This window comes from Hemitrygon akajei, chromosome 4 (assembly GCF_048418815.1).
Source record: "Hemitrygon akajei chromosome 4, sHemAka1.3, whole genome shotgun sequence".
Classification (NCBI taxonomy): domain Eukaryota; kingdom Metazoa; phylum Chordata; class Chondrichthyes; order Myliobatiformes; family Dasyatidae; genus Hemitrygon; species Hemitrygon akajei.
In genome coordinates this window covers 93164648-93453005 of record NC_133127.1, presented here as the reverse complement: position 1 = coordinate 93453005, position 288358 = coordinate 93164648, and the positions used below count along the sequence as shown (strand labels likewise).

General features: G+C 42.9%; 2 protein-coding genes across 6 annotated transcripts; one reads left to right on the top strand and one right to left on the bottom strand.

Moving 5' to 3' along the window:
- Nucleotides 1-87256: 87256 nt before the first annotated feature.
- On the bottom strand, nt 87257-119013 carry trmt44 (tRNA methyltransferase 44 homolog). Its single transcript, XM_073043070.1, has 11 exons — nt 118673-119013; nt 116343-116466; nt 111597-111816; nt 109816-109884; nt 107045-107152; nt 105227-105298; nt 93759-93865; nt 93173-93356; nt 90698-91103; nt 89353-89469; nt 87257-87539 (listed from the first exon to the last, which is right to left on the bottom strand). Exons 1-11 carry the CDS (start codon nt 118995-118997, stop codon nt 87325-87327), a joined length of 1947 nt encoding a protein of 648 aa, XP_072899171.1. The 5' UTR covers nt 118998-119013; the 3' UTR covers nt 87257-87324.
- Nucleotides 119014-119193: 180 nt separating this feature from the next.
- acox3 (acyl-CoA oxidase 3, pristanoyl) lies at nt 119194-260384 on the top strand. Of its 5 annotated transcripts, none has more exons than XM_073043065.1 (18): nt 119194-119274; nt 139431-139617; nt 146735-146965; nt 150017-150091; nt 154907-154996; nt 161482-161625; nt 164715-164803; nt 172303-172399; nt 174101-174271; nt 176141-176263; nt 181881-182001; nt 182456-182578; nt 185016-185126; nt 221713-221828; nt 246310-246484; nt 247180-247247; nt 249693-249779; nt 255797-260384. In XM_073043065.1, the coding sequence occupies exons 2-18, from the start codon at nt 139453-139455 to the stop codon at nt 255914-255916; spliced, it is 2106 nt and encodes a 701-aa protein (XP_072899166.1). In that variant the 5' UTR covers nt 119194-119274; nt 139431-139452; the 3' UTR covers nt 255917-260384. The 5 variants fall into 5 exon arrangements, with proteins under 5 accessions (XP_072899166.1, XP_072899170.1, XP_072899167.1 ...); XM_073043066.1 differs by having other exon boundaries at nt 119198-119257; XM_073043067.1 differs by lacking the exon at nt 119194-119274 and adding an exon at nt 130067-130138.
- Nucleotides 260385-288358: the final 27974 nt, after the last annotated feature.

Here is a 288358-nt window from a genome sequence, read left to right as displayed (position 1 = left end):
TGCTGTATAATACTACTGCTCTATGAGTCTAGTGCAACATTTAAAACTCAACGGTACTGAGATCATCACTGTCACAGGTCTGTAAAACAACTGTTCTCATTTACTCACATAGCTGTCATCATAATGGTATTTTATTAATCTCATTGCAATATTTTTTTCCCCAAATCAAATGGCATGTGGCTTGGAGGGATTTCAGATGCAGTGATTTTGCATAGATATTGTAGCAGAGATTGGCAGTTTTCTTGAGAGGGCTGCTAAAAAAGCTTCGTCAAAGATCTGCAATACCTCGGTGTTGGAATAATGAACTGAGCTGTTAAGTTCTGGCTGGAGCTAAGTTTCTTCAGTGTTTTTTTGTCACTACAGTCACGGTGAAGATTTCATATTTCTCTGTGTCTGCCAGACAGAAAGGTTCTGGAGAATCAGGCACTGTATACACGACGCTATTGACAAAATATCAAACCACTGCCCTGCTTTTACAGGCTGTAATTTCATGCATGTTCACTAAGTTGTTGGGTCCACAGTTTCCTTTCACAAATTTTCTTAAGATAATTCAATAATAATGTTTTTAATGAAAATGACCACTTTAATGAAAATGGTCATTGTTTGTTACCCACACTGTGCAAATAAGACTTCCTACTTTCTCATCCAAGCTCGGACGTTGGCATATAGAGCTTCATTAACTAATCCCTTGTCAATGGAACTGAACAGAGTACTTTCAGTAGCAATTATCCTCATTTTGATCAAATATGACGAAAGAACCAACATTGATGAAGTACTGTTCCTCAAGACATTTAGGCCTGGAACATTATCCGGTAGAATAAAACAGTGTCAAGCAAATACAGATTGTAACAGACTATAATTGTCCTCCTGCCGGCGGTCTATTGAATCTCATTCTTGCTCACTTTTAAGATGCTAATTCAGATTTTAATTAACCCTACTTAGCATTATGGCTTTTGCAACCTACATATAGGTAATAACTTTCATCAATGTCATGGAAATGTTAATTAGTAACAGTAAAATCACTCAGGATGGGGTTAAACATATCAGATATATCCATTGAGCTGCTTCTCTCAACCAGTTTCAGCCTACTTAGCAACTATGCTGCACGAAGAAAAGACATCGAACAATGTTGGTCCCACCAAGCCAGTCTTGGCATAGGAAATCGAAGCTTCCCACCCAGATTATCTGCTGTGTCCCGTCATCCCAGTGCTGTTCCGAGTGCTGTGGAACAACATTCAATAAGGCAAATTGCAAAATAGGAAGAGTTCAGAGTCAATACATTCCTGTAAGGTTAAGATTAGAGAACCTTGGTTAACAAGGGAAGATGATGGTTTGTTCATTAAAAAAGAAGGAAGTCTGTATCAGGTTTGGGAAATTGTTGTTAAGTGAGTCCTTTGAGGTTCATAGATGATATTGGAGAGATCTTAAGAAAGCAGCTAGAAGGTCAAAAAGGGGTAATGAAAGCCCTGGCCAACAGAATTAAAGAGAAATCCAAAACCTTTGGTAAATATATTAGAAGCAAGAGAGTATCTAGGGGAAGAATAGGTCCCATCGGGGACTGAAAGGGAAGCCTTTGTGTGGAGCAAGAGGTTATTTACAATGTTCTAAATGAATACAACATGGGTATTTAACAGGGAGGATGGAGAGCTAGGAGAGGTTTACAGTGATAGTTTACAGCATGTCTATACCAGGAACAATGAAGTGTTAGAGATACTGATGCAAATTCATTTGGATAAATCCTCAAGGCCTGATTAAATCTCTCCAAGGGTGTATGGGAAACATGGGAGAAAGGGTATTAATGGAGATTTTTGATGTTAAATTAATCTTTAGATACAGGAGAGGAATCAGAAGCTGGAGAGTAGCTAATATTGTTCCCATATTCAAGAAGGGTGGTAGAGATAAGCCAGCAAACAACAGGTGAATGAACCTCACCTTTAGTAGTAGGGAAATTATTGAAAAACATTCATAAGTTTAGGATATGATCAATTGAAAGGCAGACACTAAGTAGATGGAGTCAGCATAATTTTGTACAGTACTTTAGAAATCCTGCCTCATGAATTTGATTGAGTTTTTTGAAGGAGGTTACTAAGAAAATTAGTGAAGACAAGGTGGTAGATACAGATATACATGGACTTTAGCAAGACTTTGTTAAGATCCCACATGGTAGGCTGGTCCAGAAATTTAAGACATGGATCCAAAAATATCTTGGTGTTAGTAGGTAGTGGGAGGGGGTTGTTTTCCTGACTGGATGTCTGTAAACTATGATGTACCACATGGATTGATGGTGGTACCATTGTTGCTTGTCGTATATTTAAATGTCTTGGATTACTTACATAGGTGAACAGATAAGCAGGCTTTGTGATGACCCAAAGGTTAGTGAAGTGTCATTGGCTAAGAGAGAGACATTATTTAAAAGACAAGGTTAGATAAGCATGGATTGCTTTCACTGGAGCACAGCAGGCTGAGAAGTGACCTTATAGACGTTTATAAAATTATATTCGGTTTAGACTTAATGGATAGGCACAGTGTTTTTCCAATGGCGGGGGAATCTAAAACTAGAGATAAACGTTTAAAGTGAGAAGGGAGATGATTGAAGGAGATCTGAGACACACGGTTTCACATAGAAACAAGATGTCAGAGGAGGTGGTTGGCAGATACAATCACAATGTATAATAAGAATTCAGATAGGTGCATGGATATAATAGGAATAGAGAAATATGGATCAAATGCAGAAAATGTCATTATAGACATCTTAGCATGGATGAGATGGGCAGAAGGGTCTTATTCTATGCTGTCTGACTCTATGACTCCAACTGTAGTTGCACATGGCAAATTCACTAGTTGGAGGAGGATGGGAAGTGGTAATAATTAGGAGCTTTTCCTGGTCATTTAACCTAATGCTCTTTGACTTCCTGGTAGTCAATGATTAAAACCCCAGGGCAATTTCCTCTCAGCTGCACAGTTTTGTGCCAGTAACACAAATGCATCAATCCCGCTGATGGGAGGAGACAGAACAAGTTCAGAAATGGTGATGGAGGAGTCTGGAATTTGATAAATGCAGTATGGTTCTCTCAATGTAATTGTGCTGGTCTGTTGCTTAATGAGCCTTTGGGAGAGATTTCCCATCTAAAAGAAGACCCCCCTTGGGGTTGACTGGGTTAGTTCTGAATGAAAGATCTACTTGCATTTATATAGTATCCATTTTGACACTGGGACATCTCAATATGTTATACAGATTATGAAATAATGAAGTGTACTGTAAGTGCAGATGTAAACTAGGAAACACAGCAATTTTTGCACATAAACATCCAACACATAGCAATGTCATAATGACCTGGTGACATCATCCAAGGGATGAATATTTCCCATTCATCAGGAATATACCCTTGTTGGTGATATTGGAGATTTTAAAGGCCTTGGATTGAACACTTCATCCACAAGGAAGCTGTTCTCCACTCAAATGAAAGTCTAGAATTTTGTTTGTATTTTATTTTACTTTATTTTGGAGATATGGCGCCAAACAGGCACCTCCATTTAACCCTAACCTAACCACAAGACAAGTTACAATGACCATTTAACATCTTTGGACTGAGGGAGAAAACTGGAGCACCTGGAGAAAATCCAGCAACTCACAAATCTCTTACAGAGGGCCCTGGAATTGAACTCAGGACTCTGACTCCTCGACATGTGATAGCATTGTGCTAACCACTGCTCTACTGTGGCGTTAGAGTGGGACTTGAGCCCACTAGCTTTGGATGCAGAGGCAAGTGCGATAATTGAGTCAAGGCAGTTACACAAAACACACAAAAAGAAGCTGGACCATTGTTACATCCCTCACTCACACTCTTCCCCCCCCCCCCCCATACCATTTGGTTTCTGTTCAAAATTCAGCACCACAAAAAGGATATTTCAATAGAAATTGTCATAATACAATGTCAAAATAATTGTACGTATTACAAAATAAATTATCTGGGCCAAATATTCTTTAATTTTAATTTTAAGTGTGTGCGTGTATTCACGTGAAAGACAGAGGGAGGTCTATTTATGACTGATAAACCATTAGGTGGTTGGTGGCATAACAGCACAAAAGCAGTGTACAGCATACACTTATCTTCATGAGCATTGCTGTCGCTTAAGTATTCCCACAGGAGAAATATGTCACAAAAATCCTGAACAATTTAATCTTCTAATAATGGAAATACTATCTGGCAGCATTTTAGCAAGTCACTCAATAAACAGTATGCAAATCACGAGGACAGCCCTTGAATTTCTGGAAAAGTAATTGTAATGGTTTTTAGCATCATGGGCTTTTTGCACAAGCTACCTGCTTTACCTTCACATTTGATGATGGCTTTTTATCATAAAGATAAATTCATTGTGTCCTGCTGTGCTCTCCCAAATCAGTCTCAAGAGGTGCCCCCAAATCATTTGGTAGTGCTTTATTTACATCGCTGCATCATCACCATCTTGTACAAATTCAACTTTCACAAACCTGGTGTAGGACAAATATCACATTTTTAAGGTTCACTTAAAACCCTGACATTGGCATCAGCAAGCACTTGCTTCGGAAACATCAGCAAGCATTAGATTTGTTTTCATTATCACCTTTGGAGAATAAACACTAGGTGAAACCATCTTAAGATTTATTCTCTTTGTCTCTCTCTCATTCTTTATTGTATGTGATATGAACACTGTCCATACATTAGTGCAGCGTAACTAAAGAACAGTTGAAGTTAACACTAATTATAGACCGGGCAACCGTCTTTAGCCTTGTAGATCTTCAGAAAAGCCAGGAGCTTGAAAGACACAGCAGGCAGTAAATTCCCAATACAAGCCATTCAAGCTGAACCGTCAATTCAATAACATGGGGAAGAAATAATTACTGGCTCATTATATATTAATGCCTTAGAAAAAGAGTGTGTAGCATAACTAAATTCATCGATGGTCCAAAAACAGATGTGAAATTGATCTGCGACATACAGAAGTCTACATGGATATATAGGGGTTAGTTAATAGGCAGATGAGAAGGCAGAGGCTATGCATTTTCAAAGACAGAATGAATAAAACAATATATTCCTAGAATTAGAATCTATCATGCAGGTATAAGTAAGCAATATAGAAGGAAAGTTTTATATTACATGTGACAAATAAAGCTAATCTTTTTCTTTTTTTTTCTTTTAAGTATTTTTACAAGTCTATTAGTGTACTAAAGTGAAGAAGTCTTGCTGTGTCTCATTAATCAGGGTTTTGGTCACACCACACACAAAATATGTATGATGTTTCATTCTTGATGCTGAAGAAGGGACTTATTTGCCTCAGAATCTTAAGACCAGGAGCCATAGGTACAGAATTAGACTATTCAGCCATCAAGTCTGGACTGCCGTTCCATCATGGCTGATTTATTATCCCTCTCAACCCCATTCCCCTGCCTTCTCCCTGTAACCTTTGATGTGCCTACTAATTAAGAACCTATCAACCACAATGACTTGGCATCCACAGCTATCTATGGTAATTAATCACACAGATTCACCACCCTCTGGCTATAAAATAACTTCTCCTTATCTGTATTTGAAAGGGACATCCTTGTATTCTGAGGCTGTGCTCTCCAGTCCTAGATTCCCCCTATAGATCTATCCTGGGCCTAACACATTGATGCAGTTTCAAAGAAAGCACAACAGCAGCTATATTTCATTAGGAGTCTGAGGAGATTTGGAATGTCACCAAAGACACCCACAAGTTTCTACAGATGTACCATGGAGAGCATTCTGACCGGCTGCATCACTGTCTGGTATTGGGGGGGGGGGGGGGGGGTGAGGATACTGTACATGATCAACATAGGCTGCAGAGACTTGTGAACTTAGTCAGCTTCATCATGGGCACTAGCTGTTATGTATGCTCTTGATTAAAGACAAACTTTGTATGGGTTTTTAAATGCTAGCACATTTTTTGCAATCATGGGTTTCAGCTCCACACTTTAGTGCACACTCACAGTTCATCAATGTCACTCCTGGTTCCAGTGCCCTGCCCACAATGCACACTGGGAACCGAAGTTCTTTATTATGTACACACATAATAAAACATCTTCCCCCTTTAAAGCAAACAAACAAAATACTATGTCCTCATAAACCTGTAAGAAACAATAGTGCTTTCAACAAAGATATTTACAATGTCAACTGTAATGAGCTTTCCAACACAGCTATTTACATTAACTTCAATTGTAATGAGCCAATACAGTCCTGTATTCACTCATATACTTTCAATCTGTCTCTGTGGTGGCTTAATGATCCCTTTTGGACTGCTCTTTGTTTCCGCAGATTTGATACCAGCGTCCTTTTGAGAACTCTGATCTATGTGTTAATTTCTTTCACCTCATTGCTGAGTTCCCATCTGTTCATCACTGCTTCCGTTCCTGCTGTGTGACTATAATTCACTCCACACACCTCACAATGGAGCCCTGATCTACACGCATGTGATCAGTGAGCCCTTACACAAGTTCCACTGATTCTGTCTCAATTCAAAGAGCTCTTTGTGCTGGCTATGTACTGTAGATAGCAACTCCTCCTGTTGGTTGCTGTTGTTCTGATGTTGGGTCCATGTGATCGCCCCATCTTCCTTCTTATTTTTCCTCTTTAACTTTGGAGAGAATTATGGAGATATTTTTGATTTCTGGTCTAAATGGAAGTAAATGAGAGACAGATTTTGAATTAAAGCTGTATGATTTGGAAGTAAGACTGGTAACATCTTCATCATGATCTCTCTGTTCAGCACTGGCATCCTGACTGTCATGCTGGTGTAGCTGGTACAGATATCTATGGTAGGTGGAGTTCTTGTGATTCTCTTGCACAACCTCTCTAGATCTCTCAAGGAATTAGTTATAAGTTTCTCAAGTTACATCCGAGCACCTCAAAGAAATCTGTGTACTCCTTAATGAGTGTTGCATGGTCACCTTTGGTCTGTGAAGCCACAGTGAAAACAGGTTGAGTCTTTTGCATGCACTCGTACCTAATATTGGCAGTTCTCTCTTTTCTACAATCAGGAGCAGTGCCTTTAGGTGCTGCCCCTCATGCTTGAAGGTCACTATACATCCCCCTTTTTACTGGAACATTCTCTCCAGTATAGCCAGTCACTTTTAACTTCACTGGATAAATCTTGCTCTTTACTATGAGAGTTTTGTAATCATCCATAGAAAGCAGATTCACCTGGGCTCTGGTGTCAAGCTTGAATGGAATTACTGTCTCATTCACAGATACTGGAACAATCTATTCTGTTTTACCAGCACCAGCAGCCTGTAGAGAATCTAATAAGTCTTCTTCCATTTCCTCATCAACTGTGTGCACCTTTCTCTTGGTAGCCCCAGCTTTGCAGCACCTTGTAAAATGATTCTTCCTTCCACAGTTATTACAGGACTTTCCATAAGTGGGTAATGTCTTTTGAATGTGCCTACCTCCACATTTACTGTTTGAGCAGACCTCTTTGCTATGCTGTTGCTTTATGCTCTGCCCCTCTGTGTTCACAGCATGCACTGTTGTTTCTGCTCTGTGCAGCTCCTTAGCTTGTGCTCATGTGGTCTCCACTGCCCTACACATATTCAGAGCCTTTTCTAACATTAAATCTTTCTCTGAGAATATTATCCGGGATTCCACAATCTATTTTGTCTCTGACTAATGAGTCTCTCAAGTCTCCAAACTCACAGGAACTTATTCAGCTAAGTATTGGTCAAAGCTAACACCTTGTTTTTGTTCACAGGAAAAGAATTAGTATCTTTTAAACATGATGCTTTTACTTGGGATGAAATATTCAAATTTTGTCATCTGAATGTCCAATGTCAAGGCTGTCTCATTAATTTGAAAGCTTTTATAAATATCCAAAGCATCTTCACCAATTATGTGTCGAAGTGCTGGCTGAAGCGTTTCCAGTTATCAGTTAAATTCCTGGTAAACTACATACGTGTGGAAGGACTTAGGTTCTCCACTGAGGGAATTTTTAGGCTCTCATCTCAATTTCTTGGTGAACCCTGAGACTATGTGCTCTCTTGCTGGCAGCTTCTATCTACTGGAACTCAGTGTCTGTTTCTTAGTCACTCAAGGTATTCAGTTATGCTTCCTATTTAGACCTCACGCCAACTTCTGACACCATGTTATGTTTGTCCTTGATGAAAGATGAACTTTGCATGGGTTTTCAAACGCTAACACATTTATTGTAATCATGGCTTCTAGCTCCATGGTTTGGCACCTGCTCCCAGTTCAACAATGTCACTGCCGGTTCCCGGTGAAGCAGCTGCATTGCACACTGGGAACTGAAGTTCTTTATGATGTACACATATAACAAAACACTCACCTCCATAGTGTCTGGGACATCTTCAAGCAGCGATGCCTCAAAAAGGTGGCATCCATCATTATGGACCCTCATCACCCAGGCCATGCCTTGTTCTCATTGCTACGATCAGGAAGGTGGTAGAGGGGTCTGAAGGCACACGCTCAATGATTCAGGAACAGCTTCTTCCCCTCTGCCATCCAATTACTGAATGAACGTTGAACCCCTGAACTACCTCAGTACTTTCTTATTTCTATGTTTGCACTATTTACTTAATTTAACTTAATTTTATATATATCTTACTGTGATTCACAATTTATTCTCTATTATCATGTATTGCATTGTACTGCTGCCACGAAGACAACAAATTAAATCTGATTCTCATTCTGATTCTGGTTCTGTTTCAGATTCTAATAACACAAAAAAACCTGAACGACATGTCACAAAACACAACATTCAAATATCAATAAGTCACAGTGCGTTTAATGAGAACGTTGCTTTACTTTTCTTTAGTTTACTTTATTTGACCAGAATTCCTGTTTTCAAACTGTTAGAAACTGTAATCTACTTGGAGGGATAATGATATGTTGAGCAAGTTACCAAAGCCCAATACATAGGAAAATGAATTCTGGACAATCACAGTAGAAGGATAGATGCTCTGGTATAGACGAAGCTCCCAGACTCATGGGCAATATTCCAGTAATGACATTAGCAGTTGTTGTGTCAGTAGAAAGGAACATCTACCGAAAAAAGGACTACAGTCTCATTAAGTTCTTGCTAAGTATTTATAATTCTTTGTAAACACAAGAGTTTATGAAGATGCTGGATATCCAACTTAAGTCAGAATAAGTGCTAGAGGAACTCAACAGTTTAGGAAAAAAGCCAGTAGCCAATATTTTGGGCCTTCAGCAGGATGCCTTATCTCTTGCTATTCTTAAGAGAAAAGTTAGCAGTACAGGTTAATTGAAAGAAATTCACATTGGGCATTGCCATCATCGAACAATTTCAGTTCAAGTGCAGAACAGCTCAGTGTAAGCTTGAATTCCTTAACTTTACACAAACGTGTGCTTCAGCCCTTACCTTATCTACAGAAAATAAACTTCCTCTGAGTATTGCTTCTTTTCACAATTTCTATGCCAGTAGTTTCTGACTAAGATTGACAATTCAACACTCATTTATGCCTAGGGACAGTTTTGAGTGATAGGCACTTATCCCAGGGAATTAAATAAAATTCAAATTCATTTCACAGACAGTCAGCAGAGATTTTCATCCTGTCAGCTTGCTTAGATTTAAACTTGGACGCTGGAGATGAAAGGTTACAGGCAGAAATGCACCCAAAGAGGCCACATTCTTAATAATGCATGAAGCGATATTTAGAATTGAACAAGCTTAGCTCCACTTGGTAAAAACCTGAATTTCTATTTATGTTGCTCTTGAGCACTGTGCCTACAAGTTCAGCAAAAAAAGATTCCTGCTTGTCAGAAGCTGGTTTCTGTTGACATGTTTCAAATTAAATTATCAAGGCTAGGAGAAAGCAGGGCACAGTGTACACAGAGATCAATGCAGAGATCTCCACCTGCGTTTTATACTTTAATAGTTTTTGGACAGGAATGTTCAACTCTTAGAGCATCTCAAATAGCTTTACTTCAGTTTATAAATTTTTTAGAATTTCATGGAATCCTCAATTGCCTTTTAAACTAACCTGGGGACTCTGCCTAAACTGTACACTTAGAGGGTAAAAGTAATGTGGTACAGCCACTGTATCTCAGTAAATGAGAATTAGGTTTAATATCACTGGTGTATGCCATGAAATTTGTTTTGTGGCAGCACTACATTGCAATGCTGTAAATTATGGTAAAAGGTATATATTTAAAATAATTTAAATTAAATAAGTAGTGCAAAAAGAGGCAAAAATGTAGTGAGGTAGCGTTCATGGGTTCAATGTCTATTCAGAAATCTGATGGCAGAGGGGAAGAAGCTGTTCCTGAATCATAGAGTTTGTGCTTTCAGGTTCCTGTACCTCCTCCCTAATAGCAGCTATGAGAAGAGGGCATGTCCTGGGTGACGGAGGTCCTGAATGAAGGATGCCATATTTTTGAGGCATCGCTCGCTGAAAATGTCCTGGATGCTGGGGAGGCTGGTGCCCATGATGACTGAATTTTCAACTTTCTGCAGCATATATCAATCACCCCCACCCCCACCACCCGCAAACTAGATGGTGCCACAGCCAGTCCTCCACCGTACAACTGTAGCATTTTGTGAGTGCCTTTGCTAAAATACTAAATCTGCCCACAAACTCTTAATGAAATATAGCTGCTGGTGTGCCTTCTTTGTAGCTTCATCAATATGTTAGGCCCAGGATGGACCATCAGAGATGTTGACACCCAAGAACTTGAAATTTCCCACCCTTTCCATTCCTGATCCCTATATGAGGACTAGTGTGTGTTCTCTCATCTTTCACTTTCTGAAGTCCATATCAGTTCTTTGCTCTTACTGACGTTGAGTACAAGGTTGTGGCTGTGACACCACTCAACCAGCTGATCTGTCTCACTCCTGTATGCCGTCTCGTCACCATCTGAGATTCTGTCAATAATGGTTGTATCATCAGCAAATTTATAGGTGCTGTTTGAGCAATGCCTAGCCACACAGTCAGGAGTGTGGAGAAAGTGGAGCAGTGGGCTAAGCACACATCCTTGAGGTGCGCCAGTGTTGATTATCAGCGAGAAGGGAAAAGTTATTTCTGAAAATAATGGTCTTCCAGTTAAGAAGTCGAGGATCCAGTTGCAAAGGAAGGTACAGAGGCCCAGGTCTTGGAGTTTTTTGATCAGAACTGTAGGAATGATTGTGTTAGGCTCTGAGCTGTAGTCAATAAATGGCAGACTGAGATAAGTATTAGTATTCTCCAGGTGATCCAAGGCCGAGTGAAGAGTCAATGAGATCATATCCGCTGTAGACCTATTGTGGCGACAGGCAAATTGCAGTGGCGTAGTTATATGCCATAGAGATATGGCACAGTTTCCTTCACTGGTTGGGGCAATAAGATTAAAAGTAAGGAAGTTATGTTGCATCTTTGCATAGCTTTGGTTAGGTCACACTTGGAGTATTATATGCAATTCTGATTACCTCATTACAAGAAGGATGTGGAGGCTTTGGAAAGAGTACAGAAGAGATGTACCAGATAGAGGGTATGTGCAAAAAGTGGAATGTGGACCAACTTGGGGCATCTTCTCTGGAGCTTTGTAGACTGAGGTGAGTCATAATAGAAGTTTGTGTAGGTCGGTAGAAGATAAGATAGTTATCCTTTTCTCAGGAAAGAAGTCTCAAATACTTGCACTTAGGGTGAGAGAGGGACATTTTAAAGGAGATGTGCAGGGGAGGGCAAGTTTTTTTTTGCATGTACCTGTACCAGCTGCCAGGAATGGTGGAAGAAGCAAATACAGTAGTGGATTTCAGGAAGCTTTTGGATGGACACGCGAATATGCATAAAATGGAGGGATATGGATGATGTATGGAAAGAAGAGAACGAGTGCCACTTGTATTTTCTAGAATAGGTAAGAGTCAGAAAACAGAAGCTTTAACTTTTGTTGAACACAACCGCAACTGCAGGGATTCATATGGCATGTTTCCCAGCACTATTCAGGAAGTCTGGTTTATTTTTTGGAATATTTCATATACTGTAATCCCAAGATTTATGTCCCAGATCAGCAGCAGTAAACTCATTCATAAGGAGCCAAGCCTATAAAAAGTTCTGATTGTCATGCTCCTAGCTATGCCCTAGAAACTATTTTAAAGTTTTTCAAAGATGTTTCAATAATAGCTAAATATTTGATCATTATTCGGCAGTCTAGGCTCAAAGCTCTGGAAACTCCTACATATTCCTTTCTTCTTGCTTGCTTTATTTCCTCTCCTATTTGCCTTGTTATGCTAAAGGTAAGCTGCTCGTTTTGTCATAGAAATTAAAGTCATACAAGAGCAGTTGTTTTTTACAAACCAGGGAGCGGGATATAAGTTTCAGATACCAAACTTAACGAGATTCTCTCATCTCCAGGCAGCACCAGCCTTCTGCAACTCTTCCTAAGTTGCCACAACTGTGTCCTTTGAAACACTCATTCAGTGTCTGGTGAGATCCTACAGTCAAACAGATGATCGCTGGAGGGGCAGTGTACTCATCCCAGGTAGGAAACCACCTGAAGAATGAGCTAGGTGCTGAAAGGGCAAAAATAAGCTGGAAACAAACCGCAGATCTCATTCTGGGCTTGAACCCAGCTAGGAATGCCTGAGCAAGGTCCTCACTCCCTCAAAGACTCTGCCCACCATTCCACTGACATACTGAACCTAGCTCCAGATAATCCCAAGAAGCTAGAAAAACTGGATAGACAGAAGAAAAGGGGGTTGGGATAGCGTAAGGTTACAGAGGCTACAGATGCATCTGATTAAAAGTTGACAATTATATCATCACTAGGACTGGGAGTTCCTTTGGTTTCCCGTTAACACTAAGCAGGAAAGGAAGCTGCAGTACAATTAGTAGCAACGCAAATTATTGGCTCCATTTTTTGTGCTCAACAGCTTTTACAGCTCCCATAAGGAGCCTGTGGACCACTGGCCACCAGCCTCTCCTTGGGGTGGCACGGTTGTGTAGAGGTTAGCACAACGCTTTACAGTGCAGGCAACCTGGATTCAGTACCCACCACCGCCTGAACATTCACCCCATGATCACATGGGTTCAATTCCTCCCCCTGCCTGTACATTCACCCTATGACCACATGGGTTTTCCCCGCTGCCTGTACATTCACCCCCTGGCCACATGGGTTTTCCCCGCTGCCTGTACATTCACCCCCTGGCCACATGGGTTTTCCCTGCTGCCTGTACATTCACCCCCTGGCCACATGGGTTTCCCCCAGGTGCGCTGGTTTCCTCCCACAGTCCAATAATGTACCTGATGATAAGCTGATCGATCATTGTAAATTGTCTCATGATTTGGCAAGGATTAAACTGAGGGATTGCTGGGAGGGATGGCTCAGAGGGCAGGAAGGGCCTATTGCACACTTACTCTCAATAAATAAATAACTGTGCTAACCAAGGTCTTAAGACAGAAAAGGCTCTGGAAGTTAGCCCGACTGGAGGGTTGAGCTGTAAGGAAAGGAGTAATGTGTTGGGACGTCTTTCCCTGGAGCACAGAAGGCCGAAGGATGATGTTATAAAGGTTTCATAAGTCATAAGGGCATAGGACATAGGACAGTACAGCACAGCACTGTTCTATGTACCTTCGGCTACAACTTTTTACTGACCCGTTAAACTACTCCAGGACCAATCTAATCCTTCCCTCCTACATAACCTCCATTGTTCGTTCATCCACCTGCCTATCTAAATGTTTTTTAAATCCCCCTAATGTACTTGTCTCTACCACAAATCTTGGCCTCAAAGCTACTGAACTCAATTCCCCAACAAACCGTCTACCTACGTAACTACTCTATCAACTTGCACTGCGACTTTGACTATGGACTTGAACCCCAAGATCCCTCTGCTGCTCACACGGTTAAGAGTCCTGACATTATACCTATATTCTGTCTTCAAGTTCAACCTCCCAAAGTGAATCTTTCTGCATTGAACTCCATCTGCCACTTCTCAGCCCAGCTCTACCATCCTATCGACGTTCTTCTGTAAACTGTGACGAAGTTTTACACTAGTCACAACTTTGTGTCATTCGCAAACTTACTAACCCACCCTTCCACTTCCTCATCCAAGTCATTTATAAAAATCGCAGATAGCAGTGGGATTTCTCTCTGGAAGTTAGTGACCATTAGTGACCACCCTCTGCGCAGAATGTACTCCATCCACTACCACCCTCTGCCTTCTGTGAGTAGGCTAATCCACACAGCCATGTTTCCCTGGATCCCAAGCTTCCTGACTTTCCAAATGGGGAACCTTATCAAAATCCATGTACACTGCTCTACCTTCATCCATATATTTTGTTACTTCCTCAAAGAACTCAATCAGACTCATGAGACACAACCCTGACCCCCACAAGGCCATGCTGACTATCCCTAATCAGACTATGCTTCTCCAAATGCTCAAAAATCTTATCTCAAATGGTTTCCCAACTCTGACGTGAGACTACTTGTCTATAATTCGCAGGGTTATCTTGATTACCTTTACTGAACAACATATGAAGTTAATCGTTTTGGTTATTTTCCCCAGGGTAGGGGAGACTAAAACTGGAGGTATAGGTAAATTGGATTTAAAAGGGAACTGAGGGACAACTTTTTCACACAGAGGGTGTTGGGTATATGGAATGAGCTGCCAGAGGAAGTAGTCGAGGCAGGTACAATTACATTGTTTAAAAGACATTTTGATGTGAATAGGGAAGGTGTAGAGGGGTATAGACTGAACGTGGGGAAGTGGGACTAGCTCAAGTTAACAGCTTCGTTAGTGTGGTAGAGTTGGGCTGACGGGCCTATTTCAGTGATATATAACTCTCCTACATGTCAGGTTAAAATTCCACAGGGAAATTAATTTTTATCTCATGATCATCCATTACAAGTTCAGTAAAAGTGCCACTTTAAGCCCGCAGATACCTTTGCTGAAAGTTTGAAGCGTCTCTAGAGGAAAACATGAAGCAGATTTTCACTACGATATCTCTGAAGTCACACTGGAGGAATTCTAAGGAAATCTCTGGATTGCCATTTAAAATATCCTCCACATTGAAGCCAGATGACAGTTAATCCAATTTTGTCTGTACCTAAATCTACTTAATTAAGGTAGATTTTAAAAATCAAGACTCTATACAGATGGACAGAAACATTGCACTAATGAGTCCCTTAAGGCTTCATTAATTAGAAGAAAAAGCTGTTATCCTTCTTTACTTTCCACGACATTTAATCCTATTAACCTAATTAGTTTTCATCGCTCTAACATTGGTGACTACAAACCTGAAAATTGGGATTATTATACGATAGTGCTAATTATGCTCATTAAAATACTCTGTATTTAATCCATTTTCATAAAAACTCTCAATCTTCATTTTTTATGATCTAGTTCATTTGAAAGAATTTGCTCTGCTAAATTTACCTAATGCATGTGCATACACCTGACATGCTTCCTGGAAAGTGAAGGTAGAGTCGTATGTCAAAGTCAATCCTGAGTTCATTGTCAAATGCACAAAGACATGTACGTACAGGTGCAATGAAAAGCTTTCTTTCAGCAGCATCACAGGCACATGGCATCAGATAAGCAGCAGTCACAAGAAAAACATAAATTATACACAACTTTTAGAAGAAAACATAATTAGAGCAAAAGAAAAAGAGTCCATTTTAGTGCAAGTGGTCAAAGTGGTCAGTGATGCTACACTGCGGTGAGTAGGGTTGTGCCAGTTGGTTCCTGAACTGAATGGTAGAAGGGAAATAGCTTTTTCCAAATCTGATCTTGTGAGACTTCAGGCTTCTACACCTGCTGCCTGATGGCAACTTAGGTCGCAAGGCACAAATGGAGGAGACCTTTGAGCATAGATGTTGCCTACTGGAGATAGTGATTCCTGTAGATGTTACTGAAGGTGGGGAGGGGTTGTCCAAGATGTATTAGGCTAAGTGCACTACTCTACAGCTCCTTATATTCCTGCACATTTAAGTTGTCATGATGCAACTAGATAGAGTACTTTCAACAGTATATAACCCAGAACCAGATCCTTCAACCCATTAGGTCTGCACCTACCATCAAGCCCATGCTAATTATTTACTATTCTCTTTGTTTTTCTTCCCATATTCCCATCAACCACTACCACCACACCTACATACGAGGGGAAACTTACAGTAGAATTAACCTGTGTGTATATGGCAGGTGGGAGCATACCAGATTACCTGGAAGAAAGCAACGCAGAAACAGGAACCTATGCAAACTCCAAGGTAAACAAGGTCAGAGCTGTAGCTGGGAATAGTAAGGGCTTTGGAAGTCAGGTTAGCTTACTGATGGGTATAGAGAGCTGGTTGATTGGTCAGGGCAGTTAGATTTCTCCGGGGTTGAAATGGGGCATCACATTGTTTCCATGCTTAGATCGCTGGGTCCTTCCATGAGAAAGGGTAGCTGGCGGGATGCTTTCTGGCTGTAAGACGTGAGTATAAAAGTGTGGAACCAGCCACCAGCACAAGTGGTGCATGCGAGGTCCATTTCAATGTTTAAGATAATTTTGGTTAGGTACGTGAATGGGAGGGGTATGGAGAGCTATGGCCCAGGTGCAGTTCGATGGGACTTGGCAGATAAGTGGTTTGGCATGGACTAGATGATTTACTGTGCTGTAGTGTTCTGTGACTCTATGATGTTTTGGGCTGGGACTATTAGGACTGGAAAGAAAGGGGGTGGATGCCAGAATAAGAACGTGGAAGGAGGGGGAGGAGGCTCAAAAATAAGTGTGGGATGTTACACTGGACACCTTCGAGACAACAGAGGTCAGAGAATTCTCCACTAGGGAATTAGTGAGTTTACGGGATAGATACAGACAAAAAGGCTGGGGAGTCTCTGGCTGCGTGGTTATTGAGGGTATGGGGATATGGGATCGGGGAGTACTGGGTGACCCTATCTCTGTTAGAGAGATAGGTATCTTAGGAGTGTATATGGTGTCAGGGAGGGGTAGCATCTCTGGTCTGAAGACCTGTCATACCTTCTGAGGTAGATCCTCGCCAAGCGCTCAGCTCTCACCTGTGGCTCCAAGTAAGCTGTTTGCATGCAACAGCAGCCATACCCCAGGCAATGGCTTCCTCATGCTGGCCAAACCAGGTGAGAGTAGCCATTGGGGTTTTTTATGAACCCTTGGCTGCTTTGGGCTTGTCTACCCAAAGCATGTGAAGACTGGATTCAGTAGACTACATGGACGAAACCACCAGCTTGTTCAATGAGTTTCCCAGTATGTGTTGTGGAGTATGAAGAGCACAGTAAGACATACAGATCATCCTGGTCATCCGCTGCATCCCGACCTATCTCCAGCTGTCTTAACTCTCGTCTTGCCGCTGGATCCAAATAGACTAGGTCAAGAGAGTAAGGTTGAAGACCTGCATAACTCTCCCTCATTTTAATCAAGCTAATGCGCAAGTCACAACATTACTAGCACACCCACCCAAAGATGTCAGTGGTCCTCATCACTCACAATGGACGCGCACACACATCGTCCCAACACACAATCAATAATGCCCTGAAAATGCTGCTTGCTTCCCCGGAGCATGATGGGATTGGGTAGCGGAAGGGGTTAAGCTTAAGTATCATTCTCTTACTGAATGGAACCCCAAGCTGAATGGAGTACAGTAGAGAAGGGTACTAACGTTCTATGCCTGTAAGCTTGTATCGTAGAGTTATTCTGTGATAGTGGTAGACTATTGGAGGATATTGAATTAACTTCTAGAAAGATAGGACATGTGGTTGTGGCAGCTACTTTACCAATAAAAGGGTTAGTGTTAACTTTAATGGCACCATTAATGGCACCATTTGTTGGTCATCATATAAGTACAGCGATTCAATTATTACAAAGTATGCAGAAGAGGGTGCGCATAGCCAGGTATGGAAGTTGAATAAGCAAATTGGGAGTAGGGGATCCTGCATATCCCTCAAATAAAAGTTTTTTTAGCATCTCTTAATGCTGGGGGCCAGCAGAGCAGGTAAATGAGGTTCCCACCCCTACCCTCTATGCAAAGTGGAGGAAGTACTGTCCAGAGAAGCAAGAGGGGGAGGCTGTTGAGGGGCAATGGGTCATTCTTCAAGTCCCCTGCAGTTAAAGGCTTCGTTTGTCCTCTACCAGATTCCTTGCATTCCATTCAGCATTCCCTGCAAATGATATTGGCTAACGTTTGGTAGCAGCGGGAATTGGGGGTGGTTAGCACATTCGAGCCTCATTGTTGTAGAGAGGGGGTTATTTGACCTGCATCCCTCTTCCCTGTAAATATAGTGTAAATGATTTGAATGTGTGAAATATGTGAGGTGTGGCCACGCGTGTCAATTTGTGTTTGCATGTATATGAGGACTTTGCCTTTAAGAAACTTTGTAAATGTTCGTGCTTTTTCCTTTTCAGTTGTTCTCTGATAAGTGTGCTCCTTCTCTGTGAGAAATTAACTGTCTATTTTGAGTTTTGCAGTTCCATACAAAGTTTTAAAGAAAAAGAGAACAGCCTGGGTTTTGTGTTCTAATCTGTTACTTTGTTACTTGTGTTTGTTTAATCAACTACATTGTTTCTTGTCTTTTTTTAAATCTGTCCTGTGTTTATTGTGTCTTAATCTGTTACTTTGCTATGTGTTTCCCCATGCAATTGGTTTTAGAGATGACTTGCTTTTCATACTGGCCACATGAAATTTGAGTTGAAATTTGAGCAACTTTATTCTGGATTTGAGATGCCCACATTTCAAAGGGAATTGAGCATTCCAGGAACAGTTTTAGTACTTATATTGTTTTTTGTGTTTTCTAAATACCCAGTAACTGAGTGAGTGAGTGCATCTGTATCTCCCTGCATCTGTATCTTCCAGAATGCCAAAGTGGTGATTGTTGGCAAGTGTTGGGAGACCCTGTGATACATTCCTGGGGCTGGCATTTGAATTTGCTTAATTTGTATGAGTACTGTTTACTACATTGTGGAAGGGATGCCACTGATATTGATCCCTTTAACAAGGAAAAACGCTGATGGGGGAAATTATCTGGCTTCTTGGGTTTTGGCATTCTGGTTTGGTGGAGCTGGGGGGAGTAGTCTATTCCAGTCAATCTCAACGCAGATATGGTAACAGCCTTCAGGGTTTGAGCCTTAATAGCCCTGGTGGAGTGAGTGCTTTAGGGGTTGGTGTTTCTCTATGTACTATTTGTTTGATTGGAAGGTCCTGACTCTTAAAGTGATTTCCACACCTGACGAAGTGTTGGTGTAGGTGGCATGCTGAGTACAGATGTGATGACAAGTGTGAGCAGGATCAGTTTCCTGAGATGGTTGTGTCTATGCCAAATGGTGTTGTGAAGGTGGGCACTCGTTGGACGCTGAATGGCACTTACTGGATATGCAGTTCCTAGGCCTACCCGTGGTTCCCACAGGGTCGTGCAGTTGATATGTGGTGTTGTATATCTGCCAACTCAGTGGCCCAGAGGAGCACCTTGTCCATGCTCGTCAGTAAGAGGGGTATTACAAAGAAAGGTGGCACTTGTACTGTTATTGGTCAAGAATGCTGCACCTACGTTCCCGGCAGTGCACACAAAATGCTGGCGGTACTCAGCAGGCCAGGATATAGAGTATGGTCGATGTTTTGGGTGGGACCCTTCATTGGGACCTACATTCCTGATGGTTTGGGTACCATCACTTACCTAGTTGATCAGAACTGAGAGTCAGTGCATAAAACTAAGTGGGGGGGGGGGGGGGAACTAGCTCATTGGCTAATACACTCCAGGGTGGGGCTGAGGGCCTTTTGGGGCACAGGGACGCTGGTGGACTACAGTAGTATCCCGGGAGGTGACTATTGGGTTGACACTACTGGGTGTTGTACTTTAATGTTTTTTATATAACTTAAGGAGTTTGCGAGACTCATAATAGTCTGAGAGATGGATTATCACATTTGCAACTTTCAAGGGGTGGAGTATCCTGTGGAAATGTGTGGCTTACTTGTCGAAAGTCGCTTCTGTCATGATTTGTTAGTTTAGAAACTGCAAATGCTACCTGGTGGCCAGTTTCAAATATCTTGAGTATATAGAGAGCAGGTGTGGGAGGTTCTGTCTCTCTTTCTTTGTTTAAGGCAAGCAGTGCACATGATCATTGGGAAGGTATGCTCTGCATCTACTTTTAACTAAGTATATTTCTTGAATATATGTTTGCTGAATATTCAGCTTTATAGTTTCTGTAACTTGGGTAACATGAATGTTTGGTAAATTTTTACTATTTGTAAAAACAGTAAATCAGGCCTACTGTTTGTAGGCCTCTGTTGTTAGGCTCAATAGACCATGGATTTGCGCCTTGGAAAGTTTCCAGGGCGCAAGCCTGGACAAGGTTTTTTTTATGGAAGACCAGCAGTTGCCCAAGCTGCAAGTCTCCCCTCTCCACGCCACAGATGTTGTCCAAGGGAAAGCCATTAGGACCCATACAACTTGGCACTGGTGTCATCGCAGAGCAATGTGTGGTTAAGTGCCTTGCTCAAGGACACACACACAGCCTCAGCCAAGGCTCGAACTAGCGACCTTCAGATCATTAGACAAACGCCTTAACCACTTGGCTACGCACCAACACAAATAATTAATATACCTATTTGCAGTCAGTGTTTTCTGTCCCACGAACCTGATTCAGCGTTACAGTCCCACAGGAAAAGAATATCAGCATTATATAATGATGACATATAAGCACTTTGATAATAAATTTACTTTGAACATTGAACTTTGAAATTTCCTAATCTAGTTTACCATGTTATAATTCAGATACTGTAGATGACAAACAATAACAGACCCAGCACCAACCTCTACGGCACTCCACTAGTCACAGGCCTCCAGTCAGAGAGACAGCTATCTGGCTGCCAGTCTCCGGCTTCTCCCATGAAGCCAATGTCTAATCAATTGACCACATCCTCTTGAATGTCAAGCGACCTCCCATGCAGGACTGTGTCAAAGGCCTTGCTAAGTCTATGTAGACAACATCCACTGCCTTGCCTTCATCAACCTTTCTGGCAACTTCCTTGAAGAAGTCTATAAGACTGGTTTGACACAACCCATATACACAAAGCCATGCTGCCTATCCTTAATCTGTCCATGTCTACCAAATACTTACGTATCCAGTCCCTTAGAATCCTGTCCAATAACTTTCCCACTGATTTCAGGCTCACCAGCCTATAGTTTCCTGGCTTATTCTTAGAGCCTTTATTAAACAACAGAATAACGTTAGCTATACTCCAATCCTCTGGTACTTCTCCTGTCGCTAAGGATGTTTTAATTATCTCTGCTAAAAGCACCTGTAATTTCTGCACTTGCCTCCACAGGATCCAAGGAAACACTTTGTCAAGCCTAAGAGATTTATCCCGCCTAATTTGCCTCAGGATAGCAGACACCTCTTCTTCTGTAATCTGTATAGGGTCCATGACCTTATGCTGCTTTGGCTCACATCTATAAAGTCAGTCTGTCTGTCATCCGAGTCAATACAGATGCAAAAGATTCATTTAACATCCCACGTGCCCCCCCCCCCATCTCTTTCAGGTTCACACATAGAAGATCACTCTGATCTTCCAGAGCACCTATTTTGTCTCTTGCTATCCTCTTGCTCTTAAAATATCTGTAGAAGCCTTTGGGACTCTCCTTCAACTTGTCTGATAGAGCAACCTCATGTCTTTGTTTAGACCTCCTGATTTCTTTGTGTCCTCTTTTATTTCTTGTACTCCTCATGAAATGAGGAGTTCGAATCTCATTTGTTCCTACCTTCCTTTAACTGCTATGCACCTCCTTTATATAAACCAGGGCCTCAATAACTCTCAAACACCAAGTTCCTGTTATCCTTGCCTTTCAGTCTGGTGGAACATGCAAACTCCATACTCTCAAAAGTTCACTTCGGAAGGCCCCCCACTTACCAAGTGCACCTCTGCCAGAAAGCAGCCTGTCCCAATCCACACTTGCCAGATCCTTTCTGAACCCATTAAAACTGGCCTTTCTCCAATTTAGAGTCTCAACCCGAGGACCAGACCTATCCTTTTCCATAATTACCTTGAAACAAATGGCATTGTGATCACTAGATGCAAAGTGTTCACTAACATAAACTGTTGTCACTTGCCCTGTCTCATTCTCTCTGTTTGGGACTTCTACGTACTGATAACATGGACCCCTCAGTTTAATCCTTTCCTGAAAACATTTGACAAACTCTACCTATCCAGCCCTTTAACAGTAAAGGGGTCCCAGTCAATATGTGGAAAGTTAAAAATCACCTAATATCACAACCTTATGTTTCTTGTAACTGTTATGCTTTGTGACTCTAAAACATGAAACTAATTGAAAGAAAAATATGGGAGATAATGTGTGTCTACTTCACTTTTACTTTAGTGAGGTGAGCACATTTGACGTGATGGTGTGATAATGCATGACATTCACATACTTTTACATGTACCCCATAATGAATTGTGTGCAATTCAACAGTTTGTGATCGCTCTGCAAATTTTCTCCTTTAAATCACATAGACTCTTGGGTGGTCTATAATAAAATCACTTGAACATAGTCATATCTTTCTTATTCCTCAGTTCTACCAATAAAGCCTCACTAAACAAGCTTTCCAGTCTGTCCCAGCTGAGCACTTCTGTGACATTTTCCCTGACTTGAAATGCCATCTCTCGCCCTTTAATCCTTCATGCTCCATCACATCTAAAACATCGAAACCCTGGAACATTGAGCCATCAGTCTTGCCCCTCATGCAACCAAGTCTCACCAATGGGTATAATGTCATAATCTCATGTGTTCATCCATGCCTTAAGCTCACCACCTTTCCTACAAAACTCCATGAACAGCTCAGAAATTAGTCCCATCATAATCGACCTTTTGATTCCTGACTTTGTGTAGGCTTAACAACAGTTTTCTCTACAACCACTCACTATCAGTTTTGGCACTCTGACAACTCTAGTTTAAATCCTCCCCCCACACCACCCCACGCAGGTCTAGCAAACCTTCTTACTAGGATATTAGTCTCCCTCAAATTCAAATACAATCTGGTCCTTCCGTACTGATCTTACCTTCCCTGGAAGAGAGCCCAATGATCAAAAAATCTGAAGCCCTCAATCCTGCACCATCTCCTTATCAATGTGTCAGTCTATATGATCTTCTTATTTCTGGTCTCACTAGCACATAGCATGAGTGATGACAACCCTGGAGGTCCTGTCCTTTAACCTAGCACCTAATTTCCATTTATTAGCTCCTAATAGAGATTAACTGTTTATTTCCCTTCATGACCTGTTGACTTCATCCAGTATTTTATATGTGTCGCTATTCCCACATATAAGATTCCCAGCATCAGAGTCCCTTGAATCTGTGAAAGATGTGACCATGGTGAAATTCACAGCCACTGACAACTCAGAGGTTGTAGTTCTGGCTGAAATAGATGGTGTGTCTTTGAGAGCTCCATTTGTCAAACGCTTTTACCTTTTTAAGCTTATGCCACCTCCCCTCACCTCCTCCCAAATAAAGTCAAGAATGCATGAAACTTGCTTCTCTCTCAGCAGCTTCACATCACAGTTACCAGTTCATCTGACTGCCTAGTCTTTGTGTGATGAGCAAGACAGAACATATAACAAAGCACAGAAGGAAGGGGTGTGATATTTTCCACATGGTCAATTGAGAGGAAAATAAAGCAGGGAAAAGAAGACTTTAAGATGGAGTAATTATAACAGGGAGCCCAAAAATCTTCTACTAGTTTATCGAAGAGGTGGCTGGTAAGAAGTCAGGTAGGACAAGTAAGGTAGAGGCAAAGAAGATGCTGCCTGACCTGCTAAGATACTCGTTTATGTACCTGAACTTCTACAAATGCCTAATTTTTTTTTTGTCCCTTATTCACCATCACAAAATTTAAACTGACTGCCCTGTGTTTGTCAGGCGTCCATACATAACATTTTGAATACAGTTTTTTTCCTGGGGAATCAGAGTTGTTTGAGGCACTGGGGTCCCATCCAAGTGCTTCAGGTTCTTCCCACATCCCAAAGTCATGGCTACTGTAAATTACCCCTCATAGTAGTGGGGTAGAGGAGCACATCTTTTGTGTCATGTGAAATGATGTGGATCAGGCTGTTTCCCCTAGTTCAGCACGATCCTGTCCAAAAGTGTGGGAATCCAATGTGATCTGATATCTTGCTGAAAAGCTGTATGTGCAGTCAATGTCATGATGCAGCTATGATACCTGTGTGGGTTGCAGTAAAGCTTATTTCTGATGAGTCCTAATTTGGGATCATTTGGAGATGAATGATGGGAGTGTGGGCAGGAAGCTATGTGTGATGCTAATGGGGAAGTTTCTGGGATATAGCTTTTATAAATAGACTTTCTGACCTTGATCAATGCTGCCCGAATTTTTGCTGCGTTTTTTTATTGATCTCAGGGATTGTGTTAGGCCATTGCTCACCACACAGCCTTCTTGGTATTGGCCAGGGGAGCCTTTTTTAGGTAAATGTAACCTTTCCTGTTATCATCTCCTCTGCTAGGACATCCATTGCTGAGTCGAAAACACGTGATGTCAGCCCCTGTCATCACTTTGACAGTACCACTCTTCACATTCTGCCAACAGGGCATAATACCTTCAAGTGGTGCCTGCTGGCTTCAGTTGGTGTATTTCACTTACAGTGTTGACCCTGTGTTGAAATATGAAAGCAATGAGCAGTCCAGCAAGTATTAACAGCATCACTACTTACGCAACTAGCATGCACCTCGAAAGAGACAGGCTGCCTGAATTGATAGCAACTGAAGCAGGCTAACGGCAATCCCCTCGTTTTGCAAGTATCACTTTTTCATTGAGGATGTGTGGTAATTGCCCAGGGAGAGCACGACAACTGGGAACTAACAAATGGCAGAGTGTAAAGGCTCTTGCTGCTGTGTCACCAATAGCAATCTCTCTCATGGTAGGCTAAAGGTAACTTACAGTGGGTATCCTAAGGTAGCGTTACAATCTCATCAAGCCTTTACAAGGCACCCTAACAAAGGTTATGGAAATATTAGCTTTGGAACTGACACAAAGGATATCTTTGACATTTCAACAATATGAGTTATCCTGTATAAAACTTCTAACAATATGAAAGAAACTCCACAGAGCCTTGAAATGCCAGAGAACTCCACTCTCAGGTGGATGAATCCAAAAATAAATTGGCCAGAATTTAATCCAGTATTGTATTTTTACCAGCTACCAAGTATCTGACACTCTAATTAAATGGAAAAATAAACTGTGCCTTGGGGCACTTTATGTTACACTTAAGGTAAATAACAGCTGGTCTCATAAAAAACCGAGTGATTTATTACTTCTATAGTGGCAATGTTTTATTTAATTACAAGCTGTTTAAGGTTTAAGCTGGTAATAAATATTCATTGTTATTTGCTGATAATCCATGTCTGTGAGATGACTAAAGGACTAAGGAGAGTATATCTATGTGAGGTAACTTTGGAAAGTCATTCACCCTGTTACACAAAGTCTAGCATAATCAGACAATACCTTCATATCACAGTTGGATCCTGCATGACCTCATTTGCAGACCTCAGTAAATTCAGAATGGCAACATCTCCTCCACAATCTCCATCAACACAAGTGTACCAGGAGGGTGTGTGCTCAACCCCCTGCTCTACTTAATTTACACCTATGACAGTGTGCCTCGGTACAGCTCAAATACCATATTTAAGTTTGCTGATGACACCACAGCCGTAGGCCAAGTCAAAGGTGGTGACAATTCAGCATACAGGAGGGAGATTGAAAATCTGGCTGAGTGGTGCCACAACAACAACCTCTTACTCAGTCCGCAAGATCAAGGAGCTAATTATTGACTTCAGGAGGAGGAAACTGGAAGTCCGTGAGCAAGTCTTCATTGCAGAATTGGAGATGGAGAGGGTCAGCAACTTTAAATTCCTTGGTGTTATCATTTCAGAGGACCCGTCCTGGGCCCAGCACATAAGGACAATTATGAAAAGGGGACAGCAGCACCACTACCTCCCTAGGAGTTTGCAAAGATCCAACATGACCTCTAAAACTTTGACAGAATTCTGTAGATGTGTAGTGGAAAGTGTATTGACTGGCTGCGTCACTGTCTGGAATAGAAACACTATGCCCCTAAACAGGAAATCAAGGATACAGCCTAGTCCATCACTAGTGGAGCCCTCCCCACCACTGAGGATACCTACACAGAACACATCTACAGGAAAACAGCATCCATCACCTTGGACCCCTACCACCCAGCAGGACACTCTGCTTTGACAGAAAACTGTTAAAATGAAATAGCTATAGCATAGCAGTAGAAATCTTAACCCGGGCCTCACATTCTCTACCCCACCATCAAAAATAGTTATGTCCTCGTAACTTTGGACCTTATTAAACCAATTTTATTAACACAGTGTTCCAATGAATTTTGTGATTTCAGAACCTCGCAAATCCACTTGTAAATGGAGGTAACACATCTCACTATTGGCATAGATGCAACACTCTGTTTCCCCCATGCATGCCAACCTGTCTGGGGGTTTCCTAGCTCCCTGAAACCTTTTTGTCTCATTGTCAGCTTACTCAGCCTCAGACACTTCTTCTGACTTTTTCTGTTCACTTGGGGAAGCCTCTCCACTTGTACCTTGCAGCGATTCCTGACTGAGCTCAGCTTCATCCCCAATTATATTGGAGCCCAGTTCCCCTCACCATCTATTATCACATCTGACTGTCCATTGGTAGTCCTCCTCATTACATCCGAGTCAGGGCTGGAAGAATCAAACATCTCCTCATCAATTCTTGGTGAGTTTGCATAAGGTACCATACCATACTCCCATTTCCTCATCCTCTGAGTCTGTACAGTACTCAGTGGCTGGTCTCTCTTCTGGTCTTTCCACTGAAATCACACAATTGCCAGCTGGTTGCCTTTCTGTTCTCCTCTTTCTGTGCAGAGTTCTCCTACTAGGTGTAGGCTCCATGTCAGGCTCTGGGTCAACACCTACTTCCTGCCCTATGGGTAGAATGTGATTCCAATGGGGTATTTTGACAGGACCATTCCCATCTTCTGGCTTCACCCGGAAAACTGGCATATTTGACATCTGGCTGTCCACAGCATAAAGAGTAGATACCCAGTGGTCAACCAACCTATGTTTCCCCAGTAGCCCCAAATTTCTCCAGGCATCAGTTGAGAGAACCTAATCTTTTGATCATATCTCCTCGTGTTTCCTCGGTTTTGCTTGGTAGCAGAAACCGCTGCTAACTCAGAAGCTTTTTGCACTACATTCCTCATGTCAGACACATACTTGAGATGTGTCTTCTATGGCAAGTCGTCACCACTGGGTCAAAAACAGAGATCTACAGGTAATCTCACTTCATGCCCAAACATTAAACAATATGATGAGTATCCAGTAGCTTCATTCTATGTACAGTTGTAGCAGTGAACCAAGTGCACAATATGCTGACTCCATTGGTTCTTTTAGTTGGCATCCAGGGCTCCAGCAATGTCCAGTTGAACCATTCAGGCTGACGGTCACCCTATGGGTGATATGGTGTGGTCCTTGACTTCTCGATTGTAAGCATTACCCAGTAACTCATGTATGAGCCAACTCTCAAAACCCCTTCCCTGATCACTGTGTATTCTTCTTGGGAGGCAATAAGAAACAAAATACTTCTCCCATAACACTTTGGCAATGATAGACGTTCTCTGATCTTTGTGGGGAGGGCTTGAGCATATCTGGAGTAGAGACCAATGATGACCAAGACATTCATAGCGTTGCTGGAATCAGGTTCTACTGAGAGGAGATTCATACACACTAAATCAAGTGACCCTGTACTTTGTAAATGAGATAATGGAGCAACTTTCATAGGCTGTGTCTTCCTCCGAATGCATCGGATGCACGACTTACAGTACTCTTCAACCTCAAGCTTCATTCAGTGCCACTAAAACCAATCTCGGAGCAATCAGTAGGTTTTGCCAAACCCCAAATGACCCACATCGTCATGAAGTGACTTTAGTCCAGTCCTCCGGTACTTCTCAGGCAAAATCAATTGGGAACCCCAAGACTTGTCTGGAGGAGACGTGACCCTGTATAATACTTTGTTCCTCAACTCCAGTTTGTTACATTCCCTAATCAGCAGGGGTATGTTAGGGTGTTTTGTCTTCTCAACTTTGGTCATATCCCCTTTGACAATAGATGACCAAATGCCACCCCTATAAGAGTCGTCTTGCTGGGCTGCAGCCAGTCCCTCGGGGCTTAAGGCAGGCAACTGCTTTGTATCCAGGGTGGTCAAATTGCAATGTGCTTGTGGGAAGGCAGTGACTAGAAGCTCCCAAATCATCCACAGCTCTACCATGCCATAGCCTTGCCTCTGTTTACCCCACCGTGGGGAAACTGGCAATTTGCTTTAACACCAGAGGCAGCAACGCCCTCCCAATCTCTGTCCATTTCTAGCATCTCATGTGAACTCCGGGACAATGCATTCACATCAATGTTCTGACTTTCTGGCCAGTATTTAAGGCTGAAATCATAAGCAGACAACTAGCGATGACCGGTGGCGTCCAACTTTGCTGAGGTCAGAATATACACTAAATCATTGTCTTGTTGTCAGTCCTCACCTCGAACCTGACACCATGGAACTTATCCACCATGGCCCATTTCAATGCCAGAAACTCCAATGTGTGCATAGAGTAGCTTCATTCAAAGAGAGACAGACCCTAGCTGATGAAAGCAACAGGTCTTAACCCTTTACCTTGGTCCTGAAATGAAACACTGCCAAAACCTTCATGGCTGGCGTCGATATGCAGGACATACGACAATTGGGGATTTGCAAAGGCCAGCAAAGGTGTTATATTCAGCAACTGTTTTAGCGGCTGAAAGGCCTCTTCACATTTTGCATCCCATCATTCTCTAAAAGGCTCCGAAGGGCAAAGATAAACCTTGCCTCTACTCCTTTCATTACCCTCCATTTCTTCCCGGGGGGGGGGGGTGTTAGGGTGTAAACACTCCGAAGCTGATTCAAAAGGTGGCTTCCTCTGCTTGCAGGTTTTTCTCTGAACCCTACAAAACTCCCACTTGTGCAGCATCGGGTGCTGCTTCAGCAACCGAGGCTACTACTGAGGACTTTCCCTCACTAGTGGAGGTCTCCTACTCCTCCATCAGGTTTTCCGCCTCTTTTCTCTGATCAGCTCAACAAGCGAGGGAGGGGCACAGGTCTTAAAGCAATGACATCGTGTGGCAGTGTACCATTCATAACTTGCCCCATCCTTAACCGGTTTATCTCAGCCAGTTGAACGGCCCCTTTACAGCACAAACAATACAGCTGTCTCTCTTGCCTGAAAGTATATGCAGAATGTTTCTCCCCTTTCTCCTGGAATGTGTGCCTGAACCTCATCATAAGCTCCGCTGGACTGTCCATTGTGCCAAAAACATTTTCTAATGCTTGTATTGTTGTCCATGGATGTGGCCAATGGGTTCTCTGCCTTTGGGGTCCTCACCACCGGACTTCTTAGATCTCTCCCAGTCGTTGTTTTTTCACATTATCAAAGCTCTGCCACTCATCTGAGCAAGCCTCATATTCTTCTTCTCCATTGGGGGTGGGCTTGACTCCAGAGAACATTCTCAGCCTATGATAACAATTATCTATCAGTGATGTAATTGCCGAAGCCAGCTCAGAATTTCCATCAACTGCTGACATTTCACATCAGACAACTCCTTACCCTCACTTCGTAGAAACAAGAACAACTCGTCTTTGCAGTCTTCACCCCTAACTACAAGCAACTCATCTTTAAAGTCTGCACCCTCAGCTGCACTTGCCCCTTCGCTAAAAATATGGACTGCCCATGGCATCATTTCTTCAGTTTCTCCTAACATATCGGGCAACGTGAGTTCAGTCACGTCACTGCTAGTTTGGACTAACATGACATCCTTACCAGCCAATTAGTCAAAACGCTGTTCAACCAGTGTAACTTTCCCAAACACTTTTACAGAACTCAGCACTCTGAGTAACAGTTCATTGGGGCTTCAAATATTCATCCCGCTCAGAACACAGCATTATTTGTGGATAACCTCTTAGAATTACACCAAACTTTAATCCCTGCAGCATCCATAATAAAGTACCTTAATCACTTACCCCGACACTAATTTAAACAGAGACTTAAAAGCACAAACTACTTAATCAATCTTTAAATAGCGGTCACACAGCATCCGAAAACCCAGATGAAGCCCCCACACAATGTGACCCTCTCACCGGGGCTCATATACAAACTCACCTCATTAGCTAACTCTACTAACAGCTGTGCAAATCTGCAGTGAGAAAGCCACCTTTCATAAAAAAAACATACTGTGTTTAGGGTCAATATGATTTGAGGTTCAATTAAACAGTAACATTTGGAAATCTGATTAAAGGAACTTTGATTCGAGTGAATGCTGTATAAATACTACCCATGCTTAATTATCGGTCACCAAGAAATAACAGATCGTGCACCGATTAAAGTTATAAAAAAAGAATATTTATCAATTTCAGTGTTGTCAAACAGTCAATAGGAAAAGGAAAAGGGGAAAAAATAAAAGGGCCCATTACAATTTAACCAGTCTACATGTGCACATAAGCATTGGAGCTCATGTCTGTAGATGTTGTGTGTACCGCTTTACTCACAGCACTGAATTCTCATCACCAATCACAGGTAGAACTTCCCTTCATGGACTCCTTCATCTCATGATGCACTTCATGCATTATGGTCTCCCCTTCAGATCGGATCCTCCAGGCATCTTTCCAGATCCTCTCCTGTCCACATCTCCTGCCAAAAGACCACGAACCCAACAGTCTGTCATAAATCTCTCTCCACCCATCTCTCTCTAGAACTTTCTCCCAATCCACCATCCTGATTGGCTGTCACAACATTCCTAAGTTGGACATCATGGCTCCTTATCTTTAGCAGAAACCAAGACATTCTACCAGCGGAACACAGTGCTTTTACAAAAAACTGCTGAAATGAAATACCTGCAATATAGCAGTCAAAATCTTAACCAGGCCCTCACAGCACCAGTGAGAGCTGTGAACGATGATGCACTGAAGAGTGCATCCTGTTTCCTCTATGGACTCTATTGATGCTGTTAAATCTCCAAAGTGAGGGGCAAGGGGCACAGGGAATCTCTGAGTAAAAGAACGCCAGAGTTGTAGCGAATATTCAGTGAAGGTTTACCAGTTGTACAGTCATGGCACCAGTGATGTGCTTCAGTTAGTGTACTCTCTGCACATCACACTGTTGTACAGAAGTGGAAAAGACCATCCCCCACCAGAAACATTTCAAAGGGTCATTACCTTACGCAGGCTGTTTCTTCTGCATTTTCTGCTTTTATTGCTGTCTGAAGTTACAACAGTCTATAAGTAATTAGCCTGGCAGGCGGGCAAAGATTGCTCCATGGCTTTAGGCTTCTGCACGAACCAGAGTCTGCCAGATGAGGACAGATAGTAAATATTCTCCTTAAAATGTATCATTGCTCAGCTACATTTGATCAAATTGGTGAGAGGAGAAGGAGAAGGAAGAAGAGACCTTTCAGCAAAATAAGCTATATCTACTTAATGTCTTCAGTGAGAAGTTCCTCATGTGAGTCTCAGTGAGGAATGCAGTGCTTCATACTCAGCTGAAATCTACCAAAGACATTAACCATGACATTAACCTTACAGCAGTAAAAACTACTCTGTAAACCATTTCAGTAACTGGCTGTACTTACTGAGGGAGAGAGAACACCTTTCCTCTGCTGCCTAAGCAACTCCCACTTTGCAGCATTTTCTCGGTAAAGGGGAGGAGGTTGGGAAACCTCTATTTCCCCAGGTACCACCATATTCACACAAAAGCAAAACAAGACCCAGAAGCGTCGGCCCAGGTTATCTTTTCAAATCTCTCCATTGAGTCTGGAGTGCACGATCATCGCGATCAAAACCAGTCATTGAAGCAATTCCGACAGCCGAATCTATTAGGCAAATTACTCCCAATATTATCTATTAGTGGGTCTGATATGCAGCACATCTCTATGAAATATTGGAATAGGTTTACAGTCTGGAAAATGAAGAGTTAGAAGGTTTCACGTCCCAGAAAACCCATATCCTACTCTTTAAGCCCATTACCCCTACTGGGGCATAGACCGCCAACAGCGGTTCACCAGAGTCCTCTGTCCAGGGCTGATTTTCACCACACGACTTCATACGTCCACTAGTTGAAGATCCTTCCTCTGCCAGGAATGAGACGTTTGGAGCTTCTGTTGCTGTTTCCGTTTTTATGAATGGGGTTGCTAGACCCATGTCCAACCCTCCTCCTTTCACAGCCGGGCTTCAGGCCATCCATGGCAGAGTTAGAAAACCCATATGCAATTTTAGAAGAAATCTGTCTTTTGGCCTCAGAGTTGACAGATGCAATTCAGTCTGGGCCTGCTTCCTTTTTTTTCCAAGGTAACAGAACTAGAAAGTTTTCAATAGACTTCAAGTGTCAAATATTATTCTGTCTACTTCCACTGTACAAGCGCCAGTTCTGAAAGGTAGTCTAAATATCAAATGGGAGTTTGCCAAGACCTGTCTTCATGCTGTATCAGGAACTGTCAGGAGTTTGCCATGAACTAAATTATAAAGTCACTCTGATCTCACTGTAAAAGCTACCTGCGTACTTTATAACAAAAATGTTAAACCGAGGTTTTGTCTGTCAAAGATGTCATGTTGTGGTAAAGTGAAAAAGGAGCTGGGAAAGATGGCACCAGTGGTTTTTGTAGATCCTGGCGACTTCTTCCAGTTCTTCTCTTATGCCTATCTTTTCTTTTCAAGTGGTTTGGGATTCTGTCAGAGCCCATGATTTACTGTTCAAACAATAGTTCTTCACAAATGGTGAGTTTTTGGATCGGCTGTATGGCCTGACACTTTCCGGGAAGGGCCTGGAGGACAGGCGCCTTCAGAGAGAGGCCCCGTAGATGACCCAGTTCTTCACTAATTTTGCGTCGTGGGAGACTGAAACATTGGGACAGCAGCCAATGTGTGCTGCTGTCAGAAGAAGGCCTCTGTACTCCAGTGATCACACTCTTTCTCTCTCCCCTTTGATGGAGAGTGAGAGCCTGTTGGTCCTCGATTCGGGGGGAGCTTGGAGAAGCAGCATGGAAGGTTGTAACTTTGGAACAGCAAGTTGCTGCTCTCCCCCCTTGTTGTAGCAGCGACCTCTCTCTCCCTCGATGGAGAGAGAGAGCCTGTACGATGTACCGAAGCGCTGGGTTATGGACTATAGTTTTTGATGGACTCGAGATCAAAGTCTCTTTGGGGGGCTTTTGCATGTTGGGGGGTTTGTGGAGGGGGGTGTCGTGGCTTCTGTCGACGCAAGTGGGTGGGGAAGGAGGAGGGGAAGGTCAATGCTTCTGCTGCTGATTATTCAGTGGGGGGGAAAGGGGCTTCAGGGTTCTGAAGTGTCTCATTCATTCTGTGGGGTTTCTTGTTTCCTGGATGTCTGTAAAGAGTGAGAATTTCGGGTTGTATACTGCATATATTGTCTGATATTAAACTGAGCCACGGTACAGTACATGGTAAATCCTGTTACAGACAACAACAATATTTTGCAATCTGCATGTGGCTGTCCACTCTATCTGTTTACTGCTAAGGTTCAATTGATAAATGTTTATTTCCGCTAATCCCAGTGTACCATCTGTCGATGAGCGCATTTCTGAATGATATGTATAATGTGTGTAACATCATCATACCACAGCTGGACGGCATCTAGTAGTTATCTCCCCACTGAGGTGCGTACACATCACAAACCACATAGACAATGGAACAGTTTTGGTTTGCAGCAATTCATTTGTATCTTTCAGCCTGTTTATATTTAAAGAGGCAGAGGTTCTGGTTCAAATGATAAGAGAGCGAAGGAGGGACAAAACATCGGCAAATTTAACACTGATCTGCACATCTGGCTAGGCCAGGCCTTCCTTAGTGGAGAGGAGGCCATCTGAATGAAGGGTCCTGCACCCATTTCTGAACAGTCTGAGCTCGGCAGTACTTCATGCCTATCATTGAGCAAAGGGCAGACAGTGATAAGGTCACAGAGAAACACAGCATGAAAACAGGCCATTTGGCTCACCGCCTAGTCTAACCCTCAACTACCCACTTACACTAATCCCAGTTTTTATTCCCCCACATTCAAGTTCAAGTTCAATTGTCATTCAACCAAACATGAAGACATCTAAACGAAACAAGGCCAAAGTACAAAACACAGTACCAACAGTCACACACAGTACAAAACACACATAGCACATACAAGATAGCAAGCACATACAAGATAGTAAAATGCAATCGCTCAAAAAAATATCGTCCAAGGCTCTCAGTGCATGAACGTTGCAGATCTCTGCAGTCAAACACAGTACAGCTTGTCTTCTGCCGGGTGAACACTAGGGAGCAGCACCAACTCCAGTTTGGATGCCACACAATGCACCAACTCCCTCATCAAGTGCCCCCAGATTCTAACACTCACTAACACCGTAGGAGCAATTACCCTACCAAACTACACATCTTTGGGATATGGGAGCAAACTCGACTACGCAGAGGAATCCCGTGTGGCCACGAGCAAAAGATGCAAATTCCATGCGGATAGCCCTAAGGGTGAGGATTAAACCAAGATCTCTAGTGGCTCTACAAACTACATCCCAGGGTTCTGAATCTTGCAGTAAGACCTGGCCTACAAGTAGCCTAAGCACCAGTTCTTAATTACTCTGTTGGAGGATTAATGAACAAGATGGGTCTTAATTGTCATCATATCTTCTAGCATGTTCCCCCTTCCTTTTCAGTCTTTAAGAAGAGTCTAGCCCAAAATGTCAACTGTTTTCTTCATTTTGGTAGATGCTACCTGACCTGCAGAGTTCCACCAGCATTTTGTGTGTACTGGTTTAGATTTCCGGGATCTGCAGACTCTCTGGTGATTATATCAAGGACGAGCTGGCTGAATTTCACAGCCGTGGTGCTAGATTTTACCTTCAGGCTTCCAGGTCGCTACTACTGACCTCTGACCTCTGACGTCTGGATTATTAGTCCAGTAATTAACTGCTGCACCATCTCACGTCCAAACTTCCTTCAACAGCAGTCTATCAGCTGGCTTGACTGAAAGGAATCTGCAGTCATTAGGTATAGACAAACTGAAATACAATCAATACCAAAAGTATTCATAATTTATCTTCTGAAATCACAGCAAAATTTTAACATAAATTGATTACTGTAAATAAATGTTTATTTTTCTGTGGACATACTTGGAAAATCTATAGAATAGTAACTATAACAGGATCAATGAAAGATTAACCAGAATACAGAAGACAATAGACTGTGTAAATGTAAATATAAATGAACAACAATAAATAATGAGAACATGAGATGATGAGATAAAGAGTCCTTGGAAGTGACATCACTGATTGTGGGAACATTTCAATATTGGGGCAACTGAATGTAGTTATCCCCTTTTATTCACAAGCTTGATGGTTGAGGGGTAGAAACTGTTCTTGAACCTGCTGGTGTGAGTCCTAAGGCTCTTGGACCTTCTACCTGATGGCAACAGCAAGAAAAGGGCATGTCCTGGATGGTGAGGATCTCTGATGTTAGATGCTGCCTTCCTATGACAGCATTTCATGTAGATGTGCTCACTGGTTGAGAGGGCTTTACCCATAACATACTGGGCCAAATCCACTACTATTGTAGGATTTTCCATTCAAAGGCATTGGTGTTTCCATACCTGGCCGTGATACAGCCAGTCAGTACACCACTGCACTACACATCTGTAGACATTTGTCAAAGTTTTAGATGTCATGCCCAATCTCCACAGACTCCTAAGGAAGTAGAGACTCTGCCATGCTCTCTTTTCAATTGCACTTACATGTTGGGTCCAGGATAGGTCCCTTGAGATAGTTACACCCAGGAATTTTAAGTTTCTAACCCTCTCCACCTCTGATCCTCCGTAGCTGGACCTGCGGTTACCCTCTGCTGAAGTCTATAACCTGTCCCTTTGTCTTGCAGACATTGAGTGAGAGGTTGTTGTTATGACAGCCAGATTTTCAGTCTGCCTCCTTTAAGCTAGTTCATCACCACCTTTGATTCAGCCCGCAACAGTGGTGTCTTCAGCGAACTTGAATATGGCATTGGAGCTGTGCTTGGCCACACAGTCATAAGTGTAAAGTGAGTAGAGCAAGGGGCTAAGCACACAGCCCTATGGTGCACCTGTGCTGATGGAGATCATGAAGGAGGTGTTGTTGCCAATCCAAACTGACTGGGGTCTGCAGGTGAGGAAATCCAGGATCCAATTGCGCAAGGAGGTATTGAGGCCAATTTCTTGAAGCTTATTGATCAGTTTTGAGGAGATGATAGTATTGAATCCTGAGCTGTAGTTGATAAACAGCATCCTGATGTATGCTCCTTTGCGGTTTAGATGTTCCAGGATTGTGAAGAGCCTATGAGATGGCATCTGCTGTGGACTTGTTGCTCCAGTGAGCAAATTGGAGCAGATCCAAGTCACTTCTCAGGCAGCTGAGATGTTTCCTCACCAGCCTCTCGAAATACTTTATCACCGTGGATGTACGTGCAACTGGGAGATAGTTATCAAAGCATATCACCAGGCTTTTCTTAGGTATTAGTACAATTGAAGCCTGCTCGACACAGTTAGGCACCGCACACTGCTGAAGCAAGAGGTTAAAGACCTCAGTGAACACATCAGCCAGTTGGTCAGCATAGGTCTTTAGTGTGTGGCCAGGTACCCTATCCAACCTGCACATTGGCTTCAGAGACTGAGATCATCAGATCATCAGAGTCTGAAATGATTCCAACATGTTCTGACCATCAAAGTGAGCATAGAAGGCATAAACATCTATGTCAAGCAGAGATTTATTAAAACTAACTTAGTAACAATTGAAAAACAGAAGTTTATTAAAACTGTAACTCAATAACAGTTGAGCAAATAGGCCAATGTTAGCCATACTTCCCTTACAAATTGTTCTTGACATTTCCCCCAAGCACACTACACAAGGATCAGCTGCCATATCAACATTCATTATTGGAAACAATCCAGACTGATCCAAATATTTTCATGCAGTTAAGTAAGCACAAATGCAACTGCCTAATAAACAGAGAAAAGATTAGCAATAAGAGATTATAGATCTTACCAGAACCTTTTTCTTTGCTGCTCCCATATGCTGCTTAATTTTGAATAATATAAATGTTTTGCTTCTATAATCTCCATTAGAAGATCCTAAACCTATTCTGTTTGGACTACGTCTTATTTTAATGATTTTGGATACAAGTTTTCTGTACTGCAGTCAAAAGAAGAGACTAAAGAGAAAATTAGCAAAGGGTAATTAGGATTAGAGAGATAAGTGAGTGTGAGGTAACTGAGTTCAGGTTCATGGCTCACTGGTCACGCCATTGGGGAAGGGGTGAGCTGTTCCATTGGGATGGGTACCACCTGGTTTCCAGGTGGATTGTGTTATGTCTTGTACCTTGAAAACATAAAAACTAATTGCAAGAAAAAGACAGGAGCCCAGGAGGACAGGTCTTAGTTTCGTTTTTACTCTAAGTGAACTATGCACGTATGACGTGGTAGCACTACAATGTATGCAGTTCACTCATTTTTACATACTGTATAACCCATAATGAATTATTTGAACGTACAAGAATGCTTAATCAATCGTGGAGGATTTCCTACTCTTGTGTGATAATGTCTTTCCTGACCGGGAGGTGGGGCATCACTCTGTTTGGCAGGTGAGACTTGCTGCCTCCTCCGTGGTCGTTGTAGGCATTGACTCTGGGCCTGCAGGAATTGGTTCTGACAGGTTCTTCTCTAACAATTGACTCTGCTCTCCTCAACTGATCGATGTGTCCTCTCCAGAAGATATCAGATGCAACCTCCACTGCGTAGGAGAGTGGTCCAGTTCTGCCCTTAGACTTCCTGAGTACCCACTTTTGATAACTCTGTAGTCCCTCGTCAGGACTACTGGTACAGGAGTGAAACATCAAACCTCCTTGTATGAAGAGCCCTCAATTTGTCTCAGCTGTTTGTCCTGTCTACTCCACCTGAGAATGGGCTTGGGGAGATCCAAGGGACAACCCAGTAGCACTGTAGCTGGTGAGGTGTTGGTTGTGGAATGGACTGCATTGCGATATACAAACAAGAAACTGGCAAGCTGCTGATTCAGTGCCAGTGTTGTGTATTCCACTGACATTGCTTAGACTCTTGGAAAGCCTTTTCACCAAGCCACTTGTCGCTGGGTGGTATGGTGCAGATGAATATGGCTTATTCCATTCATTATCAGGAATGACTGAAACTGTTCCACATCAAACTGTGGTGTATTGTCACCGACTGAGTGTTCGGGAACACCAGTCCTTGAGAAGAGGCTTCTCAACACATCAGCTGTGTGTGAGGCTGTAGTGGAGACTATTGAGAACACTTCTGGCCACTTTGTAGCTGCATCCACTACTACCAAGAAATTTGTGCCCATGAATGGTCTGGCAGAATCCACATGAATCCTCTGCCAAGGCAACGCAGGCCATTCCCAGGAATGGAGAGATGCTGATCTTGGCATCTTCTGGATGTGTTGCCATCCTGAACAGTGCATAGCAAGATCCTCGATCTGCTGATCTATCCCAGTCCACCAGACAAAGCTTCGAGCCAATGCTTTCATTTTGACCATGCCTTAGATAACCGGCATGAGGCTCCTCCAACACTTTTCCTCTCAGCTGGGATGGTACAACAACTCTCAATCCATCAAAGGCAAGTTCATCTCAACGCTGGTAAGAATGGAACTAGAATGGGTCACAGTCTAGCTATTTTGGGTTGCCATCTAGACCTGAAACAGTGTGGCCTTTTCTGATTACCCATTGGATCAGCTCTGCTGTAATAGGAGGACTTTCAATTTGTGTTAGGGTGAGAACAGCAGATACCTGGGAACACCACCACTTAGAAATCCCCCTCCAAGTCACTCACCATCCTGACTTGGAAACATATCACTGTTCCTTCATTGTCACTGGGTCAAAGTCATGGAATTCCCTCCCTAACAGCACTGTGTGTGTACCTGCACCTCAAGGACTGCAGTGGTTCAAGAAGGCAGCTCATCACCACCTTCTCAAGGGCAACTAGGGATGGGCAATAAATGCTGGCTTAGCCAGCAACACCCACATCTCTGCAAAGTCATTCTGCAAAGGGAAATCTTGCCTCACAAATCTGTTTGAGTTCTTCGAGGAACTTACAAGCAGGATGGACAAAGGAGAGGCAGTGGATGTCATTTACTTGGATTTTCAGAAGGCATTTGATAAGGTGCTTCACATGAGGCTGCTAACAAGATAAAATCCTATGGCATTACAGGAAAGATACTGGCATGGATAGAGGAATGGATGACAGGCAGGAGGCAGCGAGTGGGAATAAGGGGACCTTTTCTGGTTGGCTGCTGGTGACTAGTGGAGTTCTTCAGGAGTCAGTACTGGAACCAGTACTTTTCACATCGTTTGTCAATGATTTGGATAATCGAATTGATGGTTTTGTGACAAAGTTTGCAGATGATACAAAGATAGGTGGAGGGGTAGGTAGTGCTGAGGAAGCAATGTGATTGTAGCAGGACTTAGACAAATTGGAAGAATGGACAAAAAAGTGGCAGATGGAATACAGTGTTGGGAAATGTGTGATAATTCATTTAGGTAAAAGGAACAATAGTGTGACTATTATCTAAATGGGGAGAAGGTTCAAACACTTGAGGTGCAGAGGGACAGGATTTAGGGACTCAGCCAGAAGGTTAATTTACAGGTTAAAGAAGGCAAATGCAATGTTGGCATTTATTTCAAGGGAAATAGAATATAAAAGCAAGGAGATAATGGTGAGCCTTTGTAAGACACTAGTCAGCCCACACTTGGAGTATTCTCAACAGTCTTGGGCCCCATACCTCAAAGAGAATGTGTTGTCATTGGGGAGAGTCCAGAGGAAGTTTGGAGGATGATTCCAGGAATGAAGAGGTTAACATATGAGGAATGTTTGGCAGGTTTGGGCCTGTACTCACTGGAGTTTAGAAGAATGCAGGGGGATCTCATTGCAACCTACCCAATGTTGAAAGGAGTGGATATGGAGAGTATGTTTCCTGTGGTGGGGGTATCCAGAACTAGAGGGCACAGTCTCAAAATTGAGGGGCAACCTTTTAGATCAGAGATAAAGAGGATTTTTTTTAGCCAGAGAGTAGTGAATCTGTGGAATGTTCTGCCACAGACCGCAATGGAGGCCAAGTCCGTGGGTATATTTAAGGAGTAAGTTCCTGATTGGTCAGGACATCAAAGGCTATGGCGATAAGACAGGTGTATGAGGTTCAGGGGGATCTGACATCAGCCATGATGGAATGGTGAAGCTGACTCGATGGGCTGAACGGCCTAATTCTGCTCCTGTGTCTCATGATTTTATGATCTTATATCTTGGTAAGCTGCAAAACCAGACTCACACAAGGTAGATACACATGGCATCACAACCAGGTCCTGAAGAGTCTAGCAGTAGCAATCGAGACCAAGAGGATAGCAACCAACTCCTTGACCCCTAGAATGACTAACGTTCTGACACCAGCAGCATTCATCTGGGAGGGGGGAAAAGACCAACTAACCTCTCTCATAAGCTAAAAACAGGAAAGATGCACATGGCACATGACTGGAAAGTGCTGGTGGATGTCGATAAACCACTCACCTTTCCACCGGAAATTGCTACCACCAACCTTAGGCCCGACTTGGTTCTCTGGTCCAATTCATTACAGATCGTCTACATCATGGAATTCACGGTCCCGTAGGAGGATTCAGAGGCTGAAGCATATGAGCAAAAGAGGCTTTGCTAAGCAGATCTAGCAGCTGAAGCTCATCAATGGGCTGGAAAACCAAAGTTTGTCCTGTAGAAGTGGGTTGTAGAGGATTTATAGCCACATCCAGCATCAAATTGCTGAAAGAGCCAGGGATCCATGGTTATACTCTATGGCAGACCATCAGAACCACATCAAAGGCAGCGGAAAGGAGCAGGCAATGGATTTGGATCAAGTGAAACAATGTCTCCTGGGCTCCAAGATAGCAATAAGAGAGTGGGAGGACATAGTGGAGGAGTGGCTCTGGGACGGCAGAAGTTATCATCGAGCCCTCTGGAGATGTAGTGGGCTAATTGATGAAATATCGCAGAAGGAGTTGCTCAGTTGAAAACTCCTGCTGTTAACCATGTGCCACTCCCAACATCAAGACAGTCTCGAGCAAGTGCTGACGACCCATTGGCATGAGGGATATTAACATTTTGTGTTTTTTTTCATGTCTGTCTGCTGTTTCCATTGATGCAGTGATTTCAACTGCTCTTTTAAATGTGAGTTGTGCTTCAGTTAGGAGTTGTTTTTGAATGCTTTCTTGTAAGATTTCTCAAACTAAATGATCTCTCAGTCCAGGGTCTCCCCTTCCTTTTGATTCCACTGAAGAAACCTAAAGCATTCTATAATCAACAGTGGTTTTGGTTCTAAATGTTCCCACATTTCTTTCATCATATTAGCAAAGTTCATTTTGACTGGTTTGTATGGAGCAGTCAAACTTCTAAGCAAACTGTATGCTTTAAATATAATGCACTTAACAAAACTGGTAACAGTTTCTCATTAGCTATTCCATTTTAAATACGGCTCAATTCATTCAATATACAGAATTCTGTTATCTCTTGTGTAATCAAACATGTCTATCTTTTCAATAAAGGCAGTCATTTCAACTTTTTTTATTTATAATTATTATCACTCACTGTTTACAAATCGCTGGATTTTTTGCTTTCCAACTGTTTTGCAACTTCATTGTCACTCCTTTTGTGAAGAAAACATGCAGCTCCAAAGAGGGAAAAAAATGCTGCTCTTTTTGTTTAACTCAACCGTTTCTCTCTGCGCTTTTTAAAAACTCAAATGTCCCGCTATGCTTCAACAGATAGGTAATGGTCTTGGGTTTAAAACTTTCCTCATCACCACTGTATATTTTGTAACTTAAAAACATAAAAACTAGTTGCAAGAAAAAGACAGGAACCTAGAAGAACAAGGCTTAATTTTGTTTTTACTTTAAGCGGTGCATGAACATAAGACATTGTAGCATCATGACATATACAAGTCACTTATTTTTACATCTAACCTGTAATGCATTATTTAAATGAATAAGAATGCTTCATCAAATAATATATTTACAATGTTACTCAAGTACTATTGAAATATTAAATACACAGCAGATTATATAACCAGGATTGTGTAATGATATTTGTTGTCTTTGTAGCAGCAGTACAATGCAATACATGATAGCAGAGAAAAAATGTGATTTACAGTAAGTTTATACATTGAATAGTTGAATTAAATAAGTAGTGCAAACATAAAAATGAAAAAGTAGTGAGGTGATGTTCATGGGTTCATTGTCCATTCAGAAACCTGATGGCAGAGGGGAAGAAGCTGTTCCTGAATTGTGTCTTCAGGCTCCTGTATCTCCTCCTTGATGTTAGCAGTGAGAAGAGGGCATGTCCTGGGTGATGGGGGTCCTTACTGATGGATGATGCCTTTTTGAGGCATCACTCCTTGAAGATGACAGACCTGAGTGGAGCACCAACACAGCGACTGTGTAGAAGAAGGGCCAGAGTTGCCTCTACATACTAAGGAGACTGAGGTCCTTTGGAGTATGCAGGTCTCTCCTTCACATGTTCTACCAGTCTGTTGTCACCAGTACAATCTTCTACGCGGTGGTGTGCTGGGGCAATGGCATCAACATGGGTGATGCCAACAGGCTCAATAAACGATTAGAAAGGCTGGCTCTGTTATAGGAGTCAAACTGGACACATTGGAGGCTGTGGCAGAACAGCCTACCAGGAAAATCCTGGCAATTCTGGACAACGTTTCTCACACCATGCATGCCACCTTGGTCGATCAGAGGAGCACTTTTAGTAATAGACTAAGACAACTGTGCTGCTCCAAAGGGTGCTATATGAGATCATTCTTACTCACAGCCATTAGGCTCTATAACCTACAGCCAGAGAAGTGACCCTCTCCTGTTAAGACTATTTGTGGTAAGTTATTTTTTTATTCTTCTTACTTCTCTTCTAATATTTATATTTGTGCACTTGTGATGCTACTGTGACACTGTAATTTCCTTTGGGGTCAATAAAGTATCTATCTAAAGATGTCCTGGATACTATGGAGGCTAATGCCCACGATAAGTTCACAACTTTCTGCATCTCCTTTCGATCTGTGCAGTAGTTACGCCCCAGCTCCCCATACCAGTCAGTGATGCAGCCAGGTAGAATCCTCTCCACAGTACATCTGAGACAGATGAATTAATAAGAGTAAGTAAACAAATGGCAGATATATTGAATGAATCTTTTTACATCAGTTTTCACCATCAAAGGCATTACTAATATCCCCGAGATATAGTCAGACTAATTTCAAATAACATGATAGAATTTACCAAAATCCCATTTCCAAACTGATAAAGCATCAGAAAAACTCGGGGGCTAAAGGTGTCACTGGGGTTGAATGGACTGTAGGCTAGCATTTTAAAAGAAGTGGCTGCATCAAGAATGGACCCAATGAATGAAGATTTACATAACCTGTTAAACTCAGGGTAGAACCAGAAGATTGGAAAATAACCAATATGATTCCCTTGTTCAAAAAAACATGAAAGGCAGAAGATGGGGAACTACAGGCCATGTACTTAAATAGCAGACATTGGAAAGATGCTAATAATCAAAGAGGAAGTAGCTAATCATTTAGGAAAGCTGAATATAGTTAAACCTAGTCAACATGGTTTATGAAAGGTAATGTCATGTTGCTCAAATTTGCTTGAACTATTAGTTCCATCAAGCCCAATGAAGTGCTTGAGCAACTGGTTATGGCACATGTCAACTTGTTCCTCAGAGATTACCTGGATCCATATAATTTTGCCACAGATCAACAGCAGATATAATTTCTCTGGCTCCTCACTCTGTTCTGGACTATAGGAACTTGTATGTCAGACTACTGTTCATTGACTACAGCTCAGTGTTCAACACTATCGCTTCATCCAAACTTATCATCAGGAGCTGGGCCTCTACAGCTGGACACTTTACTTCCCTATTAGAAGATCTTCAACAGTGAGGGTTGGTAACACCATTAACACAATGGTGTTAATGTGCACCATTAACAGAGGTGCACCTCAAGGCTGTGTTCAAACTCCCTAAGTACAGCTCCAATGTTGTTGTTCAATCATTAAGTCGAGTCCAATTCTTTGTTTCCTCACAGGCCATGGGGTCCATAGGGTTTTCATGACAAGATACGGAAGTAGATTGTCAGGCCTTTCTTCCGCGCAGATACCGCTGCTGCTCAGGTTGGGACCCAGCTGGGTTTGAAGTCAGGACCACCTGCCTTGAATTCCAGCGCTGATGCCACTACGCCACCAGCCAGCCCACAGCTCCAATACCATTCTTCAGATTCTCACACGACAATACCTTTGTTGTACAAATCACAGATGGTCACAGGTCAGTTTACCAGAGCGAGATAGGACAACTGGTTGAGTGGTGTCAAAACAACAACCAAAGAGCTGATAGTTGACTTCAGGAAAAGGAAAGAGGGGAAAGTGATCATGGAGAGAGTCAACAGCTTTAAATTCCTGAGCATTAACACATCAGATGAACAGTCCTGGGCTCAGCAGATGGATATAATCATAACAAAAGCATGCCAGCATCTTTACTTCCTTAGGAAAGGCTAAGGAGGTTCAGATTGTCGCCAACCTCCTACAGAGTACTGTTGAAAGCACACGGATTGCTTGCATCTGGCATGGAAATTCGAATGCACAGGGACACAAGATGCTGCAGAGACTAATGGACTTTGCTCAATACATCATGGGCACATCCCTCACCACCATCAGCAGTTCTACAGGAGACCCTGCCTCAAGAAGGTAACACACATCAAGGATCCCTGCAACCCAGGCCAGGCCATCTCTTCAAAGCTATCGTCAAGCAGGAGGTATAAAAGCCTGAAGTCCCACACCACCAGGTTCAAGAACAACCCATTTCTTCAGTTCTTGAAACACCAATCATTACAGGTTAGGAATACTGTGACTACTTTGATCATTTGCAGAACAAGGATCTGATTGGGTTCTTTCTTGCAAAAAAAAATTGAGCACAACTTATTTTTAATTTATGATTTTCTTTTAACTGCTGTCTTATATGATGCCATGAGCCCATGATTGCGCCACAAGTAAAATTTGCATACATTTACTTGTGCATATGACCACTTTCACTTTAAGAATGCAATACAGAGGGGTGGAGAGGAGCCTGCAGATGTAGGGTTTTAATTTCCAAAAAGTATTTGATGAGCTGCCACCTAGGAGGCTGAAAGCCCATGGAAACAGAGAAATGAGTTAGAGGATGAGCAAATGCTCAGTGCCATCTACCGTCATCTCACTCGCCGATACCAGAGGAGGGTGTCTGTGTGAGATGGTCTCCCTCTCCCTCTCACTCGCCGATACCAGAGGAGGGTGTCTGTGTGAGATGGTCTCCCTCTCCCTCTCACTCGCCGATACCAGAGGAGGGTGTCTGTGTGAGATGGTCTCCCTCTCCCTCTCACTCGCCGATACCAGAGGAGGGTGTCTGTGTGAGATGGTCTCCCTCTCCCTCTCACTCGCCGATACCAGAGGAGGGTGTCTGTGTGAGATGGTCTCCCTCTCCCTCTCACTCGCCGATACCAGAGGAGGTTGTCTGTGTGAGATGGTCTCCCTCTCCCTCTCACTCGCCGATACCAGAGGAGGTTATGTGCAGGCTGACCTGAGCTGAACTGAATATGTCTTTTGATTTTGTGTTTTATATTCTGTGTATTTTGTGCATATTTTGCTGCCATCTACACAATTTGTTATTTTTTATGTGTGGGCATGCAGAGGGGTGGTTAACGATATTTTAATCTTTGAATGGGATCCATGCTTTTTTTTGTTTTGTGGCTGTTTCTGGGAAGACGAATCTCAGCATTGCATACTGTGATTATAAATATACTTTGTATCTTTGAACATTTGATTTGATTGAAAAATGACTACCTCAGAGAAAACAGAAAATGGTAATAAATTAGTCCTTTCCAGTCTGGAAGAAGGTAACCAGTGGAGTACCACAGAGATCAGTTTTAGGCCCATGTTTGCTCAATATTTACCTTAATGTCCTGGAGGAAGAATAATACACAAGGTTTCCATAATTGGTACAGAAATAGGTAGAAGGGAATGTTGTAATGAGCATACTGTGATTCTGCAGCGGGATCGAAATAGACTGAGTGTGTGGGCAAATGAAGTATGAGATCATTCACTTTGGGGATGAATTTCTAAAAAGCAGCAGGCAGGTAAATAAATGGCAAATGGCCTTTGTTGCAAAGGAGTTGGAGTTTTAAAATAAGTAGGCTTTGTTGCAGTTGTACTGGGTGCTGGGGGAGCTTTATCTGGAATCCTGTACACAGTTTTGGTCAAACATGGGGAAATCTGCAGATGCTGGAAATTCAAGCAACACACACAAAATGCTGGTGGAACACAGCAGGCCAGGCAGCATCTATAGGGAGAAGCGCTGTCGACGTTTCAGGCCGAGACCCTCCGTCCTGACGAAGGGTCTCGGCTCGAAGCATCGACAGCGCTTCTCCCTATAGATGCTGCCTGGCCTGCTGTGTTCCACCAGCATTTTGTGTGTGTTGCACCGTTTTGGTCCCCCTACCTAACAAGAAGGTATTAGTAATATTGAAGGCAGCACACCAGACCAATTACAGGATTAAGAGGATTGACTACCAAGAGAAACTAAATAGTATGGGCATGTAGACTTTGGAGTTTAGAAGAATGCGGGGTGACCTTATTCAACCATATTACATGCTAAGAGGATTGGGGAGGTTGGATGTTTTCACTGGTGGAAGAGTCTCAAACAAGATGTTATAGTTACAAAATAAGAAACTGGTCATTTTAGAAAGTTCACAGCAAGTCTGGTGAATCCCTGGAACTCGCTGCCCTGGTGGGTGGTGGGTACTGGACCAGAAGTACTTAAAGTGGAGGTAGATCATATTTGAATGTTCAAGGAATAGAAGGGTATGGATAAATGGCACTGGAGTGGAGTAGAGGCCAACATAGATCAGCCATGGTCATATTGAATGTCAGGACAGACTTGAAGGGCCTGACAGCCACATCTGCTTGCATTTCTTTGGATTTGTTCTTGTGGTGAGTGAATGAGGTGGGACAGGAGCATAGTAATTAGAGATGCCACAGTGCTCCAGAAGAGTTTAATCTTCACTTAAGGATGCAGCCCATGTGGAGTTTCCATCTTTTCCGTGTGACTTCATAGCTATCCCCAAAACAGCGAAACTTGCCTCTCACGTCACAAAGATTAATCGGGTATGGTAATTTGCCCTGAGTGTTGTCAAGGGCAGATGAATCAGTCTGGAGCTGATAGCACCTATGTTAGAGAGAAATAAATGCGGGAAAGGGAGTGAGGAGTTGATAGGTGGACCTCCTTCAATGTTATAAGAAAATATCAACCTGCAACTTCTGATTCATCATAATGGATTACATTAATGTGCTTTATCCATGCTATTAGGTTCATGTTTTATGTAGTATGGCAATATTTCCATAAGATATAGGAGCAGAATTAGGCCATTTGGCCCATCGAGTCTGTCCCACCATTTCATCATGGCTGATCCAATTTCCTTCTGAGCCCCAATCTCCTGCCTTCTTCCATATTCTTTCATACCCTGACTAATCAATAATCTATCAACTTCTGCCTTAAATATACCCAATGGCTTGGCCTCCACAGCTGCCTGGGGCAATGAATTCCAGAGATTCACCTCTCTCTGATGAAAGAAATTCCTCCTCATCGCTGTTCTAAACAGACAGCCCTCTATTCTGAGGCTTTGTCCTCTGGACCTAGACTCCCCACCACAGGAAACATCCTCTCCATATCTACTCTATCAATATTCAATGAGGTCATCCGTCAAAGTATTTAAATAATCTAATCAAAGTATTTCAAACCAAAGCAATACTTAAAATACAAATGTCAAAACTTCTGTAATTTACCACATTCTTAGTTGTTTTAAATTTGGCACCTGCCTTCACGCAGTCCTTTTGTGATGTAACACCCTAGGAAAGGTTTCACAGCTGACGTAATAGTTTCTCTGTAGCAGCAGTGTTTGGTTATGACTAGAGATAACAGGGGCTTTGGAATGCGTGCCGTCCAATGAGAGGAATGTTTTGTTTCCTGTGTCAGGAGTCGACGATGCCCGAGGGAAATCGATGGAGGACTAACAGATGGGAAACTGTGAGCTCCAACATGCACATTAGACTGGCTCATTGAAATGGGCCCTTTTTCTTTTTGTTTTCTTTACTAACCCTCTAGACAAATTAAGAGTTATAAAGCTATTTTGTGGAACTGATTTGTAACGGGAGAGCACATCACACAGCATCCACACAAACAATAGTTTTTGCACTTCAGATTTCACACATTTGGCAGGGCCAGAGACTGCCTCCCCCTGGACTATTTCCGCCGGCCGAGCCTGAGGGTTACAACTGTGGGGATATCGTTCCAGGATTGATTTTGTAGAATGCTGTGTGATTACCCTGAGCATTGAACCAGTGGGTTGTGTGTTTCAGTCTGTGCTAGTATGGATGCCGCCGGGGTGGAGCAGTGGTGTTCATCCACGGGGTTACCGGTAATTAATGCGTACGTGTTGAGTGGGGTGGATATTCGTACTCCTGATGATTTGTTCAATCAACTTTTAAGTACTGTTACCGCTGCAGGAAAAGTTATGATTGTGGGGTGGAGGTTTGATAAAACAACGGGCACAGACTTTGTTTTAGTTCAGACTAGTGCTGACGTAACGACAGTGGAACTGCCGGTACTATTGGGGCCCCAGGAGAGGTGGGGGGGCCTGGTCTATCCACGCTTCCCAGGGGAGAAGAGTGTAGGAAAGCAGGCCGAAGCACGTCGAGTCTCCTGTAGCTGGCGGGGGTGGGGGGGAGACTTCAGAGACAGGGGTCTCTCGTTTCTGCTTAGTGAGGGGAAAGAGTGGTCTGATTTATATGTTTAATGAGTCCCTGTCCCCCACTGAAGAGTGAGAATTCTGAGTTAGTATCTGTCCTTACTTCCCTGGTGAATAAATGGAAAAAAATGCCTAGGTCCAAAGTTCCAGCTATGGTAGGCTCCGCCTACTCTCTGGAATAAAGCCCATCCCTGAGGGGGAAGAGGAGTATGAAATGAGTTAGATGAGTGGCAGTGCTCTGATGATGTAGAGAAAGAGATTGGTTGAGAGTTTGAGGAGGCGGGCTGCTGAGAGCTGTAAGGTCCCACTACCCCTTTGCCACTGCTGCTGCTTAAATGTGAGCACCGGAAAATGCATTTGGCACAACAGGGAGCCCACTGGAGCTCATGATGGGGTTTCAGAACATGAGGCAGGAGCAGGGGAGAAGCTTTCTGCCTACATCTTTTGGCTAGAGAGGCAGCTAAGTTGCTTGTGGTGCAGAGGGACTATTCAGGCATTTGTTGAACTGATCAGAGAAGTATGAGAGGAGGAGAATGCGTTGGAGGCACGGGAGACCTCTGTCAGCAGGGTACAGTCCTCGGTAACGGTCCCCTGCGGTGAAGTGACCACGGATAGCCTACCCTGGAGAGTAGTAGAGGAGATTGGGGCAGTGTTGAGAACTGAGATGTCTCAGTTGTTATCAGTGAGTGTGACCTCCCCCCGCCCCATATGATGGAGCTGATAGGGAGGCGAATCCTCTAAGGGACGGACTATGCGGAGGTTTGCTAGCAGCTGTGTCACGTGAGAAGGGGAGCGGCCGGTATTGTCTGTTATAACTGTGGTGAAGATGGACACTTCAGGCGGGAGTGTGAACAAAGGGAATCCTCTTGGAGAGTGAGCCCCCAGGTACGTCAGCGGAGAGAGATGGTGGGATGAACGGGAATCCTCTTGGAGAGTGAGCCCCCGGGTACGTCAGCGGAGAGAGATGGTGGGATGAACGGGAATCCTCTTGGAGAGTGAGCCCCCGGGTACGTCAGCGGAGAGAGATGTTGGGAAAACTTAAAAGAGACCCAGTAAGGGGACAGCCTGGTGTATCGGGGGGGATCACATTCCCGGCAATATATCAAGGAACACCCTAAAGAAAAATCCCTATTCCTAAAGGTTTAGTGGGGCCAGCCTCCAGTGTATCGCTATGGATAGAGGGTACTTATGCTAAAGCCAAACTTGACACAGGGTCGCAGGTCACTTCGCTGTTCCATTCATTCTACAACTAGTATTTGATGCATTTACCATTAATGCCATTCAGTACACTGGAGATCTGGGGTCTTAGTGCGGGTGATTATCCATATGATGGTTATTTGTCAGTGAAACTGGAGTTTTCGGTGGCCGATGTGGGAGTGGCTGAGGTCTTGATACATTAGTGCTGGTTTGTCCGGACCCCAATGAGAAGAGTGGTGTTTCAATTCTGGTGGGGATCAACATTCCTATTGTGAGGAGACTCAAGGGAACTTGCAAGGAGAAAGCTGGAGAGAGCTTTCTGGGAACATTGCCCGTCCACCTGGTTTCAAGCTGTTTTTGAGGAAGTACGTGGCTGCATTGGGCCGGATACCAAGTTTAGACAAGGGACTGTGTGGTTCACCGAGTCAAAACCAATTGTGTTATGGCCTGGGGAAGTAGTAAGAGTGATGGGAACCCCCAAATTTCCTGGAATGCCTGAGGGCGAGGCCCTCTTAGTGGACAATCCAGAAGACCATGAAGAGGAGTTGGGCTTACCTGCTGGGGTATTGATGGAGCCCGAATTGCAGAAGTCCTCGGTTGTACAGGAACATAGGATGGCAGTGATTGTCCAGAACACTACAAAGAGGGAGGTCACCTTCAAGTGGGGGATGCCCCAGCGCATCTTTTCCTGGTGACGGTAACGTCTAGAGTCCCTGTGAGACAAGCCGGGGAGAAACTATCTGAAAAAGGGGAAAGTCATTTAACTTCGAGGACTCCAGGGTTCCTGCGAGTTGGGAGAGGAGGTAGGTAGAGAAGATGTTGAAGCTGGACGGTGTCTTTTCCACTGATGAGTTTGATGTGGGTTGTTCCAAGAGCACTCGTCACACTATCCAGGTGACCGAGGACACCCCGTTCAGAGAGAGGTCAGGGCGACTGGTAGAAGATGTTTGGCAGCATTTGTGGAAGTTGAAAGAAGCTGGGATCATGCTGAAACCCTTATGCGTCCCCAATAGTAGTGGCCAGAAAGAAGAATGGGAAGGTATGGATGTGTGTGGATTATCGGACTCTGAACAGGCGCTCCATCCCTGACCAGTATACAGTCCCAAGGATCATAGATGTGCTGGTTTATCTGAGTGGTGTGAAGTGGTTCAATGTGCTGGACTTGAGGAGTGGGTATTACCAGATCCCCATGAGTGAGGCTGACAAAGAGGACATGGCATTTATATGTCCACTGGGATTCTTCCAGTTTGAAAGGATGCCCCAGGGCATATTGGGAGCCCTGCAAGCTTCCAGGTGTTAATGGTGGGGGATATGAACTTGCTTGAGGTATTGGTGTATCTGGATGACCCCATTGTGTTTGGGCCCACCTTGGAAGAGCATGAAGCAAGGCTCCTGAAGGTGCTGGGCCACCTGAAAGCTGAAGGGTTAAAACTTTCCCTGGACAATTGCCAGTCCTGCAAGATGTCCGTCAGCTATGTTGGGCACATAGTCTCACAAGATAGAGAGGCTACAGATCCGTCTAAGACGGAGGCGGAGACCACATGGCCAAGGCCCCAGACTATGAGTGTTTTGTGCTCATTCCTTGGGTTCTGTGCTACTATCAGAGGTTTGTGAAGGGCTACGTGAAAGTGAGTCATCCTTTGACCCATTGCATTTGTCAGCCGGAGTCTGTTGCCCTCCAAGAAAAACTATCCCGCGCACAAGTTGGAGTTTCTGACGTTGAAATGGGCGGTGGTGGATAAGTTGAGTGACTACCCCTATGGTGCTAAGTTTGAGGTGAGGATGGACAATATCCTTATCTCGGCAGAATTGGATGCCACAGGTCATTGGTAGTTGGCGGCATTGCCTGCCTTTGATTTCAACCTGAAGTACCAGCCATGAAGTAGGAAAATTGATGCTGATGCTTTGTCCCTGAAGGGCCGGACTGGGACAAAGAGTGGGAGAGCATTCCTGCCCTGAGGGTGAAGGCCATGTGCCAGTTTGCCATCATGGTGAGGCAGACAGAAGGCAAGGGCAGGATCGAGCGGATGCCTTGTGCAGGAAGGCACAGAGTCGACTGTACTTCCTTAGAAGGTTGGCGTCATTCAATGTCTGTAGTGAGATGCTGAGGATGTTCTATAGGTCAGTTGTGGAGAGCGCCCTCTTCTTTGTGGTGGCGTGTTGGGGAGGAAGCATTAAGAAGAGGGATGCCTCACGTCTTAATAAGCTGGTAAGGAAGGCGGGCTCTGTCGTGGGCAAAGTACTGGAGAGTTTAACATCGGTAGCTGAGCGAAGGGCGCTGAGTAGGCTACGGTCAATTATGGATAACTCTGAACATCCTCTACATAGCACCATCCAGAGACAGAGAAGCAGTTTCAGCGACAGGTTACTATCGATGCAATGCTCCTCAGACAGGATGAAGAGGTCAATACTCCCCAATGCCATTAGGCTTTACAATTCTACCGCCAGGACTTAAGAACTTTTTAAAAGCTATTATTAATGCTTTTTGAGATAGTGATTTAGATGCATATCATATTTTTTACTGAGTTAAGTATTGTATGTAATTAGTTTTGCTACAACAAGTGTATGGGACATTGGAAAAAAGTTGAATTTCCCCATGGGGATGAATAAAGTATCTATCTATCTATCTATCTATCTATCTATCTATCAATTGGGGGCTTCTGATGATGCCATTCCACAAGTTTACTGTAACCTGACTGCTCAGAAGACAAATCAATTACCCTATCCTTGTTATATGCGGTGGATACATTCCTCACAGTGATGCATAATGTGAAATCACATAATATGAGTAATTATTTAAATGGAGAAAATAGGGATGTGTTCTGGAGGGCTTCCTAAATACGTTTTATCTGTAATTTATTCACATTTTCATACCAATACGACACAAAAGCAGTACCACAAGGCAACATTCGTATTATATTTCATCAATTTAAGGTAATATTCAATGTAATAAATCATAGAAAGTTAACATACTAGGGTGTACAGTACTCACCAACAGTGGCAGGTGTGTTTGTTCTGGGAGATGAATGGTTGTTGTGATGTCCGGCAGCTTTACATGGATGAGGTGGATGGTTGTGTGTCAGCAGGATCATCAAGGTCAGCAAGGGGTAAAGGAAAACTCACAGAACTCTCACAGACCTGACCTCTTTCCAGGATTCATCAATGTTGTTGATGGCATGTCTCATGTTGAAGGACTTCCACCATTCCCTCACTGTTCGGAAACTCCCGGGATTTTCAAAATCGTCTGTTGCTTGCAGCATCTGAGAGATAGTTTGCCGTAAAAAATACACCTTGAATGTGGAAATCACACCTTGGTTAAGTAGTTGAATCAGCGGTGTTGTGTTAGGCAAGAGGAAACACACTGTTATGTTAAGACGAATGCTGTCCAAATGTTCAGGATGGGCTGGCGCATTATCAAGCAACAAAAGAACTTTAAAGGTACGATTCTGTTCCCGGCAGTAGCGTTCAGCCTCAACAGCAAAATGATTAGCAAACCAATCTTCAAAGTGACCAATGCTTTCTTGTTAGCTGCCCAGTGGACAGGAAGCATATTCTCACTCAAACCGTTAAGAGCACAGGGGTTTAGTGATTGGTAAGCTAAGAGAGGCTTCATCTTACAGTCTCCTTTGGCATTGGAGCACATAAGCAAAGTCAACCTATCCTTTGCTGCCTTGAAACCTGACACAGTTTTTTCATCCTTACTTATGTAGGTGCGTTTCGGCATTCGCTTCCAAAAAAGCCCGGTCTCGTCTGACGCTGCCCTGTTTATAATTTCCAACTTTTTTCAAGTGTTAAAGCGGTTCTCTGCCTCTTGGCTGATAACCCAGGACCTGACATTGGATGCTTAGGAGGCATAGTTAAATATTTCAAGCACAAAATCACTGCAGCGTAGGTAAAAACAACAAAAGTTTAAGATTGCAAGATGGCACATCCACATCTTGCCAAAACCACTGGTGGGAGTGAGACTGTGAGGCGGGCGCACCTGACTGGTATTGGTGGGAAAGCGGTGCTTCTCGTCCTAACGGTGAGACTGTGAGGCGGGCGCACCTGACTGGTATTGGTGGGAAAGCGGTGCTTCTCGTCCTAACGGTGAGACTGTGAGGCGGGCGCACCTGACTGGTATTGGTGGGAAAGCGGTGCTTCTCGTCCTAACGGTGAGACTGTGAGGCGGGCGCACCTGACTGGTATTGGTGGGAAAGCGGTGCTTCTCGTCCTAACGGTGAGACTGTGAGGCGGGCGCACCTGACTGGTATTGGTGGGAAAGCGGTGCTTCTCGTCCTAACGGTGAGACTGTGAGGCGGGTGCACCTGACTGGTATTGGTGGGAAAGCGGTGCTTCTCGTCCTAACGGTTAGACTGTGAGGCGGGCGCACCTGACTGGTATTGGTGGGAAAGCGGTGCTTCTCGTCCTAACGGTGAGACTGTGAGGCGGGCGCACCTGACTGGTATCGGTGGGAAAGCGGTGCTTCTCGTCCTAACGGTGAGACTGTGAGGCGGGCGCACCTGACTGGTATCGGTGGGAAAGCGGTGCTTCTCGTCCTAACGGTGAGACTGTGAGGCGGGCGCACCTGACTGGTATTGGTGGGAAAGCGGTGCTTCTCGTCCTAACGGTGAGACTGTGAGGCGGGCGCACCTGACTGGTATTGGTGGGAAAGCGGTGCTTCTCGTCCTAACGGTGAGACTGTGAGGCGGGCGCACCTGACTGGTATTGGTGGGAAAGCGGTGCTTCTCGTCCTAACGGTGAGACTGTGAGGCGGGCGCACCTGACTGGTATTGGTGGGAAAGCGGTGCTTCTTGTCCTAACGGTGAGACTGTGAGGCGGGCGCACCTGACTGGTATTGGTGGGAAAGCGGTGCTTCTCGTCCTAACGGTTAGACTGTGAGGCGGGCGCACCTGACTGGTATTGGTGGGAAAGCGGTGCTTCTCGTCCTAACGGTTAGACTGTGAGGCGGGCGCACGTGACTGGTATTGGTGGGAAAGCGGTGCTTCTCGTCCTAACGGTGAGACTGTGAGGCGGGCGCACCTGACTGGTATTGGTGGGAAAGCGGTGTTTCTCGTCCTAACGGTGAGACTGTGAGGCGGGCGCACCTGACTGGTATTGGTGGGAAAGCGGTGCTTCTCGTCCTAACGGTGAGACTGTGAGGCGGGCGCACGTGACTGGTATTGGTGGGAAAGCGGTGTTTCTCGTCCTAACGGTGAGACTGTGAGGCGGGCGCACCTGACTGGTATTGGTGGGAAAGCAGTGCTTCTCACATTACTGTGACTTTTGGACGCATATATGGAGACGGTGTTAGAAACAGGTTCCTCACATAACTGTGAATCCGCATAGTCTGAAGACGCATATAATGAGGATAGGGTGTACCAGAATTGAGTCATGGGGAAGTGGCAGCTGCTCTGCGAGATGATCTGGGCATCGGTACCATTCAGTCAGTAGTTGAAAAGGAAGACATGGCCCAAATGGAGAAGACGAAACACGTTGTGATGCCTCCAGTGCTGAGGGAATGGCCCAGATTGGAGTTGAGGAACCAGATCCTATACTGGGTCACATCACACCTGGACCAACCTCCGCATTCTCAGCTGGTTCTGCCTGACAAGTATCGGAGGATTGTGTTGAAGTCTCTTCACGATGACTCTGGACATTTGGGGGTTGAAAAGACATATGGATTGCTCAGAGATCGGTTCCACTGGCCCCCGAATGAAGCTGGAGGTCGAAGAATACTGGAAGTCGTGATTCAATGCATACGGAGGAAGATGCTGCCTACGAGGGTCGCTCCATTGTCCCACTTGCAGAGTGCAGGGCCCCTTGATCTGGTGTGTATGGATTTCCTTTCAATAGAACCTGATGCCAGCAACATGTCAAATGTCTTAGACATCACGGATCTCTACACCAGATATGCAAAAGCTTTCCCTACCAAGAATCAAAGGGTGTCCACGGTGGCCAAAGTGTTTTGGGAGAAGTATTTCATTTATTATGGCCTCCCCAGGTGGATATATAGTGATCAGGGATGGGATTTCGAGAGCAGACTCATCCATGAGTTACTGAGCATGCTCGGAGTCCAGAAGCCGAGGACTACTCCCCACCGGGTGATCCCCAGCCCAAGAGGTTTAATTGGACCTTGGTAGACATGCTCAGAACCTTGGAGATCAGCAAGAAGAGCAGGTGGAGTCAACATATTGGGCATCTGGTCCACGGTTACAACTGTACCCAAAGTGAAGCTACCAGGTACTCACCAAACTACCTGATGTTTGGACGCGAGGTGAGGTTGCCCATTGACCTTTGTTTTGGAACTGCCAAAGGCAACCTACCACTGAAGACTTATCTGAATGTGTCTGATATGAGAAGGGAGCTGGAAAAGGCCAATGTATTATCCGGGGTTGCAGCTGCCAAGCAAAATCAAGGAAACAAGAGGAGGTATTATCAAAAGGTTAGGTTCTCCCAAATCATGCCAGGAGACCGGGTTCTCACAAGGAATTTGGGGCTAACTGGGAAGCAAAAGTTGGCTGACTGCTGGACGGCTACACCCTATGTGGTGGAGAGTCAGATGCCGAATGTACCAGTTTTCTGGGTGAAACCAGAGGAAGAGAATGGGCCTGTCAAGATTCTCCAGCAGAACCACCTTCTGCCTCTGGGACAAGAGATGCAGGTAGACCCAGAGCCCAAGTTGGAGCCTGCACCTAGTAAGAGGACTCTGCGGTGACACGAGGTGACTGCAGGACAAACAGCAGAGGAGATTAGACCAGCCCCCACTCCTGAGAGGGATACTGATTCGGAGGATGAGGAAGTGGGATATGGTATATGCTGCCTTTTGCTAACTCCACACTGATTGAAGAAGAGATTACCAACCCTTCTCACACTGCGTCAGGTGAAATCAGAGGGGGGGGCTCTCTGAGAACTGCCTGGGGTTCAGTGAGGCCCTGAAAGGGATGAATCAGGGCTCGGCCAAGGGACAGAGGGGTCCGAGTTGCAGGAGGGAACAAGTGATAGACTGGGGGAGGCCTCGTCAGGTAGACTGGAAGTATCCCAAGTATTGTCGGAACATGAAGAGGTAGATGAGATGGTACAGAGGTCGCAGAGAATCAGGAGACCACCGGATAGGCTGGCTTATGTAGCACCAGGGGAACAGAGTGTGGCCCCTACCGTTATGGGGAGCTATGTCACTGCCTTTTACAACTGGGTTGGACTTTGTGCTTTGCAGGAAGAGTTGGAAAATTATCTCAAAGTCATGAGGACGTGAGTAAATTTGGTGGGGGGAGAGTGTAACACCCTGGGAAAGGTAATACTAATGTAATGGTTGCTCTGTAGCAGCAGTGTTGGGGTTATGACTAGAGATAACGGGGGCTTTGGAGTATTTTTTCTTGTTGCACGCCTGAGAGTGAGTTGTTCAAGGTCTTTGGTTCGGTGGGAGATGGAGAGAGAAGATGCCAGAATGGAGAGGTTGTAGACTGCTGGACGGAGTGGACTTGGAATGGGGCCGGGACGGGAAATTGATGGAGGACTAACAGACGAGAAGCCATGAGCTTCAACATGCACATTAGACTGGCTCATTCACATGGGCTCTTTCTTTTTGTTTTCTTTACTAACCCTCTAGTCAAATTAAGAATTATAAAGCTAAATTGTCTAATTGCACTGTCTGTTATTTTGTGGTAGTGATTTGTAACGGGGAAACACATCACACGGCATCCACACAAACAAAAGGTTTTGCACCTCAGATTTCACTCGTCTGGCCTGGTCAGAGACTGTCTTCCCTAGACTAACACTGCCAGCTGAACCTGAAGGTTACAGTCATTTCTTGTAATGAGTTACCAAACTGAATATTGTTCCCTAATTGTCATCTGATATCTGAAAGTATATTGTTCCAATTAGTTCCACATTTGAAAATAAATCATTGGCGAGAATGACTTACTAGCAGTATCATAACAGGATCAGCAATAGCAAACCTAATCTGATGCCCTTTTATTCCCAGGATGCAAGCGATGATGTTGTATTACTTGAACTGCAGTTTTTGTGCTGATGGCCTTGCAATAAGGGCAATTTAATATTCCTTGTCAGCGCTGTTGAATCAGTGACAATAACCTCCTACTTTCACACCCATCCACGGAAATCGACCTAAAATATATTTCCCTCCCCACCCACATATTTCCAGTGCACGTTAGCCATTTAGAAAATCATCTGAAAGCACATATACTGTATATATATAATCCTGACAACACTCAGTACTGTCTCACTGCCTCCTCTCCAATTCCTTTACTGTCTCTTTTGTGCAAACCCCAGCAGAAAATTGTTCAATATTGTACTAAGTGTTGGGAAGGTCTCAAACTCAGTTCCTCTTACAGACAACTGTCTCTTGGAGGCACATGCCAGTGTACACATGTAAACTGACAGCACCCAGCTCTTTATCTCTTGACATTTCTGCTGCCACTGGTTAATACTGACATCTAACAGACATCTTCTCCAACCAAGCGCTAGGAAGCTCCAATTCATTGTCTTCACTTCCTGCTACAAGTTATTCTGATAGACCCCAACACCATCCTCTCTTTGGATATTGTTTAGAGCTGAACCCATGTATTGCAACCCTGACTGATTAAATATTTGCATTAACGAGCAGGTGTACAGCTGTACCAAATAAAGTGGCCACTGAGTGTATATTCCTTAATGGAATTAATTAATTGAACCATAGAAATTAGAACTTGTAATGAGATCTACTGATTAAATACAGCTTAAGAGGTTACTTAAGTAGATTTATTAATTTACATTATTCCAGAGAGCACATGGATGTGTTATAGAATTATTAAACATAACGGTTTGTAAAAATACTCATTGCCACAATCATTTCTAATTTTAATTATTCTGTAAAGTTTTATTTATTTATCTTTATCTGATGCATTTTGGCTCTGTAAGTACAATGCAAATAAATATCTTGCTTTTCTCAGATTTATCTTTCTCTCATAACATATAGAATAGATCTGGATTATATCAGTACACATTTTCTTAAAGACCACTACCCTGATAACTTGCATCCCACAGTGACTAATTAGGCCTGGAAGTGTATCTTTTCTAATAGAGCTATAAATCTTAAAGCTTTCTTCTTGTAAATAATACAATAACTTGCATACATGATGAACTTCTAATGCAAACTGTGGTCCACAGTGCTTCAGAGATGGAGTTGAAATGAAAGTGGACTCCACAACAAAGGAGATGAACTCAGTATGGTGATCAAAACCTTAGCCAGCCAGATGAGTTCTAATGGGGGACTAAGAGAAGAACAAAAGGTGGGGAAGGAGAGGAGTGCTTGAGCAGCATTCCAAAACAATGGGCATTTGTCACGTGAGGTGAAGGTATCTTCACCTCAAATATACAGGAGATCCCAGCCTGGGTGGTAATGTAACCTAATATTGCAGAGGCAGCTTCCACTGAATTCAGCACGACTGATTCATTACTATGCCTAAATGAAGGGATGATCACTTGTGCAAAAGCTGTCTGTGGCTAGGGAAGGTCCTAGCATGCAAGAGCTAACTCCTTCGATGCCCAATCGTTATACGAGTTGTGAAAGTCCACCACCCATATTTATTTATTGACTATAAGATGATAAGTACCAAACAAATACCCAAGTGAGTAATGTACCATTATAGATGGAGGTTGAAGAAACTGTAAAGTCATGTCAGTGCATTGTTGTAGATATTTGCACAATACCGCCATTGGCTGTTAAATCTACTTTACGATCTGCTCTGAACTGACTAATCTCAGAAGTTGTGTCCTTTTGGTGTGAGGCATAACTAGTCCCATTACTTCCCAAGTTTCTCTCTCTTCCTAGGGTCATACCCGAGACCAAATACTATATTCCAAATTCTTTTCCCACTCACTAATGCCTTTTTTTTTATAGATGAAAAATGCACAGGTTAAATAAATGTTTTCATGTCATAATCACTATTCTATTTATCTACTCTCCACTCGGAGATTCACTTTGGACCTCAGTGTAAGATGATATTTCGGGCAATTTACAGTGAATTTCCCTTCATGCAGCCAGAAGTGCAGCAGCTGTGAGACAACAGCTCAGCTGAAGGATTAGCTCTTACAGTCTGGGCTTATCTTTCTGGAGGAATATTGCAGAAATAATTTCCTGCATGGAGGTATCATTTAATTTCCTATTTTTAGATTCCCTATTAATGGCTCTGGCAGAGGACAGTTTGATCCTTTGTTCACCCTCAGAGATGGCTTTGAGTTGAATACTTATCATTAATGATTCATCTATACAGATTTCATTCTTGTTGAGAACAAGTTGCAGTTACAGTTTCAACCTCAGTAACGCTTGACAACTTTAACTATTGTTCTGTATTTTTTCATCAGACTAATACTATTGTGTCCCTTTATGAAATTCCAGACTCAACAGTGAGCAACCGTTTCAGATGAGAACCCTGAATGGGTAGCAGCTGTTGGTAAGGACTCTGCCACTGCCCTTTACAGCTTCTCTGGATTTGTCTTTTGTTTCTTTTTTCATTAACATCACCCTTCTGATTTCCACGTTCATCATCTAACCTTTCCGTCCCATGTCCCCGCTACACTTCTTTATAAACTCAAAGTTCCAGGATTCAAAGTACATTTATTATTAAAGTATGTATGCAGTATACAACCCTGAGATTCATCTTCCCCAGACAGCCACGAAACGAAGAACCAGCCCACCCGAAGAAAATCATCAAGCATCACACCCCCCTCACCCCCCAGCAACAATGGCAACAAAAAGAGATCAAGTGAAAACACAGTATAAAAACACAAAATCAGAAGTTATACTTCAGTATAGTTCAGTTTAGTTCTGTATATTCAACTATTATATATTCAACCGTTTCTATTTCTAAAAATAAAATCAAATACTAATTTTCTTCTGGTTTCTCTCACCATATATGCTGCATAAACTGCTGAATATTTTTAGCACATTTGGTTCTTGTTTCTAGCATCCATGGTGTCTTATTTTACAACTGCTTGATTTGCTGAGAGTGAGTAAATGGGCCTTACAGATTCAGCACCAAACTGAAGATTAATAACTTCCTCTTGCTTCAGAATTGCAAGAGTCAGTTAGCAGTCGATCAACATTGGACCAGAAGTAAACTGGTTGGAAGTTGACAGACTCGTTGACAAGTGTAGACACAAGACACTGCAGATAAGCAATCTGTGGATGAGCTCCTGGCATCTCAGCCTAAATATTGACTGCCTGTTTCCCTTCACTTGATCTCCTGAGTTCCTCCAGCAGGTTGTTTGTTGCCCTGGTTGACTAGTAGATAGATTAGAGAGTTGCTAAACCTATGCCAACGTGTTGTTGGGATAATCTGCTGAATGGAATCACATAGCAACAGAAATTTGATGATAATGACAAGTCTTTAGAACAGTGTTAGAGGTGTAATGAACAAAAGGTGGCCCATTCTGTCTACATGTACATACCAAACTCCCTCTCACTTCAATCCTACCTTTGTCCTGTAACCTGTACTCACTACGCTAGGTGCCCCAGCCACACTTAGAGGCTCGTTTCTGTCCCACAGGGTCCAAAATGCTTATTGCTTATTGCTAATGCTTGTTAGGACCTCACTGAGAATGAACTGTTCATTTGAAATACTCTGCAGGTCTAAGCCCAAAGCTGGTGAGTCTGGAACACAAAGCCCACAGGCCAAAGCTCAAAGGTCGAAGCCCCTAGGTCAGCAAGACTGGAGGTTGATGCCCCACTTCTATAGGTTCAGGGTCATGGTTTAGAGGTCAGAGGCCTGGATGTGACCTGTCCTGGGGTTGAAGGCCTATCAGTGTGTTTATGGGTGGGGAGAGGAGGAGAGGGGGATTTTAGGAAAGTGGTTTGTTTTGTTGTTGTTTGTTGTCTGCATGTTGTTCTGCTGGACATTGTGAGCGCGGAAGTGTTTGGTGACACTTGGGGACTGTCCCCAGCACATTGACACAAATGATAAATTTCACTAACGTTTTCATGTGCATCACGAAACAGATGTGATGGTGTTCATCATCAAGTTGGCCATTGCGGTGGACAATGATGGCCTGCCCCAGGGTCATACATTCATAGGGAAGTACAGCACAGAAACAGGCCCTTCAGCCCATCTAGTCCATGCTGAAACTATTTAAACTGTCTATTCCCATTGCCCTGCACCGAGTCCATAGTCCTCCATATCCCTACTATCCATGTAACTATCCAAGTTTCTCTTAAATGCTGAAAACATGTTCTTGCATGGACCACTCGTGCTGGAAGCTCATTCCACACTCTCACGACTCTCTGAATGAAGAAGTTTCCCCTCATGTTCCCCTTAAACTTTTCACCTTTCACCCATATCCCATGACCTGTGGTTGTAGTCCCACCAAACCGCAGTGAAAAAAAGCCTGCTTGCATTTACCCTATCTATATTTCCCTCATAATTTTGTACTCTGTACCTCTATCAAATCTCCTCTCAATCTTCTGCACGCTAAGGAATACAGTTCCAACCTATTCAATCTTTCCCTATAACTCAGTGCCTCCAGACCCAGCTACATCCTTGTAAATTTTCCCTCAACCTAGTTTACATCTTTCCTGTAGGTAGGTGACCAAAACTGCACACAATGCTCTCTCCAGGCTTTTAGTTCTGGCTGACTTTTGACTGAACTACTCACCTAAAACCTCGATTTCCTTGCTGAACAAGTGTAGATTTTGAGCTCCTTTAGAACAAACTGACCTGCAGTTCTCATAAGGCAGCAAACAGGAAAAACCTGCCCTTGGTCTCCTGCTCTCAGCAGTAATCTTTTGTCATTGCTATGGCTTCACCTCCTTCTCTGCAAATTAATGCCAGTTTGATTTCTCTCATTCTCAGTGCTAATAAAGCATCTCAGTCTTGAAACTCTTACTCTGTTGCTGTTTCCACAGATACTTCCTGTCCAGCGGAGTGTTTTTAGCATTTTCCATTTTAATACCGTGAGGCTGCCTGCTACTGATTTGACTCCGTTTTGCACAGTGGATGGTATATTTTCCAATCCTCAGGAAACCCTGTAACTGAGGGAGGTGAGGACACTTAAGGAAAGAAGAGGGATGATTTTATAGGAATCTTTTGTGGCAAGGAGGAGCAGAAGCAATTGTTCTGGGATCTGCCCTTCTGCAAAGAACTCTTTCAATACAAAGAACTCTTGTATTATTCTAGAGATTTGCTGAGAACATCCACAAGGAAATGAATCTCCAGGTTGTAGATGGTGACATATATGTAGTTCGATAATAAAATTTACTTTGAAACTTGAACTTTGAGCTTCCTGTCTATCAAAGGACAGAAAACAAGGGAAGTTCTGAGCAGTGGACTTTCGAAGAATTACAGTGAATTTGTCAGGGGGGTTTTAAAATAATGGACCATTTTCATACAGTTTAAATCAAGGGAACTATTCATAGCAGCAGACCAGATAACCCAAGGTGCCAGTCAAAAGAGCTAGAAATGACTACGTAAATATTTCAGGGCTGCTGCACTTACTGGAATGTTTACAGAAGATTTAATGCTGAGATAACAGTTGAAAGATGGTAGTTCAATGCTGATTACTTTATATTCTGACATTTTCAAACCCTCTGGCAAGTCTTGGCAGATGAGGCACATACACAGGGCAGAAACATGCTGCTTGATGGTTTGAATGGGATTAGTGGAGTGGACATTACTGAATATAAAACTGACAATCACCAACATAAGAATTGTTATGAGATTTCAGACTGCACTGTGCCTTTTCAAACTGGATTGTGATTCAGGAATATTTAAATACATGAATCAAGGGTAAAGATCTACATTCTAAGTGGCTTATTTAAGAACATATCAGGCAATATAAAGATCACTGGGTCAGACAGCCCATGACAGTTTGACTGATAACCCTCTGGAATTTTGGCTCTGATAAACATTGGATCAAAATTCCACATTCCACATTCCGAAACAACAGGCTGCGTGGCTCAAGAAGCTGAATTAGGGATGTAATTACAAAGCAAATATCGGACAGTAAGTTGAATATAATGCTCTGTGGATATATTTGATCATACTTATGTAAATTAAGATATAATGAGAACTCACACTTAAGCACCTTATTATACTCTTTGAATTAGATTTGGGCAGTTTATGAATTGATACGACGTAAATGCATTACTTTAATCTTTTCTACCAAATAATTTTGTGCAATCATCATTAAAATTCAACTGAATACAGTGGCATGAATAAATGGTATAATTCATGTTTTCCATTAGTATGATTTCCCCCGTAATAGGTGATACTTCAAACAGGCTTATGTAATGCATAGTACAATTAACAAACGATGACACACACAAAATTAAAATAAAGAAAATCTATTTTCCTACATTATATTAGTAACCACGTTTCAGAGTTACTTCACTGATTATAAAGTGCCACAGCCATTCTGTGTTTGTGAAATATATTGTTGTCGCATGAACTAAGTCACCGGAGAGAAGTATTGGCAGATATGAAGTAGTCTTCTTATCCGACAAAATGAGACACAGCTGGCATTGGATAGAGACCCTCTCAGAGGAAGAGGGTCTGTCTGACCCAACACTACACAACATTTTATATGCTAAAGATCAAAGGACAATTCCATATTTACAACACACACAAAGTGCCAGTGAAACTCAGCAGCCCAGGCAGCATCTATGGAAAAGAGTAAACAGTCGACGTTTCGGGCCAAGACCCTTCGGCAGGACTGGAAAAGAAGATAAGGAGCCAGAGTAAGAAGGTGGGAGTGGAGGAGGAACCTCAAGGTGGTAGGTGATAGGTGAAGCCAGGAGAGGAGGAAGGGTGAAGTAAAGAGCTGGGAACTTGTTTGGTGTAAGAGATAGTGGGCTGGAGAAGAGGAATCTGATAGGGGAGGGTAGAAGGCCACTGAAGACAGGGAAGGGGAGGAGCACCAGAGGGAGCTGATGAACAGGTAAGGAGATAAGGTGAGAGAGAGAAATGGGAATGGGAAGGGGGGAAGACAATTACTAGAAATTGGAGAAATCAATATTCATGCCATCAGGTTGGAAATATCCAGCCGGAATATAAGGTGCTGGTCCTCCAAACTGATCGCGGCAGTAGAGGAGGCCATGGACTGACATGTCGGAACGGGTATGGGAAGTCAAATTGAAATGGGTGGCCACTGGGAGATCCAACAGACTCCTCCAACAGACTCACAGGTGAAGTGTCACCTCACCTGGAAGGACTGCTTGGACAAGAGGAACCCTATCCCTGACTTCCTCTTCTCTAGCCTTTTACCTCTTTCACCAATCGACTTCCCACCCTTCCCCCTCTGATGGTGGACCTCCATTGCTGTCCTAAATGCCAGCGGTGTAACAGGCAATGAGAAAGTACTGTAAATGAGATTCCGATTCGAACTATTCCATTAGTCCGATTCTTCCTTTTGCTATACAGTTTGTTTCTCCTCACATACCCGTTGGTTCTTTGACCACTGCCCTATGCCAGGATAATATACAGTAGCTAATTACCCTACCAGTTATTTTGGGATTTGAGGGGAAGTGTAAACTCCACATGAGCACAGCCATGGTCAGGACAAACTGCAACTCACTGCAGCTATGAGGTAGTCGCATTAACTGTAGAACTAATGCAAACTTTTAAAAAATCAATTACAAAATAAATAAATTATTTTCTAGCAATATTAATAGCCAGTTGCATAGGGAAAAAAAGTGAAATACTTTTCAAAACACTTCAAAATAAACCTGTTAGTCTCTTTGCGGCCAGAAGAGGCAACTTAAATTTTCAGATGTTGTGCTCTTCTGCCCCCTATTGCTCATTTACAGCTTTCCACTGGAGAGTGATTTAGGAGCCTAATCAAAAAACAACAGACATCTTATAGCAGGATAAACTCCCTGTAGGCTAGAGAAAAATACATTTTCTTTCAATATCTAAATATTAAAAAGGCCTCTCAAGTCATTTGCACTGTTAAGGAAGTTTGTGCTGGTGTGGTTGTAATCTAAACTCTTGTGTTCCTATCCACCCACTGTAATCTTTCACCTCCTCAATGACCTAGTATCACACTCTGCCATAAAAATATTCAAAGATGCTTTTGCTGCATTTTGAATATGAGAGTTCCAAAGGTTCATTGCGCTCAGAGAGAAGAACTGACTTAATACTGGCTTTTATAACAAGAGGAATTGAGTATAGGAGTAAAGAGGTCCTTCTGCAGCTGGTGAGACCCCACCTGGAGTATCGTGTGCAGTTTTGGTCTCCAAATTTGAGGAAGGACATTCTTGCTATTGAAGGAGTGCAGCGTAGGTTCACAAGATTAATTCCCGGAATGGCGGGACTGTCATATGTTGAAAGATTGGAGCGACTGGGCTTGTATACACTGGAATTTAGAAGGATGAGAGGGGATCTGATTGAAACATATAAGATTATTAAGGGATTGGACACACTGGAGGCAGGAAGCATGTTCCTGCTGATGGGTGAGTCCAGAACTAGAGGCCACAGTTTAAGAATAAGGGGTAGGCCATTTAGAACAGAGATGCGAAATAACTTTTTCACCCAGAGAGTGGTGGATATGCGGAATGCTCTGCCCCAGAAGGCAGTGGAGGCCAAGTCTCTGGATGCATTCAAGAGAGAGTTAGATAGAGCTCTTATAGATAGCGGGGTCAAGGGATATGGGGAGAGGGCAGGAACAGCATACTGATTGTGTGTGATCAGCCATGATCACAGTGAATGGCGGTGCTGGCTAGAAGGGCCGAATGGCCTACTCCTGCACCTACTGTCTATTGTCTATTGTCTATTACTGGTCAGACCCCACTTGGAGTACTGTGCTCAGTTCTGGTCGCCTCCCTACAGGAAGGATGTTGAAACCATAGAAAGAGTGCAGAGAAGATTTACAAAGATGTTGCCTGGATTGGGGAGCATGCCTTATGAGAACAGGTTAAGTGAACATGGCCTTTTCTCCTTGGAGCGACGAAGGATGAGAGGTGACCTGATAGACGTGTACAAGATGATGAAAGGCATTGATCATGTGAATAGTCAGAGGCTTTTCCCCAGGGCTGAAATGGCTAGCACCAGAGGGCACAGTTTTAAGGTGCTTGGAAGTAGGTACAGAGGAGATATCAGGGGTAAGTTTGTACGCAGAGAGTGGTGAGTGTGTGGAATGAGCTGCCAGTGACAACGGTGAAGGCGGAAACGATAGGGTCTTTTAAGAGACTCCTGGATAGGTATGTGGAGCTCAGAAAAATAGACTATGGGTAACTGTAGGTAATTTCTAAGGTAAGGACATGTTCGGCACAGATTTGTGGGCCGAAGGGCCTGTGTTGTGCTATAGGTTTTCTTTGTTTCTGTGTTTCTATTGATACCTTTACTGAATCAAAGAGTAGGACACTGAGAACTCCACAACCTCTATCCATGTAGGTGATAATTTTCCATGTTTCCTGACATAATAAATAATTTCACATTTTCCCACATTAAACTCCATTTGCCAAGTCTTGTATCCATAGCTCTTCTGCAGTTCCTTCACTCACTTTGCTACTTTCCTTTGTATCATCAGAAAATTTAGTATGTGTACTTCCAGTACGTTCCTGTAAGTAATTACTATAAATTGTAAAATGCGACACTAACAGCAAGTCCAGTGGCATCCTGCCAACCAGAAAAAAAACCACATCATTGTTGATGGTCTGGTTTGGATATTAACTGGACTAGAATATATGGTGTGTGGGCGAGTGTTTTCTCTGTGCATTCGGATGTCAGCTCGAATCCAGTCAGAAGAGGAAGCGACATGACCAAGTTAGAGACTGGTTTGATTGATTTTGGGGCAGAGGAAGGTAAATGTGGGGATGTTAACCCCAGGCCCCAGACAGCTTTGTATTGGGAGGGAAGAGTCTAGCCTTGAGAAGGATTTTGGGTGACTGGGGAGGAACATTACTACTACTCCTGGTTTACAGCTGATCTATTACTACTAGCACACTTATCTTTTATTCAAAGTAGTTCTCACTTCCCTTCAGCTGCTGTGTTTCCTGAATGTAGGAAATCCAGCGAAGCATAATAAACGGGCTAAGTCAATCAGTCTTACCAAAATGGTTAAGTTGACAATCCATCCTTTGGATACATTAAATATCTGCTCCTTACGCATCCTCTGTTGTACTCAAAAGTGAGCAGATTGGAACTGGATTCAAAGTTCAGACTGTTTTTATAATTCTGACCTCTGACCCAACTCCAATTGTCCTTTCTTTGGAGTTACTCATCAAATACAATATCTTGCAGGAATCTTAGCATATTCAGAAATAAGCAATCAAACTTTCTCAGCCAATTTACATAGATATATATTTTTGGAACAGGTATGTTGAGGTGGTTCCGAATACATGGATTAATGTGTTAAGAAATTAATCTCTGACCAATAGTGTAACATTGTGGCATAGTAGCATAGTGGTTAGCACAACGCTTCACAGCAGCAGTGATCTGGGTTCAAATCCCACCACTGCCTTTAAGGAGTTTGTCTGTTGTCCCCATGACTGCGTGGGGTTCCTCCCACAGTCCAAAGACATATCAGTTGGTGGGTTAATTAGTCACTGTAAATTGGTGTGGCTCCAAGGTTTGGAAGGGTCTATTCCGCACTTATCTCAGTAAAATAAAATAAAAATTGTGGGGTTTCTTCCAAAGTTTGGTTCATTGAGCACAATGGATTGCAATTTCAGAAGCAGAGGCAAAGAGCAAATACTAGTGCTTGCTGGCAATGGAGTGTAAAGAGATGAAGGAAGCTAAACAATCTGCTACGTTGGTATCCGTGCTCTGTAAAAACATCACCCCTCTCACTTGCCCCAACACCCTGTATCCTCCTGTTTATTTCTACTTCATGTATTCATGGAAGTTGCTATGCAACTATGACTTAATTGAAACTCTTCCCTGAATTTTATGCTACTCTCAGAGGTTCTTATATTTTTGTTATTATAATGCTGTTAAATTTTATTCCATTTCTGACCTGACAAATAAGTATCTCCATAAGCTGTATGTTCATGAGAATGATGCTACTATAATTGTCAGCAGATTCTGCATTTGAATAATTCAACATAGTGGAAGCACACAGCAACTTGAGAATCTCCAGTGTGTTCTGCTTTTATTTCAGATTTCCAGTGGTTTGCTTTTATTTTTGGAATCTGTTCAAATGCTCTATTTTAAAAGATGATAACACAAAAGAATATATTCTGATGTTCTGCTTAAGTGCTAATTTACAGTCAATGTGTGATAAATCATTTCCTTGGTGGTGCTCTTAGTGCAGCTGGCAATAATTACAGCAATGGGCTAAACCCACATTGTCATTAAATTCTTCCGTGTGAGGACATGTCCTGCATATCCAAATTTTTTTAACTGAGCCAGTACTATAGTTTAATACTATCTCAGCTTGAAGGCATGCATGATATTTAAACAGTGCACCGAATTTGAATTTTCAGAGCTCTTACTAGAAGTAAGAGATTAATACTCTTAATGCAGTTATAGCTATGGACATGGCAATGGTCCTTTGTCCTTATTGCTAAGTGACCTGAAAAGCCCCGAAACAAGGAGCTGGTCAATTTGTATCTATCTATCTATCTATGTATCAGCATGCAGTGTAGAATAAGCCCTTCTTACCCTTCAAGCCCAGCAATCCTCTGATTTAATCCTAGCCTAAAAACAGGACAATTTACATTGACCTACCAACTGGAAGGACAATGGGAGGAAACAGGAGCACCTGGAGGAGATGCACGAGGTCACAGGGGGAACATACAAGCTCCTTACAGGCAGCGGCATGAATTGCAGCTGGATCACCTGCACCGTAAAGTGTTGTGCCATGCCCATCGGACATACTGTATATAGACATTTTCGGTCTGAACGATGTTTGTGTACCATACAAGTATCAATTATGCATATAACTAATAAAACTCACTTTTAAGTTATTCACCTGTATATAATCTGATTGCTTTTATGGCAGCATTTGTCCATACTTAGACACTGAGTCGGAACTGCCTTTATGTACATATAAGATGTAGATCATGTTCATACAGTACATTCTGCCTGTCATCCTGTCAGTATTGGACTGAAACGTGTGCAAGCACTGTTCCTTTTCGTTATTGGCCCTGGTCAAGACACAGATTCCCTACAGATGCTTCATATGCAGTATGAAATTACATACAACCATCTATTCATGAGGCCTTCTTCTTCTGTCTTAGTACAGGAGTGGTGAAAACTCGCTCTGCTGTAAAATCTGTCCATCATTCTGGAATTCTAAATTACACCACATTGATCAAAGAAGGTCACAACAGGACTGATTGATGTTGGAGTGATAAAACATATAAAGGGATGGTGCTGGGGGTTTTGGTAAATAGTATTGTTTGCTTTTTCGCACAATTCTTCCAAAAGTGTCGTGATGAAATAGCACAAATTATTAAGTTATTTCAAGCATAAGTTATAGCCACTGTAATTTTTTTTTGAAATGGCTTTAAAATTACTGACTAAGCCACCCCACAAGAAAGGCTAAGCTGCCTAAATACATAGATTAGTATCAATGTGATTTAGTTCTTTAGATTTTGAGTGATTTATACAGTAGCTATAGACACAGGAAGAGCTTCTTCCCCTCTGCCATCCAGTTTCTGAATGGACAGTGAACCCATGAACACGACCTCCCTACTGTTTTGCACTACTTATTTAGTGTAACTATTATATATGGATGAATGCATATGCTACAGTTCACAGTTTTTACTATTACTGCCGCAAGAACAACAAATTTCACAACATGTGCCGATGAGTTAAACGCTTTGCAATTTTGGATGATTTATGCAGCTTGTATTTTCTTTTCATCTAAATATCTAGGAAATGACTGCTACCTTTTTTCCTTTTGGATATTTAGTTGGAGTATAATTAAAACAACTCCACTTTCTTAGAAGCTTGTGTAAATTAGACATGTTACCAAAACTTTGTCAAATTCTATAGATACACAGTGGAGAGAATCCTAACTGGTTGCATCCCAACCAGTGCTCAGGAATGAAAAAGGCTGCAGAAATGGTACATACAGCCGAGTCCATCACAGCCAAACTCTCCGTATCATTGAATACGTTTACATCCAGCCGAGTCCATTACTCACATACAGCCGAGTCCATCACAGCCAAAGCTCTCCATATCATTGAATACGTTTGCATACAGCCGAGTCCATTACACACATACAGCCGAGTCCATCACAGCCAAAGTTCTCCATATCATTGAATACGTTTGCATACAGCCGAGTCCATTACACACATCCAGCCGAGTCTATTACACACATCCAGCCGAGTCCATCACAGCCAAAGCTCTCCGTATCATTGAATACGTTTGCATACAGCCGAGTCCATTACAGTACATACATCCAGCCAAGTCCATCACAGTACACACATCCAGCCGAGTCCATTACAGTACACACATCCAGCCGAGTCCATCACAGTACACACATCCAGCCGAGTCCATTACACACACCCAGCTGAGTCCATTACACACATACAGCTGAGTCAATTACATACATACAGCTGCATCCATTACACACATCCAGCCGAGTCCATCACAGTACACACATCCAGCCGAGTCCATTACACACACCCAGCTGAGTCCATTACACACATACAGCTGAGTCAATTACATACATACAGCTGCATCCATTACACACATACAGCCGAGTCCATTACACAAATACACCCAAGCCCATTACAGCTAAAGTTCTCCATATTATTGAATACATTAACATGGATTTCTGCCACAAGAAGGCAGGATTCATCATCAAAGACCCTCTGCCATCCATGCCATGCCCTTTTCTCGCTACTACCATCAGGCAGGAAGTACTGAAGCTTTAGGATTCCCAGCCCTGGGTTCAGGAAGAGTTATTACCCTACAACCATCAGACTCCAGAACTGGCATGGATAAATTCCCTCACCACCACTCTGAACTGATTCTACGACTTACAAACTCACTTTAAAGGACGTTTTACAACTCATGTTCTCAGGGATATTTTTCTTTACACAATTTGACTTCTTTTGCACATCGGCTGTTTGTCATTATTTATTTATGTATAGTTTTTGGTAAAAGCCTATTGTAGTTCTTTTTTCCTGTGAACATCTGCAAAAAATGTATTTCAATGTAGTACATGGTAATGTATACATACCTTGAAAATAAATTAATTTTAACTTTGAAAGCAAAAGCTACTTTTCTTTCTCCACTTTCAGGTTGAATTGAGAAATTCTTCATTCTTGAATGAGTTATCTGAGTTCTAGCAATTGGTCACCCTTCTCTCGATCTTGATGGTTCAAATATCAAAATTAGTTAATGGTTATGCTTTTCAAAGCAGTTATGTAAATTGCATGCTGTTGGGACAGGTTAGTATTGTTTTAGTAACCAGTTTTCAATGTGACATTTTCAGACTGGCTCTGGGTCTCACTAGGAACATAATGCATCTGTTTGACAGGACACCCCATTCCTGTTGCTTAGAATTATTTATAACCATAACATTTCAATCAAAGAGAATGAAAAAGTGAGAACCTTCCCTTAATCCTCTACTTATCAACAGGGAAGTAATTTAATTGGAAAAGATGTGAGTTAGCCCATTGCCTGCAGTGAGGAAAGGTAGGGGACAGCTCCTGTCACACACAACACAGGGCAGAGGATGTGCCTGAGACTGGAAAGTGAAGATGAGCCAGCAAGTTCTCATCTTTCACTGTATGTATCAGGAGACCAATAATTAAAAATTGCTGGGAAGATGTTTTGTTCACTTGTTTTGCTCTCTGAAGGTATTCGATTTCTCTTCACATAGCTAGAACAGCAGAACAAGTACCTGCATGTAGGTGGCCCAGGACAGGGTGCGTTTTGATGCTCTGAGCTGGGCCCAGCACACAGATGCAATTAGAAGGAAGGTCTCTACATTCGTTGAAGGTTAAGGAGGCTTGGCATGTCACTGAACTCTCAAACTCCTATTGTTCAGAGTAACATGGCCAGTTACATCTTGGTCTGATAAAACAATTCAAATGTGTAGAAGCAGGGAAATTTGCTTAGTAATCTCAGCCCAATACATCATGGACACATCCCTCTCTGCCACTGTAATACACTCAAAGTGCTGGAGGAACTCAGCAGGTCAGGCAGCATCTATGGAAATGAACAGATGGTCGAAACCTTTCCTCAGGGCTGAGAAGAAAGGGGGAAAGAATATTCCCAGTGATAATATCTCCATGAAATATTAGCTCAAGAAGACTGTATCTATTTTCCCACCAATTAGACCATGCTACTGTTAGACCAGAGATCAGAAGCCTGCAGTCCCATTATACCAGATTAAAGAACAGTTACTTCCCTTCAACTATTTGTTTCTTGAACCAACCTGCATAACTCCAAATACTACCTCAGCATAGTAACACTATGTTCACTTCCTACTACAAGGACTTTTTTTGTTCTAATTGTATTCTTCGTTTTATAATTTTGTATAATTTAGGTTTATGATTTTTTTCGTGACTGTTGTGACTCTAATGCTACGTGCCTGTGATGTTGTTGCAAGCTTCTCATTCACATATGCATGACAATAAACTTGACTTTCAAGTATGGAAAGGGCAGATCTTCCAACTGAGAAGCTGCATGAATCCTTTGTTTCCTTCATAGCTCACTTCATTTTAATGTTCTCTAACTTCCTAAAGCAAATAAAATATGTATAACTAGACAATTTGTGAATAATATACTCAAAAGTTCAACATATTAATACTTCTATGAAATAACAACATTCAAAGTTCAAACATCTAGTAGCTTTATTATCGAAGTACATATATGTCATCTTACACTACTTTGAGATTCACTTTCTTGCGGGCATTCATAGTGAACACAATAGAAGCAACGAAAACCCGACAGACAAACATCCAACATGCAAAAGACAACAAACTGTGCAAATACAAAAAGAAAAAAAAAAGAAAAAACTAAACAATAAGTATCAAGAAAATGAGATGAAGAGTCTTTGAAAGTGAAACTATAGGCTGTGAGAACAGTTCAGTGTTGGGGTGAGTGAAATTGAGTGATGTTATTTCTTTCTGGTCCAAGAGCCTGATGGCTGAGGGGTAATAACCATTCCTGAACCCTGTTGCGTGGATCTTGAGGCTCCTGTACCTCCTTTCTGATGGCAGCAGTGAGGAGAGATCATGGCTTGGATGCTGGGGGTCCTTGATGATGGATGCTGCTTTCCTGCAACAACACTCATTGTTAATATGCTCTATGGTGAGGAGGGCTTTACCCGAGATGAACCTGGCTGTATCCACTACCTTTTGTAGGCTTTTCTGTTCAAGGGTATTGGTGTTTCCATACCAGGCTGTGATGCAACCAGTCAATATACTCTCTACTGCACATCTATAGAAGTTTGTCAAAGTTTTAGACAAAATGCTGAATCTTCGCAAACTTCTAAGAAAGTAAAGGTACTGCCGTGCCTTATTTTTAATGGCACTTATGTGTTAAGCCCAGGGCAGAGCTCTGAAAAGATAATTGATTGAGTGATAATGAAACATGAAATGATAATTGATTCTTAGTAAATGCTTCCACAGACTGTAATTAGAGAAAAAGTTATAGTTTTATTCAATAATATCCAGCGGTAATTGGATCAATTTGGATTTATAGGTTACTTTTCATGTCCTGGACCAAAAAAGTTAACTGTTAATCTTTCCACAGCTGTCTTGCCATGTATTTCCAAATTTTCAGTTTTTATTTCAGATTCCCAATATCTACAGATTTTTTGTATTTAAATTTACATTTGTATTTTCTATGTTGTTGTTTTTACGTATTTTATCTGGATCAAGGTCTATGTGAATTTTGTACTTGTTATATCTTTTAAATATTTCCTTTGAGGAATTATCTAAATTGAGCATTTAATATCTAAACTAAGTCACTATATTAGGTCTTATCAATAATTGTTAATTTCACCCACTGAGGCCCACCATCCGTGCGGAGAGCAAGTCATTACCCATACAGCAGCTTCTCTTTCTCCATTCAGCTGATGAATCTAAAGGAATGGCAGAGACCGATACAGTTTGGCACCTGCAGCATTGCAGGAGTTGCTAGTCAATGTTTAATTCAACGTAGGACGGCCTCAGGGATACCAGCTCTGGAATTTTCCTCAGGGTTTACTCCCAAAGTCTTCCCCATGAGTGAGTATAGCCACAAGGCAGCGGAGGTTTGAGATCAGAGTTTTCCTTCTCCTAGATGAGCTGCCAACCATGGCCGATGGGCCCCATCTGCTTGAATAAAGGTGTGGAATTTTCTGAAATAAAACCTCCCTCATCTGCTCAAACCATCAGATCAAAGCATCCTTCCATAACACCTGTTACTGGTTTATTTTCCTCTTTCAAAAAGAACAGATGACTGTCAAATTAAGGCTATCTGGTTGTGATTATTTAAGCAGCAACATATTCAGATTTTCACACCCGTTTCTCATTTATCACAGCAATCTTTTGTGTTTTAAACAGTCAAAAATAACAGTTCATGCAAAAGGTTTGTCTGAAGATATAATCAGCTCAGTCAAAGACTTCAATGCAGTTAAGTCAGGTGAAAAATTCCAGGTGTAAGGAGATAATCAGATGATATTATCAAGTTTATCTTACAATTCCTTTCTAGATACTACTAATAATCTAATAATACCACATGATTTTCCTGCTCTCCCGCATTAACTTTTGTTTTGAACATCTTTTCTCATCAGCCTCATGTCAAAGTCATTGTAATTAACATTAAACATTATGAACAACCACTCACATCCTTTTTATCCAATTACAATATGTTGCCATCAAAGTTACTGTTTTTAAAGCACGTTCTGCTTCTATTGCCCACACTTTCAAACCAGATCTCTGTAAGAACGCTGGAGATTCCATTCCTAAATGGAGATTGAACCCATGAGCACTACCTCACTTTCATTATTTCTGTTTCTGCACTATTTTTAACTATTTGCTTACTGTAATTGATCTACTTATTTAATTTTCCTATATTATCATGTATTACGTTGTACTGATGCTAATAAGTTAACAAATTTCACGACATATGCTGGAGATAATAAACTTGATTCTGATTCTGATATCCTGGAGCAGTTTGTAGCCAAAATGTAGTCTTTAGGCCTCAATTTACAGTATGTGACTATATTGTTGGTGTTTGATGGGTTTAACAAAACTGCACAAGGTAAATGTAAAATATTTTTATTTAATAAAAAAGTACAAAAACAGTTAAGTTTTATTATCCTGCTTGGTCATGTTTTTATCTATAAATTTATATATGTGATTATTTGCAAATAAATTATGGATCAAAGGTGAAATACTTAGCACAAGTTTAGATGCATTTTGGGAAAAATAATTTGGGAAAGAGTATTTAATGAAAATAATATAAAAGGAGTGGTTTTAAAAAGCTGTTCTGTCATCAAAATCTAAAGCATTTTTGCCGAGTGCTTCCTATAGTTCACTTACAGCTCAATTTAAGAACCATTGAAAAGTATTAAAATAAAATCTATATATGTTGTTTCAGATGTCTACATTAAGTTTCTGAGTAAATTAAATACTTGTCAAATGTGAAAAATAATGATAATAATTGTAAGTCTGTGCAATTAAGAAAACTGGTCAATTTTGTTTCCCCCAGACAAATAATTTTCACAGCTGGGGAGTATGGCCAGTTTCTCATATAATTTGGCCAATTTTAATCTTAAACCAGTGCAAAAGATCATGTGAAACATGACCATGTCATCTGCTCATCTATCTTCTAAAGATCCCCAGTAACTTCCACTGGCTTAATCGTGTAAGAGAGACCAGGTAGAGTTAGTCGGACAATGAACAAGCATCATTGCCAAATTACATATTTGTCTACAATACCAATGCTGATGGAGAGCAAGGTAAATCCGTTCTAGTATACCTAAGCAACTTTCAGTAGTTTTTCTCCAAAAATAAAATTTTGCACAAATATAATACAGTATATTAAAAGGTCACCATTCCTAGAGTTTATAGATGACATCGCCCTACTGTCTAGCTCTAACCAGCAGATGCAAGAGAAATCACTCTTGATTGTTAGTTCCACCATGCTGGGTCTAAGACCAAATGTAAATAAAATGAAAGTGATGAAGATAAACTGCTCCAGCAATAGACCCATAGTGATGAGAGATACAACCCTTGGTGAAATTACTTCCTTTGTCTATCCTGGAAGTGTTGTGAGTGCATATGGTTGAACGGATGAAGATGTCAAAGCCAGGATCAACAAGGCCAAGGTAGTTTTCAACATCTTGAAGACAGTGTGGACATCCAGAGTCATATCAAGGAAAACCAAAATCAGAATCTTCAACTCCAATGTTAAATCAGTGCTCCTATCTGGCTTTGAAACCTGAAGCTCAACGATGAAGACTCAACAAAAACCACAGGCTTTCATCAACCAGGGCCTGAGAAGGATCCTAAACAGCAGATGGACTAATGAACAAAGTAACTAGACGCTGTGAGAAAACACCAAACAGGAATCAATAGAGATACAAATACATAAACGGACATGAAGATGGATTGGCCCCACCTCCAGGAAGCCAATCAACCACATCACCAGGCAGGTATTAAAATGGATTCCCCAAGGAAAGTGGAAAAATGGGACGTCCAAAGAACACATGGAGGAGAGATGTCAAGGCTGAAATTATTTGATGGGGACACTCCTGGTTTACTCTTGAAACTAGTTCAGAACAGAGATTCAAGGAGACAGGGAAGTCATCAATGTAAGGGCCCAGCAAGAAGAACAACAGATCATCATTCACAATAGAAAGGTAAACACCAAGCACTCTGTCCCTGATCTGTCTGGGAAAGGAGATAGGGTGAGAGAAGTTCAAGAAATAGAGATTTGGGTGATAGATGAATACTGCATCAATCACAGTGCTGTGGGGGGTTGGGGGAGTGGTAGCGGCATTCTGGGGAAAGCCCTTTATCCTGAGAAAGAAGGACATCTCCCCGTGGGTCCCCCCTCCTACCGTTCAGATCTGCTCTTCCTGCCTCCCTTACTTAGTGTTATATCGCATTTCATTATCTGCAGCACCCACCTGTCAGGCCCCAGTTTCTGTCACTGTTTTCACTCTTCACTCCACCTGTCACTTCTTCTCACCTCAGTCCACCAGCTCTGACCTCATTCCTTCCCCTTGCTTCTTCATACCTGTCATCTCCCTTCTACTCTACCAGTCCAAATGAGGGGCATCAACTATCCATTCCCCACTATAAAGGCTGCTCGAACTGCTGGGTTTCTCTTACTCAATTTTAATTTTTTTTCCAGTTTCCATCTTCCTACGTCTCCTTAAAAATATGTTGTTCTGTCTATTTCTGAGGCTTCTTCACCCAGACCCTCTATTACCCTGTTCCCTTCCCTTTCACTTCTATTCAAGTGTGAATAGAAGACCTGAAATTCTTACTCTTTGCAGACATCCACGCAACAGAAGAAACTCCCAAGAATGAATGACAGGAAGACATTAGAACCCTAAACATCTCCTGCCCTCCTCCAGTCACTCATCACGGACACACAGTTCCCACTTGTCCATGTTCCCATCAGGCCACAACACCTCTCCTATTTAGTTCCTGCTCCACAATTGTTTTGTATCGGACTCTATCACTGCCCTTTGTTGCGTCCATGTATCACCTTCCAATCCCTGTTACTAATTCCATTCTTCCCTCCTCCATCAGCCTATCACCTTTCTCCACTTGCATCCATCTATCACTTGCCAGTTCTTGCCCCACTGATGTACCAGCTAATTCCCCTATACACTTTCAGCTCAGTTGAAGGGTCTCAGCACAAAACATCAACAGATCAGTTCCTTCTACAGAAGTTACCTGGCCCTCTGAGTTTCTCCAACTTCATCTTTAATAACCGGTTTAAACTGGCAGAAAGCAAATGTAAGCAAGATGTCAAGAATTTCTTTGTGTGTGCTGAAATTTTCAATAAAATGAAAGAAACATGAAAGAAAAGCTTTAAAAATTGCTTAGCATTTAGATAATCTGACAGGCACAAGCATTTTTATCTGCATAGATGAACTATGAATGATTTTGCAGCCAGAAAGATGCTGTCACTAATTTGGCTTTTCCATTGGAAAGGTGAACAAACATCTTCCTTTCAAGAATTCTTTGATTCTTGTTGAGGCTAGATGTCAGGGAGGGGTAGCACCTCCGGTGGGGAGACATGTCATGTCCTTTTCAGGTGGTTTCTCCACCTCTGGTCCCTACCTGCAACTCAGCTTTCACCTGTGGCTCCCTGTCGCTGTTTGCAACAGCGGCCACACCCCAGGCAACAGCTTCGACGAGCCGGCTAAACCAGGTGAGGTAGCCGACAGGTCTCAAACTGAGATGTCTATCCCAGTATGTGAAGACAGACTCCGGCGGACTGAGTGGACGAGACCAATGGAAGGTCCAACGGTCAAGAAGGCAGTCTCTGCAAGTGTCGTGGAACACGTAGAGCACGACATGACACAGAAAATGTCCTGGTCATCCACTGCGCCTAGTCCCTTCCCCAGCCATCACGACTCTTGTCTTGCCACTGGATCCAGATGGGAACTGGGAAGAGAGAGTGAGGCTGACGCTGCGCAACTCTCCCTCAATAAAATCCAGATCAAGCGCTAGTCTCGACACCATCATCATCATCATAATGGTGTCGATGTCTTCATCAACGATGATGGGTGAACAACCAACCAACCAGATGTTTCTTATTTTCAAATTTGAAATATTCCTGGTTAATTAACACAATTGAGCTAACAGAGGTCTTAACAGACAGCTTTAGTATGTCTCTGACACAGTCGACAGTCCCTGCAGGGTTCAGGACAACCACCATTGTTTCAGTGCCAAGAGAGTGATGGTAACTGGCCTAAACGATTACTGCCCAATGGCAGATTCCAACAGACATGAAGTCATTTGAGTGCTACAGAGATGCTTAAGTTTGTTATTGGCATATCCACTAGTGAAAGGCAGCAGAATATTTTAAGATGTGGAACCTTTTTAATAATGATTATTGCTACATAAAATGCCTGCTTATAAACACAAACACAAAACAGGTTAGTTCATTAATCAACTTAAATTCCTCTAATAACACAATGAAATAAACCAGACAGAGAAAACACATTCACTTTAACAATTTATTTAATTAACATTGTCTTAAATTGTTCTGAAAATCTAAGGATTAAAACAAACTGGTCATTTTATTTTTGAAAAGGCAAGATTAATCATGCTTAGTCATACTTACAGTTCATTTAATGCCACGAATTCCAGTAAACACCAAGCAAAAGGTTACATCCAAAATTATATCACTCATGTAACCAACATGACTAAAGCAGCAGCATGCTGTCGGCCTCGCCAGTAAGTACACAGCATGTAATAGCGCACAGCAGATACAAACTTGTCACGGATTTTCTGAAAATTCAGGCTGAAACCTTTTTAACAATGATCAGTATTTCGGACAGCCATTTATCCGCTCATACTGGAAACAAGCGATAATAAATAAGACAAACACGAGGAAATCTGCAGACGCTGGAAATTCAAACAACACACACAAAATGCTGGTGGAACACAGCAGGCCAGGCAGCATCTATAGGGAGAAGCGCTGTCGACGTTTCGGGCAGAGACCTTTCGTCAGGACTAACTGAAAGGAAAGATACTAAGAGATTTGAAAGTAGGAGGGGGAGGGGGAAATGCAAAATGATAGGAGAAGACCAGAGGGGGTGGGATGAAGCTAAGAGCCAGAAAGGTGATTGGCGAAAATGATACAGAGCTAGAGAACGGAAAGGATCATGGGACAGGAGGCCTAGGGAGAAAGAAAGGGGGAGGGGAGCACCAGAGGAAGATGGAGAACAGGCAGGGTGATGGGCAGAGAGAAAAAAAGGGGTGGGGGGAAAAAAACTAAATATATCAGGGATGGGGTAAGAAGGGGAGGAGGGGCATTAATGGAAGTTAGAGAAGTCAATGTTCATGCCATCAGGTTGGAGGCTACCCAGCTGGTATATAAGGTGTTGTTCCTCCAACCTGAGTGTGGCTTCATCTTGACAGTAGGGGAGGCCATGGATAGACATATCAGAATGGGAATGGGACATGGAATTAAAATGTGTGGCCACTGGGAGATCCTGCTTTCTCTGGCGGACAGAGCGTAGGTGTTCAGCGAAACGGTCTCCCAGTCTGCGTCAGGTCTCACCAATATATAAAAGGCCACACCGGGAGCACCGGATGCAGTATACCACACCAGCCGACTCACAGGTGAAGTGTTGCCTCACCTGGAAGGACTGTCTGCGGCTCTGAATGGTGGTGAGGGAGGAAGTGTAAGGGCAGGTGTAGCACTTGTTCTGTTTACAAGGATAAGTGTCAGGAGGGAGATCAGTGGGAAGGGATGGGGGGGACGAGTGGACAAGGGAGTCGCGTAGGGAGCGATCCCTGCGGAAAGCAAAAAGAGGGGGAGAGGAAAAGATGTGCTTGGTAGTGGGATCCCATTGGAGGTGGCGGAAGTTACGGAGAATTAAAATAGAGAATAAGGAGAATAAATAAGAGCTTTGACCAGCAAGCAGCCTGCGTTTGAGATCGATTAGCAGGAGAAAATTAAAGAAAGGCAGGGGCAAGCGCAAGGGCCATTTTCTGAGTGGAGAGAGTCAGAGTGGTGATCCTGAGGCTTTTGCTCTTTGAGGCTTCAGACAGAGAAAGCAAAGAAAAGAAAAGCTTTAGGTTAAGATTTTTTCCCATTCCTTTTGTTAAGTCTGCTCAGCGAGAACAATACAGATGCCAGGAAGGATAGTGGAATGCTGCTCTTGTGGGATGTGGGAAGGCAGGGAGACCGCCAGTGACCCTGATGACGAGACGTGCAGGGAGACCGCTGGTGTCCCTGATGACGAGATGTGCATCCAGCTGCAACTTCTAACAATGTACTTTAAGGAGCTGGAACTGGAATTGGAGGAACTCCTGTTTCACATCCGCAGGCATCCTTATGTTGGGGGCCTTGTTGACCAGGCTTATTGAGGCAGAGAAAGGAGGAGGAATGCTGCATCGCTGCCTAGCTGAGAGCTGACTGTCAGCCATTTTAGCAAACTCCCTTTGGTCCTTCACGGGTGCATTAGCAAGGGTGATGTGAATTTGATCAGGCATTTGCTGCATGAAAAGTTCATTAAAAATAAATCAAGGATGGTGATTTCCCAGGAAAGACAACATATGGTCTATTAACTCCGAAGGCCCAGCATCACCAAGGCCGGGCAAGGAGAGCAACTGCTTGGCACACTTGGACTCAGATAGTCCAGAAGGCGGTAAAAGGTGAGTTTTCAGCGATTGATGTTTATCATGCTCAGGCGGGTGTTCTAGTAGACTCACCACTCTTGCAGCCATGGAGTTGCTGAGCGAAGCTACCACACAGTAGAATTTGTTGTCGGTGGTGGAGATTTCTCACAGAGCAAACTTGTATGAACCAAGCAACATTTTGCTCCCAAAACTCCAGCAGTTTCAAAGTGACTGTGCTGGCCAACATGTTCAATAACTCTGGAATCATCCTAGAGCATTTCACAATTTAAAAAAAGTGAGGCGTTTTATGTTTAATAAAACCAGAAACACATCTTATTGAACCCCAAGACGTAAACATGAGAGCGCACTAAAAACTCTTTGTGTAAAAAACATCATCACATCAGACCAGGTTCATAAAATGAAACCCCAACTCAATGTTGGTGGTTGTGAAATATGTACATTTCTCCCAATTACGTTACCTTACAGAATTCCCCTGTGGCCATCCCCCTCAACAACAGTATATCACTGTTGGGTGTAGACCTAGCAGAGGAAAGTCACAGCGGTCTGGTGTCTGGCACTGAGTCAGAAGGAAAGTGGGGGAGAAGAAGCACGCTGTAGTGATAGGGGATTTGTTAGTTAGGGGAATGGACAGGAGGATCTGTGGGCAAGATTCCCAGATGGTATGTTGCATTACACAGTCCTAGGTTCCGGGATATCTTGGATTGAATTTTTAGCATTCTTAAGTGGGAGGCTGAACGGCCAGAAGTCGTGATCCATGTAGGTACCAAAGACATGGGTAGGACGAGAGACAAGGTTTTGTATAGGGAGTTCTGGGAGTTAGGTGCTAAGTTAAAGAGCAGAACCTCCAGGGTCGTGATCTTGAGACTGCTATCCGTGCCACATGCTAGTGAGGTTAGAACTAGGAAGAATATAGAATTTAATATGTGGCTAAGGAGTTGGTGTAGAAAGGAGGGCATAATATTTTTAGATCATTTGGCTCTGTTCCAACGAAGGTGGGACCTGTACAGAAGGGATGGTTTGCACCTGCAGGGGGGACTAATATCCTAGCGGAAGGTTTGTTAGGGCTGCACGGTGGGGTTTAAACTAGAGTCGCAGGGGCATGGGAACCAGAATTAGTAGAGAAGTTTTGGAGGCAGATGTTGATAAGACATCAGACAAAGTTAAGTATCAAAAGGTTGAGCATGGTGTGACTAGTGTCCTGAGCTGCGTATATTTCAATGCAAGAAGTATCATAGGAAAGGCAGGTGAACTCAGGGCATGGCTCAATACTTGGAATTATAATGTTGTAGCCATTAGTAAGGCTTGGTTGCAGGAAGGGCAGGACTAGCAGCTCAGTATTCTGGGGTTCTGCTGTTTCAGACATGACAGAGTGGAAAGGATTAAAGGAGGAGAGGCCTTACTAGTTAGGGAAAATGTCACGGCAGTGCTCCTTCAGGACAGACTAGAAAACTCAACTTGTGCAGCGCTATGGGTGGAACTGGGAAATAAGAAAGGTATGGCCACACTACTGGGGCTATATTACAGACCAGCCAGCAGTCCTAGGGACTTAGAGGAACAAATTTGTAAAGAGATCGCAGACTGTTGCAAGAAACATAAGGTTGACTTTCCACGTATTTTGACTGGGAATCCCATACTGTAAAAGGACTAGATGGGATAGAGGCAAATCTGGGTGGATAAATCCCCAGGGCCTGACAAGATGCTCCCTCAGACCCAACGGGAGGCAACTACCGAAATTGCCAGTCTGATATCAGTTGTGGAAAAGTTATTGTACGGTATTCTAAGGGACCAGATATATAATTATTTGGATAGACATGGACTGATTAAGGGTAGTTACCATGGCTTTATATGTTGGAGGTCATATCTAACCAATCTAACCTTGAGTTTTTCAAGGAAATTACCAGGAAAGTGGACGAAGGCAAGGCAGTGGATGCTGTCTACATGGACTTTAGGAAGGCATTTGACCAGGTCTTGCGTAGGAGGCTGGTCAAGAAAGTTCAGTCACTGGACATTCAGGATGAGGTAGCAAATTGGATTAGACATTGGCTTTGTAGAAGCCAGAGGGAGATAGTAGGGAGTTGCTTCTCTGACTGGCCTGTGACTCGTGGTGTGCTGCAGGGATCGGTGCTGGGCCCTTTGTTGTTTGTCATCTATATCAATGATCTGGATGATAATATGAATTTAATGCAGACAAGTGTGAGGTTTTGCTTGTCGATAGGACTAACTAGGATAGGTCTTACACAGTAGGGCACAAAGAAGTGTGGTAGAACAAAGGGTCCCTAATTCATTGAAAGTGGTGTCACCTGTAGAGAGGGTCATAAAGAAAGGTTTTAGCACATTGGCCTTCATAAATCAATGCATTGAGTACAGGAAATGGGATGTTATGTTGAAATTGTGTGAGATGTTGGTGAAGCCTTATTTGGAGTATTGTCTACAGTTTCGGCCACCTACCTACATGAAAGGCATAAACAAGTTTGAAAGAGTGCAGAGAAGATTTACAAGGATGTTGCCGGGTCTGGAGGACATATGTTTAAGGAAAGATTGAATAGGTTAGGACTATTTAGAATGTAGGAGAATGAGGGGAGATTTGATAGAGGTACACAAAATTATGAAGGGTACTGATAGGGTAAGTGAAAGCAGGCTATTTCCACTGAGCTTGGGTTGGACTACAAGCAGAGGTCATGGGTTGAGGGTGAAAGGTGAGCAGCTTAAGGGGAACATGAAGGGAAACTTCTTCAATCAGAGGATCGAGAGAGTGTGGAATGAGCTGCCAGCACGTGGTCTAGGCAAGCTCGATTTCAGTGTGTAAGAGAAATTTGGATAGGTACATAGTTAGTAAGGATATGGAGGCCTATGGTCCCAGTGCAGGTCAATACAAATAGGCAGTTTAAATGGTATAGGCATAGGCTAGATGGGCCAAAAGGCTTGTTTCTGTGCTGCACTGCTTTATGACCCTAATAAAGATCGGTTCACCAGGAGATGAAGACCTACCCAGAAGGCGCCACCTCAGCACTCCAGGACTGATTTGAAAGCATGGATTGGAGCATATTCAGAGGTGGCTCCCTACGATTATATTAGTATTGATGAATATGCAAAATCGGTGACTGTTTGCACAGGAAGGTGCATCCAGGTTATTACCGTGATTAAACACTTCATTGCCGGGGCAAACCAGAAACCGAGGCTGACTGGAGAAGTTCGTGTGCGGCTTAGGGATCAGAAAAATGCCTTCAGATCGGCAGATAGGACAACTCTAAGGTCAGCAAGAGCCACGTCCTCCTATGCTATCAGAAAGGCAAAGTGTGAGCATGCACTGGAACACTACGTACCTTTGTGACACCAGGGACACATGGCGTAGGTTGCAAGGTATACAAACCATAACCGATTACAAGTCTACCCTGTGCGTCAACGACAGCGATACCTCCCTTCCTGATAGGCTGAAAGCTTTCTATGCATGGTTTGACCAAATGATGAGACATTGAGGAAAGCCACCTCTCTTCCTGAGGAACAGAAGCCCTGTCTGACTGCAGCTGAGGTGAGGAGAACCCTAGCTGGGGTAAACCCATACAAAACTTCAGGGTTGGACAACGTAACTGGTCAGATGCTGAGGGACTGTGCAGCCCAGCTAAGAGGTCCTAACAGACTTCCTTAATATCTATCGGAAACAGTCCACTGCCCTTGCAGGCTTCAAAGCAGATTCCATCATTCTGATGCCCGAGAGTGATAGTAACTGACCTAAATGAACAATCATGAAGTGCTTTGAGTGGCTGGTAATAGATAGTATAAAATCCCGGCTTCCAACTTCATTAGACCCTTCCCAGTTTGCCTACCATTCAAACCAGTGCACTGATCACGCCCTTCTACTCTGACCTGTCCCACCTAGAAAACAATGCCTCATACACCAGGATGTTGTTTGTTGATTTCAGCTCAGCACATAAGACTGTCATCCCTCAGAGGGACTTAACACCCCTCTCTGTAACTGGATCTTGGACATCTTAATGGAAAAACTTCAGTCAATTCCAGTTGGCAGCAACATCTCAAGCTCCATCACGCTAAACGCTGGTGCCCACCACCCAGGGCTGTGTGCTCAACCCGCTCCTCACAATTGCACTGCCGGATTCAGCTCAAACCACATCTCACTCGCTTATGATACTACAGTAGTAGGCCTCATCAGTAACAATGGTGAGTCAGCATACAGGGAGAAGGTACAGAGGCTTGTTACATAGTGTGAAACCAACAACCCAAGTCTCAATGTGGATAAAACAAAAGATGATTGGGGATTTCAGGAAGGCACAGGTTGACCACCCCTATTGCACATCAGTGACTCTGCCGTGGAATGCAGAGCACTAGGTTCCTTGGTGTGCACATAAAAAGACCATCTAACCTGCCTCACTAGTCAAGAAGGCTCAGCAGTGTCTACACTTTCTGAGGGAATTGAGGCTCCCCCACCCCCATTCTAACAATTTTCTTCAGGAGCACCATCCGTATCTTGTCTGGCTGCATCGTGTAGTACGGAAGCTGCAAGGCCTCACAGAGAACAGTAAAAACCAGAGTCTCCCTCTCCCCAATTTGTGACATTTACCAGAAGTGTTGCAGACGAAGGGACCAAAGCACCCATCCCACAATCTTGCTGACCCACTACCGTCAGGGAGGAGGTAGAGGAGCATTAGGACTAGGACTGCCAGACTGGGTAACAGCTCAGGCTCTGAGACTAATGAATACCCTGCCACCCCCAAGATCTCCTATGACTTGTTCACTTCATCCTGTAAGTTAGTTTTCATTCAGTGCACCACCACTTGCAGTTGGGCACATTCAGAAGTTAAACATGAGGGGAAATCTACCCAATGGCAGACAGCCCTGCCATGTAGCTCATTACTTAACAGAAAGGAACAAGTATTTTGTATAAAATGACTCTTTATGCTTTAACAGCTTTATTTCATCCTAATATCCAAAGAAAACAAAACACAGCCAATAATTCACTTTCTTGCAGCAGCTTGAGGTCGCAGTTCCTCTGCTCCATGTGCAAACGGGCAATTTTCAGTGCTTCGAGGACATCCATCAGGATGGTTTACAAAGAACCAGCAGAGACGAGTCTTAAAAGTATCTGATGGCATTTTTCTTGTACCTGATATCTGCTTTCTAGTTTGTTTCTCCTTTGTCCAGTCTCGAATCCGAACCTGACCATGGATAACTACATATTGGAGAAAGAATAAAAGTATTTTTGTACATTTTCAACATTTGCCAATCTGTTTCGTGTTCCGGTTGACATGCTGAATGGAAGTAAAGTCTTATATTGATAAATCATAGTTCTTTTGCATAAATGTACTATATGCTGCATTCAAAAAGAACTAAATATAGCATATTTAGATGTTTAAGAAACTAAACAACTAAGACTGAATCATAAACACGATAAATTCTGCAAATGCTGAAAATTTAAAGCAACACTCACAAAATGCTGGAGGAACTTAGCAGGTCTGGCAGTATCTATGGAAAAGAGTAAGCAGTCGACGTTTCTGACTGAGACCCTTCTTCGATCCTGAAGTCCGATTATTATTCATTTCCACAGATGCTGCCTGACCTGCTGAGTTCCTCCGGCATTTTGTGTGATTGAAACAACCCAACTATTCAATGGCATTATCGATGCTGAGCCCCACTATCGATACCCTGGGAGTCTAGAGACACCACTGGAACTTAGGGTAACAGAAAGACAATACACTACACCATAGACTGAAAACAATTCATGCTTATAAGAGATAGGACCAGAATTAGGCCATTTGGCCTATCAAATCTGCTCTGCCTTATTTTAGTTATTGATTACTTAGATCTGAAACAAAAAACAACAAATACAGGTTGCAGAAGAACTGATTTATGGAAATCCAATGTTACACAAATTCTCTTAGACTGCTCTCAGGCATAGTACTCGGATCTCTTCGCTAGGGGACAGTGCAGGAAAGCCACTGGCTTCTCCAAACTCTCCTTTGCGTAAAGTCAAATGCTACAAATATTGAGGCACTGCTTGTTGGCACACAGTTTTATTAAACTGTCAATAATTTTCTTGCTGATTAACACCATAATACAAGTCCAGGCCTCACTCCCACAGATGAGCTTTCTCTTCACCAGGTCCCATCCGCTGACCCTGCAGGGAGGTCTTCACCTCCACCCCCAACCCTACCCCTACTTCTAACCCTTCCCTCCACATCCGCATACCCCAACTCACAGCACCCATTTCCTACATTAAACACCTCCAACGTTAAGCATAAGTAATAACCTCACCATCTTAACACATTTATAAACCTGAACTTTATAATGGATGTAATGAGGAGGAAGTGTTGGACCTGGGTAATGAAGGCGGGGGCCAGAACAGAGTGTGATAGTGACTCTCCAGTAAAGAGATTCACAAACACAAGCAGTCTGCTCCGGGGTTCGGCTCTGGGTCAGAATGTTGTCGTTTGCTTCAATTGTTTGTGTTTTTCCTCCCCCTTTCTTTTGAGTACTGGATGCTGCTCTTTTTACTTTTTTTCTTTGATTGGGTTCTTTCGGGTTTCATGCTTTGTGGCAACTTGCAAGCAAACAAATCTCCAGTTGTACAATTTATGCATTCTTTAATAACAAATGTGCTTTGAATCACCTCCACTCTGCCTGGGCTGCACTCAGACAAAGGAATGCCACAGACCACTTGCTGGTAAAATGCCTGCCACCTACACTGACCTTCCCTAGTCTACTCTTTGCAAAGCAGCTGCTAAGGTCGGTCTGTTGCAGTTAAAGATTTCACCTTACTACTTTTGGAGAAATTGTTCATTTTTGACTTGCAGAAAATTCGGTTTATGGACAGGGAACCCTTATTTAACCTGGCATCCCCATGTAGAGAGTTGCTGTTAGTGACTCTGGAGAAAATGGCTTTGATGAGGAGTCAACAAAAAAACTAATGGCATCCTTTTATTATGTGAGCAAATATGATACTCTAATGAGGCTAGGAAGAGAATTAATAAAGCTGCAACCCATACCTTCAAATACCTGACAATTGTTTCTTAAGAGGGTCTTCAAACCACCACACTCATTTTTTAATCTCTGTAATACGCTACTGCCTAGAAGATCTGCTACATCCTTCAGTGGCAGGCTTCCTGTGGTAAAACATACAGAGGTAGAAACTGAGAGAAAGCAAGAGATTCTTATCTTTATATGGTGTTAATCATGACTTATGTCATAGCAGTAGGTGAAGTTTTGAAAACAGTCATTGTCATGTCTAAGGGATCTGTGGGCCTAATGTACAGACAGAAAACTTGCAAAAGTAGCAAAAAATAACATTACACAATGTATTTGGGGCATTAATATTAACAAACACATAAAGATCTGCCCAGTTTTTCTTCAGTATCACATCCAAAAGACAATATATCCAACAGTGCAGTGCCTCCCTGTATCACAAATGCACACCTCCGGAACAAGGCTCAAAGAATATCATTTAACAGAATGGCAAAACATATCTACACCTCATCCACAGAAATAGATTTCATTGTACCAAGAATTAGCCTAATTTACTACCAACTTTAGAAACTGAAATGTTCACACAGTATTGGTTGACATTTTACTGAATTGACTGCCCTACCATATACCAGCCCTGGATTTGCTGCTTCATAGAAATTGCCTACGGACTGATCCAAGGACAACAATGTCATCAGTTTAATGGTGCACATTCTTCTATGACTTTTCTTACCAGATATCATGCATTTTGTGAAATTTCTCCTGTGCAGCCATTTGCTCCTTGCACTTTTAAAGAGTTAGAAAATCAATCATAACGTGCTACCAACTTAAAATAAGCCCACATGAAGTTGTAGCGGTGTGCTACACGCAGTGCTAAAGTAACGACACGGAGTCGGTAAACTGCAATTAAAGAAGATTTTATTCGAACTTCATAGCCTTGCTTTAAAGCCTCCCTCATCCCGCCCTCCCCGGGCGCGGATGCTGTAAGGGACACGTACTCACAAACCCCTGCAGGCTTTTTCCCTTTGTTGCGGACCTGGCCTTTGTGCCTGCGCGCTGGCTATTTGTGAGCCGGTTCGAGTGCGCTAGGAAGTGGGTCGCCACAAAGTAATCAATATTTAAAATGCTATATTCAATTAAAAACTTTTTCCATCTGAACTACATCCCACACATAAAAGATGATGTTTACAAGACAATATACTGGCCTATCAGAAAGACAGAATTACCAGTTACTACAATGTTTGATGAATGAATTAAAGCAATAAAATGAATTACTGCAATAACTATCATTAGAATCTCAGTTATCCAGAAAATCCAACAGAATCAATGCAATTATAGAACAGAATAATGCTTAAGAACACAAACACCTACCTCCCTTGTTCCAATATCCTGTGCTGTCTTCAACACCACTGTTTACACAGGGGTCCTGATTTGTCTTCAAAAGTGCTTTAGCGACTTGAAGCACAACACAATTGGTGAAATCCCTGGGCAAAGAAGCACAATTCCTAATTTTTTGAGCTTTCTCCCTAGGTTGGAAACCAGCCAGCCACTTGCTAGATGCAAATGAATCTTCTTCAGCCTTGGTATCTAGAGGCACAGGATGCTCAACATTGGAACAGTGTGACACATCATGAGTAAATAAAGGAATTGCCTCACTAAAATGATCTCCTGTTCTCAGAGTAGAAGAATATCTTTCTTTAATATACAGTGTTCGTTCTTTATCCAGTCTTTCTTCATTAAATTCAGGATATGTTCTTTGATTACCAATCAAGCAAACCTACAAAAAAAGGAAGAAAATGCAACGCAGGTAAAATGATTATAATATTATTGCTTTTCCAATTTGAAAGACACAATGAACAAGCTGTTTTTAAACCAATAAAGATTTAAACAAATTCAGAACAGTATATTTCTAGTAGAAGTGTATTGGTTGAACTAATTACAAACTGTATACAAATATTAAGACAAGAATATATTGCTTTAAACATTTTATTTGGTATTACAATGAATAAAGCATATATTGATAATCCATTTATAAAAATCTGTCTTCTGCAGAACCTATTGAGTAAGGTTTAGATAAGCTTTGAGGTCCAAAATGTAAGCATAGGCTTCATATTAGTATTTCAAGCTGACTGACTCAATGATCAGTGCACTCTGCCCAGAACGCACACTTTTGGCAAACATGCAAAGTGTGTTAGTGACTTCACAAATAACTTGCTATCTGCACATCCCAATTTTTTTAACTTTTACTTCACTGTTGTGCCTTCAACTTTCAAGACGTTGAGCTCCAGAATTACTTTCTTAAGCCTCTTCACCTCTGCCCGTCACTCTTAAAAACTAAACAACACACACAAAATGCTGGTGGAACGCAGCAGGCCAGGCAGCATCTATAGGAAGAAGCACTGTCGTCTTTTTGGGCCGACACCTTCCGACAGGACTTTGTGAGCCCTGACGAAGGGTCTCGGCCCGAAACGTCGACAGTGCTTCTTCCTATAGATGCTGCCTGGCCTGCTGCGTTCCACCAGCATTTTGTGTGTGTTGCTTGGATTTCCAACATCTGCAGATTTCCTCGTGTTGACTCTTAAAACTATCTCTTTTGGTCAAGATCTTTACTCATCTTCCCTAAATCTCCTCTTGTTATATTCTGTGAACTGCCTAGGGATGTCCATGCTTCAATAAAGACATTACATAAATAGAGGTTGCTTCTGTTGTACTGTGATTCTGCAAAGGCATGCTCAACACTAATAGAACAAAAAACGGAGCACTACTATTGAAGTCTGAAACTTAAGACTTCTGTGAATAATTGCTCTATAAGGATACACAAAGTATTTTACTGTTTTTAAACTACAAACATAAATTCATAAAATTTACAAAAAGGAAATACTATAATATTTCTCCATAAATTATTTAGTCTGCCCAATTTTCTTGGTATTCTGTCAGATTACACATCATTTGTAAACAAAATATTGGTAACAGGAACATTATAAAAGTAGTGCATGGGACCTCAACAGTTTATTAAAAGATATGGACTGACAACGTCAAATAATAGGAGTAATAGGCTACCTGGCCCCTCAAGCCTGCCCTGCTGTCCAATATGATCTGCGCTAGGCCTAATCTTCTTCTGTGCCAGTCCAGTTCCACATAGCTTTCAACTCCCAGGTCTTTCAAGAATATACTGCATCTATCTCTTCTTCAAATGCCCTGAGTGATCTAGCCCTAACAACCCTCAGAAGATTTGCCACCCGTAGCAAGAAACAAACTCCATGCAACTCAGTTTTAAATGTCTACCCCCTTATCTTCTAATGATATCCGCTCATTTGAGATTCTTTCACTAGTGGAAACACCTGAACATTTATCCACTATGCTCCTTTTGAATCACATTTCTGATTACCTTCATTCTGCAGGACTGCAAAGAATAAAGGTCAAATATTTTTAGCCACTGACATGTTTAGACTGTCAATATCACCATAAACATATTTGAAAATACAGAGAGAAGGGGACAAGCCTACAAGAAAATTAAACACAACTATTTTAAATATTGTATTAAAATATTATTGCAAAGTAATGTCCTTTAAGCTACTCAAAAATGTTGATATTCTATTATTGTTTAACAGTGTTTGTTTATAATCTCACAAATAATGTCAAAATACTGTTTAACTACTATTCCAAGTGTGCAAACAAAATTAATAAGGAACTCCCACAGTCTTTATATGGCATTAGTGCAATTTTGAAACTTTCAGATCAACTTAAGAGAACTTTTTGAAAACAAGTTCACTGCAATCATTTTGTAAAGTTCATAAAAACTCAATGATAAAACAAACACAGTAATTACTTAAAGCTCATACTTACCCGTTTTGTAGATGGAATTCGAAGGCAGTCCTCCTCAACTTTAAAACCACAAATAGAACCCACTTCTGTAATGAAATTCAAATACGCTCGATACTGCGTGTTTATGGTTTCTCTTCGACAGTATTTTCCATAGAAATCATAGAAGCAACACGGCAGAACAAAGTAGCGGCATGAATAGGAGGACCTGCAGCAACAAATAAATAAACTCCTCTGAGCTTTATACTTTCGCAAATGTGTTGAACACATATCGTACGTACTAATTACTAAACAAGTGACAGCCAAATGCTGGAACTGTTGGGCAGTTAATTGCAATAAAGTCTTTATCGTTAGTTTATTAGAACAAACAGGGATATTAAGGCAGAGCAGAACACTGTGTGTAGAGTCAGTCAATACACATTCTCGTAATCTGATTCTGTGAAAATTTCTTTGCACTAGAAAGATTACTGAAGTAAAGAGATAGATTAGAACTTTAAAAATAATTAAAAAAAGCAGTGTTATTTGCAGCATAAATTACTGCAAAAACACATTTATTTATTCATAAAACAAAACTCACATTAATCAATTTTTGAATAAAATAGTCAGTTACCTTGCTGCAATAACAGGAATCCATGGTGTAAGCTCATCTGAATGGTTGCCAATTAGCCAATCCACATCAGGAAAAAGGAAATCATCACTTGGAGTAAAGGTACGTTCCTATTAAAACACCAGCAATTTTTTAAAACTTCAATCATTTTTTCAGCAATCACAATGATCTACTGTATGAATTTTGCATTGTCGTGTGACACTGGAGCTTTGCCCGGTACCATGGTGGAAAATTCTGGCATCTGCTGGTTTTTCAACATCAGTATCACTCAGTTTTGAGGGCTGCTCCAACCACTGATGCTGAACCGCAAGGGATAGGACAAATTAGTCACAGTGGGCATAAGGCTTGAAAGTTGTTGGAGCTACACCCACTCAGACACGTGGAGATTACTCGGTAATGTACCCAATTAGTGGGCGTTAAGATGGTTAAATTTCATCAAGGAGTGCGTTTCCACAAGATGCACAGTTTCTGACCCACCCTTACAGCTACAACATATAGGTGGCCATTCTGAGTTTCTGATCAATGGTGAATCCCAGGGCATCGATAGTGGACGACTTGGCAATAATAATGTCACTGAAAGTCCAAGCAGTAGATTAAAAATCTCTCTTGTTGAACATGCTAATTAACTGGCACTTACGTCATGCAAATATACTTGCCACTCTATCCCTCTATGCCGAAATGTTATCTAGGTTTCCCCATTAAAGCATTGTCAAGTTTGGCTGCTTAGGGGTTGCAAATATATGCAATCACCTATGTTACATAGACTTTCCACCCCCATTAGCCGAGAATTGGAGGAACAGATATGTGATCAGATTATAGAAAAGTGCAGAAACAACATTTTCATAGTGGGGTCTTTAATCCCCCCCAGCATTGATCGGAATTCCCTTAATACAAGTAGCTTAGATAGGGCAGGATTTCTTCAGGGTTTCAAAGCAAGGTTCTTGAAACAGTAGGTCAAGAGTCCATCTACAGGAGACAACATAGATCTGAGAAATGATCCAGTCCCGGTGACAGACCTGATGGTGGGTGAACATTTTGAGAATAGTTACTACAACTCATTAGGGTCTTAAGACAGTTAAGAATAAGGATAAAACCGTATCTTGCAGGAAGGTACTAAGTTACAACAGGACTACTTACGATAGGATAAACCAGGAGCTAAGAGGTTGTTGGAGTAGACTGTATAATTGGTTTCCGCCCAAAACGTCGTTATTACCTCCTCCCATAGATGATGTCTGGCCTGCTGAGTTCTGCGAGTATTTTGTGTTTTTTAATTGTTATTTCTTTGTAGTTTAAGTTTCTTTGTTTCCTTATATTTTAATATAATTACCTATGAACATGTAATTTGAGCAGTGTATTTTCTTGTTGCAGTTATGGGTATGGCATCATTTGAATAGGGACTATCTGCTTGGTTAACTATTAAATCTATAAATATGAATGGTCTTTGTTGCCATTAGCAAATTGGTATAAGAAAGCTAAATCACGCTGCCTCGGCCTCTTCTGTACCTTCACCTTCTCTCACTCCTAGGCTCTGCTTTCATTACTCTTCTTTCCTAATCCCTTTGTTCCCTTAGCGCTTAATAAACAACATAAGCAACAAGTTTGATGCTTCATTCTTGACTTCTGAAGAACCTCTGATCAAAAGCATCAGCATTCCAATAATTTTGCCATAGTCGCAGGATGGTTGTGAAGATATTAAATCTCAGAAGAATCCCAAACGAAGTGGAAATTTTTGGTGCTAAAATTATAAGAGGCAAGATCCTCTTCGTTTTCCAAACTGTATGAGAAACTGCCTAGTTCTTGCTTCAATACACCATCTAGTATAATCAACACGTACAAACAAGCTGGAGGAACTCAGCAGGTCGGGCAGCATCCGTTGAAATGAGCAGTCAATGTTTCGGTCCGAGACCCTTTGTCAGGACTGAAGAAGGGGCAGGGGCCCTATAAAGAAGGTGGGGAGAGGGTGGAAAACCAATCAGAGGAAAGATCAAGGGGTGGAGGAGGGGAAGCAGGGAGGGGATAGGCAGGAGAGGTGAAGGAGGAATGTAAGGGGAAAGCACTATGGGTAGTAGAAGGCGGCAGAATCATGAGAGAGGTGATGGGCAGCTGGAAGAGGAGACAGAGTGAAAGTGGGATGGGGGAAGGGAGAGGGAGGGAATTACCGGAAGTTGGAGAATTCAATGTTCATGCCAAAGGGCTGGAGACTATCCAGACGGTATATGAGGTGTTGCTCCTCCAACCTGAGTTTGGGTAGTTTGGTTTACTGACTACATTCCTACAAAGTTATGACTACAATCCTGCTGCAATCTTAAAATAAAAAAAAACCATTGCAATCCTAAAACAATATTTCAATTATGATCCAAAGATAAGTTTGATCACAATCCTGTGATATTTCAATTGAAATCCAATAATATTTTGATGCAATCAATGATATTTTGATCACAGTCCAAGTGATTAAAAACTGTTACAAGAGATTGAATTATGACAATGACCAAAATCATAAATCCTACTACACAAAAAGTGGGAGTTTGACCTGCAGTAGTTACATATGAACAGAAGACAGAGGTTTTGAGTTCTTACCTGAATAAAATACTTAAATTTGTTAAGATTATTGAAATATACTAGATGAAATATACTATCAATGTTGAGTCTATTAAGAGTCAATTATGCATGTGAAAAGATGCAGAGAATGCCTGAGGGAAAGGGAAAAACAGGGAAACGTGAGTTAAAGATACAAACACGTGCTCAGTTGGATTAAAAGTGTGAATGACTGAAAAGGTTATCTGAGCAGGTGAAGAAATTTACTGATCAATTGGGAAAGGAGAAACGTAATAAACTACAAAAACAGTATGACAGAGACAGTAAAGGGCACAAAGAGCAAATTTTTGCATTAACCGAATGAATGAATAAAACAATGTGATAGGTGTGATTGAATCAAAGAGTGCGGAGCTAAGAAGCAAACGGAAGCAGTATCAGTAAGTTCAGCAGGGACCATTATCTGCCACTGATGCTTCTTCTTGGGAAACAGTTGGACAGACCTCTGAAACAGCGCCACCATCCAAACTCCAAGGAATTACAGCATGGACATGACACAGACCCTACAGCGGTCTTTAGTGACTCAGGTGAGGATGACAGTGATGAAACAATTGAATAGGCAGCTCTGTCACGGCTTTCTCCAATAAAGACCAGAGAGTGAAGTCATGCAGAACTGAAGATGAAACCTATGAAAGAAGACAGATGGTTTTCCATCAAACAGCTGAAACAGTTAAGATTGGTAAATGGTCCAAGAAAGCTCCACATCCTTGAAAAAAAGTAAGCTTGAAGACTTGCGGAGCAACTTCTTTGTTTTAACAACATACACAAACTGCACCCACTGATGGCAACCAAATTTTGACTACTATGTTGCCTTTTCAGCAAATCAGACAGTTGACTCACAGAGTTGATAGGAGATAATAAACAACATGTACAAGATGGTTGTAATGTTATTAAGAGGCAACGAGGGAGGAGAATGCATTGGACCTGATTTACACAAACATCCCCGACACGTACCGGGCAGAGCCCCGCCCCCACCTCAGATACTCAGACCACATCACTTATGCTAATCCCAGCATACAGGCCGCTGGTCAGGCGCTCCAGACCAGTTCAGAAGCAGGTGAAAACCTGGCCAGCAGGAGCCATCTCTGCTCTTCAAGACTGCTTTGAGAACACTGACTGGCACATGTTCAGGGAGACTGCAACCGATGGCGACTCCACCAACTTAGAGGAGTACACAGCATCAGTGACCAGTTACATCAGCAAGTGCATTGATGATGTTACTCTGTCCAAGACCTACAAGTATCTGGGAGTACAGTTGGACGAGAAGCTAGACTGGACTGCCAACACAGATGCCTTGTGCAGGAAGGCACAGAGTCGACTGTACTTCCTTAGAAGGTTGGCGTCATTCAATGTCTGCAGTGAGATGCTGAAGATGTTCTATAGGTCAGTTGTTGAGAGCGCCCTCTTCTTTGTGGTGGCGTGTTGGGGAGGAAGCATTAAGAAGAAGGACGCCTCACGTCTTAATAAGCTGATAAGGAAGGCGAGCTCTGTCGTGGGTAAAGTACTGGAGAGTTTAACATCGGTAGCTGAGCGAAGGGCGCTGAGTAGGCTACGGTCAATTATGGAAAACCCTGAACATCCTCTACATAGCACCATCCAGAGACAGAGAAGCAGTTTCAGCGACAGGTTACTGTCGATGCAATGCTCCTCAGACAGGATGAAGAGGTCAATACTCCCCAATGCCATTAGGCTTTACAATTCAACTGCCAGGACTTAAGAACTTTTTTAAAGCTATTATTAATGCTTTTTGAGTTAGTGATTTAGATGCATATCATATTATTACTGAGTTAAGTATTGTATGTAATGAGTTTTTGCTACAACAAGTGTATGGGACATTGGAAAAAATGTTGAATTTCCCCATGGGGATGAATAAAGTATCTATCTATCTATCTATCTATCTACACGCACTAACCAGAAGCCATGGATGACCGCAGAGGTGCGTGCGCTACTGAGGTCCCGCGACTCCGCCTTCAGAGCAGGCAACAAGGCAGCTCTAACAACAGCAAGGGCCAAACTGTCCCGGGCCATCAGAGGGGCAAAGCGTGCACATGCCCAGCTAATACACAGTCACTTCCAGCACAGCGGTGACACGTGGTGCATGTGGAAGGGCATCCAGGACATCACCAATTACAAGACAACATCACCCTCCCAAATGCGCTGAATAACTTCTATGCCCGGTTTGAGGCGGAAAATGACGTGACAGCGAGGAAGTCCACCCCTCCTGCAAATGACCAGGTGCTGTGTCTCTCCGTGGCCGACGTGAGAAGAACCCTGTGCAGGGTCAACCCACGGAAGGCTGCTGGACCAGACAACATCCCTGGTAGAGTGCTCAGAGGATGTGCAGACCAGCTAGCAGATATTCTCACTGACATCTTCAACATCTCCCTGAGCAGCGCCACCGTTCCAACGTGCTTCAAGGCCGCCACCATCGTCCCCGTGCCGAAGAAGTCTTCAGAGTCCTGCCTAAATGACTACCGTCCCATCCATCATCATGAAGTGTTTCGAGAGGCTTGTCATGAGGCATATCAAGACTCTGCCACCCTCCTCACTGGAACCCCTGCAGTTTGCGTACCGTCCCAACTGTTCAACAGATGATGCCATTGCCACCACCCTTCACCTGGCCCTAACCCACCTGGACAAAAAAGACACATACGTTCGGATGCTGTTCATAGACTTTAGTTCAGCATTCAACACAATCATCCCTCAGAAACTGATTGGAAAACTGAGTCTATTGGGCCTGAACACCTCCCTCTGCAACTGGATCCTAGACTTCCTGACTGGGAGACCTCAGTCAGTCCGGATCGGGAGCAGCATCTCCAACACCATCACACTGAGCACGGGGGCTCCCCAGAGTTGCGTGCTCAGTCCACTGCTGTTCAGTCTGCTGACCCACGACTGTGCTGCAACACACAGCACGAACCACATCATCAAGTTCGCCGATGACACGACTGTGGTGGGTCTCATCAGCAAGAACGACGAGTCAGCTTACAGAGAGGAGGTGCAGCAGCTAACGGACTGGTGCAGAGCCAACAACCTGTCTCTTAATGTGAACAAAAGAGATTGTTGTTGACTTCAGGAGGGCATGGAGCGACCACTCCCCGCTGAACATCGACGGCCCCTCGGTAGAGATCGTAAACAGCACCAAATTTCTTGGTGTTCACCTGACGGGGAATCTCAGCTGGTCCCTCAACACCAGCTCCATAGCAAAGAAAACCCAACAGTGTCTCTACTTTTTGCAAAGGCTGAGGAAAGTTCATCTCCCACCCCCCATCCTCATCACATTTTACAGGGGCTGTATTGAGAGCATCCTGAGCAGCTGTATCACTGCCTGGTTCAGAAATTGCACCATCTCTGATCGCAAGACCCTGCAGCGGATAGTGAGGTCAGCTGAGAAGATCATCGGGGTCTCTCTTCCTGCCATCACGGACATTTACACTACACGCTGCATCCGCAAAGGAAACAGCATTATGAAGGACCCCATGCACCCCTCATACGATCTCTTCTCCCTCCTGCCGTCTGGGAAAAGGCTCCGAAACATTCGGGCTCTCACGACCAGACTATGTAACAGTTTCTTCCCCCAAGCTATCAGACTCCTCAATACCCGAAGCCTGGACTGACACCTTACCCTACTGTCCTGTTTATCATTTATTGTAATGCTGGTACTGTTTTTGTGCACTTTATGCAGTCCAGTGTAGGTCTGTAGTCTAGTGTAGCTTTCTCTGTGTTTTTTTTTATTACGTAGTTCAGTCTAGTTTTTTGTACTGTGTCATGTAACACCATGGTCCTGAAAAACGTTGTCTCATTTTTACTATGCACTGTACCAGCAGTTATGTTCAAAATGACAATAAAAGTTGACTTGACTTGGGGTAGTTGCAAGAGCAAGCTCCAATACAAAGTGATTGGAGGAAAGTGGTAGGTTGCAAGCAAAAGATTTCTGAGGATACTTCTGAATATGAGGAACGCTATGGGACAGTGGTTAAGTCATTGAGTTCCAGGAATAAACAAATACAACATTGAGGATGCTACATATCGTCCCTTTAAGTCAACTTTTATGGTTAGCTTGAAACCAGATATTGTCAAAATGGTGAGGCTGACAAAACTGAATTGGAGTGAAGTTGGTGTTCCATAGAGTGAGCTAGCACAAGCCACCAACAAGTGAAATGAGATATCGCAATCTGAATAAGATTATTACAGGCAGATCAGTAACCTGCTGAACAATAGCCACAGACCATGGGTCAACAGCCAACACCTATTCACCGTGTGTATCACAGCAATCTCAGTCCGAGCCATACCTCCGAGGCCAATACCCTAAACAAAATGCCACTTTCGTGGTAGGAAAGGACACTGGGCTGGAAGTTGTTGGTAGAGGAAACGTGATGAACAGGAATTTAATGTGGAGCAGAGTTAGGTGCTATATGGGAAAGGAACATATCGTACAGATTGTGGCGGCCTGCATACACGGGACTCGAACCGCCATCGGGACCCACAGGCAGACGCGTGGTCCGCTCGGGGTGGACCTTCCAGGGACAGTCTGACGTCACGTCTGCCCCGCGGGTCGCAGGGACCCATGGCAGGGGAGATTTAAGTGTGCTATTTTGAATCAGTAAAGTCATTCCGAGTTCAGCTCTCTGCCTCCATGTGTTTTCTTTAGTATCGCGTTGTGCGCAACTACACTGGTGACCCTGACGTTCCAGACGGCATCTGGAGCTGGCGACTCAGCAACCAGCCATGAGTTCGAGCAACTCACACAGCGCGGTCTCTTTGAAGCTCCTGACTTTCTGGGCCACTCAGCCCCATGTTTGGTTCAAGCAGGCTGAGGCCCAGTTCAGTATCAGATACGTTACAGTTATTACTACGTGGTCAGCACGCTCGACCAGGAGGCGGCAGGCCGGATCATCGACTTCATATGCCAGCCACCAACGGACGACAGGTACACTAAGCTTAAGGCGTTCCTGATCCGTACTTTTGGACTCTCCCGCTGCGAATGGGCTGCGCAGCTCCTACACATGGACGGCCATATGCTGTGCCTTTTATTTGAACAGCTGTTCCTCGAGCAAATGCCAGGGGACATTCGCCTCCTCCTCGCGAATGAGGATTTCAACGACCCATGCAGGGTTGCACCTAAACCAGACGTCCTTTGGCAGAGCAAGCAACGTGGAGCAGCCTCCATTGGCCTAGCCACGATCATGTGCCCCAAAGCACAGGCCCTGTAACCGAAGCTGTCGAGACCCATGGGGGGAAAAAGACAAAAGTTCAGAACAATGGTGTTTCTATCACTAGAGATGGGGCTCAGGCACGCGCCGCTGCTGTTCACCATGTGCTTTTCCGGGAAATGCCGGGGCCAGTCGTCACTAATGGCTAAGACGGCTGGTCACCGAGACAGCCTCCTGCACCTCTGGGACCGACACTCCGGGCGGCGCTTCCTGGTAGACACCAGGGCCGAAGTCAGCGTACTCCCCCCTCCTCGAACATGGACACTCGTAACGCGGTCCCAGGCCCCGAACTCACTGCTGCAAATGGTACCAGTATTCAGACGTACAGCCCGCGAACTATCTCACTGCATTTCAGGTCCAGCCATTTCACTTGGGACTTTCAGGTTGGCAGCAGTGTCACAGCCACTACTAGGGGCAACTACCAGCCAATATATAGATATATATACCAACCTACGAGCCACTGCCTCCTGGTCAACCTAAAAGGCCGGCGTTTGGTCCACGTCGAGACATTCCAGACTTTCCAGCTCGGAGTAGCCAATCTACCGGCCCTCCACCTGGATTCCGTGACCCTCTCGGGTAACGAATTCGCCAGGGTGTTGGCGGAACTTCCCTCCATAGTCACCTCGCAGTTCTCCACGGCCGACCCCAAGCACGGAATGTAGCACCACATCCCCATGCAAGGACCACTGCTGCACGCACGAGCTCGCAGGCTCCCACCCGACAAACTCCACCTCACCAAGGAGGAGTTCCGTAAGATGGAAGAGCTGGGGATCGTACGCCGCTCAGACAGCCCGTGGGCATCCCCGCTGGACATGGTGCCCAAGTCCGCAGGAGGATGAAGGCCCTGCAGAGACTACAGAAGGCTCAACGACGCCACAACTGCCAATAGATACCTGGTACCCTACATCCAGGACTTCACGGCGAACCTGCACGGAGCAACCATCTTCTCAAAAATCGACCTGGTCAGGGGATACCATCAGATCCCAGTGCACCCCCACGACGTGCCCAAGACAGCTCTCATCACCCCGTTCGGCTTGTTCGAATTCCTGAGGATGCCTTTCGGTCTCAAGAATGCAGCCCAAACTTTCCAAAGGTTCATGGACTTGGTGGGACGCAACCTGGATTTCATTTTCATTTACTTGGACGATATCCTGGTGGCCAGCAGTTCGCACCAAGAGCATGTGGCACATTTGCGCCAGCTCTGCCAACGCCTGAGCGACCACGGACTGGCAATCAATCCGGTGAAGTGCCAGTTTGGGCCACAAAGTCAACTGACATGGTACAGTTCCCCTACCGGACAAGGTCCAGGCCATCCGCCAGTTCCCCAATCCCAGCACGGTCAAGGGCCTGCAGGAGTTCGTAGGGATGGTCAACTTTTATCATCGGTTCTTGCCGTCGGAGGCCCGCATCATAAGACCCTTGTTCAGCCTGATGACTGGCAAGGCCAAAGAAATGACATGGGACACAGAGTCCATGGAGGCGTTCCAGCAGACCAAGGAGGTGCTGGCAAAGGCGGCCCTCCTAGTGCACCCGAGAGTCGATGTACCCACAGCACTCACAGTTGACGCTTCCGACACGGCAGCCGGCGGAGTCCTGCAGCAGCTCGTCGAGGACCAGTGGCGACCACTCGCTTTCTTCAGCCACCAGAGGTGAAGTACAGCGCCTTTGACAGAGAGTTACTAGCGCTCTACCTGGCTGTCCAGCATTTCCGGTACTTCCTCGAGGGAAGGGAGTTCACCGTGTATACGGACCACAAGCCCCTCACCCTTGCACTGGCCAAGGTATCGGACCCATGGTCGGCTCGGCAGCAGAGGCACCTGTCCTTTATTTCAGAATTCACCACGGATGTCCGCTTCATCGCAGGGAAGAACAACGTCGTTGCCGACACACTGTCTCGCCCCTGTCTCCACTCAGTAGGCATCTCGCCCTCAGGAATAGACTACGCAGCACTGGCAGAAGCACAACGGTTGGACCCCAAGATTCCAGCTTACCGCACCGCCGTTTCGGGGCTCCAGTTGGAGGACGTCTCCATTGACCCGGCAGTGGATCAACTCCTGTGCGACGTGTCTACTGGCAAACCCCGATCTGTGGTACCAGCAGCATGGATGCGCAGGGTGTTCGACACGCTACACGACCCGGCCCACCCGTCCATCCGGGTGTTCGACACACTGCATGACCTGGCCCACCCATCCATCTGGGTGTTCTACACACTGCACGACCCGGCCCACCCATCCATCCGGGTGTTCGACACACTGCATGACCTGGCCCACCCATCCATCCGGGTGTTCTACACACTGCATGACCTGGCCCACCCATCCATCCGGGTGTTCTACAAACTGCATGACCTGGCCCACCCGTCCATCCGGGCGCCCATCAATCTGGTAGCGGACAGATTCGTCTGGCATGGTTTGCTCAAACAGATCGGACACTGGGCCAAGACCTGCGTACACTGCCAGACCGCCAAAGTCCAGCCGCACGTGAAGGCTCCCCTCCAGCAGTTCCAGCCGCCACGAAGGAGGTTCCAACACATCCACGTGGACATCGTCGGCCCCCTGCCAGTCTCCCAGGGCGCCAGGTATATCTTTACCATGGTAGACAGGTTTACCAGTTGGCCAGAAGCCATACTGCTTGCAGACACGTCCACTGAGTTCTGCGCCAGGACGCTCATTACAAACTGGATCGCCAGGTTCAGCCTCCCAACGGACATCACCTCCGACAGAGGGGCACAATTCACGTCTGGTTTGTGGACAGCACTGGCGCAGCTCCTGGGCACCCAGCTGCATCACACCACAGTGTACCATCCCCAGTCCAATGGTTTGGTAGAGCGATTCCACCGGCATCTCAAGTCGGCCTGATGGCATGACTCAGGGGCCCCAACTGGACAGATGAGCTTCCCTGGGTCCTACTGGGCATCCGCACAGCCCCCAAAGAGGACCTGGACACCTCCTCGGCGGAATTGGTCTATGGCGACCCCCTGACCGTCACAAGCGAGTTCGCACCAGAAGCCCGAGGTTCGGAAGAAACTCCAGCAGCAGTGTTAATGAGGCTGCGGGACAAGGTAGGGACCCTGGCACCAGTCCCGACCTCCAGGCATGGTCCCACGCCATCCTTCACCCCTTAAGACCTCCGAGACTGTGAGTATGTTTTTATTCACAGGGGCATGCACAGGTCACCTCTACAGCGGCCGTACGAGGGTCCCTTCAAAGTGATCTGGCACAACGGAACCACGTGTGTCGTGGAGGTGGGTGGCCGGGAAGAGACTTTTACAGTGGACCGCCTCAAACCGGCGCACTTGGACATTGAGCAACCAGTGAGGGTACCCGCATCACGGCAGCGAGGCCGGCCACCCAGGCAAGCCGCACAGACTGGGGGCTCCACTCCCCTGATGGACATTTCTTTGGGGGGGGGGGGTGGTGGCCCGCACAAGCAGAACTCGAACCGCCATCGGGAGCCGCAGGCAGACAAGCGGTCCGCTCAGGGCGGACCTTCTGGGGACAGTCTGACGTCACGTCCGCCCCACGGGTCTCAGGGACCCATGGGAGGGGAGATTTAAGTGCGTGATTTTGAATCAGTAAAGTCATTCCGAGTTCAGCTCCCTCTGCCTCCGTGTGTTTTCTTTAGTAGCGCATTGCGCGTGACTACAAGGTAATGAATTTTCATTCTTACCTCAAGATGTGTCTGTGGACCATACTTGTCCCATATCTTCCGCTTTCTCACATCTATACCTTTACCAGGGTGCTAAAAGGAAAATGTGCAATATTGTTACTCAAACGTTATTGCTACTATCTTCTTTGCACAATATTCTTTTCTTTTTTGACAACAAAATCCCAAAACAATTGCAGCTACACATTTTAACAACAAATTTCACAACTAATGCCAATGATATTAAATCTGATTCTGATTTAAGATTTCGAGAATGGTATTGTATACAGCAATACTTAGAACTTGAAAGTGACCATTCACAACAATAGCTTTGTCATTGCAGACCTAAAGCAAATTCGGCAAATTCATATCTCTAGATAAATTTCAAAAATATGTAATTACAAAATCAGAATACAATCATTAAAGAATTTCAGCTCCATTATACCTCTTATCTAGTCTCCTCAGCCAATATATCATACCACTTCCAATAACATTCCAAAGCTCTGACCTTAACTTGTTCTCTCACAAATCTGAGGGACTACTGATCTTCTGCCATACATTTACAATTTCAGAAAATTCTGTAGCTTTCTAGCTCTACAAAATTATTGTAAAAGCTGTTAAACTTTATAGTCCTTCTTGAAGCTCATTCTTTTTTCCCAGTCTGAAGTATGTTGGATAAATTGGCCCCGTATCTTACAATTTTTTTTTTTACAAAAAGCAGTAAGATCAACCAAGGATTTCTCAATTGAAAGAAGGTTGCATATACATGATGCTTTGACTCAGAAAGATACATCCTGAATGTGAATACATTTACACAATAGAAGTTTTGTGCACACTGGGACCCAAAGTTACTAATCCCAGCGTTTTATAAAAATAGTTTAAAAATCATTTTTGTTTATCAAGATACACATTTTACTGTTCTATCAATGAATTATTTTTAAATGTACACAACAAAAACAAGAGCTGTGACTTATCCTTGTCAAGGTTTGGAGGCTTCTGTGCCTCAATGATCCGGAGAGCTATGTTGGCTGGAATCAGGGCTTTATGATTTGGCTCTTGGTGGGATCACCCATGCCTAACAGGTCAAAGGGTAGAGGCCAGTCTAAGACTGTTCCACCAGTCCTCCAGGTTCAGGGGTTCAACTCAGGGCTAACAACCCTGTCTGGTTAAAACAAAACTGTTACATAAACCGGAATGAAGATTCCTTCTACATCTTAGTGTGATAGTATTCCTGAGTCTCCACCCAGGACTTGCATGACTGACAATAGTGAAAACCAAGAGGAAGCTACTGACATGATGAAGGAAACCTTGAACGTTGCCAGAGGTGGAGGACCCTTATTGTTGCCCTAAATGCCAGGGCACAACTGAGAGGCAATTCAGGCAATGCAATCCACATCCTGTTGAACTTAATCATACAGTGAGATAGGTGACAGAATACTATATTCACACGTGATAGATTTTCACTATGCTTCCAACTTGTACATAATTAACAGCAAGCATTGTAACCTCATTTTACAGTGAAATGCAATCCATTAAATTCAGTTTCACCTGGTGTAGCTTGTTTCTCAATTTAGCAGATCAATTGAAGAATGAGAATTAGTATGAGTGCATAAGTTTGTCAACAGACTACAAGATTAGTGACTTAACCCCAACACTAAAATTTCCTTAATTGAAAAAAGTAAAAAAAAAATCTAAAATTATGTTTGCCCTATTTATATGCAAGGAATTTCAGGAACTATAGTATAATAGGAGGTTCTATTGTGAGTCTTATGTATATAGCAAGATATCTTTAAATAATTTTCTAATACAGATATCAAATATTATTGGTTCAAATTCATTTACCCCTTCATTAGTTAAAATATGGACCAGTAATCCATTTCCACATCCCAAATCTATAAAGGACTGTTTGTCAGTCAGGCCTTTCGCAGCACGCTCATCTTCCCAAAGAATCTGAAATACAAGTTAAAACCATTTCACTTTTTGGAGGGAAGTGAACTATATTTTAGTAGAAATAAAGTAAAATATTAATGTAACATTTTATACTGCAATCATATTACATATGGCAGTAGAGAATGTCTTATCATCACCAACACAGAAAAACCAATCAAATAAACTTCAGGATCACTAAACTGTACAACATCTCTCAAGCCCATTTTTACACCATATCAGATCATGGCTCACATGTACCTCATCTACTTAATCATCATTACTCCATATCATTGGAGGTCTGTAAAAACGTTAAAACTATGACTCAAGTCTTGAAAATTTCAATTTGCTCAGCACTCACAACCTTGAGCAAGTGTTCCCTTTGGGCAGAAATATTTCTTCTTAATTTCTAAATGCAGCAGCTCAATTTTAATTATGTTACTTTTGTTCTGGGCTTCCCACTAGACCTACAGACCTCTGGACTCATATTATTGAACTTATTATTTTAAACATTTTCAATATTCATCAGATTGTTTCTCAACCATTGAAACATACTGCAAAATAAGAATCAGTTAATGAAATTTGAACAACAAATAATTTGATGGAAGAACTCAGCAGGTTGAACAGCAAACAAGAGAAAATCTGCAGATGCTGGAACTCCGAGCAGCACACACAAAATGCTGGAGGAACTCAGCAGGCCAGACAGCATCTATGGAAAAAAAGTACAGTCGACAATTCAGGCTGAAACCCTTCGCCCGGACTGCAGAACAAAAGCTGGGAGTAGATTCAATAGGTGGGGGTAGGGGAGAGGGAACAACCAGGTGATAGTTGAAATCTGGCGGGGGGGGGGGGGGGGGGAATGAAGTAAAGAGCTGGGAAGTTGCTTGGTGGAAGAGACAGAAGGCCAGGGAAGAAAAAAGAGGGGAGAGGAGCACCAGGGGGAGGCGATGGGTGGGTAAGGAGATAAGGTGAGGGAGGGAAAAGGGGATCGGAAATGGTGAAAGAGAGGGTGGTGGGGGAGAGTTGTGGGGCATTACCAGAAATCCAAGAAATCGATGTCCATGCCATCAGGTTGGAGACTAACCATATAGAATATAAGGTGTTGTTCCTCCAACCTAAATGTGGAACAGCATCTGTGTGAGGAAAGGAACTGTCAACATTTTGGATCAAAGCATCAGTACAAATGTAGGGCTTTATCCAATCTACTGGTTTCTTCCAGCAGATTGTTTGTACTCAAGGTCTCAGCATCTGCAGTCTTTTGCACCTCTATGGAAACTGACCGCATAATTTAGCCATTCAGATATTTTGCAGTTTATTCCTTCTATCGCATTTATTTCCTTCGTACGTCATGGCACCCAAAAGTGAACACACAGTGTATGACGTAGATCTTAACAAGGCTAGGTATGACTGAAATATATTAACTTTTCTTTCATAAATTTATGTCTGACTTGACAGAGTATCAATGATGCTCTTTGAACAGGTACAACCCTCCCCCGCCATTGAGATCACGGCTCAAGAAGGAGTAACATCAAAGACCCTCCCCATTTGGGATATGGCCTCTTCGTGTTACTACCCTCAGAGAGGAGCCTGAAGACCCACACTCAACGTTTTAAGAGCAGTTTCTTCCCCTCCACTATCAGATTGCTTGAATGGTCCATGAACCAGTGATAACAAACCTGATTTGATAGTGTGGAATTAATTTAACCTCTGGTGAACCATATGAAAATAATTCAGTCAGATGAAGTACAGATGTCACATTATTTCATTTTTGATTGTGTCACAGAAACTAAAATCAAGTCTGAGCTAATTAATTTCCCAAGGGCAAGACGAGTTAAAATTGTACCCAAGTAAACAGAAAAATGTATATTTGCTGAAAGAAGACCATAAGACATAGGAGCAGAATTAGGCCATTCAGCCCATTGGGTCTGCCTTGCCATTCCATCATGGCTGATTTTTGAGATACAGTGAGGAAGAGGCCCTTCCGGCCCCTCGAGCCCCACTGCCCAGCGATTCCAGATTTAACTCCAGCCTCATCACGGGACAATTTACAGTGACCAATTAACCGACCAACCGGGACGTCTTTTATCCCTTTCAACCCTATTCTCCTGCTTTATCTCTGTAACCTTTGATACCCAACTAATCAAGAACCTACCAAATGCCGTTTTAAACATCTCCAATGATTTGACCTCCAGAGCCGTCTGTGGCAATGAATTCCAGATTCTCTACCCTCTGGCTAAAGAAATTCCTCCTCATCTCTGTCCTAAATGGACATCCCTCTATTCTGAGGCTTAACACAGCACAGGAACCACATCTCCATTCATCCAAATAGGGAGGAATGACTGTGGCACCAACTATTAAAAATATATAAATTTTTGAATTATATTCAATAATATTTTCCTTCAATTTTTAACAGTTTCATGAAAATATCTCTACAATTACACCTACTTGCTTAACACTACATATATTCTCCTCCATCCCCCAGAAGTTTTACTAGGCTTTCCTTATACTTTGTATCGGTTTCTTATGAAGACTCTCAGAGATTAAGCACAGGATTTTCTATCTGACTCCTAATCTTGACAAGCATCAATCCCTAGCACAAACTACTGTATACATTATTACTATCATTGATCACAATCCCCTCCGAGACCAAGATATCCGAGTTTGTAAAATGCTAAATATTACCTTACCAATAAGTATGCTGCAATGGCAACATCTTCGTAGACATATTTTTCAGGATTTGTAACTTCAGGCCAGATCTAATTAAAATTCAAACAAAATATATTAGGTGGGTGCCAATACAAAGCAGCTTTTAAACACTTGATAAGTAATACATTGGATGGACTTATGATGTGCTTGATGTTGTGTCAATTCTTCAACTAAGCCTAAATTGCCATGCAGAACTCATTAATATAAGCCAAACCAGAAAAATACCCCTGAAGCAGCACAAACAATGAGTTTAAAAGATTCTTGATTGAACAGAACATTCTCCAGGATCTCCGAGGAGAGTGATTGCCAGGAAATTAGGCTTTGTGCAACATTCACTGCCATTAACTCTATTGATGCATGAAAATCCGTGATGTGCTGTCAGCTGAAGCCACACATTTGCCCTGCTCTGCTTTAATGCCAATAATAAATCTTAATAATTGTTTTGAAAAAGTACTACAGTACTACAACCTCTTATGAAAATCAACATTGATAATCATAACATTTTGTACTCATACTTGCTACAAGAAGAGTTCAGAAATATAAATCTTCTCACAGCAACTTTCACTGTCCATTTCAATTGAGTTATGTTCAGGAGGAGACTCTATCTCTAAATATTTTTATCTTTATTAGACAAAATAGAGATTTACAGAATGGAAGATTTCTTTATGTTGGTCTACAAATTTGATGACATGTGAGTACATGGAGTAAGAGGGCTTTATCAATTGGCTCAGCTTGATTCTGGAAAAAAAAAAGTCTCTATCACAAAGAGCTTCAAATCAGAACAAACAAAGTCTTTGGAGGGTTCATTCCGAAGATATTTGTGTTTGCTTTTTTAAAATTTATAGTTCTTGATTTGGTATAGTTTATATAAAGCATCCTCTTAAAGTATATATAGTGAATTTCAGTTAATTGGGCCATCGGTTAATAAGGACAGTCACTTATTTGTAACAACTCTTAACAAAAAACTAATTGAGAACATAGCCAGGATTCTGTTTGTTTATTTGGGACATTATGCCACTTAAATTATGGCAGGATTCTGTTGCCGAACAGCAGCTAACTTGCATCAGATGCATACACTGTGTGCCCAATAAAGCACACCACCATGCTTAGAGGAACAGGTTTTAAATTACGTCAATTGCATGCGTTTGTGTTCAAAATGTGTCACTGATAGATGGCAAGAAATAATCAGTAAGACAATTCAGAACTGTTTTGCTCACTGCCGTTTCAAGCATTCAGGCTTGGATTTGCCAGAAAAGCTGGGAGTGAAAATGAAAGAATTTCACTACTTAGGAACTACAAAGAATTTGAAAGTCATTACAATAATCTTGAATGTTATGATGAAAATGAAGATCTAGATGATTCATTGTATGAAAGGCAGTCCATTCGTGGTGCCTGCACTGATGTTGCTCATTTACAACCAATCAAAAGAATATGGCAGCATACCCAGGATCTGTCGATAACTATTAGGCACTAACACGGTTTATAGTAGTATTTATTGTAGCAGTATTGACAGTGGTCTAATTTGATCTGTATTTCATTTAAATACATATTTTGTTACTGAGTTAACCATGTTTGTTTTTATACCTTTTTACCTACTGCTAATAAGGCCAAAATGTACTTGTCTTGATGTGCCCCAATTAACCGGAATCCACTGTACTGCATTTCTCATTAAGTGGCAAATGGCAATACTCCACAAAATTAATTCAAGTAAGAGCACACTAAGGTTATCATTATTTTAATTTTTTTTCCCTCAGATTTGTACCTTGACAATTTCTTTGTATTTTGCTTTCAAATTATGGTAATATTCACTATATTTTTCCACAGAAATGAGAGAAAGTGTGTTCTTAAAATAACTCTTCTTGCTCTCTGTAGACCATTTCACAATCTTTGTAAGCAAAACATCTGTCAGCCATGTTGTTTTGGGATACAAAATCCCATCTGCATCCCATTCTTCAGGGTACAATATGGAAATGGAAACGGACCTTTAACACAGAGTTTAAACAGAACTGTTAAGCATTACATAAACACTAAAAACAACAGTTTTTAAACAGAAATAGCAATCTAAAAAATCTGTAGATGCTTACTGAAACACAGACAAGCGTCTAGATGCAGTGAAAGTGGTGGAGAATAGACAGGGCAAAGGAAATATCTCTGGTAGGCTAAAGGCTGGGCTGCTGTGAGGCTAGGTTAATGGAACCAGTTGGAGGGCATGTAAAATTGTGATGTACTACAACTAACATGAGAGCCATGAGGTAATGTTACAGTTATACAAGACCTTAGTTAGACCCCACTTGTAGTGCTGTGTTCAGTTCTGGTCACCTCATTACAGGAAGGATGTGGTTACTATAGAGAGAGTGCAGAGGAGATTTACAAGGACGCTGGCTGGATTGAAGAGCATGCCTTAAGAGAACAGATTGAGTGAACTTGGCCTTTTCTTTTTGGAGTGATGGAGGATGAGAGGTGACTTGATAGAGATGTATAAGATGATGAGAGGCATTGATCGTGTGGATAGCCAGAGGCTTTTTCCCAGGATCGAGATGGCTAACAAAAGAGGGCATAGTTTAAAGGTGCTTGGAAATAGGTACAAGGGGGAATGTCAGAGCTAAGTTTTTCACACAGAGAGTGGTGAGTGCGTGGAATGCACTGCAAAGGTGCTGGGGGCAGACACAATAAGGTTTTTTAAGACACTCTTAAATAGGTACATGAAGCTTAGAAAAATAGAGGGCCATGCGGTAGGAAAATTCAAGCAGCTTCTAGAGTAGATTACATGGTCAGCACAGCACTGTGGTCTGAAGGGCCTGTAATGTGCTGTATATTTCCTATGTTCTAAATGGTCATTTCTGATATACTGGTATGTAGATATCAAACGTACACCAAAAAGTTCCACCAGGATTGCTTGTTACCCTAAGTTGCTGATTAAATCTAAGTGTTTTTATCAATCTGCCACTGGGATTACAGAAGATTGGTAACCCTCCTAGAAGCCTACCCTTCTCTAACAACTATCATACAGTGTACAGTTGCAAGAAAAAGTTGGTGAACCCTTTGTAATTACTTGGTTTTCTGAATTAATCAGTCATAAAATGTGGTCTGATCTTCATTGAAGTGACAATAATAGAAAAACAAATCTGCCTAAAAAATAACACACAAATAATTGTACTTCTCGTCAACACTGAGTACACCATTTAAACAATTACAGTCTTTGTTCAAAAAAGTACGCGAACCTCTGGGGTAACACCTTCTACAAAACCTATTTGGAGTCAGGTGTTCCAATCGATGAGATTGGAGGTGTGGGTTGTAGGTGCCCTGCCCTATAAAAAAAAGTCAGGTTACTGACGGAGCCTGTTCTTCAAGAAATATCTGTTTATGTGCATCATGCCTTGATTAAAACAACTTTCAGAGGTCCTTAGAAAAATTGGAGAGATGCATGAAACTGGAAAAGGCTCTAACAGCATTTTCTAAGGAACTGAGTGTTCATCAGTCTACAGTGAGAGAAATTGTCCACAAATGGAAGAAACTCAGTACTGTTGCTACTCTCCTTAGGAGTGGGTGTCCTGCAAAGATCACACCAAGGGCACACATGCAATGCTGAAGGAGGTGAAGAAGAACCCAGGTAACAGCAAAAAACCTGCTGAAATCTCTAGAACTTAGTAAATTGTCTCTTCATTTGTCTATCATAAGAAAAACATTGAACAAGAATGGTGTTCATGGGAGGAGACCACAGAGGAAACCATGGAGTACTGCGTGCAGTTCTGGTGTCCATATTTAAGAAAGGACATACTGGCTCTAGAGGCAGTGCAGCGAAGGTTCACTAGGTTAATTCCGGGGATGGGTGGGTTGATGTATGATGAGAGGTTGAGTAGATTGGGACTCTACTCATTGGAGTTCCGAAGAATGAGAGGCGTTCTTATGGAAACATATAAGATTGTGAAGGGGCTTGATCGGGTGGATGCGGGGAGAATGTTCCCAATGATGGGTGAAACTAGGACTAGGGGGCATAATCTTAAAATAAGGGGATGCCGTTCCAGGACTGAGATGCGGAGAAATTTCTTCACTCAGAGGGTAGTGGGGCTGTGGAATTTACTGCCCCAGAGAGCTGTAGAAGCTACTACACTCAATAAATTCAAAATGGAGATAGACATTTTCCTGGATAAAAATGGCATTAGGGGATACGGTGAGCGAGCAGGTAAGTGGACATGAGGCTAGGTTTAGATCAGCCATGTGATCTCCTGGACCAGTTTTCGATAGCCTGGATGGGTCGGAGAGGAATTTTCCAGATTTTTTCTCCTCAATTGGCAACTCGGTTTTTTTTCCCTGGGTGATCACATGGGTTTGGGCGGGATGAATAATAAAATAAAATGGGCGGTATGGTGCCCTGCTGGTTGGCACTGTTGCCTTGTGGGATTCGGTGAAAACTAGAGTTAAGATTGGATCAGCCATGATCTTGTTGAATGGCGGAGCAGGCTTGAGGGGCCAATTGGCCTACTCCTGCTCCTATCTCTTATGTTCTTATTGCTCTCCAAAAATAAAAGTATTACGCAGATTTCAAGTTGGCAAAAGACCATCTGGATGTTCCACAATGCTTCTGGGACAATGGTCTGTGGACAGGTGGACAAAAATTTAACTATTTGGCAGAACTGCACACCAGTATGTTTGGAGGAAAAAGGGCACTGCACACCAACACCAAAACCTCAATGGCCAAGTCAGAGTCCAGGCCTTAACCCAATTGAGATGCTGTGGCATGAGCTGAAGAGGGCTATTCATGCAAGGTATCCCAGAAATATTGATAAACTGAAACAATTTTGTCTGGAAAAATGGTCTATAATTCCTCCTCGCTGTTGTGCAAGTCTGATCAGCAGCTACAGGAAACGTTTGGTGGAAGTTATTTCTGCTAAAGGAGGTTCTACCAGTTATTAAATTCAAGAGTTCACATACTTTTTCCACCCTGGACTGTGAATGATTAAATAAAGTGTTCAATAAAGAAATTTAAAGTACAGTTGTCTGTTATTAGTTTAGACAGATTGTGTTTGTCTATTATTGTGACTTAGATGAAGATCAGACTACATTTTATGAGTATTTAATGCAGAAATCCAGGTAATTGCAAAGGGTTCACCAACTTCTGAACTATTATGAACTAAAGCCATATGGTACATAGCCTTTCAAGGTAAAGTGCAAAGTGCAACACAAGAGCAGAACTTGTGTAGATCACACCAACAAACAAAACTCAAGCCTAGGATACTCAAAATTAAACCAATAGCACATTCACTTATTTAAATGGTGTTGGTTGTAGTAACCAAAAAAACAAGCATAGAGACACGACTGTAGATACTAGATTCTGGAATAACAATCCGCTGCAGGAATTCAGCAGGGCAAGCAGTATTTGTTGGGGGGAGGGGGCGTGGAAGGCAGAGTATATTGCAGAGGAATTATTAAATTGCTGACATTTTGGGTTGAAACTGTGTATCAAGCCCAACAGGGAGATGATCAATATAAAAAGGAGAGGAGTGGTAAAACAATCGGGAATTGGTGGACTTAGAAGGGGTGAAAGATGATAGATATGTTGAACCAGGCAGGAAAAGTAGGGTGCATTTGGGAGACAGTGGCAGGAAGATGATGATGGAGGCAAAGAGGGAGATAATGATGAGAGGAAGGTGGAGTGAGGTGGGACGAGCAGAGGACGAAGACTGGATACAGATACTGGAGTGAGCAGCAGAAACACAACTTGTTAGCAGTGCTGAAATCTGATAAGTAAAGGACGTGACGATGGGAGCAACAAGGGGAGAGGTGGAGTAGGGCCTATGGGTGAACTGGAACCAGGAGGTGGAGGAAGATGGCTGATGATGGGGAGCAGGCTGACTACTGCAGGCAGAGCACAGACACCTAGTCTCCACTTGGTCATGCTGACATGGATGAGCACTGAATGCAGTAGATGAAATTGAAGGAGATGCAAGTGAATGTTTACCTCATCTGGAAGGGTGGTTTAGGTAACTGGGTGGTAGTGAGTGGAAAGTTGTAAGAACAAGTGTTACCCATGGTAACTCAAGTGAATCTGCAGATGCTGGAAATAAATACAAAACACAAAATGCTGGCAGAACTCAGCAGGCCAGACAGCATCTATGGGAGGAGGAAGTGACGATGTTTCGGGTGACTCCTGATGAAGGGTTTCGGGCCAAAACGTCGTCACTACCTCCTTCCATAGATGCTGTCTGGCCTGCTGAGTTCTGCCAGCATTTTGTGTTTTGTTACCCATGGTAACTCTTTGTTTTTGCTTTAGCTCAAACAAAAAGGCACAATACAGTTATTGAGAATACAGACAGATGAAATGACTACCTGCGGAGGCCCAAGAGAATGCAGATGCTAGAATCTAGATAAAAAATCTGCTGGAGAAACTCAACAGACATTTTTGTTACTGAAGAAACACTACTAGCAAGGATTTTTGTTTTCAATAAAAGGGTATTTTTGGCCTTTGGCTTCCTTTTTCTGCAGTTCTGCTATCTGGCTGAGAACTCACCATGATGATTCATCTCCTTTAACTTGTTGAAGTTTAAATCTGTATATATTGTTCTTCCTGAAGGTACAACTTTTTGCAATCTGCCCATTTACTGGTATAAATGTTGCTGTGTTGTTTAGGAAATCTGCAGTTGAGAAAAACATACCAAAAAATGGTTCAAGAACAAAAATGTACAAATATTAAAAAACACTGATTTAGGTGATTTAGGTGGTGCATTTAGTTAGAAACCTTTTTGTTTCGAAGAATTGCTTTACATCCAGTTTGTTTATTCATTAAGGGCCACATTGTATGACATAGCCGATCATGGTCTTTCGGTAACCATGATTATTCTTGGCAAATTTTTCTACAGAAGTGGTTTGCTATTACTTTCTTCTGGGCAGCATCTTTACAAGACGAGAGACCCCAGCCATTACTAATACTCTTCAAAGATTGTCTGCCTGGCGTCACTGGTCGTAAAACTAGGACTTGTGATATGCATCAGCCGCTTGTACGACCATCCACCACCTGCTCCCATGGCTTTGCATGACCCTGATCGGGTGGCAGGGGGCTAAGCAGATGCTACACCTTGCCCAAGGGTGACCTGTCGGCTAGCAGAGGGAAGGAGCAGCTTATACCTCCTTTGGTGGAGACTTATCTCCACCTTGCCACCCAATTCTATTAAGTATTCTTCTATAAAATAATTGGAGCCATTTCTGCCCAGTGGACCTCAAGTTATTTAATGTTGTTTAAAATAAAAACAGACTGTACTAACTGATGTTAATAATAAAACAAAATGTTCTGAGTTTGGGATCAAAGTACATTGCTTGAGTAATGTATAGAGCGAAAGGTTGCATCAATTCCCCACTATTTCTGTTGGAAAATTCACATGAACAGTCTGTTCCTGACCAGACGTATCAGGGATAAATTTTCCATTGATTTCAATGTGAAGGTATGGTGCCAAAGAGTGTACACACACTAAAAGGTTCAGTCTGCTGTGGTCCACAAATTCCCAGTGGAGGAACCACTCACCTCCAATTTGGAAACGATAGCTCAACAACTGTCTATTGCCGGGGATAATGAAATGGAACATGCTGGGGCCATCTGGAGAAGAGGAATCTCAGAGTTGTACACTTTGATAATAAATTTTAAGGTAATGACAGCATAGTTTCTCTTTCTGAACAGCTTAGTTACAAATTACTTTCAAGACAAAAGACTTGAGGGGCATGAGATTGTCTAGGGAAATGGTGGCAGTATAAAAGATCAATTGCAATTACTGAAACGGCAGGGCAGCCTATTACTTCCCTTGTTCTCATGTTACCTTAGTTAAGTTTAAGTGGGATGAATGTGTCTGCAAGTCCAAGATGCCAAACATAACTGCATCAGCATCACATTACGCAAGCATTATTTCAGCACCCCGCAATTTAAAAGAGTAAACAAAACTTATTCTGAAGCAGAAAGGGATTCTAATGGGACAGACATTCTAGGGGATAAAGAACTGGTGAATCAGGTAATCAGGACAGCAGTGTTAGTGGTCAGCACAATGATTTACAGTGCCAACAACCCAGGTTCAATTCCTGCCGCTGTTTGCAAGTTTATACCTTCTCTCCGTGACCATGCGCGTTTCCTCCCACACACCAAGGACAGATTGGTTGGTTGGTTGGTTAATTGGTCATTGCAAATTGTCCTGCGATTGGGCCAGGGTTAAGTTATGTGTTGCTGGGCACTACAGCTCAAAGGGCTGTTAAGAGCCTATTCCACAAACACACGAAATCTGCAGATGCTGGAAATCCAGAGCAACACACACAAAATGCTGGAGAAACTCAGCAGGCCCAGGCAGCGTCTATGGAAATGAATAAACATTAGAAATTCCACTGTATTGCAATAAATAACCCAAGATGATGGTGGACAAAACAGGCAATCCCTGGAATGAACTAAGAGTTTTACCTCATTCCGGTTTTCCTCATGTGTTTATGTATAGGAACCGTGCAAACTTGTGAAAATTTTATTTTTAAGATAGCATGGATGAAAGGGGCCAGCTTGGATCGAGTCCGCTCACTCATTCTACCCAGAGGCTACCCGCAGTTTGACTGCTTGCTGATCCTGGTTACATGTTGACGGCTCAGAAAAGGAACCAAGTGGTCACCAGCCTCAGACCGAGACTTTTGTGATGGTCTCCATGACTCAGATGAGATGCCATACTACCCATCTGATGGGCATTTAAGACTGGAGACCAATCTGATTAGTCTCCCAGCAAGGATAGACGGAAGAATTATAGCACAATTTCACTGTGAATTGCGCCAAGGGTAACTGCGAATCAATGGGGGTTCAGCGAGAAGCCCAGTCCACTCTACCTTGGAGAACTATCTCACTGCCAGTCGCCACCCCGCCTTTAGGAATCACGGTCCGCAGCAGCACCTTGATTCGCTCGACGCCGCGGGGTACCAGCTCGTCCAGCTCCGGGGCCGCCCCAGCGCTCAACCCTGGCAGCAGCTCGGCCACCACTGGCCCCAGCCCCGCAACCGCGCCGCCGCAAGAGCAGGACACCTCCCGTTCGGCCTCCAGCCGACAACCGCTCAGCCGGCGGTTCGCCACCTGCGGCTTCAGCGTCCACACACCAACCGCAGTCCAGAAGCCGGCTGAGGTAACAGCTGAGCCCAACGACAAGCAGCGCTCCATCTTCGGCAACACACGATTACGCACTTCCGCCCGCGCAACCATGTGACATTGGGGAGCAACACTGATTGGCGGTTAGCCTGAGCTTCCTGGACGCTGCGGGGCGGAAGCGATTGAGCCATTCCAACTAACACATTTCGCGCAGCCACGTGACATCGACGCAAGGTGTCGCAGGGGAGTTGATCACGTGACATCCGGGAGAAACTGAGGGACGGAAGAGGTTGAGCCATTACAGCTGTGACTTTTGCTTCGGGAGTTAAAAAGTTAGAGGCGCTGCGCGGTGAGTAAAGAAATTGTCACTCAGTGGAGAAGGGGAGAGCCAAAAGGGAATAAATCAAAAGCTCGTCTTGACATAGTTATTGAGATTCTCTTAGTTTTGTTTAGAATAGGGAAGACAGGTTGTGAAGTCAGATTTACATGGATACCTGGGCATGCTGGGGTGGAGGGAAATGAAATTGTGGATGGCGTTGCAAAGTCTTTCTTACAGAGCGGACAAGTAAGAATTAGAGTACCCCTAGGCAGAACAGGATTGAGAAGTAGGATTAAAAAAAAGTTATAGAGAAGAAGTGGCAGGAGGATTGGAAAAATGAATTAAAGGGAAGGTATTTCTTTTCTAGTCACCCGCTAGTTAAAAAGGTCTCAGACTGTTACTCTGGAAATCATAGAGATATGGTGAAATTAACAAGGCTTAGGCTGGGGCATTGTGGGCTAAACTATTACTTAAATATAATAGGAAAACATCCAACTGGATTATGTGATTGTGGTAGTCCAGAGAGAGTTCAACATGTTTTGCTGAGTTGTAATCGATGTAAAATTGGAAGAAGCTTATTGTTCAAGAGGCTGCCTGACTTAAATGTATTTTGTTTTTCTATTAAATCTTTGTTTGGCCACCAAGAGAACCACCATCTGATTGAAGAGTTTATTATTATTCTAGTTTATATTCGAGAATTTGAGTTTCTTGAAATTCTGTAATTAATTGTACATCCTGCAGAGGGCAGTAATACGTCTAGATGCCTCTAAACTGCCGGAAATAGAAGAAGAAGAGGGGAGAGCAAAGCTGCCAGTCAGTGTGCAGTAGCATCCGGAGAGAGTTGGTGCTCTAGATCTGGGAGGACTGATCATTGCAATGAAGGAATTGCTTATGAACAGTTATTTGCAATGTAAACCAGGGAGATGGGGAAAAAAGTATCAGCCTTGATTGAATCACAAACAAGAGAAAATCTGCTAATGCTAGAAATCCGAGCAACACACACAAAATGCTAGATTGTTGGAAGAAAACAGAAGGCCATGCAAGAAAAAGAAGGGGGGATGGAGCACCAGAGGGAGGCAATGGGCGGGCAAGGTGCTAAGATGAGAGAGGGAAAAGGTGATGAGATGGGGTGCATTATTGGCAATTAGAGAAATCGATGTTCATGTCATCAGGTTGGAGGCTATCCAAACAGAATATAAGGTGTTGTTCCAACTCCCGGAGTGTGGCCTCATGATGACAACCGTGAGGAAGGACTTGCAGATGATAGGACGAAATTGCAGTCAGTGGGATGAGTTGAAGGGAAATCTACAACAACAACAGCAATGTCAGTGTGGGCGGAAGTCAGAAGCAGGAAGGAAGCAATACTCACTTGGGAGTATTCTTTAGATGCCTCAGTAGCAACAGAGACACCGAGGGACAGATCAGGAGGCAGATTTTAGAACATCTAGTCAAAGAAAAGAAACTACTTCAGTTAAGGTTTTGGATGCAAAGATCAGATAGAACTCTTGAGAGTTACAAGGTAGCCTGGAAGGAGCTGAAGAATAGACTTCGGAGAGTTAGAAGTTGGCGTGAAAAAGCCTTTGTGAGTAGGATTAAGAACCCCCCCCCCCCCCCCCCCCGCCCCCAAGACATTCTACACATATATGAAGGATGGCCAGAGTGAGGGTAGGACCAACCAGGGATAGAACAGAAAACATGCCTGGAGATGGGAGGTACTTAATACTTTGCTAGTAAGAGGGACCTTGATGTTTGTGAGGACAATGTACTGGAATATGCTGGTGTTAATAAAGAGGATTTGTAAAACTTTTTTAAAAAATTTACCATAGGAAATTCTCTAGGGCCAGACTGGATTTAACCCAAGTTACTACAGGAAGCGAGGAATCAGGTTTATTATCGCTAGCATGTGTCATGAAATTTGTTAACTTAGCATCAGTGGTACAATGCAATACATTATAATATAGAAAGAAAAAAATAAGTAAATCAATTACAGTAAATATATATAATATTTAGATTAACAATAGTGCAAAAGAGAAATCAATAAAAAATAGTGAGGTGGTGTTCATGGGTTCAATGTCCATTTAGCAGAGGGGAAGAAGCTGTTCCTGAATCGGGGAGTGTGTGCCGTCAGGCTCCTGTACCTCCTTCCTAATGGTAGCAATAAGGAAAGGCATGTCGTGGTGATGGGGGTCCTTAATAATGGATATCACCTTTTTGAGGGACCGCTCCTTGAAGATGTTTCGGATACTATGGAGGCTAGTACCCAAGATGGAGCTGACTAATTTTACAGCTTTCTATAGCTTTCTGTGCTGTGCAGTGGCTAACAACGCCCCATACCAGACAGTGATGCAGCCTGTCAGAATGTTCTCCACTGTACATCTATAGAATTTTGTGAGTGTTTTAGTTGACAAACCAAACCTCCTCAAACTCCTAATGAAATATAGCCGCTCTCGCCTTTGTGACCCTCAGGTTCGGCCAGCTGTGTTAATCCAGGGGGAAACAGCCTCCAGCCCAGCCAAACCTGAGAAATCTTGTTTGTGTGGACGCTGTGTGATGTTTTCCCCTGTTACAAATCAGTACCACAAAATAACAAACAGTACGCCATATGCAGTTAAACAATTGAGCTTTATAATTCTTAATTTGACTACAGGGTGTTAAGGAAAACAAAAAGAAAAAGGGCCCATTTTAATGAAACAGTCTAATATGCATGTTGAGCTCACTGTTTTCCTGTCTGTTCGTTCTCCAACGAATTCCCCTGGGCGTCATCAACTCCCAACCCCATTCCAATTCCACTCAGTCCTGCAGTCTACGACATCCCCATTCTGGCATCTTCTCTCTCGCATCTTCTCCCGAACCAAAAGCTCACGAATTCCCTTCTCTCAGGCGCGTAAGAAAGAAAAACACTCCTCTCATTGGCCAGCACACATTCCAAAGTCCCCATTAGTCATAACCAAAACACTGCTGCTATAAAGAAACCATTACATTAGCAGTGAACCCTTTCCCAGGGCGTTACACTCTTCACCCACCAAATTTAGTCATGTCCTCATCACTTTGAGATAATTTGCCAACCCTTCCTGCAAAGCACAAAGTCTAACCCAGGTGTAAAAGGCAGTGACATAGCCCCCCAGAGCGATAGGGGCCACACTCTGTTCCCCAAGTGCTGCATAGGCCAGTCTATCTGGTGGTGGTCTGATTCTCTGAGACCTCCATACCCCTCATCTACCTCTTCATGTTCCGACACCACTGGGGATACTTCCGGTCTACCTGGAGAGGCCTCCCCTGGTCTACCGGTCATGCCTACCTGCACTCAGACCCTCTGTCCCTGGCTAAGCCCTGCTTCATGTACCTCCAAGGTGGATTCAAACACTGAGGTCATCCAAATACACCAATACCTCAAGCAAGTTCATATCCCCCACTGTCTTCTCCATGACCCGCTGGAAGGTTGCAGGAGCTCCCAATACACCCTGAGGCATCCTTTCAAACTGGGGACATAAAAAAGGCCATCTTCTCTTTGTTGGCCTCACTCATGTGGATCTAGTAATATCCACTCCTCAAATCCAGCACATTAAACCACTTCACACCACTCAGACAGGCTAGTGCATCTTCAATCCTCCGGACAATATACTGGTCAGGGACGGTGTTCTGTAGTCCACACTCATCTGTACCTTCCCATTCTTCTTCCGGGTCACTACTATTGGGGACACATAAGAGCTTCAGGACTCGGTGATGATCCAGGCTCCCTTCAACTTACACAAATGCTGCCGAATGTCTTTCACCTCTACAGGCGCCAATCACCACGACCTTTCTCTGAACAGGTAGCTCAGTCACCCAGATAATGTGACGAGTGCTCTTGGAACAACCCACATTAAACTTGTCAGTGGAAAAGACACCTTCCTGCTTCAGTATCTTCTCTACCAACCTCCTCTTCCAACCTGCAGGAACCGGGGAGTCCCCGAAGTTGAATGACTCGGCGGTCAACTTTCCCCCCTTTTCCAATAGATTCTCCACGGCTTGTCTCACAGGGACATTAGACATTACCGTCACTGGGAACAGATGTGCCAGGGGCATCCCCTCCCTTGAAGGTGACCTCCCACTTCATAGTCTTCCTGACAATCACTGCCATCCTGTTCGCCTGTACCACAGAGGGCTTCTGCAGTTCGGGCCTCACCAGTACCCCAGCAGGAAATCCCAACTTTCCCTTGTGGTATTCCGGAGTGTCCACTAAGAGGGCCTCTCCTTCAGGCATTCCAGAAAATTTGGGGGTCTCTATCACTCTCGTTATTTCCCCGGGCTGTAACACCATTGGCTTCAACTGGGTGAATCACACAGTCCCTTGATTAAATTCGGTATTTGGCCCAATGCAGCCACGCACTTCCTCAAAAGCAGCTCGAAATACTGGGTGCACGGACAATATTCCCAGAAAGCTCTCTCCAGCCTTCTCCTTGAAGGCCCCCTTGAGCTTCCACACAATAGGAGTGTTGGTCCCCACTAGAATTGAAACACCACCCTTCTCAATGGGGTCCAGACAAACCAGCACAAATGTATCAAGGACCTCAGCCACTCCCACATCAGCCTCCGAAAACTCCAGCTTCACTGACAAATAACCATCATATGGATAATCACCCGCACTAAGAACCCCAGATTTCCAGTACACTGAATGGTGTCAATGGTAAATGTGTCAGATACCAGTTATAAAATACCAGTTCCCCCAGAGACACCAGGCTAGGGGGTACCGGGACCTGATGGCTCTCACAATGTCAGCAGCCCGCCCACTCAAATCCTCGCTTTACGTCATCAGAACACTGCCACTCATCTAACAACTGAGAGGTCTGCTCTGCACATCTTATACTCCCCGTCCCCTTTAGGGTGGGTGTTATTCCAGAGGATAGGCAGAGCCCACCATAGCTTGGACTTTGCACCTGGGCATTTATCCTCCAGAGAGGTAAGGGCGGATACTAACTCAGAATTCTCACTCTTCCTTGGGGGACAGGGACTCATTAAACATTCCAAATCTGACCATTCCTTCCCCTTACTCCTCAGAAATGATAGAACCCTGTCTTTGAAATCTCTGACCCCAGCTACGGGAAACTCAGCTTGTGATTCGGCCCACTCCGCTACACTCTCCTTCTCCCTGACAGTAGGGACAGTCCATGACCCTGCCTCACCTGGGGCCCCGATGGTACCGGGCAGCTCCACTGCCGTTACGTCAATGCTAGTCTGCAGTAAAACGAGGTCTGTGCCCACCATTTTATCCAACCTCCGGCCCGCAATCGTAACTTTGCCGACAGCTTTAACAGTACTTAACAGGCAAGTTAACAATTCATCCGGAGTACGAATATCTACCCCACTCAACACGTGCACGTTAGTTACCGGTAAACCCATGGACAAACATCACCACTCCACTCCGGCAGCATCTATACCAGCACAGACTTAAAGCACACAACCCACTGGTTCAATGCTCAGGACAATCACACAGCATCCAACGAAATGAATCCCGGATGAGCCCCCACAATTGTAACCCTCAGGTTCGGCCAGCTGTGTTAATCTAGGGGGAAACAACCTCCAGCCCAGCCAAACTTGAGAACTCTGGTTTGGGTGGATGCTGCGTGATGTGTTCCCCTGTTACAAATCAGTACCACGGAATAACAAACAGTACACCATATGCAGTTAAATGATTGAGCTTTATAATTCTTAATTTGTCTATAGGGTTAGTAAAGAAAACAAAAAGAAAAGGGTCCATTTTAATGAAACAGTCTAAAGTGCACGTTGTGCTCACTGTTTTTTCATCTGGTCATTCTCCATCGATTTCCCCTGGGCGTCGTCAACTCCCGACCACATTCCAAGTCCGCTCAGTCCTGCAGTCTATGACTTCCCCGTTCTGGCATCTTCTCTCTCCATCCTCTCCTGAACCCAAAGACCATGAATTCCCTTCTCTCAGGCACATGAGAAAGGAAAAACAGCTCCCCTCATTGGCCAGCGCACATTCTAAAGCCCCCGTTATCTCCAGTTGTGTCCCAAACACTGCAGCTACAGAGAAACTATTACATTAGCAGTGAGCCCTTTCCCAAGGCATTAAACCTTCTTTATAGCGGCATTGATATGATGGGACCAGGTTAGATTCTCGGAGATCTTGCCACCCAGGAACTTGAAATTGCTCACTTCTGATCCCTGTATGAGGATTGTTATGTGTTTCCTTGTCTTACCCTTCCTGAAGTCCACAATCAGCTCTTTCATCTTACTGGCGTTGAGTGCAAGGCTGTTGCTGTGATACCACTCCACTAGTTGGCATATCTCACTCCTGTATGCCCTTATCTCCATCTGAGATTCTACCAACAATGTTTGTATAATCAGTAAATTTATAGATGTTGTTTGAGCTATAGAACCATAGAATATTACAGCACAGAAACAGACCTTTTGGCCCTTCTTGGCTGTGCTGAACCATTTTTCTGCCTAGTCCCACTAACCTGCACCTGGCCCATATCCCTCCAAACCCCTCTCATCCATGTACCTGTCCATGCTTTTCTTAAATGTTAAAAGTGAGCCCGCATTTACCACTTCATCTAGCAGCTCATTCCACACTCCCACCACTCTCTGTGTGAAGAAGCCCCCCCCCCCCCAATGTTCCCTTTAAACTTTCCCCCTTCACCCTTAATCCATGTCCTCTGGTTATTTTCTTCCCTGGCCTCAGTGGAAAAAGCCTGCTTGCATTCACTCTATCTATAACCATCATAATTTTATACACCTCTATCAAATCTCCCCTCATTCTTCTATGCTCCAGGGATTAAAGTCCTAACCTATTCAACCTTTCACAGTAACTCAGTTTCTCAAGTCCCGGCAACATCCTTGTAAACCTTCTCTGCACTCTTTCAACCTTATTAATATCCTTCCTGTAATTCGGTGACCAAAACTGAATATACTTAGCCACAGAGTCATGGGTATAGAGCAGTGGGCTAATACACACCCCTGACGTACGCCAGCGTCAATTGTCAGTGAGAAGGAGATATTATCACCAATCTGCACAGATTGTGGTTTTCTGGTTTGAAAATCAAGGATCCAATTGCAGAAGGAGGAACAGACGCCCAGGTTTGGTAGCTTATCGATCAGGACTGTGGGAATTATGGTGTTAACTGCTGAGATAAGCTACATTCAATGAACAGCATCCTGATCTAGGTGTCTGTATTGTCCAGGTGGTCTAAGGTCATGTGAAGAGCCATTGAGATCGCGCCTGCCATTGACCTATTATGGCGATAGGCAAACGGCAATGGGTCCAGGTCCTTGCTGAGGCAAGAGTTCAGTCTAGTAATGATCAACCTCTCAAAGCATTTCATCACTGTAGTCATTAAGGCAGCTCACTCTACTCTTCTTAGGCACTGGTATAAATGTTGCCTTTTTGAAATAGGTGGGAACTTCCAGCTGTAGCAGTGAGAGGTTGAAAAATGGCCTTGAATACATCTGCCAGTTGGTTGACTCGTCTAGTAGTGAAGCATCGCTTTGTGGGAAGTAATCTCTTGCAAACCGTGCCAGAGTAGACGTGCATCCAATGTGGCCTCCAAGCTCGCTTGGAATTGTTTCTTCACCCTTGAAATAGTCTTCTGCAAATCATACCTGGTTTTCTTGCACAGTCCTGGGTCGCCAGACTTAAATGCTACAGATATGGCCCTCAGCAGACGGCAAACCTCCTGGTTCATCCAAAGCTTTTGGTTTGGGAATGTACAGCAAGTTTTCGTAGGCACATACTCTTCCAGATTCTATAGTGAATCCCTGAATGCTGTCCAATCCACTGATTCAAAGCAGTCCTTTAAGTGCTCCTGTGCTTCCCTTGTCCATACCTTCTTGATCCTCACTACAGGTGCCATCTCTGCCTATACTCAGGGAGTAGAAATACAGCCAGGTGATCAGACACTCTGATGTCTGAGCTGGGATAACACAGTAGCCATTCTTGTGACAGTGGTCCAGTGTGTTGTTTCCTCTGGTACTACAACTGATTTGTGGTCATAGTAGGGGAATTCAGAAAGTCAGGAGACATCGGATTCAGGGAGCGTGTCTGTCTAGATACCAAATTGACTTGCTCGTAGGAGGCAGAAGATGGTAGGAGATGGACAGTATTTTGTTTGGAGACTGGTGTTCCATTGCGATCTGTTCTGGGACCCCTTCTCTTTTATAAATGACTGGATGAGAATGTGGATGGGTGGGTGATGCGAAGGTCAGTGAAGTTGTGGATCGTGTGGAGGGTTGTAGGTTGCAGTGGGATGTTGACAGGATGCAGAGCTGGGCTGAGAAATAACAGGTGGAGTTCAACACGGAAAAGCATGAAGTGATTCATTTTGGAACTTGAAGGTAGCGTCCAAGGTTAATGGCAGGATTTTTCGTGTGGAGAAACAGAGGGATCTTGGGGTTGGCGTCCTTGGATCCTTCAAAGGTGCTGCGCATGTTGATAGAAGGCGTGTGGTGTGTGTTGGCCCATGTTAGTCAAGCGATTGAGTTGAATTGAATTGACTTTATTACTTACATCCTTCATATACATGAGGAGTAGAAATCTTTATGTTATGTCTGTCTAAATGTGCAATTTATAGTCATTTATAATAAATAGTATTACAATAGGACAGATAATGTAACATAGAAATACAATTGTATCAGCATGAATTAAGCAGTCTGATGACCTGGTTGAAGAAGCTATCCCGGAGCCTGTTGGTCCTGGCTTTTATGCTGCAGTACCGTTTCCCGGGTGGTAGCAGCTGGAACAGTTTGTGGTTGGGGTGACTCGGGTCCCCAATGATCCTTTGGGCCCTTTTTATGCACCTGTCTCTGTAAATGTCCTGAATAGTGGGAAGTTCACATCTACAGATGTGCTGGGCTGTCTGCACCACTCTCTGCAGAGTCCTGTGATTGAGCGAAGTACAGTTCCCATAAGCAGGCAGTGATGCAGCCAGTCAGGATGCTCTCAATTGTGCCCCTGTAGAAAGTTCCTTCGATTTGGGGGCCCGTACTAAACTCCTTCAACCACCTGAGGTGAAAGAGGCGCTGTTACTCCTTTTTCACCACACAGCCGGTATGTACAGAGTTCCAGAGTTGCAAGGTAATGTTGCAGCTCTATAAAATCCTGGTTAGTCCGCACTTGGAATATTGTGTTCACTTCTGATCACCTCTTCATAGGAAGAATATGGAAGCTTTAGAGAGGGTGCGGAGGAGATTTACCAGGATGCTGTCCAGACTAGAGGGTGTACCTCTAGGTTGAGCAAGCTAGGAGTGAAGGAGGGGGAGAGGCGACTTGGTGAGAGGCACAGACAGAGAGATGTTTTCCCAGAGCAGAATTGGCTAATACAAGGGGGTTGGAGTAAAGTATTGGGCGGATATCAGAGGTAAGCTTTTTACACAGAGATTGATGCAACACCCTGTCGGGGTTAGATTGTAAAGGTACATAGGAACTTTTAAGAAACTCTTAAATAGCAAAATGGAAGGCATACAGATCAAATCGTTGCACGGTGCATTGAGACAGAACAAGGTAAAGTAATCCAGAATGCAGAATAAAGTGTAACTACTACAGAGAAAGTGCAGGGAAATAGTAAGGCACAAGGTCTTAACGAGGCAGATTGTGAGGTAAAGACCATCTTAACATGCTAGGGAACATTTAATGTTCAAAATTCAGGGCATATTTATTCTCAAAGTATGTATACAGTGCTTATAAGAAGTATTCACCCCTCTCCCTTGGAAGCTTTCATGTTTTAATTGTTTTACAACATTGAACCACAGTGGATTTAATTTGGCTTTTTTGACACTGATCAACAGAAGACTTCCTTGTCAAAGTGAAAACAAATTTCTACAAGTTGGTTTAAATTTGTTACAGTTATTAAACACAAAATAATTGATTGCATAATTACTCACCCCCTTCAAGTCAGTATTTCGCAGATGCACCTTGGGCAGCAGTTACAGCCTAGAGTCTGTGTGGATAGATCTCTAGAGGCTTTGCAACATTTCTCCATTCTTTATAAAACTGCTCAAGCTGTGTCAGATTGCATGGGAATTGTGAGTGAACAGCCCTTTTCAAGTACAGCCACAAATTCGCTAGTGGATTGAGGTCTGGACTCTGACTTGGCCACTCCAGGACATTAACTTTGTTGTTTTTAAGCCATTCCTGTGCAGCTTTGGCTTTATGCTTGGGGTCATTATCTTGCTGGAAAACAGATCTTGTCCGAAGTCGCAGTTCTCTTGCAGACGGCATCAGGTCTTCTTCCACAATTTCCCTCTATTTTGCTTCATTCATTTTACCCTCTACCTTCACAAGCCTTCCAGGGTCTGCTGTAGTGAGGCATCCCCATAGCATGATACAGCCATGCTTCACAGTAGGGATGGTGTGTTTTTGATGATGTACAGTGTTTAGCTTATCCTTGGTCTGATGGCCAAAAAGCTCAATTTTAGCTTATAGAACCTTCCAGCTGACTTCAGTCTCCCACATGCCTTCCAGCAAACTCTAGCCGGGATCTCGTGAGCTTTTTTTCAACAGTGGGTTTTTGTGTGCCACTCTCCCAGAAAGCTGCGACTGGTGAAGCAACTGGGCAACAGTTGATGTCTCTCCTATCTCAGCCACTGAAGCTTGGAACTCCTCCAAAATTGTCATAGGTCTCTTGGTAGCCTCCCTCACTAGTCTCCTTCTTGCACGGTCACTCAGTTTTTGAGGATGGCCTGCTCTAGGGGAATTTACAGCTGTGCCATATTCTTTCCATTTCTTGATAATTGACTTAACTGCACTCCAAGGGATATTCACTGATTCGGAAATTTGCTTATATTCATCTCCTGACTTGTGCTTTTCAATAACCTTTTCACAGAGTTGCTTGGAGTGTTCATGGTGTAGTTTTTGCCAGGATACTGACTCACCAGAAGTTGGACCTTCCAGATACAGGTGTATTTTTACTACAATCCATTGAAACACCCGGACTGCACACTGTGATCTTCTCTTAACTAATGATGTAACTTATAAAACCAATTAGCTGCACCAGTGATGATTTGGTGTGTCATATTAAAGGGGATGAATGCTTATACAATTACTTATGTTGTGCTTTGTATTTATAATTAATTTAGATCACTTTGCAGAGATCTGTTTTCACTTTGACACGAAAGAGTCTTTTTCTGTTGTTCGGTGTCAAAAAAAGCCAGGTTGGATCCACAGTGATTCAATGTTATAAAACAAAAAAACATAGAAACTTCCAGAAGGGGGATGAATACTTTTTATAAGCACTGTATGTCACCATACACAACTCTTGAGATTTGTTTACTTGCAGGCATTTATGATAGAAGAAAGAAAAACAATAGAATCATTGGCAAACGATACACAAACCAAGATTGACAAACAACTGATGTGCAAAAGAAGAAAAACTGTGTAAATAATAAATAAATAAATAAATTTTGTCAAGGACATGAGTTGTAGAGTTCTTGAAAGTGAGTCCATAGGTTGTTCCAGGTTCAATGTTCAAAGTAAATTTATTATCTAAGTACATATTTGTCACCAAATACAGGCCTGAGATTCATTTTCTTGAGGGCATACACAATAAGTGTTGCATTTTGCGAGATCAAACATGAAGGGACGGTACCCTGTCAACGTCAAAGTGTTGATGTGCAGAGGGATCTCAGGGTCCAAGTCCGTAATCAGAATCAGGTTCATTATCACCGACAAGTGTCATGAAATTTATTGTTTAGCAACTGCAATACAATGTAAGACATAAAAATTACTATAAGTTACACAATAAATATATAGTTCAAAAGACAAAGAACAAGGTAGTGCTAATGGGTTCATGGACAATTCAAAAATCTGCGGGCAGAGGGAAAGTAGTTGATGGGTGTGGGTCTTCAGGTTCTTATACTTCCCGCGTGACGGTGGTAATACGAAGAGAGTGTGTCCCAAATGGTGAAAGATCTCTAACTAAGCCTGCCAGCTTCATGAGGCACCACCTCTTGAAGGTGGGGAGGGTTGAGCCCTTGATGGAACTGTGGTGAATCTTCAATGCTTTGTAGCCTCTTGCGATCCAATGCATTGGATCCTATCACTGATTAGTTTGGTACAACATCATGGGAGGAAGGACCTGTTCTTGTGCTGTACTGGTCTGTGTTCTATGTCATTCTATTTACATAATTAATTCACCCTTCTTACTGCAAATGCTCTACCCATTGAGATGTGAAACCTTTACCTTTGCCTTTCATTATTCTTTGAACCCTAAGCATTATTTTGCACTGAAAGTCAGTTTTGCCTTTGATTTCTCTGCCTTTCACTTTTGCTTCTCCACTTGTTTCTGTCTCCCTGCATAGGGTCCCCTGCTTGTCCATTTTAGTTTTAAGTCCCCTCCCCCCAACAATGCTTGCACTTCGTCAAGGACATCAATCTCATTCCTGCCTCGGGTCGCCACATCCAATTTGTACAGGTACTGCACCTGTCTTTGTCCCAGTAATATGAATCGCTCTCCACTATTCTTTTAGCCATGTAATGGATGCCATCCAGTGTATTTATCTGGCGCTCCTAGTGTGCCAGCAGTCACCCATTCCATCTCTCTCTGCACAGACTCAAACTTTAGTCTGACTGTCTCCGAGAGGTATCATCCACAAAATTCTCATCCTGTGGATCTGCTGCAGTGTTTCTCGCTGCTGCTCCTGCTCTGAAACTCGTTCAAATTGAGGCAGTTAGAGACACTTCTTAAATGCGCAGTTGTCCACAACTTTTCACATGGCACAGGATACACAGCTTACTTGGCTAAGGTGCTCTGCCATGCCTCATCTTTACTGATAACAAATTTGTCAGAAAAGAACCCTCTAGTTGTGCGCTGGTCAGCTGCCTCACCTCTGCCAGTGTTACTTTTGTATTGATGCCAGCATTGAGTTGCCTGTGTGGACTTTGCTCATTATCAACCCAACATCACCAACACCCTCACCTCAGGGTCCTTGCTCTCCAGTGGCTGTTGTGCTCAAATAAACATTTTTTTCTGATAATGCCTATAGACACAAACATTCCGATGGCTAACAACTCCAATCAACAAATGCAGTTGTCACAATAATCCACTGTTCTTGATGCTTTATCATATACTATGAACTCAGCTGCATAATCGCTGCTTCGGTTCATTCTTGAGAGAGAGCATCCATCTCTGTGCCTCTGCATTCTCTCTGTTTTGGTTTTTTAGCTGGCTGCCATTCCTCTCCCTGTGTATTTGCACATTCTGGCTGTTCCTTTCGCAGGTGCCCTTTCTGTGGAGTGTCTCCAAAGCCTTCAACAGTACCTAACTGCTTTCAGTAGGTCTTGCTGAAAACCTACTGAACAAGGTCTAGCAACAAGGTACTGGGCTGACATTAATAAATCTATATATGCTGTTACTTCCCTCTCTGAATCTTCAGAGATATAGATCAGCTTCACAGTCCAATGCAGGCTTGTCTTAAATCATTCAACTCAACCTGTACGCTTCCCCAGAGCTCAGCACTCATCTTCTCCATCAACATTCTCTACGCCACTCTCATTTAACATACCATGAGTTTTAATGACATGCTTTCAGTGAAATTAAGTATCTTTTGAAAATATAATGAAAGCAACCACTTGAGGGAGCAGTAGGCAGCACCCTGTTTTGTACCCAGTGTCTTACAAAGTAGAATTCAAATCTTCAACCATTTGAATGCTCCCATACACTACCGCTGACAACTTTAGGAATCAGGTTTTATCACTGGTGGTCAAATATAATATAATAGGAGATTGAGAGGGGATCTGATTGAAACATATAAGATTATTAAGGGATTGGACAAGATAGAGGCAGGAAATATGTTCCAGATGCTGAGAGAGTCCAGTACCAGAGGGCATGGTTTGAGAATAAGGGGTAGGTCATTTAGGACAGAGTTAAGGAAAAACTTCTTCTCCCAGAGAATTGTGGGGGTCTGGAATGCACTGCCTCGGAAGGTAGTGGAGGCCAATTCTCTGGATGCTTTCAAGAAGGAGCTAGATAGGTATCTTATGGATAGGGGAATCAAGGGATATGGGGACAAGGCAGGAACCGGGTATTGATAGTAGATGATCAGCCATGATCTCAGAATGGCGGTGCAGGCTCGAAGGGCTGAATGGTCTACTTCTGCACCTATTGTCTATTGTCATTACTGATTACAGTTCATAATTCTGAAATCCCTTACCAAAAAATGCTATCCAACTCATTGCCCGGACAAGCCGCTCATCGCCGTCCTCATGGGCAACTGGGGCCAGGCAACAGATATTTGTCTTCTCAGCTACACTCAGGGATGCTTTGAAAGGATGCTTCAAAAGCTAATTGGCTGGGTCAGAGCAAACACTTTCTTTCATCTAAGAGTCTCTTAAATGTCCCTGATATATCTGCCTCAGCCACCTCCCCTGGCTGCAAGTTCCACACAACTATCACTCTTAGTGTAAAACAAACTTTTCAAAGTCAAACAACACACACAAAATGCTGGTGGAACACAGCAGGCCAGGCAGCATCTATAGGAAGAAACGCTGTGGACATTTCGGGCCGAGACCCTTCGTCAGGACTAACTGAAAGGAGAGATACTAAGAGATTTGAAAGTAGTGGGGGGAGGGGGAAATGTGAAATGATAGGAGAAGACCGGAGGGGGTGGGATGAAGCTAAGAGCTGGAAAGGTGATTGGTGAAAGTGATACAGAGCTGGAGAAGGGAAAGGATCATGGGACGGGAGGCCTCAGGTTGGAGGAACAACGCCTTATATACCGGCTGGGTAGCCTCCAACCTGATGGCATGAACATTGACTTCTCTAATTTCCGTTAATGCCCCTCCTCCCCTTCTTACCCCATCCCTGACATATTTAGTTGTTTGTTTTTTTTCTCTCTCTCTCTCTGCCCATCACTCTACCTGTTCTCCATCTCCTTCTGGTGCTCCCCCCTCCCCCTTCTTTCTCCCGAGGCCTCCTGTCCCATGATCCTTTCCCTTCTCCAGCTCTGTATCACTTTTGCCAATTACCTTTCCAGCTCTTCACCCCACCCCCTCCGGTCTTCTCCTATCATTTCACATTCCCCCCTCCCCCCACTACTTTCAAATCTCTTAGTATCTCTCCTTTCAGTCAGTCCTGACGAAGGGTCTCGGCCTGAAACGTCGACAGTGCTTTTCCCTATCGATGCTGCCTGGCCTGCTGTGTTCCACCAGCATTTTGTGTGTGTCGTTTGAATTTCCAGCTTCTACAGATTTCCTCGTGTTTGCTTTTCAAAGTCAACGTACATTTGTTGTCAAAGTTTGTATGGAGTATACAACCCTGTGATTCATTTTCCCCACAGACAGTCACAAAACCAAGAAACACAATGGAACCCATTCAAAGAAAACATCAAACACCCAATGCATAAAAAAGGTGTAAATGGCAAAAAAAATTAGCAAAAAACATAGAATATAAAATATCAACCTCAAACCATTGAAACAATCTAGGAGTGTTCATAAAGCTCAGTTCAGTTCAATTTCTGTCTCTTTTGTTGAGTGTAGGCCGCAGAGCCAGTCCATCCCAATCAAAATTGGACAAAATAGTAATAAAAATAAGAGTAACCGGACAGCAGAAACACATCATAACATGAACGACAGAGTCTGCTGCTTGTCCAACTTTGTGAAATACTTCACTGAAATCTGTTTACACCACATCCACCGCTCTGCCTTCATCAATTTATTTTGGCATTGCCTCAAAGAATTCAGTCATGAGACATGACTTGCCCTTACAAAGCCATGTTGACTATTCCTAATGAGACTATGCTTCTCCAAACACTCATAAATCCTGTTTCTAAGAATATTTGAATTGAATTGACTTTATTTCTTACATCCTTCACATACATGAGGAGTAAAAATTTTTATGTTACGTCTCCATCTAAATGTGCAATCATAATAATTTATAATAAATAGAACAGTCAATGTAATATAGAGTACACTCAAGTCAGTGTGAGTCATCAGTCTGATGGCCTAGTGGAAGAAGCTGTCCCAGAGCCTGTTGGTCCTGGCTTTTATGCTGTGGTACCGTTTCCCAGATGGTAGCAGCTGGACTAGATTGTGGTTGGGATGGCTTGGGACCCCAATGTTCCTACGGACCCTTTTTACACACGGGTCCTTGTAAACGTCCTGAATCATGGGAAGTTCACAACTACAGTGTTTCATTAACTAAGTTCCTAACCAAAGCAATTTAATATTGAATTGAATTGACTTTATTTCTTACATCCTTCACATACATGAGAAGTGTTACGAACCCCGTAACTAGGTGTCTTACCAGCAAAGATAGGAGTATCCGTTGAAGTTTGATGATACTATTTTTAACAGTATTTATTAGTAAAAATACACAAAAATAATATCAATGCAAATATACAGATAATATAAGTCATCAATACTAAACCTAAAAGTGCGGGTATAATAATAATCAATAAGAAATAAGCTCTATCGTTATCTAGGGGATAATGAATTGTCCATTGGAAATATAAAGTTCAGTTCAGTTCATACAGGCTGCAGTCGTTGTTGATCACTGTGTGGCAATTGTTGGAGAGAGAGAGAGAGAGAGAGAGAGAAAGAAAAACTTGCCGACCTTCCTTTTACGATCTTGATCCGTATCCGTCCTTTAGCTAGACCGTTCCGTGGAGGACTCGTCACCCAGGCAAGGGTGGACACACACACAAGCCCCCACCGGTCTCGTAGCGTCTCTCTCCTGGTGCGTCTGAGGGGTGTTTCCCCAGACCCTACTTTTTATCCCCACTCACAGGGTCTCAGATGTCAATAAGGTTGGGATGATGCAATCCCTCAACCCAGACCACTCTGGCTGCCCCCGAGAGGTTTCAATGAATAGTCCAGTACTCAATACACAATTCCTTCTCCAAGAGACAATAGCAGTAATCAGTGGTTCCATTCCGCTTTTGTTAGAAGGAGACATTCCACTTTTGTGTATTCCTGCGTTGTCAATAACAACTGCCTTTTCTGTTATCCTGCGTCTCTCTCTCATTACTGACATGCTGTGAATTTCTCTAATTTCCTGGGTATCAGACCCGAAATAATAGCGATTTTGCGATTCTCAAAAGGGGGGGGGGGGGGGCGACTTTGCACCCTTCTGCCCATCAGAGTTACTCCTCATTCGTAACAGGAGTAAAAACCTTTACATTACATCACCATCTAAATTTTTTCCACCACTGACATAGACTCACTGTTCTATAATTTCCAGGGTTTCCTGAAAAAGGAATAACATTTGCCATCCTCCAGTTCTCTGATACGCTCCTGTGGTCAGTGAAAATGCAAAGATCATTGCCAAAGGTGCAGCAATCTCTTCCTTTGCTTTCCATGGTAACTTTGGGTATAATCCATCAGGTCCCAGAGACTCAGCTATTCTAATGTCTTTAAAAAGTTCCAGCCCGTCTACATTAAAAGAAGAGGATATTTTATGCTGCCTCACGTTCATCGATGTCTCTCTCACTGGTGAATACTGAAGCAAGGTATTCAATGAAGACTAGCTCTTCCTCTGACTCCTGGCATGTTTCCACTTTATCTCTGATTGGTCCTACCCTCAGTATAATCAACTTACTGCTCTTCACGGCAACAGTATGTAGAAGGTCTTGGGTTTCTCCTTAATCCTACTCACCAAGGCCTTTTCATGTTACCTTTTAACTCTCCTAAATCCATTCTTAAACTTCTTCCTCCTTGTAACCTTGTAACTCTAGACTTCCTAAATCTTAAATATGCTTTTCTTTCTCTTGACTAGATGGTTCACATCTCTCGTCAGAACTTGTCGAGAGCCGCATCAAGTGGTCCCTAAACAAGCTCCACATGCATTTCCCTGAGTACATCTGCTCCCAGTTTATGTTCCCATATTCCTATCAAATAGCATCTTAATCACCTCCCCCATCAATTAAATACCTTTCCAAACTGTCTGCTCCTAACACTGTCCAAGGCTATGGTAAATGTCACTGCTCTGAAATGCTCACCCACCAAAAGATCTGACACCTGACCAGATTCATTGCCCAGTATCAGATCCTGTATGACCTCTCCTCTGGTCAATTTCTCTATACGTTGTGTCAGGAATCTGATAACTTCTGCCCCAGCTGAACCCTTTGCCTTACAGAGGTGCCAATCAACATTAGGGAAGTTGAAGTTACCCATGACAACAATTTTGTTTTTTTCACCTTTCCAAAATCTGTCTCCGATCTGTTCCTCTGTGTTGCTGTTGTTATTGAGAGGTCTGAATAACACTCCCAAATGACTGGTGCTCCTTTCCTGACATCCAACAACACTGACTCTGTAGACAATACCTCCATGACCTCATCCATTTCTGCAGCTGTAATAATATCCCCAGTCAGCATTGTCGCTCCCCGACTCATTTTACCTCTTTCCCTGTCCCTTTTGAATAAGTAAACCCCAGAACATCCAGCAGCCATTCCTGCTCTTGTGACAGCCAAGTCTCTGTAACATCGTGGTTGCATGTTCTGATGCATGCTGTGTGTTTATGACCTGTGTTCTTCATATTTCTTGCACGAAAACAGACACACACAAATCAATCGAATTGACTGTATTTATGCCCTAGCCACTGCCTATCCTTTACACTATCTTTACACCAACTGCTCCATCCTCTGACCTAACATTCTGATTTCTATCCCCTGTGAAGCTAGCTTGATCCCTTCACAGCAGATCTAGTGAACCTGCCTGAAAGGATATTGGACCCCTCGAGTTCAGACATAACTCGTCCCTTTCTTTCTGATCACACCTTCCCCAGAAGAGATCCCAACGATCCTAAAATTTGAATCAGTGATGCATTTTTCTGCAAATCATCCTATTCTTACCCTCACTGGCATCTGGCACAGACAGCAATCCCAGGATTACTACCCCTGAAGTCCTGCTTTTCAGCTTTCTACCTGGCTCTCTATATTCTCCCTTCAGGACCTCATCCCTTTTCCTACCCATGATGATGAGTTCCATGATTTCTGGCTGCTTATCCTCCCGTTTAGAATGTCATAGACCTGAACAGAGACAGCATACCACGTGGGAGTCTCTTCCATGCTCAGACAATCTCCTGTCTGTTCCCCTAACTATTAAATCCCCTATCACCACTGTTGTCCTCTTCTTCCCCTTCTGTTCCGAGTCACAGAGCCAGTCTCAGTGCCAGAGACCTGGTTGCTTTGGCTTTCCCCTGGTAGGTTGTTCCCCTTTCAAACAACTGAATCTAAAATGGTGTACCTGCTATTGAGGGGAGTGGTCACAGGAGCTCTCTGCCTATCCACTTCCCCTCTCCTGACTGCCTCCTGCAACTTGGGTGTGACTTACCTCCCTGCAGCTCCTGTCAATGACCTCGTCATTCTCCCAAACGAGTCAAAGGTCATGCGGCCGCTGCTCCAGTTCCCTAACACGGCCTGTAGGGAGCTGCACCCAGACAGATTCCCCACATCCTGCATGAGGAGCACACCAGAGAAGTGGGATCATTCTCACTACTGTAGCTCGGCGCTAATAAAAAAAAAGGAAAATTGACAGAAATTTCAACCTAGCCTCCGCCTCTCTCTCCGAACTCTCTTGAGCAAACACCTGACTTCCCTGCTCCAACTCTGTCCCACTTCAACAGCAGCCACTCACACAATGGCTGTTTGCTTAGGCCTAACTTCTTTTTATCGGTCCTTGCCAAGTGCCTAATTAACCAATCTCTGCAGGAAGTCCCAACAGGCCCCTATCACTTTTTAAATCTGGCGCTACAATCCACAAGTAACTGGTGATAATTGAATGTCTGTGTATATGAGCCAGGTTGGCTACATTTCAAAGAACAGTCATTAATGACACTTACTATTACCCAATTGTGGTTCACCAGATTCATAATGCCACCAACAATGTAAATGTAAGATTTTAATTTCTATTACTGTGATATTTTTATAGAAATGCTGGGTATAGTTAGCAGGTTAGGCCACATTGATGGGAAAAGAATTAAAAGTCTATGATTCAGATCCCAAAACCCTTTTTCAGAACTTGGAAAGGACACAAAAGAAGCTTTACAAACTTTCTTACCTGTGATGTTGGCTGTGCTTCTCTTTCCACAGTATGTTCTCCTTTGGTTTTAGATATCCAGAATCTTCATTTTTTAATGTAAGCAATATTAATAGTGTTCTTCAAACTAACATAAGTATTGGATCTAGCACTGTGTTTAACTTAAACACCCTGTAAAGCTCCAGTATTATTATTTACTTCAAAATATTTGTTGTTGTAGACTGACACACCTTAAAGCAGAGATGAGTGCTACCAATCCTCCAGAAAGTGATACGAAGGAAGATACATTCGATTTTCTGCTGCCAGATTTTCCCAAAGGTCCACTGGATTTATATCGGAAAAGGACTTCCTTTAATTGGAAGGAATTGTCTCTGTTTTGGGAAGGAGAAGGAGTTATCAGATTAAAGGTAAAAGGACACCAAGTAATAACTCTTGATCACACTTTGTCACTGTGGAGGATCAATGGGCAGAAAACCTGCAGTGTGAACCAAGAGAGATGTGGGTCAAGGAGCGTGAATTCTATCCACGTGTGACTTTAATCTCTAATCACAGCATTTAGTATGTATCTCTATCCTTCTTTTACCCTGCAGTCAACATGGTGGTTAATTAACTGGACTGGTAATTGAAAGGTATCTGGAAGGTAGAGACCAAATAGCAACTGTGAATATGGAATGGTATGTTGATCAAATCACAAACGAGAAAATCTGTAGATGCTGGAAATCCGAGCAACACACCCAAAATGCTGGAGGAATTCAAGTCAAGTCGTCACTTTTATTGTCATTTCGACCATAACTGCTAGTACAGTACATAGTAAAAATGAGACAACGTTTTTTCAGGACCATGGCGTTACATGACAGTACAAAAACTAGACTGAACTACGTAAAAAAACAACACAGAAAAAAACTACACTAGACTACAGACCTACCCAGGACTGCATAAAGTGCACAAAACAGTGCAGGCAGTGCAATAATTAATAAACAAGACAATAGGGCAGTAAGATGTCAGTCCAGGCTTCGGGTATTGACGAGTCTGATAGCTTGGGGGAAGAAACTGTTACATAGTCTGGTCGTGAGAGCCCGAATGCTTTGGTGCCTTTTCCCAGATGGCAGAAGGGAGAAGAGTTTGTATGAGGGGTGCGTGGGGTCCTTCATAATGCTGTTTGCTTTGCAGATGCAGCGTGTAGTGTAAATGTCTGTAGTGGCGGGAAGAGATACCCTGGTGATCTTCTCAGCTGAACTCACTATCCAGGAAGCATGCTGGATAACCTGGTTAGTTCCTTCAGCATTTTGTACGTGTTACTCTAGATTTACAGCATCTACACTCTGTCTTTGCATCTTTATGATTTTTTTCTGCAGCCTCTCTGGATTAGATCATAAAATATAGAAGCAGAATTAGGCCCATCGAGTCTGCTCATCAAGGCTGATCCAATTTTCCTCTCAGTCCCAATCTCCTGCCTTTGTGTCCTGACCAGTCAAGAACATATCAACCTCTGCCTTAAATATACATAAAGACTTGGCCTCCACAGCTGCCTGTGGCAAAAAAATTCCACAGATTCACCACTCTCTGGCTAAAGAAATTCCTCCTCATCTCCATTCTAAGAGGATGCCCCTCTATTCTGAGGCTTTGTCCTCTGGTCTAAGACTCACCCACTATAGGAAATATCCTCTCCATATCCACTCTATCAAGGCCTTTCACCATTCAATAGGCTTCAATGAGATCACCCCTCATTCTCCTGAATTCTAGTGAATACAGACCCAGAGCTCTTCATATGACAAGCCATTCAATCCTGGAATCATTTTCATGAACCTCCTTTGAATCCTCTCCAGTTTCAGCACATCCTTTCCAAGATAAGGGGCCCAAACCTGCTCATAGTACTCCAAGTGAGGCCTCACCAGTGCTTTATAAAGTTTCAACATTATACCCTTGTTTTATATTCTAGTCCTCTTGAAATGAATGCTAACATCGCATTTGCCTTCCTCACCACTGACTCAACCTGCAAACTAACCTTTAGGGAATCCTGCACAAGGACTCCCAAGCCCCTTTGCACCTCAGTTTTTTGTATTTTCTCTCCCTTTAGAAATAGTCAACCCTTTCACTTCTTCTACCAAAGTGCATGAACGTACACTTACTGACACTGTATTCCATCTATTTGCCCATTCTCCTAATCTGTAGAAATCCTTTTGTAGCTTCTCTACTTCCTCAAAACTACCTGCCCCTCCAGCTATCTTCATATCTGCAAACTTTGCAACCAATTCCATCATCTAAATCATTGACATATAAAATAAAAAGAATCGGTCCCAAAACAGACCCTTGTGGAACACCACTAGTCACCTGCAGCCTACTCAGAAAAATCTCCCTTTATTCCCGGTCTTTGCCTCCTACCAATCAGCCACTGTGTTATCCATGCTAGAATCTTTCCTGTAATACCATGGGCGTGTAGCTTGTTAAGCAGCCTCATGTGGCACCTTGTCAAAGGCCTTCTGAAAATCCAAGTATACAACATCAACCGATTCTCCTTTGTCTATCCTGCTTGTTACTTATTCAAAGAATTCCAACAGCTTTGTCAGGCAAGATATTCCTTTGAGGAAACCATGCTGACTTCAGCCTATTTTATCATGTGCTTCCAAGTACCCTGAGACCTCATCCTTAATAATCAACTCCAACATCATCCCAATCACTAACTGGCCTGTAGTTTTCTTTCTTCTGCATCTCTGTCTTCTTGAAGAGTGGAGTGACATTTTCCAGTGTTCGAGAATCTGAATTTATGGTAACTTCACCCACTTCATGCAACCTGACGCCTGGAACTTCCACCATACTGCTAGTGTCTTTTACAGTGAAAACTATTGCACAATACTTACTAAGTTCATCTGCAATTTCATTGTCCCCTATTACTACCTCCAGCATAGTTTTTCATCAGTCGAATATCCACTCTCGCCTCTCTTTCACACTTCATGTATCTGAAGAAACTTTTGATTTCTTTAATATTATTGGCTAACTTACTTTTGTATTCCATCTTTACCTTCTTAAATGACTTCTGTTGGTTTTTAAAAGCTTCCCAATCCTCTAGGTTCTCACTAATTTTTGCTGTATTATATGCCCTCTCTTTGGCTTTTATGTTGACTTTGACTTCTCGTTAGCCATGGTTGTGTCACCTTTCCTTTAGAATACTTCTTCCGCTTTGGGATGTATATATCCTGTGCCTTCCAAATTGCTTCCAGAAATTCCAGCTTTTGCTGCTCTGCCGTCATCCCTGCCAGTGTTCTTTTCCAGTTAATTCTGGCTAACTCCTCTCTCATGGCTCTGTAATTCCCTTTACTCCACTGTAAGACTGATACATCTGACTTCAGCTTCCCCACAAGCTTCAAGGTGAACTTGATTATATTATAAAAACACAAAATGCTGTCAGAACCAGACAGCAGGCCAGACAGCATCTATGGGAGGGGGTAGTGACGACGTTTCGGGCCGAAACCCTTCATCACCCTCCTGTCTGGCCTGCTGAGTTCTGCCAGCATTTTGGGTTTTTATTTATTTCCAGCATCTGCAGATTCACTCGTGTTGCCTTTGATTATATTATGATCATTTTCCCCCAAGGGTTCTTTTACCTTTGCTCTCTAATCAATTCTGGTTCATTGCACAACACCTAATCCAGAGAAGTTGATCCCCTGGTGGACTCAACCACGAGCTGCTCTAAAAAACATCGCGTAGGCACTCCTGAAATGCCCCCTCCTGTAATCCAGCACCAACCTGATTTGTCCAATTAACCTGCATATTGAAGTCCCCCATGACTATTATAACATTGCCCTTTTGGCATGCGTTTCTATCTCCCATTGTAATTTGTAGGCAACATTCTTACTACTGTTTGGTGGTCTGTATACAGCTCCCATCAGGGTCTTTTTACCCTTGCAGTTTATTAGCTCTATCCACAACGATTCAACACCTTCCAGCTCAATGTTACCACTTTCTAAGGATTTGATTTAATTTTTTACCAACAGAGCAACACTGCCCCCTCTGCCTTCCTGCTTGTCCTTTTGATACGATGTGTATCCTTGGACATTAAGCTCCCAGCTATAACATTCTTTCAGCCATGATTCAGTGATGCCTACAACATCATGCCTGCCAATCTGCAACTGTGCTGCAAGTTCATCAACCTTATTCTGTATACTGCACCCATTCAGATAAAACACTTCAGTCCTGTATTCACCCTTTTCAATTTTGTTGCATCATGCTCAAGCTTTTGATTCCTAACTTTGTCTGAGGTCTTACCAACATCTGCCTTCACAACCTCTCCACTAACTGCTCTAGCACTCTGGTTCCCACCCCCTGTAATTCTAGTGTAAATTCCACTGTGCTGCATTAACAAACTTTCCCGGTAGGATATTGGTCCCCTACCAGTTCAGGTGCAAACCATCCCTTCTCTACAAGTTCCAACTTCCCAGGAAAAGAGACCAGTGATCCAAAAATCTTATGCCCTCCCTCCTATACCAATTCCTTAGCCACATATTAAACCATATAATCTTCCTAGTTCTAGCCTCACTGGTGCATGTCACGAGTAGCAATCCTGAGATCACAACCCTGGAGGTCCTGCCCTTTAACTTGGCACCCAACTCCCTATGTAGAACCTCGTCACTCATCCTACCCATGTCATTAGTATCTTCATGGGACCACGACCTCTGACTATTCACCCTCCTAGTTCAGAATGTTGAGACGCTGGCACCCAGGAGACAACATACCATTCGGGAATCTCTTTCTTCCCCACAGAACCTCCAATCCATTCCCTTCCCCTATCACCACAACGTGCCTCTTCTCCCCTCTTCCCTTCTGAGTCACTGAGACAGACTCAGTGCCAGAGACCAACCACTGCGACTTTCCTTTGTTGGGTCATTCTCCCTCACCACCCCCCCCCCCCCCACCGCCCCCACAGTATCCAAAGTGATAAACCTGTTGTTGATGGGATGGCCACAGGGGTACTCAGCACTGGCCCCTTAACCTCTTTCCCCTTCCTGACTGTCACCTAGTCTCCTGTGTCCTGCGCCTTGGGTGGAACTACCCCTCTATAAATCCTATCTATCACCCCTTCAGCCTCCCGAATGATCTGGAGTTCATCCAGCTCCAGCTCCAACTCAGCACAGTTTGTTAGAAACTTCTCACAGTTGTAGTGATCAATATAATTCAGTATAGTGCATGAAGTATAAGAAATAGAGTGGGTGAGCTTGAGGCTCAGTTGGAAATTGGCAAGTATGATGTTGTAGGAATAACAGAGACATGGCTGCAAGAGGACCAGGGCTGGGAAATGAATATTCAAGGTATACGTCCTATCGAAAGGACAGACAGGTGGGCAGAGGGGGTGGGGTGGCTCTGCTGGTGAAGAATGAAATTCAGTCCCTTGCGAGGGGTGACATAGAATCAGGAGATGTCAAATCAGTATGGATAGAACAGAAATTCTAAGGGCAAAAAGACCCTAATGGGAGTTATCTACAGGCCCCAAAATAGTAACCTGGATATAGGGGGCAAGTTGAATCAAGAGTTAAAATCGGCATGTCGCAAAGGTGATGCTATGGTTGTTATGGCTGATTTCAACATGCAGGTAGACTGGGTAAATCAGGTTGGTACTGGGCCCAAGAAAGGGAGTTTGTGGAGTGCCTCCGAGATGGATTCTTAGAGCAGTTTGTACTGGAGCCTACCAGGGAGAAGGCAATTCTGGATCTAGTGTAGATCCACACATACCCTAACCTACACTTTATCCTCCCATCTTTGGCCATCCTATTATCTGTAGTGTTCTCGCACAGGTGTAAAAGAACTCTGAACTAAACACCAAGCATAAACCAATCAATGAGGCGGTCCCAGTAAGATTAACCGTTTACTGTTCACTCTTCCACATTAATGTATGGTGAGAACTGTTGATAAAACAATACAAAATATATACAGTATTTGTTTCCTTCTTGTTAGCACATTTACATCATAAATACTTGCAAAAGTAAAACTACAACAACTATGTTACATTAAAGTGCAACATACAGTCAGAATCTACCTACGCCATCGACTGCTTTAAATACACTTCAACACAAACTATCCGCAACTCTTTAAATAGCAAAAACATAAACTTTATCAATCGTCATTACTTTTAACAGAATCAGCGTTAACATTTTTAATTCAACATATCGATTATCTCATGAACTTACGGCATTGCTTCTATGATGTTTCTAGTGCGTAGAAAGAAAACTTTTCTCGCGCTGATCCTGCACACATGAGCCCCCTCCTTCCCGTTTCTCCAAACTGGTATTTTCCCACAAGACGCGGCGAAACCGGGTGTGACGTCATCACATGCCGCGATATATCACAGACAACGAATTTACTTTAAACAATCTTAACTTTAACTAGAAAACGATTACAAACGAATTACTAAAGCGAAAATATAATAAACTAAACAAATGCCATAAACGCAACACAGTACCCTCTTCCTGTTTATCCATCATATCCTATAGTAAACCCCTGTACCCCTTAAGAAAACTAAAAGTACCCTAACCTGTACTCTTTCACCCATGCCCAGCAACTCTTTTAATGTGAATTCCTGCACCCCCAATTCCCTTAGATTAATTCTCATCATCTCTCTCTGTATCCCACACTTCCTGCAACTCAGAACTACATGTTCTACTGACTCCTCTTCCTGACGTTCCTCACACAGTCCTGTCTGATGTTTCCCTATCAATTTCAATGTTTAGTGCACAGTGCCCCAGCCTTAACCTAGTCCACACAGTTTCCTCTCTTCTGTATGCACTGCATACCCTAGTACCGGTAACACTGTTTTGTATTTGATATAAATGCCTCCCTTCCCCTCTCTGACCCTTCTTTCTTGCCACATTTGGTTGATTTTTTTCCCAGATTACACACTTAACCTCTGCTTTGCTGATACTAATGTGGATTTCTATATTTTCTTTCTTTAATGCCCTCGTTGCCAACTCATCCACCCTCTCATTGCCCTTCACCCCTACATGAGCTGGAACCCATAGAAATTTAACCTGACCTTCCTGATTTGCAATTTCCTGACGATATTGATAAATTTTTGTGGTATTCCATAATGTTTCATAAGCTTTCATTGGGTGTTTCTGTCTAAGCTATTGAAGGCTTTCTCTTCATTGATAAACTTGGCATAGAGAGAAGTATTCTATTCGATTGGCTCTGAATGATTATTCTTAAGGTAGCTATCTGTTCTGTGCAGGAGCAATCTTTCTTAAAGCCTGCATGTTGCTCCCTTAAGGTTGTGTCAACAGTTTGTCGAAGGCATTGCAGAATAATTCCATTTACCACCTTTCTGACCTCAGATATTAACAATATACCTGTACCTCTCTAGTTTTTACAAGCTCTTCATTAATTGGGAGTAAGTGTTAATAAGCAGAGACATGTGGTACAAGCTGGGTTTGCATTGAAATGGTAAAAGAAACAATTAATTTTTTACTAATCTATTATATCTGCTATTACAGCTTGAATAATATTAAAATTTTGTTCTCCTTTTTTTCCATTAAATAGAAAAAAATATTTAGAGCTCTAGAAAATGATCCACTTTTTGCTCATCAGTCTGAAGATCTCTCTGTGGAAAAATATCGAGAGCTGACTTTCCTTCGCTACAAAAGACTGTTTGAATATGACTTTTGCACCTTAGAAGAAGCGTCTCAAAACCCTCTGAGGTTTCTTGCATTTACTGAATGTTTAAATATGTATGACCTGTCACTGGTGGGCTTGAACAGTCTAAGTCGTCAGGTGAGTAGACTAGAATAATTCGTTATTCTGTATGTACAAAAATAAAAAGCGTAGCTGCAGCTTTTTTTTAAAGCCGCATTGTGTCCAGAGGGAAAAATGACGCAAGTTAGTGCTTCAGCCAATGAGTTAAGGGAATGTCAGAGGTTGGCATTGTTATGGAGGGAGAAGTGGGTGTTCTTGTTTTACAGAGGGTGAAGATTTGGGGTCAAATTTGTCATCAATATCAGAAATTCAAGGATTTGCTCAGTACAAAAGTAGGTGTGGAGGAATGTAAATGGAATAGGTTTTTAGTAGTCAAGGAGTAAGGTTGTCATAGCCGGGGTGGTAGAGGGGATAAGCTTCCACTACCTATAAAGTGCTCCAAATGGCGTGTGACTCTAACAGCCTCTGAGAACCAAGTTCAACTCTTGGCCTTAGCTACTAGGCCCGGCGGAACTGTTTCTGCTGACAACAGAGGGGCAAAGGCGGACCACTGGTGCCTCAAAACGAGTGGCTTCAGGCAGGTGGGGCTCATCAGCCTTGGACGGCAGCCCACCGAGGAGAAGGAAAACTCTGATTTTAAAACTCCGCTGTCTTACGGCTATATCGACCCACGGGAAAGGCTTCAGGAGTAAACCCCAAGGAAGAAATCTGGAGCCTGGGTCCCTAAGAAAGATTGATGTTTACAACTTCACTCTGGCAACCTCTGTGACTACACTGGTGCCAAGCTGTATCAGCATTTGCCCTTCCCTTGGACTACATCAGTGGCGTGAAGAGGGGGATCGTTCTGCATGGGCAACAGCTGATGCTTCAAATCTTCCCACCCAGGCTCGCACCCTGGAGAGGACCCAGTTCACCAGAGGCACGTGATCCCCTGGGATTGACAACTGCCTACTACTGAGTCAAAGAGGGATACAAAGGCTTAATCTTCCATTCTTTAACTGCAGATCATCAAAGGTTGAATCTTGGACAAGCAGTCTGACAACAGGCAGCAAATGGGTTGAAAGAGACTAATGAGATGAGAAAAGTTGTAATTACGTTGGATCATTCATTGTCCTAAGGATGACCTAAATAATTTCACAACTAAGGAAGTACTTTTCAAAAAACTCTATGGAGCTGGGAATTGTATAGCAAAGGATAAATATGTAAACTACTTACTGTTTCTAAGGTAAGAAGTGTAAGGGTAAATAGCTAAAGTGTTTACCTAGATCCCATTTTCTTAGATATTTACAGATTAGAAACTTTTTAAACACTGTGCTTCCTACCTTCCCGAATCTGGATTCTATGGGTATTTTGGAAAAATTTTTAGATTTAAGTCCTTTTCAGAAAGGTGTAATAGCAACTGTTTACAATATAATTCTGAAAATACGTTCAGATGGATCTTATAAAGTTAAGAATGATTGGGAAAGGGAACTTAAGTTTACTTTACCTATTGAAAAATGAGAAAAAAATCTTCAATTAGTTAATTCATCCTCTATATGTTCCAAACATTCATTGATGCAGTTTAAAGTGCACAGGGCCCAAATGTCCAAGGATAAATTAGCTCGTTATTATTCCCATATAAATCCTATATGTGGCAGATGTCACTCTGAGATAGCCTCCCTAACTCAAATGTTTTGGTCATGTCCGTCTTTGAAAAAATGCTGGAAAGATATCTTCGATATTATTTCAACGGTATTGAGTATTGATTTACAACCTCATCCTATTACCGCAATTTTTGGTCTACCAATGATAGAGCCAATTCATTTAACTCCCTCAACTCGTCGAATGATTGTATTTCTTATATTAATAGCTAAAAGATCTATTTTGTTGAATTGGAAAGAGATTAATCCCCCTACCACATTTCATTGGTTCTCTTAAACTATGTTATGTTTAAGCTTAGAAAAAATTAGAAGTGTTACATATGATCCTTCTATTAAATTTGAAAAGACTTGGAGGCCATTTATTCAATATTTTCATATGATGTAATTTGACCTTTTCCAAACCTATTTCTTTTTTTTCTGGTTTTATACATGTGGAGAGGATCGGAGTTGATGATACTTATGGTTCTTATTTTCAGATATTATAAACAGCCCGTGTTTCTTTTTCTTTTTCTTTTTTTTTAGTTATTGGTTAGCTTTGGATAGATTAGTTTTTTTTGGAATATATATATATATTTTGTTTTTTTTTTCTTTTTTCTTATTGTTATTCCAATTTTCTTTGCTCTGCGTACACCATATTTGTATTTTGTACGACTTTGGGAGACTTAATTCCCTTGTACCAATTGAGTATATATTCATGTATGTTAACTATTAACAATGTAATCCCAATAATTGTGTATTAATATTTGTTGTTTTCAATATATTGATATTAATAAAAAGATTGAAAAAGAGAGTAAATAGCTAAAGAGATGGAAAGTTATCCCTTATAAAGAGATACACAGTGAGTGAAGCTGTATTGATTTGGAAGCTCCAGGGGTCTGTACTGAGATCCCTCATAGTGAATAAAGTCTCTGCTCTCAATGCTGCCCGATGCATTTTTAAAATATTTTATGTTATATTGGTTCATAGTAGGATTTAGTAGTCAGATCTATAGTTCACATTCTGGTCGCTCCTATTTTTGTTGTATTTTGTGTGATTTTGTTTGGGCTGGCCTCCAGGGAGCAAATGGCGCAGTACCAGACTGAACTGACATGAGCTGCACTCAATATGCCGAAACACCGTAGATAACTTTTGCGCATTGGTGTTTTATATTCTGTGTTTCTTGCTCATTCTTTCTGCCGTCTGTGTGATTTGTTTTTATTTGCACATGGGGATGGGGGGGGGTGGGTGGTTGATGTTTCTCTTTGAACAGGTTCTGTGGTTTTCTTTGTTCCGTGGCTATCTGTAGGAAGGTAAATCTCAGGGTTGTATATTGCACATACAGTATACTTTGTTACCAAATGTACTTTTGAATTGTTGAATCTTTGGATTATTCTGACAACCTGCTCATTTTAAATTAGGTTGTAACATTTATTTCTACCAAAAGAAGAAAATCAAATGAGAAATAATTTCCTCTGAACTGTGTTCTGATCAGCATCTGTTTAAATTTTAGCTGTTTTTAGGTACCATTGTTGGTGCGGGATCTCAAAGACATCATCAATGGGTACAAAAAATAAGTGATATGGAGGTAATGTCTTTGATAATTGCAAGTTAGTGATTTTCTGAGTGTGGGTGAGAGACCATAGAGCAGAATGAGGCCATTCAGCTCATTGGGTCTGCTATGCCATTCCATCACGCCTGAATTACTACCGTCTCTACCCCATTATCCTGCCTTCTCCTGACACCCTTACTGATCAAGAAATGAAATGAGAGTGGAATGGAAGAGAGTGAGAGAATGGAGGGAAAAGGAGGTGTGAAAAAAAGCTGAGGAACTGGAGGGAAAGAGGAGGATAGCAGTGGAGAAGAGGGGGAGAAGAATAGAGATAATGGAAGAAGAAAAGCGATGGAAGAAAGGAAAATGGAAAGAGAGCAAGGCTGAGAAAGAAAGGGAAGGGGATCAGATAGGGAAACTGGACTGGAGAGGGCATGATGGGAGAGAGAAAAGGAATGTGGTAGTCGTAGGGGATTCCATAGTGAGGGGAACAGACAGGAGGTTCTGTCAGCCTGATAGAGATACCCGCGTAGTCTGTTGCCTCCCAGTTGCTAGGGATGTCTCTGATTGGGTGCAAAGTATTCTGAAGGGAGAGGGTGAACAGCCAGAAGTCTTGGTACAAGTTGGTACCAATGACATAGGTAGAAAAAGGGAGGAGGTCCTGAAGAGAGAATTCAGGCAGTTAGTTAGGAAACTGAAAAACAGAACCTCCAGGATTGCTGCCTGTGCCATATGCTAATGAGTGCAAGAATAGCCTGATCAGGCATATTAATGCCTGGCTGAGAGACTGGTGGAGGGGCAGGGTTTTGGGTTCCTGGATCATTGGGGCACCTTCTGGGCAGAAGTACGACCTGTACAAAAAGGACAGTTAACCTGAACCCAAAGAGGTCCAATATCCTAACAGGCACATTTAATAGACCTGTTCAGGAGGGTTTAAACTAATTTGGCAGGGGAATGGGCATCGGAGTGATAGGGCTGAGGAAGGGGAAAACAGAAATAAATCAGTGATAGCGTGCAACAGAGATGATAGAAAGGACAGGCAGGAGATGATGCATAATCACAGCCAGTGGGGTGAGTTACAGGGCAATAGAGGTGTGGTACAGTTAAAACAAAAAGCAACAAATACTGAACTGGAAGTGTTATATTTGAATGCAGGCAGCATAAGAAATAAAATGGACAATCTTGAAATTCAGCTACAGATTGGCAAGTATGACATTGTGGCCATCTCAAAGACTTGGCTAAAGGACGGATGCCAGTGGGAGCTGCATGTCCAAGGATATACAGTGTATTGGAAAGATAGGTTAGAAGGAAGAGAGGGTGGTGTGGCCCTGTGTATAAGAAATAATATTAAATCATTTGAAAGGGATGACATAGGATTGGAAGGTGTAGAGTCTCTATGGGTTGAGTTAAGAAATGGCAAGGGTAAAAGGACCCTCATGGCAGTTGTATACAGGCTTCGAAACAGCAGCCGGGATGTGGATTGCAAATTATAGCAGGAAATAGAAAAGGCGTGTCATGATAATCATTGGGGATTTTAACATGGAAGTGGATTGGGAAAACCAGGCTAGTACTGGACCTCAAGAGAGAGAATTTGTAGAATGTCTAAGGAATGGCTTTTCAGAACAGCTTGTTGTTGAGCCCACTAGAGGATCGGCAGTGCTGGACTGGGTGTTGTGCAATGATCCGGAGATGATAAGAGAGCTTAAGGTTAAGGAATTGTTAGGAAACAGTGATCACAATATGATCGAGTTCACTTTGAAATTTGAGAATGAGAAACTAAATTGCAATGTGTCAGTATTTCAGTGGAATTAAGGGAATTAGACATGAGAGGGGAGCTGGCCCAGGTTGACTGGAAAGAGAGATTAGCAGGAGGGACAGCAGAGTAGCAATGGCTGGAGTTCCGGCGAAAAATGAGGGAAGTGCAAGACAAGATATATTCCAAATAAGGAGAAATTTTCGAATGGAAGAAGGACACTACAGTGGCTGACAAGTGAAGTCAGAGCCAAAGTAAAAGCAAAAGAGAGGGCATACAAGGAAGCCAAGTGGGAAGATAGAGGATTGGGACGTTTTAAAAAACTTGCAGAAGGAAGCTAAGAAGTTCATTAGGAAGGAAAAGATGAATTATGAAAGGAAGCTGGTGACTAATATCAAAGAAGATACTAAAAGCCTTTTTATGTATATAAAGGGTAAAAGAGAGTCAAGGGTAGATATAGGACCAATACAAAATGGAGATATTGTAATGAGAGATGCAGAGATGCAGAGATGGCAGAGGAACGGAATGTGTATCTTGCATCAGTCTTCACAGTGGAAGACGTCTGCAGTATGCCGGGCATTCAAGAGTAGCAGGGAAGTGAATTTTGTGCCATTAAAATTATGACTGAGAAGGTGCTCAGAAAGCTTAATGGTCTGAGGGTGAATAAATCTCCTGGACCTGATGGAATGCACCCTCGGGTTCTGAAGGAAGAAGCTGGAGAGAATGTGGAGGCATTAACAATGATCTTTCAAGAATCGATAGATTCTGGCATTGGACTGGATGACTGGAAAATTGCATATGTTAGTCCGCCACTTAAGAAGGGTGGGAGGCAGCAGAAAGGAAACTATAGACCTGTTAGCCTGACACCAGTGGTTGGGAAGTTGTTGGAATCAATTTTTAGGGATAAGATTATGGAGTACCTGGAGGCACATGACAAGATAGGCCAAAGCCAGCGTGGTTTCCTGAAAGAAAAATCCTGCCTGACAAATCTACTGCAATTCTTTGAGGAAATTACAAGCAGGGTAGACAAAGGAGATGCAGTGGATATGGTGCACTTGAATTTTCAGAAGGCCTTGGACAAGGTGCCACACATGAGGCTGCTTAGCAAGAAAAGAGCCCATGGTATTACAGGGAAATTACCAGCATGGGTGGAGCATTGGATGATCGGCAGAAAACAGAGAGTGGGAATAAAGGGATCCTATTCTGGCTGGCTGCCGGTTACCAGTGGAGTTCCACAGGGGCCGGTGATAGGTCCGCTGTTTTTTACCATGTATGTCAATAATTTGGACTGGGATTAATAGATTTGTGGCTAAATATGCCAATGATACAAAGATAGGTTGAGGAGCAGGTAGTGTTAAGGAAACAGAGAGCCTGTAGAGAGACTTAGATAGTTTAGGGAAATGGGCAAAGAAGTGGCAAATGAAATACAATGTTGGAAAGTGTGTGGTCATGCACTTTGGTGGAAGAAATAAACAGGCAGACTGTTATTTAGATGGGGAGAGAATTCAAAATGCAGAGATGCAAAGGGACTTGGGAGTCCTTGTGCAGGATACTTTAAAGGTTGACCTCCAAGTTTGAGTCAGTGGTGAAGAAGGCAAATGTAATGTTGTCATTCATTTCTAGAGGTATAGAATATAAAAGCAGGGATGTGATGTTAAGGCTCTATAAGACATTCATGAGATCACACTTGGAGTATTGTGTGCAGTTTTGGACTCCTTATTTTAGAAAGGATATATCAATATTGAAGAGGGTTCAGAGAAGATTCACGAGAATGTTTCCAGGAATGAGAGGGTTACCGTATGAGGAACATCTGGCAGCTCTTGGGCTGTATTCCCTGGAGTTCAGGAGAATGAGGGGGGAATCTCATAGAAACTCCAGATGTTAAAAGGCCTGAACAAATTAGATATGGCAAAGTTGTTTCCCATGGTAGGGGAGTCCAGGACAAGAGGGCATGACTTCAGAGTTGAAGGACATCCATTTAGAACAGAGATGCAGGGAAATTACTTTAGTCAAAGGGTGTTAAATCTGTGGAATTCGTTGCCATGAGTGGCTGTGGAGGCCAAGTCATTGGGTGCATTTAAGGTAGAGATAGATAGGTTCTGGATTAGACAGGGCATCAACTGGAAGAATTGGATCAGCCCATGATTGAATGGAGGAGCAGACTCGATGGGCTGAATGGCCTACTTCTGCTCCTATATCTTATGGCCTTGTGAGAGGAGTGGTGAAGGGAAAAGATGGGACCACCAAGAAAGTGAAAGAAAAAAGAGGATGAGTAAGAAAAAAGAGGGGAGTGAGGGGATTGTGGAGAGGGTGTGGGGGTAAAAGAGAGAGACAGAGACATTAAGAGAGAGAGAGACTGAAAGGAACAGAAGTGTGAAGGAAGGAAATGGGAAGATTAAGTAAGGAAATAACATGAAGGAAAGGAGGGGAAAGAGAAGGCACCAGGATAGGAAGATAGAGGAAGCAGTAGCGAGAGAGATGGGGTGGCAGCACGATGGCTGAGTAAAAAGAGATAGAGCGACAGGAGATAACAAAATGAAGATGGAAATTGGAGAGGCTGTCATTGAGTTGGACAAATGTGTTAGATTGGAGTACAGTAGGGAGGAAGGAGACAATGAGGGGAGACTGGGGTGGAAAATGAAGTGTGGGGACAGAAGAAAGAGAGGTGAGGAGAAGAAGACAGTGAGGAAGAGACTGAGTGAGGGGATAACCTAAGTGAGAGCTGGGAAAGTGAAAGATAGGATTATGATAGGGAGGTGGTGAGGGTGAGAGAGGAGAGGAGTGGGGGCAGGAGAGAGAGAGAGAGAACGGGGAGGAAGAGAAGCAGGATGTGTGGTGTATGGGGTCTCTGTCCTCTCTCCCCCACCCTTCCCCCCATCTCTCCGCTCTACTTCTCCCTCTTCTCTCTCCCCCCTCTCTCTGTCTCTTACTCCACCCCTCTCCAAAATGGAGTTAGACTCCCCTGCCTGTTTCTGTATGCCGGTTTCCACAATCTTCTGTCTGGTTGATGTTTGGTAATAATTTTTAAATATTTTGAAGCCTATTATTGGCCACTTCATTACACATTGATCGTATAATTTATTTCTCATTGTACGTAGGTATTTGGATGCTTTGCGTTGACGGAGTTGAGCCATGGCAGCAATACCAAGGCCATTAGAACAACAGCCAGATATGATCCCGCCACTCAGGTTTGTAGCTCCGAAGGTGATTGACGAAAGTACCTTGCTGCTATTGATTGACCATTCTGGGTTTGATCTTTCATGATGGAGAGAGGAGACCTGTAGCAGGTGCTACTTAGCGTCCCTAACGCAGAGTCCTGCTGACATTCTCCATCAACTTTGGTGTTAATGGGTCCACCTTCTAGCTCCACATCAACTTAGCCACACATATGGTCATGAGAAGTTGCTAGGTGGCATCAGTAATGAAGGGAAGGACTCTTTAATTGGCTGAATTTCACAAGGCAATGCCAGTGGTTCCAAATTGAGAAAGTCCAAAATTTCATCTAATGTATGCCAGCACACTCAGACTTGCAGGCTGATTTGGGATGTCAATTCTGATGATTAACAGTATTTTGCTGTTTCAGTCCTTTGGCAAACACCAGTCTTGTTAAATTCTTCAATATTTTGCTGGGGACTCACCACAGATTCCATTTCAATGGGATTTTAGAGCTTTGGCCTGTGATGAAGAGGAGAAAGCAAGTTGCAATGTTTAATCATTGAACATTACCACATTTTGATGAATTACGTGGTTGATAAGGCTGGCTGGTGGCGTAGTGTCATCAGCACTGGACTTTGGAGCGAAGGCTCCTGAGTTCGAATCCAGCCGGCTCCCTTGCACGCTTTCCATCCGTGCTGGGTTGAGCGTCGAGCTAGCAACCCGGCCTCGTAAAAACAAGAAAGCTTGCTAAAAAACGCTATCATGACGGCATCCCGATGACTCCACTTGGAGTTAAGGGCTTTCTTCTTCTTCTTCATGTAGTTTATATATTTTAAGTCATTTTCATTTTTCTATATTTTAAATGATTTATTTAAATAGTCTTTAATTGCCTGCCTGAAACTTTTGTAAAAAAAAATACTAAGTGTGTTTACAACAAGCAAAGTTTCCAATAGACCGTGCCATTTGTCAGAGGTGTTTTGGAAACAGGATCTCCTCACTGTTCCCCCGGAGGCTGTGCTACTTTTCAGCTCTCCCTGGTGGAACCAGCAAAGCTGTATCCTGACCAGGTATGTCCAGCGCTGGGAAAACAGTGGTCATCCATCCCAGACAGGGAGTCCAGCCATTGGGATCTGGCATGAGAAGTCACTTTTCTGACCTGCTCATAGAATTGAAGATTTGCGGAACTGTAAAGGATTAAACACAGAGAATGATGCTATATTGTATCTGGAAAGGGTCGAGAGAAGGTGAAAAAGAGAGTTGTCTATATTAATAAATTATTACATTGTACTCACCTGACTATCTAGAATATTCATGGCCATCAGTGACATGTCATAGTGTACATATTTAAACAATCAATAAATACAACAAACTTTGTACATACAAAGTGAGAACATAGAAATTTACAGCACATTACAGGCCCTTCGGCCCACAGTGTTGTACTGACCATGTAACCTACTCTAGAGACTGCCTACAATCTCCCTGCCACGTAGCCCTCTGTTTTTCTAAGCTCTATGTACCTATCTAAGAGGCTCTTAAAAGACCCTATTGTATCCACTTCTGCCAGTAGCGCATTCCACACACCCACCACTCTCTGTGTAAAAAACTTACCCCTGACATCCCCTCGGTACCTATTTCCAAGCACCTTAAAATCTATGCCCCCGTTGTGTTAACCATTTCAGCCCTGGGAAAAAGCCTCTGACTATCCACACGATCAAAGCCTCTCATCATCTTATGCACCTCTATCAGGTCGCCTCTCATGCTCCGTCGCTCCAAGGAGAAAAGGCTGAGTTCTCTCAACCTATTCTCATAAGATACGCCCTCCAGCCCAGGCAACATCCTTGTAAATCTCTGAAGAAACAGTGTAAATTTTTGCATTGTTGTTCACTATACTCAGTAGTGTGCATTTATTTCTTAAACCATAGCACCATTGCCACTTGTGGCCTGCTCAAGTGATAAGCTCTTTCAATGTTTGAGGGACTTCCCCACCCATCTCCACCCCACCTTGCATGATGGTGGAAGGAGCCTAGATTGTGGTCCTTGCCCACAAACCCTTAGTGCATCTCTCCCCCCACATACTCCTGCAGCCTGAAATATGCCAGTCCACAGCATTCCCTAACAGTCATCCCTCTGTAGTTGCTTGCTTCTCTCCCCCCTCTCTCTCCCCCCTCTCTCTCCCCCCTCTCTCTCCCCCCTCCCCCCCCCCCTTTCACTCTCACTCTCTCGCTCTCTGGTCTTTTGCACACTGGTTGAACACCCAGTTTGGTGAGGTTTTTCATTAATTCTGTTATGACTGTTATTCTATTATGGATTTATTGGGTATGCCCACAAGAAAATGAATCTCAGGGTTGTATATGGTGACGTATATGTGCTTCGATACTAAATTTACTTTGAACTTTGAAAATTGACTTTGGAGAGTTTGTCCATCATGTACGTGTGTGATATCCTGTCGAAGACATTCTCCTAGTCCAGGCTGACCATCTACCCCTGTGTAACGCATGGAGATGATGTTATCGCTGAGCAGCACAGAACTGTCAGAAATGGCCGTTATCTGCTTATAGGTCAGAGCTATCATTGCTTTGAGTACCTGTGAGAAGATGGGAACCAGACAATGCTCCACCCGTCTGCTGCCTTTCACACTTGTGCTCGGAGTTTGAAATAGTTAACTGTTTATAGTCTTCTCCATGTGGTTAGTAATGTTCATTATAGGGAGAACTATACTTAATGGTTTAGTATAGTTTTTCCAGTTACCTGAAGAAGGACAAAGGTACAAAAGAAAGAATAGCAGCAAGGTGTAATTTACTGGGTTCATTTACTCTCTGTATTTCTGGTCTTGAATGACTTAGTAAGTACGGATTTGAATCAGTATTGAATGGGAATAGACAAGTTCTATAATAGACATATGTAATTCAGGTTAATGTTGTGACTTATGTGAGGAACCCTACTTCCAGAAATGAAATCTCTATGTTTATTGAAAATATTTTGAATTGGCATTTTGGAAAATAGTTTAGCAACAATTTGGGAGTATTTTTTAATTTCCTTCCCTTAGAATAATGGAGGTAGTAGTTACGGTTTTGGATTTCTAAGTCACAATATCTGTGCTGCTTTTATGGCAGTTATTTAGTTTATAATATTTTCGCTTAGTAATTCGTTTGTTAGCATTTTTTAGTTAAAGTTAGGATTGTTTAAGTAAATTCATTTGTCTGTAATATATCGCGGCTGCGATGACGTCACATCCGGTTTCGCCGTGTCTTGTGGGAAAATACCGGTTTGGGATAAACGCAAGGGTGGGGGGCGCTCACATGTGGTGCCACAGCGCGAGTTAAGGTTGTTCTCTACGCACCAAAGACACAGTGAAAGCAACGCTGTAAGTCATGAGATAATCGATATGTTGAATTAAAATGTTAACGCTGATTCTGTTAAAAGTAACGACGGTCGATAAGGTTTATGTTTTCGTTAGTTAAAGAGGCGGGATAGTTTGTGTTAAAGTGTATTTAAAGCAGTCAATGGAGCAGGTAGATTCTGACTGTATGCTGCACTTTAATGTAATGTAGTTATTGTAGTTTTACCTTTGCAAGTATTCACGATGTAAATGCGATATTTAGAAGGAAACAAACACTGTACCAATCTTGTATTGTTTTATCAACAGTTTTCACCATACATTAATGCGAAGAGTGAACAGTAAATGGTTAATCTTACTGCGACCTTGTTTTCATTGACTACTGTTTAACTCGACGTTTAATTCGGGTTCGTTACACCCGAGCGAGAATGTTACAATATCTACATTTGAGGATTTTGAAAATCATCTAGGATGTTTGCTGTAATTCATAAATTAAAATATTACTGAACTGGATAACCTTTTCCACTTGTAACTTAGAGTCATAATGGATTCTGTTATTCACCTTTTTAAGCAGAAGATGATGACTTTTGAACTGCAAGTTGTTTTTACATGGTATCTAGCAGCTTCAAGACTTTAAACACTTAATCCAATGATTTAAACAATACAAAATATGTGAATTTTGACAAATTGGATTTAAGGCTTCATCTGACCAAGACTTGGTTTTATGGGGTAATTTGCTATTTTATGGGAAATATACACAAATAATTTTACCTCAAGTCCAAGGGAATAATTACAGCTTGAATGCAGTTTTTTTTAAAATGTATTCGGGGGGTTGCTGCACTTTGGGAAATAAAGCTTTAATTGAGGACAATACTGCTCTTAATATTCCCATTATACTGTTCTACTGTATTTTTTTTACTTCTGGTGTCTCACATGTGCTTCCTTTTGTTCCTTTTTCTTTGTAGGAGGAAGTTTAACCTGAGCCTTTTGAATCTCTTGCTGAAATGGTTTCTTTTGATCTGATAGTTTCCAGTCCAATTGTGCTAAATTTCTTCTCAGTCTAGTGAAATCAGCCTGCCCCAAAGCCTTGATTCTTATTTTACTTTCATTCTTTTCAAAAGTGAATTAAATCAAATTGAATTATGATTAGTACCACAAAAAAAAACATTCGGATGGATATCCCTTCTTTCCATGAAACTGAATCGATAATTTCCTTTGCATTACCTCCTGTTAGGCTTTGGACTTGCTACATACTGACTGAAAAAGTAGACTGAATGCAACAAAATAATTACACGTCCTTTGTTTCTTTTACTTTGAATGCATCCCAGTGAGGGATCATTGTTCAAACATCTTCACCCCCCCCCCCCCCCCGCACTCATTACTGCTCTAATGCTTCTTGAGTCATTATATATTTGATTGTCTGTCTCCCAGGGATCCACAGTGCACAGTACAGTTGCTCTTGTTCGGTTTGGTGGTTCAGTGCAGCCATGCGTGATCTTTTCTCTCACTGGTTCATAAAGTTACTCCCTTTTTAGCTTGAATTTAATCCAAAAACCTTGAAGCCATGAATGTTTACATAACAATCCTGCATTATCAAGTCAAGTCTCTTTTATTGTCATTTCAACCATAACAGCTGGTACAGTAGACAGTAAAAACGAAACAACGTTCCTCCAGGACCATGATGCTACCTGAAACAACACAAAACTACACCCAACTACCCGAAACAACACAAAACTACACCAGACTACCCGAAACAACACAAAACTACACCCAACTACCCGAAACAACACAAAACTACACCAGACTACCCGAAACAACACAAAACTACACCCAACTACCCAAAACTACACCCGACTACTCGAAACAACACAAAACTACACCCAACTACCCGAAACAACACAAAACTACACTAGACTACGTGAAACAACACAAATCTACATTAGACTTCAGACCTACGTGGGAGTGCATAAAATAGTGCAAGACAGTACAATAACTAATAAACAAGACAGTAGGCACAGTAAAGGGAAAATTACAATATAATAAATGATGTAAATGTAAACCATGTTTTAGCAGGAATTGAGAAAGAAATGAGCAAAAATTGCAAAGGGAGTGGAGTGGTGTTTTGGGGGGGGGGGTGGAGTGTGTGTGTGTGTGTGTGTGTGTGTGTGTGTGTGTGTGTGTGTGTGTGTGTGTGTGTGTGTGTGTGTGTGTGTGTGTGTGTGTGTGTGTGTGTGTGTGTGTGTGTGTGTGTGTGTGTGTGTGTGTGTGTGTGTGTGTGTGTGTGTGTGTGTAAGTAAATGCTATTGTGAAGAAAGCACGGTAACACCTTCCTCAGGAGTTTGCAGAGAGTCAGCATGACATCTAAAACTTTGACTAACATCTATTGATGTGTAGTGGAGAATGTATTGACTGGCTATATCATGGCCTGGTATAGAAATACCAATGTCTTGAATAGAAAATCCTACAAAAGGTAGTGGATTTGGCCCGGTATGTTGTGGCCAAAGCCCTCCCAACTATTGAGCACGTCTACATGAAACACTGTCATAGGAAACCGCATCCATCATCAGAGATCCTCACCACCCAGGTCATGCTCTTTTCTCACTGCTGCCATCAGGTAGCAGGTACAAAAGCCTCAGGACTCTCACCACCAGGTTCAGGAACAGCTTCTACCCCTCAACATCAAGCTCTTCAATCGAAGGGGATAACTACACTCACTTGCCCCATTATTGAAGTGTTCCCACAGCCAATGATCTCACTTTAAGGACCCTGTATCTCACTATCTCATGTTCTTTTCATTTATTGCTATTATTTATATTTGCATTTGCATGGTTTGTTGTCTTCTGCACTTTGGTTGATCTTTCATCAACCCGGTTGTAGTGACTATTGTATAGATTTTCTGAGTATGCCCACAGGAAAATGTATCTCAGGGTTGTATATGGTGATATAATTGCACTCTGATAATAAAATTTACACTAAGCAATCCTAAGCCTTTTTTGGAAAGGTGTTTCCATGTGTTTATCAGTGTGTTCTGTTAATATTTCCATACAGTGAAATCGTTGCATTTAATTATATACCACATTATTTGCAATAATTATAAAGTTTTCTAATGAATTGATAGTTGAAGTTTTAAAAACTTCTGGCACAGTTACATCTGGCTCTTTATTCTTCTGTTTCTATTAGGAATTTATCATCAATTCTCCTGACTTTGAAGCAGCCAAATTCTGGGTTGGGAACATGGGGAAAAATGGCACGCACGCTATAGTATTTGCCCAGCTTTACACACCTGATGGAGTTTGTCACGGACTTCATGCTTTTATTGTTCAGGTGAGGCTTGTGTTTAATGCTGAAGCCCATTCATAATTGTTTTTTTGTGGCATTTATATGGGTTTGTGATTACATCTTCTTCTCGCTGACCATCAACACAGGCACACCTGAACAGTGCATGATGAACTCACTGTTCTTCTCTATGTTCATGAATGTGTGGTTAGACACAGCTCATACACCATCTATAAATTCACCCATTACACCACAGCTATTGGCAGAATCTCTGAAGGTCCCTGTGTTTGAATGGGGGAGAGGGGTGAAACCAAGTGAGGGGGAAGATCAGTGAGTCGATGGGGAAGGGGGATGAAGTAAGAAGCAGGGAGTTGATAGGTGGAAAAGGTAAAGCGCTGAAGAAGAAGGAATCTAATAGGAGAAGACACTGGGCCATGGAAGAAAGGGAAATTGTGGCATCAGAGGGAGGTGATGGGCAAGTGAGGAGTGTGGGGTAAGGGGAATATTAAAAGATTCAAAGTACATTTGTTATCAAGGTATGTATGCAGTATACATCCCCAAGATTCATCTTCCTCACAGACAACCACAAAACAAAGAAAACTATGGAACTTGTCCAAAGAAAAACATTAAACCCACCCCCATCTGAAAAAAGATCATGCAAATACAACAAAATACCTGACTCTTTTGATTTTGTGTTTTGTATTCTGTGTTTCTTTCCTCAATTTTTTTGTTATGTTTGCATGGGGGGGGGGGGGTGGTTTGATGTTTTTCTCAATATTTGTTATCTGAAGGCTGCCCCAATTCAAAACCACACAAAATAACAGCAAAAAAAGGAGGTACCGGAAACCAGACACACATCATAACGTGAAATACAGAGTACAATCCTCAAACCATGTCGATTAAACCTTGTCCAAGACTAATGACTCTGGCACCATCCTCCACCAGCGACAAGAGAGAGACCATTCAAACACAGGGGCCTTCCTTCGGTAGCAGCGAGAGAGAGACTGTCACACCCAGATACCTTCCACCAGCCGCAATGAGCAACACCCGCTCGCCATCCACACAGTCCACCGTGCTCTCTCTCTCTCTCTCGGGGGGTGTTTCGAGCAAAGTGTGCAGCCTCAAAGCCAATAAGCCTGATGCACTTTAATCAGTGAGAAATGGAGTTGATCATGGGCTTGCACCAGGCTCCTTGGCTTTGAGGCTGCACACTTCGTCGAAACACCCCCCGAGAGAGAGCAAAGCACCAAATCTCTTAATCAGCCAGGAAAGCACGCCACAGGCTCTAACAGTAGCAGAAACACATTTGAAAGAAAAAGAAAACGTGGAAGAGGCAGTTTCATGAACCGTCTGGAAGTTGTCACCCTTGGTCGCCTTGTTCACTGGTACCATCTTCTTCCAGATGTGCTTAGTTGTAGGATCCTGTTGTAGAAGGCAGAAGTTACAGAGAATGACATGCGTGTGGCTTCCCAATGATATCTTCTCCCTGTCCAGCTTCATTCCTTAAATCTAGACTCAAGCATCCACTTCTTGGATTTATGACAATTAAGCAAAAGAAGTTTCCTTGAGTGCAGTTTAGTCATTCTGAAGCTTCACGGTAACTATTTTCCAGGGAATACTTGCATAATTAAAATTCGGCACGAATACTGCCTTAGTATTGATTGTATTTCAGAATCAGAATTAGATTTAGTATCACCCACGTATATCATGAAACTTGTTAATTTTACGGCAGCAGTACAATGAGATACAGATAAATAAATAAATATAATCGTTAAGTTAAAGTAAGTAGTGCAAAAAAAAAAGTAATGAGGTTCAATGCCCATTTAGAAATCAGATGTCAGAGGGGAAGAAGCTGTTCCTGAATCGCTGAGTGTGTGTCTTCAGGCTTCTGTATCTCCTACCTGATGGTAACAGTGTGAAGAGGGCATGTTCTGGGTGGTGGGGATCCTTAATGATGGACACCACCTTCCTAAGGCACTGCTCCTCGAAGATGTCTTAGACTCTGATACCCATGATGGAGCTGACTAATTTTACAAGTTTCTACAACTTATTTTGATCTTTTGCGGTGGCACCCCCCCCCCCCCCCCCCACCAGATGGTAATGCAGCCAGTCAGAATACTCTCCACGGTACATCTGTAGAAGTTTTGAGTGTTTCAGTTGACAAATCAAATCTCCTCAAGCTCCTAATGAAACATAGCTGCTATCTTGCCTTCTTTACAGCTTGATCAATGTGTTGGAACCAGGTTAGATCCTCAGAGGTTCTAACACCCAGGAACTTGAAGCTGCTCACTCTCTCCATGTCTGACCCCTCTATGAGGATTGGTTTATGTTCCCTCGTCTTACCCTTCCCAAAGTCCACAATTAGCTCTTTGATCTTACTGGCATTGAGTGCAAGATTGTCACTGCGCACCACTCAACTAGCTGGTATATCTCACTCCTATACAGCCTTTTGTCACCATCTGAAATTCTGCCAACAATGGTTATATCATCGTCAAATTTACAGAGCTATGCCTAGCCACGTGGTCTGGTCATGGGTGTAGAGAGAGTAAATCAGCGAATTTATTAGAAATATTTCCACAGGTTTGCTCTTTGGTATCCCCATTGGTTATTTTGTGGTCAAGAACAAAAAAGGAGAAATTTAATGTCGTTTCAAATATCTGTTCAGTACATTGCCATTTTTCCCCTTAGTATAGTCCATATAGTCTTGTTCAATTGTCCTTCTAAAATATAATCCCTTTACACAGTTGTGAGCTGTTTCAGTAGCTCCCCCTCCACCAACCCCTGCTCTCCTGTAAGCCATATCTTTGTAATCATTAAAACAAATGTCCACATCTTGCAGAAGATTATTAGAAATCAGGAATCTGTCGTATTACTGTATTGATGATATAACGGAATTCTTATCATAGCTCTGGGAGGGAGAAGAGTGAAGAAGGGCAGACCATGGGATATAAGTCCCTGTCACCCACAGTGAAGCAGAATGTTAAGTTCAGGAAAACAATTCATCCAAATGACTTGTATAACAGCAGCCTGCACTGCCTTTCATTCTCTTAGCCTGGTTTGAACTGTAGCATTGAATAGTTATTTTATAATCCTTTAATCAGTTTAGTTGCCATAGACTTTTTTTTTATTGCATTTAGATCAGAGACCCCAAGACCCTGTTTTCAACACCTGGAATAATAGTTGGAGATATTGGAAAGAAGATAGGATTCAATGGTGTGGATAATGGGTAAAGTATTGGTTCTATCATTTTTTTCAGTTTTAATATGAATCAATTTTCTTGAACTCTTTACATTTTTTCTCATATTTAAAATAATTACAACAAACTGATCACTTAGCATGTCTCATTACTTCCTCAACTTTATGACAAAAGGACAAATATAAATCACAGAAACAAAAAAATCAAAATAAATTTGGTCTGTGTCCATCAACTAATGTGCACTTCTCACAACCTATCAAAATTAAAATGTGAATATGTTTTAAGTAGCTGGAGAATTAATAATGATTTGTATCTGTATAACATTTTTAACCCAAGATGCAGGGATATACTAAGACAAGCATGGGAAATGATGTTACAAAGGAGATGCAGGAGAAAGCGGTTTGTTTTTAAAGAGCAGGTGGCCCAAGACTTGAGAGTAAATGCAAGTTTAAAAAGAGCCAAGAGCTTGAGACCGAAAGAGCATAGGCAGGTTTGGAAAGAGCAGGACGTCTGACACAGTGAGAGTGGAAGCTGGTTTTGAAGGCGTGAGGGATCTGAGATAGATAGCACATCCCGAGGCAGAGATCTGACTTTCAGTTGTTAAAAAGCAAGGATGTCCAAAGAGCTGTCAAAGTGTGACATCACAGGAAAAGGTTGAGTGACTTTGCTGTCTGTTCAGACTGAGCAAGAATTTTAAATCTGGATCATTAGTATATCAATAGAGTGCATATTTAATATAATTAAATCTAATTTGTTTCATTAAGTAGAGCACAGATGGCTGGGCAGTAATGTGCTACAATTACAAAATATGGGGACTGTTGGATTCCACTATTGTTTACAGTAATATCTGCAGCAGACTTGGCTGCCTAGAGAACTTTGGCTCAGGTTTAATAAGCAAGAGTTTGAGCTCCTCATCTGCTGCAACGTATCTCAAGGGAGAGTTACCTGGACACTCTGTTCAAGGAGCCATGATTTTAATTTGCATCTTGAATGGACTAGTCTCATCTTGAAATGAGTGCTAACATTAAATTGGCCTTCTTTACCAATGACTCAGTCTGCAAGTGAACCTTTAGAGAATCATTTTCGAGGGCTCTAGCTTTGCACCTCCAATTGCTGAATGTTCCCTCTATTTAGAACAGGGGTTCCCAATCGTTTTTATGCCATGAGCCTCTGCCATTGACCAAAGGGTTTGTGGACCCTAGATTGGGAATCCCTGATTTAGAAAACAGTCCTTGCCTTTAAACCAGCTACCAAATATACTTTCCTACACTATATTCCATCTGCTACATCTTTGCTCATTCACCTAAGCTGTCTGAGTCCTTCTGCAGACTCCCTGCTTCCTCGACACTACCTGCCCCTCCAACTATCTTTGTATCATCCACTAACTTGGCCGCAAAGCCATCAATTCCACCATCCAAATCATTAACATGTAACGCAAAAAGCAACAGCCCCAACACCGAGCCCTGTGGCACAGTCACTGGAAGCCCACCCAAAAAGGCTCCCTTTATCACCATAGTATTAAAGACTTGGAGAAGGGGACAGGATGCAAGGCATCCAAGATGTGAAAAGAGGTGGAAGGGCATGCTACATTAGGGTTACAGAACTGGATATAGTCTACTCACTCAGTCTTGGCAGATGGAGTATAATGTGGGTAAATGTGAGATCGTGCACTTCTGTTAAATAAAACATGGGACAGATAATTATATATGGAGAGAGATTGCAAGTAAGTGGAATATAGGGAGACCTAGGTATTCTTGAGCACGAAGCATGAAAAAGTTTGCATGCAGATGCAACATGTGGCATTTCTTACAAGAGGCTTAAGCTTAGAAACATTGAAGGATGTTGGTGAAATATGCTTAGGGTTATAACAAACAACAAGTAACTCATAGTGGATCAATCATAAGTATGTTTATTTTCCTTGCAGCAAGGGAAGACTAACATCACACAATAGCCAGTGATAGCTTAAAAAAAGAAGATAGCATAATCACTCCTTCAAACACAAGTGTTATCTGCCTATGCCAATTCAAGGACAGGGTGCATTCTGTTGGTCTGCTTAATTAGTGTACCTGGCACTCTTCCAGTAACCAAATTCACCTGTCTTTCTGCAGTTTGTCATATACTGAAGGTTGCACAAACACTATCAGCAAAGCACTCTGGTACAATACAGGTTCCATTTTGTTACAGATGAAAATGGTATTTTGTTACTACAAGTACATTTCCACATTCCTGCCTTTTTGTTGTTTCATGACAACATTACATTTTACCAAATACAGTAGTTGAAATATGCATATATCTGTATATAAAGCAATGATGCACTTTCAAAACCCGACCAAAAATTCCCTTCCATCTATTTCAATGAGTGCCCATTCATTTCTTTAACATCCTGTTCTTTGTCCTTTTATTTCTCACAAAATTCATAAAAGAATAACAGCCATTATTATGATACTAATAGTTACACCATAATACAGAATAGTTGCCCACCACCCTCCCAAGGACCCAAATCACCACCATCCACCTCCTACCATTCCTTTGTTCAAGAAGGAAAACAGGGATAACCCTGGGAATTATACAACAGTGAGTCTTATGTCAGTTTTGGGCAATCTAATGGGAAGGATGCTTAGAGATAGGATGTATAAGCATTGGCGAAGATTGATTAGGGGTAGTCAAATGTGGCTTTGTGAGAAGCAGATCGTGTCTCACGAGCCTAATTGAATTCTTTGAGGAAGTGACAAAACAAATTGATGAAAGTACTGCAGTGGATGTATATACAGATTTTATTAAGGCATTTGACAAAGATCCCCATGGTAGTCATGGGATCCAGGGAAAACTGGTTGTGTGTGGATTCAGAATTGGCTTGCTCACTGAATGCAGAAGGTGGTAGGAGATGGAGATTATTCTTCCTGGAGGTTGGTGACCAGTGGTGTTCTGCAGGGAATCTGTTCTGGGACCCCTGCTCTTTGTGATTATTATAAATGACTTGGATGAAGAAGTGGAAGTATGGGTTACTGAGTTTGCAGATGACCTGAAGGTTGGTGGTGTGACGAACAGTGTAGCAGGTTGTTGAGGGACATTGACAGGATGCAGAGCTGGGCTAAAAAGTGGCAGATGGAGTTCAGTTTAGAGAAATGTGAAGTGATGCACTTTGGAAAGCTGATCTTGAGGGCAGTAGACATGGGTCATAGATCCATAAACTTTGCTGTGCAGGTTGATAGGGTGGTTAAGATTGCATAGCTCTATATTACAGCTCTATGAAAATCTGTTGAGACCACACTTGGAATATTGGGTGCTCAGTTCTGGTCACCTCATTGTAGGAAGGATGTGGATTATTTTTGAAAGGGAGGGCAGAGGGGAGTGCCTGGATGATGCCTGGATTAGAAAGCATGTCTTAAAAGGATAGATTAGGCGAGCTAGTGCTTTTCTCTTTGGAGAGGTGGATGAAAGGTGACTTGATAGAAGTGTAGGAGATGGTAAAAGACATAGATTAAGTTGCCAGAGCGGACATGGCTAATGCAATAGGTCATAACATTAACATGTTGGGAGGAAAATACAGAGGGAATGTCAGAAGTAGATTTTCTTTAACACACAGAATGGTAGGTGCTTGGAACGCACTGCCAGGGCTGATGTTAGAGACATACATAGATAGACACGTAGATGAAAGAATGGAGGTCTATGTGGAAGAGAAGGGTTAGATTGAACTTGGAGTAGGTTAAAGTCATCTGCACATCATCATGGATTGTAGCTTTCTGATAGTATCCCTTTTATTTGTGTTTTTTAAATTTAAAGAAGGTGAAGATATAGATGTAAAAGCAAAATAGATTCACATGACATTTACTTGTCAACATTCCCACAGTAAAAAAAATTGGACAGGTGTCATTTAACTCCACAGGTGTGGTGCTTGTGAGGGCAGAGCTTCGCAAAGAAACCATCAATGTTACAATGCTCAATATAACCTACTGAGTAGCTCCATCACCATTCCAAATCACACCGTATAAATGGTCCAGCCATTAGGTCTTTGCAGATTGCCAATACGGTTATTAGATTATTAAGCCATAGAACCATTTCTTGCTGAACCCCATTGATGTATGATGCATGACAGGTGAACTCAAGTGAGAACATGGCTACATGCAGTGAACTGGGAGGAAAATGAGATTGGCAAAGATTTTAAAAAGTCAATAAAATTAAATTTAATATGAAAGAAAGCTCAAAAATGTATTGTCAATTTGTGTATATAGTAAAACTCCTGATAATCCAGCGTCCAACTGTTCGGAAGTCCTGATATTTGAGCATTTGACTCACTAATCAGTTGAAATGTGAGCTGGGGATCTGGAGAGTGGGTAGTGTTTTCAGCCTGAACCCGAATATGCTGCAATGATTGGCGGTGTTTTGAGTGGTTAAGGAACCTGATCTAGTTTGATTGTCTCCCAGAATGGTAGGGGAAGTAAGGGTGGAGATAGTAGAAAGGCTTGCCATAAACTTCCAACTTTCCTTAGACATTGGCAAGTAGCAGATGGTTTAAAAGCAGAAATTATGACATTCTTTATTTAAAAAGTTTATAAAGAAAATAGACAATAATAACTACAGGTTAGCCAATTTCAAACAGTGAGGTGTAAGGTTGTACAATTAGTAATTAGCAACCAAAGTCAACAAACATTATTGGAAATTTGAGTTAATGTCAAGACAGATTTGTTAAATCTGGATTGCTTCTGAAGGATGTGCTCATTTTTTCTTCTTTATTGAGTAAGGCAGTGCACAAGATACTGACGTTGTCTTTGACTCTGCATTATCATGATCAGTGAAAACTGACCAACAGAAATCAAATGTCATTGTGCCTCTGAAGTAGAAATGCACATTGACAAAGAATATTAAATGTGTGCAAGTACCCCTCCCCCAACTGGTCGTAGCCTCCTGTGCATATTCAGCTTCGATGTGCAGTTCTAAATATGAAGCTGATATTCAAGCACACTTGAATAATTAAATAATTAATTTGTCATTAATTATTACCAATGACAAATTTCTACCCTTCTGTGCATCCTCCTCGTGCTCTGTTCATTCAGTGCAATGAAACATATACAGATAAACATGACTTTTACATAATTATTCTCTTAGCATCCATTGGTGAAATATCTTCCATTTAATTCCAATCACTAACATTAAAACATCTGTTCAGCCAGCAGGTGTTGTAGTGTTCCATTGACTATTGTTAGTGTTGTTGATAAGTTGCAGAATCTTAATTTTCTAACAATTGTACAAGTATACAGTGGATATTTATCATAGAACTCAAGCAAATTTACTGCATGTGAGACAGTCCAGTCCATTGAGCCTGGTCAAGTTGACCTTATCTTTCTGCATTGTCTGTAACTTTGAAGATTATGGATTATCATGTTTGCAAATTGCAAAAAATCCATAGAAAATAGGAATATCTATTCTATTAACATTAAATCGTCCTTTACCAAAATGTCTGTTTTATTGCTGAGGGAATTAGCAAGTTGGCAGGAGGAAACAACATTTTAAGGATTTCTTATTTCCCAAATTGAGGTATTGCACATGTTGGGTTTCATTTGAGCGCTATCTTCCATCTTGCAATTATCATTAATGAAACTTTTAGGATGGTACAATTTTATTCAACTTTATTAATAATGTTTGGGTCCCTGGCCCTTACAGTGGTTTATATTTGGTTATATGGAATATTTATTTCCAGATGTCTACTTTATTTCCCACTGAAGTGAACTGTTCTTGTAGAGTATGGCATCGAGGAAACGTCAAAAAGAATTTCACAATATTCAGTTCAGCCTTCTGCAGGTGGTCATATACTACTTAGGGAAAACATTTTCAGCTTTACTATGTCCACCACATGTTTAGTTTCCTGCCAGAAGAAATTGCTGTTTGCTCACACGCTTTCAAATTCCTGTGAATTTACTTTTTGAGATTTTGTGAATAATAAAATACCCATAACTGGCTGCATCACTATTTGGTGGTGGGGGGCACGACTGAACAGGATTGAAGTAAGCTGCAGAGCGTTGTAAAATTAGTCAGCTCCATCATGGGCACTAGCCTTCGTAGTATCTGGGACACTTTCAAAGGTCAGTGCCTCAGAAAGGTGGCTTCCATCATTAAGGACCCCATCAATGCCCTCTTCTCATTGTTACCACCAGGAAGGAAATACAGAAGCCTGAACACACACACTCAACAATTCAGAAACAGCTTCTTCTCCTCTGCCATCCGATTTCTGAATGGACATTTAACCCCAGAACCCAAGAATATATACAGATATTATAGGGGAAGTCCAAGTTGGAAGGGTGAATGATTCACCCTACTACAAACTCTCAGAAATATTGTATTTGCGTTTTTAGAGAAAGTTTCTTTCTTTCTGTAGAACAGTTGTTTACTGGGGACAGTGAATTTCAATTTTACCAATAACAATTCAGCAAAGTTGTCATTGCATTGGGTAGGAATAATGTTCCAGATGGAATCCAATGTTGATGTTGCAGTTAAAGGACTAATAAAATTTAGAATACCAGTTATAAGTAATCCAAGTAGATTTTTCCCATTTAAAAAAAAACATGCCCAGTTGCTCCTTCACGTTGAAATTTTATAATACAGGAAAATATAAACTCTGTTTTGGACTCTCGTGAAATAATGAATTTTGTTTCATAAAAATGTAGTAAGTTGCTGACTAGATGTTTCCAGCAAGTGTAAGGCTCACATGAAGTTCTTTATTATACCGTATATTTAGCACTCATTTGATATGAATTGACGTGAGACAAATTCCTATTGGTTATAAATACAGTAATCTGTTTAAATAATGAACATAAAGTCAATTTTTGTTTGAACTTGCATATCTTTGTGGAAATCCCAGGTTCAGTGCAGCTATAGTTTAACCTAGCAACTACTTCGCTGATTTCTGCTGCCAGCTCCCCAAACCTAACAGGACAATGCAGACCCCTAAGATTTCTCTGCTCTTAGACTTGAAAATCTGGCTGCCGAGCAGTAAATGAGTAGGTTGAAAGGGTTGCTGAAAGAATGGAAAGCGGACAGTTTTATTCTATCTGATTCAGGAAGTTTAAATGCTCAGAGTATGTATGTTTTTACTTTTTAATGTAATGATTTGTCTTTTTTTAAAATACTTTTGTGCTCACTGTGAATGTCTAAGACACTCACAAACATTCTATTTTACAGCATCTTACCTGTGAGCGATGCTATCAAGGCTTTTATGGAAGTGTAGTCAGCCATTTTTGCCTGAAGAATACCTGTGCTCTGTTTCTTTAGACCTTGCTGGCCTTTCAAGAGCGAACTGAACCTAGGTCCAGTCTGGAAGAAACAGTGCAGTTACATGCAAACCTTATGCTCAGCAGAAGATCCAGCCTTTTAGCTCCAGTTTTTATGAGCGTAAACTTTCTTTACACATTTTGGGGGAGTTTTCCTGAATTAAGCAGTGAATTCCCAACCAATTTCAGTGCAAGTAATGCTTTCAGTATAAGAGCTCATGGATTTTTAAATTCAGAATCTCTCATATGGTTCCGTTTTAACAGATTTAGTCTGTTCAACAATGTTCGGATTCCTCGGGAAAATCTGCTCAACAGAAATGGAGATGTGACGCCGGAAGGAAATTATGTAACTTCATCGAAGGTGATTCCTATTAAATTAATTATGGTCTGTAGTTTGTTATATTTCCTAAACTCATATTGGCTTTATTTGATAAAGCCGTCATGGATGACCATAGCTCCAATGTTCCATCTGTTGGCTCTGGACATCTACAGTACTGTGCTGAAAGTCTCTTTACAATCGAAAATGGTATTTTAATGAAGGGTTCTCCAGTACAGCAGGTTACCATGGCCAACGAGGCTCAGTACTTGCATAAGTGGTCACTGCTAAAGAGATTAATCCCTTCACTTGAGTCTTAACAGGCTAATGTACAGATGTGGTTTTTACATGTTTTATCTTTATGAAGTAAATTTTGCAAACTTTTTTTTTGTCAATGGCCATAAAGCTGTTTTATCTACAGTATTTTTGTGTTGGTATTCTTGTGGAAACCAGCAGGATATGTACTGAGAGCATTAAAATATTTACCAAAAATATGAAATTGTACTTTTGGTTTTGGCCCACAGTGCCATCCTTTCATTCCTCTCAGTAGATGCTGCCTGACCTGCTAAGTTCCAGCTGCATTTTTGTATGTGTCACTGCTGCTTCTATTTATTCCTTCATTTACACTATCTAATTGGAACGGCTATCACAATCTTCACGGTTCATTGGTTTGGTTATTTGTATAGATTTGCTTTTCCCTTTCCATTGCCATTTTCATCATATCTTGACGGTTGTTATCTGGTGTGATCCTACAATAAATCTAGTTGCAATGTTCCACAAGGTTGAAGAAATGTGCTCGATCTTTTATTAGTAACTAGCAAAACATTCCATCTTGAAGTGATGTTATTAAGCAAAGCTCAGCTGTAACGAAACGGAGTTCAGCTGTCAACAAAAGATATGACATCCATTGGTCACCAGCTCCAAACTAAACTGCCCAGCACAAAGCAGGAATACATAACCGCTTTTACCATGCCCCCCACCCATGTGACTGGTTACCATAGTAAACACGACAAAGAATACAATGTAGATCAAAAACAGGTACATGGCTCCCACTTTCCCTTTCTCTCCGGCTTTACTGTATTATTACCTTCTTCATGGATTCTTCTGCTTTCCTTTGAACAGCCTCAAATCAAGGCAGTGTGCAGGGTAACTTATTGTAATTTATTGGGAGGAAACCAGAGCACCCAGATGAAACTCACACAGACACAGGGAGAGCATACAAGCTCTGTACAGGCAGTGGTGGCAATTGAGTTCAGGTTGCTGGTACTGTAAAGCATTATGCTAACCACTACACTGCCGTGCTGCTCCAATACATTTAACTAGACAATTTAAATTATTGCCAATTTAATAAACAGTAGTTTTTCTTGAGGGTAATTTATTTAATTTTATTTATTGATTCTATTTCATAGTAAGCATGGAGTAGGCCTTTCCAGCCTTTCTAGCCAGGCCACCCCAGCAATCCCACAACCCTGATTAATCCTAACATAATCTCGGGACAATTTACAACAACCAGTTAACCTACCTGTTGCGTCTTTGGACTATGGGAGGGAACCAGAGCACCCGGGGAAAACCCACGCATTCCACAGGAACACGTACAGAGATTCCTTATTGGATGGGGCCAGAATTGAACTCTGAACTCTGGAACACCCCAAGCGCCACGCTGACCACTACACTACCGTGGCAACCAATGACTTAAAAATTTTTCCAGAAACTGTCATTTTTGTTTAAATCCCTTATTCTCATCAGGACTCTGGTCATCAGTTTGGAGGACTGTCCTTCGGTAGAGTGGGAGTAATAGGAACGGCTGTGGCACATCTTAAGCTCAGCCTGACAATTGCTATTCGCTACTCGGCAGTGCGTCGTCAATTTGGGCCGACGGATCATGAAGAAGTACCCGTGCTTGAATATCAAGTGCAGGTATGTGACATATAATAATATTGTATGTATATGTAACTCTCGGTTCGTCTAGCAGCTTAATCTAGGGGAAGATAGCCCATGGCCCAGCCAAACTAAAGAAATCTCGTTTGGGTGGATGCTGTGCGATGTGTTCCCTGTTACAAATCAGTACCCCGAAATAACAAACAGTACACAATATGCGATTAAACGATTGAGCTTTATAATGCTTAATTTGACTATATGGTTGGAACGAAACAAAAAAAAGGCCCATTCTCATGAAACAGTCCGATGCACAACATTGGAGCTGAAGGCTCCATTCATTTGCTCCCCGTCGACCTCCTCCGAGCATAGCCGATCCTCTGACCCTCGCTCCAAGTCCACTCCGTCCGGCGGTCTACCAACTCTCTCCATTCGCATCTTCTCTCTCTTCGTCTATCCCCAACAAAAAAATGGGAAATCTCTGCTGCCAGACCCACAAGAAAGAATAACATCCCCCTCATTGGGTGGTCCCTCATTCCAAAGCCCCATTATCTCTCGTCATAACCCAAACATTGCTGCTGCAGAGAAACCATTAACTTAGCAGTGACACCTTACAGCGTGATACATACATGACATGTAATATAAGGGCAGGTAACTGACATATATATGACGTTTATAAGTTTTTGAGGATTAGCCATCAACTGCAATATAATCAGAACAATTTTATTTCTTATTTCATGGAATATTCCTAATTAAAAAATGCTAACTAAATACAAGTTGATGTTACCTTTACCACTGTTACATGAAGAACACAACATGTAAAATACATGTTATTAAATTTACCCATTGGATTTGAAGTGTGTCTCATAGCTTTTCATTTAATCAATGAATAGCTTTGCTCCATCTGCTGGAAGCTGACTGCACTTCCGTGGACTTGTCCCTTTATGTGTATCACTGGGTCTGTATGTAGGTGATCAAAGTTCTAAGTACATTTATTATCAAAGTGTTTATAAATTATACAACCTGGAGATTCGTCTCCTTACGGGCAGCCACGAAACAAGAAACCCAAAAGAACCCTTTAAAAAAAGACCCACTGCGCACAGAGAGAAATAAAACACAACTCGTGCAAACAATAAAAGCCAGCAACAGCATTCAGAACAAAAGTGTGTCCGTAGCCACGAGGCCCGGAGCAGGCCCACTGCCTCAGCCTCAATTCATCACACAGTGAAGCAACAGCAAGGTTGCAGAGACGAAGCTCAGAGCCGCTGGATCAGCTCACAGTCTCAGCCTCAGTGCCACGGCAAGCAGAGTAAACATCGCCGAGCAGCAAGCAGGACTGGCTCGACCTTGCCTCCGGTCCCAGCACCCAGTCCAGAGTTTAAATTGTCCAGGCACCAATGTGTTTGTCATTTCAAAGACACATACCCTGAAGCATTGTTTCATTGCAAAGTGTCATCGAAAGGAAGCTTGGGAAAATGACAGGAATTGCATTATTTCTTTACAATCAGACAGTACTTGAGTTGTTTAGTCGGTCATCACTCACAGCATAGAATAAGATTTTCCTGCCCTTCGAGCCAGGACACCCAGCAATCTCCTGATTTAACCCGAGCCTGATCATGGGACAATTCACAATGACCAATTAACCAACCAACTGGTACATCTTTGGACTGTGGGCGGAAACCAGAGCACCCAGAGGAAACCCACATGATCACGGGGAGAACATACAAGCTCCTTATAGGCAGCAGTGGGAATTGAACCCAGATTGCTGGTACTGTAAAGCGTTGTGCTAGCCACTACACTACCATGCCACCCCAATACATTTAAATTGGCAATTTAATTTATTGCCAATTTAATAAACAGTGGTTTTTCTTGAGTCATATATATTAAATGAAATATTTTCTTCTCTTTCAGCAATGGCGTCTTATTCCCTATTTGGCAGCCACCTATGCATTGGACTTCTTTGCCAGGTCACTTTTCATGACCTGCGTTGAATATCAAATGAAAAGTTTGATGAAGTTAAAGAGTAAAAAACAGGTGATTATTCAAAGTACATATACATTACCATACCCAAACCTGAGATTATTTTCTTGCGGGCATTCACAGTCAATACAAAGAAACACCAGAGGATCAGTGAAAAACTGTTCACAAGAAGATAGACAAACAACCAGTGTGCAAATACAAAAAGAAAAGAGAAAATAATAATAAAGAAATATCATAAACATGAGATAAAGAGTCCTTGAAAGTGAGCCCATAGGTTTGGGAACATGGCAGTGATGTTGAGTGAAGTTATCCCCTTTGGTTCAAGAGCCTGATGGTTGAGGGGTAATAACTGTTTCTGAACCTGATGGTGTAAATCCTGAGGCTCCTGTAGCTCCTTCCTGATGGCAGCAGTGAGAAGAGAGCATGGCCTGAATGGTGGGGATGCTGCATTCCCTGTAGTTGTGCTCACTGGTGGGGAGGTCTTTACCAATGAGGGACTGGCGTGTATTCATTCCTTTTTATAATCTTTTCCATTTCAAGAGCATTGATGTTTCAGTACCAGGCCATAATGCAACCAGTTCTTACTCTCTCCAGCACTTATCTGTAGACGTTTGTCAAAGTTTGAGTTGACATGCCGAATCTTCGCCAACTTCTAAGAAAATAGAGGCACTGCTGTGCACGTCTTCACTACTTTTGTTTATTCATGCCTGTCCCTCCATTCGCTTGATCTCAGCTGATTTCTTACCTCAGACTACTTTCTTGCATTAAACATATCTCCTTCAGTTGTTATGATCTCTTAAAAAAATTGATTAGTGTTGTATTTGTTGGGAATGCATGGCATTCTTCAAAAGATTTCTAATTTCTAATGGTAATGAAAACAATGTTTAATTAAAAAAGCATTCAACACAGAACAATACAACAGTTTGGGCCACTATGTTGTGCAGATTTAATTAAACTAGTAATTATATGCATAACTAACATAATCTATTCTGCCTAAAGAATGTCAATATCCTCCCCCCCCCCCCCCCTATTCTCTGCACATTCCTGTGCTTAAGAGTCTGAAGACACACACTCAGTGATTCAGGAACAGCTTCTTCCCCTCTGCCATCTAATTTCTGAATGGACGTCAAGCCCATGAACACAAATCACTAATTTATTTTTGTTTTTGCACTATTTATTTAATTTAACTATTTACTATATAATATATTCACTATAATTTAGTTTTTTTTCTCTCTATTACTATGTATTGCATTGTACTGCTGCTCCAAAGATGACAAATTTCACAATATATGCCGATGATATTAAACCTAATTCTGATTCCGATTCTTATGCATCTCTATTGTACTTGTGTCACCACCACCCCTGGCAGCATGTTCCAGTCACCCACCACCGTCTGGAAAAAAACATTGCCTCACATATTTCCTTCGAACCTACCCCTTCTTGCCTTAAATGCGTGCCCTCTCGTGTTAGACATTTCAATGCTGGGAAAAAGACACCGACCATCTATCCCTCACATAATCTTATAAACTTCTCTCAGATCTCCCGTCAGGCTGTGCTGCTGCAGAGAAAACAACCCAAGTTTGTCTAATCTCCTTGTTGCACATGCATGTTTACCACTGCAGAGCAGCATCAGTTTAGACCAACGGGTCATGAGGAAATAGCAATACTTGAGTGTCAAATTCAGGTATATGACCATTATAAATTATTACAGAATAGCCATCAACTGCAACATAATTAGTATAACTTTAGCTACATATGTTTAGGGAGCTGTGGGCTTGGACCCCAAGATCGCTCTGTACGCCAACACTTTTAGGGGCCCCGTCCTTATAGTGTATTTTACAAAGACAACTGCGCTGCTCGGAAGAGCGCTATATGAGGTCATTCTTAGCCTCTACAATGAGTCAACCTATAGCTAGGGAAGTGATGAGCTCCTCCTGTTAGACTGTTTGGGGCAACTTATTTTTTATTCTTTCTTATTTCTCTTCTAATATTTGTGTATCTGTGACACTGTAATTTCCTTTGGGATCAATGAAGTATCTATCTATCTTATCCTTGTACATTTGATCTCCTGAAGTGCAACACCCCACATTTGGCTGGATTAAGCTCTATCTGCCATGTCTCCACCCATACCTGCCAGTGATCTGTGTCCCGCTGTATCCCTTGGCGATCTTCTACATGGTCCACAGCACCAGCAATCCTTATATCACCTGCAAGCTTATAACTCACCCATTCACATTTTCATCCGGGTCATTTAGATAGATAGATAGATAGATAGATACTTTATTCATCCCCATGGGGAAATTCAGCATTTTTTTCCAATGTCCCGTACACTTGTTGTAGCAAAAACTCATTACATACAATACAATACTTAACTCAGTAATAATATGATATGCATCTAAATCACTAGCTCAAAAAGCATTAATAATAGCTTTAAAAAGTTCTTAAGTCCTGGCAGTTGAATTGTAAAGCCTAATGGCATTGGGGAGTATTGACCTCTTCATCCTGTCTGAGGAGCATTGCATCGACAGTAACCTGTCGCTGAAACTGCTTCTCTGTCTCTGGATGGTGCTATGTAGAGGATGTTCAGGGTTTTCCATAATTGACCGTAGCCTACTCAGCGCCCTTCGCTCAGCTACCGATGTTAAACTCTCCAGTACTTTGCCCACGACAGAGCCCGCCTTCCTTTTTTGTTTTTGTATTTTTGTATCTATCACAAACAACAGAGGTCCAGGCATGGATCACTGTGGAACACTGCTAGTTAGGGGCCTCCAGAATTAGTCTTATCAACCACTATCCCATGTCTACAATGGGCAAGCTAATTCTGAATCCAAACAGTCAAGTCAGTGTGAATGCCATGCATTGTAAATGTCTGCATGAACCTACCTTGTGAAAAGCCCTAGTAAAGTCTATGTAGACACACGTCTACCTGTATCAGTCATCATCATCACTTACTTTGCATTTGGTGTAACAACCATGCATTAGAACTGGTTATGATAACTTGGGTAAATGAGAAGACTATCTGGTCCTAAAGAGGTCACTTCAATGGCATACTGTACCTTGGAGTCAACTCCATGCATATCTCCCCTAAATGGGAGAATGACTTTGGATGTGCCGGTGACCAGAATTTATCATTGGAGTTATTCCAGGATAACAAAGACTGAGGGTTTTTGTCAAACCAGCCAATCATCTGTGTGTCAACATAATTAAAGAGGACTCCTTTGTCAGAAGAAATATAGTATTTTCAGTACTTTCATTGTGGAGAAAATGAATGCAGCACTTCCAATGGTTTCAGCATTTTATTCCACAAGGGAGGTCTCAATAACAGCAGACATTTCCACTTGTTCTTAAAAATGAACTGGGGAATGTATAATTCCATTAATGTTCTGTTGATAATGATAAGGGTACTAATTACTGCTGGGAGCATCGTCTTAATTTTCTATTAGCCCACTATCCACCACTATTTAAAGAGAATCAGAATCAAGTTTAATATCACTGGCTTGCATTGTGAAATTTGTTGTTTTGCAGCAGAAGTACATTGCAATGAATTGGGAGACTGGACAGCTGATTTTTTGTTTGGAAACTTTTTCCATCTTTAGGAATATACTTGTTGCCATTGAGTAAGTCATTAATATCACAGGCACAAGATGATGCAGGAAAATTCAGTCTGAAATTCAATTACTTACATTAGTTAGGAACACTCTCCATTCAACAGTATCTATAATGCAAGTAGATATTGAGTCTTGTCAGGTCTCATATGTCAAAATTTACTGCTGCATTTTGCATGCTTGGAAATTTAGAGGAAGGTGAAAGGGTCTTACATTAATCTTCGGCAAAATACATTCAGTATTTAGAAGAGGAAAGGTATAACTTCTTGAGATTGTTAGACAAAAACTACAAACCCCATTTCCAGAAAAGTTGGGATATTTTCCAAAATGCAATAAAAACGAAAATCTGTGATATGTTAATTCACGTGAACCTTTATTTAACTGACAAAATACAAAGAAAAGATTTTCAATAGTTTTACTGACCAACTTAATTGTATTTTGTAAATATACACAAATTTAGAATTTGATGGCTGCAACACACTCAACAAAAGTTGGGACAGAGGCATGTTTACCATTGTGTTACATCACCTTTCCTTTTAATAACACTTTTTAATCGTTTTGGAACTGAGGATACTAATTGTAGTAGATTTGCAATTGGGAATTTTGTCCATTCTTGCTTGATATAAGACTTCAGCTGCTCAACAGTCCGTGGTCTCTGTTGTCTGATTCTCCTCTTCATGATGCGCCATACATTTTCAATAGGAGATAGATCTGGACTGGCAGCAGGCCAGTCAAGCACACGCACTCTGTGTCTACAAAGCCACGCTGTTCTAGCCCGTGCAGAATGTGGTCTGGCATTGTCCTGCTGAAATAAGCATGGACGTCCTGGGAAGAGGCGTCGCCTTGATGGCGACATATGTCTCTCTAAAATCCTAATATACGCCTCAGAGTCAATGATACCTTCACATACATGCAACTCACCCATGCCGTGGGCACTGATGCACCCCCCATACCATCACAGATGCTGGCTTTTGCACCTTTCACTGATAACAATCAGGATGGTCGTTTTCATCTTTGGCACGGAAAACTCGACACCCGTTTTTTCTGAAAACTAGCTGAAATGTGGACTCATCTGACCACAGCACATGGTTCCACAGTCTTTCGGTCCATCTGAGATGAGCTCGGGCCCAGAGAACTCGCCGGCGTTTCTGCATAGAGTTGATGTATGGCTTCCTCCTTGCGTAATACAGTTTCAGGTTGCATTTCTGGATGCAGCGACGGACTGTGTTAAGTGACAATGGTTTTCTGAAGTACTCCCGAGCCCAGGTGGCTATAATTGTTACAGTAGCATGACGATTTCTTAGGCAGTGCTGCCTGAGGGCTCGAAGATCACGCGCATTCAACAGTGGTTTCCGACCTTGCCCTTTACGCACTGAGATGTCTCTGAATTCTCTGAATCTTTTCACAATATTATGTACTATAGATGTTGAAAGACCTAAATTCTCTGCAATCTTGCATTGAGAAATGTTCCTTTTGAACTGACTAACAATTCTCTCACGAATTTTGGCACAAAGGGGTAAGCCACGACCCATCCTTGCTTGCAAAGACTGAGCCTTTGATGGACGGTACTTTTATACCCAGTCATGATACCTCACCTGCTACCAATTAGCCTGCTTAATGTGGAGTCTTCCAAACCGGTGTTACTTGAATATTCTGTGCACTTTTCAATCTTATTTTAACTCTGTCCCAACTTTTGTTGAGTGTGTTGCAGCCATCAAATTCTAAATTTGTGTATATTTACAAAATACAATTAAGTTGGTCAGTAAAACTATTGAAAATCTTTTCTTTGTACTTTTGTCAGTTAAATAAAGGTTCACGTGAATTAACATATCACAGATTTTTGTTTTTATTGCATTTTGGAAAATATCCCAACTTTTCTGGAAATGGGGTTTGTAGGTGGAATGTGGTAAAGTATCTGGACTTACCTAAATTATAAACCGGATTCTCTATTAAAGTGATCCAGCTGCTCGGCAGAGAACATACACTGATCTTTGTCATTTCTTGTTTAAAAAATCATAAATGATTACACATTTGTCATGCTTTATCTTCAACTTTAATTTTGATAGGTCGAGGTTGGTAAAGAAATACATGCATTGACCTGTGCAGCTAAACCTCTCAGTTCATGGACAGCTCAGCATGGCATTCAGGAGTGCCGCGAAGCTTGTGGAGGTCATGGCTACCTTGCCAGTAAGTGCTAGATTGCTGTCATTCGTCAAAGGCATACGGTGAAGTACGTTGTTCTACATCGTATCAAATCAGCAAGGTTTGTCCGAGCAGCCTGCAAGGCCATTATGCTTGAGGTGCCATCGTAGCGTGTCCACAACTTGCTGACCCAACCGTATGTCATTGGCATGTGGGAGGGAGAACATGCAAACCCGTCACAGGCAGAGGCAGGAGCCGAACCCCCATCAGTAATCGCTTAAAGCAATGCACTAAATGCCATACTACTGTGATGCCCCGATATATATTTGCTAACATACTTAATAGAATCTAAGCAATGATAACAATTCAGACTTGAACTTACTGAAGCAGTTTGGCAAATGTGTCTTCATGTAAAATATTTCTAAATTATTTCTAAAAAGAGTCTGAAGTATAATGGCGTGGTGATATAATTCATCTTCATATCTGATTTCCTTTGCAGTAAATCGTCTTGGGGATGCTAGAAATGACAATGACCTCACCTGTACTGTTGAAGGTGACAATAATGTCTTACTACAGCAAACAAGTAACTACCTTCTTAGTTGGATGAAAGATAAAGAACAAGGTTAGTTTCATGTAATATCTAACTCATTGATCTCCTTTCATCCTCATCAAATGTTTTTTTATTTATTGAGTTACAGTGCAGAACAGGCCCTTCTGGCATTTCGAACCACGCCACCTAGCAACCCCTGATTTAACCCAAGCCTAATCATGGGACAATTTACAGTGACCAACCGGTACATCTTTAGACTTGGGCAGAAACCAGAGCACACTGAGGAAACCCACGCAGTCACAAAGAGGGCGTCCAAACTTCTTCCCGCTGCTACTTTGGAAATGTATATGAAAAGTCTTTAAATAACTTCTACATGTATTAAAATGGGAAGATAGTAATGACCTCCTGATCACAGACAATAAACACGAGGAAGTGGCGTTAGCCTAGGAATTCTGGAAAGCAGGCTCTAGGTTGACAATACAGCAGGGGGACCTGGGTGCAGCAGAAGGTAGCAGTGACAATGCACCATATGGTCTGGATGCAGGTCAATGGGACTAGGCAGATTAATAGTTCGATACAGACTAGATGGACTGAAAGGCCTGTTTCTGTGCTGTAGTTTTCTGTGACTATAGGAAGATCAGAAGTGGTGCATTTGTTTGCATCCAAAGTTTGGGGAAGATGGATTGATGATTACAACAGTGATGAGGCTAGTGAGAGTGTGGGGAGAGAGTTTGCAGATCGCCTCTATGGGGGGTTGTGGCTGATACTGGGTTGGGAGAACTTAACGCCTCAGCTTCGGTAAGTCAGATGTCGGGAAGATGGTGGAGATATTATGGGGGGGGGGCAACAAGCAAAACAATCGGGGGAAAAATCAAGTGATTAGCAGTTTGGGTGTGCTGGATATCCTGGAAGTTGACAGTGATATTTGAGCTCTTGGAGATACAACTCCACCTCTTTCCTCCCTGACCTTACTCCTCTGCCCATGGTCAGCCCCTGTCTCACCCCTCCCCTTTTTCTCTGTGTACCAGCCATCTTCCCACTCCATTCTCAGCCCTAATGCAAGGTCACAACACAAAACATGGACAGTTCCTTTCTCTCCCCCCCAGTGCTGCTCGACCTGCTGAGTTCCTCCAGCAGTTCATTGTTTGGAGCACTCGAGCCCTGGTATAGAGTGGATAGGAATGGCTGCGTTTGACCAGCTCAGGCTGCCATTTTGCCATATAAACCTGACTACATCCGAAACTGTTCGTTGCCTGAAAGCAAGAAAATTGAACTTAGGTACCACAAATGCTTCAGCGAGAGTAAAGCTTGGGTAACAGTTTTTTTAATAAAAATGACTGCAGAGGATTCTAGACTCAGCCAATTCCATCACGAGCACATCAAGGACGTCTTCCAAAGGTGCTGCCTCAAAAAGGCAACAACCATTAAGGACCCTCACCATCTGGGACATGCTGGCTGTCATTGCTACCATCGGAGAGGAGGACTGCTTCTTCCCTTCTGTCATCAGATATCTGAATGGGCCACCATGCATTCATTCATTTATTTATTGTAACTTCTAGTAACTTTTAGCCTTGCTCTGTACTGATGCCATTAAACAACAAACTTTGTGACAAACATTAGTGATAAGGAGTCTGATAGGTTCTGGCCTTTGATGTCCGAGAGCGCTAATGAATGTAAAAGAGAAGGGACCAGACACCTGACAGGCTAAGTGAGCAGTGGGAACAGGCACATATTGAAGAGAAAGGAGAAGGAAGTAATGACCAAGGTAATGCTAACCAGCTAGAGGGTTATCAGAAAGGGGCAAGATGCAGCAACAGAGTCAGCTTAAGGGAAAATAATGAGATAAAATTAAAGGGTCTTCATCTCAACATTCAAAGTTGGATTAACTAATTGCATAATAGAAATAAACAGATTTGATTTGAAAGCCATCAACAGGGATAAGTCCCCAGGCAGGGTCTTGGCCTAGGACTTTGACGATTTCTTTGCCTCCCACAGGTGCTGTTGAGATCTTCCAGCAGTTTATTTGTTGCCATAGGAACAAGTCGACCAAAGTGTAAGATTAAATGCTCAGGGCTATTTGACATTTTGAAACCGTAGGTAGAAAGAAAGAGAGATGCAGTTAATAAAGAATGAGATCACAGCATTTAGCGGGTCATTGAAAGTGGAACTTCTTTCAGTACCAAAGCTGTTGTGATTCCTTTAAGCCCTGATATATAACATGATCTTAAATGCTCTCTTAGCGGAGTATGTCTTCTAAACCCACCAATAAGTAGAGATTGCTGCCCTTCCCCATGAAGACTATCCCCTCTCTAACCCCCTTCCCTCAGTAGTCTCCCCATATGTCTAAGCCTGTTTGCTGACCTGTCTGCTGGCCAAAGTTGGTTAGATCTTGAAATATAGTTGTGTCAAATCCTCAGATCCACTCCATTGCCAGATTGTCAGTGTTGATGGGCTTGGACCAATCAAGACTAGTTTGCCTAATTCTTTGGAAAATCTTCTTACTTTTTAGAGAATGTTGTCATCACATCTCCTTCACAGTCTGTCGACTTTCTGGAAGATTTCGACGTTATTCTTGGCCAAAAATTCACATCAACTACGGCAGAGTGTCTGGATTCTTCAGGTGAGTTGCCATGTTTGTGAAAGGCTTGATTTTCAACCATGTTTGTTTGGAGAAAGTAATTGCAGTGAATTTCTTTTTTCAATTAAAAATGACCATGTTCATTATTATTGAAACCAAACCCTTTATCTGTTCCACCTGTCCCTCCCAGATTTGGAATTCATCTCCCCCTCACCCACCCACCCACCTGCCTACCCCTTCACCCGGCCTCATCTATCACCTACCAGCTGTACTTCTTTCCCTGCTCCACCTCCTTATCCTAGCTTCTGCCCCCTTCCTTTTCAGTCCTGATGAAGGGTCTCAGCCTGAAACATCAACTGTTTATTCCCCTTCCTGTCTTGCTGAATTCCTTCAGCATTTCATGTGAGCTGCTTTGTATTCAGTTTCCCAGTACTTGCAGAATTTGTGTTTAGATCCTTGATTTCATGTTTTTCACTCTTGATTAATGAAGGAGATGCCAAATGCTTGCTCATTTCCCCTCTTGCCGATGTTAGCTGCTTTCTCTCTTGATAGCCTTACAGGATGCTGTATGATAGGCCAGACAATTAAATATTGGAACAGTCATGTCTCACCCAACAAGTGCATAGATAGGAGTTTATCAATATATTATCTGATGTAGTGGCAGCAATCGATAACATTACTGAGCTAGAAGCAGGAATAGACACGTGGCCTGAAGTTCATCTTAATTTCAAAGGAGGTAATTAAGCCTTAGAGAATGGCCACCAAGAGGGATGGAACAGTACACTAGTTGGATTTCATGGTGAGCACTAACATTTACAGTGATTAATGGAAAGAAAGACTAGATATTGAACAAGTGTCAGTGATTTTGGAGAACAGAGAGGGAGGGGAGGGGATTGGGGATTAAGAACAGCAGTCAGGAGGTACAGCTGGGTGTGGTTCATGTACATGTTGAACCTTACCTGACGGTACTGCTCTGGAAGGTGAATTAACTTGAATTCACTCACCAACATCCACAGAATCATGCTTGGTATCGTGCCTGGAAGGAAATCTTGGAAAATATTTAGAAGGAAGTAAGCGAGAAAATAAAGTGAGAAGCAGGGTGAGAGTCAGTCCCCTTGAGCTGACTCCAACACACAGTAAATTTGTCACTGATCCAATTCTATGGCCACTTTCCTGTTCCTTTCGCATACTTCCTGTCTTCCCTGCTGTTGAAATGTCTGTCAAAAGCTTGAGTTTTGCAGAAGTACTTGGATCATTTTGTGGTATTTTCATAGTGTGCACTTAAGTGTGTGGATTTATTAACCTGAGCAATCGAATTATCTCAGCTCTTCTACAAGAACTCAGGAGGAAAAATGATCAGATCACCTACTTCCAGGAAAAATTGGAGTCCTTTATTCCCAGCACACTCTGGGTGACTGCTTCCCTAGTGAATAATTTAGGATCCAACATTTGCTAAGGGAAGTCATGTTTCATAGAACACAATAGCATCACTTGTCCTATATAATTCTTTTTACTAATAATAAAACTTAATCTTTGCATATCACTGCTGGAATATATGCTGATATTTTCCAAACAAATAAATAACTTGCTGCTAGTTTTGAAAACTTTCCAATGGCTTTCCAGCACATTAATATGATGTTGAATTATTTATGGTTTTGCTGTATCCTGTCTGCTGTCAGGACCCTCTTTCCAGACAGCTGGAACCAAATGAGACAGCCATGTCCTTTCCTGGCATAGAAGAATCTAATTAAATTCACCAGAACTGCTTCTAGATTCTAAATTTGTGATTGCACTGGGTCGTGGTCCTATGATGACTTTCGCACGTCAGTATTTTAATGCTTCTAAAGTTGGTAGCCCAGAATATGCCAAAACCTAGCTCACAACAGAATTGCCTCCTCCAGCCCCTGCATGTGAAGGGCCAGTGTTCCTCCAGTGATATGAGTGCAAGAAAAACAAAAACTCGTTAATTAAAATCATCTTAAAATTTGTAAAAATGATATCCAATTCCTTTTAAGGAGTATGGTGCACATGAGTCATCAATGTCGAAGATAAAATTTCCCCAATTCAAACAACAATTGAAAATAAACTTATCGTAAAGGCTTTGTGCACTTCATTTTCATTTATAAGCACTTCCACAATCATCTGAAAGTTGATACAAAGCATCAGTTATTGGAAGAGATGGCCCAAATACTGCTCTAAGTATTAAGGACCATTTTAACAGAGGAGTGAAAGGTTGGGAGGTAGAAATGTGGTGATCAAGTTCAAGAGCTGATAAGGTACGGCGGCTGAAGTTGCAACATGCACTGATGGATCAATTATTTTCAGCTGATTAAGAGGCAAAAGTTCAAAGAGCGCAACTATTTTTCTTGAGTTGAAAAGGGCAAGACCTTCAAAAAATGTGAAAGTAAGGCTAAGAATATTAAAATTGAAATATGGATAAACAAGTTTACAGTGTAAATCAGCAAGCACATGACCACACTGTTTTTATTTGAGGTTAAGTTCAGCAAGTTGGGCAACTGGAGACCACAGTTCATTCATTCATTCATCGTGCAACGCTGAGAACCACTCCAGTCATCTGCGATTTGTAGGGGCTGGACTTGTCTGTGGAATCGCAGGTATCTGGAGGGGTCAAACCGCACTAAGAATGTTCTTGGGCAGTGTGGACAAATGATAGCAGCCACGTTAGGTTGGAGACTGCTGGCTCGGGCTTTCCTGGCCAGCCTACGTCGCTCTCTGCTGCATTTGTCCTTTCTGCCTCACCTGTCACTACACCCTTATGGAGGGCGAAGCGCCACTCAGTTCGATCCTGGGTTGATGCCAAAGACTTTTACACTCAGGCCCTGTGTAACACTGATTCGTTACAGTGCGGTTATTCAATTCTATATTGAAATTTTTAAAAATGACATTCCAAACACTTAAAACTTCTCAAGTGTGGCTGCCATTACAGTAAACATTCAATCAGCGAATGAGAGCGTTTTACATACACACCGAGCCACTCACAGTCAATCACGTATTAGTTCACGCTCTGCCTCCCCTGCATGTGTAAACGTTCTTGCTGCCTTGCCAGTTTATTCCATTTTTTCACTGGAAAACTGGCTGCAACTTCCAGTGAGGGTGGTGCATCTAGGATCTAGGGAAAGCATTAGCATGGATGAGAAACTGCAAGTGTTCGGAAACTGGTGAGCATCAGGTTGATGTTGAAAAGCATTCTCATGGTGAAAGCCTTAATAACAAAGAGCTTTGAGAATTGGCAGAGCAACGCATCCTGGGTAAATCTGAGGACACGGACACGGATAGAGAAGAGAAAATACCAGCAAGAAACCTCACCACAAAATTCCTCAGCACTAGCATAATCTCAATCACACAAATCACAGACCAGTTCATCGACCCTGACCAGGGTGAAGCAATAAGGTAAAGAGAGGTGTTCAACTTCAGATATAAAATCTGCTGAAGGCTACACTTTCTTTGGCGATCCTGGCATTTATTTCATCATCAATGACGATGTTCTGGTACAGTGTGCTGCCGAGGTTCATGAACCTGAACACTGGGTTAAGTCTTTGACCGTTGATTGTGATGTTTGGCTCAGCATGTGATTTCCCTGGAACTGGCTTCAGTCTTCTTGGTGTTAATGGTAAGCGCAAAGTTGGTACACACATCAGAAAACTTGTTGAAAGAGCACTGCTTCTCATCTTTTGTACCAGCATTGAGGACATGGACATCGACTAAAAGGAAGTCTCTGATGATATCTGTCAGTACCTTAGTTTTTGCTTGGAGCCTCCTGAGTTTGAACAGTTTCCCATTGGTACAGAATCTGATGATGATGCCTATGTCACTATCTCTGAAGGCTTCAGTCAACATGATGGAAAACATCAGACTGAATAGCATTAGTGCCAAGGTGCAGCCCTGGTTGACCCCGTTTGAGACAAGGAAGGGCTCGAACGTCCCACCATTTTCCTGAACTCTAGCGTGCATGCCATCATAGAAATAATCCTCCATAGTGATGAATTTCCTTGAACATCTGTGCTTCACCATGATCTTTCACAGACCCTCTCTGCAAACAGTGTCAAAGGTCATGGTCAGATCGACATAGCAGGAGAACAGGTCAGTGTTTTGCTCCTGACAGTTCTCTTCCAGCTGTTATGCAGCAAACATCATATCGATAGTCCCACTCTCTTTCTGGAATCCACACCGGCTCTCTGGTAGGAGTCCCTGGTTTAAGGTCCGATGTGAGATGGTTGAGAAGATCTTGTCTGTGACAGGCAGCAAGGTGCCACGCATGAGGCTGGTTACCAAGCTGAGAGCCCATGGTATTACAGGAAAGTTACTAACATGGTTAGAGCATTGGCTGATTGGTAGGAGGCAGTGAGTGGGGATAAAGGAACCTTGTCTGGTTGACTGCCAGTGACTAGTGGTGTTTCGCAGAGGTCAATGTTGGGACCGCTTCATTTTATGCTGTATATCAATGATTTAGATGATGGAATAGATGCCTTTGTTGCCAAGTTTGCAGGTGATACGAAGATTGGTGGAGTGGCAGGTAGTGTTGAGGAAATGGGTGAGCTCCAGAAAGACTTAAACAGGCTAGGGGAATGGGCAAGAAAGTGGCAAATGAAATACAATGTTGGAAAATGCATGGTCATGCACTTTGGTAGTAGAAATAAATATGCAGATTATTCTCTAAATGGAGACATTCAAAAATCTGAGATGCAAAGAGACTTCGGAGTCCTTCTGCAGAGCACGCTAAAGGTTAACTTGCAGGTAGAGTTCGGGGTGAGGAAGGCAAATGCAATGTTAGCATTCATTTCAAGAGGTCTTGTATACAAGAGCAGGGATGTGAAGCTGAGGCTTTAAAAGGCGCTGGTGAAGTCTCACCTTGAGTATTGTGAACAGTTTTGGGCCCCTCATCTAAGAAAAGATGTGCTGGCATTGGAGAGGGTTCAGAGGAGGTTCACAAGGATGATTCCAGGAATGAGAGGGTTATCATATGAGGAACGTTTGATGGCTCTGGGTCTGTACTCGCTGGAATTCGAAAGATGAGGGAGGATCTCATTTAAACCTTTCGAATGTCAAAAGAGCAGATATGGAAAGGATGTTTCCCATGATGAGAGAGTCTAGGACAAGAGGGCACAGCCTCAGGATAGAGGGGTGTCCATTTAAAACAGAAATGTGGATAAATTTCTGAAGCCAGAGAGTGGTGAATTTGTTACCACAGGCAGCTGTGGAGGTCAGGTTGTTGGGTGTATTTAAGGCAGAGATTGAGGCTGTTGATTGGATATGGCATCAAAGGTTATGGAGAGAAGGTTGGGGAGTGGGTCTGAGGAGAGGAACAAAGGATCAGCCATGATTGACTGGCAGAGCAGACTCGGGCCAAATGGCCTAATTCTGCCCCAGTGTCTTATGCTATTCTCTGACAGCTGTCGCAGGTCTGAATGTTTCCTTTTTGCTTATACAGCTGGATAATGGATATGTCTTTAAATGCCTGTGGGATCATCTCTTGCTGCCACATGAGTTGGAAGAGCTGATGGACCTTTCCTGTTAGCACTGCACCTCCTTTCTTGTAGGCCTCAGCTGGTATTGTGTCTGATCCAGGTGCTTTGCCACTAGAGAGCTGATGTATCTCTTTCTGGGTCGCGGCTAAGGTTGGTGGACCATCCAGTGCTTCATCGACAGGTATCCGGGGCAGGTGATCGATGGCTTGTAATTTATAGTCAAAGGGTGATTCAGAACACTGTTACAGTGCTCAGCCCAGCTATGAAGAATTTTCTCTTTGTCCATTGTCAGTCTGTCCCCGTACCCAGGAGAGGGGATGATTCTGATGATGTGGGACCGTAAATGACTTATAGTGCAGCGTAGAAGTTCATGCTTCTCTGCATATGCCTGTGTCTCATCAGCTTTATTTCTCAGCAGGAATCCTGCTGGCACAGTTTATGTTATATGGTCGTTTGGATGTTATTGAAGGCATCCTTCTTTGAGGTGGAATTAGGGTCGCTGAGGAAAGCTTATGTGTAGATGATGTCTCTCATCCAACAGTTGTTTAATGTTGACATACTTTTCATCAAACCAGTCCTTGTGCTCTCTGGTAGCAGGCCCGGAATCTCTGAAGCGGTGTTACAGATCACTAGGAGAGGACAGAAGACCATGGAAGAAAGAAAAGGGGGTGGAGTACCAGAGGGAGGTGATGGGTAGGCAAGGTGAGGGGGGGAATAGGAATGGAGAATGGTTGAGGCAGGGGTTGGGGGGTGCATTACCAGCAGTTCGAGAAATCGATCTTTGTGCCATCAGGTTGGAGGCTACCCAGACAGAATATAAGGTGTTGTTTCTCCAAGCTGAGTGTAGCCTGAGTGTTTCCCTCTGTGTCCTTTCCCATCGGATTCCCCCTTCTCCAACTCTGTATCTCTTTCACCAACTTCCCAGCTCGTTACTTCACCCTTCTCCATCCCGGTTTCACCCATCGCCTTGTGTTTCTCCCTCCCTCCCCCCTCATTTAGACTCTGACTCCTCACCTTTTTCTCTCCAGTCCTGCTGAAGGGTCTCAGCCTGAAATGTCGACTTTTCTCTTTTCCATAGATGCTGCCTGGAGTTCCTCCAGCATTTTGTGTGTGTTGCATGGATTATTTTGTATTCATCTAAGTATGTAGGCACTGATCTATGGGTTTAACTAAGGCATTTGTTGTGGAATCAAACTGTAGGATGTTAGAATCCCTGTTTAAAATGTTCCAATTCAGCATCTGAAACAATTAATTGTTATGGTCTGATCATGTGATGACCTCATACCCTCCCCCCCCAGAACAACAGTAGAATTTCTGGTTCTTCTGGGCCGGTGGGGGCAGATTTAAACCCTCAGTCTGGATTTGCTATAGAGGGGTGGAGGTTGGTTTTGACACTGGTGAACAGTCATATTGGAAAGTTAAAGCAAAATGTGTTGAGGAGAAAGTCTCTTTATATTTGTAAGTTTTTATATGTTTTCATTTGTCTATCTGTAAATACTTCTTCTTCACAGCTTTTGGGCAGGTTTTGCTCTTTTTTCCAGCTGACACTAAATAAAACCCCTTGCGTTAACATGCTGTCAAGGCTTACCATCTGTTTTTGTTGCAGCTGGTGACCCTCGTCGGGTACACTTACCCACACCTGATACTGAGGTGTGGCAGAGGCATTTACACAAGCACACAAGCATGCAGGGGACCAGGGAAGGTGTGGGGATATGGAATGTATGCAGACATCATAGAAAAGTACAGCATAGAAACAAACCCTTCAGCCCATCTAGTCTATGCCGAACCATTTAAACTGCCTATTGCACCGGAACTATAGCTGTCTGTACCCTTACCATCCATATACCTATCTAAACCACTTAAACTTTCAAATCAAGCTCGGATGCACCACTTGCACTGGCAGCCCATTCCACACTCTGTGAGTGAAACTTTCAACATTTCACCCTTAACCTATGATCTCTAGTTGTAGTCCCACCCAACCTCAGTGGAAAATGCCTGCTTACATTTACCCTACCTATACCCCTCATAATTTTGTCTTAACCTATTTAATCTTTCCTTATAACTCAGGTCCGCCTGGTCCAGCAACATCCTTGTAAATGTTCTCTATTTTTAGTTTAAAGTGGCAACACAATCATTGCAGACACAAAGGGTCGCAGGGCCCAATCCTGTGGTGTATGTCCTAAACGTGCCTTCTTCCAGTTTAAATGGATATGTGTAGCAAGTACAGGCATTCGGTCCGCTCTACAGAATTACCGATGTCACAGAAGCACCACAGGGAAAGTTTCTTGGAACAAGAGGGCTCCTTCCAAAAGTGAAAGGGACCGACTAGAGAATGCTCTAGTGAAACTCAGATGAAGGAGAAATGATATCATTTGTTGTTGAGAGGTTGTCTAGCTTGCTAGAGAATTTAAAACACGGCGGCATGATCTCAGGAAAAGGGGTCAGTCATTCGGGTTTGAAGTGAAGAGAAATGCTATCACTTGTGATTGGAAATGCTTAGAGGTTTCCACCTCAGAGGATTGTGGGTGCTTGACTATTGAGCATGTTCAAGGCTAAGACCAACATATTTCTGTAATCCATGGAGCCAAGTAATTGAGCATCAGGCAGGAATGTAAAGTTGAGGAAAATATCTGTGATGACCTGTTGAATGGTAGAGAAGTGTATATACACGTGTATATTCTAACATTCTTTTTGTTTTTAAGCAAATGAGAGCAAGAAAGGCCAACGAAGTAATTGTCTTTACTGTACAGCTTGTTGGTCGGGAGATGAGTGTGTTTCCTGGGAATCAGATGGTTTTGTCCATCTCACATGTTAGTTTCACAAATATCCAAATGTCTATACAGTGTCAGTAATACTTATTAATCTCAGTTTCATCTAGTTATTTATCTGGAAACATGGTGAACTTTTTTAAAGTCATCACTTTTGATGTTCTACTCTTGATTCTGCCACAGAGAGTTTTTTCTAAAAAAAAACCTTTTAAGTCCCTCTTTTTTAAAAAAAAAACCTCCTCCCTCTGAACTCTCTCCACACCAATCCCAAACTTACCAGCAAACCCACAGACACAAAGGGGTGCTGTTATAGTGCGGCAGACTGACCTTTACCTTGTTGAGGCCAGGCAGCAACTCTCAGACACCTCCTCTTCCTTACCCCTTGAAAAGGTCCCCACTCCAGACTATCAGAAAACTGTCTCCAACACCATCATTAACCTCATCAGCTCTAGAGAACTCCCATCCAAGGCCTCCAAACTCACAGTTCCCTTACCCACACTGCTCAATTTCAACTCCTACCCAAGATGCACAAATTTGATTGTCCGGGTAGGCCCATTGTCTCTGCCACTCCTGCCCCACTGACGGAACTTATGTCCTCAAGCCTCAACTCCATTCTATCCCCTTGGTTCAGATCTTTCCCAACTACATCCATGATACTTCTCATGCTTCTCGATCTCCTCACTAACTTCAAATTCCCTGTTCCTGAACGCCTCCTTTTCACCATGGATGTCCAGTCTCTACACACTGCTACCCCCCATCGAGAAACATAGAAACAGAAAATAGGTGCAGGAGTAGGCCATTCAGCCCTTCGAGCCTGCACCACCATTCAGTATGATCATGGCTGATCATCCAACTCAGAACCCTGTACCTGCTTTCTCTCCATACCCCGATCCCTTTAGCCACAAGGGCCATATCTAACTTCCTCTTAAATATAGCCAATGAACTGGCCTCAACTGTTTCCTGTGGCAGAGAATTCCACAGATTCACCACTCTCTGTGTGAAGAAGTTTTTTCTCATCTCAGTCCTAAAAGGCTTCCCCTTTATCCTTAAACTGCGACCCCTCATTCTGGACTTCCCCAACATCAGAAACAATCTTCCTGCATCTAGCCTGTCCAATCCCTTTAGAATTTTATACGTTTCAATAAGTTCCCCCCTCAATCCTCTAAATTCCAGTGAGTATAAACCTAGTAAATCCAGTCTTTCTTCATATGAAAGTCCTGCCATCCCAGGAATCAGTCTGAAGCGTCTAATGCTCTCCACTTCTTTCTCTATAAACCAGTTTCTCTCCACCACTACTCTCCTTTGGCAGAAATGGTCCTCACCCTCAACACTTTAGTGTGATTTCTCTTATGGCTCCTCCCACGCTCTCCAGACCTGAGCATTAACCGTGGGGCCCAGCTCTGCCTGCCTTTTCATTGACTATATGGAACAGTCCATGTACCAAGCCTTCCCTGGTCATGCTCCCCAACTCTTTGTCTACTATATTGAAGACTGCATTGGTGCTGCTTCGTGCTGAGCTTATTAATATCATCAACTTTGCTCCCAATTTATACAAACATAAGGATTAGGGCCAGGAGTAGGCCATCTGGCCCATCGAGCCTGCTCCACCATTCAATAAGATCATGGGTGGTCCTACCGTGGACTCACCTCCACCTACCTGCCTTTTCCCTATAACCCTTAATTCCCCTACTATGCAAAAATCTATCCAACCTTATCTTAAATATATTTACTGAGCTAGCCTCCACTGCTTCATTGGGTAGAGAACTGTCTTTGAAAAGCAGTTCCTCCTCATCTCCATTCTAAATCTACTCCCCTGAATCTTGAGGCTATGTCTCCTAGTTCTGGTCTCACCTACCAGTGGAAACAGCTTTCCTGCCTCTATCCCTTTCATAATTTTATATGATTTTAATTCCAAGAAGTACAGTCCCAGGCAACTCAATCTCTCCTCATAGTCCAACCTCTTCATCTCTGGAATCACCCTGGTGAACCTTCACTACACCGCCTCCAAAGCCAGCATATCTTTCCTCAAATATGGAGACCAGAACTGCACGCAGTTCTCCAGGAGCGGCCTCACCAGTACCCTGTACAGTTACAACATAACCTCCCTGCTCTTAAATTCAATCGCTCTAGCAATGAAAGCCAACATTCCATTTGCATTCTTATAGCCTGATTTCCACCCTGCCCTCAAGTTCAATAGGTCCATCTCTGACACCTCTCTCCCCTTTCTCAATCTCTCTGTCTACATCTCTGGAGACAAATTTCTGACCAACATCTTTGATAAACCTACTGATTCCCACTGCTATCATAACTGTCCCTCTCCCTCCCTGCCTCCAGTAAAATTGCTATTCCCTTTTCTTAGTTCCTTCTTATCCACCGCATCTGTTCCTAGGATGTGGCTTTCCTTTCCAGACATCTGAGATGTCCTCCTCCATCAAAGATCGCCGTTTCCTTTCCTCCACCGATGATGCTGCCCTCACCCACAGCTCCTCCATTTCCCAGACATCCATGCTCACCCCATCTTCCTGCCACCTTAGCAGTGATAGAGTTGCTCTTGTCCTTTCCTACCACATCATCAGCCTCTTCATCCAACACGTCATCCCCTGCAAGTTCCACCCTCCAAAGAGATCCCACCACCAAACTTATCTTTACTGCCTCCCCCTCCTTTACGCTTTCCGTAAGGATTCACTCCCTCTGAGATTCCCTTGTTCATTCGTCCCTCCCCACTAATCCTCCCGGCACTTTTCCCTGCAAGTGGCCTAAGTGCTACACCTGCCCATTCACCACCTCCCTCACCACTATTCAGGGCCCAAGCATTCCTTCCAGGTGAGGCAACGCTTCACGTGCAAATCTGCTGGTGTCATCTATTGTATCTGGTGCTCCCAATGCTGCCTCCTCAACATTAGTGAGACCCATCGTAAATTGGGGTCCTCACCTCCTCACTGTCCATCTAAAGTGAAATTTCCTTTTTAATTCTGATTCCCATTCTCAGTCCATGGACTCCCTCAGGGCAGAAGAACAACACCTTATATTCCATCCAGTGGCATGAATATTGATTTCTCCTTCCAGGGGTAAAAAAGAGATTTCCTCCCCCTCTGCTCTTCTATTCCCCACTCTAACCCCTTCCCGCTTCTCACCTGCCTAACACCTGCCCCTGGCGCCCCCTTCCCTTTCCCCTTTGATCCACTCTTCTCTCAGCCCAAAGCATTGATTCTTTTTTCATTTCCATGAGTGCCGCCTGGCCTGCTGAGTTCTTCCAGCATTTTGAGTTTGTTGCATTGGATTTTCAGCATCTGCTGGACTTCTTGTGTTTTAAAAAAAGACCCTTTTTTTAAAGAAGAATTTTCATATTGCTTTCCCCTTTGCTTTACCCAGTTAGATCAGAGTGAAGAAGGAAAGAGCAAATGGGTGACAAAGCCTGACATTCCCATGCTATAATTCGGTGTTGGTCCTCTGGAATAAAATTGAGAACTGAAAGTTGAATTTTGTCAAATAATCAAAAGCTTTCAGTCAAATACTTTAACGTCAAAGTGATACCAGTAAATAATGAGACCATTTTTGGAAAGTGCTCTGTGATATAATTATGCTACAGCTGTAAAAGCAACCAGATTAAACAATGCGCAAGTAACCTTCACAATTGTATGAGAGAAGTCTCATTTGGACAGCTGAAGTTGGGTGTGTAGGGCCTTGTTTTCCCAACTTCATGAACTCTGTGTCCATTTGGAACATTTTTCTACTTGACACAGTAATGTTGACATCTCAAGTCATCGGACATTAACGTCAGAGGAAATCTTTCATGGATACCAGCAAACGAGTTCATAACACCAAGAAACAATAGCACAATATTTTTTTGAAGCTTTCCAATTTCACAGTTGTGATGTCAAGAGGACAATGACTTCCTTGCCCTGACCCATTTCTCCTTCTGCACTTGTCCCTCTGAGAGCCTTGTGACCTGTTCTCTTCAATTTCAGCATATTTTATTTAGTTGTATTTAATAACAGAGTATATCTTTGTCATCACATGGTTTCTATTGTGAAATTATATTCCAGGCCTAGGATCAAAGAAAGAGAATAAAAATGTGATGAATGTAATTGTACAATAATAATTGCTACCCGATGGGGTAGTTTGTAGCCAGCACACACACCAAGAATTCAATTACACATTCAGGATTTTCACTGCACAAAGCAAAAGGCTTAAAGAGGTTAAAGCATTAGGCAGTGGGATTGTTATTTTTCTGTCCCTGGTGGCCAAGACATTGTACTAAAACAGCAATCTCATCAAAACAGTCTTGAAAAATTTTTAATAACTTTTTTTTTAATTAACATGCCTCACCCTTAAAAATCCTCATTGCATAGAGCACATAAGAAAATTAATGTGAAAGGAATTGCCTTTTATGGAGATATTTTTGTAAAACTATAATGGTGTGTAGTCCAACCAATTAAACCATTTATTATTACAGATTCTAGGATAGAAACAGGTCACTTGGCCCACTTCGTCTGCATTGTTTATGCTCGTATAAACCACCTCCCTCCCACTGTCATCCAGCCCTGCTACAGACTCACCATTTATTTATACAGATTGCCTCTAATCCATGCTACTTAGCTAATATTTACTTGTACTCCAAGCCCAAAAAAGAGGACTGACAAACACACAGTGTGCAGAGAGAGAAAAGAACAAACATACCAACAATAAAAGTAGGCAAATAGCGTTTAGAACGAAAATGAGTCTTCAGACACAAAGTCCAGAGCAGCTGGTGCAAGCCTCAGCCTCAGTGTAGCAGAGAGCAGGGTAAATGTCAGAGAGCCATGAGCAGAACTGGCCCGATCCTTGCCTGTGGTCCTGACACCCAGCCTTTTCAATCCATGTGGCCCGGCATTTAGATCGTCCAAACATCGGGTTGTTGTTCGCTCTAGGACCTGGGCCCTGTCAGATCGATACACTCTGGGCCTGTAGCCTGGCGTCACATTTCGGCCTGTATCCGGCCTTTCCAAATTGGCCTGGCAATTAAGTCAATCAAACCTCGCTTTCAGTTTAGGTGGACAGGCCCCAAATCTGCTTCTCCTCTGCTCTGACTATGCAACACTCCACTCGCCTCGAAAGTGCCTCGACGTCACCCCGATAACATTCAACAATGCAACAATATTCAAATTAGGTTGCCAAATTCATGTCCAATCTCTTTGTGATTTTTATAATGACCTGAATGAGAAAGTGGAGCGATGGGTTAGAAAATTTGCTGATGACACAAAGGTTGGGGGTGTTGTGGATAGTGTGGAGGGCTAGCAGAGGTTACAGCAGGATATCAATAGGATGCAAAACTGGGCTGAGAAGTGGCAGATGGAGTTCACCCAGGTAAGTGTGAGGTGATTCATTGTGGTAAGTCAAATATGATGGCAGCATATAGTATTAATGGTAAGACTCTTGGCAGTGTAGAGGATCAGAGGGATCTTGGGGTCTGAGTCCATAGGACATTCAAAGCTGCTGCGCAGGTTGACTCTGGTTAAGAAGGTATACGGATAATTGGCCTTCATCAATCATGGGATTGAGTTCAAGAGCCGAGAGGTAATGTTACAGCTATATAGGACCCTGGTCAGACCCCACTTGGAGTACTGTGCTCAGTTCTGGTCACCTCACTATAGGAAGGATGTGGAAACCATAGAAAGAGTGCAGAGAAGTTTTACAAGGATGTTGCCTGGATTGGGGAGCATGCCTTACAAGAATAGGTTGAGTGAACTTTTCGCCTTTTCTCCTTGGAGCGACAGAGGATGAGAGGTGACCTGATAGAGGTATACAAGATGATGAGAGGCTTTGATCGTGTGGATAGTCAGAGGCTTTTCCCCAGGGCTGAAATGGCTGACACAAGATGGCACAGTTTTAAGGTGCTTGAAAGTAGGTACAAAGGAGATGTCAGGGGTACATTTTTTTTATGCAGAGAGTGGTGAGTGTGTGGAATGGGCTGCCGGTGACGGTGGTGGAGACTCCTGGATAGGTACATGGAGCTTAGAAAAATAGAGGGTTATGGGTAACCCTAAGTAATTTCTGAAGTAAGTACATGTTCAGCACAGCATTGTGGGCTGAAGGGCCTGAATTGTTCTGTAGGTTTTCTATGTTTTCTATTCTTGTTTTTAATATGATATTATACTTTATTATTTTCTTCCTCAGTGTTACCTATTACTATTTCATTACCTCTATATATATATATATATATATAGAATGTTTCACTTGCTGTTATATCAATAGAAACATGGGTGAATTTCAGTGTTTTAACCTTTTTGTTTTCCGCATTTACTCACTAAATTAGTAGAAACTATTTCAGTTTTGTGGTTTTACACAAGTACAGGATAGACGTTCCATTGAAATGGCCTGCAATGTTCTGATTATAATTAAAATAACAATCAGAGTGACATCCATTATAAAGGACATTGGGGACATGTCCTCTCCTCATTAATATGGTCATGGAGGAGATGCAGGAGCCTGAAGACCCACATGCAATGTTTTTGGAACAGTTTTTTTTCCCTCCGCCATCAGATTTCTGAACAGGCCATGAACACTACTTCGCCATTTTTTTGCACTATTACTTACTGCCCGTTACACCATTCGGGTTTCGGGCAGCAATGAAGGTCCTCCACCTCTGGTGGTGTTCAGGGCTTCCTTCGTCATGTCAGTAGCCTCCACTTGGTTTTCACTATTGTCAGCCGTGCAAGTCCCAGGTGGAGACTCAGGAATACCGCCACACTCAAATTCTTCATCGCTGTTTCCAGAACAATTTTGTTTTACTAATCAGGGTTCTTGGCCCTGAGCTGAACCCACGAATTGGAGGACTGGTGGACCACTCTTATTCTAGCCTCTACCCTTTGACCTGTTTGGCGTGAATGACCCTACCAAGAGCCAAAGCAAAAAGCCCTGACTCCAGTCAGCATAGCTCTCTGGGTCACTGAGGCACATAAGCCCCCAAACCATGACAAGGTTGTGGTCCTCTTGGAGGTTTGGACTATTAATTTATATACTGTATATTTTTATTGCAACTTATTAGTAATCTATTATGCCTGCATTTCACTACTGTTAAAACAACGCATTTCTTTACTAATGTCAGTGACTGATTCTGATTCTGAAAATAATCACAAATAGTACATTGCACCCATTTAAACTATTGGTTTTCATGTTAGAGATCCTCTTGAAGGAATTCCATTCTTTTTCCCCTCCATCCTCACATTCTGCCCTTCATCCACACTTTTCTTCCTCTGGTTCTCTGTCTCCTTCCCTTCATTCCATGGTCTACTGCCCTCTCATATCAGAATCAGCTTTAATATCTCTGGCATATATCGTGAAGTTTGTTAACTTTACAGCTGCAGTACAATTCAATACATGATAAATAAATATAGAGAAAAATCTGAGTTACATTGTGTGTGTGTGTTACCTCCTTCCTGACAGTAACAATGAGAAAAGGGCAGGTCATGGGTGTTGGGGGGGGGGGGGGGGGGGTTGTCCTTAATGATGGATGCTGCCTTTGTAAGGCACCTCTTCTTGAAGATGTCTTCGATTTTATGCAGGTTGGTACCCATGATGGAGCTGACTAATATTATAAGTTTCTGCAGCTTATTTTGATCTTGTGCAGTAGCACCACCACCCCCAACCAGATGGTGATGCAGCCAGATTCCTCCTTCATCAGCCCTTTGCCTCTTTCATCCATCACCTCCCAGCTTCTCGCGTCATTCACTCTCCCCCCCCCCCCCATCCACCTTCCTACCTTCCCTTCTCCTCACCTGTCACCCACAAGCTCGTGCTCCTGTATCCTGCCTGATCCTTTTATTCTGGCCTCAGGCCACTTCCCAATCTGAGGAAGGGTCTCAACCCAAAACATCATCTTTTCATTTTTCTCTGTCAATGTTCCCTCACCTGCTGAGTTCCTCCAGCACTTTGTGTGTGTTGCTCCTTTTTCCTACAGTTCTGCTTGTTAATAAATTATCCACGTGTTTTGGTACGTCTCTCTCTCTCTCTTCCTATTGACCTGTCCCTCTCTGTCTTTCAACTACTGTCTCAAATTACTCCTGATCCATCTATCCTGATAACAATGCGTTTTGGAGGAAACATCCCAGACCAATCATTGCACTGATTGTGTTGTCAGCAGTCAAAATGAACGATTAATACTTCATTAATGATGGGTTTGAAGGAATACCTTCAAACACTCAAAGTTCATTTATTAACTGAGTATGACGCAGTTTCAACCCTGGGATTTGTCTTACACCAAACAAAGAAAACCATGCCACCCGTTCAAAGAAAAACATCAAACCTCACCACCTCCCCATGCATAAAAGAATAACAAATTGCACAAACGGCAAAGGAGATGAATGAAAAGCACAGAACACCAAACCACAAAGTCGCTGAAACAGGTCAGTTCAATCTGGTGCTGTGCCGTTCATTGACAGCAGGCCGCAGAACCAGGCCCAACCCAATCAAAATCACAAAAAATGGCCATGAGGAAAGGAGCAACCAGAAAACCAGAAACACATTATAACGTGAACTAGAGTCCCGTCCACAAAACCAACACCAGATACACATTATAACATGAACTACACAGTCCCATCACAAAACCAACACCAGATACACATTATAACGTGAACTAGAGTCCCATCCACAAAACCAACACCAGATACACATTATAACGTGAACTAGAGTCCCATCCACAAAACCAACACCAGATACACATTATAACGTGAACTACACAGTCCCATCACAAAACCAACACCAGATACACATTATAACGTGAACTAGAGTCCCATCCACAAAACCAACACCAGATACACATTATAACGTGAACTAGAGTCCCATCCACAAAACCAACACCAGATACACATTATAACGTGAACTAGAGTCCCATCCACAAAACCAACACCAGATACACATTATAACGTGAACTAGAGTCCCATCCACAAAACCAACACCAGATACACATTATAACGTGAACTAGAGTCCCATCCACAAAACCAACACCAGATACACATTATAACGTGAACTACACAGTCCCATCACAAAACCAACACCAGATACACATTATAACGTGAACTAGAGTCCCATCCACAAAACCAACACCAGATACACATTATAACGTGAACTAGAGTCCCATCCACAAAACCAACACCAGATACACATTATAACGTGAACTAGAGTCCCATCCACAAAACCAACACCAGATACACATTATAACGTGAACTACACAGTCCCATCACAAAACCAACACCAGATACACATTATAACGTGAACTAGAGTCCCATCCACAAAACCAACACCAGAAACACATTATAACGTAAACTACACAGTCCTATCCACAAAACCAACACCAGATACACATTATAACGTGAACTAGAGTCCCATCCACAAAACCAACACCAGATGCACATTATAATGTGAACTACACAGTCCCATCACAAAACCAACACCAGATACACATTATAACATGAACTACGCAGTCCCATCACAAAACCAACACCAGATACACATTATAACGTGAACTACACAGTCCCATCTCAAAACCAACACCACATACACGTTATAACGTGAACTACACAGTCTCATCCACAAAACCAACACCACATACACATTATAATGTGAACTACACAGTCCCATCCACAAAAACAACACCAGATACACATTATAACGTGAACTACACAGTCTCATCACAAAACGAACTCCAGATACACATTATAACGTGAACTAGAGTCCCATCCACAAAACCAACACCAGATACACATTATAACGTGAACTACACAGTCCCATCACAAAACCAACACCAGATACACATTATAACGTGAACTAGAGTCCCATCCACAAAACCAACACCAGAAACACATTATAACGTAAACTACACAGTCCTATCCACAAAACCAACACCAGATACACATTATAACGTGAACTAGAGTCCCATCCACAAAACCAACACCAGATGCACATTATAATGTGAACTACACAGTCCCATCACAAAACCAACACCAGATACACATTATAACATGAACTACGCAGTCCCATCACAAAACCAACACCAGATACACATTATAACGTGAACTACACAGTCCCATCTCAAAACCAACACCACATACACGTTATAACGTGAACTACACAGTCTCATCCACAAAACCAACACCACATACACATTATAATGTGAACTACACAGTCCCATCCACAAAAACAACACCAGGTACACATTATAACGTGAACTACACAGTCCCATCCACAAAACCAACACCAGATACACATTATAATGTGAACTACACAGTCCCATCCACAAAACCAACACCAGATACACATTATAACGTGAACTGGAGTCCCATCCACAAAACCAACACCAGAAACACATTATAATGTGAACTACACAGTCCCATCACAAAACCAGCACCAGATACACATTATAACGTGAACTACACAGTCCCATCCACAAAACCAACACCAGATATACGTTATAACGTGAACTAAACAGTCCCATCCACAAAACCAACACCAGATACACGTTATAACGTGAACTACACAGTCCCATCACAAAACCAACACCAGATACACATTATAACGTGAACTAGAGTCCCATCCACAAAACCAACACCAGAAACACATTATAATGTGAACTAAACAGTCCCATCACAAAACCAACACCAGATACACATTATAACGTGAACTACACAGTCCCATCACAAAACCAACACCAGATACACATTATAACGTGAACTAGAGTCCCATCCACAAAACCAACACCAGAAACACATTATAATGTGAACTAAACAGTCCCATCCACAAAACCAACACCAGATACACATTATAACGTGAACTACATAGTCCCATCTCAAATCAAACACCAGATACACATTATAACGTGAACTACACAGTCCCATCCACAACACCAACACCAGATACACATTATAACATGAACTACATAGTCCCATCCACAACACCAACACCAGATACACATTATAACGTGAACTACACAGTCCCATCTCAAATCCAACACCAGATACACATTATAACGTGAACTACACAGTCCCATCCACAGAACCAACACCAGAAACACATTATAACGTGAACTAGAGTCCCATCCACAAAACCAACACCAGATACACATTATAACGTGAACTACACAGTCTCATCACAAAACGAACTCCAGATACACATTATAACGTGATCTACACAGTCCCATCCACAAAACCAACACCAGATACACATTATAACGTGAACTACACAGTCCCATCACAAAACCAACACCAGATACACATTATAACGTGAACTAGAGTCCCATCCACAAAACCAACACCAGAAACACATTATAATGTGAACTAAACAGTCCCATCACAAAACCAACACCAGATACACATTATAACGTGAACTACACAGTCCCATCACAAAACCAACACCAGATACACATTATAACGTGAACTACACAGTCCCATCCACAAAACCAACACCAGATACACATTATAACGTGAACTACATAGTCCCATCTCAAATCGAACACCAGATACACATTATAACGTGAACTACACAGTCCCATCCACAACACCAACACCAGATACACATTATAACGTGAACTACATAGTCCCATCCACAACACCAACACCAGATACACATTATAACGTGAACTACACAGTCTCATCACAAAACGAACTCCAGATACACATTATAACGTGATCTACACAGTCCCATCCACAAAAGCAACACCAGGTACACATTATAACGTGAACTACACAGTCCCATCCACAAAACCAACACCAGATACACATTATAACATGAACTACACAGTCCCATCCACAAAACCAACACCAGATACACATTATAACGTGAACTAGAGTCCCATCTACAAAACCAACACCAGATACACATTATAACGTGAACTACACAGTCCCATCCACAAAACCAACACCAGAAACACATTATAACGTGAACTAGAGTCCCATCTACAAAAGGAGAAAAGAAAAGTAAAGCGACAAAGTGGCTTTGTATGGGTCTTAATAGCAAAGAGTTACCTCTATTAGTGCTACAGCAATTAAATTCATGATAATCAAGAACCCAACATTGGACAAGCACAGAAGTTGTAAAATTAGAGGGGATTAAAGTTAGAAAATATTGATATTGTAGTGAGATTTAAAAATAAGGATGAGAATTTTTAAATTGTGTTGTTTAAATACTGGAGGTCAATGTGGGATGAGTGGTTAGGGAACTGTGCTTGCAATGGGGACCAAAGAAAATGTTCTGTGAAATTAACCCAGAACGCCCAGTCATAATATTTTCAACAAGCAATGTGAATAAAGGGAACCATGAGTAACTGAAGAAAATTGTAAATATTTAAACAAACGTAATTTCATCAACCTTGTTAGGATCCATTGAAGGTTCGAAATGTAATTTCCATTTTTTCATATCAGATTGAGTTGTGTGGGCGTAGTCTACACTTCCTCGCCACGAGCACATTCGATTTCACTGGGTGCTGTGGTTTCCTCCATTTCCCAAACATGAACTGATAGGTTAATTGGTTACTACAAGTTACCCCTAAGCAGAGGTAAATGGCTAAAAAATAAGAGGGTATTAACAAAGGGCAAAATCTGCAGATGCTGGAAATCCAAGGCGATGTACACAAAATACTGGAGGAACTCAGTAGGCCCGGCAGCATCTATGGAAAGGAATAAGTAATCAGTGTTGTGGGCCAAGACCCTTCATGAGGACTGGAAAAGAAGATGAGAAGCCAGAGTAAGAAGGTGGGGGGAGGGGATGGAGTTGATACGGGATTCAGAATAAGTTGCAGGGATATAGGGAGATAAGAAAAGGGGATAGTTTAATCAAACCTGCTGATTAAAGCAGCGAGGAAAATTGAAATCAATGAGAATGAGAACAGAGGGTGAGTGCCTCTGAGGGTTCAGTGCCACCTGTCTGGGAGTGATCTCTATCGCCCTTGCCCTCATGCTCCCTCCCCCTCTCTCGCTCTCTCAGTCACTGCTACCAGAGGAAGTTGCCTGTCAGTGACCGGTCTCCCTCTCCCTCTCCCTCTCCCTCTCCCTCTCCTTCTCCTTCTCCCCCTCCCTCTCCCTCTCCTTCTCCCCCTCCCCCTCCCTTCTGCCGGTGTTGGGTTTAATCGAAGCCGTTTGTGTACTAGACTGTAGTTCACATTTTGTGTTTCTGGTTCTGGTTACTGCTTTTATTGTTACTTTGTGCGATTTTGATCGGGGTGGACTGTCAACGAACAACACAGCGTTAGATCAGACTGAACTTGGCTGAAGCTGAACACTCCTGGACGGTTTCATTGATTTTGTGGTTTGATGTTATACTTCGTGTTTTTCACTCGTTTGTTTTTGCTGTTTGCTCAATTTGTTCTTTTTTTTCAACATTGGGGTTTTAATGCACTGGACAGCACTGTGAGGATCAGGGTTTTTGATTTCTCAAGTGCCTTCAATGCCATACAGCCCTCATTGCTGGGGGAAAGCTTCGTTCAATGTATCCAGGATAATGGACTACCTGTCTGGCAGACCACAGTTTGTGCAGCTTCCAGCTGTGTGTCAGACACCGGGGCCCCACAGGCTCCTTCCTGTTTACCCTGTATCCCTCAGACTTTAGATACAACACTGAATCATGTCATCTGAGGAAATTCTCTGTGACTCAACAATAGTTGGGTGTATAATGGGAGGATGAATACAGGGCTCTGTATTCAAAGGAGGACTTTGGTGAATGGTGAAAGATGAATCATTTGCAGCTGAACATCAGTAAGACAAAGGAGATGCTGATGGACTTCAGGAAGTTACTATTGATGGTGAGGTCATGCATCTGGATGACAGACTTGTGTGGAGCACCAACACAGCGACTGTGTACAAGAAGGGCCAGAGTCGCCTCTACATACTGAGGAGACTGAGGTCCTTTGGAATATGCAGGCCTCTCCTTCACAAGTTCTACCAGTCTCTTGTTGCCAGTACAATCTTCTATGCAATGAGACAATGGCATCAACACAGTTGATGCTACCAGGCTCAATAAACTGATTAGAAAGGCTGGCTCTGTTATAGGAGTCAAATTAGACCCACTGGAGGCTGTGGTAGAACAAAGGACCCTCTGGAAAATCCTGGCAGTTCTGGACAATGTTTCTCACCCTCTGCATGCCGGCTTGGCTGATCAGAGGAACAGTTTTACTAATAGACTAAGACAACTGTGCTGCTCCACAGAGCGCGATATGAGGTCATTCTTACCCTGGGCCATTAGGTTCTATAATGAGTCGATCTATAACCAGTGAAGTGGTAACTCCCCCCCCCCCATTAGAATATTTGAGATAATTTATTTTTTATTCTTTTTTACTTCTCTTCTAATATTTGTATATCTGTGCACTTGTAATGCTACTGTGACACTGTAATTTCCTTTGGGATCACTAAATTTTCTACCTATCTATCTAATGCTTTACTTTGAATGGGTCCCATGGTTTTCTTTGTTTTGTGGCAGTCTGTGGGAAGACAAATCTCAGGCTTGTAAGCTGCATACTTTGATAATAAATGTACTTTAAAGTCCTGAAGAAGGGTCCTGACCCAAAACATCAACTGTTTACTCTTTTCCGTAGATGCTGCCTGACCTGCTGACTTCCTCCAGCAGTTTGAGTGTGTTGCAATATACTTTGAAGCTTTGAATTGCTCTGTTGGGAATAATAGTAGATCCGTGGGATTGTGTAGCCGTTAGCAACCAGCATATAAATGTCTGCTATTGGTGAGAGCTTTCAATACCCCAGGATGACTGGTTGCTCATCCCTGCGCCACTCTTCCTTTCAGTGGGACACAGGCAATGTCCTCAGCAGTTCTTTTAACCCTCATTACTTCTACTTGCAATGATGGCATTATGTTGATTTTGTTCGGTAAGTTACGTATAACTGATGTTAAATCAAGTCTATGCTAACTTTGTTGTGTTTCTCATGCACTGTGCTGATGAAGCAAAGGGCTCATTCTCATGGCTCCTGTACCCTGTGTGCATGCCCATGACAATGAACTTGACCGTGACACAGGCTGCTCCAGCAAAGTCTACTTTGATATCAGGTGAGATTCCACCCCCCACCCCCCACGGCAACTTGCCTGCTGCCAAAGCTGTGTTTATCACCGAAGGTTTGGAAAAACCTCTGATAGGATACCTGTGTGAGGGAAAAGCAAAATAAGGGAGTACCTGTGCCTTTATTTTAGTTGGTGAACGTAAGGGAGGGAGCAAAGCTGGAAAAAATATCAATGTCCTCTGTCAGTCGGTTTGGAGGGAAGGCAAACTGGAGGTGAATCATCAGAATCATTTTAACATCACTGGCATTTGCCATGAAATTTGTTGTCTTTGCAGCAGGATAAAGCATTATAGGGGGGGAAATGTAAATTAAACGTTGAATTAAATAAGTAGTGCAGAATTAGAAATAAAAGTAGGGATTTGTGTTCATGGGTTCAATGTCTATTCAGAAATTTGATGGCAGAGGGGAAGAAGCTGTTTCTGAATCACTGAGTGTGTGCCTTCAGCCTTTCTATGTCAGGGTGCTGTTCATTGACTATAGCTCAGCATTTAATGCCATCATTCTCACAATTCTGATTGAGACGTTGCAGAACCTGGGCCTCTGTACCTCCCTCGGCAATTGGATCCTTGACTTACCATCTGGAAGACCACAATCTGTGCGGATTGGTGATAACATATCCTTCTCGCTGACAATCAACACCGGCACACCTCAGGGCTGTGTGCTTAGCCCACTGCTCTACTCTCTGTATACACATGACCGTGTGGCTAGGCATAGCTCAAATACCATCTATAAATTTGCTGACAATGCAACCATTGTTGGTAGCATCTCAGGTGGTGATGAGAGGGCGTACAGGAGTGAGATATGCCAACTAGTGGAATGGTGCCGCAGCAACAACCTGGCACTCAACGTCAGTAAGACAAAAGAGCTGATTGTTAACTTCAGGAAGAGTAAGAAGAAGGAACACATACCAATCCTCATAGAGGGATCAGAAGTGGAGAGAGTGAGCAGTTTCAAGTTCCTGGGTGTCAAGATCTCTGAGGATCTAACCTGGTCCCAACATATTGATGTAGTCATAAAGAAGGCAAGACAGCGGCTATACTTTATTAGGAGTTTGAAGAGATTTGGCATGTCAATAAATACACTCAAAAACTTCTATAGATGTATCATGGAGAGCATTCTGACAGACTGCATCACTGTCTGGTATGGGGGGCTACTGCACAGGACCGAAAGAAACTGCAGAGGGTTGTAAATCTAGTCAGCTCCATCATGGGTATTAGCCTACAGAGTACCCAGGATATCTTTAAGGAGCAGTGTCTCAGAAAGGCAGCGTCCATTATTAAGGACCTCCAGCACCCAGGGCATGTCCTTTTCTCACTGTTACCATCAGGTAGGAGGTACAGAAGCCTGAAGGCACACACTCAGCGATTCAGGAACAGCTTCTTCCCCTCTGCCATCGATTCCTAAATGGACATTGAATCTTAGGACACTGCCTCACTTTATTAATATAGTATTTCTGTTTTTGCATGTTTTTAATCTATTTAATATATGTAATTGATTTACTTTTTTGTTATTTTTTTATTATTATTTATTTATTTGCTTTTCTCTTCTAGATTATGTATTGCATTGAACTGCTGCTGCAAAGTTAACAAATTTCACGTCGCATGTTGGTGATAATAAACCTGATTCTGTACCTCCTTCCTGATGGTAACAATGAGAACAAGGCATGACCTGGGTGACGGGGGTCCTCATTGATGGGTGATGCCTTTTTGAGGCACTGCTCCTTGAAGATGCCCCGGGTACTATGGAGGCTGGTGCCCACGATGGAGCTGACTAATTCTTTTTGACCAAGGGATGTGAGTAGCTGGTGTTGAGAGTAGAGTTCCCACTTCCATTTATTTTATAAAGTTATGTCATCTCTAAATCTGCTTTGTTTCTTGGTAGAGTCACACAGCACAGAAACTGACCATTCAGCCCAACTTGTCCATGGCAACCAGTGGGTGCCTTCCTTAGCCACCGCACTGCCCAGCCCTCGGTCCAAAGACTTCCCTGCCTAAGTGTTCATCTTAGAATTTCTTAAATGCTGCCAGGAACCCATCTTCGAGCCACCTCTCGGACAATGCTTTCTGCTCTCTAGGTGAAGAAGGTCCCACTCATAACCAGCAACCGTGTGCCACTCTTGTTCATCGGTTCTTGCCTGTCACTCTGAATGACCTCGAGGCACCCTGACACGTGGAACCTCTCTCCTGGTGGGAATCTGCTCCGTACCTATTTCCAGAGTCCTACTGGGGAATCTGGGAGCACACTTCCTTCACTCTCCTCTCTCTTTCATCCATTTTCCAATCCTGAATAACAGTTAACAGTTGCATTTGTGGTGCGTAGGAGTGTGACTATTGTATGGTTCCTTTAAGCTGCACTGCTGAATGCTGGCAACTGCACAACTTTGCTTTAGATGGTTGACATATGAGAACATATAAGGAATAAAAAATGCTTGTACTTATGTAAGAGGATTGAGAAGGGATTTGTGAGCCTTGTGCCGCATTTTCAAACAGCATTAATGCCACAGTTATTAACGTAACAAAGTTGGAGCAGAAGATTTTCTGGGCCAATAAGTACTCACAAACAATGGGAGGGAAAAAAGGATCTATTTGCAGAGACATGGTAATGCATATGCATTTTGATGTTTTAAATATGTTTATGCTATTGAAATGCTTAGTAATGAAAATATTTCTTTCCCCAGTGGTTGTAGTTCATGCTTTGCACTGCTGGTCTGAGACAAGTTGGAAATAGATATCTTGAATTTTAAGGTCCCCTGTGGTGAAGTGTTTAAGTTTCATTCAGATGACATCAGTTTTAACTTGACTAAAATCTCTTGGGGTCTATTTGAATGCTCTCAACACATCAGTCATTGGTTGGTGAGGTTTAAAAAGAGCTCAGAGCCTCCTGGAACTTTTTGGCGGGCTGCAATGATAATGACCTCCGAGGCTCTTGTCAGGGAGCAGTAAAAAGAAGTGAGGTGTGAGTGGAGCAGCCATTCAGGAGAGGCCTCTGTGTGAGTGGGCATTGTCAGGGTGGCCAGGCTTTGGTTCAGCAGGCACAGGTGAAAACTTAAGTCTGGGAAGTTAGAAGTATAACAGGTGTAGGCAGGATGGTAGCTCAGGAAGTGAAATGCCCCTCCTGTGAGATGGTATTTCTAGGTACCTGACAGACTCCCTGATGACTGCACCTGTATCCAGCTGCAGCTCCTGATCGACAAGGTTCGTGGCCTAAAGTAGAAGGAGATGAGTTATTAACTTCAAACTTCCTGCATTTTCACTTAAAGAGTTGAACTGCACGTGCATGTAACAAGAGCATCTTGGACCTCCAGGTGGTGATTGATAAGTTCATAGCCTAAGGTAGAAGGAGATGAGTTATACAGCTCTCATTACTTGCATGTGTAGTTCAATTCTTTGAGTGAAAATGCAGAATGTTTGAAGTTAATAACTCATCTCCTACCTTAGGCCACAAACTTATTAATCACCCCATGCTGTAGACCACTTCTACAAAGAAGGGATCTGTATGCTCCATGACTGCTGGACTAAGTGTGTACATGTAGGAAAAATAAATGTACTAGGTTTTCTAAAATTGACTCCTTCTACCTTAGGCCATGAACTTATCAATCACCCCTTGTATGAAGGTAAGCTAGCCAATAATATAAAAGAGGACACCAAAAGGTTTTCCAGATATACAGTATAAAGGGTAAAAGAGAGATGAGAGTAGATATCAGACTGCTGGAAAGTGACCCTAGGAGAGGTAGTAATGGGGCACAAGGAAATTGTAGAACTTTGCGTCATTCTTCACTGTGGAAGACATTAACAGTATGCCAGAAATTCAAAAGTGTCGGGATGGAAGTAAGTGTTGTTAGTCTTACTAAGATTAGTAAGATTCAGAAGCTGAAAGGTCTGAAGGTAAATAAGTCATCTGGATCAGTTAGACTACGCCCCAGGGTTCAGAAAGCTATAGATGAAATTTCAAGAATCACGTGAGTCTGGAATGGTTCCAGGGGACCACTCTTCAAGAAGGGAGGGAGGCAGAAGAAAGGAAATTATAGGCCAGTTATCCTGACTCCACTGGTTAGAAGATGTTGAAGTTCATTATTAAGGATGACGTTTTGGGGTACTTGAAGGCATGTGATAATGTAGGCCAAAATCATCATAGTTTCCTTAAGGGGAAATCTTGGCTGACAAATCTGTTGGAATTCTTTGAGGAAATAACAGGCAGGATAGACAAAAGAGAGTCAGTATGTTGTCTACTTGGTTTTTCAGAATGTCTTTGACGAGGTGCTGCACATGTGGCTGCTTAACAAGATAAGAGCCCCTGGTATTACAGGGAAGATGCAGCATGGATTGAAGATCCGCTGACTGACAGGAGGCAAAGAGTAGGAATAAATGAACCTATTTGGGTTGGCTGTTGGTGACAAGTGGTGTTCCACAGGATTTGGTATTGGAACTGGTTCTTTTCACATTATATGTCATCGATTTGGATGACAGAATTGATGACTTTGTGGCCAAGTTGGCAGACTATACAAAAATAGGTGGAGAGGCAGGTAGAGTTGAGGAAGCAGAGTGCTTGCACAATGACTTGGACAGATTAGCAGAATGGACAAGGAAGTGGCAGGTAGAATTTTGTGTCGGGAAGTGTACGGCCATGCAGTTTGGTAGAAGGAATAATGGTGTAGATTATTTTCTAAACAGGGAGAAAAAACAAAAAAAAAATAGAGGTGCAACAGGACATGGGAGTCCTTGTGCAAGATTCCCTACGGGTTAACTTGCATGCTAAGTTGATGGTAAGGAAGGCAAATGCAATGTTATCATTAATTTCGAGAGGATTAGAATACACAAACAAGGATGTGATCCTGAGGCATATTGGTCGACTGCACTTGGTGTACTGTGAGCAGTTTTGGCTCTTTATCTAAGAAAAGATGTGCTGGCATTGGAGGGGGTCCAGAAGAGATTCACAAGAACGATGCCGGAAATGAGTGGATTAATGTATGAGGAGCATTTGATGACTCCAGGCCTGTAGTTACCGGAGTTTAGAAGAATGAAGGGGTATCTCATTAAAATCTATCGAACATTGAAAGGCCAAAAATACTAGATGTGGAGAGGATGTTTCCTATAGTGGGTGACTCTCAGATCAGAGGGCACAGCCTCAGAATAGAGAGTTGTCAATTCTGAACAGAGATGAGGAGGAATTTCTTTAGCCAGAGAGTGTTGAATCTGTGGAATTCATTGCCACAGACAGATGTGGAGGCCAAGTCATTGAGTATATTTAAAGTGATGGTTAATAATTTCTTGATTATTCAGGGTGTCAAAGGTTATGGGAAGAAAGCCAGACGAGATGTACCCCAGGCTACTGTGGGCGGCAAGGGAGGAGATTGTTGAGCCTCTGGCAGTGATAATTGCATCGTCAATGGCGACGCAAGAATTTCCGGATGGTAAGACTCCTGGCAGTGCGGAGGATCAGAGGGATCTTGGGGTCCAAGTCCATAGGACACTCAAAGCTGCTGTGCAGGTTGACTCTGTGGTTAAGAAGGCTTACGGTGCATTGGCCTTCATCAATCATGGGATTGAGTTCAAGAGCCGAGAGGTAATGTTGCAGCTATATAGGACCCTGGTCAGACTCCACTTGGAGTACTGTGCTCAGTTCTGGTCACCTCACTACAGGAAGGACGTGGAAACCATAAAGAGGGTGCAGAGGAGATTTACAAGAATGTTGCCCGGATTGGAGAGCATGCCTTATGAGAATAGGTTGAGTGAACCTGGCCTTTTCTCCTTGGAGTGACGGAGGATGAGAGGTGACCTGATAGAGGTGTATAAGATGATGAGAGGCATTGATCATGTGGATAGTCAGAGGCTTTTTCCCAGGTCTGAAATGGCTAGCATGAGAGGGCACAGTTTTAAAGTGCTTGGAAGTAGGTACAGAGGAGATGTCAGGGGTAAGTTTTTTTACACAGAGAGTGGTGAGAGCATGGAATGGGCTGCCGGCAGCGGTGTTGGAGGCAGAAACGATAGGGTCTTTTAAGAGACTCGTGAACAAGTACTTGGAGCTTAGAAAACAGAGGGCTGTGGGTAACCTGAGGTAATTTCAAAAGTAAGTTCATGTTCGGCACAGCATTGTGGGTTGAAGGGCCTGTGTTGTGCTGTAGGTTTTCTAGGTTTCTAAGGCAGGAGAATGGGAATGAGAAGGATAATAAATCAGCCGTGATGGAATAACGGAGCAGACTGTGTGGACCAAATAGCCTAATTCTGCTCCTATGTCTTATTGTCTTATTTTATCATGTCACTATTACAGAAACTGTGCACATTATTCCTATTCCTCATTCACCTTAGTCCAGCAGTTTTATATAATTAATAAAGTAAATACCAATAAGTGACTTATTGCCATCCTTTAGATATTTTAAGAAGGAAATAGTTGTCTTAGACTCTGCCAACAGCCCAGGTATAGACATGTGCTTTAGCTAGTGCCGAGCCAGAACTCACACATCCTGCAAACTGTTTTAAATATATCATAAATATTTTTATATAATGTTAGCAACTAAGATGTTCACTTCTGCAGCTTTAGATATCTGTACAGGGGGTCTGATACCACGTCTCTGCAGCTTCTGTTTTACGCCTTGAGTATGGACCTTCTAAACTGAAACATAGGAGACAGAGAGATGATGCAGAAAGGTAGAGAGTCTCTACCATTAAAACACCGGCAAGCCAAGAGGGGGATGAGGTAACTGATCATCTCAGCAGTTGTATTTCTTTCTGAGCAGCTGTCCTCTGTAGAAACATACGGCACTAGTTGTTTTTGCCTTGAAGTTTATCTCCTTGTTACAAATGCGTTCCTTCTGTATGTGGACTTGTGAGCTAACATCGTGAGGATTAGATCATCAGGACTCCAAGGCATTATGAACACATTACTTGTCTGTGCCTCTGATTTATCGTTCTGCTTTTTGTCAATTCAAGCAATGGTGAAACGAGTAGTGAGTTCACAGACTTAATACAATTGTAGAAACACATAACCTTCTTGGGTTCTTTGTGCCCGCCCAGTTTCATGGAGGAAGTTTTATTCCTGTTGTTAGTAACATTGTTTGAAAGTTTGATATGAGAAACTAAATATCTTGAGGCCCCACCTTCTACTACTTTATGATGACTAAAATGTTATTTGATTTAAAAAGGGTTTCGTAAATTTTGTCACAATGCTGTTGTTGGACGATTACCAACATTGGCAAGGAAAGTGAAGAGAAATAGCAGATGAGCAGAGTATTAGGACAATTCCTTTGGGTGGCAACATCAGCGTGTTTATAAAGTATGTACTTATCGTTTCTAATGAAACTGTATGCATGTGCACAAAGGCATTTTAAATTTCAGTGAAGTACTTCACTTGTCTGTTTTTTTAAACAAATTCTTTAAGGTAATGTATACTTTAAAAATTGGCAATTGAAGAGCAAAAGTTGCAAGGAAACAAATTACAACTGAAAGCTGAAGCGGTCTCTGAAGAGATTAAAAAAAAGTTACATAAAATTGTTAAATTCGATATTAAATCCAAGGCCTGTACTGTATGCAGATGATCAGCGAGGTGCTGCTCTTCGAGTGTACATTGGGCTTCACTGAAACTCAGTGACAGGAATGTCCCAGTGGGACTGACACCCCACCAATTTCATTAGGGATTTTGTCTTGCCATTCAGGATGGGAAGCTGTTTTCCACAGGGATCACTCCTTACACAACTCCCTTGTCCATTTGTCCCCCCCCCCCCCCCCCCATCCCTTCCCACCGATCTCCTCCTGGCATTTATCCTTGTAAGCGGAACAAGTACTACACCTGCCCTTACACTTCCTTCCTCACCACCATTCAGGGCCCCAAACAGTCCTTCCAGGTGAGGCAACACTTCACCTGTGAGTCGGCTGGTGTGGTATACTGTGTCCGGTGCTCCCGGTGTGGTCTTTTATATATTGGCGAGACCTGACGCATACTGGGAGACCATTTCGCTGAACACCTACGCTCTGTCCGCCAGAGAAAGCAGGATCTCCCAGTGGCCACACATTTTAATTCCACGTCCCATTCCCATTCTGATATGTCTATCCATGTCCTCCACTACTGTCAAGATGAAGCCACACTCAGGTTAGAGGAACAACACATGTACCAGCTGGGTAGCCTCCAACCTGATGGCATGAACATTGACTTCTTTAACTCCTGTTAATGCCCCTCTTCCCCTTCTTACCCCATCCCTGATTTATTTATTTTTCCTCTCTCCCCTTTTTTTCTTTCTCTGCCCATCACTTTGCCTGTTCTCCATCTCCATCTGGTTCTCCCCTCCCCCTTTCTTTCTCCCTAGGCCTCCTGTCCCATGATCCTTTCCCTTCTCCAGCTCTGTATCCCTTTTGCCAATCACCGTTCCGGCTCTCAGCTTCACCCCACCCCCTCCGGTCTTCTCCTATCATTTTGCATTTCCCCCTCCCCCTCCTACTTTCAAATCTTACTATCTTTCCTTTCAGTTAGTCCTGACGAAGGGTCTCGGCCCGAAACGTCGACAACGCTTCTCCCTATAGATGCTGCCTGGCCTGCTGCGTCCCACCAGCATTTTGTGTGTGTTGTTTGTTTCCTTCTTGTTTTCTTTTATGTTCATAAGCATTTCCTTAAATATTTCTGTGCTTTGTTATCTTATGTATTTAATAAACTTTTCCAGAAATAATTTTTTCACAAGTTTTTAAAAGTCTCTGCATGTTTGTGCTATTTAAAACTAATTTTAAAAACTGCACAAAAAGTGTTGCTGTCTACCAAAAACTGTTCTACCAAAGCCACACCATTCTGCTAGCTCCCCGTGCATTCAAGGATTGAAAAGATCATGAGGTTCATCCCTTGCCATTTGGAACTGAGTGTGGGTCCGTGGGTAGCACAGAGAACATTTTTGGGTAATACAGCAGGTCCAGCAAAATCTGCCCCATTAACTTCCAATACATTGATTAGCAATGGCCCGTATACATTTCTGATCATGAAATGTAGCCAACAGCTCTGCAGTGTAAATGCCCTTCTTGCCTCTTAGGCAAAAACTATATTTTAGATTTGGAGTAAATAATCTTTATTTGTGCTTTAAAATATTGTCTGCTTTCTTTTGAGATGGTGAGCGTGAAACTTATAGTGGGAGTCCCCAACAGTACCATTTTTGTTTAGGTAGTCACCACTATCTATGTTGTGCTAATCTCACAAGCTCCCCACAATTTAAAGCTAGAACTCTTATCATGTGTGGAAGTGCACACTCGTGTCAGCAACTTGCAGTAATATGAAAAACTATTTTCTGTGTGGAGAAGCAATAAATCGCCTAGTCTGTAATAACAATTAAAGTTCAAAAGCAAAATAAAACTGCAGATGCTGTGAATCTGAACTACTTGAAATACTTAGCAGATCAGACAGCATCAATGGAGAGAGAAACGTTTTAGGCCAGTGAGCCATCATTGGAATGAAATTATCACAAGATGTATGTTCTCAGTAAAGGAGGACGGCAGCACATTTTCACGTACATTTTAACATGTTTGATCCTGACCTTTTGTGTTCATTGTTGCTTAGAAATTCTAATATAACTTGGAGTCCTGCCATGTGCAGAAGTTCGCTGATGACACGGCCATAGTGGGGTGTGTCAGGAATGGACAGGAGGAGGAGTATAGGAAACTGATACAGGACTTTGTGATATGGTGCAACTCAAACTACCTGCGTCTCAATATCACCAAGACCAAGGAGATGGTGGTGGACTTTAGGAGATCTAGGCCTCATATGGAGCCAGTGATCATTAATGAAGAATGTGTGGAGCAGGTTAAGACCTACAAGTATCTGGGAGTACAGTTAGACGAGAAGCTAGACTGGACTGCCAACACAGATGCCTTGTGCAGGAAGGCACAGAGTCGACTGTACTTCCTTAGAAGGTTGGCGTCATTCAATGTCTGTAGTGAGATGCTGAAGATGTTCTATAGGTCAGTTGTGGAGAGCGCCCTCTTCTTTGTGGTGGCGTGTTGGGGAGGAAGCATTAAGAAGAGGGACGCCTCACGTCTTAATAAGCTGGTAAGGAAGGCGGGCTCTGTCGTGGGCAAAGTACTGGAGAGTTTAACATCGGTAGCTGAGCGAAGGGCGCTGAGTAGGCTACGGTCAATTATGGAAAACTCTGAACATCCTCTACATAGCACCATCCAGAGACAGAGAAGCAGTTTCAGCGACAGGTTACTATCGATGCAATGCTCCTCAGACAGGATGAAGAGGTCAATACTCCCCAATGCCATTAGGCTTTACAATTCAACCGCCAGGACTTAAGAACTTTTTAAAAGCTATTATTAATACTTTTTGAGATAGTGATTTAGATGCATATCATATTTTTTACTGAGTTAAGTATTGTATGTAATTAGTTTTGCTACAACAAGTGTATGGGACATTGGAAAAAAAGTTGAATTTCCCCATGGGGATGAATAAAGTATCTATCTATCTATCTATCTATCTAGTGATGTTTAATGAGCCAGAAAAATTAAAAGTCACCTAATGAAAAAGTCATTCAAAGTCACGCCCCATTATAAGACTTTGTTAGGTATAGTAACAATGATTTTCAGAATATCTTATCACTTTCTGGTGTGTGGTCCTCAACGTTTCAAACAAGCTCTCATTGGATGACCAAATACTCTTTAATATTAAAATCAGTCGGTTTAGTTTTTAGTGTTTGTCAGAGAAATAATTTTCTGAATTTTTAGGTTACGTTTATGTTTACAATTCTATTCTACTTATTTTTATTTACTTTTTCAACTTAAATAAAGATCAAAACAGAGCTAATATAGTTTAAGCGTGTTTCAGGGCTTGTTAATCACATGCAAATTGGTCTTCACCCATTCTTAAAGCACTAAACCGATGATATATTTACCCTTAAAGGCTATGTGTGGCCCAGGCAAAATTTGTTACAGTGGTGACATTTCCCCTTATAATATTGTTTGTTTATTTATTTGTTTATTGATTAGGCCCTTCCAGCCCTTTGAGCCATGCCACCAAGAAATCCCCCGATTTAATCCTAGCCTAATCACGGGGTAATTTACAATGACCGATTAACCTACCAACCAGTACGTCTTTGGACTGTGGGAGGAAACCCACACAGCCACGGACAGAATGTACAGACCCCTTACAGGGAGCATTGGGGATTGGACCCAGGTCATCTGTACTGTAAAGTGTTGTCCTAACCACCATATTGTGATTTTTCACCTATATTATTTTTATTAAATCACTGCCTTCATGCTTCCTAATGTGTAACTCGCAACACTTGTGAACTGAAGTCAAGGAAGCAAATCAAATGGTTGTGGTACGTTTTCCATGCAGACATTGAATAATACCGTAAAGACAATGAAGACAAAGAGAAACCAAAGAGGGGAAATGGGGACACTGTGGATTTGTGGGATTAGACATGTGATGGCCTGGCCTGATAGGCTGTCATGCCAGAAGTGCCACTCTGAGGTACAAGACCTAAAAGGGACCAGTGACTGAAACATCTTGCCCTGAAGTGAAATCTCCAATGTAGTTGTGATCTCTCAGTGTTGCCCGTGTACACCGTGCAGGGCAGAAACGTGGCTGTGGCAGAACCCTTTAGCTTGCGTCTGGAAGGTGACCTGCTGAAGAAATTGGTCCTGACAAAGGGTCACGGCCCGAAACGTCGACAGTGCTTCTCCTTATAGATGCTGCCTGGCCTGCTGTGTTCCACCAGCATTTTGTGTGTGCTGAAGAAATTGGTGCCTCTTCTGTTGTCACTCATAGTTGGTACAATTTCTGTCACGAAGGCACACGTGATTGTTGTCTACATTGATGTCATCAAGTGCACAAGTAAAGCTAAATAAACAGCACCTTCGCTTAGACAAATAGTGCCATGCCAGAGGTCTCCCAGTCCATTGAACAATAAGCAGGATTTACACTGGATATGGGCACATAAATATTAAAACATTCATAAAATAGATTTTATGCGTCTGCGTCAATTCCTCCAGTTTCAAGATAAGGGCATCTATGTTAATACCTGTACTCATTGTTCATCCTTAATTACCCCTTCAACAGAACGGATTGCTCTGCCATTTTTAGAGAGCATTTTAAAGCGTTTCCATGAGTGTGGAGTTACATTGTGGCCCAGTTGAGAAAAGGGTGATGCATCTTTGTCCCTGAAGGGCACTAGTGAACCAGCCGGGTTTTAATGATGATTTTAAAAACAAGAAGGTCTGCAGATGCTGGAAATCCAAAGCAAAGCACACAAATTGCTGGAGGAACTCAGCAGGTCATGCAGCATCCATGGAAATGAAAGAAAAAACCACTGGCCTTTCAGGCTGAGATTCTTCTTCAGGACTGGAAAGGAAAAGGGAATGACAATTTAATGATAACTTGGTAGTTTTGTGGTCATCCTTACTAACAATCGCTGTTGTTTTTTCAATTCTATTGGATTTTCTAAGCGAATCAAATTCCACAGCTGCTGTATTGGGATATGAGCTTTTTTCAGATTATTAGTTAGGATCTCCAGTAACAACAATTGCACCACTACCACAACCATATACTTCCTCTTACCTACTCTGTGACATCATTGTTAAAAATATGTGAATCTTGGTTCATCCAGGAAACAGAGTTTAAGCATCAGCTTCTTTCCCTTTTAATATTGTCCTTAATGTATATGGCGGTAAGAGAAATGGGGAGAAATTAGTTTAAAATTAGTGGAATAGTTATTATTAAATCTATACTTGCTCAAACAAAAGATGATTATTCTAACCAGAGATCAAACTATTGGGTTATGTAGAACATAATTGGGTCTAGAAGGGAAGAGTCAATTTGCTGATTGCAACATTGCTTCTCATCTCTGACACCCATACAAGCAAATTATGACTGCTTCTTAATGTCCACGATTGCTACTGAATTGACCAGCTCAGTTCTGCCTCAACAGTGAAAGAAAGTGCATCAAACGTAACAGAAGGCAAAGACACACTCTTGAATCAGAGCGCAGAAAATTAGAAAGGTCAAAATGAAAGTATGCAGTGGGTTACTTCACTCTTGATTGGAGCATTTAAGATATGGTCTATTACCATTTCTAGCGGACAGCCCTTCGTGTATATTCTTGCAGTCTACTTTAAGCTCTGCTGGAATACATTTCATACCAAATTTAGTTTAAGACCATTGTGTCACTCCACCGAGGATTCCCAATCTGGGGTCTCTCAATCCCTTGGTTAATGATGGGGGGGTCCATGGCATAAAAAAAGTTGGGAACCCCTGCTCCACACTTAGAAAATATCTAAAGGAAGGAATTATTGAAGAAAATTATAGTTTAAGCTCCAATGAATGAAAGCATTTACTGGAGAAGGTTGTTTCCTAAATGATTTACACTTTTCTTTCAGTTGCATTGGCGGCATACAAATGGCTAGTCTGCTATCTATTACGTGAGAGCTGCATAAAACTAGATGATGAAAGGAATTCGGGGAAATCAGACTTTGAGTGCAGAAACAACTGTCAGGTAAATGATTTTCAGAAGCAATTTATTAAAGTGATTAGTCCAGAATTGTGGTTTGGTAATTGTAAAACATTATTGCATCTATTTACTGCTTGATTGTTCTTACATATTGATTGATGTTATCATCGGCTACTCAACCACAATATTATCCAGCAATCAGTAAAATTCTCAGTTGTTAAAATTCACAGAACAGCTTCATGCTATGCAGCAATTTGCAATCATGTACTGAAAAGATACTTCCGTTGGATGAAAATCATGGAGTAATAAGGCGTGGAAAAAGGTCCTTAGACTCAGCTCAGCTGTCTCAACCATGGTCCCCACCAAACTAAATGTATTTGGCCAATACCCCTCTAAACTCCTCTATGTACTTATCCAATTTTACTCTTTCTGCCTCAACCACTCTCTTTGGAAGCTCCTCACATGGTAGAGGGTGGGGGGGAGGGTTCAGTGGTTCTGCTGGCACGGGCAGAGGTGGGGGAGGTTGATGCATTTGATACTGCTTGTGCAGAGGTAGGATGGGCTTTGTTCTATCAGATATCTTTGTTTTGTGGATGTCTGTGAAGAGGATTAATTTCAGGTTGTTTACTCTATAGATACTCTGATATTAAATGTACCTTTGAATATTATTTCTGTACCTGCCTCACCCCCTCCCTCCCTCCATTCCTCAACCACTCTCTCTGGAAGCTCATTTCATAAACGTACCACCGCCTGCATGAAGGAGTTACCTCTCGATCTCTTACAAATCTTTCACCTCTCACCCTAAACCTCCTCCCTGTAGTTTTAAGTTCCCCTTCCCTGGGAAAAAGACAGAGTGTGTTCAACCTTTCTCTGCCCCTGATGATTTCATGTACATTTTTTGAGCACTTTCTCAGGTGTCTGTTCTCCTTAAGATATGAAAATGGTCCACATTTTCATCATAGATTGATAATGGTCTCTGATGTGCTTTAGTGAATGAGATGATCACGATGAAATTCAGCACCACCTTCAGTGCACCAAAACACACCTTGGCCTCCCGAGGAAAGAACATTTGAAGAACCTGGCACAAGACATGGGCTAATGTGCAGCCATGATGCATCTGTGTCCTGGAGTAGTGACAGGAGGCCCAGCAGAGCACTGGAGAGGTGACACCAGTGCTACCTCCACATAACTATAGTGAAAATAAACAAACTATAATTTACACCATCTCCCAAGTCAATTCTCACAGCAATTCCATGGTACCTGCAAATAAACAAAAGAGAAGACTCAGCAGTGCTCTCAAAGTTTCTTTGAAATAATGTAACATTTATTTTTGGGAATTCCTGGTCTGTAACCCATCAGATGAAAGATGAGCATTCAGGATGTGATTGACAGTCCATTTGTCAGGAGTTCAGAGGCCCAGCGTAACTAATGGAAGATGAGCACCAGTTCCAAACCAATCCACCTGTGCATCCATTCAAGGACTTCCTGTGCGTGTCTGCAGGCCTCACCTCAGTTTAATCAGCTTCTGCAGAAACCACAGGAAATGACTGGGAGTAGTTCCTCTGCAATCTTGAAGGAGAACTTAAGGAAAGGATTTATTGTGTTAATTTCAGTCCAAAGATAATTTTAAGTGCAGGATTTACATACAAGTGTGCCGGGTAAACTTTCAAGGTGATCCACAAGTTATTACAGAGTTCGCAAGGAACATTCATGGACAAGTTTGGCGTAGCAGCTAGGTAGTGCAAGGAATTCATCCTTGATCATTTGCAGCCTTGTGCAAGTACATTGGCAGCTGACTGGTCTTTGCACAAGAGATTTTGCAGATCGTGCAAATCCAGAGCAACACACAAAAAACTTAACAGATCAGACAGCATCTGCAGAAAAGAATAAACAGTCGATGTTTCAGGCTGAGACCCTTCATCGGGACTGGAAAGGAAGGGAGAAGATGCCAGAATAATAAAGTAGGGTGGGAGTGGAGGAAGAATGACTAGCCAGAAGGTGATAGGTGAAGCCAGGTGGGAGAGGAAAGAATCTGATAGGAGAGGAGAGTGGCGTAGAAAGGAGGCTTGCACTATTGATTCACTAACATGAGTTTTAAGCTCAACAAGACAGCCAAGAATTTAAATTCAAGTAAATAATCTATAATTTAAAATTAAAAGCTAGATTGTGATTGGATTTGTTGAAAAAAAACACTCAAGGAAGGAAATCCAATTACCTTTACCGGTACAGCTTATGCTTGACCCAGACCTATCCTCAGTGTAGGAAGAGTTAGAGATGATCATTAAATACTGGAATTAGCAATAATATCCACATCCCAGGAATAAACAAGTAAAAAAGATGTTGAATACTAGAATCATAGAACCATCTATGAATACTACTCTTAAACTTGGTTCTTCTTAACCACAGACCCCCACCACCCCACCAACTCTTTTGATAAATAAAAATCTCAAACTTCCGATCTAATTTTTGTACTGGTCAATTTGTCTGTCATTTTGTTATTCAATTGAATTGACTTTATTTCTTACATCCTTCACATACAGGAGGAGTAAAAATCTTTACGTTACATCTCTGTCTAAATGTGCAATGTGCAATCATAGTAATTTATAATAATAGAACAATCAATGTAACATAGAAATCAGCGTGAGTTAATTAGTCTGATGGCCTGGTGGAAGAAGCTGTCCGGAACCTTTGTTTTTGAGATATTGTGGGAGAGCGCTGTTGTTTTGACACCACTGTGTCAGAGAGCTAACTTCTTCCCTGTAGGCCACCTCATTATTGTTTGAGATTAGGCCAATCAATGTAGTGTCGTCCGCAAATTTAATTAGCAGATTGGAGCTGTGGGTGGCGACACAGTCATGAGTATACAGGGAGTAAAGGAGGGGACTTAATACACAGCCCTGAGGGTCACCTGTGTTGAGGGTCAGAGGGGCAGAGGTGAGGGAGCCCACTCTTACCACCTGCCGGCGATCTGACAGGAAGTCCAGGATCCAGCTGCACAAGGCAGGGTGAAGGCCAAGGTCTCTGAGCTTCTTGTCGAGCCTGTGGGGAATTATGGTGTTGAACGATGAACTGCAGTCCAAGTACAGCATTCTCACATAAACATCCCTCTTCTCCAGATGTGTAAGGACGGTGTGTAAAGGTGTGGCTATTGCATCGTCTGTCAATCGGTTGGGTCGGTAGGTGAATTGTAGAGGGTCCAGTTTGGGTGCTAGCATGCTGCAGATGTAATCCTTGACCAGCCTCTCAAAGCATTTGCTTATTATTTATCTCATTACTCAGAGAATTGGACTTCCACTTCACCTTGCATAAATGTGTATTACCACGTTCACTGTTCCTCTGAGAAAACATGCCCAGCTGGGGAACTCCTTCCTCTTAGCTAAGTCTCTCCAGGTCGTACTACATCTTCATCAATCCCATCAACAACTTTCCCATTGTAATCATGTCGTTCCTGTAGTGTGGCCTTACAGGTGTTTATACAGTTATAGTATGACCTTCCGACTAGTGCATTCCATGACTTGGCCAGTGACGGCAAATTTCTTATTAACTACGAATCTGACTACCTTCAAGGATCTGTACTCATGCATTCCAAAGTCTGTTCCTCCTTCAATCATTTTGTATCCTACCATTTATACTCTGTTTCTTCATTTGATTTTTCCAAATTTATCCTTCACTGTATCAGAGTAACATTTTTACATAGATCCTGTAACCTGTTTATTGATATCTTGTTCCTCCCTCATCGGCAGCATGGTCTCACCTGCAGTCAGCTCCTGTGTTGAATGTGAAACTCATTCTGCTGGTTTTCAAGCAGGCATCGTTGTTTTTGTCTGAGCATTCAAAGAGTTTACTGAATCATTAATGACTCGAGCATTTTTCCTTGCAAGCAGGAGAATTGTTCTCTGAAAACCCTTAGTGGATATGTTCTCCTGCTAAGAGACCTTCTCCTCTCTTCCCTTCCTGTCGTATGGTGATGGCTCATCCTGCTTTTCTTGTCCCCTGTTGTATTCCATGAAATGTCCACCAAAGCAACTGGTAGCAACTGTATTCTGCGAAGGACCATCTCCTTCAGCTATTGTCGTGTAATTCTGTGAAGATCTTAGCAAAAAAGCACCAAGCACTAACTGGCTTGAGGTAAAAATCATTCAGCAGCGATCAACAATTACAGAAATTTTCAGAAACACATCAATATCTATAGTGTCCAAAGTACAGGCTCCATGTGACTTAGCTCTGCAGCTCCCTGTCTGATTCCTCTTAACAGGAGCCTTACTTTACAAACTCCATGCAAAACCATCATTGGTCTTGTTATCTGGGGCCTGTCTATTTGTGTGTTTCCACTGGGCAGCTGTAAGAACAATGACAGATGGGTCCTGTCATTTACTATTTTCTGCGATGTATCAGAATGCATCTAGCACTCTGTACAAGTCAAAAATACTCAATAACCATTTATAAATAATTAAACAACTTCATTTTTTAAATTTTAAAATTACTACCTGGGATTCCCTCACATCTTCATCTACCTGAATTGGATGCAGGAGTATGTTTTACAGACTGCGTACCTTGGACACAGGGTGGTCCAGATGGTCAGGCCCACATGCGGGAAGATCTCAGATACACCTCATTATGCTTTTGCCATGCTGCCTTGAATAACTTGTTCTGCTGTGTTATTGAACTTGAACTCATAATAGACAAATACATACTTCCATCTAGTGGTTTTGAAATATTTAGTTCATCTTGTTATCTGTCTACAGCTCAGTGTTTCTTTCCATTAATTCACGAATCTTGAACATTATCAACACAAGTAGAATTTATTACCCAACAGTAGATATATCTAGAAGGGTGGTAAGGGGCTACTTTTTTTTGAAACATTGCAAGAATTATAGTGAATGTGCTACTACAACCAGTGTGTTTAAAAATATGTACCCAGAAACTCTCCCATATATCCAAGTGTGATTGTGTACTTTACCAGTATTTGCATTTCCACGCATCTCCCGACCTTATCCCTCCAGGTGGTAAGCTTATGTTCTGCTAAAGGACAGCTGATGAGGTCATCAGTGAATTCTAAAGCCACAGTTGTTGAAGAAGTGAATACTTAAGCTGACAGATGAGATGAACAAAAAAATCTTTAACCTTGTATTGTACACATAAATTACACAGATGAATTTTCCTAATTTTTTGAAGTACTGTCCATTTCCTGTCGAAGTCCTGCCCATCAAATAATTGAATTGTGAACTTCCCCAGCAAGTTTTGCGAATCTGATAGTACCATCAAAAATTGGATCAAAAGATCACAGTTACACAGAAGACAGTCACCATAGAAGACTTAATGGGTCCCTGTTGGGTTTTGCAACTCTAAAACTTAAAACTAATCGAAAGAAAATCAAGGGAGCCCAAGAGACGAGTGTAAACTTCGTTTTCACTTTTAGCGATGTGTGCACATACAACGTGGTGGTGTAGTGACATATGCCATTCATGTACTTTCCAGTCATGCCATCCATTCCGTAATAGATTATTTAAACAAAGAATGCTTATTCATATATATAATACATATATGCAGTATACTAGATAATAAAGCTACGATACAGACATCCATAGCATAGTAAATTTTAAATCATCCCATTCAGGCCTAAAGATTGAATGGCTGTGGAAGATTTCTTTCTCTTTGGGATTAGTAACTTCCCTGACAAAGAGAGTCGCCTGCGGCAGTAAAGCAATCTCAGGGTCTGGGGCCTCTGTGATGGTTGTGGGAGTTGACCTTGGGGCTGCAGGGTAAGGTTCTGACAGTCCAAAATGCGCTTCTTCTCTAACAGTTGACTCTGTGCTACTCAACTGATTGATGTATCATCTCCACATGACATCAAGCACAATCTCCACTCGTGCAGGAACATGGAACAGTTCTATCCTTAATCTTGCCAAGTACCCACTGTACCCCCTCAGCAGGACTGCTTGACCAGGAGTGAAACATTGAACCTCCTTGTTTTAGGAGCCCTCAGTTTGTCTCAGCTCTTTGTCCTCTGAGATTGGGTTTGTGAGATCTAAGCGTGAGTTCAAGGGTTGTTGGTTGTGAAGTGTGCTGCATTGTGAAATGCAAGAAGGATATTGGTGAGCTTCTGATTCAGTGTCAGCATTTCCATGAATAGTTGTCCCCTTACAATCCTGTCCTTCAAGAAACAGAGCCCATCTCTGCATTCATGCTGCTGCTGGTAGTGGAACACACTTCTGTGGATTGAAAATGGACACTAGTAGTTGTTACTCATCAGTAATGAAGATGAGCTCTCTCCCATATAAATACTGTTGAAACATTTTACACACCAAACCAGACGTGAGACCTCACTGTCAGCCTGTGTGTAACTTTTCTCTGCAGTGGTAAGGGAATGTAATGCACAAAGTCTATGGGGTGTTCACTTCCATCACAGGCAGGCTTCACTGGATGATTATGTGTGAGCTCAGTGCCTGACGTCACCATTTCCTTTACCCTTTGGATAGACACCTCACACTGCTTTGTCCATTGCCATTTCTTCCCGATCTGTAGTAATGGGCTCGAGGCGTAGACAAGTTTTGCAGGAACCTGCTGTAGTAATTGAAATATCCTAAGAAGGACTACAACTGTAACAGCCTTGCAGCATCCCCCATTGCTTGAATTTTCCCAGCATGCATGTATAATTCTTGTGCATCAATACGGTGACCACAGTATGTGATGCCTGGTTTAAGGTTTCACACTTGTTGTGTTGTGCTCTGAGCTCATAATCTTCAAATCTTTTTAAGACTGTCGTAAGAATTTGGACACATTCCTTGTCATCCTTACTGGTAACAATGATGTCATCCAGGTAACACTGTCGGACAGACTTGCAGCAACTGGTGGATAGCTTTATATCAGAGTGCAGGTTAGATGCAGATGTTACTCCTGACAGACCTATTCTTGGCTACTGGGACCACTGGCATTGCCCATGGGCTCCACTCAACCTTGGAAAGAATTCCTCCGGCCTCCATGTGATCCAGCTCACTGGATACTTTATCATGGATGGTAAAAGGAACTGGATGGGCTTTGTAAAACTTTGGTGTGGCACTTTCATTTAACGCTATCTTACCCTTGATATGTTTGAGTTTTCCAAAGCCATCCCTGAACACTGCTGTGGCTTCATCCATTACCTTTCTGAATTCCTGTCAGGTGACTCAGTAGTGAAGGGTGTGGCATGCATATAGTACAGGGATCTCCAGTCAAGTTGTCTCAGCCAATCACAGCCCCCCAATGCTGCTCCTCCTGTTTTTACCACAAACAAGCACAGTGTAGCTTGTTGGTTGTTGTATTTCACTGTTGCAAATGTCATTCCCACTGGAGTTATTTTTCTTCACTTTAAGTTCGTAGTTGGATATCTGCAGGCTTTAGTTCAGCATCTTTGAAATGTCATTCAAACACATTTTGTGGAATGACTGAAACAGCCGAGCCAGAGTCCAATTCCATTTTAATTCATTTCCCATTCAGTTTGGTGTAAGCCATATTGCTTGCATGCCATTAGTTTTCACGTTTAAATCTCAAGGCTATCCAGTCCTGTGTCAATCTCATCATTATCAGATTTTTCATCAACATCATGCAGATTACTGCTCTTTTTGAAACTGCAACTTGACTTTTTATCTTTCTCTTTTCCCTGTGCAGCCCATTTATTTTTGTCTGTCCAACATGCTCGTTGTACGTGCCCTACTTTGTTGCGTTTTCTGCAAGTTTCTCCTTTGAGCCTGCATTGGTTTGGTGTATGTGAGCCCCTGCCACAATGTTAACAGGATTTATTCAGTCAGGCCAATTTTTGTTTAAGACATTGCAGTTTTGTTCACACTCACTTTCATTCCTGACTGACTGCAACTCATTTGCATCTCTGTCTGCTGTTCCATTGATGCAGTAGTTTCAACTGCTCTTTTCAATGAAAGTTGTGCTTCAGTTAGGAGCCATTTTGAATGCTTTCTTGTAGGATTCCACAAATTAAACCATCTCATGGGATATCACTAAGCCCATTACCAACCTGACTCTGCTCAGCCAACTTCTTCAATTCATCGCGTACACTGAGATGGACTGTCCTTCCATTTGATTCCACTAAAGCATTCTACAGTCAACAATGGATTTGGTTTTAAACATTCCTGCATTACTTCCGAGATGTCAGCAAAGCTGATTTCCGGTTTGGTTGGACCAGTTGAATTTCTAAGCAAACTATGTGCCTTTAAAACCAACACACTCAACAAAACTGACATTCTCTTTTCATTGGTTTCATTTGCTTCAAACTACTGCTCAATCCGCTCAGTATACAATATCCAGTTATCTCTTGTGCAGTCAAACACAACTATTTTCCTTGTAGCCAGTCATTTCTGTGTTTTTTTATTTATTATCACCCAGTACTCACTGTTCATGAACCTGCGAATTTGTCCACCCCCTGCCTTTTTTTTTTAACTCCAACTGTCTCCGGGACCTGGTTGTAATATACAAAGTTTTTAAGGGGCTTGACAAGAAGAGTGGATGCAGAGCTGATGTCTCCCTTATTAAGGAGTCTAGTACCAAGGATTGTATTCACAACATAAGGTTTCAGCTTTTCAGGGCAGTGAGGGGGAGAAATTTGTTCATCAGTCTTTAGAATTTTCTATCCAGAAGCAACACTGGGCTCAATCAATGAGTATATTGACAGATAAATGGATTTTTAGATACTAAAGAAACCAGAGGACTTGCCATTGGTTTGGCTAGTGACAGACCAGTAAAAAATAAATAATGATCTTATTAAACAGGAGAGCAGACAGAAAGGTTTGAAAGGCCTACTCCTGCCTCCATTTATTATGTTGTATTCATTTCCATGGGACGTTCTCTCTATCAGTCACTTTCTGCTACGGTTCATCACAAGACCATAAGATATAGAAGCAGAAGTAGGCCATTCGGCCTGTCAAATCTGCTCCGCCATTCAGTCATGGGCTGATCCAATTCTTCCAGTCATCCCCACTCCCCTGCTTTCACCCTATACCCTATGATGCCCTGACTAATCAAGAACCCATCTATCTCTGCCTTAAATGCACCCAATGACTTGGCCTCCACAGCCGCACATGGCAACACATTCCACAGCTTTACCAGCCTCTGACTGAAGTAATTTCTCCGCATCTCTGTTCTAAAAGGACATCCTTCAATTCTAAAGCCCTTTACTCTTGTCCTAGAATCCCCTACTATGGGAAATAACTTGGCCATATCTAGTCTGTTCAAAACTTTTAACATTTGGAATGTTTCTATGAGATTCCCCCCTCATTCTCCTGAACTCCAGGGAATACAGCCCAAGAGCTGCCAGACATTCCTCATATGGTAACCCTCTCATTCCTGGAATCATTCTCGTGAATCTTCTCTGAACCCTCTCCAATGTCAGTTTATACTTTGTAAAATAAGCCCAAAACTGCACACAATACTCCAAGTGTGGTCTCACGAGTGCCTTATAGAGCCTCAACATCACATCCCTGCTCTTATATTCAATACCTCTAGAAATGAATGCCAACATTGCATTTACCTTCTTTACCACTGACTCAACCTGGAGATTAACCTTTAGGGTATCTTGCACAAGGACTCCCAAGTCCCTTTGCACCTCTGCATTTTGAATTCTCTCCCCATCTAAATACTAGTCTGCCTGTTTAATTCTTCCACCAAAGTGCATGACCACACACATTCCAACTTCATTTGCCACTTCTTTGCTCATTCCCCTAAACTATCTAAGTCTCTCTGCAGGCTCTCTGTTTCCTCAGCACTACCCGCTCCTTCACCTATCATTGTATCATTTGCAAATTTAGCCACAAATCCATTAATCCCATAGTCCAAGTCATTGACATACATCGTAAAAAGCAGCGGTCCCAACACAGACTCCTGTGGAACTCCACTGGTAACCTGCTGCTGGCCAGAATAGGATGTCTTTATTCTCACTCTCTGTTTTCTGCCGATCAGCTAATTCTCCACCCACACTAGTAACTTCCCTGTAATTCCATGGGCTCTTATCTTGCTAAGCAGCCTCATGTGTGGCACCTTGTCAAAGGCTTTCTGAAAATCCAGGTACACCATGTCTACTGCAAACCATTTGTGTACCCTGCTTGCAATTTCCTCAAAAAATTGCAGTGGGTTTGTCAGGCAGGATTTTCCTTTCAGGAAACCATGCAGGCTTTGGCCTATCTTGTCATGTTCCTCCAGGTACTCTGTAGCCTCATCCCTAACAATTGATTCCAACAAGTTCCCAACCACTGATAACAGGTCTATAGTTTCCTTTCTGCTGCCTCCCACCCTTCTTAAATAGCAGAGTAACATTTGCAATTTACCAGTCATCCAGTACAATGCCAGAAACTATCCATTTCTTGAAAGATCACCGTTAATGCCTCCGCAATCTCTCCAGGGACTGGTGTTTTTTCCCAGAAGCTTTCCCCACATCTAATGAGGTCATCGACTGCCATTAGTAAATTAGCAAACAAATTTAGATGAAAAGGCCTTTGACAAAGTGCAGCACATGAGGCTGCTAAACAAGGTTAAGAGCCCATGACATCACAGGAAATACGTTATCACGGCCAGAAGGCAAAGAGTGGGAATAAAGGAGGCCTATCCCGATTAGTTGTTGGTGACTAGTGATGGTCTGCAAGAGTCGGTGTTAGATCCTTTAAGCATTATATGTTAATGACCTGGATGTTGGAATTGATGGCTTAGTGAGCAAGCTTGCAAACGGTACACAGACAGGTTGATGGGCAGGTATTGCTGAGGAAAAGGACCTGGAGAAATTAGAAGAATGAAGAAATAAGTGGCAGCTGGAACACAATGTAGGGAAATGTATGGTCATGCACTTTGGTGGAAGGAATAAAGGTGTAGACCTTCCCTACCTTTTTTATGCTATGGGCCAGTACTATGAAGCAAGGGATCTGTAGACCCCCAGGTTGGGAACATCTGGCATAGACTATTTTCTAAATGGAGAACAAGTTCAGAAATTGGAGGTACAAAGGGACTTGGGAGTCCTAAGGTTATCTTGCAGGTTGATTAAGTAGCAAGGAAGGCTAATGCAATGTCAGCGTTCATTTCCAGAGGATTCGAATATGAAAGCAAGGATATAATGCTTAGACTTTATAAGGTACTGATCAGACCATATATGGAGTGTTGTGAACAGTATTTGGCCCCATATTTAAGAAAGGGTTTAAGAGAGGGTCCATAAGACATAGAAGCAGAATTAGGTCATTCAGCCCATCGTATCTGGTCCGCCATTCCATCATGGCTGATCCTGGATCCCATCAACCCCATACACCTGCCTCCTCAACGTATCCTTTCTTACCCTGACCGATCAGGAAACGATCAACTTCCACCTTAAATATACCCACGGACTTGCCTCCACCGCATTGTGTGGCAGAGGTTCACTACTCTCTAGCTAAAATAAAAATTCCTCCTTACCTCAGTTCTAAAAGTTTGCCCCTCAATTTTGAGGCTGTGCCCCTAGTTCTGGATACCCTCACCCCCCCCCCCCCCCCCCATAGGAAACATCCTCTCCACATCTACCATATCTGGTCCTTTCAAACCTTTGGTAGGTTTCAATGAGATTCCCACGCATTCTTCTAAATTCCAGTAAACACAAGCCCAAAGCTGCCAAATGCTCCTCATATGCTAACCTTTTCATTCCTGGAATCATCGCATTAACCTCCTCTGGACTCTCTCCAATGACAACACATCCTTTCTGAGATATAGGGCCAAAATCTGTTGACAATACTCCGAGTGCACCATGACTATTGTCTTATAAAGGCTCAGCATTATCTCCTTGATTTTATATTCTTTTCCTCTTGAAATAAATGCCAACATTGCATTTGCCTTCATTACCACAGACTCAACCTGTAAATTAACCTTCTGGGAGTCTTGCACGAGGATTCCTAAGTCCCTCTGCACCTCTGATGTTTCAGCAATCTTCTCCCCATTTAGATAATAGTCCACACTATTGATCCTTTTACCAAGATGCATTATCATACGTTTCTCAAACGGTGGTTCACAAAAATGATCTTGTGATTATTAAAGGGTTAACATATGCATGAGCAGCAATTGATGGCTCTGAGCCTGTACTCATGGGAGTTTAGAAGAATGAGGGTGGATCTCATTGAGGCTTACCGAATATTTGAAGGCCTAGAATAGACGTGGAGAGGAGGAGGAATTTTTTTAACCAGATGGTGGTGAATCTGTGGAATTCATTGCCACTGACAACAGTGGTGGCTAAGTCATTGGATATATTTAAAGTGATGGTTGATAGGTTACTGATTGGTAACTGTATCACAGGTTATTGGGAAAGACAGAGAATAGAGTTGGAAGGGAAAATATAATACACCATGATTAGATGGTGGAGCAGACTCGATAGACCAAATGGCCTCATTCTACTAATTTGTTGTTTGATCCTAACCTATGGTCTTAACTTTTTACCTGAATAAAACCAAGTGCAAAGCTCGCAGAAGTAGCTAACGTAGTTGATTTACATTTTCACATTGTATAAGTCCACCAAATCAGTCATTCCAATGTATTAAATGTCTGATTACCTGCAGCCCTGATCCCTGAGTGAATAGTCCTAATCCATAGTTGAGATACTGTTGCTGTCTCTGGTAACATGAGTCTCTCAGCAAGGGTGTAATTGGTGTCATCTAGTCATCCATTTGCAGTCCCGTGTGCCGTGGCTCATCTCCTACCCCTTCCTCCAGCCTCCTGTCACCCACTGCTGTTTATCATCACTCTCCCTACCTCCTCCTCTCCTTAGGCTGACCCGCTCCTTGTCAGTCCAGGAGTAAGTGATGTGGCAGCTGCCTACTTAATCACTCAGGTCAAATTTAATATTTCTTGAAGGGAAGATGCCATTATAGTAACTTTTTAAAGCAAGAGTTTAAGTTATTTTTCTTTTGTGGCATCTACATTTTCACATTAGGGCAAACGGTAGTGCCATTTTTGTTCAGCAAAAATGGATCCAATCAAATTTATAGGTGTGCATACACTTAAGAGAAATTTGGACAGGTACTCGGATGGTAGGGGTATTGAGGGCTATGGTCCCAGTGCAGTTCGACAGAAATAGGCAGTTTAACTGATTCGGCATGGACTAGATGGGCTGAAGGGCCATTCTTTTCTAAGACTCAGTGATTGTTTTGGCCCAGTCATGATTGATGGCTTCATCCAACTAATGAAATGGGGATTGTTGCTTTGGAGTTTATTAAACCAATATGACACCAAAATGGAAGAACTGAGACCCATGACTTAGACATTAAGTGAAAATTAAAAAGGTATTCATTGAATACATATTTTTAATTACAGCCCAAACAGGATGAATATCAAAATAAGTATTTTTAATGCAGTCACAACATCAACCAAAGCCAGTTTCATACCAGTACAATGGGTTAAATATTTGACTTCGCTATGGTGTTTGCTGCTATGCAACACAACACACAGATATTTGCCATTTTCAATGGCTGGGTTAACATTCTCCTCAGAACTTTTCCCTTGTGAGGTCAGAGGAAAAGAATGAATCAATTCAGCTGTTGCTCACAGTGCAACAGAAAGATGGCCAAAAAGAATCTGTTAATGGTTGGATGATGCATAGCGATGATGTTTTGAAAAATATTCTTCCTTTGTAAGTTTTATAGCACATATGATGTATATATTAGCTGGGGATGTAATTGGAATAATTGGATTTAAAGTTTAGATTTGAATCTATACTTTAGCCTTAGACAATATCACTATTGTTTCCTTTTCATTTGGCTTTACTTTTTTGGTGGTAAATTCCATTGTCAAAGTCTCGTCATGAGAATGACTTTTCGATGGATTGACTGCTGGGCTTAAATTCCAGGCTGTCTTTCAGGGTTTCATTGTCTCCTTTCACCTCTTGACTTTACCTGTTAATATCCATCACATTCTATGTCATCTCAGGAACTTAGCCCACGCTTTCTGTTGACTTCCTCATCGACCAGGCACACGCACAGCTATAGTTCCATCTCTTCATCGATTACCCTTCGACATCAGAACCTACCTAAAGCCAGTCACTATCCATGTAACCTGGTTCTCTCAGGTGTATTCTAGTCGTGGTTCATTTCTTACTTGACCTCTGTCCTCTATCCATTGTCAACCCAAACAATACTCATAGGTATTTCTTGATTGTTATAACAGGAAATTTAGGATATATTTGTAAAGCTCTCCAAAGTATTAGAAAAAATTAAACTTTTAGAAATACTTTTAAGAGCAATTTGCTGCAGGAAATTGGACAGCTTCCAACCAGGATTAATTCAATATAGGCCATGTGCATTTGATAAAGCTATTATTCAGCTGGCTAGACATAGCAGTTCAATTTAAAATAACATTATTTCTAAAAAAATACAATATTAAATGAAAAGATAATAAGCTGTCCTTGGGACCACTTAAAGTAATGGACTGGCTTAAGGCCGAGCAGATTAACAGTGCAAACTTGCATTGCAAGAACAGAAAGGTTATTTAAAAAAGTACGGTAACATCCTGAGTGGGCTCCACTCTCAGCAAATCTGGGGAAAGGAGGGAATTAGCAAGTAGTAAGTCGGTACCTGATGCAAGACATCTAATATAAAACAATTAGTATTGATAAACTAGGGAAAATCTGCAGATGCTGGAAATCCGAACAACACACACACAATACTGGAGGAACTCAGCAGGCCGGGCAGCATCTAAGGAAGAAAGTAGAGTTGACACTGAAACCCGAAGTCCTGCCAAAGGGTTTTGGCCCAATACATTGACTGTACATTTTTTTCATAGATGCTGCCTGGCCGGCTGAGTTCCTCCAGCATGTTGTGTGTGTAATTAGGAATTATATAAAGTATTTCTGGACAAAGCTCAAATTAATAGTATAATTTCTCCTATTCTACACTTAGAATGGTGGAAATAAGATCAGCAATTTATATATCCCACCTCTCTTCCCGTCTGTGGACAAACCTGGTCATTCATTTTAACAACACTGTAAATTATACCAATGGCTCAAGAGGAGAGACATTTTTTTTTTCATTTTGTTTATGCCATTCTGCAAGATTATAAGGTATGGAGATCTTACCTTGATGTGCACATTTTCTGAAAGTAACATTTTGTTTTTAATTGAATTTGCGTTCAGTTTATCAGTTTGCTTCCTCTTGCTTTTTATTTGGTGGATATTCATCCTGCATCCCTCGCCTGGGGCTTAGCTACCAAGCCCGGCAGCACTGTTTCTATCGACGGGAGAAGGGACAAAGGTGAGTTACTGTCACCTCAAAACCAATCCTTTGGGCAGATGGGGCTTGTTAGCCGTGGTTGGCAGCTCATCTAGGAAATGGAAAGTTCTGATCTTAAACCTCGGCTGCCTTGAAGTTATACACACTCACAGGGAAACCCTGAGGGAAAATCTGGAGCTGAAGCACCTAAGGCTGCCCTACGTTGAGTTCAATGCAGACTGGCAACTCCTGCGATGCTGCTGGTGCCAAACGATATCAGTCTCTGCCATTCCTTTGGATACATTAGCTTCGTGCAGAGGGGGAGCCTGGTACACGGGCAACAACTTCCTCTAAATTTTGTACTGTCCTGATGTGGTGAACTACATATACCTGTCTGGACACGCCCCCTGATGACTGCTCCTGTGGGCTGACACCTCCAGTTAGGCCGGAACCAGCACAACCTCCGTCTCCGGTGCAATCACCACCGGCACCTGTGCAATCACCACCACCGGCACCTGTGCAATCACCACCACCGGCACCTGTGCAATCACCACCGGCACCTGGGCAATCACCACCTCCAGCACCTGTGCAATCACCACCACCGGCACCTGTGCAATCACCACCGGCACCTGTGCAATCACCACCACCGGCACCTGTGCAATCACCACCACCGGCACCTGTGCAATCACCACCACCAGCACCTGTACAATCACCACCACCGGCACCTGTGCAATCACCACCTCCGGCACCTGTGCAATCACCACCACCGGCACCTGTGCAATCACCACCACCAGCACCTGTACAATCACCACCACCGGCACCTGTGCAATCACCACCACCAGCTCCTGTGCAATCATCACCACCGGCATCTGTGCAATCACCACCTCCGGCACCTGTGCAATCACCACCACCGGCACCTGTGCAATCACCACCACCGGCACCTGTGCAATCACCACCACCGGCATCTGTGCAATCACCACCTCCGGCACCTGTGCAATCACCACCGGCATCTGTGCAATCACCACCACCGGCACCTGTGCAATCACCACCACCGGCACCTGTGCAATCACCACCACCGGCATCTGTGCAATCACCACCTCCGGCACCTGTGCAATCACCACCGGCATCTGTGCAATCACCACCACCGGCACCTGTGCAATCACCACCACCGGCACCTGTGCAATCACCACCACCGGCATCTGTGCAATCACCACCACCGGCACCTGTGCAATCACCACCACCAGCACCTGTGCAATCACCACCGGCACCTGTGCAATCACCACCACCAGCACCTGTGCAATCACCACCGGCATCTGTGCAATCACCACCTCCAGCACCTGTGCAATCACCACCACCGGCACCTGTGCAATCACCACCACCAGCACCTGTGCAATCACCACCGGCATCTGTGCAATCACCACCACCGGCACCTGTGCAATCACCACCGGCACCTGTGCAATCACCACCACCGGCACCTGTGCAATCACCACCGGCATCTGTGCAATCACCACCTCCAGCACCTGTGTAATCACCACCACCGGCACTTGTGCAATCACCACCGGCACCTGTGCAATCACCACCACCGGCACCTGTGCAATCACCACCTCCAGCACCTGTGTAATCACCACCACCGGCACTTGTGCAATCACCACCGGCACCTGTGCAATCACCACCACCGGCATCTGTGCAATCACCACCACCGGCACCTGTGTAATCACCACCACCGGCACTTGTGCAATCACCACCGGCACCTGTGCAATCACCACCACCGGCATCTGTGCAATCACCACCACCGGCATCTGTGCAATCACCACCTCCGGCACCTGTGCAATCACCACCGGCATCTGTGCAATCACCACCACCGGCACCTGTGCAATCACCACCACCGGCACCTGTGCAATCACCACCACCGGCATCTGTGCAATCACCACCTCCGGCACCTGTGCAATCACCACCGGCATCTGTGCAATCACCACCACCGGCACCTGTGCAATCACCACCACCGGCACCTGTGCAATCACCACCACCGGCATCTGTGCAATCACCACCACCGGCACCTGTGTAATCACCACCACCGGCACTTGTGCAATCACCACCGGCACCTGTGCAATCACCACCACCGGCATCTGTGCAATCACCACCACCGGCACCTGTGCAATCACAGCCGGTGCTACGTAGATCGCAGCGACAGATTCGACCACCTGATAGACTTAACCTGTAAATGTACTTGTAAGAAACTTCGCCACATGGGGACTCTTTTTAAAACAAAGGGGGGGTGAATGTGGTGAACTACATATACCTGTCTGGACATGCCCCCAGTTGACTGCTCCTGTGGCTCCTCCCACAGACCCCGGTATAAAGGTGATTGAGGTCTGAGCCCGGCCTCTCTGTCTCCAGGATGTAGTATAGTGGCCACACACTGCTTGTTCCTTCTTCCAGTCAATAAAAGCCGATACCTCGCCTTTACGTCTCAGAGTGAGTTATTGATGGTGCATCACCTGACTTGCGTATCACATAGAAACTAGGTTGACCCTGACAACCAGAGGGCCTCATCTTGCATACAGTCTACATGTGCTCTTCAATAAATCATTAATCACACCCTTTGCTTTTCCCAATGCTCCTTTAGCCTTTCTAAAGCTGGATATAATGATAGTCAAGTGAAGTTTCATCCTGTTAGAGTAAAAGGCAAGGCTAGCAGGTTTAGGGAGCCTTGCTTTTTGAGGACTATTGAGACCCAGGTGAAGAAGAAGAAGAAGAAGGTTTATAGCAGTTATAGGCAGCAAGGAACAAATTCGGTGCTTGAGGAGTATATGAAATGGAAGAGTTCGGAAAGTAATCAGGAGGGCTATAAGGAAGCATGAAATTGCTCTATCGGATGAGGTGAAGGAGAATCCCAAGGACTTCTACAAATACAGTACTGTGCAGAAGTTTTGGGCATATACATAGATAGGGTGCCTAAGACTTTTGCACAGTACTGTATTTGTTAATGTGGAGCAGAGAGCGAGTTTGTGAATTCAGTTGTAGAAAAGGAATGTTGGAACTGGTGAGGGTGAAACGCTGCAGGAGGGGTGTGGGACAGGTGGCAGAGAAGGAGTGTCAGGGTGGGGATGGCATGGGTGCAGGCCACAGCCAGCCGTGAGACACCAGGCAAGGTCACTGGATTCCAAACAATTGATTTATTGATCATTGCAGAATATCTCTCGGGTGCCTCCCACTCCCTCTCCTCTCCCTTCCCCTTTTCCCAACCATGATTCCCCTCTCCCTGATCCATTCCCTCTCAGTCCACAATAGAGACCCGTATCAAAATCAGATTGATCATCACTCATGTGTCATGAAACTTGTTTTTTTTTTGTTGCAGCAGTACAGTGAAAGACATAAAGTTACTACAGTACTGTGCAAAAGTCTTAGGCACCCCAGATATATATGTGCACCTAAGACTTTTGCACAGTTCTGTATATTAAGAGCAAAAGGATAGCTAGGGACAAAGTTGGTCAATGTGGAGCAATTGGTCTATGCATGAAGCCAAAAGAGATGGCGGAGGTCTTAAATGGATTCTTTGCATCTCTACTTACTCTGCAGATGGGCATCGAGTCTGTAGAGCTGAGGCGTAACAGTGCTGTGGTCATGAACCGTATCCAGATTACAGTGGAGGAGGTGTTTGCTGTCTTGACGCAAATTTGGCAAGTTTTGTTGGGCCAAATAGTTTGTTTTTGTCAAAAGCTTTCTAATGTTCTGTGCTGTAGCGCAGTGCTCTGTGACTCTAAGTCATAGCACCAGTACCCAGAGACCCTTGTATTTCCATTTCTGCCCTGGTAAATGACCCAAACATCACTGCCCTCTCTTGAGTATTTTAGCAAACTGTCCTTTCCCTGCAGCAAAGACAAAAGCCACCTTGCAATCGGCAATGAAAATTGTTATCCAACAGTGAACGTTTGTTTACCCAATATATCCATCGATTTTCCGCTGACTAAAGAGATATTAGATTCCTGGAATACAAGTGTGCATATGCATGTGAATATCCAACATTCATGAATGAAACATTTAATTAGATATAATCAAATTCTGGAAGGCTTGACTTCCAACAGTTAATCTTTTGTTTATTGCCTATCACCCAGCCATTCTGTCTGGACGGCTGACTGTCATGCTAATTCATGCAGCACAATACAGGTTCATTCTCTCCTTCTCCTCTGCATTTGTTTACCTGGAGGCTAGATATGATTGTAAGGCAGGCCTTTTCAGTCGTTTGAGCCACACTGCCCAGAAATTAATTCCCCGAAGAGCCTTATCACAGGATAATTTACAATCACCAATTAACCTACCAACTAGTACGTCTTTGGACCGTCGGAGGAAATCGGAGCACCCGGGAGAAAAAAACCCACACGGTCACAGGGAGAATGTACAAACTCCTGACAGGCAGTGGCAGGAATTGGACCCAGGTTACTGATACTGTAAAGTGTTGTGCTGACCACTGTGGTAGGTTGTGGAGAAGACAAAATGTTCATACCTGCTGGAATGAGTATTGCAGGCTGGTTCGTGCATGAATATGCCAGTGGGTTTTTTTTCTGGAAAATGCCAACTACTGAACAGATGGGTTGATGGGTTTCACACTAGAGTTCAGAGTCATGTGGTTAGTGAAAAGCCTTTGTCACATAGAAGTCACATTTGAGTGTGGCCTGGAGTCTCAAATGCAGATGGGAAGCTGAACCGATGAGAGGTGCAGGGTATATCTGCTCCTAGGGTGCGGAATATTAACCATGTGACGGACTTTGTGTGGTCACATCATTACTGACTGAGTAAGTGGAATCTTACAACACAGCCTGGATTAACATGTAGATAAGAGTTCCTGAAGGTGCTCGCAGGTCAAGCAGCATCTGTGGAGAGGAATAGACAGGCCTGATGAAGGGTCTGAGCCTGAAAGGTGAACTGTCTATTCCTTTCCATCGACACAGCCTGGCCTGCTGAGTTCCTCCAGCATATTGCATGTGTTACCCTGACTAACCTGTCCCTAAAATATGACGCACAGTATATATTCCGTTAGAGCCTTCATGGAGAAGCCCGGAGTGCCCGGTGACGATTGTGTTTGTTCTTACTGCTGGTTCCTGTCAAGAAAGAATGGGATATGTTCAGAATAAACCTTGAGTAAGGCTGATCTGTAGAAGTCAAGGTCACTATGACCTTCCAAAGGCCAACAAGGAAAGAACAACTGTTTCGAAAGGGTATTTGCTGTCTCATTAGACATGGCTGAAGCAGGTATCATATCTCAGTGAGGACCTTTTCTGAAACACAGATGTCCTTGCACATTCTTGAATAAAGTATGGTAGGAAATCTCCTCCCTTGATCCTGGATGAACATGGTCTCCTTCTGGGAATCCTTTTCTACCTCTTGCCAAAATACTGAGTTTATTACTGCTGAATTTTATATCTTCTCCAGTCACACTTGGTTTCCTGACACATCATTATGGAAGAATTTTACATAATGTTGATTCTTGTCTATAAACAGCTTGAATTGGTTTGTCATCTGTTTTACTTAAATTGTTCTTTCCTGTTGTATTTTAAGTTTGTGTACCCTTTAACCTTTAGGATCAAAGTGCAACATTAACTTATCATCAAAGTGCATATATGTCACCATATACTGCCTTGAGATCCATTTTCTTGCGGGCATTCCCTGTAAATACAATTGAATCAATGAAACCTGCACACAAGATGGACAACCAATGTGCAAAAGACAGCAAACTGTGCAAATCCAAACAGAAAATAAAACAAACAAAATATTAAATATCAAGAACTTGAGATGAAAGTTCTTTGAAAATGATTCCATAGGTTGTGGGAACAATTCAGTGTTGGGGTGAGTGAAGTTAAGTGTAGTTATCCCCTCTGCTCCAAGTTCCTGATGGTTGAAGGGTAATAACTTACTAGAGAATTATGTATTGTTTAGACGATAATGGGATTCAGGAAGTATCTGATAAAAACCAGATAATCTCAGCAGATACAAAGCATTATCAGGGTAATCATTCTCAGACGGTGTGCATCACTAGCTTACATTTTTCTCTGCTTTACTCAAACAGCTCTCAAACATTTTTAAAATTAATACCTCTCATCATATCACATTCCCAATGTACATCACTTTCCTATTGGGTAGCAATCACGATGACATTTATTTACAACTGACTTTCAATATCTAGTTCTAGGAAGTGCCATAGAGCACAGAAACAAGCCATTTGGCCCATCAAGTGCATACCAGCCATCGTTCACCCATTTGCACTGAAGCTATTTTGCTTAATATCTCTCCAAGTTCCCATCAATTTCCCCCAGGTTCTATCACATACCTACACGCTAAGGGCTACTTACAGTGACCAATTACCCAATTATTGCATGATTTTTGGACATTCCTTTACCTGAGCAGTACAGGAAAATTAGCCTCACTGTTTATCTCCCCATGGCAAAGCTCGTAGCCTCCATAGACCCCACAATTCAAATTGGAAATAGTTAAGTACCTTTGAATCAGGCCTTCGTGATGCATTTTGAGTTCTAATATATTGTCAATACATTGGGAAGCAGCCTTCCTTCGGCTAACTGGGAGAGTCCTGCCCACCACAGGAAGAGTTGTGAAGAGTTGCTGACAATGCCAGCCCACCAATGAGTCTGCTCCAACCTCTATTTAGCAAGTGAACATGTAACCAAGTGGGAAGGTTTGCTACAACTGCCTCTTCGCCCACAAGTGCCTTTGACTGAATTTGTCACATCTCCTCACATATCACTATGTTGGATTGAGCGGTACCTTTTCGTCCTTCGAAAGGTCTGCACCAATGTGGCCACGTGCCTCTACGTCTGCAGTTTAGCAAATGGAAAATGTCATGAATGCTGGGTATCCATCATCAGAGACCACAACCCGTCCAGTACACACCTTCTCCATACTCTTTCCATCAGGCAAGAGGTATAAGATCCACAGCTGTTATCATGATGACATTTCTTGTCCTTTCCCTCAACTTGTGTTAGTGATGTTGCTACAAAAAGCTAATTTTCAAAGATTCCAAGTATCTATGCAGTGTACAGACAGCCACCAAACAAAGAAAACCATGGAACCGGTTCAAAGAAAAACATCAACCCTGCCCCCCCCCCCCCCCCCCACCCCACCAAGCACAGCTCAGTGCTCATTATCTGCAGGCCGTCCTGATACAAAATCACCCAGAACAGCAACCAGAAACACATCGTAACGTGAACCAGAGTCCAATCCAGAGACCACGTCTATACCTGTCTTATGCCTACATCAACATTGAAACTAGAAACGCATTACAACGTGAACTCAACTGTTTGAGGGCAGGAGAGAAAACGATTCGGTATAGCCGTGCTAGTGATGTGAAACATTAATACTCTTAAGTATGTGTCTAACAAAGACATTCCTGTTCTCTTTCACATTTCCAGCATCACTTTGCTTTTGAATAATTATTTAGTTTGATCCCAGGCAACACAGTACTACCTCCAGCAAACCTGAGATAAATGCTGACCTCCAGTGCTCTTTGTGTGGAGTTTGCACGTTTTCCCTCTAACTACTTGGTCCACGTGCTCAGATTTCCTCTCTAATATAAAAGCAAGGATGTACTCAGCAGGTCAGGCAGCATCCATGAAAGAATTTATAGTTGACATTTTGGGGGAATCTCTTCTTCAGGATCCTGCAAGCCTGCACTTTCAATTATATAATTTTCTCCATAAACCTGCTGAGTTCCTCCAGCATTTTGTGTACATTGCTTTTGATCTCCAGCATTGCTTTTGTGCTTAATCCTTTGTATTTTTTGAATAAGTAATAAAACTATAACTCATTAAACAAAAATAAAATAAAAGCAAGGATGTAATGCTGAGGCTTTGTAAGGCACTGGTGAGGCCTCACTTTGGGCCCCTTATCTAAAAAAGGATGTGCTAATACTAGAGAGAGTTCAAAGGAGTTTCCCAAAAATTATTTGGGATTGAAAGGCTTGTCATATGAGGAGCATTGATGGCTCTGGGCCTGCACTCACTGGAATTCAGAAGAATGGAAGGGGGGCGCGGAATCTCATTGAAACATATCAAATGTTGAAAGGTCTCGATAGAGAGGATGTGGAGAGGATGCTTCCTATGGTGGGAGAGCCTAACACATAGAAGGATGTCCATTTGGAATGGCGATAAGGAAGAATTTCTTTAGCCAGAGAGTGGTGAAACTGTGGAATTTGTTGCGACAAGCAGCTGTGGAGGCTATGTCATTGGGTATATTTAAGGCATAGATGCTTGATTAGTTAGGGTATGAAGGGATACAGGGAGAAGGCACGAGATTGGGACTGAAAAGATAAATGAGTCAGCCATGACGAAATGGTGGAGCAGACTGAATGGCCTAATTCTGCTCCTATATCTCATGGCCTCATGGACAGGTTGGAAACCCTTTGGAAATTTTCCCTAGTGTGTAGCGGAGTGAAGAAGTGACATAGAGGTGAGGGGAATAAAATGCAATTACTTTGGATGGATGATGAACAGTCTGCATGGACGTGTTGGGCCAGAGTTCCTGTATCCTTCCTGTGGGACACCATGATGCTATGCGCACTTCCGGGAATGTTTTATCTTGGAGAGTTTCTATGACAGGATTGCTTTATCATGTTATCATAGTTTCCAGTTACATTTGTTGTTGAGATTTTGTCCAAAATTCACTTTCACAGTCCAATCTCATTCTCGCCCATCCATTCTCCTGCCTCCGGCTGACTGTAGTCCATGCTCCTCCCAGTGCAATTTAAAACTTATATAGAACAGATTGTTCCATGTTGTGGCAAAAGATCATCAATTTAAAACATTAACTCTGCATTGATGCTGCCAGAATGACTGAGTATGCCTAGCTTGGTTTTGCATGTTACCCCTTGTGGTGGTACTAACAAAACTTTTTTTATTAACAACGCAAGAGATATTAGCCACAGCTGTGGTAGATAACGTTTGCTGTATATCAGAGTTAATAAAACTGTCCGTTTGTTGGCTGGGATAATGTTGCTTTTTATTGTAACTTGGCCAGTGAGTTAAGAGGCAGCCAATGAAGTTAACTCTGGTTGCTGAAGGTGGAAAGGGACCAACAGCTATGATGAATTATAGTAGTCATTATGGAGAAAAAAGATCCAGCCAAAAAAGATTAAGAAGAAAAACACATAAAGGAAGGAAACTGAAAGCCTTTCTGGTACCTAAATTTCAGCATCAGCAACAGCTTGCACTCTGGAAAACTCACAAACACACTTGCTGCACTGGAAAGTGCCCTCCGTTAATGCACTAATTAAATTAATCTGACTTTTTTATTCTCCTCTCATATGAATCTATTGTCTTTTGCCCCTCTAGGTGTATTATTGTAGATCACTGGCAATAGCCTTCATCGAGCACAGCGTGTTGCAAAAGTTCCATGATTTTGTTCATAGTACCAGCACCCCAGTTCACTTACAGCCTGTGTTGAAACAGCTTGCTTCCTTGTATGGTCTGTGGTCTCTTAACAAACACATAGCCGTCCTATACCAAGGTGAGTTTTACTGCAAACGCCTCTTTAGACTACTTTCATATGCCCCATGGAATTTGCTTTGCTCAAGTTCTCATGATGCAGTTGTTCTGTAATAATGCCGATACCTCTATGTGTATGTATCGTTTTCCAATGCCTTTCACATACGATTGTGGACAACTGAGACATTGTGCATTTTAACTGTTCCTTCCTAGTAATCATTCATGTGTCATCATCAGAATGTTGGTGATGCCAGAAATGTCATCGTAACTTCATAATATTACAGTTTAGGGTGAAATTCTGCAACTTTTTCATCATGCTGCACAATAGAAATGGAAATTTTACTCTTGAAAGATGCAAGTTTTTGTTCAAAATAGGAATAAAAGGGTCTTTTTCTCATTTGTAATCCCAATGGGTGGTTCAGCACAGGCACTCCGTGAAAATATTTCTGAGTGTTTATTGGAACAATGGTGTGTAGAACATTAAATCATTTTGAAGCAGAAAGTTCTGAAAGTACTTTATACAGCCTTTCCTTTATAGTTCACTATAAGTGTAAATTTGCCACTTGCATGGAACTTTTGTTTACCATATGTCAGAATCACAATGGAAGCAAGAAGCATTTGTAAATTATTAGTATCTACAGCTTTTACCTCAAAGTACAGTAAACTGATGCTATAATTTGCAACAGCTAATCAGGTCAATTCATTGTTTATGCACAGGGGGATATTTCTCGGGTGACGAGCCTGCAAAGAGCTTGCAGAATTCTGTTCTAAACCTCTGTGCTCAGGTAAGCCGTAAGCATGACATAAACAGGTTGGAGTGTCTGCACCCATTTCTGACGGAATCTTGGCCTGCCGAGGAGCTGTGCTAGGCACCTTCATTCACCTTTCACCCATTTTAATTTAGGAGAGATCCCTTGTCTCAAATAGGTATCCCTGTGAATCTTGTAGCCTCTGCACTGCAGATATTAGGATCTATGTCCCTGTTTGACAATGGTGGCAGCAGCCCAGTAGCATTTAGGGTCTGAAAAGGCTGCTCAGAGGCAAGGAGGAGCCATCCCCCAACCCTGCTTTGCACAGCCTTTCTCACACTTCCCGCCACTTTCCCACAGTTTCACTTCACCCTCCAGTTCCTGCCGTCCGCTGCTCCCACCCACTACAAATGTTCCGGCAGCTGCACAGAGAGTTCAGTGGCTCTAAGAAGCTTCTCAGTGATAGCGCTTGAATGAGGTAGCAACTGCAGGCTCGGGGAACAGCTGACTTCTGCTTGTATAAATGAAATTCACATGTTGTTAAATGGGAGAAGATCACTGTGTCAGCAGCTTCATAAAACAAGGATATCAGTTTAACAATTTGGCATTCGGGCAAACCACTGAACACCAAAACTGCATGAAATACAGTCTCTACGTACTTCCTCTGGAACTTGACTCCTGCCATTTACTGACTGTTAGGTTCCTTGGTGAAATACTGTATATCGACATAAAATAAATCCACTTCCAAACAGGCTGATGAGAAAAAGAGAATCTACCCAAAACTAATCGTACTCAAGCATCCACCAGCTGGAAAAATGCCACACGGAAAGAGAAGTGTTCTTTGAAACTGAAATAGCGACATAACTTTTTGGTGCAAAAAATATGAAGCCTCCTTTTGTATCTTAACGGTGGTACACGTAACCAAAGACCTTATAAATACTGAACCAGATGTTGCATACCCAAGCTGCCGTGATAAAATTTCTGTTGATCAGCTGAAGGAGCAGGAGTTTGTTTCTCACTGTATAATTTCATAATTATAAAAACATCAGAATAACTATTAGATACAACACTGAGTCATGTCATCTGTAGAAATTCCCTGATGACTTAGCAATAGTTGGGTGTATAAAGGGAGAGAAGGAGGATGAATACAGGGCCTTGGTGGAGGACTTTGTCAAATGGTGCAAGCTGAATCACCTGCAGCTCAACATCAGTAAGACAAAGGAGATGGTGATGGACTTTAGGAAGACTAAGCCTGCACTGCTCCCTGTCACTATTGCTGGTGAGGAAGTGGATGTGATGAGGACCTACAAGCACCTGGATGACAGACTTGAGTGGAGAACCAACACAGAGTCTGTGTACAAGCAGGGCCAGAGTCACCTCTACTTCCTGAGGAGACTTAAGTTCTTTTGGAGTGTGCAGGCCTCTCCTTCACTTGTTCTACCAGTCTGCTGTCACCAGTACAATCTTCCATGCCATGGTTTGCTGGGGCAATGGCATCAACACGGGTGATGCCAACAGGCTCAATAAACTGATCAGAAAGGCTGGCTCTGTTATAGAAGTCAAACTGCACACATGGGAGGCTGTGGTAGAATAAAGGATCCTACAGAAAATCCTGGCAATTCTGGACAATATTTCTCAGCAACTGCATGCCACCTTGGCTGAACACTTTCAGTAATAGACTAAGACAGGTCATTCTTACCCTCGGCCATTAGGCTCTATAATGAGCCAGCCTAGCTGGGGAAGCCCCCTCCTGTTAGACTTTTCATTATTCTTTCTTACTTCTCTTCTAATAGGTGTATATTTGTGCACTTGTAATGCTACTGTGACGCTGTATTTTCCTTTGAGATCAATAAAGAATCAATCTGTCTATCTGTCCATCTATGTGCTGGCACGTGGCCAAGTGGTTAAGGCGTTTGTCTAGTTATCTGAAGGTCGCTAGTTCGAGCCTTGGCTGAGGCTGCGTGTGTGTCCTTGAGCAAGGCACTTAACCACACATTGCTCTGTGACGACACCGGTGCCAAGTTGTATGGGTCCTAATGCCCTTCCCTTGGACAACATCAGTGGCGTGGAGAGGGAAGACTTGCAGCTTGGGCAACTGCTGGTCTTCCATAAAAAAACCTTGCCCAGGCTTATGCCCTGGAAACTTTCCAAGGTGAAAATCTATGGTCTATCGAGACTAATGGAGGCCTACACACTACTATCTATCTATGCTTGTGAAAGGTGGAAGAGTTACACATTCTAATCAACACTCATAAATTAATAATTATAATGCATTCTAATAAATATTCGGTGCAAAATATTGAGCGAGTACTGTACTCTTGAATATAAAAAATATTGTTAAAAGATGGACCAATAAAGATCAAAATAAACCTTTGTTTTCCTTACATGCTTAGAACAATATCCAGTTCAATAGTTGTTTCACAGTAAAAGTAAGATTGAAAGTATGACTACTGAATATGTTAATTATTTGTGTTAAAATAGCTGAAGAATGACTCGGTGGCATTAGTAGATGTCCTTGCCCCGCCTGACTTCATTCTGAATTCGCCAATTGGAAAAGCAGATGGAGAGGTAAAGCCAGATTTGATTTTTATTTTGCTCTCTTAGTTACAGTAGTTCGTGTTTTTTTTAATTACACCTTTATATTTCTGAGTGTGCTGTTATGAAGAAAGACCTGAAGTAAGGTTTATCGTATTGCAAGGCACCTGCTGTTGTGTTGTTAACCGAGCAATTTCAGATTCATGAGCAACATTACTCACAACACTGGTCAACACGGAGTGAGAACAGAGCAGTGGAACATATCTTTATTGAGCACTCGAGACCACAGTTTTAAGACGAGTTCAAAAACTGTGAGTAAAAGGTTCACAAGGAGGTTTATACTTGTGGCAATTTCCCAGCTACAGCAAAGGTTTATTTTGCATGAACATTATTTTGTGTAATAAACAAAAGCAATCCCTTGCATTTTGACATCTACAACCTGAAGTGCCCCATTTTCCCCATTCCAGTTTGCTGGCTTCACTGCTCTTCTTCAGTGTGCTCTTCACCGGACGAGTTATTCAACAGGGAACTCCTCAGCCTTTGTGCAAGTCATCTGATACTGCTGATCTGTCAGCCTTTAGGTCTGTGAGCTTCTCTAATACTTCCTGCCTTGGGTTGGATTTTTTTTACAAGTTCCTCCCTTATTTGAAATTAGCCCATCTTTTATCCTAGGTAAAGTATATTAGCAGTTTCCTCCATGTGATAGAAAAAATTGATTCAACCCACTGGCCATTTCTTTGTTTCCTGTTATTGATTCACCAGCCTCTCTCTCTGCAGGCCTCACACTATAACTTAACTATAAATATGGTCTTCGCGCTGATCACCACTACAAAAGTCAGGGACTGATCATTGTTTGGATATGCAGAGTTTGTGTAAAATTATTTTAAACAAAACATTTATTACAATGTAGCGATGTGCTACACACAGCACTGAAATAACACGCAATCGGTAAGTCATTTCGAGACTAGTTTATTCAAACTTCGCGGCGCTGGCATTTAATCCCTAGCGCTCCGGGCAAAAATGACATCAGAGGTGCATCACCAAAGTCTCCCCCCGTGCACTGGCTATTTGTGAGCCGGTTCGCCTGCACAGAAAGTGGGTCGCCACATAACCCCCCCCCTCCCCCCCCCCCCCCAGAACCGGCGATACACCCCCCAATGTCCACAGTCTGGATCAGCCTCTGTTTGGGAGGTCTGCCTCTGCGCCGCAGAGTCTGAACCTCGACCGGCTGCGCCAAGTCCACATGGGCTGGTTTGAGTCGGTCCACCGTGAAAACCTCCTCTTCCCCCCCCAATGTCCAGAACGTACGTGGACCCAGTGTTGTTGATCACCTTGAATGGCCCCTCGTATGGCCGCTGTAGCGGCGCCCGGTGTCCGACCCTTCATACAAACACAAACTTACAGTTCTGCAGGTCTTTGGGTACATGGGTCGGGGTCCGTCCGTGCTGTGAAGTCGGTACGGGGGCCAGGTTGCCGAGCCTCTTGCGTAGTCTGTCCAGGACTGCTGCGGGTTCTTCCTCTTGCCCCCTTGGGGCTGGTATGAACTCTCCCGGGACGGCCAGGGGTGCGCCGTACACCAACTCGACAGACAAGGCATGCAGATCCTTTTTGGGCGCTGTGCAAATTCCAGGCAGGACCCAGGGAAGCTCGTCCACCCAGTTAGGTCCTTTCAGGCGGGTCATGAGAGCCGACTTCAAGTGACGGTGGAAGCGTTCCACTAGTCCGTTCGACTGTGGGTGGTAGGCAGTAGTGTGGTGTAGCTGCGTTCCCAGCAGGCTGGCCACAGCCAACCACAGGCTGGAGGTGAACTGGGAGCCTCTGTCGGAGGTAATGTGGGCCGGTACCCCGAAGCATGCTACCCAGGCTGCGATCAGTGCTCGGGCACAGGAATCGGCAGATGTGTCGGTGAGCGGGACTGCCTCTGGCCACCTCGTGAACCGGTCTACCATAGTTAGGAGGTACCGCGCTCCTCGGGACACTGGTAGGGGGCCTATGATATCCACATGAATGTGGTCGAACCTCCCACGGGTGGGTTCGAACTGCTGCGGTGGGGCTTTAGTGTGCCGCTGTACCTTGGCTGTTTGACACTGCGCACACGTTCTGGCCCATTCACTGACCTGCTTGCGAAGTCCGTGCCACGCGAACTTGCTGGAGACCAGCCGGACGGTTGTCCTGATAGATGGGTGCGCCAAACCATATATGGAGTTGAAAACTCGCCTCCTCCAGGCTGCCGGTACGATGGGGCGAGGTTGGCTGGTAGCCACGTCGCACAGGAGGGTCCTCTCACCTGGGCCTACGAGAAAGTCCTGCAGCTGCCAACCCGAGACTGCGGTCCTGTAGCTGGGCATCTCGTCGTCTGCCTGCTGCGCCTCCGCCAGTGCTGCATAATCCACCCCCAGGGACAGGGCCTGGACAGCTGGTCTGGAGAGTGCGTCCGCCACGACGTTGTCCTTTCCCGAGACATGCTGGATGTCCGTCGTGTACTCGGAGATGTAGGGCAGATGTCGCTGCTGGCAAGCCGACCAGGGATCGGACACTTTCGTGAACGCAAAGGTCAACAGTTTGTGGTCCGTGAACGCAGTGAACGGCCTGCCTTCTAAGAAGTACCTGAAATGCCAGATTGCCAGATACAGTGCCAACAGTTCCCAGTCGAAAGCACTGTACTTGAGTTCGGGTGGTCATAGGTGCTTGCTGAAGAACGCCAAGGATTGCCAGCGCCCCTTGATGAGTTGCTCCAGCACCCCACCGACTGCTATGTCGGATGCGTCCACCGTGAGGGTGGTCGGAACGTCCGTTCTGGGGTGCACCAGCATCGCGGCATCTGCCAAGGCTTCCTTGGCTTTAACGAAAGCGGCTGTGGCCTCCTTGTCCCAAGTAATGTCCTTGCCTTACCCGACATCGGGGTGTACAAAGGGCGCAAGATACGGGCAGCTGAGGGGAGAAAATGGTGGTAGAAGTTCACCATACCAACGAACTCCTGTAGGCCTTTGACTGTGTTGGGCCGGGCAAAGTAATGGATCGCATCTGTCTTGGCGGGCAGAGGTGTTGCCCCGTTTTTGGTAGTCCTGTGGCCCAGGAAGTCGATGGTATCGAGATCGAACTGGCATTTGGCTGGGTTGATCGTGAGGCCGAAATCACTCAGGCGGGAGTAGAGCTGGCGGAGGTGGGACAGATGCTCCTGGTGACTACTGCTAGCTATAAGGATATCGTCCAAATAGATGAACGCAAAGTCCTGGTCGCGTCCCACCGCATCTATTAGCCGCTGGAATGTCTGTGCGGCATTCTTCAGGCCGAACGGCATTCGGAGGAACTCGAACAGGCCAAACGGGGTGATGAGTGCTCTTTTGGGGATGTCTTCAGGGTGCACTAGGATTTGATAGTATCCCCAGACGAGGTCTACTTTGGAAAATATTCTTGCCCCGTGCAGGTTTGCTGCAAAGTCCTGTATGTACGGCACGGGGTAGCGGTCTGGAGTTGTAGCCTCGTTCAGTGTGCGGTAGTCGTCACATGGTCTCCAACCCCCGGCTGCTTTGGGCACCATGTGCAGGGGGGAGGCCCATGGGCTGTCGGACCTCCGTACGATCCCCAATTCCTCCATCCTCTTGAACTCCTCCTTCGCCAGGCGGAGCTTTTCCGGGGGGAGCCTTGGTGCGCGGGCGTGGAGGGGTGGTCCCTTGGTCGGGATGTGGTGCTGTACCCCGTGTCTGGGCATGGCTGCCGTGAACTGCGGTGCCAGAATCAATGGAAAGTCTGCCAGGATTCTGGTGAATTCATTGTCCAACAGCGTGATGGAGTCCAGGTGTGGGGCCGGCAACTTGGCTTCACCCAGGGAGAACGTCTGGAAAGTCTCAGCATGTACCAGTCTTTTCCCTTGCAAGTCGACCAGCAGGCTGTGAGCTCACAAGAAGTCCGTCCCCAGGAGTGGTTGGGCCACCGTGGCCAGTGTGAAGTCCCACGTGAACCGGCTGGCGCCGAACTGCAGCTGCACTGTGCGGGTACCATATGTCCTTATCGTGCTGCCGTTTGCGGCCCTCAGGGTGAGTCCTGGGTTCCTGTTGCGGGTGTCGTACCCCATTGGGGGCAAGATGCTGATCTCCACTCCGGTGTCAACCAAGAAGCAGTTTATCCCAGATGTACAAGAGGCTGTCCTGGTGGCCAGCCGCCATAGTCATTAACGGCAGCTGGCCCTGGCCCTGGCCCTTGCAGGGCAGGTGACAACGGTAGGCTTTTGTGCCCCACCGCTGGTGGTAGAAACACCACTGTTCACTGGCCTCCTCACCCCTGCCGGGCCTGGTCTGGTCCACTGTTGGGCGCGTGGCCTGGTAATCTGACCGACGGACGCCACGCTCTCCCTCTTGGCTTTCCACAGAATGGCTGCCTGAGCCGCCACCTTCCGGGGGTCGCTGAAATCTGCGTTGGCCAGCAGCAGATGTATGTCCTCGGGCAGTTGCTCTAGGAACGCTTGCTCGAACATGAGGCAGGGCTTGTGTCCATCAGCCAGGGACAGCATCTCGTTCATCAATGCTGATGGCAGTCTGTCTCCCAAACCGTCCAGGTGAAGCAGGCGGGCACCCCGCTCACGCCGTGAGAGGCCAAAGGTCCCAATGAGCAGCGCTTTGAATGCTACATATTTGCCTTCTTCCGGGGGTGACTGTATGAAATCCACAACCTGGGCGGCCGTCTCCTGGTCAAGGGCGCTCACCACGTGGTAGTAACGCGTGGAATCAGAGGATATCTGCCGAATCTGGAACTGGGCTTCTGCTTGGCTAAACCACACGCGTGGTCGCAGCATCCAGAAAGTTGGCAGTTTTAGCGAAACTGCGTGAACAGATGAAGAGTCGGTCATCTTTGGTCCAAATCCCGTTTGGACCGTCGGGGTCACCAATATAGCGATGTGCTACACACAGCGCTGAAATAACGACACGCAGTCGGTAAGTCGTTTCGAGACTAGTTTATTCAAACCGTGGCGCTGGCATTTAATCCCTAGCGCCCGCCCTCTCCGGGTGGAAATGACGTCAGAGGTGCATTACCAAAGTCTCCCCCCGCGCGCTGGCTATTTGTGAGCCGGTTCACCTACGCAGAAAGTGGGTTGCCACAACAACTCCATTTCATACTATGCTTTCGTTTCTTTTCATAGAGAATCAGCGGCTAACACGATATTTCAATGCATTTTCCATACCTGAGTCAGTAAGCTCCATATTTATTTACTGAGACACATCACGGAGTAGGTCCTTCGAGCCGTGCTGCCCAGCAACCCCCAATATATAATCCTTGTCCATTCACAAGACTATTTACAATGGCCAGTTACCCTACCAACTGGTTCGTCTTTGGACCATGGGAGGAAACCGGATCACCCGGAGGAAACCCACACAGTCAAGGGGAGAACATACAAACTCCTTACAGGCAGCTGCAGGAATTGAACCCAGGTCAGTGGTTCTGTAAAACGTTCACCCTAACTACATAGAGGATATGCAGTAGATATATCTGCCAATATTTGAGACCATTAAAACCTATAGATTTAGATCTTACTGGATTGAATAAAGCACTGAATAGGATCTACATATTCCCTCATGTGCTCCCTTTATGTTATGAACTTATGAAAGATTTTCTCTCTAACAAAACTACTCCTAAATACTTTATTATTCAGCCCATCATCTGTTCCAGTCCGCAGAGAATTCCCTCCTGTCCCATTGCCCCACTTACTTCCGGTAACATTTTATCTCTCAAGCACCCGTCCACTGTTCTGTGATTCACTTCCCACCAACTGACATAAGGAGTAACTTGAAGTAGGCAACTAATCCACCAGCCAGGCCGGCTTTGGGATGTGAGAGGAAACCAGAGGACCCCGGGTAAACCCGGACGCGCTAACTCCAGGTCTCACCCGAGGTCAGCATTAATCCCAGGTGTCAGGAGCTAGGCAACTTATTGCTGTGACAGCTTGCCACCCAATTCATAAACCACAAATTAGTATGTTTGCCATTATCTGCTGGTTCACTCTGAAGTTTTCAATCTTGTAAAGTATGGATAAATTGCTTTTTCTGTCTGTTCAGATTTATAAGAACCTGTGGGCAGCAGTCCTTCAAGACAAGAATGCACTTGAGAGACCACCATGGTGGGCCGAATTTTGTACCAATAAGCCTTCTGTTGGAAGCTTGAAGTCCAAACTCTAATAAATCTTTCATAGAAACACGTATCAATAAACCAAAGTGTATTATCATTTTACATGATTAGTCTGTGATTAATTGATTACATTCACAGAAGATTTACATGAGTAATGAAACAAAGAGTACATTATGCAATAACTGCTCCATAAGACCATAAGATATAGGAGCAGACTTAGGACATTTAGCCCATTGAATCTGCTCTACCATTTCATCAAGGCTGATCCAATTTCCTTCTCAGCCTTCTCCCCATGATCCTTCACTCCATGACCAATCAAGAATCTATCAACGTCTGTCTTAAATATATATATAAAGACTTGAACTCCACAGCTGCCTACTCCTCAGGGAAAAGACTGCAAGGCTTGGGAGTATCAATTTGTTAACTTCTCAACCTTACATTAGTTGTAAACGAAAGAAAATTCTATTGTGAAGTGTTGTTGTTCAGGTGAGATGTAAATTAGTTCTTAGTTTAATCTGGGTATCGGGATTCCTCAGCAATGTGGTGGAATGGGAAAAGGTTGACTTCACTGCATTCAAACTAGTAGCTGCACTTTTCTCATTAATGTTAACTGAGTGGCTTTGAAGTACGTTAGGATCTCACATCTAGAGTATTTTGGGAACTTTTTGCTCTGGTGGGAAGTACGTGAACAGCAATTGTTGCAAAGTAATGCAAGTCTGTTCTTTTGCATTTTCAATCACCCTCAACGTTTATAACCATTGCTAACATGGAGATCAAGAATAATGTCATTTAAAGATTAAATCTAACTGCACTTTCCTATTGTAAAGCATTTTATGTTTGTTTTTCTGTTTGATTCTGGATTTGTGGTTAACCTTTACAAAGCTTGTACTTTGTGTGCTAACAGTACTACAATAATTTGAGGGGGACCAATATTCTTGTGAGCAGATTTACTGGAGCTGCTGGAAGTGGTTTAAACTAATATGGCAGGGGATGGGAACCAGGATGATAGAGGTGAGAATGAGCCAGCAGGTTTACAAGTGGGTGTAACATGAATGTAAGGAAGGACAAGCCAATGATTGGATAAAAACACAATCAGAGCAAAGAGTTAAATTGTACTACAGAGGCAAAATTCAAAGGGGCGAAGAATGTAGGACTGAAGGTGCTGTATTTAAATGCCTGTAGCATTCTGTATAAGGTGGAATAACTCATGGTGTAATTGGAGATTGATTGTTATAATGTTATGGACATCACTGAGTTGTGGCTGAAAGAAGGCCATAGTTGGGAGCTAAATATCAAAGGATACACGTTGTATCAAAAGGACAGGCAGGAATGCATAGTTGGTAGTGTGGCTCTGTTGGTAAGAGATAGAATTACATCTTTAGAAAGAAGTGACAGGGTCAAAGAATAGTGAATCTTTGTGGGAGGAGTTAAGAAACTTCAATGGTGGAAAAAAAAAGTGGGAATTATATATAGCCCTCCAAATAGTACCAAGTTGTGGGGTTGAGATTGCAAAAGGAGCTGGAAAAGGTAGGTAACAAAGGTAATGACACAATTGTAACGGGGAACTTCAATAATCAAGGGGATTGGGAAAATCAGGTTAATGTCAGATCGCAGGAGAGGGTGTTTGTTGAAAGATGGCTTTTTAGAGCAGCTTGAACTTGAGCCTACTCAGGGGAAAAGCTATTCTTAGATTGGGATTTGTGTATTGGGGAGCTTAATGTAAAGAAACTGTTGTAATGTGAGTATTATTAAAAGTAAGTTAATACTAATCGGGAAGCTGTTGGTAGCAAGAGGCGGGATGCAGGGTTGGCAGGGTCTTTACTTCCGCTCTTTTTACTCCCAGTATGCATTGTATATAGTTCCTCCACCCAGGCCGCACGAGGTACCTGGAAGCCTCTGTACTGTAAATATCATTTGCTGTCCCAGATAAAGATGCTCTTTTGGCCATCAAGTTGTCGAGTGGTCTTTTGTAAAGTAGAAGCTACCACAGAAACCCTGAGGAGGCAGTGATCATAATAGGATTGAATTCACACTGCAGATTGAGAGGGAGAAGCGTAAGTCACATGTATCAGTATTGTAATGGAATAAAGGGAATTACAGAGACATGAGAGAGGAGCTTGCATAGGTGGATTGGAGGAGGATACTGGCAGAGCAGAAATGACTGAAGTTTCCGGGAATAGTTCACAAGGCGCAGGATAGATATGTCACACAGAATACAAAGTTCTCAAATGGCAGGACAGGCCAACAAGGGAAGTTAAGGACTGCATAAAAGCCAAGGAAAGGGCAAATGAAGTAGCAAACTTCATTGAGTGGGAAGCTTTTAAAATCCAACAAAGGGCAACTAAAAAGGCTATAAGAAGGGAAAATATGAAATATGAGGGCAAACTAGCCAATAATATTACGCAGGATACCTAAAGTTTATTCAGTTATATAAAGAGTAAAAGGGTGGTGAGAGTTGATATTGGACCACTGGAAAATGATGCTGGTGAGGTAGAAATGGGTGACAAGGAAATGACAGATGAACTTACTAAGTACCTTGTATCTGTCTTCACTGTGGAAGGCACTAGCAGTGTGCCAGAGGTCTGTGAGTGGCAGGGAGCAGGAGTGAGTGCCACTGCTATTACAAAGGAAAAAGTGCCAGGCAAACTCAAAAGTCCTAAGGTGGATGTCACCTGGACCAGATGGACTACATGCCAGAGTCCTGAGAGAGGTTGCTGAAGAGATGACAGATATATTGGTCATGATCTTTCAACATTCTCTTGATTCTGGCATGGTTCCGGAGGACTAGAAGATTGCAAATGTCATTCCACTCTTTAAGAAGCAAGGAAGGCAAAAGAAGGGAAATTATACACCAGTTAGCCTAACCTCAGTGGTTGGGAAAGTGTTGGAGTCTATCATTAAGGATGAGGTTTTGGGGTACTTGGAGACTAATGATAAAATAAGTCAAAATCATCACGGTTTCTGTGAAGGGAAATCTTGCCTGACAAATCTGTTAGAGTTCTTCGAGGAAATAACAAGCAGGGTGAACAAAGCTGAGGCAGTGGATGTCATTTACTTGGATTTTCAGAAGGCATTTGATAAGGTGCCTCACATGAGGCTGCTTAACAAGATAAAATCCTGGGGTGTTACAGGAAAGATACTGGCATGGATAGTGGAATGGCTGGCAGGCAGGAGGCAGTGAGTGGGAGTAAAGGAGGCTGTTTCTGGTTGGCTGCCAGTGACTAGTGGTGTTCCTCAGGGGTCAGTATTGGGACCGCTATGTTTTACATTGTTTGTCAATGATTTGGATAATGGAATTCAGATTCAGATTCAGTTTATTGTCATTTAGAAACTACAAATGCAATGCAGTTAAAAAATGAGACAATTGATGTATTTGTGGCAAAGTTTGTAGATGATACAAAGATAGGTGGAGGGGTAGGTAGTGCTGAGGAATTAATGTGCAGCACGACTTAGATAAATTGGAAGAATGGGCAAAAAAAGTGGCAGATGGAATACAGTGATGGGAAATGTATGATAATGCATTTTGGTAAAAGGAACAATAGTGCAGACTATTATCTAAATGGGGAGAAGGTTCAAACATCAGATGTACAAAGATACTTAGGAGTCCTCATGCAAGACTCCCAGAAGGTTAATTCACAGGTTGAGTCTGTGGTAAAGAAAGCAAATGCAATGTTGGCATTTATTTCAGGGGAATAGAATAGAAAAGCAAGGAGATAATACTGAGGCTTTATAAGACACTAGTCAGGCTGCACTTGGAGTATTGTCGACAGTTTTGGGCCCCTTATCTCAGAAAGGATGTGTTGTCATTGGAGAGAGTCCAGAGGAGGTTCAGGAGGATGATTCCAGGAATAAAGAGGTTAACATATGAGGGATGTTTGGCAGCTTTGGGTCTGTACTCACTGGAATTTAGAAGAATGCAGAGGGATCTCATTGAAATCTACCGCATATTGAAAGGGCTAGATATGATGGTGGATGTGGAAAGGATGTTTCCTATGGTGGGGGTATCCAAAACTGGAGGGTACAGCTTCAAAATTGAGAGGCAACCTTTTAGAATAGAGGTAAGGTGGAATTTTTTTTTAGCTCAAGAGTAGTGAATCTGTGGAATGCTCTGCCACGGACTGAGGTGGAGGCCAAGTCCATGGGTATATCTAATGCAAAAGACGATCGTTTCCTGCTCAGTCAGGGTATCAAAGGATATGGGGAGAAGGCAGGTGTATGAGGTTCAGTGGGATCCAGGATCAGCCATGACGGAACGGCGGTGCAGACTCGATGGACTGAATGGCCTAGTGCTGCTCAATGTCTTACGGTCTTCTGGTCTTAGCACTTTCTGGGAGTAACAAGCAAAGGGGAAATTATTATTTTGTTAAAGCAATAGTGTGCTAATCTGTTATATATGATCATTGTTGGTTTAATATGCTTATTAAAGAATATACTTCTATTAAACTGGTTGGAAACTAAATGATTGTTATATGATCTATACGGTTGTTACAAAATTCAAAATAAAGTCTCTCATATCAAGTCAAGTTTATTGTCATTTACCTGTATACCGCCAAACGAGACATTTCTCCAGACTAAGTTTAAAGCACAGTAGTACACATAACACGCAATAACTGAGGGAAGTAAGAATTAATCTATTAATGAATTATGCATAGATAAACAAAGTGAAATGCATACATTAAATATTGCAGGGCACAATACAAATGTAACCCTTAGGTTCGGCTGTCAGCGTTATTCTAGGGGAAGACAGTCTTTGGCCCCGCCAAACTTGTGAAATCTCATGTGTGTGGATGCTGCGTGATGTTTTCCCCTGTTACAAATCAGTCCCACAAAATAACAGACAATACACTATGTACAATTAAACAATTTAGCTTTATAATTCTTAATTTGACTAGAGATTTAGTAAAGAGAACAAAAAGAAAAGGGCCCATTTTAATGAAACAGTCTAACGTGCACGTTGGAGCTCACAGTTTTCCCATCCGTTCATTCTCCATCGATTTCCCTCGGGCGTCATCGACTCCCAACCCCATTCAACGTCCACACAGTCCTGCAGTCCTCGACCTCTCCGTTTTCCACCAAACAACAGGCCGCAAATTCCTCGCTCTCAGGCACACAAGAAAGGAAAAACTCCCCTCATTGGCCAGCGCATATTCCAAAGCCCTGTTATCTCTCGTCTTAACCCAAACTCTGCTGCTACAGAGAAACCATTACACTAGCAGTGAAACCTTTCCCAAGGTGTTGCACAAATTATCCAGTAACACTTCAAATGTGCTGCAGCATGACGTTCAGAAGCCTAATGGCTTGAGGGAAGAAACTGCTTGCCAATCTGACCGTTGTTGTTTTTATTGGAGTCTTCTGCCTGACGGTAGAAAGTCAAAGAGGGTGCTGGATGGATGGGTGGGATCCTTGATAATACCAAGGGCCCTGCGTATGCAGCACTCCTGATGAGTATCCCCTGTGGATGGTAGGGAGACACCTATGGTCCTCTCAGCCATTCTCACCGTCCTGTGCAGGGGCTAACAGTCTGATGCTCTGCTGCTCTCATACCAGATGGAGATGCAGCTTGTCAGGATGTTCTCAATGGTGCTCCTCTGAAATTCAGTTATGATGGAGGGGGAGCCCTGCTTCCCCCCCCCCCACCCTCCAATCATAACAGGTAGACCCCTAGTTAAACAAGGGATCCATTCCTGAAAACTTCCTGCAAGTCAGAAATGTCCTTTTTCTGTAACTACCCATCCTTCAGGTTGAGGACCTATCAATGAATGTGTGCGTGTACGTATATAATACTGCCCTTTTCCCCAAAGCCATCCTTTCTTTGATGACCTGTATAACTGCACCAGCATTAAAACTGTTAAATTAATGGCTGCCAACTTCCCATCCTTTAAATATTGGGGTTATGTATTCTACCTTCCAATTGCTGGGCACTGTTCAAAAACATCTGGAATCTTTGAAGACTTTGACCAGTATATCCAGAAAAACATAAGACATAGGAGCAGAATTAGGCCATTCGGCCCATCGGTTCTGCTCCACCGTTCCATCATGACAGACGTCTTTATTCCTTCTACCAAAGTGCATGGCCTTACACTTCCCGACCCTGTATTCCAACTGCTGCTCCTTTGCCCGTTCCCCTAATCTGTCTAAATCTTTCCGCAGCCTGTCTGCTTCCTCAGCACTGCCTGCCCCTCCCTCACCTATCATCTGCAAACTTGATCACAAATCCATCAATTCTGTCACCAAGATCAGTAACACTTAACATAAAAAGCAGTGCTCCCAATACCAACCCCTGCGCAACACCACCAGTCACTGGAGCCAATGAGGACAGGCCCCCTTTATTCTGACTCTTTGCCTACTGACAGTCAACCAGTCTTCTGTCCATGCTCGTATCTTTGCTATATTACCATGAGATCGAATATTGTCCAGCAGCCTCTTGTGTAGCACCTTGTCAAAAACCTTCTGAATATCAAAGTAACCAAAATGCACTGCCTCTACACTACACCCATCTCCTTAAAAACCCTGGTATAAGACCATAAGATATAGGAGCAGAAGTAGGCCATTCAGCCCATCAAATCTGCTCCACCATTCAATCATGGGCTGATCCAATTCTTCCAGTCATCCCCACTCCCCTGATTTCACCCCATATCCCTTGATGCCCTGGCTAATCAAGAACCTATCTCTGCCTTAAATACACCTAATGACTTGGTCTCCACAGCCACTGTTGACAACAAATTCCACAGATTTACCACCCTCTGACTAAAGTAATTTCTCTGCATCTCAGTTCTAACTGGATGTCCTTCAATTCTGAAGTCGTGCCCTCTTGTCCTAGACTCCCCTACCATGGGAAATAATTTTGCCATATCTAATCTGTTCAGGCCTTTAAACATCTGGAATGTTTCTATGAGATTCCCCCCTCATTCTTCTGAACTCCAGGGAATACAGCCCAAGAGCTGCCAGACATTCCTCATATGGTAACCCTTTCATTCCTGGAATCATTCTCGTGAATCTTCTCTGAACCCTCTCCAATGTCAGTTTATTCTTTTTAAAATAAGGAGCCCAAAACTGTACACAATACTCCAAGTGTGGTCTCACAAATGACTTATAGAGCCTCAACATCACATCCCTGCTTTTATATTCTGTACCTCTAGAAATGAATGCCAACATTGCATTCATCTTCTTCACTGCCAACACTACCTGGAGGTTAACCTTTAGGGTATCTTGCACAAGGACTCCCAAGTCCCTTTGCATCTCTGCATTTTGAATTCTCTCCCCATCTAAATACTAGTCTGCCTGTTTAATTCTTCCACCAAAGTGCATGACCACACACATTCCAACTTCATTTGCCACTTCTTTGCTCATTCCCCTAAACTATCTAAGTTTCTCTGCAGGCTCTCTGTTTCCTCAACACTACCCGCTCCTCCACCTATCTTTGTATCATCGGCACATTTAGCCACAAATCAATTAATCCCATAGTCCAAATCATTGACATACATCGTAAAAAACAGTGGTCCCAACACCGACCCCTGTGGAACTCCACTGGTAACCGGCAGCCAGCCAGAATAGGATCCCTTTATTCCCACTCTCTTGTTTTCTGCCGATCAGCCAGTGGTCCACCCATGCTAGTAACTCCCCTGTATGTAAGGCATTCAATCCTGGAAATAAAAATCATAACCTGCAGGAGTTGTATTCTGAAATAAAAAGAGAAATAGCTGAAAACACTCAGCCAATATGTTTCATGTAGTTGTAGTTTGCTAATTTTGATTTATTCTGACTTAACCCTGGTTTCATCAAGTCAAGTCACTTTTATTGTCATTTTGACCATAACTGCTGGTACAGTACACGGTAAAAATGAGACAACGTTTTCCAGGACTACTGTGTTACATGACACAGGACAAAAACTAGACTGAATTACGTAAAAAACAACACAGAAAAAAACTACACTGGACTACAGACCTACCCAGGACTGCATAAAGTGCACAAAACAGTGCAGGCATTACAATAAATGATAAAGAAGACAATAAGGCAGTAAGATGTCAGTCCAGGCTCTGGGTATTGAGGAGTCTGATGGCTTGGGGGAAGAAACTGTTACGTAGTCTGGTCGTGAGAGCCCGAATGCTTTGGTGCCTTTTCCCAGACGGCAGGAGGGAGAAGAGATCGTATGAGGGGTGCATGGGGTCCTTCATAATGCTGTTTCCTTTGCGGATGCAGCGTGTACTGTAAATGTCCATGATGGCGGGAAGAGAGACCCCGATGATCTTCTCAGCTGACCTCACTATCCGCTGCAGGGTCTTGTGATCCGAGATGGTGCAATTTCCAAACCAGGCAGTGATGCAGCTGCTCAGGATGCTCTCAACACAACCTCTGTAGAATGTGATGAGGAAGGGGGTGGGAGATGGACTTTCTTCAGCCTTCGCAGAAAGTAGAGACACTGCTGGGCTTTCTTCGCTATGGAGCTGGTGTTGAGGGACCAGGTGAGATTCTCCACCAGGTGAACACCAAGAAATTTGGTGCTCTTTATGATCTCTACCAAGGAGCTGTCGATGTTCAGCAGGGAGTGGTCACTCCGTGCCCTCCTGAAGTCAACAACTGTCTCTTTTGTTCACATTTAGAGACAGGTTGTTGGCTCTGCACCAGTCCGTTAGCCGCTGCACCTCCTTTCTGTAAGCTGACTCGTCGTTCTTGCTGATGAGACCCACCACGGTGGTGTCATCGGTGAACTTGATGATATGGTTCGAGCTGTGTGTTGCAGCACAGTCGTGGGTCAGCAGAGTGAACAGCAGTGGACTGAGCACACAGCCCTGGGGGGCCCGTGCTGTGTGATGGTGTTGGAAGTGACTTGCATATCGGAGCAAATCACTTCCAACTTTTATATTAAATTCTATCATATTATATTCAATGTTCCTAGACACCCATCAATTATTAGGCTGTCAATATATACATCTAGATCTGAACAGCCTGTTCTCTGATGTGTTTCTCAATAGGTACATTTAATGTCAGAGAAATGTATACAATATACATCCTGAAATTCTTTTTCTTCGCAAACATCCACAAAAACAGAGTGCCCCAAAGAATGAATGACAGTTAAATGTTAGAACCCCAAAGCTCCCCCCCACAGCTCCCCCTCCTATGCACAGACAGCAACCAGACGATAACGTCCCCACCACCACCAGCAAAAAAAAGCATCAGCACCCCACACCGAGCACTCAAGTGTGCAGCAAAGCATCAATAAAGACACAGACTTACAGTACCCCAGAGACTACTCATTCACCCGGTAATTCGACATACCACAGGCTCTCTCTCTCCCTAATAAGGGAACAAGAGGTGGTTCCATTTGACAGTGAGAGGGGAGATGTAACAAACAACTTACTGATTTACGATGTTAAAAGTCTGTGGCATCGCTTTATTCTGAGCTCTGCGCCCAGAGAGTCGGCACGAAAAAGGTACAGCTCTCCAGACACACATCCCCCGGCAGCTAACCCACTGCTCCTGATGTTCCGTGTCCTCCCGTGACGCTTTCATCAGGGGCGCCGGCCTAGAATCAACACGTCCCCAGAGCCACGAAATCCTGGAACCCTGAGGGCCTGTTCTCCTTCCAGGCTGCATCTTTGGGATATCACGGACATCGTAGCTTTCTCAACATAGTGACTGAGACTGTCACTATTACTCCCCTCCATAGATGCTGCCTGAGCTCCAGCATTTCGTGTGTTACTGTTATATTGGTTTGCCTAGTATGTATGTATATGAACATTCCCCATGCAAATACCCTTCTTATTTGCTCTTCTACTGTATTCCTTAGCTACTGTATATTACATGTATCTTAGCACATACAACAGAGGGGCAGGCCCTTTGGCCCACGATGTTGTGCTGAACCAGCCTAAACGCTCAAACTCTAATCCCTCCTACCTACACCATGTCCGTATCCCTCCCATCTTCCTCACATCAATGTGCTTACCTAAACATCTCTTAAAAGCCTCTAATATATTTGCTTCTACCACCATACCAGGCAACTCATTCCAGGCATCACCACTCTAACTAAAACAAACTTACCCTCACACCTGGCCGAGGACTTAAGACCTGTGCTGATAAACTGGCTGTGTGTCCACCAACATCTTTAACCTCTCACTTCGGTAGTCCGAGTTACCCGCCTGGTTTAATTATACCAATAGCTAAGAAGGATTTGGTGACCTGCCTCCATGAGTATTGTTCAGTAGCAGTTAGATCCACAGTGGTGAAGTGCTTTGAGAGGTTGATGATGAAACATATCAACTCCTGCCTGAGAAGTGACTTGGATTTCCTCCAATTTGCCCACCAGCACAGCTATGCCATTTCACTGGCTCTTCACTCAACCCTGGAACATCTGGACAAGAAAGATGCACACATCAGGATGTTCTTTATTGGTTACAGCTCATCATTGATACTATCGTCCCCTAAAAACTAATCAATATCCTTCAAAACCCTGGCCTCAATACCTCCTTTTGCAATTGGATTCTTGGCTTCTTCAGTTGCAGACCCCAGTTAACTTGGCTTGGCAACTTCTCCTCCGTCGGCACAGGTGCACCACACAGCTGTGTGCTTGGCCCCCTGTTCTACTCACTTTACACTTATGACTGTGAGGCTAAGCACAGCTCCAGAGCTATAATTAAGTTTGCTGACATCAACACTGTTGTTGCCGAATCCAAGATGATGATGAAGCTGGCTGAGTGGTGCCACAACAACAACCTCTCACTCAATGTTGGCAAGACAAAGGAGCTGATTATTGACTTCAGAAGGAGGAAACCAGAGGTCTATGAGCCAATCTCATTGGGGGATCAGAGGTGGAGAGGGTCAGCAACTTTAAATTCCTTGTGTAATCATTTCAGAGGGTCTGTCCTGAGCCCACAGCATTTTGAAGAGGGAGGGGGAGCAGCCAGCTGTCTTGGTGCATACTGGTACCAATGACACAGGAAGGAAAAGCAAAGAGATTCTGAAAGGGGAATTTAGAGAGCTAGGTAGAAAGCTGAGAAGCAGGATCTCCTGGGTAATAATTTCTGGATTGCTGCCTGTGCCACATACCTGTGAGGGTAGAAACAGGATGATTTGGCAGATTAATGTGTGGCTGAGAAGCTGGTGCAGGGGCAGGGCTTCAGGTTCTTGGATCACTGGGTTCACTTAAGGGGGAGGTATGACCTGTACTAAAGTGTCATGTTGTTCCTGAACCCGAGGGGGACCAATATTCTCACAGGTAGGTTTGTTAGAGTTGTTGGGGAGGGTTTAAACTAAATTGGCGGGGTAGGAACCAGAGAGAAGAGATTCAGGTTAGGAAGGATGGTAAAAAAGCAAAGATAGCGTGAGTCAGACTGTCAGGAAGAACAGGTAAATGATAGGACAGAATTGCAGCCATCAGGGTGAGCATCAGTGCATTAGGGATGCAGAATCAAAAAGGGTAGCAAATACAGCACTCAAAGTATTCTATCTCAATGCATGGAGTATAAGAAATAAGGTGGATGATCTTTTTGCACTTTTACAGATTGTCGGGTATGATGTTATGGCCGTCACTGAATCGTGGCTGAAGGATGATTGTAGTTGGGAGCTGAATGTCCAAGGTTACACCATTATATCAGAGGAACAGGAAGGTTGGCAGAGGGCATGGCGCGGCTCTGCTGGTAAAGAATGGCATCAAATCTCTAGAAAGATCTGACAAAGGATCAGAAGATATTGAATCCTTGTGGGTTGAGTTAAGAAACTGCAAGAGTAACAGGGCCCTGGTGGCAGTTATATACGGGCCTTCCAACAGTATCTGGGAGGTGGACCACAGATTACAACAGGAAATAGAAAATGCGTGTCAAAAGGGCAATGTTATGATAGTCATAGGAGATTTCAAAACGCAGGTCGATTGGGAAAATCAGTTGGAAATGGATCTCAAGAGAGTGAGTTTGTTGAATGTCTATGAGATGACTTTTTAGAGCAATTTGTTGTTGAGCCTACTTGGGGATCAGCTTTACTGGATTGGGTGTTATGTAATGAACTGAAGGCGATTAAGGAGCTTAGGGTAAAAGAACCCTTAGGAATCAGTGATCACAATGTGACTGAGTTCAGCTTGAAATTTGACAGAGAGACAGTAAAGTCTGACAAAGCGGTATTTCAGTGGAGTAAAGGAAATTACAGTGGTATGAGAGAGGAGCTGACCAAAGTAAATTGGAAGGAGATGCTGGCAGAGCATGAGCTTCTGGGAAAAATGAGGAAGGTGCAGGACATGTGTATTCCAAAAACAAAGAAATACCCAAATGGCAAAATAGTTCAACCGTGGCTGACAAGGGAAGTCAAAGCTAATGTAAAAGCAAAAGAGAGGGGTATACAACAAAGCAAAAATTAGTATGAAGATAGAAGATTGGGAAGCTTTTAAAACCCTACTAAAAGAATCATTAGGAGGGAAAAGATGAAATATGAAAGCAAGCTAACAAACAATATCAAAGTGGATAGTAAAAGCTTTTTCAAGTATGTAATAATAAAAGAAAGATGAGAGTGGATATAGGACCACTAGAAAAAGAGGCTGGAGAAATATTAACAGGGGCAAAGGAGATGAAGATAAACTAAATGAGTATTTTACATCAGTTTTCGCTGTGGAAGACACTAGCAGTATGCCTGATGTAGTGAGTAAAGGAAGAGAAGTGGGTGCAGTTACTATTACAAGAGAGAAGGTGCTCAAAAAGCTGAAAGACCTAAAGGTACTTAAGTCACGTGGACCAGATGAACTGCACCCTAGGGTTCTGAAAGAGGTAGTGTTAGAGATTGTGGTGGCATTAGTAATGATCTTTCAACAATCATTGGACTCTGGCATGGTGCCAGAGGTCCAGAAAATTGTAATGTCACTCTATTCTTTAAGAAAGGAGGAAAGCAGCAGTAAGGAAATTATAGACCAGTTAGCCTGACCTCAGTGGTTGGGAAGATGTTGGAGTCAATTGTTAAGGATGAGCTTGTGGAGTACCTGGTGATACAGAACAAGATAGGACAAAGTCAGCATGGTTTCCTTAAGGGAAAATCCTGCCTGACAAACCTGTTGGAATTCTTGAAGGAGATTACATGTAGGATAGATAAAGGCGATGCAGTGTGGCAACCGTTAGTCTCGCGAGATCATGGATCTGCACCTGGAAAGGGCGCAGGCCTGGGCAAGGTTGTATGAAAGACCGACAGTTGCCCGTGCAGCGAGTCTCCCCTCTCTATGCCACTGATGTTGTCCAAGGGAAGGGCAAGGGCCGATACAGCTTGGCACCAGTGTCATCGCAGGAGTTGTCAGAGCGAGGTTGGAGGCAACGTCAGACTGCCTTAGGGACTCCAGCTCCGGATTTGTCCTCAGGGTTTACTCCCGAAGCCTTTCCCATGAGTGGGTATGGCCACAAGGCAGCGGAGGTTTGAAATCAGAGTTTTCCCTCTCTTAGATAGACTGCCTTCCCAGGCTGATGAGCGCCATCTACCCATTTACCCACTGAGATTCGGTGGATATTGTATATTTGGATTTTCAAAAGGCCTTTGACCAGGTGCCACACATGAGGCTGCTTACCAAGTTAAGAGCCCATGGTATTATAGGAAAGTTACTCACATGGTTAGAGGATTGGGGGGATTGGTAGGAGGCAGCGAGTGGGAATAAAAGGATCCTTTTCTGGTTGACTGCCAGTGACTAGTGGTATTCCACTGAGGTTGATCTTGGAACTGCTTCATTTTATGCTGTATATCAATGATTTAGATGATGAAATAGATGACTTTGTTGCTAAGTTTGCAGATGGTACAAAGATTGGTTGAGGGGCAGGTAGTGTTGAGGAAATAGGTAGGATGCAGAAGGACTTAGACAGATTAGAAGAATGGGCAAGAAAGTGGCAAATTAAATACAATGTTGGAAAATGCATGGTCATGCACTTTGATAGTGGAAATAAATGTATGGACTATTTTCTAAATGGGGAGAAAATCCAAAAATCTGAGATGCAAATTGACTTGGGAGTCCTTGTATAGAACTCACTAAACATTAACTTGCAGGTAGAGTCAGTGGTGAGGAAGGCAAATGCAATGTTAGCATTCATTTCAAGAGGTCTAGAATACAAGAGCTGGGATGTGATACTGAGGCTTTATAAGTACTGGTGATGCCTCACTTTGGGAATTGTGAAGTTTTGGGCTCCTCATCTAAAAATCGATGTGCCAGCATTAGAGACGGTTCAGAGGAGGTTCAACACAGATGATTCTGGGAATGAAAGTGTTATCATACAAGGAACGTTTGATGGCTCTGGGTCTGTACTCGCTGGAATTTAGAAGGACGAGGGAGAATCTCATTGAAACGTTTCGAATGTTGAAAAGCTGAGACACAGTAGATGTGGAAAGAATGTTTCCCATAGTGGGGAGTCTAGAACAATAGGGCACAGCCTCAGGATAGAGGGGCATACATTTAAAACAGAGATGTGGAGAAATTTCTTTAGCCAGAGGGTGGTGAATTTGTGGAATTTATTATCACAGGCAACTATGGAGGCCAGGTCATTGGGCGTATTTAAGGCAGAGATTGATAGGTTCTTGATTGAACACAACATCATGGTGAGGAGGCTGGAGAGTGGGGCTGAGGAGAGGCCTAAAGGTTTAGCCCTGATTAAATGGCAGAGCAGACTCAATGGGCCAAATGGCCTAATTCTGCTCCTTTGTCTTATGGTCTTATAAGTACAATTATGAAAAAAGCAAGGCAATGCCTTTACTTCCTTAGCAGTTTGTGAAGATTCTGCATGTCACCTAAAACTTTGACAAACTCCTATTGATGTGTTGACCTCTTGCATCACAGCCTGGTATGGAAACACCAACGCTATGAATGGAAAATCAGACAAAAAGTAGACGGTATGGTCCAGTCCATCACAGGCAAAACCCCTCCCCACCATTGAGCTTATCTACCGCCTTGAACCCAGCCTCCTTTTGCATTTTGCCTTTCTCTTCCCAGATTCAAGACTCAAGCTTGTTTCTTGTCATTCTTCAGTACAGGAGTGTAAAGGAGACCAAAATGTTTGTCACTCCAGATCCAATGCAGCACCAAAAAAATCACATAAGCACAAAGAGTACGATAAAAACAGCACACATAATAAATATAATATAAAAGAATTTCTATAAAATGCAACATACCTGTAACTTCAAGTGTGGCTGTACATACAGAAGATTAGCTTGCATATGTATGTATGTATGTGCTTAAAGTGTCACTAGGTGAAGGAGCATGTGTATATAAGGTGACTGACAAGAACTGATAAAGTGACAAAGTGACTGTTCACAAGAGAAACTCTTCTAGGTAGCAGGAGGGCATGTGAACCCACCAATGGACAGTGACTGTCAGTGTAGGTGTGAGGTGTGGAATGACAATGCATAGGGATGACGAGAGTTGTGGGGCTGTGGAGAGGAGTGACTGATGTGCATGTAGTGTGGTGGAGCAGGTTAGTCGTCGATGGAGGTGTGGATCAGCACGACGGCTTGGGAGAGGTAACTGTTTTTGAGTCTGGTGGTCCTGGTGTGGATATTGCGTAGCCTCTTCCCTGATGGCAGCGGGACAAACAGTTCATGAGCAATGTGGGTTGGATCTTTCTTGCTGTGATGTGTTGGGTGGTTCTTCCTTCATGATATTGCTAGCCTTTGTATGTACAGCACTGGTACTGGAAAGACATAATATACAGAACTGTGCATATACGGTATGTGTCTAAGACAATTGCACAATACTGCACGTCCTTGATGGCGGGTAGACTGGTGCCAGTGATGTGCTGGGTGGTTTTAACTAACCATTGTAGAGTCCTACTGTCTGCACTGCGCCATTTCATACCACAGAGGCACGCAGCATGTTGCGATGCCTTCAACTGCGCGTCTGGAGAAGGTCATGAATACTGATGTGCGTAGGCCTACTCTTTTCAGCCTCCTCAGGAAGTGGGTGAGCTTTCTTGAATGTGAAGGATGTGTTCAGGGACCATGAGAGGCTGTGCAAGATATGCACTCCCGGGAGTTTGAAATGGCCCATGGCTTCCTTGCTGTGCCTCCAATGTCGAGAGGGATGTTAGGGGGTGCGGGTTTCCTGAAGCCAATAACCATCTCCTTTGTCTTGTTGATATTGAAGAAGAGCTTATTTGCTTGGCACCAGGACTTGAGCTCGTCCACCTCCTGCCTGTAGAACGCCTCATCGTTGTTGGTGATGACCCCCATCACGGTCGTGTCATTAGTGAGCGTGACAATGCGATTGTTCATTGACAACAGTGGGCTCAGCGCACCGTCCTGCGGGATGGGGGGCTCCTATGTTGACCAATTGATTTTTGAGGGTCTTTCAGTTCACTCCACATCCTAAAAACTTGCTACTTAGTAACTTAAATGTCCAATGTAAATCACTATAGTGTAGTTGGTTAAATATCTTAGAAAATTTAATTACAGGTTTTGATGACTGCAACCACAGCTCTACAACAGATATTAGTTCACACCCACCGTTGTCTGTTTTTACCACTGGCACACCTATGGTAGGGATGCTGTATGTACTTCAGTAAGGAACCTTCAGCTTTGTTTTGCTACCATCTTTCCCAGCTCCAGTTCAGTTCACCTTTTCACTTCCCACAAAACTCTCTTTATCATTATCCTTTTAACAAATCTGTACTTTGTCTTTTATTTAAGACTTCTAATTTCCCCCTCACCAGAACCCACCATGTTTAACTACTTAGTTTAAAGCCTTATTGACAGAATGTTGCTTCACTCACCAGAGCACTGGATTTGACCCATTTCCCACAAAACCACATCACAAACAAACACCTCCCACTTTCCTCAGCGCTGGTGCTATCCCCCTGTTAGGGAGTATTCTGGAGTTATGGAATACAGCAAACATTAATTTCAACAGCAACCAGTCTTCAGATCTGAATGTGGATTGCAGATTGAATTTAAAATGCAGCTCAGAACAATGGTGTAGACTGAGGTCAATTGCAAACCGGGAAACCCCTCTTTGACCTGAGATGTCTGCATATGCATGATTGCAGATAGTGGTGATTAACATTCTATCTAGGGTCTCTGGAGTGTTGTTCTGAGGTGTCTGAAAATTATGTGTCACTTACATGAAGCACTGTCAACCCAAGGTATTGAGGTAAACGATGTCATTGTAACCATTGAAGCTGTATGGAGTTACCATTGATCTTAAGGGTATAAAAATGTGATGTACTGTACTTTGAGTTTAGGAGCCTCTCCTTCCAAGTGTGTCTCCAGTATGATGCCTGCTTGTTGTGTTGAATAAAGACTTCAATATCACCAGCTTCAGTGATCTCCGCTGGCTTCATTCACAGTCACAACACACCCCATGAACTTAAACCCCACGCCAGTGTCTGACTCATGCATTTCTGTATCTGAATAATTTGCCCCATACAAATCTGCATGTGGCATGGGTACCAGTCCAAAACTTGTTAGCTTTGTGATTCTACTTCTATGGACGCTACACATTTCTTTACCTTTTCATGTGATGGGCCACAACAACTGAACCTTTCCCTCAATTAACATTGACATAACAAATGTTCCTTTCACCCCGATTTCAAGAAGATATCCTTATCCTTGGTATTATGCAGCCAACACAGCATTTGCCACCTGCTATGGTTGCAGAGACCATAGAATGTAGAAGAGTATTGTGTTGCCCTTAAGGCATTTATTTAACTTTATTACATTTCTGCTTTAAATAATTTGTTTGCAACTATTTCTAGTTAAAGATAAAGTTCATTGTCTGTGATGTATCGCAGCATGTGATGACGTCAGCCCCAGTTTCTTGTGGGTAAGTGTCGGTTCGGAGAAGGTGGAAAGGTGGGGGCCGTGCGTGCAGCATGATCGTGAAGAGCTCTGTGTCTACCCACTAAGAAACGTTATAGAAGCAACGTCATAAGTTCATATGATAGTATTTAAAGTAAAAATATTAATGCGGATTCTGTTAAAGGAAGCGATGCTTGGAGCGACACACGTGGCGGTTTTTCAATTTCAAATGCAGGGGGCAGCTTGAGCCCAGCGGCGGTTTGACGCGACCCTCCCTCCCCTGGGCGGCTGAAGACACTTGCTAAAAGAAAAGAGCGTGCATGGTCTCAAGTATGAAACAGATACTGTATATATTTTGTATTATTTTATCAACAGTTTTCACCATACGTTAATGTGGAAGAGTGAACAGTAAACGGTTAATCTTACTGCGACTCTCTCTTCATTGGCTCCAGTTTAACTTGGTGTTTAGTCATTGTTTCAACGCACTGCACGAGAACACTACAAGGATACCACAAGGCAATCCATTCAGTCCACTAGATCTGTGCTGACCACACTGACAAATTAAACATCTGCCTGTGCATGGTCCCTATCCCTCCATTCCCTGACTGTCTAAATGCCTCTTAAACATTGTTGTCACACCTGCTTCCACCACCTCCCATGGCAGACTGTTCCAAACACCTACCACTTCCTTTGCAAAGAAAATCTTGCCTTGTAAATCTCCTTTAAACTTTCCTCCTTTCATCTTAAACCTATGCCCTTAAATATTTGATGTTTTCCACCCTGGCAAAAATACTCCGACTGTCAACCTGTCCTTGTCTCTCATAATTTTGTAAAATTTTATCAGGTTGCTCCTCAGCCTCTGACACGCCGGAGAAAACAATAAATATTTGTCCAACCTCTCCTTATGCCTAATACTCTCTCCTCTCGGCAACATCCTGGCAAGCCCCTTTTGTACCCTCTCCAAAGCTTCACAACCTTCGTATAATGCAGAGACCAGAACTGAACACAATACTCCAAATGTCCCGAACCAAAATTTTAGACAGCTGCAACAGACTTCCCAGCTTTTATATTCAATACCCCAACAACACTCAATGGCAAGCATCTACATTCACCTCTTTTATACCCCACTACTTGCGTTATCACGTTCAGGGAACCATGAACTTGCAATCTGCTAAATATAATATACACCAGTTACCACCACAATTCTTTTCACTTCCCAACATGAATGTTTCCTTATACCTCAATGCCATGATCACTAAGCTTATCCGTCAGTGACCATAGCACTGTTCTCTCATCCACAGGCACCAAAAACCTCTAACCTTTCTGACAAATGCAAGGACTGATGTTGCACCAGCACTACCTTCTGAGTCCCTATACCAGCCTCGAATAGCCATCCCCTTCACAACCAGTTGTACAGTGATTTATCGCAGGTATTACTAAGCCCTGGAACAAGGAATCCAGGTAAAATTCTACCTCTCCGATGAATCACAAGGGTCATTACATATTAATTTATTTCTCTATAATTAGTGTTTAGTCTTGCAGTTGGCGGCAAGATTATTCAAGACACTGCTATTCCACAAGGCTCCTACTCTCACCATCTTACGCACAGACGGTGTGGCAGACTCTGCTCCAACTGCATCCACAAACTGTAGCAGGCCATATCTCAAACAACGATGGGTCGGAGACCAAGAAGGAGATAAAGAGCTCAGTGACGTGGCGTCATGACGACAGCCATTCAATGACAAAACAAAAGAGCTGGTCACTGAGTTCAAGATGAGCGGGGTGCGGTGCACGTGATGTCTACATCAATGCCGTTGAGGTTGAGAGCTCCCTGTTCTTGTGAGTGAACATTACCAGTAGCCTGTCCTGGTCCAACCACGTTAATGCCATGACCAAGAAAGCTACCAACATCTCTCTTTCCTCAGGAAGCCAAATAAATTTGTATGTCCCACTGACTCTAACCAATTTTTATCAACGCACCACAGAGAGCACACTGATTGGATGCATGGTACGGCAACTACTCTGCACATCACCACAGGAAACTGCAGAGAACATATCACATGAAGATTGGAGTTTAATGCTGACAAGTGTGAGGTCTACACTTTGGTAGAAATAATCAAAGTAGGACATACATGGTCAATGGTAGGGCATTAAGGAATGCAGTAGAACAGAGTGATCTAGGAATAATGGTGCATAGTTCCCTGAAGGTGGAATCTCATGTGAATAGGGTGGTGAAGAAAGCTTTTGGTATGCTGACCTTTATAAATCAGAGCATTGCGTATAGGAGTTGGGATGTAATGTTAAAATTGTACAAGGCATTGGTAAGGCCGAATTTGGAGTATTATGTACAGTTCTGGTCACCAAATTATAGGAAAGATGTCAACAAAATAGAGAGAGTACAGAGCAGATTTACTAGAATGTTACCTGGGTTTCAGCACCTAAGTTACAGGGAAAGATTGAACAAGTTAGGTCTTTATTCTTTGGAGCGTAGAAGGTTGAGGGGGGACTTGATAGAGGTCTTTAAAATTATGAGGGGGATAGATCGAGTTGACATGGATAGGCTTTTTCCATTGAGAGTAGGGGAGATTCAAACAAGAGGACATGAGTTGAGAGTTAGGGGGCAAAAATTTAGGGATAACACGAGGGGGAACTTCTTTACTCAGAGAGTGGTAGCTGTGTCGAATGAGCTTCCAGTAGAAGTGATAGAGGCAGGTTCGATTTTGTCATTTAAAAAAAAATTGAATAGGTATATGGACAGGAAAGGAATGGAGGGTTATGGGCTGAGTTCAGGTCGGTGGGACTAGGTAAGAGTAAGCGTTCGGCATGGACTAGAAGGGCCGAGATGGCCTGTTTCTGTGCTGTAATTGTTATATGGTTATATAAAATTTTTTGAAGATGTAGCATGCAAGAGAATTCCTAGAAGCGTGGTTTTCCACGAACAATTCTGTCAACAAACACATAGACCTTGATCCTATTTATGAGCCAATGTGGGCAGATCACAACACATGAAGTTCGTCACACAGCCAATCAGTAATGAGAGCTCCTCCCCACATCACAACTGAGTTTCTGAAATGTCTGATTGAGCTGATTGAAAAGTAGATAAAGGTTAAGTATTCAGAGGACACACCACGATCGACAGCACACTGATGATGTCTCCTGACATGGTAACAAAACGCTTGCAAGTACTGAAAGTTGCAAAGATTGGAGAACAACTCATGAAACAATCATCACATGAACTATTGTACTGAGACCAAGGTTTCTTTTGCTGTGCCCAATGCAAATATATTTGTGTATGTAATCTGTTGAAATGGTGTAGTTTTGTATATCTACAATGTTGTTCTAAAATAATAAGTTTTTTAAAAATGTGTATGTGCCAGATATGATGAAACTTTTAGCAATCTCCCGGAGGCCATCAGATTACCCATTTGTTCGTCAGGAGAAGTGCCACTTTCATCTGAACCCGCACCCCCCAGGTTTATAAACAACCAAATCTTTACCTAAAATTTAGTAAGGTAAAACTGCTTTCTCTATCTTGCTGCATCCAAATCCTCCCAGCATAGCAGTTAGCACAATTGATTTACAATACTAGTGATCACCATTCAGGGTTCGATTCCCACCGCTGGGTTTGTGCATTCTACTCGTGACTGTGGGGGCTTCCTCCCACGTTACAAAGATATACATTTGGTATTAATAAGTTGTGGGCGTGCTTTGTCGGTGCAAGAAGTGCAGCAAAACTTTGCGGGCTGCCTAGCACAATCAAATCCTTGCTGATTTGATTTGACACAAATGGTGCATTTTACTGTACATGTGACAAATAAATCTCATCTTTTCCATTTTCTATGAGAATTGCTTTCAGAATTAGAAGAATCATTAAGTACCCAGAATTTGATTTGTTTGATTCTCATAGGTCAACGTAAAGGGGCAAATCAAGTTGTATAAGATAAAATTAGATAACAAACTGATCAACAGCAGGCCAACATTTACTGCCTTACTGGATTTGGTGTCTACAGTTTTCAGCCAGGAAGCTAAACCAGCAAAAAATTTCATATGAATGAACTCTTACAGCCAGCAGACTTGAAATTATATTAAATATTGACCCATGATTGACCTCAGCAAACATGACAACACAGCAACTGCCTACATACACACCCAGACATCCCAGCATTTCAAATGAAGGTGGTGCAGTTGACAGGATTAAAGAATGCAACAACCAGCCTTTTGACCACATTTTAAATATTCTGTTTAAATTGCAACACAGTATTGCAAACTGTTAGACAATCTATTTGGGAAGTCTGAAGAAACTACAAGGGAAGCTGCTTTAAAATGAGATGAGTGAACTGAGGTCAGAAGACTCGCGGCTGACTCTTGGTGCTGGTGCAACGAGGCAAGTGATCATTGTGTCCGGTGCTCCCAATGCAGCCTCTTCTACCCATTCAGACCCATCATAAATTAGGGCACCACTTCTTCGAGCACCTCCACACCATCTGCCACAAACGGAACATCCCAGTGGCCAAATATTTTAATTTACATTCCCATTCCAGTTCCATGTTGGTCCATGGCCTCCTCTTGTGTCAAGATTGGGTACCCTCCAACCTGATGGCATGAATCTCAATATCTCCTTCCAGTAGAAACAGAAACATAGAAAACCTACAACACAATACAGGCCCTTTGGCCCACAAAGCATTGCTGAACATGTCCTTACCTTAGAACTACCTAGGCTTACCCATACCCTCTATTTTTCTAAGCTCCATGTATCCATCCAGGAGTCTCTTAAAAGACCCTATTGTTTCCGTCTCCACCACTGCCACCGGCAGCCCATTCCACGCACTCACCACTCTCTGTGTAAAAAACTTACCCCTGACCCATCTACAACCACTCTGCCTTCCATGGGCAAGCCAGTTCTGGATCCATAAAGCAATGTCCCCTTAGATCCCATGCCTCCTTACTTTCTGAATAAGCCTTGCATGGGGTACCTTATCAAATGCCTTGCTGAAATCCATATACACTACATCTACAGCTCTACCTTCATCAATGTGTTTAGTCACATCCTCAAAAAATTCGATCAGGCTCGTAAGGCATGACCTGCCTATGACAATGCCATGATGACTATTCCTAATCATATTATGCCTCTCCAAATGTTCATAAATTCTGCCTCTCAGGATCTTCTCCATCAACTTACCAACCACTGAAGTAAGACTCACTGGTCTATAATTTCCTGGGCTATCCATACTCCATTTCTTCAATAAGGACACAAATCCTGAACCATCAATCCTCTGGAACCTCTCCTGTCCTCACTGATGATGCAAAGGTCATCGCCAGAGGCTCTGCAATCTCCTCTCTCGCTTCCCACAGTAGCCTGGGGTACATCCCATCCAGTCCCAGTGACTTATCCAAATTGATGCTTTCCAAAAGCTCCAGGTCATTAACAGTGGTGTCACAGGTAGATAGGGTTGCAAAGAAAGCTTTTGGTACATTGGCCTTCATAGATCAAGGTATTGAGTTTAGCAGCTGGGATGTTATGTTGAAGTTGTATACGATTTTGCTGAGGCCTAATTTGGAGTATTGTGTGCAGTTTTGGTCATCTGCCTACAGGAAAGATGTAAAAAAGAATGAAAGAATACAGAGAAAATTTACAAGGATGCTGCTGGGTCTGGAGGACCTGCATTACAAGGAGAGACTGAATAGGTTAGAATTTTATTCCCTAGAACATAGAAGATTGAGGGGAGATTTGATAGAGGTATACAAAATTATGAGGGGCATAGATAGAGTAAATGCCACAAGCTTTTTACGCTGAAGTTGGGTGAGACTACAACTAGAGGTCATGGGTTAAGGGTGAAAGGTGAAAGTTTAAGGGGAACATGAGAGAAAGCTTCTTCACTCAGAAGGTGGTGAGAGCGTGGAACAGGCAGCCAGCGCAAGTGGTGGATGCGATTTTGATTTCAACATTGAAGAGAAGTTTGTATTGGCACGTATAAGGGAGGGATATGGAGGGCTCTGGTTCGGGTACAGGTCAATGGGACAAGGTAGCTTAGATTGTTAGGAATGGACAAAGTGAGCCGAAAGGCCTGCTTCTCTGCTGTAGTTTTTTATGACTATGGCTCTAAGTTTCTCATCCTCTTTTTCAGTTTTAAATGCTGGCCTGCAGGACACCTCCCAATAGCCCATCAATCACAACATTAATAACATCTTATACAGACAAAGAAGCTTAACCATTTCTCCCACCTGAAACCTTGTCTGTGGTTACCTTCCCACAGATGTCACCTGATCTGCTGAATGTTTCCAGCAACTTTCTGATTTTGACATAGATTTTGGCATCTGCAGTATTTTGTCATTTCCACTTAAAGGAGCTTAATTCTTCATTCAAGAGCTGCCCATTATTTCTATTCCTCACATTTCCTTTGCTCCACTCTTTGCTCTCCCCCACACTGTCCTTAACATGGACAATGGACCCTTACATGGATGTTGCCTGGATCGGGAGCATGCCTTATGAAAACAGGCTGAGTGAACACGGCCTTTTCTGCTTGAAGGGACGAAGGATGAGAGGTGACCTGATAGAGGTGTATAAGATGATGAGAGGCATTGATCGTGTGGATAGTCAGAGGCTTTGGTCCCTTACATGGACCAACTTGCCTTCTCTCTCTCACAGCTCTGAAAAACATCAACTGGTTTCCCCTTCCACAAACATTGCCTGCTTGGCCGAGTTTGGTCAGAAGCTCCTTTTCTGGTTCACAAAGGAAAGGCATATTATTTTCAAGACAAGTTTGGTGCATCTTGGGGCAGACGTTCTAGGTGGTGGTGTTCTCTGGCAGCTGCTTCGTCTTATGCTCCTTGGCCGTAGTGGTTGCAGGACGAGAAACTGTCGGAGTTGCCTAGATGTGATCTGTCTAGAGCACACGAAACAACAGTTTTTCATTTTATCTCATTATATGTGGCAATAATAAACCAATACTAATAAGAATAAGAGATTCTGCAGATACTGGAAATCTAGAGGTGAGAAGGTAGAAAAGGTCATCTCTATTGATGCTGCTTGGCCTGGTGAGTTCCTCCAGCATTTTGTGTATTTTACAGCAATACTATAGGAAAGGTGTTGAGGCTTTGGAGAGGGAGTAGCAGAGGTTTACCAGGATGCTGCCTGGTTTAGAGGGCACGTGCTGTCAAGAGAGGCTGGACAAACTTGGGTTGTTTTCTCTGGAGCAGTGGATCTGATAGATTGTAAGAGGCATAGATATAGTGGACAGGGAGTATTTATTTCCCAGGGTAGAAATGTCTAATACCAGAGGGCATGCATTGAAGGTGAGAGGGGGCAGGTTCAAAGGGGATGTGAGGGGTAAGATCTTTCACTGAGAAAGTGGTGGATGCCTGGAATGCACTGCCTGGTATGGTGGTAGAGGCAAACACATTAGAGGCCTTGAAGAAGCATTTAGATAGGCACATGGATATGATGAAGATGAAGGGATATGGACATCGTGTAGGTAGGAGGGAATCGTTTTTGGATTTCCTAATTTACTTTTTATCTGGTTCAGCACAACACTGTGGCCAGAGGACCTGTTTCTGTGTTGTACTGGTCTATATTCTATGTTTTAATAGTTGGGCATCTGCAATGGATCTTGTAAATGGTGTACATCGTAACCATAGCTTGCATTGTTTGTGAAATAAATAAATGTTCAACATTGTTGTGACCTGCTAATCGTGGGTTGTTGAGGTTGGATGGTGACAAGTTTCTTGAGCCAAATCCCACATTGGTCCATGAAGGTTGTGGAATTATATTTGAAACTTTGAGAGTTTTTTAAATGTATTTAATCTTGTAATGGAACAAAATGGAACCTATAAAATCCCATAGTGCTTAGCTATATGCTGAGTATGTACATGACATGAACTATAAAATGTCCTTGATTGTTATTCATTGTGTAACTAAGGAGAGGGTGATCTTTTGCTGCTTTGGGAAGTGCAGCTTATTGATGCAGAGGAGCTGCCTGCAGAATAGATTACAGCCAAAACATAGCCTGAAAACTTGTATAAAAAATGAACTTTGTAAGCTGCAAATCAGAGAAAGCCTCCAGCCATAGGGAATGGAGATGCTAGCAATAAACATGTCTCTGAACAGATCCACTCTGTGTGTTTTGGTTCTTTGTTATAAGACCTAGGAAAAGTTACATGACAAGGTGTAGACTATTTCATCAGCCAACTGATTTATGCCCTGCAGACTCTGGAAAAATTCTGGGTAGTCAGACAATGAGTCACTTACTGCAAGATATCCAATCTTGTAACCTGTCAGTACCTCCAGTTGAACTCTGTCTTTCTGTGTATTTTCCCCAGCCATCAGTCTATGGTTTTGTATTGCCATGTGCTCCTGTCCCCATTCCTGCTCTACTCCATCTCTCATCAGTTTCTCATTATTACCTGTATTGCTGCCACCTGTGTCTCATTGTGCTCCACCTATCATCTGTCTCTCTGTTTATTGCTCAGTGTATTTCAGTTCTGTGTTTTCACCTGCTTGTTACCAGATTGTGCCAGTGAATTTTCCTGAGCCTTTCCAGCATTTGTATCTGTACTCTGTCTGTCTGAATGAATATCGACTCTGCCTGTTTTCTGATTCTGGTTTTTGGATTTCTCTGGATGGTTTGATCTCTTGCTGAACTTTGATGCTGACTTTGTTTCCATCCCAGGGTTTGTTACTCAATTAATGGCACTGTGTGCACAGTACTGGGCCTGCGATCAGATCCCTGCTCCAGCTCCCTGACAGTTTCTCTGTGCCTGGTCATTGGTGCTCCCATGATTTTTATGGTGAGGGACTCAGCATAAACATTAGAGATCAACTTTATTTTCCATCTATGCACTAAGTGACCACTTTATTGGGTACCACCTGTACCTATTAAAGTGGCTGCTGAGTATATGTCTGGTCTTCTGCTGTTGTAACCTATCTACTTAAAGCTTCAGCATGTTATGCATTCAGAGATGTTCTTCTGCACACTACTGTTGTTATTTAATTTCCTGTCAGCTTGAACCAGTCTGGCCATTCTCCTCTGCCCTCTCGCATTAACAAGATGTTCTCACCCACTGAACTGCTGCTCGTTTGCACCATTCTCTGTAAGCTAGAGACCGTTGTGCATGAAAACCTCAGGAGATCAGCAGTTTCTGAGATATTCTAACCACCCCGGCTGGCGGCAACAATCATTCCTCAGTCAAAGTCACTCAGATCAAACTTCTCCCCCATTCAGATGCTTGGTCTGAACAGCAGCTGAACCTCTTTGCCAGTCTGCATGCTTTTATGCATCAAGTTGCTGCTACATAATTTGCTTATCAGATATTTGTAATAACAAGTCGGTGTACAGGTGTAGCCACTGAGCGTATTGACAGAGTATTAGGAAATTGCTGTGGTGTGCAGTGTGTTGAAGCTATCATGCCACAAAAAGTTACAACACTCAACAATTACCCTCAATTATATACAGTAAAAATAAAGATTATACTATACAGTAAAATAAAAAAAGCACAGATATGTATCGGTTCATTTAGACTGGCTATGGTTGTTTGGCTGTACAAATGTTGCTGATCAATCAGTGCCTACATGTTACTCAGGTCTTCCCACAAGCAAGCATAGGTTTCTTTATTTTCTCTAAACTGTTTAGGAACAGGACATTATACAATCATTACTAAATGTTCCAACTTAAGTCCTTATGATTGATGAAGGCCCACGGATAAGTTAACAGATGATTGTTAGGCCTATAACAAAATCGGAATGTCATTGTCATAGAGTTGTACAGTAGAGAAACAAGCCCTTCGACCCAACTCATCCAATTCAAACAGAGTCTATCTGAACTGTTCCCATCTGCCTGTGTTTAGCCCACATTTCTCAGATCTATTCCTATCCATGTTCTTGTCTAAGTGTCCTTGTAATTTAGCCTACTTCTACACTTCCCCTGGTGGTCCTTAGGAACAAGAAGCAACAATGAACTTGGGTTAAGATAATTGCCTTCCACCATCCTAAACTTCTACATTATGTAAGGTTTCACTGCAACCTTGGAGCGTTTTCCCTTTGATGCCCATTCATTTCACTTTTACTGGGACATCCTGATGATGTAATCAGTCAAATACTGTGTTGAAGGGTAATGACTCTCACATGCATTTCAAAATTATTTTGGGCCAAGCATCTGGTTAGGTCAGGGTTAAATGGCACCAGTGGAAGCATGTGTGTGCTCGTTATTGATGAGTTCGTATCACTTGGACACCCTGTGCACAACAGCTTCTATCACTTTACTGTTTAAGAGCAGGCTTATCAAATGGAGAATGACGGGATTGGACTTTTGGGAGCCAGCAAATCATACAACAGCGCCGCACAGAAAAAGCCCATCTAGTCATTACCAAGCCATTTAAACTTCCTCCTCTCACCAACCTGCTCCGGGACCATAGCCCTCCATAACCCTCCCATCCATGTACCTCTCCAAACTTCTCTTAAACGTTGAAACCCAGCTCACATGCACTACTTGTGCTGGCAGTTCGCTCCTCACTCTAACGACCTTCTGAGTGAAGAAGCTTTCCCTTAAACATTTCACCTTTCACCCTTAACCCATGACCTTTGATTGTAGTCCCACTCAACCTCAGTGGAAAAAACCTGCTTGCATTTGCCCAATCTACACCCTTGTAATTTTGTATATCTCTAGCAAATCTCCTTCTATGTACCAACAAATAAAGTTCTAACCTATTCAATCTTTCCTCTTCCAGACACGGTAACATCCTTGTAAATTTTCTCTGTACTCCTTCAACTTTATTGACATCTTTCCTGTAGTCGTTTGACCAAAACTGCACACAATAATCCATATTAGGCCTCACCAATATCACATCCAAACTCAACATAACCTCCCCTCTCCTGCACTCAGCACTTTGATGTTTGATGGCTAATGTGCCAAAAGCTTTGTTACAACCCTAGCTACTTGTGACACCACCTTCAATGAATTATGTAGCTGTATTCCCAGATCTCTTTGTTCTACCACACTCCTCAGTGCCCTACCGCTCACTGTGTAAGTCCTACCCTAGTTAGTCCTACCTAAGTGCAACACCTGGCACTTGTCTGCATTAAATTCCATCTGCCATTTTTCAGCCCATTTTCCCAGCCAGTCCAGATCCTGCTGCAAGCTCTGATAGTTTTCCTTGCTGTCCACTACACCTCCAATCTTGGTGTCATCTGTAAATTTGCTGATCTAGTTAACCACATTATCTTCCAAATCGTTGACATAGATGACAAACAACAACAGACCCAGCACCGATTCCTCTGGCACAGGTCTCCAGTCAGAGAGGCAACCATCTATTACCATACTCTGGCTTCTCCTATAAAGCCAATGTCTAATCCAATTTACTACCTCATCCTGAATACCGAACGACTGAACCTTCATGACCAACCTCCCATGTGGGTCCTTGTCAAAGGCCTTGCTAAAGCCCACGCAGACAATATCCACTGCCTTTCCTTCATGAACTTTCCTGGTAACTTCCTTGAGAAACTCTGTAAGATTGGTTCAACATAACCTACCCTACCATGCACAAAGCCATGCTGACTCCCTGTCTAATCACTTAATCACTCCCTGTCTACCTAACTTTCCTGAACACATTTAACAAACTCTATCCCATCTGGTCCTTTTACAGTATGGGAGTCCCAATCCATAAGTGGAAAGTTAAAATCACCTACTATAAAACCTTATGTTTCTTGTGATCTCTCTGCAAATTTGTTCCTCTAAATCCCTCGGACTGTTGGGTGGTCTGTAATACAGCCCCAGTAACGTGGTCATACCTTTCTTATTTCTCAGTCCCACCCATAACCCCTCACTTGACGAGTTCTCCAGTCTGTCCTGCCTAAGTACTGAAATGACATTTTCCTTGAATAGCAGCACCACCAACCCTCGCACTCTATCAGATCTAAGACAACAGGACCCCAGAATACTGAGCTGCCAGTCCTGCCCCTTCAGCAACCTAGTCTCACTGATGTCTACAATATCATAATTCCAGGTGTTGATCCAAGCCCTGAGCTTATCTGTCTTTCCTACAATACTTATTGCATTGAAATATACCCAACTCAGGACACTAGTCGCACCACTCTCAATCTTTTGGTTCCTAACTTTGAAATCTGACCTCCACAATCTCTTTCCACGGCCTCTCCACTAACTATTCTGGCATTCTGGTTCCCATCCCTCCGCAACTCTAGTTTAAACCCCTCTGCACAGCGTTAACAAAACTTCCAGCTTCCCAATTACCTTCTCCTTAGTTAATAGCAACTACACTCACATCTGCCCCCAACACTGTCGAATTTCTGGCATACTGCTGGTGTCTTCCACAGTGAAAACTGATGCAAAATACTGATTAAGGATGTCTGCCATTTCTTTGTCTCTCATTATTACACTGCAGCGTCATTTTCCAGTGGTCCCATATCTACTCTCACCTCTCTTTTATTCTGAAAAATGTTTTGCTATCATCTTTTATATTAGTGGCCAGTTTACCTTCATATCTCATCTTTTCTCTGCCTTATGGTTGTTTTTAGTTGCCTTCTGTTGTTTGTTAAAAGCTTCCCAATCCTCTAACTTCCCACTAATTTTTGCTATATTATAATGCCCTCTTTTTTGGTTTTTTCCTGCCTTTGACTTCCCCTGTCAGCCACGGTTACCTCATCCTCCCTGTAGAATACTTCGTCATCTTTGGGATGTATCTGTCCAGCACCTCCAAAAACTCCAGCCATTGCTGTTCTGAATAGAATCTGGAATATTATAGTACAGGACTCACAATATCTGTGCAAAAACGATATTAAATTAAGCCAATCCCATCTGCCTGCGCGAGATCCATAACGCTCCATTCATTGCCTGTTCATATGCCTATCTAAATACCTCTATTATGTTGCTATCTTAACACATTCCACCACCTCCTCCATCATGTTCCTGCCATCTACCACTCACTATGCATACATATAAAAATCCAGCCTCGTAAATTACTTTCAGCTCTCCCCTGTCTCCTTAAAGCTATGACTTGTAGTAAGTTGTAGAAACGGGGAGCTAGTGCTCACACACTTAGATCAGCTGCCCTAGCACTCTGCTATGCCCCTGCAGAATACTGTGCACCTGTGTGGGGCAGATCAGCCCATGTGAAGAAAATAGACCCGTTGCCTAATGAAGCCTGCCGAATAATCACGGGCACACTGCGCCCCACACCCACTAGCATCATTTACAGACTTGCAGGCATCGCTCCCCCAGAGACCTGAAGACACACTATAACGAAAATTGAAAAGGTAAACAGAACTCGGATCCACGGTGCCCACTACACCATCATGTGCCAGTTTCCAACCACCTAAAATTGAGGAAAAGCTTTGCTACAGTGGAGGAACTTGCGCACGGAACATTTCCCCAAACATACAGGATTGACCTCTGGCAACAAACAGAAGCCAGAACCCCACCAAACAATACAGTGCCTGACCCCACAGAAACGTTGCCAGACCCTGGGGGCACTGCTTGACGAACGGAAGTGGTGCACTCTCAACAGAGCAAGAGCGGGAGTTTGTAGGACAGGAGACAATATGGTGAAATGGGGTTTAAAGACCAGTGAATCCTGTGAGTGTGGTGAGAGGGTGCAGAACATTGAACACGTTCTGTGCAACTGCCCACTCTCACCTGATTTAGCTGACACTGACCTGCTCAACATCAAACAAACAACACTAGAGTGGCTGGCTGTCTGGTGTAACAAGCTATGACTTGTAGTATCTAAAGGTTCTACTCTGGCCAAAAAGATTCTATCCACCCTACATCTGCCTCCTGTACTTTTATGAGATTCTATCATATCTCCCTTAGCCACTGATGTATAAATTTTGTACAGAACATCAGTATGCATTAAGCATTACAATGGCATGATAAATGTAAAGACTAATCAAAAAATAAATGGACTGCTACCCCTTATACACAGAGGACTGTCATGAAATTACAAAGCTCCATTTAACTAAAACTTGAATGTAATGTTCTTCGCTTGGTAACACATTAAAGGCAGGCTATATCCATCTTGGAATGGAATGGAATTCTAGCCGCAGAAAGAGTACACAAATTAGGAATCTGTTTCCAGGAAGTATAATCATTACTTTTATGTAGCCCAAGTAAGGCTTATTTCACACACAAAAATGCAGCAAATCAGCAAGGGACAATCACTGTTCCTTAAATAGTGCCAGTGCAGCTAGAAGACAGTAATAGTTTTCCTTAAAGTGAGCATCCTGCAAAGCAACCTCAACCTTTACTAAAGACTACTGAAGTATCAGCCCAGATCTTACATTTCTTTTGCAGTAAATCTAGCTCCAAGGAAACAATCAAAGTTCTTATTGACTAACGTGGACATAACACAGTCAAGCTAATGAGAGCCTTTTTCCATTTTCTGTAACGAAGGAGGCAATTAACCTGTGCGACTTGATCCTTTTAAGCAAAAGTTTCATTAGTTCTCTTCAAGACACTTCTGCCTTAGAAACATAGAACACCTACAGCACAATAAAGGCCCTTCGTCCCACAAAGTTGTGGCGAACATGTCCATACCTTAGAAATTATTAGGGTTACGCATAGCCCTCTATGTTTCTAATCTCCATGTACCTATCAAAAAGTCTCTTAAAATACCCTATTGTATCCACCTCCACCACCGTTGCCAACAGCCCATTCCACGCACTCACCACTCTCAGCGTAAAAAACTTACCCGACATCTCCTCTGTACCTACTCCCAAGCACCTTAAACCTGTGTCCTCTTGTGGCAGCCATTTC

Bases quoted from the DNA above. Each gene is read 5' to 3' on its own strand.
- acox3 (XM_073043065.1), top strand. From the start codon at position 139,453: ATGAGTGCTACCAATCCTCCAGAAAGTGATACGAAGGAAGATACATTC. The intron at 176,264-181,880 runs GTGATTATTCAA...TAATTTTGATAG, and splicing joins AGTTAAAGAGTAAAAAACAG to GTCGAGGTTGGTAAAGAAAT. The intron at 221,829-246,309 runs GTAAATGATTTT...TTGCCCCTCTAG, and splicing joins AGTGCAGAAACAACTGTCAG to GTGTATTATTGTAGATCACT.
- trmt44 (XM_073043070.1), bottom strand. From the start codon at position 118,997: ATGGAGCGCTGCTTGTCGTTGGGCTCAGCTGTTACCTCAGCCGGCTTC. The intron at 116,467-118,672 runs GTAGAGTGGACT...TCTCAACTGCAG, and splicing joins CAGTGAGATAGTTCTCCAAG to ATTTCCTAAACAACACAGCA. The intron at 105,299-107,044 runs GTAAATGAATTT...TTTTCCTTTTAG, and splicing joins ATATTTTAACTAATGAAGGG to CACCCTGGTAAAGGTATAGA.